Below are 272,325 nucleotides of genomic sequence, written 5' to 3'. Positions count from 1 at the left end.
CTCATCAAGAGAATGCCAAGAGTGTGTGTGACACCCCAGGGGTCTGGTTGCCACAGTGATAGAGATGTTATGTCTGAGAGCAGGTGGGAGGTCCTTTGGTCAGGGATCCTGTGCATGACACACCTCCTGCCCAGTCTTGGGAGGGGAAGAACTTCCCCTATATAAACCCGGGGCTGAAGCAGGGTTAGGAGTCAAGGAGAGTAGAGACAAGAGACAGTCATAGGAAGAAACAGCTGGAGCTCAGTGGGAGCAATACTACTACAAGTCAGGGGCTGGCAGCTGCAGAGCTCGCCCTGACTGAGAAGCTTTCTTACCGGACCCGGCGTCCGAGGCTGTGGGGACTAACTCTTACCCAGCAGCAGAAGCCGACCGGCAGGGGATTTCAGGTCCTCAGGCCCAGAAACCCGAAGGCACGGTCACACGTGTGGGACCAGCACCGCCATCGTGGAGCGGAAGCCAATAGAAGGCCCCGAGTCACCGGCCATACGGGTGAGCACCACACGGTACACTCAGGGACGTGGGCTACTTATATCCGCTTCTAGCAAGGTAGCCAGAAGAGTACAGTCAGTTTGGGAGGCCTACAACTCCGCCTGGCCAGGGGAGATCCCATCTGCTCAAGGACTCACCAGGCCCCGTTCGCTAGCAAGTACTCCGGGAGGGTCTATCGTTGTTACCAGTAAAGACCCTGAATTACACCACACCGTCTCTGAGTGGTTCCTGCTACCCCCATCTTCCACGTCGGCTGCCCTGAGGCCATACCCCTCCCGTTGGGGGTTATACTATCACGCTGCACAATTCTACACCGGCCTCAGCGGTCTGCCCTGCAGCGGCAGCTCCATAGCTGCAAATCAACGGGTGGCGTAGTCGACACTCAAATAACATCTATCAAGACTGCCACACACTGAGTCTGACCCCCTGGGCACGAACCGGGTCCCCGCCACTCGGAGACTACAACCCTCATCTGATCCGGTTCCGGGTAAGCCCCCGTGCGCGAGACGCTGCGCGACACAGCAGGCCCAGGGGCGCGTCAACTTTGGCGTAGTCGGCAGGATTTCGTGCCCGCAACCACCGGGTACTGCGTGCCTGAAAAGCAAAGACTGTTCAAACTTACCAGTGGTGAGGTTTCCCGCCATCCGGCGCCATCTTCTGCCTTCTTCCCGCCATCCGCGAAGTTTTCCCGCCATCCGGCGCCATCTTCGGCCTTCTTCCCGCCATCCGTGGAGTTTTCCCGCCGTTGGACGCCATCTTGAGGACGCCGCGCGGGAAGAAGAGGGGCGTGGACTTCGAAAGCGCGCGAGAACTGAAGCCCCGCCTCACGTCCGGACGTTGCGTAAGGTCCTGGAAGGAGCCCAGCAGACGCCGACGTCACCGGAGCGCGACGGAAGGTCCTCAACCCTGACGATCTACTGCGGAGCCGCGGCCTACGGAACAGGGTCATCGCAAGGTAGGCCACGGTCCACTAGGGGGGAGGAAGATGTCGGATACGGAGGAGAGCTTCACTGCCTCAACCCCCGCCAGCGCCACCGCTGCTGCAGTTATGCCCTTCACCATGCCCTATATCCCGGGAGCAGCTTGGCTACCCCAGTACTCAGGGGAGTCACATACCCTGCATGACTTTAGAGAAAAGCTGGATAGCCTCTTCCAGGTGTACCCCCTCACAGAAGAGCAAAAAGTGAGCATCCTGGTGGCCCAACTAACCGGGGCAGCCAAAAGGGAAGTAAAATCCTGGCCACCTGGGAGGAAGACTGTCGCAGGGATACTAACCCGGCTGAAGGACACCTTTGATACCCGCACCTCAGCCGAGATTAAGCTTAGATTCTACGGGTGCAAGCAGTGAGCGCATGAGAGTATAAGGGACTATGCACTAAACCTACAAGAGGCCCTGAGGGCCATTAAGCAGACCGACCCTGATGGAGTGGGAAACGAGGACAGGCTGTTGACCGAACAGTTTATAGAGGGACTGTATTGTAATACCCACCGAACCCAGTTGCGGGCAATGGCCTTACAGGATCCCCATCTGGGCTTTGCACAGTTCAAGGACAGAGCCATCCGGGTGCTCCGAGAACCGGCACCGGGTGGCGTTATGACCCACAGGCGCCCAGCTATTACTTACCACCAGGAGGCGGCGCCCTTGTCGGCAGGGCCTGTGGGAGCTGATGCGCAGGCTTTGGACAATGACCCGGCTCCAGACCTACACCATCAGGTCCAAGAGCTAGCTAAGAGCGTTGCTGCGCTAACCCGAACTGTGCAGTCTTTACAGGTTTCCACCCCAGGGAAGATCCAGCTGGCATCCGGACCGGAGGACATCCCGTGGCGTCGACCAAGGAGGACCCCACCGGCCAGAGGAAGACCCAGTGACCGATACAGCGAGGACGGACGACCCATCTGCCGCCGCTGCAATCAACCCGGACATATGGCAAGGTACTGTTCTTTAAACGGGCACAACCTGGGGTAGAGGGCCAACCCCCAGGAAAAAGATCACCAGGCCCATCGAACTGGCGCGACAGATATGTGGGAGGACGTCCAGTCTTGCCGGTGGTACTGGATGGCATTCCCATGAGTGCCCTACTGGACACCGGGTCACAGGTCACCACCATCCCGTACGTGCTCTTTAAGCAGTACTGGAATGACTCGGATATTACCCGCTACCCTGACGACGACTTGAGTATCATCGCCAGCAATGGCCAGCCCGTGCCACAGATCGGATTTAAAGAGGTGACCATCAAAATCGGTAGAGTCGAACTGGCAGCACAGGGACTGATCATTGTAGATATTGACAAACATGAGAGTCACCCAAAAATAACTCTAGGAACTAATGTAATTGAAAATTGTCTTGCAGAGGTGATTTTCCTTTTACAGCAGGTTGCCAAGAACGCCAGCTCCGGCGAGCAGCGGGTGCTCCAGAAAGAGATCCGGGCACTGATGCGACGGCAACAGGTGGAACTCTCCGGCGGTGAGATTGGTAGCATAAGAATGTGTGACCCTTTTCCTATTGCCATGCCCCCAAAAAGTGAAATGATGATTTGGTGCCGGGCAGCTATTGGTCTGAGAGGTAGGGATTACCAGGCAATGGTAGAACCAGTTTACTCAGACAGTAGGCCCACCATTTTGACAGCACGGGGGGTGGTTGATGTACGTCATGGGAGGGTGCCCGTTCGCATAATAAATATCGGGGAGAGGGAAGTGTACCTGCCCCGGTATGCCACGCTAGCCAAATTATATACCATTAACCAAAATTCTATACAATCTGTGGAACCCTTGCCTCCATCTCACCCGGAGGAAGGTAACGGCTCTAACAAAAACAAGGAGGACTGGTGTCAGCAACTACATCTGGGTACTGACTCCACTCCCTCACACCAGAAACAAGGAGTCTATCGGGTGGTTCAGGAGTACGAGAGAGTGTTCAGTAAACACCCGTTAGACTTCGGGCGAGTCAAGGGGGTAGAACACCACATCCCCACGGGAGACCATCCTCCTATAAAAGAGAGGTATCGACCCGTACCCCCTGCCCACTACCAACACACCAAGGGGATGCTTAGAGACATGAAGGAGGCTGGGGTGATCAGGGATAGCTGTAGCCCCTGGGCAGCTCCACTAGTCTTAGTCAGAAAAAAAGACAACACCATGAGGATGTGTGTAGATTACCGGAAAATCAACCGTATCACACACAAGGATGCGTACCCCTTACCAAGGATAGAGGAGTCATTGGCTGCTTTAAGATCTGCTAACTTCTTCTCTACCTTGGATCTCACTAGCGGGTACTTGCAGGTTCCTGTAGCAGAGGCGGACCGGGAGAAGACCGCATTCACCACCCCGATGGGACTTAGCGAGTTCACCTGCATGCCGTTCGGACTCTGCAACGCACCAGGAACCTTCCAACGACTAATGGAGTGTTGTCTGGGCCACAGAAACTTCGAGACGGTCTTGTTGTACCTGGACGATGTCATCGTATATTCCAAGACGTATGAGGACCACCTGAAACACCTGGCGGAAGTGTTCGAAGCTCTGGCGAGTTACGGCCTAAAGGTGAAACCCTCCAAGTGTCACCTCCTGAAACCAAAGGTGCAGTACCTGGGACACGTGGTGAGCGCTGACGGAGTGGCTCCCGACCCTGATAAGATCACCGCAATTAAGGAATGGCCAAGCCCCTCCAGCGTAAAAGAAGTGCGGCAGTTCCTCGGGTTGGTAGGCTACTACCGAAGGTTTATTCCCGGTTTCACCAAAAAGGCAGCACCTATGCAGGACCTCCTGATAGGCCAGTCCCGGAAGGCCAAGAACCAGAAGCCGCCCTTCAAATGGGAGGAGTTGGAAGAAGAGTCCTTCCGCCAGCTGAAGATGGCCCTCACGGGGGATGAAATCCTGGCGTACCCGGATTATAGCCAGCCCTTTATCCTCTACACCGACGCCAGTAACATCGGGCTAGGAGCCGTACTGTCCCAGATCCAGCAGGGGAAGGAACGAGTAATCGCCTACGCCAGCCGAAAACTGCGACCCACCGAAAGGAACCCCGAGAATTACAGCTCATTTAAGCTAGAGTTCCTGGCTGTAGTATGGGCAGTCACCGAGCGCTTTAAGCATTACCTCGCTTCTTCCCGGTTCACCGTGTACACGGATAACAACCCGTTGACACACCTGGACACGGCAAGACTCGGTGCCCTGGAGCAGAGGTGGATGGCCCGTCTGTCCAACTACGAGTTCACAATCAAATACCGGGCCGGACGCTCCAATACCAACGCGGATGCCCTGTCCAGGATGCCCAACCTGCCGGACGAAGGAGAAGATCCGGAGGGACTGGAAGAAGTTGAACTCCCTGCGTTCCACCGTCATGGGACTATCCAGTATTCCCACCGGGTAAGGAATAAGCAGGCTGCTACGTTGAACCCCTTACCTCACTACAACTGGGCGGAAACGCAAGACAGCGACCCTGCCGTCCGACTGGTGAAGGAGATGCTGACTCGCCCGGAGGCTTGCCTTGAACCAGACGCTCCGGAGGAAGCCAAACAACTATGGGCAGAGAAGAGTCGACTGTTCCTTTACAAGGGGAAGTTGTGCCGCAGAATGGTTAACTCCCGGACGCATGAACTACTCTGGCAAGTAGTGGTGCCACGAAGAGACGCAGCCATGGTGATGGAGGCATACCACGACGGAGCTGGACACTTCGGGTGGAAGAAGCTGGAGTTCCTGCTGCGCGAGCGATTCCACTGGGTAGGCATGAGGGGAACCATTGAGAAGTGGTGCATAGACTGTGGCCCGTGCAACCTGAGAAGGAAGGACCGTGCCAGCCAGAAGACTCCCCTGCAGTCCATCGTCACCCGTCAACCGTTGGAACTGGTAGCCTTGGATCATGTAAAACTGACCCCAAGCAGAAGTGGCTACGTCTACGCGTTAACCATCGTGGATCATTACTCCCGGTTCTTGGTTGTCGTCCCCGTCAAGGACTTAACGGCTCAAACAGCAGCTAGAGCCTTCCAGCAGCACTTTTGCCGTCCACACGGTTACCCGGACCAAGTGCTGATGGACCAGGGACCTGCCTTTGAAGCGGAGGTCTTCCAGGAATTCTGCAATCTGTATGGCTGCCGGAAGATAAGGACGACACCCTACCATCCGCAAACTAATGGACTTTGTGAGAAAATGAACCAGGTGGTAATGGATCTTTTAAAAACGTTGCCCCTGGAAGAACGCAGTCTGTGGCCTGAGAAGTTGCCCGATCTGGTGGACCTATACAACCACATCCCGGTAGGTTCCACCAACTGTACCCCGGCTTACCTAATGAGGGCAAGACCTGGTAAGTTACCTGTTGACCTGGAAATGGGAGTCCTGACACCCGAGGACACTTCACCAGAAACAGACTGGGACATGGAGAGGCAGCAGCAGTACCGGAGAATACAGGAGAGCGTGGAGCGAAGTCTCTGTCAGGCTAGGGAAAGACTAGAGAAAACTTACAACCAGTATGCTCCCGCTGTTCCCCTGGTACCCGGAGAGCAGGTCTTGAAGAGGAAGAGACGGCTCCACAAGTTGGACGACCAGTGGGAAAAGGACCCGTACACCGTACTGCCCTCAAGCCACGAGAACCCGAAGGTTTGTACCATCAGTAAAGACGGAGGGGAAACCACAGCTATTGTATCCCGGGACCACCTGAAGAAGTGTCCCGAACAACTGAGGAACCCTGAAGAGGAACAAGAAGACCATCGACCCGTAGAGGAAAGGGAAGATATGGTTAGTACTGTGCTCGGGGACTTCCCTCGGTCTTGGACTCAAGTCAATGGTGCAGTTGTGGTACCCGTACTCACCTTCCTCCAACCAGCATCCCAAGCACCTACGGAGCAACAGGTAGAGCTGGAAGAACAGCCGGTCCAGGAGGCAGAAGACTCCACACCAGCAGATCAGGAGGATCAACCCTCTGCTTGCAGTGAGCCTGCCATATCCCTAGTGAGCCAAAGAGCCGGTAGACAGCTGCCCAGTTTACCCTTGACAGCTCCTACACCCTGTAGTTCAGGGCTAGGCAGTCAGCTCCGTAGGTCCACTAGGGCCACTAGAGGCCAGTTACCCGCACGGTGGAGGATTTGAAGTGTATAAATTGTTTTATTTATGTTTACCTGTGTATTGTTGCTTGTGTATAATTTTGTGTTTCTAGTTATTTGTAGGAGTCCTTGGTGGATTTACCGGGAATCCTTGTACATAGTTGGAGCGTAACCCAGGACGGACTAAAGACTGTTAAGGACTCGGGGTAGGACAGACCCCTACCTGGTTACGTCTCCCTGTTTTGGTGAAATGGACACCTTGCTTTTCAAAACTGCACCCGGTTGCGGACACGCCGTGACCATCTTTATATGTTTTTCTTATTGTACTATTATTGTTTATACCTTGTTATGTTTTTCTAAAATATGTTTAGTCCCGGAGTACTAAATTTCACTAGGGGGGAATGTGACACCCCAGGGGTCTGGTTGCCACAGTGATAGAGATGTTATGTCTGAGAGCAGGTGGGAGGTCCTTTGGTCAGGGATCCTGTGCATGACACACCTCCTGCCCAGTCTTGGGAGGGGAAGAACTTCCCCTATATAAACCCGGGGCTGAAGCAGGGTTAGGAGTCAAGGAGAGTAGAGACAAGAGACAGTCATAGGAAGAAACAGCTGGAGCTCAGTGGGAGCAATACTACTACAAGTCAGGGGCTGGCAGCTGCAGAGCTCGCCCTGACTGAGAAGCTTTCTTACCGGACCCGGCGTCCGAGGCTGTGGGGACTAACTCTTACCCAGCAGCAGAAGCCGACCGGCAGGGGATTTCAGGTCCTCAGGCCCAGAAACCCGAAGGCACGGTCACACGTGTGGGACCAGCACCGCCATCGTGGAGCGGAAGCCAATAGAAGGCCCCGAGTCACCGGCCATACGGGTGAGCACCACACGGTACACTCAGGGACGTGGGCTACTTATATCCGCTTCTAGCAAGGTAGCCAGAAGAGTACAGTCAGTTTGGGAGGCCTACAACTCCGCCTGGCCAGGGGAGATCCCATCTGCTCAAGGACTCACCAGGCCCCGTTCGCTAGCAAGTACTCCGGGAGGGTCTATCGTTGTTACCAGTAAAGACCCTGAATTACACCACACCGTCTCTGAGTGGTTCCTGCTACCCCCATCTTCCACGTCGGCTGCCCTGAGGCCATACCCCTCCCGTTGGGGGTTATACTATCACGCTGCACAATTCTACACCGGCCTCAGCGGTCTGCCCTGCAGCGGCAGCTCCATAGCTGCAAATCAACGGGTGGCGTAGTCGACACTCAAATAACATCTATCAAGACTGCCACACACTGAGTCTGACCCCCTGGGCACGAACCGGGTCCCCGCCACTCGGAGACTACAACCCTCATCTGATCCGGTTCCGGGTAAGCCCCCGTGCGCGAGACGCTGCGCGACACAGCAGGCCCAGGGGCGCGTCATGTGCAAAGCAGTCATCAAGGCAAAAGGTGGCTACTGTGAAGACCCTAGAATATAAGACATATTTTCAGTTGTTTCACACTTTTTTGCTAAGTATATAATTCCACATGTGTTTGACGCGCCCCCTGGGCCGTGGGGTACTCAGTGCCGGGCCAGTCGTTGCTAGGGGAGATGTCACAGTGGCGGTGACCCGGTCCGTGACCCAGGGCGGTCAACGAAAAGGGGGATTATTTACAGGGGATTTATAGTTTTTATATACAGTTCGTGACGCCACCTGTGGTATGCGGCTATACGGAGCCGCCGCTGCGGAGCAGGTCCTCTGGAGCTGGTGTGAAATGCAGCAGAGTTGGTTTAGCTCTCCACAGGTAGAGCTTAGCTCCAGGGCAGTAAATGGTGATGTTATAGAGGTTGCTGTGCAGTGTAGTGCAGGGGATGATGGCGCAGCAGCAATAACTGACAGAGACAGTGGGGTGCAGTCCTCGGGGTTTTACTCACGGTTTCTTAGACTTCCAGTTACCAGTACTAGAGTAACTTCCCACGTCATCCTGTGCTTACTCAGGGAGGGGTTCAGCCAACGATCAGGTCTCTTCGGAGTACATAGCGGGACCCCCTTCTGTGTGTTCCTTCTGGCCGTCTCCCTGCACCTCACACCTAGTGTCCCAATCCAGTGACCGCGGACCTTGTCGGGCGACGTCTTCTCTGTCCCTTGGGTCCTCTATGGCTACGTTCTTGGTGAGACAGATGTGGATTGTGGCTGCAGCCTCCGGTTTTCTAGTTGAGACTTGAAGAAGTCTGCTAGTTTAGGGACCGGTCCCCTTTGTGCGACCTGACCCCTCCACCTCCTGGTAGATTCAGGAGTACGGGTGGCCTCCAGCACTACCCGTACCCTGGGGTCCCTTCCACGTTCCTGGAGCCTTTCTCCTGCTCCCCTCTCTCTCTTCAGTCTTGGGCCTCTCTCTAGGCCCTCCTCCTGAGCAGAGCTCCTGCAGAGCTCCTGCTCCCTCTACTTCTCCTCTCAGACTGCACTGATGGTTCCCTCTTTTATATCACTTCCTTTCAAGTGCTCCACTGATCTATGTCCTCCACCCACACCCACTACATGGTTCCCCCTACTTTGCTTCCCCCCACTCCAGCCAGGGACAGGGCTCAGCAGGAGAGCGACGCATCTTGCCCCTCCTGCTGGTCTGGAGTAGTGTAGTGTTGGATGCAGGTGTTAGGGTCCCGGGCAGTACTCCATCCTTACCTGAGAGTGAGATACCACACCTCTGGGTGAGATTCGGTACCTCTGTGGCGACTGAACCCTCAGGGGCGCCAGATCTTAATTCATAGTTTTGATGCCTTCAGTGTGAATGTACAATTTCCATAGTCAAGAAAATACAGAAAAATCTTTAAATGAGAAGGTGTGTCCAAACTTTTGGTCTTTACTGTACCTGACCGGGAGGAGTGTTGCCACGGCGCCTCTGTTCTGGCTGGGGGAAGAGTGCGGCATCGGAATCGGTGCATGTGCATAGCGCCATTTTAGTGCCATTTTAGTGAAGACACATTTGCAGCGTGTCTTCAACAAAATGGCGCCGGACAGCACGGTATGGGCATGCGCCACACTCCTCCCCTGGCCTTCGGATGGGGGAGCAGGATGAGGGCAGCACATAACAGGATGGGGGAGCATATACCAATAAAAATGCTCGCCACTCGGGTGTAGAATGGGTTTAATAGCTAGTATTTTAAAATGGCACAGCAGCAGTCAGCTATGGGCAATGCATGAGGTATCAGGATCTGGGTAATGCATGAGGTATCAGGGTTTGGGCAATGCATGAGGTATCAGGGTCTGGGCCATGCATGAGGTATTAGGGTGTAGGCAGTATTTACAGCTTTGAATTTAGCTTCAAATTATGACGAGATTGGTGAGGGATTGGTGTAGGTCTGCTGTGCTGGGAGCCCTGATTCCTCGTGAAACAGCTCAAGCTGCTTTCTGCTTATCCGCACAAATATCATCTTTGTAGACTATTATTGGTAGAAAAATTCAAGGATATTAACTCAGGTAGTTGACTGAAAGTAAGTGGAGGCCTGCCGGTCTGGGAGCCCTACTGCTACAGGCAACACATGAAGGAGACCCAACCAGGAATCTCCACATTTCCAAAAATTATTGCCACATGCACCACCAAAGTGGCATCAATTTCACCAGAGTAGAACTAGTATAGTGGGGCACTGACACCCCTTCCTCTACAGCCAACCCAACAGATGGAGACCCATTCAGGAGTACTCACATTTCCAAAAATTAGGGGCAGGCACCAGCAAAGTGGCATCAATTTCACCAGAGTAGAACTAGTATAATGGGGCACTGACACCACTTCCTCTACAGCCAACCCAACAGATGGAGACCCAATCAGGAGTCTCCGCATTTCAAAAATTATTGCTAAGATCATCAGCGGCAGCAAGAGCAAGCACAGAAGCCATGGTAAAGATATCACAGACTGCAATTACACGAGATCAATGCAGCACACGATCGTCTAGTCTGTACAGTCTGCGATTGGGGTGCAAAAGTCCTTGGAGATCCATGACTTGTTCATCTTTATGAAAGTTAGGCGGGATACACTTTTAGGGAACATCAGGACTAGAGATGAGCGAACATTTCAATGTTCAATTCAAAAACATTTGTCAAATGTTTAGACATTCACCGATTTTGTTAGTCGAACATTCGACGAACATTTCCGAACACCATAGGATTCAATGGGGGGACAAAAAAAAAGCATATACAACACCTTCAAACGGGCCCAAAAGCTGCCAAAACACATCAAATTAGTGGTAGACATCTGGAGAGTGCCATCAATTGACTCAGTATGAATACTATAATTATTATTACTATTACATCGACATTTATTCTGTGGCGCGTTACTGTGAAAAGGGGTCACCGACTGGTACTAGAGGAGAAAGGACCCTGCCTGCGAGGGCGCGCAAACAATCTACAAGGGATGGGTGAGGATACAGTAGGTCAGGGTACAGCTTGTCGTGAAGCGGTATGCTGGAGCGAGGGTTACCGCAGACTGTACGCTTGTCACATGAAGTGGGTCTTCTTCAGCTTCCTTTTCAAGATTTCCACAGTAGGCGACAGTCTGATGTGTTGGGGTACAGCGTTATCACAGTAGGGGAGATGCACGGGACAAATCTGCTGAGAGCCTAAATCACGGTAAGCTTCCAGGAGCTCACAACTGAGCAGATTAACCCCTGCACCGATTAATATGTAGGCGAAAGGCTTCTAATGAGTGCAGGAGTGGGAGGAATCAGACGCTGCGGTCTTCTGGCTCCTCTCTGTCACGGTAAACACGTGACACCTTGCAAGCTTCAACACAATGTTCACAAGGTAGACAGCAGCGGTGGTCGGTCTCCTAGACAATGAGCTAACTCCTTTATAATGATAGAGGACAACATCTGCAAGTAGTTTGCATGTTCTCCCCATGTTTGTGGAAGTTTCCCATAGGTTCTTCTCAGTAAAAAAGCAGCCATACAGGAGTGTTCACAGTTCAAAAAATTAGGGCCTGACACCACCATTTCCGTGGCCAAGTTGCACCTCCTAGCTTTGTCACGTGTAGGAGGAAACAATCTTTTACGTGACCACAAATGCGGGACCGAGGGCTGGCTGCGGTGCTGAGAGAGGGCGGAGTATGGTGAAACGGACAAACTGCTGGACCGTGAGTGAGGTGCAGGCGGAGATGTTACGGTGAATTGAGAAACATGTGGTGTGTTTGGTGAAGCACACACAGCAGGCATGTCCACTTCCGTTACAGTTGACGGACTCTCACTCAGCCTGACTGGAACGGGTAGAGAACCTGAGGTTCTGCGATGGGAGACCTGCGTGACAATACTTGGCACGGTAACAGAGGAGGAGGAAGAAGAAGAAGCGGATGCGGTTGATGGGGCAGCTGATGGTCTTGAGGTCCGTATTTTATCGCAGTGAGATTGCCAGAGTAACGCATGTTGATTGCGCTTGTGAAGGTTCATGCATGTAGTAGTCAAATTGTTGCACTTTTTCCCTCTACTGAGTTTTTTATCGCAAAGTTTGCAGATAACATCAGCTGGCTCATCCTTTGCGGCCTCAAAAGGTCCAGGTTTGGCAACCCTTGCCGCCTCTGTGAGCTGTCGACCTGTAACCCCTGCTGGTCACTGCCACAGTTGTCGCTCAGGATGCAGTGCTCCTTGTGCTTGCATCACTCCGCCTCTGCGCCATAGAATGCAACGTAACCTCTTTGTCTTCCTTCTCCTCCTCAGATGAACTACTCAGCTGCGTGACTCTGGGTTCACACCAAGTTGGATGTACAATCTCATCATCATCCAATATGTTATCCCATTTCTCGCCCTCAGAGTCACCCTCCTCCTCTTCTTGCACTGACAGTACAGTACAGTCGAGGGTCAGGAAGCTGCTCGTACCCAACCTTTTTTTTTTCCCCTGTATGGAGAACAATATCTACCCCAAACAATTTTAAGCTAAGATGTAGCCTGCTTTATATACCAATTTTGAGTTTATCATGTCTGTGTGCCCCTGTGTGGAGAACAATATCTGCACCAAAAAATATTTTCACTAGAGTATAACTATTGTAAAGGAGACCAAAACCTCTTCCTCTAGAGCCAACCCAGTAGATGGAGACTCAATCAGGAGTGTTCACATTTGAAATCATTTGGGCCTAAAACCACCAAAGAGGCATCAATTTCACTAGAGTTTAAGTAGTATGATGGGGACCGACATCTCTTCCACTACAGCCAACCCAATAGATGGAGAACCAATTAGGATTCTCCACATTTCCAAAAATGAGTGGCAAACACCAGCAAAGTGGCATCAATTTCACTAATTTCACTACAGTAGAAACAGTGTAATTAGGACCGACACCTCTTCCACTACAGCCAACCCAATAGATGGAGAATAGTGATGAGCGAGTATTGTAATATTCCTAATCGCTATACTCGTAGCGAGTGCTTTGCAATAATCGCGTATTCATTCCGAATACCGTGTACAATGTAAGTCAATGGGAAATGCGAGTAATTTTCTGCTGTACCCTACAAAGGGGTCTGGGGGCCTGACGAAAAGGCTGAAATGGATGGGAAAGGGATGAAACAGAATGGGAAGAGCCTGGGGAATGGGCCTGCATGCATTTCTGACTCACATATGGTTTCTGGGAATAAGTTTGTCGCAGTATTACGCCACTTTTACAGACACACAAGAACAACTACCAAACCTAACCTAAATTGCATTTAACAGGCCAAGAAACAGTTTTTCCTGCGTAATCACTTGTTTATAAGGCTAAATAAACCAGAGAAACCAAAGAAATATCCCTTTTAGCCTTTGTTCACACATACTGTTGTGGCTTTTTTTCGCCGTTTACAATTGGGAGGGCCCTGACTTATACATTTTGTAGGTCCCTCTGTCATACATCATTTTTAGTTCGTTGTTCTCCAGCACTTTACAAGCACAGCTACTAGTAGGTATGTTGATCTTTGACCTGAGAGGCCTCAGATGGCTCTGTAACATGCGTTTTGGAGGGACAGCTGTTACTTAGACATTTGGGCGGTCCCTCCATCATTGACACTCATATAGTGGAATGCATATTCCATAGCAGTTTACAATGTGCCCATTGTAGTGTTGAGCTTGACCCTCCTCCTCCTCCTCCTCCTCCACCACCATATGATACCACGGCCTTAAATTCCAATGTTTGGAGACCCTGCAGTAGGCAGGAAAGCTGAGTTTTGTGAGAGCCCTCGTGTGACCCTGTAACATACATTTTGAAGTGACCTCCTCTAGATATTTTGGAGGTCCCTCTTGTGTACATTTGAGAGTGCCCTCACTTATTCATATTGTAGGACCCTCACTGTTATTTAACTCATTTAAGGGCAGAGACTACAGAGAAAATGGCCAAGAGACATGGACAACTAGAAGGTAGAGGTGATTACGGCCTGCGATCCTCCGGTATGGCTGAACTCTGTGAACCGGAAAAATCAACTGGATGACAAGCTCAAATATATCACTTGTGCAAGTCAATGGACAAAGGATATATGGTGCCCCCCTCCAGGATGGGTTGGAGAAGCTTCTCCAAATGGCTTAAAGATTTTGATTGTCAATATTCCACAGATTATATAGGAAGAGAAGACTTATTGATACTGTTCTACTTGGTCCAGTGCAGAATGTGCAACGTATTTCCAAAAATGACTCCTTGGGGCTGTGTCATAGGTGCAGGGAGATTCCATGACAAGGGTCTCCCTTGACAAACATTATCTACGATGGAGTACTGTAGTAGTTGTGGCCCTCAATTCAAGTGTTCAGAGGGGCATCAGTGTTAAAGAAATGGTTTAGCTCTAGGCATTGCCTTTAAAGTAAATTCATTTTCTATACTTCTCAGTACAGCTCATCTTGTTTTTCTAAAAGATTGCAAAAGTGACCTGTATACAGTGCATTGTGAAAGTATTTGGCCCCCTTGAACTTTTCTACCTTTTGCCATATTTCTGGCTTCAAACATAAAGATATAAAATTCAATTTTTTGGGGGAAGAATCTACAAGTGGGACACAATTGTGAAGTGGAACAAAATTTATTGGATATTTTAAACTTTTTTAACAAATTTAAAACTGAAAAGTGGGGCGTGCAATATTATTCGGCCCCTTTCCTTTCAGTGCAGAAGTTCAGTGAGGATCTCTGAAGGATCCAATGTTGTCTTAAATGACTGGTAATGATACATAGGATCCACCTGTGTGTAATCAAGTCTCGTATAAATGCACCTGCTCTGTGATAGTCTCAGGGTTCAGTCTCAAGTGCAGAGAGCATCATGAAGACCAAGGAACTCACCAGGCAGGTCCGAGATACTGTTGTGGTGAAGTTTAAAGCCGGATCTGGATACAAAAAGATTTCCCAAGTTTTAAACATCTCAAGGAGCACTGTGCAAGCGATCATATTGAAATGGAAGGAGTATCAGACCACTGCAAATCTACCAAGACCCGGCAGTCCCTCTAAACTTTCATCTCGAACAAGGAGAAGACTGATCAGAGATGCAGCCAAAAGGCTCATGATCACTCTGGATGAACTGCAGAGTTCTACAGCTGAGGTGGGAGAGTCTGTCTATAGGACAACAATCAGTCGTACACTGCACAAATCTGGCCTTTATGGAAGAGTGGCAAGAAGAAAGACATTTCTCAAAGATATCCATAAAAAGTCTCGCTTGAAGTTTGCCACAAGCCACCTGGGAGACACCAAACATGTGGAATAAGGTGCTCTGATCAGATGAAACCAAAATCAAACTTTTTGGCCACAATGCAAAATGATATGTTTGGCGTAAAAGCAACACAGCTCATCACCCTCAAAACACCATCCCCACTGTCAAACATGGTGGTGTTAGCATCATGGTTTGGGCCTGCTATTCTTCAGCAGGGACAGGGAAGATGGTTAAAATTGATGGGAAGACGGACAGAGCCAAATACAGGACCATTCTGGAAGAAAACCAGTTGGAGTCTGCAAAAGACCTGAGACTGGGACGGAGATTTATCTTCCAACAAGACAATGATCCCAAACATAAAGCAAGCAAAATCTACAATGGAATGGTTCAAAAATAAACGTATCCAGGTGTTAGAATGGCCAAGTCAAAGTCCAGACCAGAATCCAATCGAGAATCTGTGGAAAGAGCTGAAAACTGCTGTTCACAAACGCCCTCCATCCAACCTCACTGAGCTCGAGCTGTTTTGCAAGGAAGAATGGGCAAGAATTTCAGCCTCTCGATGTGCAAAACTGATAGAGACATACCCCAAGCGACCTGCAGCTGTCATCGCAGCAAAAGGTGGCGCTACAAAGTATTAACTCAAAGGGGCCGAATAATATTGCACGCCTCACTTTTCAGTTTTAAATTTGTTAAAAAAGTTTAAAATATCCATTAAATTTCGTTCCACTTCACGATTGTGTCCCACTTGTTGATGATTTTCCCCCCAAAAATTAGAATTTTATATCTTTATGTTTGAAGCCAGAAATGTGGCAAAAGGTAGAAAAGTTCAAAGGGGCCAAATACCTTCACAAGGCACTGTATTTACTTACAAATTGGCTTGCGAACCTATAATTATCATGCATGTCCAAATATGTCCAGAAGTGACAAAGAACATCATCTCTATTCTCCACTCATCAATTCCAGGAAAAACTCCCTAAATGTCCCCAAGATTGGAATGTACCAAAAATAAGTGGTTAGCCAAGGATTGGCAATTTCCCCAAGATTCTATGTGTGTGAAAGGATGTATCCCGCACTATCACAGTGACCTGATAATAGTTTCACAATTAACTCCTTTAACAGAAATGTCTGCCCAAATGTCTGTCAAGTACCATATGTTGTTTACGCAAATTCACGTAATCCTACCCCCTGACACTAAGGTATAAAACCTTGGGGTTTCTAATAATAAATCAGATCATTCTTTTGAGACAGTCTTTTGTGAGTTGTCTTATTTGAAGCGTCATTACCTGAGATCTCAAGACATCCTAATCTACCCGAGAGAAGTAAGGTCCCCACCGTCTTCAACATCAGTCGGTCATCAACAGTTAGTGTAAATTTCTATTGAATATGTATCCCCTATCTCAGTCACAATGTGGCACAACCTGTCACAAGGGCCTCCAATGACAAATATTAGTCTAATAGGACTACTCTACCTTCCAGATTTATCCACTGCACAATGTGCATAGGGTTTGTGAAAATTAGCCCTATGGGCTGTGTCATGGTTGACTCACTATTTTGGCTGTGCCTGTGACAGCTAGCTTGGCTTGTGCCATCAACATCTGAAAATCTGTCAACAAAACCCAAAATGCCAAAAAAGCCTGTCGTTAAGGGACGTGGACGTGGTGTTGTCAGTGGTGCGTGAGAAGGCACTCAGTCTGTGTCAGGTCAGAAGAAGCTTGATGCATCCACTATGTTCCTGGAAAAAGTTCCAGGTCTGGAACGTAAACGTGTGTGGAAGCTGGGAGAGCGAGAACAGATTCTGTCTTGGATAGCAGACGAGGCCTCTAAGCATTTGTCAAGCAGCAACAAATCTTCCACGACCACACAGTCTACTGTGGATACACAGAAGGCTGGCCCATCCAATCCTGAAGCTGGTTCTCCTGTCTCCCGCCATTATCAGTCACAGGAGACATATGATCCCAAGCTTGACCACTCTGAGGATCTGTTTGGTACGTATCCTTTGGTTGGCTCTGGCCTATCACCGTGCAGCATTGAAGAGGGACAAGAGGAGGTGGCGTGCGTTGATGCTCAATTATTTGAGGACCTAAGGCCAGAAGAAAGCCACTTGGAGGAATGTCTTTTACTGTCTCCAGAGGTGGAGGCTGATGATGATGAGACACAGTTGCCATCGGGTCAGCCTACAATGTCAGCTGGGAAGGAGGATGAGATGAAAGACGAGGTGGTCGATGATGAGTCCACTGATCTGTCCTGGACCGTTGGCATGCATAGCCATGACAGCAACACAGAGGAAGATAGATATGTAGCACCAACACAGACACCAAGGGGTCGTGGTTTGCCCAGAGTGAGAAGTGGGTCAACTGTTCCCAAGAGCACCCCCGCTGTGCATCAAGGCAGGGCAAGGGGGCGTTCAGCTGCTGTGTGGAATTTTTTTTTCTGAAAGTCCTTCAGAGAAAACATTTGTAGTCTGTAGCATCTGCCATACTAAGTTGAGCAGAGGCCAGGGCAAAGGCAACCTAAGCACCACTAGTATGCGAAACCACATGGCAGCCAAGCACCCCAGTAGGTGGGCGGAACACCAGGGTACCAAATCTGCGTCTGTGGGTCAAACCAATAATAATAATAATCTTTATTTATATAGCGCCAACCCATTCCGCAGCGCTTAACAATTCAGAGGTTCATATACAACAGTCATAAGTAACATAGCTAAAGATAATACAATAATTAAAGCAAAAATAATGACGACCCTGCTCGTAAGAGCTTACAATCTACAATGAGGTGAGGGTGACACAAAGTACAGGGGCTTATTTACAATGATGGTCCAGCCATCCTGAGGGGATGAGGGATAGATAAAGGCTGCATGAGCTCATCACCAGCCAGTATCTGTAGCGCTTTTGGGTTCGGTGGAGACTTATGCCATGTCGCCTGGGCTATGTCCTTCAGAATCTGCTCTTCAGGAAGCAGACGCTCATACCTCCTGCCCACAAGCTGCGGTTGCTCACACACAACAAAGATCAACCACATCCACTTCCTTGTCCCAGCAAAGCGTCCAATTGTCCGTGCCTGAGAGCTTGGAAAGAAAGCGTAAATACCCAGCCACGCACCCACAGGCACAAATACTAAACTCGCACATTGCCAAATTGCTAGCTGTGGAGATGTTGCCGCTTAGGCTTGTGGGAACACAGTCTGTCCGTGATCTCTTGGCTGTGGGTGCCCCATGATACAGTGTTCCCAGCCGCCACTATTTTGCCCGGTGTGCCGTCCCTGCGTTACACAAGCACGTGTTAAACAATCTGAACCGTGCTCTTACCAACCCCATAACCGGGAAGGTCCACCTAACAACAGACACCTGGACAAGTTGTTGTGGACAGGGACGATACATTTCTGTCATGGCACACTGGGGGAACCTGGTGGTGGGTGGGACAAAGGCACAAACTGGAACATCACACATCCCACCCACGCCAAGAATAGCGGGCCCAACTTCTGTCAGGGTTTCTGCCTTTTCCTATTCCACTTCCTCTCTCCCCTCCTCCTGCTCCTCATCCTCTGCTGAATTACCCTCCACATCACTGCCAAGCTGGGACCTGTGCAGCAGCGCATCGGCAAAGTGGCAACACGCTCTGCTGAAGCTGATCTGTTTAGGTCAGAAAGCACACACTGCAGCAGAGCTGTGGCAAGCTTTAAAACAACAGACTGATCAGTGTCAGTCCCCGCTGCACCTCCAATCCGGTCTGGTCGTCTGCGATAATGGGCGTAACCTGGTGACGGCTTTAAAGGTCGGCAAGCTGGTACATGTGCCATGCATGGCTCACGTGCTGAACCTAGTTGTTTAGAAATTTCTGAAAACTTTCCGTGACTTGCTGTATCTACTTGAGAAGGTGCGCCTTATTAGCGCCCATTTCCGCCATTCCTCTACTGCTTTTTCTGCTTTTACAGCGCTGCAAAAGTGCTTGAATTTGCCAAGTCACCGACTCATTTGCGACCTGCCCACGCGGTGGAACTCCACCTATCGTATGTTGGTGAGGATTAGTGAACAGCAGAGGGTAGTAGCTGAATACCAGCTTCAGCATGCCCGTCAGACTGAGAGTCAGCCACCACACATAACAACTGTCGAGTGGGTGTGGATCGCTGACATTTGTGAGGTTCTTGAGAACTTTGAGTACTGCACCAACCTCGTGAGCGGTGATCAGGCTATTATCAGCGTAACCATCCCTCTGCTGTCTGTCTTGAAACAATCACTGCATAATCTCCAAGAGGAAGCTTTGAGCGCCCAGCAGGTTGGTATGGAGCCAGATTTCCCAATGGGTGTTACTACCCAGCCCAGCCAATATTCTGAGGCAACATTGGGTAATGAGGAGGAACTTGAGGAGGATGAGGAGGGAGAGAACTTGATTTTCTGTGCTACCGATGGGACTCGTAATGCTACAGAGGAGACACCCAACCCAAGCTTCATGTCTGTCCAGCCTGGATGAGCTGGAGAGGAGGAAGTGGAGGAGGAGGAGGTGAGTCAGTGTGAGGAGAGGATGGGTACTGTTTCTACTGCTGGGGACACAGAACATTTGCCTTTTTGCAGCTGGCCCACATGGCACCATTCATGTGTAAGTGTCTGTGGAAAGACCCTTGTGTGATACACATTTTATCCAACAGTAATAATAATAATAATTTTTATTTATATAGCGCCAACATATTCTGCAGCACTTTACAATTAAGCAGAGACATGTACATACAATAAATTCAGTTTAAACAGTTACATCAGGAGTGAGGTCCCTGCTTGCAAGCTTACAATCTACAAGGCAATGGGTGGACACAATAGGTGAAAAGTGCTTGTTATTTCAGGTCTGGCAATTATAATAAGTCGGGATTATCATATAAGACTGCATGATCTGGTCATCAGCCTGTATGTTTAAGTGCAATAATCAAGTATCGAATGTAGTTATCGTGTGCATGGAGGGTGTAGAGACAGAGGAAGAGGAGGGATCAGATTTTGAATAATATTTAGAAGGAGGGAACAGGGGAAAGTTAGTTTACTGAGTAGTTGAGGTGGTAGGCTTGTTTAAAGAGATGGGTTTTTAAAGTGCGCTTGAAGATGTGGGGGCTAGGCATCAATCGGATCGTCTGGGGTAGAGCATTCCAGAGAACTGGAGCAGCACGAGAGAAGCCTTGGAGATGGAGGTGCGAGGTTCGGATTAAGGGGGATGTTAGTCTTAGGTCAATTTTAGAACGCAGGGCACGTGTAGGGCGATAGACAGAGATGAGAGAGGAGATATAAGGCGGTGCAGAACTGTGGAGAGCTTTGTGGGTGAGATTGATGAGTTTATATTGGACCCTGCAGCAAACGGGCAACCTGTGTAATGACTGGCACAAGATGGTGGCATCTGTGAAGCGGCTGGACAGAAATATCACCCTGGCTGCAGCATTCAGGAAGGATTGAAGTGAAGAAAGTTTGGTAAGAGGGAGACCGATCAGAAGAGAGTTGCAGGAGTCCAGACGAGAGTGAATAAGAGCGACAGGAAGAGTTTTAGCAGTTTCAAAGTTGAGAAAGGGTCGGATTCTGGAGATGTTTTTAAGGTGCAGGTGTCAAGAGCGACCTGTACTGGTTGGCCACCTTTCTCGATCCACGGTAGAAGGAGAAATTTCCTTCTCTCCTTTTGGAGTCAACAAAGAGTTTTACAATTGAATTGTTCAAGAGGGCCGTTGTAGATCAGTTGCTGAAAATATCACCCTCAGACAATGCTGGTGGCAGAGGTACCGGCTCTTTTCAACACCAAGGGATAATGGGGAGAGACAAGAACACCAGCTCCTACATAGCTGGGGTGAAAATATGCACAAATTGGGCACTTTTCAATAGACCAGCAAAACAGTAAAGGCTATCTGTGCCTATAACAATGCCAAGGAGGGATAAGTTGCAGAACATGGTCAAGGGGTACTTAAGTGACCATACATGCGTCCTTTCTGATGCTTCAGTTCCCTTTAATTATTGGGTGTCTAAGCTGAACACTTGGCCCGACCTCTCCTTATTAGTGATGAGCGAGCACTAAAATGCTCGGGTACTCGTTGCTCGGGTCGAGCAAATTGGAATACTTGGGTGCTCGACCCGAGCAACGAGCCCAATGTAAGTCTATGGGAAACTCGAGCATTTTTCAGGCGGCTCCCCCTGGCGGTCTGCAGGGGGCCTAAAAATTGCCCAAATCGATGGGAACAGTGCTCAAATGACATGGGGACAGCATGGGAAAGACCCCTGGAAGCATCTCTGACTCCCAGGTCACTGCTGTCAACAACGTTGTCAGAGTATTACGCCACTTTTACGGACTCACAATAAAACATACAAAAACGAAACCAAAATGGATTTTCCTGGGAAATATGTTAAGGAACATCCTTTCCAGGGTAATGACTTGTATATAAGGCAAAATAAATAACCAAAACCAAAAATACTCCTCCACACCTTGGACTATGTTCACACATAGCATTTTTGACATGTTTTTGCACTTTTGCATTGCTTTCAACAAAGACAAATGCATTCACCGGGAAATGTAATTTTAGCATTTTACAACCTTATCTGGCCATGTGGTGTGTGACACATCATCAGACACATGCATACAGTGATGAAAAGACATGGGAACAGCATGGGGAAGACCTCTGGAAGCATTTCTGACTCCGAGGTCACTGCCTAAAAGTGTGCCCATCATAAGTGATCCTTGGCGCATGTGAAGATGCCTCCCGCCATGCACCTGTCATTGCAGACTTGCAACAATCACCATCCACGTCCTTGTCCCAGTGCAGCGTTCAGTTGTCCCTACCCCATTCCTTGGAATGCAAGCGCAAGTATGCAGCCAGTCACCCACCCTCCCACAGGCTGCAATACTATACTGCCAAATTTTTGACAGTTGCTTGTGACGCGCCCCCTGGGACATATTCCTTTTTGAGGGGAATACCCGGCACCGGATCAGATGGGGGGGGGTTGTAGTCTCCGAGCGGCTGTGACCCGGTCCCGTGCCCAGGGCGTCAAGCTCAGGGTTATGTGGCAGTCTTTACTGATGTTATTAAAGTTCGTTGTGTCGACTACGCCACCCGTTGTGATGCGGTCACTGTGGCCGCCGCTGCAGCAGGGTCCGCTGAGGCTGATGGTGGATGCGCAGCTTGGTGGGATAACCCCCAACGGGAGGGGTATAGCCTCAGAGGGGACAGGCGCAGAGGATGGGGGTTGTGGTGGTGCGGTGCAGCCGGTAATGATGACAGACTCGGGTAGTGCAGTTAAGGGTCTTTACTTACTGCAGATGTTCCTGGTCACTCTAGCTCCAAGTGACCTCCCGAGCCGTGCTGCGTCCACCAGGTCCTGGATCCGGCCAACCCCCAAACAAGTCCGGAGCGTGGCCCTGAGCTCTCCCTCTGTCCTTTCTTCAGCCGTCCCCACCAGTGATTCACCTAAATCCAGCTCCCTCGGGCCTTCTGTTGGGCAACCTTTGGCCTCAGGTTCCCTGACCCTCCATGTGGTGTGCCTTCAGGGTGAATGTAGTGGGTGACCGTGACAGACACTGCCCACGGTCTCCGGTCTCTGGCTGGGGAATGTCTTTACCCCCACCAGCTTGGGTTCCGGTACCCTTCTGCTGACTCCTCACCCGGTGTTCTTATTTGGGTTCTTGGGTCCCTTCTTTGTCCCCCCTCTGGGTCTTTCTGCACTCCACTCTCTCTCCAGGGCTGTTGTTTCTTTCTCTCTCTTTCTGCAGGCTTGTCCTCTGCATCTGACTTACTCTCTGCGTCTGACCCTGATCCTAGTTGGTGCCCTCCTTATATATCCCTCTATGTGTGAGCTCAGGTGACCAGCACCCAATGAGCTCCTACCACTACCCAGACTGCTCCCCCTATCTGCCCCTACACTACATGGGATGTTCCTCCCCCCTCCCACTCCAGCCAGGAACAGGCTCGGTCGCACCTGCACATTTCTAAGTGGGAGTGCCGTCGGCCTGCTCCTCTGGAATGGGATGTATGTAGTGCATGCAGTCTATCTGAGCTCAGTTCCACACTCCTTCCTTACCCGGGAGTGGAATATCACACCTCTGGGTTGAGGTGCAATACTCCTGTAGCAGCCGAATCCTCAGGGTGCTACATTCCCCCCTGGTAAACCACAGCACGTCCTCGGGCTGCAAAGACAAAAACACCAAAACATACAAATTTTTATAAACATATAAAACATATAAAATATTATATATATATAACTTTTTCATATAGACATCATTATAACATTCTCGTCGTCTCTTTCTTTCTTCCTCCTCTGGTCACCGTGCAACTCGTGACCAGGTAAAGTGCGACAGTCTTTTGAAAAGCAGTTCCTTATAAAACCAGTAGGGGGCGCCTTAGGAAGCGCAACTATTTACAGGAGAATTTGGCCGTTCTCAGTCCCCGGCCAGGTAAGGGAAAGGGATGGCTGCTCACAGTCCTCAGCCTGGTTTGGGTAAGGGACACACGGGTTAAACTGTTCACTGGTCCCAACGGGGACTAAACTTCTCAGTAGTTACGGCTACTTGGGTACCCCGACGGGTAACTATATACAGTTTTTCTTTACTACTGTTCTTAATCGTAGTACCTCCTAGCCTTGAACCCGTCCGGGTCTTCTGGCTCTTCCTCCCTACACCGCAGCTCCTCCTCTGTCAGGCGATGCACGTGGAGGGCATAAGGTCCCTTGGCACACTTGTGCCGGGTGAACGTTACCTCGTCACCGACGTAGAGGTCACGGCCTTTGTGACCCTCTGGCAGGTGAGACTCGACATCCCGTCGGGTAACGAAGACGTCACCCATGGTGTTCCGGTCCTTTATGAAGCCCCACCCATGCTGCGCATTAAACTTTATTACCGTCCCGATGGTACGGGGACGATCTGCTGCATAGGGGTCCCTTCTGTTCCGACTCTTTTGCTCCACGCTGCGGGTCCGGGCCCATTGCTCTCTGGCCCGCCTCTCCTCCCGCTCTCTCTTGAACTCTGCCAGCTGTTGACGGCAACACTCGGTACGCTCTGCTGCAGCTGCCCGAGTCTCTCCGGTGAACCCCATCAAATCTTCTCCCGTGGGGTCCCACACGAACTGGGCTTCCTCGAGTGGAGGCGAGACCCGAGTCACGGGCTTCGGAGCCGGGATTAGGGGCTCACACAAGGGCCCTAGTCTTTGCTGCCGCTCTAGCTCAGGGTACCCTTCGGGCCAGATGAAGGGCCGCCCGTCCGGCCATGTGAGCTGGCCGAAGAGGTCCTCCCCCAGGTGTGGCACCCTTGGTATTGCGGGCGCGGGCGCGGTGGTGATGGCGCCCGGGTTGCCCAGGCCTTGCGGCCAGGCCTGGGGCACCTGGAAGGTGAAGGGCACCGTTAGGACGGCGGCGCCCTGGGTTACCTGGCCTTGCGACCAGGCCGGAGGCTCCGCGGAGGTAGATGGCTCTGCTTTGGATGCGGCGCCCGGAAACGCTAGGCCCTGTGACCAGGCCGGAGGCTCTTCTTCCTGCGCCACGCTCCGGGTCACGACGCGTGACGTCACTGGGGTCGCGTCGGCGGCTTCCGGTCGGGGCCTAGTCGGTGGCGGTGTCATGGCGGTCTCGGGTACGGCAGGGGGACTTTCGGGCTCTGCGACGGGGAGCTGGGGCAGGTGGGTGGTCTTCCGGTATGGGGTATAGGCGTCCCCCTTACCTGCTGCCATACGTCTCGCTCCCTCTTCTGCGCCGTCTCCGGCCTTGGGTCCTCCCGCGTCATCCGCAGAGGTAGTCGGTGTCTTCTTCCAAGGGAGCGGGTTCCGTGGACGGATTCCAGCTTGCTGGGCCATCTCCCGGCCCCACTCCGCCAGGATCTCCCTCTGCACTCGGGCCATCCTTCCCGCGAGGCCCTCCAGGGCACTCCGCGCGCACTCCCGATCTCGGGGAAGCTGCGCCAGGATCTCCGCTAAGCCTAGCGGGGTTGTTGACTCCAGCAGGCTCCTGACCATCGGGTCGGTGCTGCTCTGCTCTGCTTCCGGCAGGCTCCTGGCCAGCGGGCCGGTGCTGCTCTGCTGCCGCTCCATTCCCGGGTCTACTCTTCCTCTTCTCGACTCCGGGTGCTCTCGCTCTGGACACCTTGCCTCCGGGTGCGCTCGTTCTAGACTGCTCCAAGCGACACCCATCTTTTCTCTTCTCTTTCGTCTCCTCCCACTTCGAGGGCGGTCCCGGGGCAACTCGGTGACTGTCAGCTCCAGGGGTAGTTCTTTCACGCTGACAGACACCTCCAGCATCACAGTCTCTGTTGGTGGGGGCGGTTTCCACTTTTGGCGCCATTTTCTGTCCTGGCCCACGATGGGAGGTGGCCTCTTGCCCTCCTTTAGCACGCCCATAATGGCGTCCGCTGCTCTTCCAAGGCGGGAAATCTGCGGTTTTGGCGGGAAGCGTCGCCCAGTGGCGGGAAACTCTGCAGATGGCGGGAACAAGTTGGAAATGGCGGACAATCGGCGGGAAACGACTGGTGATGGAGTCCGATGGCGTGGACCCTCCGGAACCGGCAGGAGTCTTCTTTCTGAGGTAAACTTGCACTTTTCTTCAGGCACGCAGTACCCGGGTGTTGCGGGCACGTAATCCTGCCGACTACGCCAAAGTTGACGCGCCCCCTGGGACATATTCCTTTTTTGAGGGGAATACCCGGCACCGGATCAGATGGGGGGGGGTTGTAGTCTCCGAGCGGCTGTGACCCGGTCCCGTGCCCAGGGCGTCAAGCTCAGGGTTATGTGGCAGTCTTTACTGATGTTATTAAAGTTCGTTGTGTCGACTACGCCACCCGTTGTGATGCGGTCACTGTGGCCGCCGCTGCAGCAGGGTCCGCTGAGGCTGATGGTGGATGCGCAGCTTGGTGGGATAACCCCCAACGGGAGGGGTATAGCCTCAGAGGGGACAGGCGCAGAGGATGGGGGTTGTGGTGGTGCGGTGCAGCCGGTAATGATGACAGACTCGGGTAGTGCAGTTAAGGGTCTTTACTTACTGCAGATGTTCCTGGTCACTCTAGCTCCAAGTGACCTCCCGAGCCGTGCTGCGTCCACCAGGTCCTGGATCCGGCCAACCCCCAAACAAGTCCGGAGCGTGGCCCTGAGCTCTCCCTCTGTCCTTTCTTCAGCCGTCCCCACCAGTGATTCACCTAAATCCAGCTCCCTCGGGCCTTCTGTTGGGCAACCTTTGGCCTCAGGTTCCCTGACCCTCCATGTGGTGTGCCTTCAGGGTGAATGTAGTGGGTGACCGTGACAGACACTGCCCACGGTCTCCGGTCTCTGGCTGGGGAATGTCTTTACCCCCACCAGCTTGGGTTCCGGTACCCTTCTGCTGACTCCTCACCCGGTGTTCTTATTTGGGTTCTTGGGTCCCTTCTTTGTCCCCCCTCTGGGTCTTTCTGCACTCCACTCTCTCTCCAGGGCTGTTGTTTCTTTCTCTCTCTTTCTGCAGGCTTGTCCTCTGCATCTGACTTACTCTCTGCGTCTGACCCTGATCCTAGTTGGTGCCCTCCTTATATATCCCTCTATGTGTGAGCTCAGGTGACCAGCACCCAATGAGCTCCTACCACTACCCAGACTGCTCCCCCTATCTGCCCCTACACTACATGGGATGTTCCTCCCCCCTCCCACTCCAGCCAGGAACAGGCTCGGTCGCACCTGCACATTTCTAAGTGGGAGTGCCGTCGGCCTGCTCCTCTGGAATGGGATGTATGTAGTGCATGCAGTCTATCTGAGCTCAGTTCCACACTCCTTCCTTACCCGGGAGTGGAATATCACACCTCTGGGTTGAGGTGCAATACTCCTGTAGCAGCCGAATCCTCAGGGTGCTACACTTGCACTTGAAATGTGGCCTTTTAGGATCGTGGAGGCAGAAGCTGTCCACAAACTTATGGCAGCGGCGACCGGGTATCCATACTCGGTCCCCAGCCGCCACTATTTTTCCCGGTATCGGCGCCTTCCATAAGCACGGGTCCCACAACATTACCCGTGCCTTCCCAGTGCACTTACTTGGAAGGACCGCCTAACCACAAACACGTGGACAGGTGAATGTGGCCAGGGAAGGTGCGGAGCCAGTCCACAACTTTTTTGCTGAGTTATATTTAGCTCGGTGAAAGGACTGGCATAGAGGGAAACCGTATCTACCCTGCGTGTCATTTTTCCTAGGTAGTCCTCTAATGCAGCTTGTTGCAGAAGCAATGGCAGCCCATCCAACATCAACTCGCACTTATCGGTGGTGCTTTGACACACAAACATCTTTCTTTGCGCATTTAATTTGATGAAAACAGAGTTGGACAATGGCCTGATCTGCAATGCGGTTTGAGAAATAACATGCATAAGCATGTCCGATCCACATTTAAAAAGCAGCCATAGAGTGTCCGGGAATCTTTCCCACACTTTTCTTAGCCAGGGCTGCTTCTCAGCAGGGTTGGACGGGCCCACCAGAGAACCAGAGACTCCTCCAGTGGGCCCTGGCTTCAGGAGAGTTCATAGTGCCGAGGTGAGGCCATGATGATGATAGAGGCCACCATCTGCTTAGTTTTCTGTTACTTGGAATGCAAGTGCAAGTATGCAGCCAGCCACCCACCCACAGGCCGCAACACTAAACTGCCAGATTTCTGGGCAGCTGCTTGCAATTGAAATATGGCCTTTTAGGCTTGTGGAGGCAGAAGCTTTTCTCAACCTCATGCTAGCGGCGGCCGGGTGTCCATACTCGGTCCCCAGCCGCCGCTATTTCTCCTGGTATTGTCTCCGCCTTCCACAAGCACGGGTCCCACAACATGACCCGGGCCCTCCCCAGTGCACTTACTGGGAAGGACCGCCTAACCACAAACACGTGTACAGGTGAATGTGGCCAGGGACGATACGGAGCCAGTCCACGGCTTTTTTTGCTGAGAGTTGTAGTTAGCTCGGTGAAAGGACTGGCATAGAGAGAAACCGTATCTACTCCAGCTGTCATTTCTCCGTCACCAGGTTCCGCCCATTGTCACACACGACCATGCCTGGCTGTATGTTCAGCGGTGAGAGCAACAGATCAGGCTGCTGTATTACAGCTTTCAACAACTCTGCAGCGCTGGGCGGTTTGTCACCTAAGCATTAAACATGCTATCTTCAGCACAGCCTGTTGCTGCTTAGCCAAGGCAGTGCTGCAGTGTTGTCAGCTTGTGACTGATGTGGTCATTTCGGAGATGGAGGAAGAGGTGCAGGAGCTGAATAATGTGATTACATTGAGGTTAAATTGGCGACGCTGTTTTTTATGCTAAAGAAAGATCCTATTGTTTTGTGTTTTTTTACGTTATTTTTTAAGACAAATGGATTCACCGGGAAATGTCATTTTAACATTTTACAACCTTATCTGCAATGTGGTGTGTGACACATCATCAGACACATCCTGTTTTATTTATGATGGAGGGACTCTGAAAGTCATGAAGCCTATTTTTATAGGGCCATCAGACGGCCCTTACTATTCTTAAAAGGCCAGCAGTCGGCCCTCGCTATTGTTAGGGAGCCATCAGCCAGCTATGCTTTGTTGTTCCCATTATTAACAAGTGGGTCTCCTATACTATTATTGCGTATGCAGTGACTGCAAGGGCTGCCAAAAATTTGGACACAACCCAATACCCCTTTGAAGAGACATAGAGGAGGGTCTCAGTAAAAAAAAATGTTCCCAATATAAATGAGCGGGTCCCCTACAGTGGTAATGCCCATGCTGTGACTGTGACGCGCCCCTGGGCCTGTGTCGCGCTGCGTTGCGCACGCGGGAGCTTACCCGGAGCCGGATCTGTTGAGGGTTGTAGTCTCGTGGCGGTGATCCGGTCCGTGCCCAGGGAGTCAGACTAAGTGGCGCTGTTTTAGCGGTAGATGTTGGACGACTACGCCACCCGTTGAGTGCAGCCAGGGAGCTGCTGCTGCAGGGCAGACCGCTGAGGCCGGTGGTAGGATTGTGCAGCGTGATAGTATAACCCCCAACGGGAGGGGTATGGCCTCAGGGCAGCCGACGTGGATGATGGGGGTAGCAGGAACCACTCGGAGACGGTACTGTGTAGTTCAGGGTCTTTACTGGTGACAAAGATAGACCCTCCCGGAGTACTGGCTAGCGATTGGGGCCTGGTCAGTCCTTGAGCAGATGGGATCTCCCCTGGCCAGGCGGAGTTGTAGGCCTCCCAAACTAACGATACTCTTCTGGCTACCTTGCTAGAGGCGGGTATAAGTAGCCCACGTCCCTGAGTGTACCGTGTGGTGCTCACCCGTATGGCCGGTGACTCGGGGCCTTCGGGTTTCTGGGCCAGAGGACCTGCAATCCCCTGCCGGTCGGTTTCTGCTGCTGGATAGGAGTTAGTCCCCACAGCCTCGGACTCCGGGTCCGGTGATAACTTCTCAGTCAGGGCGAGCTCTGCAGCTGCCAGCCCCTGACTCCTTGTAACACTGCTCCCACAGAGCTCCTGTTGTTTCTTCCTATATTTGCTTCTTTTCTCTGCTTCTTCTCTACTCACTCACCCTGCCTCAGCCCTAGGTTTATATAGGGGAAGTTCTTCCCCTCCCAGGACTGGGCAGGAGGTGTGGCATGCATAGGATCCCTGACCAAGAGACCTCCCACCTGCTCTCAGACATAACATTGCTGTTACTGTGGAAAACCAGACCCCTGGGGTGCCACATTCCCCCCTAGTGAAATTTAGTACTCCGGGACTAAACATATTTTAGAAAAACATAACAAGATATAACAATAACAATAAAGAAACACATAAAGGTGGTCACGGCATGTCCGTAACCGGGTGCAGTCTTTGAAGAAAGCAAGGTGTCCATTTCACCAAAACAGGGAGACGTAACCAGGTAGGGGTCTGTCCTGCCCCGAGTCCTTAACAGTCTTTAGTCCGTCCTGGGTTACGCTCCAACTATGTACAAAGGATTCCCGGTAAATCCACCAAGGACTCCTAAAAATAACTAGAAACACATAATTATACACAAGCAACAATAAACAGGTAACCACAAATAAAACAATTTATACACTTCAAATCCTCCAACGTGCGGGTAACTGGCCCCTAGTGGCCCTAGTGGACCTACGGAGCTGACTGTCTGGCCCTGAACTACAGGGTGTAGGAGCTGTTAAGGGTAAACTGGGCAGCGGTCTACGGGCCCTTTGGCTCACTAGGGATATGGCAGGCTCACTGCAAGCAGAGGGTTGATCCTCCTGGTCTGCTGGTGTGGGGTCTTCTGCCTCCTGGACCGGCTGTTCTTCCAGCTCTACCTGTTGCTCCGTAGGTGCTTGGGATGCTGGTTGGAGGAAGGTGAGTACGGGTACCACAACTGCACCATTGACTTGAGTCCAAGACCGAGGGAAGTCTCCGAGCACAGTATTAACCATGTCTTCCCTTTCCTCTATGGGTCGAGGGTCTTCTTGTTCCTCTTCAGGGTTCCATAGCTGTTCGGGACACTTCTTCAGGTGATCCCGGGATACAATGGTTGTGGTTTCCCCTCCGTCTTTACTGATGGTACAGACCTTTGGGTTGTCGTGGCTTGAGGGCAGTACGGTGTACGGGTCCTTCTCCCACTGGTCGTCCAACTTGTGGAGCTGTCTTTTTCTCTTCAAGACCTGCTCTCCGGGTACCAGGGGAACAGCGGGAGCATACTGGTTGTAAGTTTTCTCTTGTCTTTCCCTAGCCTGACAGAGACTTCGCTCCACGCTCTCCTGTACTCTCCGGTACTGCTGCTGCCTCTCTGTGTCCCAGTCTGCTTCTGGTGAAGTGTCCTCAGGTGTCAGGACTCCCATTTCCAGGTCAACAGGTAACTTACCAGGTCTCGCCCTCATTAGGTAAGCCGGGGTACAGTTGGTGGAACCTACCGGGATGTGGTTGTATAGGTCCACCAGATCGGGCAGCTTCTCAGGCCACAGACTGCGTTCTTCCAGGGGCAACGTTTTCAGAAGATCCATTACCACCTGGTTCATTTTCTCACAAAGTCCATTAGTTTGCGGATGATAGGGTGTTGTCCTTATCTTCCGGCAGCCATACAGAGTGCAGAATTCTTGGAAGACCTCCACTTCAAAGGCAGGTCCCTGGTCTGTCAACACTTGGTCCGGGTACCCGTGTGGACGGCAGAAATGCTGCTGGAAGGCTCTCGCTGCTGTTCGAGCTGTTAAGTCCTTGACGGGGACGACAACCAAGAACCGGGAGTAGTGATCCACGATGGTTAGTGCGTAGACGTAGCCACTTCTGCTTGGGGTCAGTTTTACATGATCCAAGGCTACCAGTTCCAACGGCTGCCGGGTGACGATGGACTGCAGGGGAGTCTTCTGGCTGGCACGGTCCTTCCTTCTTAGGTTGCACGGGCCACAGTCTCTGCACCACCTCTCGATGGTTCCCCTCATGCCTACCCAGTGGAACCGTTCGCGCAGCAGGAACTCCAGCTTCTTCCATCCGAAGTGTCCAGCCCCGTCGTGGTATGCCTCCATCACCATGGCTGCGTCTCTTCGTGGCACCACTACTTGCCAGATTAGTTCATGCGTCCGGGAGTTAACCATTCTGCGGCACAACTTCCCCTTATAAAGGAACAGTCGACTCTTCTCAGCCCACAGTTGCTTGGCTTCCTCCGGAGCGTCTGGGTCAAGGCGAGCCTCTGGCCGAGTCAGCATCTCCTTCACCAGTCGGACGGCAGGGTCACTGTCTTGCGTTTCCTCCCAGTTGTAGTGAGGCAAGGGGTTAAACGTAGCGGCTTGCTTACTCCTTACCCGGTGGGAATACTGGATAGTCCCATGCCAGTGGAACGCAGGGAGTTCGACTTCTTCCAGTCCCTCTGGATCTTCTCCTACGTCCGGTAGGTTTGGCATCCTGGACAGGGCGTCCGCGTTGGTATTGGAGCGTCCTGCCCGGTATTTGATTGTGAACTCGTAGTTGGACAGACGGGCCATCCATCTCTGCTCTAGGGCACCGAGTCTTGCTGTGTCCAGGTGTGTCAACGGGTTGTTATCCGTGTACACGACGAACCGGGAAGAAGCGAGGTAGTGCTTAAAGCGTTCGGTGACTGCCCACACCACTGCCAGGAACTCTAGCTTAAATGAGCTGTAATTCTCAGGGTTTCTCTCGGTGGGTCGCAGTTTTCGGCTGGCGTAAGCGATTACTCGTTCTTTCCCCTGCTGGATCTGGGACAGCACGGCTCCTAGCCCGATGTTACTTGCGTCGGTGTAGAGGATAAAGGGCTGGCTGTAATCCGGGTACGCCAGGATTTCATCCCCCGTGAGGGCCATCTTCAGCTGGCGGAAGGACTCCTCTTCCAACTTCTCCCATCTGAAGGGCGGCTTCTGGTTCTTGGCCTTCCGGGACTGGCCTATCAGGAGGTCCTGCATAGGAGCTGCCTTTTTGGTGAAACCGGGGATGAACCTGCGGTAGTAGCCTACCAACCCGAGGAACTGCCGCACTTCCTTTACACTGGAGGGACTTGGCCATTCCTTAATTGCGGTGATCTTATCAGGGTCGGGAGCCACTCCGTCAGCGCTCACCACGTGTCCCAGGTACTGCACCTTTGGTTTCAGGAGGTGACACTTGGAGGGTTTCACCTTTAGGCCGTAGCTTGCCAGAGCTTCGAACACTTCCGCCAGGTGTTTCAGGTGGTCCTCATAAGTCTTAGAATATACGATGACATCGTCCAGGTACAACAGGACCGTCTCGAAGTTTCTATGGCCCAGACAGCACTCCATTAATCGTTGGAAGGTTCCTGGTGCGTTGCAGAGTCCGAACGGCATGCAGGTAAACTCGCTAAGTCCCATCGGAGTGGTGAATGCGGTCTTCTCCCGGTCCGCCTCTGCTACAGGAACCTGCCAGTACCCACTAGTGAGATCCAAGGTAGAGAAGAAGTTAGCAGATCTTAAAGCAGCCAAAGACTCCTCTATCCTTGGTAAGGGGTACGCATCCTTGTGTGTGATACGGTTGATTTTCCGGTAATCTACACACATCCTCATGGTGTTGTCTTTCTTTTTGACTAAGACTAGTGGAGCTGCACAGGGGCTACAGCTATCCCTGATCACCCCAGCCTCCTTCATGTCTCTAAGCATCCCCTTGGCGTGTTGGTAGTGTGCAGGGGGTACGGGTCGATACCTCTCTTTTATGGGAGGATGGTCTCCCGTGGGGATGTGGTGTTCTACCCCCTTGACTCGCCCGAAGTCTAACGGGTGTTTACTAAACACTCTCTCGTACTCTTGAACCACCCGATAGACTCCCTGTTTCTGATGTGAGGGAGTGGAGTCAGTACCCAAATGTAGTTGCTGACACCAGTCCTCCATTGTTTTCTTAGAGCCGTTACCTTCCTCCGGGTGAGATGGAGGCAAGGGTTCCACAGATTGTATAGCATTTTGGTTAATGGTATATAATTTGGCTAGCGTGGCATACCGGGACAGGTACACTTCCCTCTTCCCGATATTGATTATGCGAACGGGCACCCTCCCATGGCGTACATTAACCACCCCCCGTGCTGTCAAGATGGTGGGCCTACTGTCTGAGTAAACTGGTTCTACCATTGCCTGGTAATCTCTACCTCTCAGACCAATAGCTGCCCGGCACCAAATCATCATTTCACTTTTTGGGGGCATGGCAATAGGGAAAGGGTCACACATTCTCACGCTACCAATCTCACCGCCGGAGAGTTCCACCTGTTGCCGTCGCATCAGTGCCCGGATCTCTTTTTGGAGCACTCGCTGCTCGCCGGAGCTGGCGTTCTTGGCAACCTGCTGTAAAAGGAAAATCACCTCTGCAAGACAATTTTCAATTACATTAGTTCCTAGAGTTATCTTTGGGTGACTCTCGTGTTTGTCAATGTCTACAATGATCAGTCCCTGTGCTGCCAGTTCAACTCTACCAATTTTAATGGTCACCTCTTTAAATCCGATCTGTGGCACGGGCTGACCATTGCTGGCGATGATACTCAAGTCGTCGTCAGGGTAGCGGGTAATATCCGAGTCATTCCAGTACTGCTTGAAGAGCACGTACGGGATGGTGGTGACCTGTGACCCGGTGTCCAGTAGGGCACTTATAGGAATGCCATCCAGTACCACAGGCAAGACTGGACGTCCTCCCACATATTTGTCGCGCCAGTTTGATGGGCCTGATGATCTTTTTCCTAGGGGTTGGCCCTCTACCCTAGGTTGTGCCAGTTTAAAGGACAGTACCTTGCCATATGTCCGGGTTGATTACAGCGGCGGCAGATGGGTCGTCCGTCCTCGTTGTATCGGTCGCTGGGTCTTCCTCTGGCCGGCGGGGTCCTCCTTGGTCGACGCCACGGGATGTCCTCCGGTCCGGATGCCAGCTGGATCTTCCCTGGAGTGGAAACCTGTAAAGACTGCACAGTTCGGGTTAGCGCAGCAACGCTTTTAGCTAGCTCTTGGACCTGATGGTGCAGGTCTGGAGCCGAGTCATTGTTCAAAGCCTGCGCATCAGCTCCCACAGGCCCTGCCGACAAGGGCGCCGCCTCCTGGTGGTAGGTGGTAGTGGGGCGTCTGTGGGTCACAACGCCACCTGGTGCCGGTTCTCGGAGCACCCGGATGGCTCTGTCCTTGAACTGTGCAAATCCCAGATGAGGGTCCTGTAAGGCCATTGCCCGCAACTGGGTTCGGTGGGCATGGCAATATAAACCCTCTATAAATTGTTCAGTTAACAGCCTGTCCTCGTCTCCCACGCCGTCAGGGTCGGTCTGCTTAATGGCTCTCAGGGCCTCTTGTAGGTTCAGGGCATAGTCCCTTATACTCTCATGTGCCCGCTGTTTGCACCCGTAGAATCTAAGCTTGATCTCGGCTGAGGTGCGGGTATCAAAGGTGTCCCTCAGCCGGGTTAGTATCCCTGCGACAGTCCTCCCCCCAGGTGGCCAGGACTTTACCTCCCTTTGGGCTGCCCCGGTTAATTGGGCCACCAGGATGCTTACTTTTTGCTCTTCTGTGAGGGGGTACACCTGGAAGAGGCTATCCAGTTTTTCTCTAAAGTCCTGCAGGGTATGTGACTCCCCTGAGTACTGGGGTAGCCAGGCTGCCCCCGGGATATAGGGCATGGTGAAAGGCATGACCGCAACAGCGGTGGCGCTGGCGGGGGTTGGAGCGGTGAAGCTCTCCTCCGTATCCGACATCCTTCTCCCCCCTAGTGGACCGTGGCCTACCTTGCGATGATCCTCTTCCGTAGGCCGCGGCTCCGCAGTGGATCGTCAGGGTTGAGGACCTTCCGTCGCGCTCCTGTGACGTCGGCGTCTGCTGGGCTCCTTCCAGGACCTTACGCAACGTCCGGACGTGAGGCGGGGCTTCAGTTCTCGCGCGTTTTCGGAGTCCACGCCCCTCTTCTTCCCGCTCGGCGTCCTCAAGATGGCGTCCAATGGCGGGAAAACTCCACGGATGGCGGGAAGAAGGCCGAAGATGGCGCCGGATGGCGGGAAAACTCCACCGATGGCGGGAAGAAAGCGGAAGATGGCGCCGGATGGCGGGAATCTTCACCACGGGTAAGTTTTCACAGTCTTTTTCAGGCACGCAGTACCCGGTGGTTGCGGGCACGAGATCCTGCCGACTACACCAAAAGTTGACGCGCCCCTGGGCCTGTGTCGCGCTGCGTTGCGCACGCGGGAGCTTACCCGGAGCCGGATCTGTTGAGGGTTGTAGTCTCGTGGCGGTGATCCGGTCCGTGCCCAGGGAGTCAGACTAAGTGGCGCTGTTTTAGCGGTAGATGTTGGACGACTACGCCACCCGTTGAGTGCAGCCAGGGAGCTGCTGCTGCAGGGCAGACCGCTGAGGCCGGTGGTAGGATTGTGCAGCGTGATAGTATAACCCCCAACGGGAGGGGTATGGCCTCAGGGCAGCCGACGTGGATGATGGGGGTAGCAGGAACCACTCGGAGACGGTACTGTGTAGTTCAGGGTCTTTACTGGTGACAAAGATAGACCCTCCCGGAGTACTGGCTAGCGATTGGGGCCTGGTCAGTCCTTGAGCAGATGGGATCTCCCCTGGCCAGGCGGAGTTGTAGGCCTCCCAAACTAACGATACTCTTCTGGCTACCTTGCTAGAGGCGGGTATAAGTAGCCCACGTCCCTGAGTGTACCGTGTGGTGCTCACCCGTATGGCCGGTGACTCGGGGCCTTCGGGTTTCTGGGCCAGAGGACCTGCAATCCCCTGCCGGTCGGTTTCTGCTGCTGGATAGGAGTTAGTCCCCACAGCCTCGGACTCCGGGTCCGGTGATAACTTCTCAGTCAGGGCGAGCTCTGCAGCTGCCAGCCCCTGACTCCTTGTAACACTGCTCCCACAGAGCTCCTGTTGTTTCTTCCTATATTTGCTTCTTTTCTCTGCTTCTTCTCTACTCACTCACCCTGCCTCAGCCCTAGGTTTATATAGGGGAAGTTCTTCCCCTCCCAGGACTGGGCAGGAGGTGTGGCATGCATAGGATCCCTGACCAAGAGACCTCCCACCTGCTCTCAGACATAACATTGCTGTTACTGTGGAAAACCAGACCCCTGGGGTGCCACAACTGCAAGGGCTGCCAAAATTTGGGAAAAACCCCACTAAGAATTTAAAGACACATAGAGCAGGACCACATTAACGACAAATTCATATTAGAAAGGAGAGAGTCTGCTATACAGTATACAGGGTATGAAGTGAGTCCAATGATGCGCCCCCTGGGCCATATTCTTTAGGGGAATACCCGGAGCCGGATCAGATGGGGGTTGTAGTCTCCGAGTGGCTGTGACCCGGTCCGTGCCCAGGGTGTCAAGCTCAGAGTATGTGGCAGTCCTACAGATGTTACAAAGTTCGTTATGTCGACTACGCCACCCGTTGGATTGCGGTCACTACGGCCGCCGCTGCAGCAGGGTCCGCTGAGGCTGATGGTGTTGGTGCAGCTTTAGATAGTATAACCCCCAACGGGAGGGGTATGGCCTCAGGGGGTCAGGTGCAGAGGATGGGGGTTGTGGTGGTGCAGCGTAGATGATAATTAAAGACAGAGTCGGGTTGTGCAGTTCAGGGTGTTTACTTACTGCAGATATTCCGGTCACTCCGGCCTTAAGTGACCACCCGAGCCGTGCTGCGTCCACCAGGTCCTGGATTCAGCCAACCCCCAAGCAAGTCCGGAGCGTGTCCCTGAGCCCTCCTTCTTGTCCTTTCTTCTGGCCGTCCCCACCAGGGATCCACCTAGGTCCAGCTCCCTCGGGCCTTCTGTTGGGAGACCCTTGGCCTTGGGTTCCCTGACCCTACACGTGGTTTGCCTTCAGGGTGGATGTGGTGGGTGGCCGTGGCAGATCCTGCCCACGGCCTCCGGTCTCTGGCTGGGGTATGCTTTAGCCCCCACCAGTTTGGGATCCGGTACCCTGTTGCCAACTCTTCACCCTGTGATTATATTTGGGGTCTCAGAGTTCCTTCTGTCTCCCCCTCTGGGTCTTTCTTTCTTCTCCTCTCTCACTCTGGGCCTTGGAGCTGCTCTTCTCCTCTGCTCTCTTCAGGTTACACTCTGACAGACTGACCCTGTTCTTAGATGGTGCCCACCTTAAATACTCCCTCTATGTGTGAGCTCAGGTGACCAGCACCCAATGAGCTCCTATCTTTACCCAGGCTGCTCCCCCTATCTGCCCCTACACTACTGGGATGTACCACCCCCCTCCCACTCCAGCCAGGAACAGACTCGGTCGTACCTGCACATTTCCAAGTGGGAGTACCGTTGGTCTGTTCCTCGGAAATGGGATGTGTGTAGTGCATGCAGCTTTCTGAGCTCAGTTCCACACTCCATCCTTACCCGGGAGTGGAATATCACACCTCTGGGTTGAGGTGCAATACCCCTGTAGCAGCCGAATCCTCAGGGTGCTACATTCCCCCCTGGTAAATCACAGCACGTCCTCGGGCTGTAAGATACAAACACACCAAAACATACAATTTTTGCATAAACAACATATTAAAAACATATAAAACATATATATCAGCAATAAAACTTTTCATATATAACATTCTCGTAGACTTTTCTTGCTTCTGGCTCCTCCTCCGGACACTGTGCAACGTGTACCCGGGAAAAGTGCAACAGTTTCTCTAGAAAAATGGTCTTCCTATAAAACCGGTAGGGGGCGCTTTAGGAAGCGCAACTATATACAAGGGATATGGCCGCTCTCAGTCCTCGGCCAGGTAATGGGAATAGGGATGACCGCTCTCAGTCCTCGGTCAGTGGAATTAAGGGAAACACGGGGTTAACAGTTCACTCTTGGCTGGTCCCAACGGGGACTATAATAGCAGCAACGATTCACTGTGCCCCGACGGGCAACTATATACAGCTTCTACTCTGCTGTACTCAACGACGACGTCCTCCTGCTCTTTCTTTGTGGTTACCTTTAGCTTCAGACCCGTCCGGGTCCTCTTGCTCCTCTTCACACCGCAGCTCCTCCTCCGTCAGGCGATGCACATGGAGGGCGTAGGGTCCTTTGGCACACTTGTGCCGGGTGAAGGTGACCTCGTCCCCTACATACAGGTCACGTCCTCTGTGTCCCTCCGGTAGGTGGGACTCAACGTCTCTCCTGGTCACGAAGACGTCGCCTGGGGTGCGGTGATCTCGGATGAAGCCCCACCCGTGCTGCATATTAAACTTGATCACAGTCCCGGTGGAAGGGGGACCATGAGCTGCACGGGGACTCCTCCTGGCCCGGCTCTTCTGCTCCGCGCTCTTTATTTGGGCTTGTTGTTCCCGGACCCGCCTCTCTCTCCGCTCCCTCTCAAAGACCTCGAGCTGCTGGCGGCAGCACTCTGCACGCTCCGCTGCGGCTGCCCGAGTCTCCTGAGTGAACCCCATGAGATCTTCTCCGGTGGGGTCCCACTCAAACTGTGCCTCCTCTAGCGGGGGCGAGGTCCTTTTTACGGGCTTTGGAACCGGAATCAGGGGCTCGTCTAGGGGTCTCTCTTTCCGGAGTCGGGGATGGTGAAACTCCGGTGGCCATATAAAGGGCTGCCCATCCGGGCACGTATGTTGGGCGAACAGATCTTCTCCCAGATGCGGCACTCTTGGTTTTATGGGCGCGGTGGTGGTGGCGCCCGGGTTGCCCAGGCCTTGCGGCCAGGCCTGAGGCACCTGGAAAGTGAAGGGCACCGTAAGGACGGCGGCGCCCTGGCCTACTTGGCCCTGCGACCAGGCCGGTGGCTCCGCGGAGGTAGGGGGCGCTGTTGGTATTGCGGCGCCCGGGGGTACTAGGCCCTGCGACCAGGCTGGTGGTACTTCCTGCTTGGTCACGCTCGGGGTCGAGGCGTGTGACGTCACAGGGGTCGCGGCTCCCGTTTGAGGCCTAGTCTGCGGCGGTGACGTTGCAGCGACGGGCACGGCAGGGGATACTTCGGGCTCTGCGACGGGGAGCTGGGGCAGGCACGCGGTTTCCCGGCTCGGGGTATAGACGTCCCCTTTACCTGCCTCCATTCGTTCGGCTCCCTTCTCGGCGCCGTCTCCGGCCTTCAGTCCTCCTGCGCCATCCTCAGAGGCGGTCTGTCTCCTCGTCTCGGGTGGCGTGCTCCGCTGACGGGTTCTTGTCTGCTGGGCCATCTCTCGGCTCCACTCCGCTAACGTCTCTCGCTGCACCCGGGCCATCCTCCGTGCGAGGCCCTCCAGCGCGGTCTGTGCACACTCCCGATCTCGGGGGAGCTGTGCCAGGACCTCCACTAAGCCTAGTGGGGTCGTTGCTTCTAGCAGGCTCCTGACCAACGGGTCGGTGCTGCTCTGCTCTCCTCTCGTTGTCTCCAGCAGGCTCCTGGCCAGCGGGCCGGTGCTGCTCTGCTCTTCTTCCATCTCCGGGTAAGCTTCTTCTGGACTCAGCTCTAGGCTTCTTGTCTCCGGGTGCGCTCTCTCCAGACTGCTCCAAGCGACACCCATCTTTGCTCTCTTCTTCTCAGTCCTCCCACTTCGAGGGCGGTCCCGGGGCCACTTGGTGATTGTCAGCTCCAGGGGCAGTTCTTTCACGCTGACAGACACCTCTAGCATCACAGTCTCTGTTGGTGGGGGCGGTTTCCACTTTTGGCGCCATTTTCGGTCCTGGCCCACGATGGGAGGCGGCCTCTTGCCATCCTCTGGCACGCCCATAATGGCGTCCGCTCTGACAAGGCGGGAAACCTTTGGAAATGGCGGGAATCGTCTCCCAGTGGCGGGAAACTCTGCAGATGGCGGGAAAAAGCTGTTAATGGCGGACAACCGGCGGGAATCGACCTGTGATGGAGTCCGATGGCGTGGACCCTCCGGAACCGGCAGGAGACTTCTTTTTGAGGTAAACTTGTTCTTTTCTTCAGGCACGCAGTACCCGGGTGTTGCGGGCACGTCATCCTGCCGACTACACCAAAGTTGACGCGCCCCCTGGGCCATATTCTTTAGGGGAATACCCGGAGCCGGATCAGATGGGGGTTGTAGTCTCCGAGTGGCTGTGACCCGGTCCGTGCCCAGGGTGTCAAGCCCAGAGTATGTGGCAGTCCTACAGATGTTACAAAGTTCGTTATGTCGACTACGCCACCCGTTGGATTGCGGTCACTACGGCCGCCGCTGCAGCAGGGTCCGCTGAGGCTGATGGTGTTGGTGCAGCTTTAGATAGTATAACCCCCAACGGGAGGGGTATGGCCTCAGGGGGTCAGGTGCAGAGGATGGGGGTTGTGGTGGTGCAGCGTAGATGATAATTAAAGACAGAGTCGGGTTGTGCAGTTCAGGGTGTTTACTTACTGCAGATATTCCGGTCACTCCGGCCTTAAGTGACCACCCGAGCCGTGCTGCGTCCACCAGGTCCTGGATTCAGCCAACCCCCAAGCAAGTCCGGAGCGTGTCCCTGAGCCCTCCTTCTTGTGATTTCTTCTGGCCGTCCCCACCAGGGATCCACCTAGGTCCAGCTCCCTCGGGCCTTCTGTTGGGAGACCCTTGGCCTTGGGTTCCCTGACCCTACACGTGGTTTGCCTTCAGGGTGGATGTGGTGGGTGGCCGTGGCAGATCCTGCCCACGGCCTCCGGTCTCTGGCTGGGGTATGCTTTAGCCCCCACCAGTTTGGGATCCGGTACCCTGTTGCCAACTCTTCACCCTGTGATTATATTTGGGGTCTCAGAGTTCCTTCTGTCTCCCCCTCTGGGTCTTTCTTTCTTCTCCTCTCTCACTCTGGCTTCTCTGCAAAGACTCGCTGACTGACCTCTCACAGACTGACCCTGATCTTAGATGGTGCCCACCTTAAATACTCCCTCTATGTGTGAGCTCAGGTGACCAGCACCCAATGAGCTCCTAACTTTACCCAGGCTGCTCCCCCTATCTGCCCCTACACTACTGGGATGTACCACCCCCCTCCCACTCCAGCCAGGAACAGACTCGGTCGTACCTGCACATTTCTAAGTGGGAGTACCGTTGGTCTGCTCCTCGGAAATGGGATGTGTGTAGTGCATGCAGCTTTCTGAGCTCAGTTCCACACTCCATCCTTACCCGGGAGTGGAATATCACACCTCTGGGTTGAGGTGCAATACCCCTGTAGCAGCCGAATCCTCAGGGTGCTACACCAACGTCTGACCAATTTTAGGAAAAACCCCAATAAGAATTTAAAGACACATAGAGCAGGGCCACAGTAATGACAAATTCTCATTAGAAAGGAGACAGTCTCCCATAGTGTTGGCCTATGCAGTGAATGCAAGGGCTGCCAAAAATTGAGGGGGCACTCCAATGCCCCTTGGAAGAGACATAGAGGGCCTCATAAAAAAATGTTCCCTTTAGAAAGGAGCGGGTCTCCTATACTTGTAATGCCCATGCACTAAGTGTATGGGCTGACAAACATTTACCCCTGGGGGGTATACATGAACATACTGTATAATTTTTTTTTTTTTACAGGCATCATAAACACCCTTTAAAAAAATTATGTGGGTGTTGCATCACGGACCACGATCACCCTGGTGATATGGTGGTGGAGGATGAGGAGAAGGAGGAGGACAAGAGCAAATAGCCAGAATCAGGAAGCGTATACCCATGTGTGGATGTGAAGAGGTGCATGGGAATACACCTCTCAAAAAAAGACACTGGATTTGAGTTTATGTTACGCTGCTGTAGCGTCGGCGTCCCTGCCTCCTGCTAGGCAGGGACGCTGTTCCCCTCACCTCTCCGCTCTGTGCCCGGCGTCTTCCTCCCGCTCTGCTGGCAGCGCGCGCTGCTTCCCGGCCACGGTGCTTAGGGCGCGCGCGCTCCCCCTCTCTTAAAGGGGCCGCGCGCGCCGTCCTAAGGAGTCCCCGGCCAATGGCCGGAGGACTTCACCATATATAAGGCACCTCCTCCAAAATGAAGGTGCCCGAGCAATGTTGTTGCAAAGCCTTCACTCTGCTTCAGCCCTCAGGTCCCGTTTCCAGTTACCTGCCAGTCACCTGTCAGATTCCTGCCTGTTACCTGCCAGTCACCTGTCAGATTCCTGCTTGATACCTGCCAGATATCCGTTTACCTGCTTGCAAGCCTGCGGTCCGACGGTCTGCCTTCCGACACCTGTCAGTCTGTCTATGGACCAGCCTGCCCGCTCACCTGGGAGCGCCCATCTGCTGCCTGCTAGCCTACCTGGAGGCTCCGCCGTCACTTGCCGTGACCACCTGCCTGTCCAGAGACTCATGTCTGCTCACCTGGGAGCACTCATCTGCTACCTGCCTGCTAGCCTACCTGGAGGCTACGCCGTCACTTGCCGTGACCACCTGCCTGTCCAGAGACTCTCGCCTGCTCACCTAGGAGTGCTCACCTGCTACCTGCTTGCTAGCCTACCTGGAGGCTCTGCCGTCACTAGCCTTGACCACCTGCCTGTCCAGAGACTGTCCCTGTCACTTGCCGTGAGTACCCGTCCCTCTACCCAGAGACTGTCCCTGTCACTTGCCGTGACTACCTGCCCTGCTACCCAGAGACTGTCCCTGTCACTTGCCGTGACTACCTGCCCTTCTACCCAGAGACTGTCCCTGTCACTTGCCGTGACTACCTGCCCTTCTACCCAGAGACTGTCCCTGTCACTTGCCGTGATTACCTGCCCATCTTCCCTGGGAGCCACCCGCTTCCTTACAAGGACCGCCCCCTTGTATAGTTGCTCAGAGGTTCCGCCTCCCAGACCCGTTACAGCTGCTATCATTCGGTGGTGTTGAGAACTCTGGCCCAATCCAGCCCTTGTTCATTTTTATAAGAGTCAGCCTGTCAGCATTTTCAGTTGACAGGTGGATGCGCTTATCAGCTATAATTCCACCAGCGGCACTAAAAAATGATAAAACGCTAGTGGCAGGGCAGGCCAGGACCTCCAATGCGTAGAGAGCCAGTTCATTCCACGTATCCAGCTTGGATACCCAATAATTAAAAGGCACAGAGGAATCACGGAGGACGTTGGTACGGTTGGCAAGGTTCTCCCTCAGCATCTTCCCAAACTTTGCACTCCTTGTGAGAGTACACCACACTTCAGGGCCTGTGCGATGGGAGGGTCTGAGAAAACTGTCCCAGAACTTTGACTTTGTTCCCCTGCCTCTGCTGGATTGCATTTGTGTCTCTCTCGCCTGTACTCCTTGGTTGGCCAACGAACTGTGACCTCTGCCGCCAGCGTTTTCAGATGGGAATTTTTTTAATAGTTCCGCAACAAGGGCCTTCTGGTACTGCCCCATTTTTGTAGACCCGTCCGCCTCAGGAATAAGAGATATAAAGTTCTCCTTGTAGCGTGGTTCTAGAAGTGTCACCAAGCAGTAATGACTGTGTGTCACCCAAAATTTTGAGAACGCTAGGGTCATGGGAAAGGCAGCGCAACATAAACTCAGCCATGCGTGCCAGACTACTAACAGGCAAGACTTCCGTGTCCTCACCAAGAGGATGACTGACCATGCTCTCCTCCTCCTCCTTCTTCTCTCTGTCCTCTGGCCATCCACGCTGAACAGACGGTATGACAGTTGTGCAAGTAGTACCGTCTATAGTGCATGAAACTAGCTCCTGTTCTTCCTCCTCCTCCTCCTCATTGTCACCCAATCCACGTTGGGATGAGATGACGCTGGGCTGTGTGTAATCACCCTGTATAGTACCTTGCTCCATCTCATCGTGCTACACCTGCAATACATCCTCTTTGATTGTGAGCAGAGAGCGTTTCAGAAGACAGAGAAGCGGGATGATGACGCTAATTATGGCGTCTTCGCCGCTCACCATCTTGGTGGAGTCCTCAAAGTTTTGGAGCATGGTACATATGTCTGACATCCATGTCCACTCCTGAGGCCTTATGTGTGGAGTCTGAACAGAATACCGACGGCCTTGTTGATGCTGGTACTCAACAACTGCCCTCTTCTGCTGACAAATCCTTCCCAACATCTGCAGTATAGAGTTCCAATGCGTGGGGACATCACATACCAGTCTGTGAGCCGGAAGCTGCAAACGCTGCTGAAACACTTCAAGGGCGGCGGAAGCTGTAGCTGACTTTCTAAAATGGGCACACAGGCGGCGTACTTTAACAAGCAGATCCGGCAGCTCCGGTTAGGATTTGCGAAACCGCTGAACCACGAGGTTAAGCACATGGGCCAGGCATGGTACGTGTGTGAGCTTGCCTCGCCTCAGAGCCACCACCAGGTTCCAGCCATTGTCACACATGACCATGCCTGGCTGTAGGTTCAGCGGTGTGAGCCACAGATCTGCCTGCTCTTTCAGAGCTGTCCACAACTCTTCAGCATTGTGCGGTTTGTCACCTAAGCATATTAGCTTCAGCACAGCCTGTTGTCGCTTGGCCGAGGCAGTGCTGCAGTGCTTCCAGCTTGTGACTGATGTGGTCATTTCGGAGAAGGATGCTGAAGAGGAGTAGGAGGCTGAGGAGGATGAGGTGCAGGAGCTGTAGACTGTGGGGGCAACCCAGATTGACCTAGGGCTCGCAATCCTGGGCGTCGGGAGGACGTGTTCCAGCCCAAGGTCCGGCTGGGTCCCGGCTTCCACTATGTTAACCCAGTGTGCCGTCAGCGAGATGTACCGTCCCTGCCCACAGGCACTTGTCCACGTGTCCATGGTTAGGTGGACTTTCCCGGTAACTGCAGTGTTGAGGGCACGGCTAATGTTTTGGGACACGTGCTTGTGTAATGCGGGGACGGCACACCGGGAGAAATAGTGGTGGCTGGGGACCGAGTACCGAGGGACGGCCGCCGCCATCAGGTTGCGAAATGATTCGGTCTCCACGAGCCTAACAGGCAAAATTTCGATCGCAAGCAGTCGTGAAATGTGGGAATTTAGTAGTGTGGCCTGTGGTGCGTTGGCTGTGTATTTGCGCTTGCGTTCCAGGGACTGGGGTATGGACAACTGAACGCTGCGCTGGAACAAGGACGTGGATGTGCTTCCTGATGCTGCTACTTGAGAGTGTGCAACGACACGTGCAGGGCAGGAGGCATCTTCACATGCACCATGGACAGGGAATTGGCTTGCATGCACAACGGCGGAAGAAGCAATGGTGCCACCTGCAGACACTGTTCCTGGACCCTGGGGTTCGGCCCACAAAGTCGGGTGCTTTGCTGCCATGTGCCTGATCATGCTGGTGGTGGTCAGGCTGGTCGTTTTGCCACCCCTGCTGATGCTGGCCTGGCAAGTGGTGCAAATGGCCTTTTTGGGGTTATCGGCAGAGTCTTTAAAAAACAACCAGACTCGGGCAGACCTAACAGTTGTACTGACAACTTCCTTCGTGTTGGTGTTACGGGGAACGGTTGCCTGCCTTCTTTCTGTGGCCACCACACTGCTTCTTCCTGCCTGTTGGGGTGCTCTGCCTCCCTCCCCCTGTGTGCTGCTGTCCTCGCTTTTCATGTCCTCCTGCCAGGTTGGGACAGTTACTGTATCTTCCACCACCTCGTCTTCCACTTCCGCACCCTGGTCCTCCTCCTGACTTTCTGGCAATTGTGTCTCATCATCGTCCACCTCTTGGGACACTTTCCCACCGTTGCCTTTGTGTGACCGTGGCTGCTCAAATATTTGGGCATCGCTACACACGATCTCCTCTTGCCCCGCTTCAAGTAGACCGGACGAGAGGCCCGAATCTATAAATGGGAAAGTAAACAGCTCTTCGGAGTGTCCAAGTGTGGGATCAGTTGTCTCTGGGTATTCGGCATGGTGGGAGGAAGGAGGATCAGGGTGAGGAATATGCGGTCCAGACTCATGGCTACTGAGACTTGACCGTGTGGAAGACAAGGTGGTGGTGGTGGCTAAGTGACTGGAAGTATTATCTGCTATCCAACCAATAACCTTTAGATACTGCTCTGTGTTCAATAGTAGTGTTCTGTGGTTCCCTATTAATTGGGACAGGAAGGTCAGGCAAGAAGATGTGGGTGTTTGTTGTGGCACAATTTCAGCTTGCCCACGGCCTCGCCCTCTGCATGCACCATCATCACCATCACGTCCAGTTCCCCGTCCCTTGCCACGTGACTTGCCCATTTTAAATGGAGGACAATATATTCCACGCTCACAACAAATGACTGAATTTGGAGCGAACTTATATGTGATCCGTGTGACGGAGAAAACACAGCTTTAAATAGCTGGATTTTTAGCGCTGTAATATGGAAAGGACCTGGCTGTATTCTGCAGTGTCAACAGGCAAATGGCGCAGTAAAACGGTGTTCTCTGGATTGCTTTTTAAGCAAATAATGAGGATTAAGATCCAGAAAAAAATTATTCCTGGCCCCTGAGACCTGGGCCTTTGTATAGAAATATCTAACTGCAGCAGAAGGCAGAACTGAAATGGAGCCTCTTGTGCTATATGCACTGCAGTCTGCTATATACCCTGCCTGCCTATATACATTGCCTGCCTGATATCTCTGCCGATGCATTAGTCCTCAGAAGGACTGTTTGTTGAGATGGATATGTGTCTTTATAGTTTGGTGCACTTATGTAGCACCCTGAGGATTCGGCTGCTACAGGGGTATTGCACCTCAACCCAGAGGTGTGATATTCCACTCCCGGGTAAGGATGGAGTGTGGAACTGAGCTAGTAGGCTGCATGCACTACACACATCCCATTTCCGGGGAACAGACCGATGGTACTCCCACTAGAGAAATGTGCAGGTACGACAGTGTCTGTTCCTGGCTGGAGTGGGAGGGGGGTGGAACATCCCAGTAGTGTAGGGGCAGATAGGGGGAGCAGCCTGGGTAAAGCTAGGAGCTCATTGGGTGCTGGTCACCTGAGCTCACACATAGAGGGAGTATTTAAGGTGGGCACCATCTTAGATCAGGGTCAGTCTGTGAGACGTCAGTCAGTCAGCCACAGTCAGTCAGTCAGACAGTCTGTCTGAGAGCCTGAGAAGCAGAGCAGAGGAGAAGAGAGAGAGACCCAGAGGCGCAGAGGGGACCCCAAGAGCCCATAAGAGAGCTAATAGGGTGAAGGGTCGGCAACAGGGTACCGGATCCCAAGCTGGCAGAGGCTACAGCACACCTTAGCCAGGAACCGGAGGTCGTGGGCAGGATCTGCCACGATCACCCACTAAATCCACCCGGAAGGCAGACCAAGAATAGGGTCAGGGAGCCCAGAGGAGGCTTGACCAACAAGAGGCCCGAGGGAGCCGGACTTAGGTGGATCCCTGGTGGGAACGGCCAGAAGAAGGGAGAGACAGAAAGGAGCTCAGGACCACACTCCGGAGTTGCCTGGGAGTTGACCGAGTCCAGGACCTGGTGGACGCAGCACGGCTTGGGTGGTCACTGCTGTACACAGTGACCCGAGCAACACCAGTAAGTAAAACCCTGGAACTGCATTTTATGCCTCTGAGTCTCCTTGCTGCACCTTCACAACCACCATCCTCCACGGCTGACCCCCTGAGGCTATACCCCTCCCGTTGGGGGTTATACTACCTAAGCTGCACTCACATCATCAGCCTCAGTGGACCCTGCTGCAGCGGCGGCCTTTTGACCGCAAATCAACGGGTGGCGTAGTCGACACAAAGAACTCTAATAACATCTGTAGGACTGCCACACACTGAGCTTGACACCCTGGGCACGGACCGGGTCACAGCCACTCGGAGACTACAACCCCCATCTGATCCGGCTCCGGGTATCCCTAACAGCACTGGCCCAGGGGGCGCGTCACTTACACTAACTAGAAACAAGCAAATCTCTCCCTAGCTCAGCAGCATCTCTCCCTATGACTCGCCCAGGGGGAATATAGGGGACTCGGCACCCGGGCCTTTACCTTCTTGGGATGTCACGGCGGTCTGTTCCCGGGCCCATACCCTGGGGTCACTCTTTAAAAGGGGGATTCTTAACAGTTCTGTCTCGTGACGCCACCTGGTAATGGGTACCAGCGCTGCTGCAGACCTCCGGGGGTGATGGGATGGCAGCTGGGTGTTTCTGCTCCCCACAGGCGGAGTGGGCCCCCGGGGCAGGGTTGATGGAAGGAATGCAGGTGAGAGGTGGCCAGGTCGGGTTAGGGGAAATGACGGACACGCACACAGGAGATTTACTTCAGTATCTTTACTGGTGTAGATGACAGGTACGGTCCAGGGTACTTGGTAGGAAGGGTGCACTTCTGGACTCTCCCCAGTGAGCGGGTATAAGGCCTCCTGATCCGTTTCTTCCTCTCATGCTGAAGCTTCTGACCAGCCTGAAACTAGGCCTAGCTTCTGTACTCTTTCACTCTCCTAACCTGTATGCTTGGTGGTAAGAGCTTTCTTCTGGCTACCACTATCCCTGGATGCTGGGGCCTTTGTGGTTCCTAGTTCCTTAGATGATTGTGGCTTCAGGTTGACCAGGGGTCTAGAATCCTCCTGGTATACCGGTTGTCCCTACTGGGCGTAGAGGACCCTGTAGGTGCGGACCCGGTGTCCGGCTTGTGTTCTGGGGTGAGCCTAGGATGCTCCTCTGCCCCCATAACTCCTCTCACTCTTCTCCTTGCCTCTGTCCCCGCTCTAGGCCCCAATGCTTCAGCACATGCTTTAGGCCCTGGCTGGCCCTCAGGACAGCAGCTCACATGCAGCTTCTTCACTGATCTCAGTGCCAGCACAGTCTGACTCTAACTCCACCTTCCAGTCTATATATGTCCATAACAGGGCTCCCTCTGGTGGTATGAGGTGGAAGGGTGGAGGTGTCTGTTATGTAATGAGGGCCTCTTGTGGAGAAGTCCGTCCATGCACCCTTTTGGGTCCTGTGGTACCTGTAATAGCAGGGTGCCACAACTATACTGTCTGATTCCGGAGTGACTGTGACGAGCATGGCGGCGCCAGGTCTGATATAGACCTGATGATGCTGTTCGGCCAGCTAATCACTGTAATGCCACAACCAACATGGCTGCAGTATTACAGTGAGTGGCAGGCAATCCCTGCATGTTCATTGGCGCTCTAAAGACATGCAGGGAGGAGACCCGAGCTCCCGCCGAGCAACCCCGGAAATACTCGGTGAGCGCCAAGCATCTCAAGCAGTGAGATGCTCGGGCGAGCACCAAGCAGTAGCGAGCATGCTCGCTCATCACTAGTGACAATAATCCACTGGCACACTTGGAGAATGCCAAACAGGGCAGCACAGTGGTTCAGTGGTTAGCACTGCAGCTTTGCAGTGCTGGGGTCCTGGGTTCAATCCCACCAAGGACAACTGCAAGGAGTTTGTATGTTCTCCCCGTGTTTGCGGGGGTTTACTTCTGGTTCTCCGGTTTCCTCCCGCACTCCAAAGACATACTGATAGGGAAAGTAGATTATGAACCCCAATGGGGACAGTGCCCATAATGTCTGTAAAGTGCTGTGGAATTAATGGCGCTATATAAGTGAGCAAAATAAATAAATAAAAAAATAAATAAAAACTGGGAGCCTTGGAGCAGAGGTGGGTGGCGTGGATGTCCAAGTTCAATTACCGGATTCGGTTTTGTTCTGGTAAAGAGAACTCCAATGCTGCTGCATTGTCATGAGTGACTCGAGGCACACCCGAGCATGTGGTGGATGAAGAACTCGAGGATACTGAGATCCCTGATCTGAGGTGATTACCTGTGTTCATAGACGTGGCACGTTCAAGTGGGACGGGGACACAGGTTGACATGTTGTTGGGAAAGACTCATCAGGAGTGGGCTGATCTACAGGACGCAGACTCCGAGTTGTTGCGAGTAAAAAAATGGCTGAGTTAACAGTACTGGCCCGATGGAAGGGTGAGAGCACGTATGGGCATAGAAGGTCAGAAGCTGCTACAGGCAGTGGGACCGATTGGCCATAGCGGAAGGGGTACTGTATCACTGGCAGAGCTGGGGTACCGTTGGCAGGTGGGAATCCCAGCCTCATTGGCTCCAGACATTGCATGAGAGGCTCATGTACGGGGTGCACACTTTGGGCTTGAGAAGACTTATCGATGTTTACACTGGTTTGTGTACACACCAGGCTTGGAAGAAGTTGTGAGAGAGGTGTGTGCTAGGTGCCGGCCGAGTGAATTGACTAAGTCTCCAGAACAGAGGGCTCCTGTTCAGACGATCGTGACGTCAGCCCCATTGGAGATACTAATGGTGGATTACCTAACAGTCGGTACTCTAGAAGTGGTCATCATTCATGAATAATCATGACCGATCATTTTACAAAGTTTGCTGTGGCTGTTCCAACCAAGGATCAGACAGCTAAGTCCGCAGCAGGGGCGGTTTGTAAGCATTTCATTCCGGTTTATGGGTGTCCCCAAAGAGTGCATTCAGATCAAGGTGTTTGCTTTCAGGGTTAGCTCATGACTGAGTTGCTGCAGGTCTATGGGATTCAGCAATCGCGGACGACGCCCTATCACCCACAGGGAAATGGGGCTTGTGAGCGATTCAACTGAACACTGCTCCAAATGCTGGGAACACGGGAACAGAGGCAAAAGGAGCGACAGACTGAGTTCATCTCAGAACTTATGTGGGCCTATAACAACAGGGTCCATAGCACCACGGGGTTCACGCCTTACATGATGATGTTCGGTCAGCCTGGATGAGAAATTGAAGAACTGGGGCTGACTGTACCGGATGAGCAGGAGTATCGTACAGCCAGTGAGTGGGTTCAGGATCATCTACGAAAGTTGCGAGAAATCCACCGAATAGTGGAAGAACTCGTACAGGATCAACCCCACTGAGATCAGGGACCGGTGCACAAGGTTGAGTTCCTGGTGGGTGATAAGGTGCTAGTCCAGGAGAAAAGTTGAGTCACAGGTGGGAGGATACACCTTACACAGTAGTGGAAAGGGTATTTCCAGTGGGAAGTGTAGCACCCTGAGGATTCGGCTGCTACAGGGGTATTGCACCTCAAGCCAGAGGTGTGATATTCCACTCCCGGGTAAGGATGGAGTGTGGAACTGAGCTAGATAGCTGCATACACTACATACATCCCATTTCCGGGGGACAGATCAACGGTACTCCCACCAGTTTATGTGCAGGTACGTTAGTGTCTGTCCCTGGCTGGAGTGGGAGGGGGTTGGAACATCCCAGTAGTGTAGGGGCAGATAGGGGGAGCAGTCTGGGTAATGCTAGGAGCTCATTGGGTGCTGGTCACCTGAGCTCACACATAGAGGGAGTATATAAGGTGGGCACCATCTTAGGACAGGGTCAGTCTGTCAGAGTTTAGTCAGAGGAGCAGAGCAGAGAAGCTCAGCCAGAAGGGCTGACAGGGAGTTGTGGTTCCGGCTGGGCCCAGCTCCAAGGCCAAGTCTGAGAGAGAGAGAGGAGTCAGAAGGACCCAGAGAGAAGAAGAAGGAACCCCAAGACCCCAGAATACAAACAGAAGGGTGAAGGGTTGGCACCCAGGGTACCGGATCCCAAGCTGGCAGAGAGAAAAGCACACCTTAGCCAGAGACCGGAGGTCGTGGGCAGGATCTGCCACGACCCTCACTAAATCCACTAGGAAGGCATACCAGGTATAGGGTCAGGGAACCCAGAAGGGGTGTACCCACCAAGAGACCCGAGGGAGCCGGACATAGGTGGATCCCTGGTGAGAACGGCCAGAAGAGAGGGAAAGTCAGACAGGAGCTCAGGACCACGCTCCAGAATTACTTGGGGGTTGGCCGAGTCCAGGACCTGGTGGACGCAGCACGGCTCGGGTGGTCGCTTCAGGCCAGAGTGACCATAAGAACACCCGTAAGTAAAAACCCCTGAACTGCACAGCCCGACTCTGAGTCTTCTTGCTGATTCATCCTGCACCTTCACAACCACCATCCTCTACACCTGACCCCCTGAGGCTAATACCCCTCCCGTTGGGGGTTATACTACCAGAAGCTGCACACACACCACCAGCCTCAGCGGACCCTGCTGCAGCGGCGGCCGTATTGACCGCAAATCAACGGGTGGCGTAGTCGACACTAAAGAACATCCAGCAACATCTGTAGGACTGCCACACACTGAGTTTGACACCCTGGGCACGGACCGGGTCGCCGCCACTCGGAGACTACAACCCCCATCTGATCCGGCTCCGGGTAATCCCCAAACAACACTGGCCCAGGGGGCGCGTCAACTTTGGCGTAGTCGGCAGGATTTCGTGCCCACAACCACCGGGTACTGCGTGCCTGAAGAGAAGTTCAAATTTACCTTAAGAAGAAGTCTCCCGCCGGTTCCAGAGGGTCCCCGCCATGGGACGCCATCACGGATCGTTTCCCGCCGGTTGCCCGCCATCTGCAGCTTTTTCCCGCCATCCACCAAGTTTCCCGCCACTGGGAGACGATTCCCGCCATTTCCAGAAGATTTCCCGCCTTGGAAGAGCGGACGTCATTATGGGCGTGCCAGAGGGTGGCAAAAGGCCACCTCCCATCGTGGGCCAGGTCGAAGAATGGCGCCAAAAGCGGAAACCGCGCCCACCAACAGAGACTGTGATGCTGGAAGTGTCCATCAGCGTGAGAGAACTGCCCCTGGAACTGACAATCACAAAGTTGCCCCGGGACCACCTTCAATGTGGGCGGAGACAGAACAAAAGAGAGAAGATGGGTGCAGCCTGGAGGAGTCTGGAGAGAGCGCACCCGGAGACAAGAAGTCTGGAGAGGAGTCCAGAGAAAGCGTACCCGGAGATGGAGGGAGAGACAGGCAGCACCGACCCAGTGGTCAGGAGCCTGCTGCAAGCAACAACCCCACTAGGCTTAGTGGAGATCCTAGCACAGCTCCCCCGAGACCGGGAGTGTGCACAGACCGCGCTGGAGGGCCTCGCACGGAGGATGGCCCAGGTGCAGCAAGACACGCTGACGGAGTGGAGCCGTGAGATGGCCCAGCAGACCGGAACCCGTCAGCGGAGCACGCCACCCGAGACGAGGAGACAGACCGCCTCTGAGGATGGTGCAGGAGGAGTGAAGGCCGGAGACGGCGCCGAGAAGGGAGCTGGACAACTGGAGGCAGGTAAAGGGGACGTCACTACCCCGAGCCGAGAAACCGTGAGCCTGCCCCAGCTCCCCGTCGCAGAGCCCGAAATTCCCCCTGCCGTGCCCGTCGCTGCATCGTCACCGTGCCGGACTAGGCCTCAAGTAGAAGCCGCGGCCGCGACCCCTGTGACGTCATACGCCTCGACCCTGAGCGCGGCGAAGCAGGAAATACCATCGGCCTGGTCGCAAGGTCTAGTACCTCCGGGCGCCGCAATTCCAACAGCGCCCCCTACCTCCGCGGAGCCACCGGCCTGGTCGCAGGGCCGAGTACCCCCGGGCGCCGCCGTCCTTACGGTGCCCTTTACCTTTAGGGTGCCCCAAGCCTGGTCGCAAGGCCTGGTCAACCCGGGCGCCGCTACCATCAACGCGCCCTCAACATCTCGAGTGCCGCACCTGGGCGAAGATCTATTTGCCCAGCACACGTGCCCGGATGGGCAGCCCTTTGTATGGCCCCAGGAGTACTACCAACTGGAACTCCAAAGAGCAAGGCCCCTGTGCGAGCCCCTGATTCCGGCTCCGAAGCCCGTCAGGAGAACCCCGCTCCCGCTAGAAGAAGCACAATTCGAGTGGGACCCCACCGGAGGAGACCTCATGGGGTTCACTCAAGAAACGCGGGCAGCTGCAGCAGAGCGAGTGGAGTGCTGCCGCCAGCAGTTGGCGGCCTTTGAGCAAGAGCGGAAAGAGAGGCGGATCCGTGAGCAGCGGCTGCAGGAACAGAGCGCAGGGCAGAAGAGCCGGACCAGGAGGAACCCCCGTGCAGCTCATGGTCCCCGTACCACCGGGACTGTGATTAAATTCAACCTGCAGCATGGGTGGGGCTTCATAAGAGACCATCATACCCCCGGCGACGTCTTTGTAACCCGCAGAGACGTAGAAAGCCATCTGCCGGAGGGACACAGAGGTCGTGACCTGTACGTAGGGGACGAGGTCACGTTCACCCGGCACAAGTGTGCCAAAGGACCCTACGCCCTCCATGTGCATCGCCTGACGGAGGAGGAGCTGCGGTGTGAGGAGGAGCAAGAGGACCCGGACGGGTCTGAAGATAAAGAAGGAGCAGGAGGACGCCGTCGTTAAAGTACGGTAAAGAGACTGTAAATAGTTACCCGTCGGGGTACAGTGAACTGTTGCTGCTTTAAATATGTCCCCGTTGGGACCAGTGAACTGTTCCAGTGTGTCCCATCTCCCCACAGGCTGAGGACTGTGAGCAGCCATCCCTTTTTCCCCACTGGCCGAGGACTGAGAGCGGCCATACCTTCCCTTGTATATAGTTGCGCTTTCTAAGGCGCCCCCTACCGGTTTTATAGGAAACTGTTGTTTTTACTACAAGAGACTGTCGCACTTTACCCGGTCACAAGTTGCACCGTGGCCGGAGGAACAAGAGTGTTATTTATGAAAAGTATTATATGAAAAGTTTAAACTGATAATATATGATGTTTTATATGTTTATGTTTTATGAAAAAAAAAAAAAAATTGTATGTTTATGATGTTTATTCTCTTACAGCCCGAGGACGTGCTGTGATTTACCAGGGGGGAATGTAGCACCCTGAGGATTCGGCTGCTACAGGGGTATTGCACCTCAAGCCAGAGGTGTGATATTCCACTCCCGGGTAAGGATGGAGTGTGGAACTGAGCTAGATAGCTGCATACACTACATACATCCCATTTCCGGGGGACAGATCAACGGTACTCCCACCAGTTTATGTGCAGGTACGTTAGTGTCTGTCCCTGGCTGGAGTGGGAGGGGGTTGGAACATCCCAGTAGTGTAGGGGCAGATAGGGGGAGCAGTCTGGGTAATGCTAGGAGCTCATTGGGTGCTGGTCACCTGAACTCACACATAGAGGGAGTATATAAGGTGGGCACCATCTTAGGACAGGGTCAGTCTGTCAGAGTTTAGTCAGAGGAGCAGAGCAGAGAAGCTCAGCCAGAAGGGCTGACAGGGAGTTGTGGTTCCGGCTGGGCCCAGCTCCAAGGCCAAGTCTGAGAGAGAGAGAGGAGTCAGAAGGACCCAGAGAGAAGAAGAAGGAACACCAAGACCCCAGAATACAAACAGAAGGGTGAAGGGTTGGCACCCAGGGTACCGGATCCCAAGCTGGCAGAGAGAAAAGCACACCTTAGCCAGAGACCGGAGGTCGTGGGCAGGATCTGCCACGACCCTCACTAAATCCACTAGGAAGGCATACCAGGTATAGGGTCAGGGAACCCAGAAGGGGTGTACCCACCAAGAGACCCGAGGGAGCCGGACATAGGTGGATCCCTGGTGAGAACGGCCAGAAGAGAGGGAAAGTCAGACAGGAGCTCAGGACCACGCTCCAGAATTACTTGGGGGTTGGCCGAGTCCAGGACCTGGTGGACGCAGCACGGCTCGGGTGGTCGCTTCAGGCCAGAGTGACCATAAGAACACCCGTAAGTAAAAACCCCTGAACTGCACAGCCCGACTCTGAGTCTTCTTGCTGATTCATCCTGCACCTTCACAACCACCATCCTCTACACCTGACCCCCTGAGGCTAATACCCCTCCCGTTGGGGGTTATACTACCAGAAGCTGCACACACACCACCAGCCTCAGCGGACCCTGCTGCAGCGGCGGCCGTATTGACCGCAAATCAACGGGTGGCGTAGTCGACACTAAAGAACATCCAGCAACATCTGTAGGACTGCCACACACTGAGTTTGACACCCTGGGCACGGACCGGGTCGCCGCCACTCGGAGACTACAACCCCCATCTGATCCGGCTCCGGGTAATCCCCAAACAGCACTGGCCCAGGGGGCGCGTCAGAAGCATGTATACAGTGGTTCCTGAAGGGTGCATTGGACCCTGTTGCACCATTCACCAAAATTGGTTGAAGAGGTGTATGTCTGGCAAACCTGCCTAACTCTCTGAATCGTCTGAGCCGTCTGCGGCAGTTATGCCGAACAATGTTGAATGTGACTGTTGGGATTACTTTGGGGGCGATTCCCCAGACATGCAGAGTTCAACAGTGCAAGTTCCTGATGTACCTGGGACGGCTCCCAGTGTTACTATTTCACCAGATGTGACGAATGCTCCATTGAGGCCGACAGGTACCGGCTTACAAAGATCGGAGAGCACAGCTGGTGTTCCCCCGATACGATACAATCCTGAAGAGTACGTGTTGCATGTGAGTAGTGAGAAGCCTTTTTTCGGGACGCCAAACTATAAGTGGGGTGGAGTGTAGTATGTTAGGCTGTGTGCCCACTATGCGTTTTTTAAGCGTTTCCGCAGTGTCAATTCCGCCACAGAAACGCTTAAAAAACGCTTGGTAGAAGGTCTGCCATGTTCCCCAATGATAATCCGCATGTGCTGTGCACATGCTGCGGAAATTTCTGCTGCGGATTATCATTGCGGAAAAAAACCTAGCACTACCAATTATTTTGCCTAAGCGCGGCGTTTTTCGTCGCCATTGACTTACATTGAATAGCATAATATCCGCATCACTGCATCTGTACATGCGGATATTAAGCGATTCAATGTGCGGATGGTACCTGGGTCTGGAGAAGGGGAGACTCTCATAATAACTTAGTTCGGTCACTAGAGGTCACCTTGGAACAAGAGCAGAAAAGACTGAAAACAGGAAGTAGAGAAAAACGGTCGTTTTCCCTGAGGTGATTTTGAAGAGAGACCCTGCGGTTGTACCATGGAGGACTGGGACCCCTAAAGTGATCCAAATCGTACAGTGATAAAGAGGGGGAAGCTCCGTGAGTAAACTCTAAAGTGTGACCAGTCACCGACTGTTTAGTTAGGGAGAGTTAGATAGGATTCACAGCTTCACAAGGAACATTGCTATTAATGAGAATATAGATGGACTGATGGAGACTGTGTGAGCTCCAGTATATCGACACTCTGCTAAAGGTGGACGCCACAGGAGAGCTCCGAGAAATAATAAAGGGATTGATCTGAAACTGTTTCTGCGCCTGTGACAGAGAAATTGGTGACCTAGGAAGCTGATCACATCTTGTGGCTGGACATCATCATAACAAGTCCAGTTGTTTTTGGTTTGAGGATATTCCGTTAGGGCGTCCACCCTAAGTGCTCACAAAGAGGACAGTGCACTGTGTAGATTTAGTGTTGGTTCAAGTGATCATTTCTCGAGGGTCACACTCAATTTAAAGTCAACATTAAGGCCGTGTGGTTTCAAAGTATTAAGTCTCCTAATTAGTGCTGAGCGAGCACTAAAATGCTCGGGTGCTCGAAGCTCGGGCCTGAGCTCACCGTGATACTCGGGTGCTCGACCCGAGCAACGAGCCCAATGTTAGTCTATGGGAGACCCGAGCATTTTTGCGGCGGCACCCCCGGCATTCTGTAGAAAGCCTAAAAAGTGCCCAAAACGATAGTGACAGTGCTCAAAAGACATGGGGACAGCATGGGGATCGCCCCAGGAAGCATTTCTGACTCCCAGGTCAGCTGCTGTCAACAACGTGGTCAGAGGTATTAAGCCACTTTTAAGGGCTCACAATAAAACGTTCAAAAACGAAACTGAAACGGCTTTCCTGTGAAATATGTTAAGGAAGTTCATTTCCAGGGTAAAGTCTTGTGTGTAAGGTAAAATAAATAACCCCCCCAAAAAATACTCCTCCACACCTTGGGCTATGTTCATAAGTAGCATTTTTTATGCGTTTTTGCACTTTTGTATTGCTTTCAACCGTGACAAATGCATTCACCGGGAAATGTCATTTTAACATTTTACAACCTTATCTGACCATGTGCTGTGTGACGCATGCATACAGTGCTGAAAAGACATGGGAACAGCATGGTGAAGACCCCTGGAAGCAACTCTGACACCCAGGTCACTGCCTAAAAGTGTGCCCATCATAAGTGATCCTTGCCACATCAGAAGATGCAGACTTGCAACTATCCCCGTGCAAGTTCTTGTCCCAGGGCACTGTTCACTTGTACCTCCCCCATTCCTTGCAATGCAAGCGCAAATATGCAGCCAACCACCCTCCCACCCCCAGGCTGCAATACCATACTGCTTGCTTGCACTTGAAATTGGGCCTTTTAGGCATGTGGAGGCGGAATCTGGCCACCACACCATGGCTGCCACACTCGGTCCCCAGCCACCAGTGGGCGGCCGGGTGTCCATACTCGGTCCCCAGCCGCCCCGCGGCCGGGTGTCCACACACGGTCCCCAGCCGCCTGGGGGCAGCCGGGTGTCCATAAACGGTCCTCAGCCGCCCCTATTTCTCCTTGGAACATCCCCCCACACACTTTTCTTAGCCCGGCCTGCTTTAGGGCAGCATTGGACGAGCCCACGAGAGAACCCGACTCCTCCGGTGGGCCCTGGCTTCTCCATCAGGGGAGTTGAGAGTGCCAAGGTGAGGAGCATGATGATGATGATAGAAGTTAGCATCCGCTTTGTTTTCTTGGAATGCAAGCGCATGTATGTAGTAGCGGCTAGGCCTGAGGTGGTCAGCGTTTTGGCGCATATCCTACCTCCTCCGAGGATTGCTGAATGTTTTCCTGCTACTATCCAAGTTCTATGACTCCCGTTAAAACAAAGCTTCAGGTGATAAATGATGGATGAGGTGGTGGCAAAGAAGAAAGAGCAGGAGGAACAGGGACCATTCACATCAATATCAGGCCAGCCAACCACATATGTATTGTAGGATATGTTTCATAGAATCATAGAATCATAGAATGGTAGAGTTGGAAGGGACCTCCTGGGTCATCTGGTCCAACCCCCTGCTCAAAGCAAGATTCACTAAATCATCTCAGACAGATATCTGTCCAGCCTCTGTTTGAAGACGTCCATTGAAGGGGAACTCACCACCTCTCGTGGCAGCCTGTTCCACTCATTAATCACCCTAACTGTCAAAAAGTTTTTTCTAATATCTAATCTGTGTCTCCTCCCATTTAGTTTCATCCCATTGCTTCTAGTCTTTCCTTGTGCAAATGAGAATAAAGATGATCCTTCTACAATGTGACAGCCCTTGACATATTTGTAGACATCTATTAAGTCTCCTCTCAGTCTTCTTTTTTGCAAGCTAAACATTCCCAAATCCTGCAACCGTTCCTCATAGGACATGGTTTGCAGACCGGTCACCATTCTGGTCGCTCTTCTCTGAACTTGCTCCAGTTTGTCTATGTCTTTTTTAAAATGTGGTGCCCAAAACTGTACACAGTATTCCAGATGAGGTCTGACCAAAGAGGAGTAAAGACCGATAATGACTTCACGTGATCTAGACTGTATGCTTCTGTTACTACATCCCAGAATTGTATTTGCCTTTTTTGCTGCTGCATCACACTGTTGACTCATGTTCAGTCTATGATCTATTAGTATACCTAAGTCTTTTTCACATGTACTGTTGCTTAGCTCTATTCCTCCCATTCTGTATATGCTTTTTTCATTTTTATTGCCCAGATGTAGTACTTTACATTTTTCCCTGTTAAAAACCATTCTATTAGTTGCTGCCCACTGCTCCAGTTTATTTAGGTCTTTTTGAATCCTCTCTCTCTCTTCTCTAGTATTAGCTATCCCTCCTAGCTTTGTGTCATCAGCAAATTTAATCAGTTTACCCTCAATTCCTTCATCTAAATCATTGATAAAGATGTTGAACAATACAGGTCCCAGGACGGAGCCCTGTGGTACCCCACTTGAGACATTCATCCAACTGGATGTGAAGCCATTTACAACCACCCTTTGAGTCCGATCACTAAGCCAGTTATGAATCCACCTAACAGTTGCCTGGTCCATTGCAATACTTGGTCATTTTTTCAATAAGGTCATTTTTTCTGTACCAAAAGGAGCGGTTCGGCTACACAGTTATAGGGCATAGAGTGAGTGCAATGCCTACCAAAAATTTTGAGGCACTCCAATGCCCCTTGGAAATGACATGGAGGTCAGAGGGCCTTAACTAAACCGTTTTTTCCATTTATAGCAACTGGGTCTCCTGTACACTGTTGGCCTAAGCAGTGAATGGAAGGCTTTCCAAAAATTATGAGGAACTGCAATGCCCCTTGAAACGGACGTGGATTACAGCATAGTAAAAACCTTCTACCCATTATTGGGGAGTGGGTCTCCCTTAGTTTTCGCCTTTGCATTGAAAAGCAAAAACTGACTAAAATTAGGAGGAAATGCAATGCCCGTTGGAAGAGTCGTGGAGGTACAGCACATTATTGGGGAGTGGGTCTCCCATAGTATTTGCTTATGCCTTCCAAGCAAAAGCTGACAAAAATTAGGACAGAGGAACTTGCAATGTCCCTTACAAGAGCCATGCAGTACAGCATATTACAAACATTATTCCCATTATTGGGGAGTCTGTCTCCCATAGTCTTTCCTTATGCCTTCCAAGCAAAAGCTGCCAAAAATTAGGATGGAGGAACTTGCAATGCCCCTTACAAGAGCCATGCAGCACAGCATATTACAAACATTATTCTCATTATTGGGGAGTGGGTCTCCCATAGTATTTGCTTATGCCTTCCAACCAAAAGCTGCCAAAAATTAGGAGGAAATGCAATGCCCGTTTGAAGAGTCATGGAGGTTAGAGTTAATTAAAAACAACATTTCAATGCCCCTTGGAAGAGCTGTGGAGTTCAGAGTGGTTTAACAAGACGCTTTTAATGCCCCTCGGAAAAGTGGTGGAGGTCCCAGTAGCTTAACAAGATGCTTTTAATGCCCCTCGGAAAAGTGGTGGAGGTCCCAGTAGCTTAACAAGACGCTTTTAATGCCCCTTGGAAAAGTGATGGAGGTCCCAGTAGCTTAAAAAGACGCTTTTAATGCCCCTCAGAAAAGTGGTGGAGGTCACAGTAGCTTAACAAGATGCTTTTAATGCCCCTCGGAAAATTGGTGGAGGTCGCAGTAGCTTAACAAGATGCTTTTAATGCCCCTTACAAGAGCCATACAGTACAGCATCTTAAAAATATTATTCCCATTATTGGGGAGTGGGTCTCCCACAGTCTTTGCTTATGCCTTCCAAGCAAAAGCTGACAAAAATAAGGACGGAGGAACTTTCAATAATGCTCTTGTTCATTTTGATAAGGGTCAGCTTGTCAGCATTGTCAGTTGACAGGCGAGTGCGCTTATCAGTTATAATTCCCCCAGCGGCACTAAAAACACGCTCTGATAACACGCTAGCGGCAGGGCAGGCCAGGACCTCCAAGGCGTACAGAGCGAGTTCATTCCAAGTGTCCAGCTTGGATACCCAATAATTAAAAGGCACAGAGGAATCAGCGTGTTCAGATGGGAATTTTTTTAACAGTTCTGCAGCAAGGGCCTTCTGGTACTGCCCCATTTTTGTAGACCTCTCCACCTCAGGAATAAGAGAGTGAAAGTTCTCCTTGTAGCGGGGGTCTAAAAGTGTCAGCAACCAGTAATGACTGTCACCCAACATTTTGACAACGCGAGGGTCATGGTTAAGGCAGCGTAACATAAAGTCAGCCATGTGTGCCAGACTGGTAACGGGCAAGACTTCCGTGTCCTCACCAGGATGACAACTGACCATGCTCTCCTCCTCCTCCTCCTCCCCCCTGTCCTCAGGCGACCCATGCTGAACCGACGGTATGACAGTTGTACAGGTACTACCGTCTACAGCGCATGATACAAGCTCCTGTTCTTCCTCCTCCTCCTCCTCTCCCTCATTGTCCCCCAATGCACGTTGGGATGAGATGAGGCTGGGCTGTGTGTAATCGACCGCTACGGCTCCTTCATCCATCTCATCATACTCTGGCTGCAATGCCTCCTCTTTAATTCTCTGCAGACAGTGTTGCAAAAGACAGACAAGTGGAATGCTGATGCTAATGATGGCGTCATCGCCACTCACCATCTTGGTGGACTCCTCAAAGTTTGTCAAGATGGTACATATGTCAGACATCCAGGTCCACTCCTGAGATCTTATGTGTGGAGTCTGACCTGCATATCGACGGCCTTGTTGCAGCTGGTACTCCACAACTGCTCTCTTCTGCTCACAAATCCTTTGCAACATGTGGAGGGTAGAGTTCCAACGTGTGGGGACATCACACACCAGTCGGTGTGACGGAAGCTGCAAACGCTGCTGCAACACAGCAAGGGCGGCGGAAGCTGTAGCCGACTTCCGAAAATGAGCTGACAGGCAGCGTACTTTGACGAGCAGATCTGGCAACTCGGGGTACGATTTAAGAAACCGCTGAACCACGAGGTTAAGCACATGAGCCAGGCATGGTACGTGTGTGATCTCGCCTCACCTCAGAGCCGCCACCAGGTTACGGCCATTGTCACACACAACCATGCCTGGATGTAGGTTCAGCGGTCTCAGCCACAGATCTGCCTGCTCTTTCACAGCTGTCCACAACTCACAAGCAGTGTGAGGTTTATCACCTAAGCTCATGAGTTTCAGCACAGCCTGTTGCCGCTTGGCGGAGGCAGTACTACAGTGCTTCCAGCTTGTAACTGATGTGGTGATATCTGAGATGGAGGCTGAACATGAGGAGGAGGAGGATGCGCAGGAGCTGTACACTGTGGGGGCAACTCTGACTGACATAGGGCCCGCAATCCTCGGTGTGGGGAGGATGTGTTCCGTCCCAAGGTCCGACTGGGTCCCGGCTTCCACTATGTTGACCCAGTGTGCTGTCAGGGAAATGTACCGTCCCTGGCCACAAGCACTGGTCCACGTGTCCGTTGTCAGGTGGACTCTCCCAGTAACTGCGTTGTTGAGGGCACGGCAGATGTTTTGGGACACGTGCTTGTGTAGGTCGGGGATGGCACACTGGGCAAAATAGTGTCTGCTGGGGCCCGAGTACCGAGGGACGGCCACCGCCATAAGGTTGCGGAAGGATTCCATCTCCACCAGCCTAAAAGGCAGCATTTCCAACGCAAGCAGTTGTGAAATGTGCGAATTTAGAACTGTGGCCTGTGGGGCGTTAGCTGCGAATTTCCGCTTTCGCTCAAAGGTGTGGGATATGAACAATTGAACGCTGCTGTGGGACATGGACGTTGATGCTGTTTCTTGAGAAACTGCCATAACAAGTGAAGACTGAGAGGAGGGGGCATCTTTGCATGCATTATGGACAGGGGATTGCCTTGCACACACAACAGGGGGTTATATTGCACGCACAACATCGGAAGAAGCAGTGGTGACACCCGCTGACACTGGTCGTGGACCCTGGGGTTCGCCCCACAAAGTCAGGTGCTTTGCTGCCATGTGCCTGATCATGCTGGTGGTGGTCAGGCTGGTAGTTTTGTCACCCCTGCTGATGCTGGCATGGCAGGTGGTACAAATTACCTTTTTGGGGTTATCAGCAGAGTCTTTAAAAAAATTCCAGACTCTGGAAGACCTACCGGTTGTACTGGCAACGTCCCTTGTGTTGGTGTTACGGGGAACTGTTGCCTGCCTTCTGTGTGCGGCCACCACACTGCTTCTTCCTGCCTGTTGGGGTACTTTCCCTCCCTCACACTGTGTGCTGCTGGCCTCGCTCTGCGTGTCCTCCTGCCACGTTGGGTCAGTTACTAGATCATCCACCACCTCCTACTCTTCCACTTGCGCACCACGATCCTCCTCCTCACTTCCTGGCAATTGTGTCTCGTCATCGTCCACATCTTGTGACAAATTGCCAGCGTCAACTTCCTGTGGCGGTGGCTGTTCAAATATTTGGGCATCGCTGCATGGGATCTCCTCTTCCACCACTTCAAGCGGAGCAGGCGAGGGGCGCAAATCTGGAAATGGACCAGTGAACAGCTCTTTAGAGTGTCCAAGTGTGGGATCAGTTGCTGTCTGACGACACTCGGCATGGTGGGAGGAAGGAGCATCAGGGTGAGGAGGAGTATGCGGTCGAGACTCACGGCTACTAAGAGTTGACCGTGTGGAACACAGACCGGAGGTGGTGGTGCCCAGGTAACTGGAAGTATTATCTGCTATCCAATTAATAACCTGTTCACACTGATCAGTTCGCAATACTGGTGTTGTTCTGTGCTTCCCTAGTAATTCGGTCAAGAAGTGGGAGCGAGAAGATGTGGCTGTTGGTTGTGGCACATTTTCACCTTGGCCACGGCCCCGTCCTCTGCACGCATCATCACCAGAACGTCCACTTCCACGTCCCTTGCCATGCGCCTTGCCCATTGTAAAGGAAGTAAAATAGCTTACACTCACACTATCAATGGAAAAAGGGTAATAAAAAGTAGATTAGAACCGTGGAAGAGGAAAACCACAGTTCTATTTCTCTGGCCTACACCAGACTCTTTTAAACAATCTGAACAATCAGGGAGAAACTGTTTTTCTTTACGGAAAAAATACCAAAAGCTGAATAATAGAGATTTTTTACCAGGGAATGGCAAAACCACAGTTATTGTTTACTGGTGTATACCAGAAAATTTTAAATAGATATATTTGCGGCTGAACAGTGAGCGACACACTCAAACTGTTTTTTTTAAGGTAAAAATGGCCCAAAAGTGGATAATACAGAGGTTTGACCCGTGGAACTGCAAAACCACACTTCTATTTCTCGGGCCTACACCAGACTATTTTCAACAGATATATTTGTGTCTGAACAATCAGGAGACACTACTACTGTTTTTCTTTACGGCAAAAAATGGCAAAAGCAGGATAATACAGAGATTTGACCCGTGGAACTGCAAAACCACACTTCTATTTCTCGGGCCTACACCAGACTATTTTCAACAGATATATTTGTGTCTGAAAAATCAGGGAGACACTATTAGTTTTTTTTTTACGGCAAAAACTGCCAAAAGCTGGATAATAGAGATTTTTTACCGTGGAACAGCAAAACCACAGTTATAATTTACTGGTGTATACCAGACTTTTTTAAATATATATATTTGCGGCTGAACAGTGAGTGACACACTCAAACTGTTTTTTTTTTAGATACAAATGGCCCAAAACTGGATAATACAGAGGATTGAAACGTGGAACTGCAAAACAACACTTCTGTTTCTCTAGCCTACGCCTGACTATTTTCAACAGATTTATTTGTGTCTGAAAAATCAGAGACACACTTTTTCTTTTTTTTGGGGGGGGGGACACCAAAAGGTTAATAAGTCGGGTATTTGTACAGTGTGAAGGAGGAAAAAAAGAAGAGGATTTAGTTGAAAAAAAAAGGATTTTTCCTGGCCTCCGAGACCTGGAGCTAAGTCCAGCAATTTCAGCAACAGGAGCACACAGGACTGTAATGCAGCGTTTGCTGGTATAACCACTGCGTCTCCTATACAGCCTGCCTGCCTGATATCTGGGATGGATATTAGTCCTGAGAAGGACTGTTTGTTTGATCTGGCAGCCTTTACAGACCCTACACTAACTATTTCGCAGTATATATCTCTCCCTAAATCAGCAGCGCTGTCCCTACACTGTCTGATCCGGAGCGACTGTGTCCAAGATGGCGGCGCCCGGTTTTAAATACTCGAGGTGACGCTGTGCGGCCAGCCAATCACTGTAATGCCACAACTAACATGGCTACGGCATTACAGTGAGTGGCAGGCAATCCCTGCATGTTCATTGGCTCTGTAAAGAGCGCCAAACATGCAGGGCGGAGACCCGAGCTCCCGCCTGAGTAAGCCGGAAATGCTCGGTGCTCGCCGAACATCCCGAGTAGCGTGATGCTCGGGCGAGTACCGAGCAGTGTCGAGCATGCTCGCTCAACACTACTCCTAATCCATTCAAGTTCCCTGATCTTGAGGAGGCGCACCCTATCTCCTCCTCTTCTAAGTGGGGGTATATGGTCAATAATCCTAAATTTCAATTGTTTCTCAAGATGTCCTTTCTCTATGAAATGTTTAGAGACAGGTAACATAAGTGGACCAGGGATGCGGAGGACTACCATTTGGGTAATGTTTATGGCTGGCAGAAAAATGGAGGCAGAGCTGTCTTTGATAAGAAATCCTATAATAGATCAGGTGGTTATACTCTCTCTAGGGACTGTCTCAATATGTATAAGACCTTACATTTTCCAAACCGTATTTCCAGAAAGATTGATGGAAACAGGGGACAACAGAGGATAAGACGAGGTGGAAGGAAACACAACAGTGGAGAAAAGGGAAACAAGACAAAGAAACCGGATGAATCCATCGAAACAGACAAGCGTGAGGTCAAAGGAACAGAATTGGTAGTTAATCTTTCCTCTAAAAGTTTGTCCATGGAGGCGATTAATGTTTTGTCCAAGGGTTTATCATTTAGTTTTAATACACATGTGAATTGGTTTAAACTTGAAACTGAACTATATAAGTTTTTTAGATCCATAAAATTAAAGTATTGGTATGGCGGAAGTGATAAAAAAATGGATAAAAATACGGATATTGATATCACCAAAAATGTTTTGAGGTTACATGATGTGAAGCTCAGTAACAAGAGTGACTTTGTACCTTTAATTACTGAGCTCGCTATAGAAGCCCACATCACTGCAGTAAATAGAGATATTGAGGACTTGAAACGGTCCTACACTAGGAATACTTTCAGACATCCTAATTTTCGATCAAACCCCCTGATAAGGGGGGGACGGTCGTCGTCATGGATACAGTCAAATATATAGCTGAAGTAGAGCGACAGTTATCGGACACCGACGTATATGAGGAATTAAACTCCAGCCTGGCTTTTTTATGTCTCGGGGTAAGAAGTGGGGTCTTCCTGGGTATCCTACCATACAGTCCCTTTTCATTCAGACGCCGACGGATAGTACGGGTTGACACTGTTGTACCCTCGGACTGCAGGGCAGCTTGAACTTGTTTGGATGTTAGTCGAGGTTCTTCATCCACCATCCGCACAATCTTGCGTTGAAATCTCTCGTCAGTTTTTCTTTTCCGTCCACATCTAGAGAGGTTAGCCACAGTGCCATGGGCTTTACACTTCTTGATGACACTGCGCACGGAAGACACAGGAACATTCAGGTCTTTGGAGATGGACTTGTAGCCTTGAGATTGCTCATGCTTCCTCACAATTTGGTTTCTCAAGTCCTCAGACAGTTCTTTGGTCTTCTTTCTTTTCTCCATGCTCAATGTGGTACACACAAGGACACAGGACAGAGGTTGAGTCAACTTTAATCCATGTTAACTGGCTGCAAGTGTGATTTAGTTATTGCCAACACCTGTTAGGTGCCACAGGTAAGTTACAGGTGCTGTTAATTACACCAATTACAGAAGCATCACAGGATTTTTCAAACAGTGCCAATACTTTTGTCCACCCCCTTTTTTAGGTTTGGTGTGGAATTGTATCCAATTTGGCTTTAGGACAATTCTTTTTGTGTTTTTTCATTGAAGACAAATTAAATGAAGAGAATAATACCAAAGAATTTGTGATTGCAATCATTTTCATGAAGAAACTGAGTATTATCTGACAGAATTGCAGGGATGCCAATACTTTTGGCCACCACTGTAATTATGAGGAAAATTAAATTCATCTTAGATGAAGTTATCCATCAAAATTTCATTGATGAAGATCTATCTAAATTTCTTATGCATGATAATCCGCTTACACCGGTGATATACATACTCCCTAAAATACATAAGTCTCTTGTAAATCACCCCAGACGTCCAATCGTCTCAGGGAGTCATTCCCTGTTCAGTTGTATTGCTATATATCTTGACAGGGTCTTAGGTCCTCTATCTAGACAAGCAACATCTTTTGTGTTAGACACTACAGATTTTTTAAGGAAATTAAATTTGGTTGCAATTGAAAGTAAAATAATTTTGGCTTCCTTTGACGTGGCCTCATTGTACACGTCAATTAATCATGAAGTGGGACTTGCGGCAGTGAGTAAGAAACTGGGTGAGAGTGATTATACACCAAGGGAAAGTGACTTTATCATGTGTCTGATGGAGCTAGTATTGAAAAATAATAATTTCCTCTTTGGTGATAAATATTATCTACAACGTAGAGGGACTGCCATGGGGGCCAGCATGGCTCCCGCATATGCTAATTTGACCATGATGGTCATGGAGGAGGACCTTATCTATGTGTCCCACCACTTCAAACATGTTCGGGGGTGGTGGAGATACATAGATGATGTCCTCCTCCTTTGGTCTGGATCTATGGAGGAATTGGTGGAATTCCATGTTTTTTTGAATAACCTGGATAGTGATATTAAGTTTACACTTTTGAGCTCAGATACAGAGATACAATTTTTGGATGTTCTGTTTAAGTATGAGAATCATAAATTAAGTACGGAATTGTTCGTTAAACCGACGGATAAGAATAATTTATTACGATATGATAGCCATCACCCACGTAAAATGGTGGAATCCTTACCATATAGTCAGTTCTTAAGAGTTAGGAGAATTGTTAGCAATGAAGGTAGACTTGGGACTACTTTGGACTCTATGGTTGACAGATTTAGAGAGAGGAGGTACCCCAAAAAACTTTTGAATAAATGGAGGGATAAGGTTGAAAAAATAGATCGTTCTACCCTGTTGGATAAAAAATCCAGTGGAGATACTACTTTGGAGACAATCCCATTGGTTACCACCTTTTGTGAACAGAGGAAATGTGTGGCGAATATTGTTAAAAAACATTGGCCTATGCTCAATAGATGTTTGCCGGAAATTAAAGAGTTTAAAATGCCCCCGTTAATTTCATATGATCGCTTGCCGGATTTTCTCTCCTTTGTGCATTTGTTTGTCGTACATGGTATCAATCATAGGTGTTTTTATTCATTTTTATATTCTTTTTTCTTTGATTCTTTAGATCTGCTGATGCTGTAGGACAATGGAGGACTTGACTCATCCCCATATATATATTATTGAGATCGTAATGTGTTATGAATTATATATCATATATAAACCTTTTATTGATATTGCGCTATGTTGGATTAGGAACGTGGCTTTCATTATATGCTCTTACCTTGGAGCCCGTGATCCAATATGATTGTACAGCTCTATTTATGACATGATAACCCTTCTATGGTGCTAGGGTAGAGATGTGTTCCTCACAGGTTCATATCTCCCCTATACCTTTAGCCTCTGGGTTGCTTGCTCCAGCATATGGGGGGCGTTCTCATGCTACTTGGGTCTATGGCTTATTTTTAACCACAGGATATTTCCTTTAATGCTTTATTTATTATTATTTGGATACGGTCCTTCTATTTGTAATATCTCTGATATTATATGAAAATTAGGCAAGTTTCCCTTCTCCAATATGGTGGGCAGTGCTCTTTATACTGCGTTGTGCCTCTAGATCATGTGACGCCCATGATGCTCTACGGTGCGATCATGTGATCACCATGTGACAGATGTTGTGGGCGATATGCCCTTTTCCAAGATGGCGCCGATATACCTGGTCTTCTAGTGCACAGATGCAGAAGTCCTTACCTCCTGCTCTGACATGCGTGGTATTAGCTGCAGGAACGCCGAGATTTTGGCGCTATATGCAAATGCAAATTGGGGTGAGCCATGTTCTCCTATTTGTATACACAGCTGCTGCATATGATCAGTTATGTATTGATATCAGTGTTATGGCTATCAGCCTGTCTACATTGTTTTTTTGCACTATGTCACTTTACACTGATTATGCACCATCATGTCTTGTAATATTATTTGTCTGAAAGATTATGTATATGTGTAGCACCCTGAGGATTCGGCTGCTACAGGGGTATTGCACCTCAAGCCAGAGGTGTGATATTCCACTCCCGGGTAAGGATGGAGTGTGGAACTGAGCTCAGTTAGCTGCATACACTACATACATCCCATTTCCGAGGGACAGACCGATGGTACTCCCACTAGGTATATGTGCAGGTACGACAGTGTCTGTCCCTGGCTGGAGTGGGAGGGGGGTGGAACATCCCAGTAGTGTAGGGGCAGATAGGGGGAGCAGTCTGGGTAAGGCTAGGAGCTCATTGGGTGCTGATCACCTGAGCTCACACATAGAGGGAGTATATAAGGTGGGAACCATCTTAGATCAGGGTCAGTCTTCTGTAGAGAGTCAGTCAGTCCTGAGAGGGGTCCAGGAGCGCCTGCAGAGAGAAGAGAGAGAGGAGAAGAGAATGACCCAGAGGGGGAGAAGAAGGAACCCCAAGAACCCAGAATTAGACCAGAAGGGTGAAGGGTTGGCACGCAAGGGAACTGGATCCCAAATTAGTGGAGGAAAGAAACAACCCTCAACTAAGAACCGGAGGCTGCGACATTACATGTGGAGCAGCCCCTCACCAAGTCCACAAGGAAGGCACACCAGGTATAGGGTCAGGGAACCCCGAAGAGGTGCACCCAATAGGAGACCCGAGGGAGCCGGACATGAGTGGACCCCTGGTGGGGAAGGCCAGTAGAGAGGACAGTCAGAAAGGGAGCTCAGGACCACGCTCCAGAATTGCTTGGGGGTTGGCCGAGTCCAGGACCTGGTGGACGCAGCGCGGCTCGGGCGGTCACTCAAGGCCAGAGTGACCAACAGAACAGCAGTAAGTAAAAACCCTGAACTGCACAGCCCGACTCTGAGTCTTCTTACCATCCACACTGCACCACCACTACCACCATCCTCTACACCTGACCCCCTGAGGCTATACCCCTCCCGTTGGGGGTTATACTATCACAGAAGCTGCACACACACCACCAGCCTCAGCGGACCCTGCTGCAGCGGCGGCCGTATTGACCGCAAATCAACGGGTGGCGTAGTCGACACTAAGAACACTAACAACATCTGTAAAGACTGCCACACACGGAGTTTGACACCCTGGGCACGGACCGGGTCACCGCCACTCGGAGACTACAACCCCCATCTGATCCGGCTCCGGGTATCCCCCAAACAACACTGGCCCAGGGGGCGCGTCAACTTTGGCGTAGTCGGCAGGATAACGTGCCCGCAACAACCGGGTACTGCGTGCCTGAAGAAAAGTTCACCGTTACCTCAAAAAGAAGTCTCCCGCCGGTTCCGGAGGGTCCCCGCCAACGGACCCCATCACAGGTCGTTTCCCACCGGTTGTCCGCCATTTGCAGCTTTTTCCCGCCATCCATGGAGTTTCCCGCCACTGGGAGACGATTCCCGCCATTTCCAAAGATTTCCCGCCTTGGAAGAGCGGACGCCATTATGGGCGTGCCAGAGGGTGGCAAAAGGCCACCTCCCATCGTGGGCCAGGTCGAAGAATGGCGCCAAAAGCGGAAACCGCGCCCACCAACAGAGACTGTGATGCTGGAAGTGTCCATCAGCGTGAGAGAACTGCCCCTGGAACTGACAATCACTAAGTTGCCCCGGGACCACCCTCAATGTGGGCGGAGACAGAACAAAGGAGCGAAGATGGGTGCAGCCTGGAGGAGTCCAGAGGGAGCGCACCCGGAGACAAGAAGTCTGGAGAGGAGTCCAGAGAGAGCGTACCCGGAGATGGAGGGAGAGACAGGCAGCACCGACCCAGTGGTCAGGAGCCTGCTGCAAGCAACAACCCCACTAGGCTTAGTGGAGATCCTAGCACAGCTCCCCCGAGACCGGGAGTGTGCACAGACCGCGCTGGAGGGCCTCGCACGGAGGATGGCCCAGGTGCAGCAAGAAACACTGACAGAGTGGAGCCGTGAGATGGCCCAGCAGACCGGAACCCGTCAGCGGAGCACGCCACCCGAGACGAGGAGACAGACCGCCTCTGAGGATGGCGCAGGAGGAATGAAGGCAGGAGACGGCGCCGAGAAGGGAGCTGAACGGACGGAGGCAGGTAAAGGGGACGTCTCTACCCCGAGCCGAGAAACCGTGTACCTGTCCCAGCTCCCCGTCGCAGAGCCCGAAATTCCCCCTGCCGTGCCCGTCACTGCATCGTCACCGTGCCAGACTAGGCCTCAAGCAGAAGCCGCGGCCGCGACCCCTGTGACGTCACGCGCCTCAACTCTGAGCGCGGCGAAGCAGGAAATACCATCGGCCTGGTCGCAAGGTCTAGTACCTCCGGGCGCCGCAGTACCAACAGTGCCCTCTGCCGAGCCACCGGCCTGGTCGCAAAGTCAAGTACACCCGGGCGCCGCCGTCTTCACAGTGCCCTTCACCTTCAGGGTGCCCCAGGCCTGGTCGCAAGGCCTGGTGAACCCGGGCGCCGCTACCACCACCGCGCCCTCAACCTCCACAGTGCCGCACCTGGGTGAAGACTTGTTAGCCCAGCATATTTGCCCGGATGGGCAGCCCTTTGAGTGGTCACCGGAGTACTACCATCCCCGACTCCGGAAAGAAAGACCCCTGGATGAGCCCCTGATCCCGGCTCCGGCGCCCGCCAAGATCACCCCACTCTCGTTGGAGGAAGCGCAGTTTGCGTGGGACCCCACTGGAGGAGACCTCATCGGGTTCACTCAAGAGACCCGGGCGGCCGCAGCCCAGCGAGCAGAGTGCTGCCGGCAGCAATTAGAGGTTTTCGACCGGGAACGACGAGAGAGGCGGGTCCGCGAGGAGCGGCTGCAAGTGAGGAGTGCAGAACAGAAGAGCCGGACCCGACGGAACCCCCGTGCAGCCCACGGTCCCCGTGCCACCGGGACTGTAATTAAATTCCAACTGCAGCACGGTTGGGGCTTCATCAGAGATCATCACACCCCCGGCGACGTCTTCGTGACCAGAAGAGATGTCGAGTCCCACCTACCGGAGGGACACAGAGGTCGTGACCTTTACCTGGGTGATGAGGTCACCTTTACCCGGCACCAATGTGCCAAAGGACCCTATGCCCTTCATGTACACCGGCTGACAGAGGAAGAGCTGAGGTGTGAGGAGGAGCAAGAGGACCCGGACGGGTCTGAAGACAAAGAAGGAGCAGGAGGACGCCGTCATTAAAGTACGGTAAAGAGACTGTAAATAGTTACCCGTCGGGGTACAGTGAACTGTTGCTGCTTTAAATATGTCCCCGTTGGGACAAGAGTGAACCGTACCCGTGTGTCCCTATCCCCCAACAGGCTGAGGACTGTGAACAGCCATTCCTCTTCCCCATTGGCCGAGGACTGAGAGCGGCCATATTCCCCTTGTATATAGTTGCGCTTTTTAAGGCGCCCCCTACTGGTTTTATAGGAAAGCCGTGTTTTTCTACCAGAGACTGTGGCACTTTACCCGGTCACAAGTCGCACCGTGGCCGGAGGAACAAGAAAAAGTTTATGCTGATGATATATATATAATGTTTTATATGTTTATGTTATTATGAAAATTTGTATGTTTATGGATGTTTTAGTCTCTTACAGCCCGAGGACGTGCTGTGATTTACCAGGGGGGAATGTAGCACCCTGAGGATTCGGCTGCTACAGGGGTATTGCACCTCAAGCCAGAGGTGTGATATTCCACTCCCGGGTAAGGATGGAGTGTGGAACTGAGCTCAGTTAGCTGCATACACTACATACATCCCATTTCCGAGGGACAGACCGATGGTACTCCCACTAGGTATATGTGCAGGTACGACAGTGTCTGTCCCTGGCTGGAGTGGGAGGGGGGTGGAACATCCCAGTAGTGTAGGGGCAGATAGGGGAAGCAGTCTGGGTAAGGCTAGGAGCTCATTGGGTGCTGGTCACCTGAGCTCACACATGGAGTATATAAGGTGGGAACCATCTTAGATCAGGGTCAGTCTTCTGTAGAGAGTCAGTCAGTCCTGAGAGGGGTCCAGGAGCGCCTGCAGAGAGAAGAGAGAGAGGAGAAGAGAAGGACCCAGAGGGGGAGAAGAAGGAACCCCAAGAACCTAGAATTAGACCAGAAGGGTGAAGGGTTGGCACGCAAGGGAACCGGATCCCAAATTAGTGGAGGAAAGAAACAACCCTCAACTAAGAACCGGAGGCTGCGACATTACATGTGGAGCAGCCCCTCACCAAGTCCACAAGGAAGGCACACCAGGTATAGGGTCAGGGAACCCCGAAGAGGTGCACCCAATAGGAGACCCGAGCGAGCCGGACATGAGTGGACCCCTGGTGGGGAAGGCCAGTAGAGAGGACAGTCAGAAAGGGAGCTCAGGACCACGCTCCAGAATTGCTTGGGGGTTGGCCGAGTCCAGGACCTGGTGGACGCAGCGCGGCTCGGGCGGTCACTCAAGGCCAGAGTGACCAACAGAACAGCAGTAAGTAAAAACCCTGAACTGCACAGCCCGACTCTGAGTCTTCTTACCATCCACACTGCACCACCACTACCACCATCCTCTACACCTGACCCCCTGAGGCTATACCCCTCCCGTTGGGGGTTATACTATCACAGAAGCTGCACACACACCACCAGCCTCAGCGGACCCTGCTGCAGCGGCGGCCGTATTGACCGCAAATCAACGGGTGGCGTAGTCGACACTAAGAACACTAACAACATCTGTAAAGACTGCCACACACGGAGTTTGACACCCTGGGCACGGACCGGGTCACCGCCACTCGGAGACTACAACCCCCATCTGATCCGGCTCCGGGTATCCCCCAAACAACACTGGCCCAGGGGGCGCGTCATATGTAGCACCCTGAGGACTCGGCTGCTACAGGGGTATTGCACCTCGACCCAGAGGTGTGGTATTCCACTCCCGGGTAAGGATGGAGTGTGGAATTGAGCTTAGTAGGCTGCATGCACTACATACATCCCATTTCCGGGGGACAGAACAACGGTACTCCCACCAGTATATGTGCAGGTACGACAGCGTCTGTCCCTGGCTGGAGTGGGAGGGGGGTGGAACATCCCAGTAGTGTAGGGGCAGATAGTGGGAGTAGTCTGGGTAAAGCTAGGAGCTCATTGGGTGCTGGTCACCTGGGCTCACACATAGAGGGAGTATATAAGGTGGGCACCATCTGAGATCAGGGTCAGAGAGCCTGAGGAGAAGCAGAGCAGAGGAGCTCAGCCAGAAGGGCTGACAGGGAGCTGTGGCTCCGGCTGGGCCCAGCTCCAGAACAGAGCCTGCTGAGAGAGAGAGAGAGAGGAGTAAGAAGGACCCAGAGAGGAAACAAGAAGAGAACCCCAAGATCCCAGAATAAGGACAGAAGGGTGAAGGGTTGGCGGACACGGGTACCGGATCCCAAGCTGGCAGAGACCAAAACAAACCTTAGCCAGGAACCGGAGGTCGTGGTCAGGATCTGCCGCGACCCTCACCAAATCCACTAGAAAGGCACACCAAGTATAGGGTCAGGGAGCCCAGAGGAGGCTTGACCACCAAGAGACCCGAGGGAGCCGGCCAAAAGTGGATCCCTGGTGGGAACGGCCAGAGGAAGGGAGAGTCAGAAAGGAGCTCAGGACCACGCTCCGGAATTGCCTGGGGGTTGGCCGAGTCCAGGACCTGGTGGACGCAGCACGGCTCGGGTGGTCACTCAAGGCCAGAGTGACTAAAGCAACATCAGTGAGTAAAAACCCTGAAACTGCATCTCCTGACTCTGCCTCTCCTTCCTGCATCATCACAACCCCCACCATCTACACCTGCTGCCCTGAGGCCATACCCCTCCCGTTGGGGGTTATACCATCACTGCTGCACATATACCACCGGCCTCAGTGGACTGCTCTGCAGCGGCGGCTTCAAAGCCGCACTCAACGGGTGGCGTAGTCGACACATCAAATTAACATCTACTGCCATAGACTGCCGCTTAGTTTGACACCCTGGGCACGGACCAGGTCACCGCCACAAGGACTACTACCCCCATACAGATCCGGCTCCGGGTATCCCTTGAACATGGCCCAGGGGGCGCGCCATATATTCTGCACTTTTCATGTAATTGCTGCTGATTACTATTGTAATTAGATCGCCTTAAATACTCTGCACTTGCACCTTACCTATGCTTGAGAAAGGTCCACAATTTTGGACCGAAACGTTGCCATATGGGCCATTAAACCTTATCACTTTATTCTACTCTGTGTGCTGCCTCCATTTTTGCATGGATATCTAAAGGACTGGTATGTACCTGGGGGCTTTTTCTGCACCAAAAACATAATTTTTGTGCTGTTTCCTATTTTTTGATTATATATATATCTATCAAGGGGAAAACAGGGTACCCGGAATCTATTGTAATTAAGGCGGGAGGCGGGTGTAAGATTGTATTCCTGAGAGGAGCCCGTGTCACGGTCACGGTAGAGCTACGGGTAGGCCCTGTAATGGATACGGTTGGGAGTGGTGTAGCCTGGGGCAGTCCTTCACCATACTGTGAAGCTGACGCCGGCCCTGTCCTTCACTATACTGTGAAGCTGACGCCGGCCCTGTCCTTCTCCATACTGTGAAGCTGACGCCGGCCCTGTCCTTCTCCATACTGTGAAGCTGACGCCGGCCCTGTCCTTCTCCATACTGTGAAGCTGACGCCGGCACTGTCCTTCTCCATACTGTGAAGCTGACGCCGGCCCTGTCCTTCACTATACTGTGAAGCTGACGCCGGCCCTGTCCTTCTCCATACTGTGAAGCTGACGCCGGCCCTGTCCTTCTCCATACTGTGAAGCTGACGCCGGCCCTGTCCTTCTCCATACTGTGAAGCTGACGCCGGCACTGTCCTTCTCCATACTGTGAAGCTGACGCCGGCCCTGTCCTTCTCCATACTGTGAAGCTGACGCCGGCACTGTCCTTCTCCATACTGTGAAGCTGACGCCGGCCCTGTCCTTCTCCATACTGTGAAGCTGACGCCGGCCCTGTCCTTCTCCATACTGTGAAGCTGACGCCGGCCCTGTCCTTCACCATACTGTGAAGCTGACGCCGGCCCTGTCCTTCTCCATACTGTGAAGCTGACGCCGGCCCTGTCCTTCTCCATACTGTGAAGCTGACGCCGGCCCTGTCCTTCTCCATACTGTGAAGCTGACGCCGGCCCTGTCCTTCTCCATACTGTGAAGCTGACGCCGGCCCTGTCCTTCTCCATACTGTGAAGCTGACACTTGGGATCTCTCAGGCGGTATACGTTGTATTTGTGATTGTTGGCTGTTGTGGCCGATATCTTGTTTAGAAGAGAAATACTGTCATTTATTGCAAGTTATAAAAAAAAGTAGCTCATTTGGTAACATATCGGAGTCAGAGTCCTCCATAGCAGCGCCGTACCTCACACACACTCATATGCGACTGCGTTACAGTCGTCACACACACATATATACTCACTCACTCTGCAGGCAGCTGGATTTCTTCATCATACGATATTACATCCTAGGAACCCGGGATTTCAGGGCAGTTGCTAGGGTGGTGGTTGTGCACAGAGGCCTGAGCCCTCCCGTCCCTCCCCGTCCCGCTCTCGGCCCTCCCGTCCCACTCTCGGCCCTCCCGTCCCGCTCTCGGCCCTCCCCGTCCCGCTCTCGGCCCTCCCCGTCCCGCTCTCGGCCCTCCCGTCCCGCTCTCGGCCCTCCCGTCCCGCTCTGGGCCCTCCCGTCCTGCTCTCGGCCCTCCCCGTCCCGCTCTCGGCCCTCCCCGTCCCGCTCTCGGCCCTCCCGTCCCGCTCTGGGCCCTCCCGTCCTGCTCTTGGCCCTCCCCGTCCCGCTCTCGGCCCTCCCCGTCCCGCTCTCGGCCCTGCATCCTCCAGCCCTGACCCTCCCTCACCCGTCTCGACTGCCGGTGACATTAAAGCAGATGAGGGAGGGGGGGAGGCTGGAGCTGCTATGGGAAGAGCTCAGTGCTAGAATCTTCCATGGTCTTGTTCTCCTCACAGCACTGGCACCGCTCACCACCTCTCATTGGTTTCTTCAGCTCCCCTGCTTGATTTCATTGGCTGGGGGCTATAGACAGCAGCTGTGCTGGAGATTTGTATCTCCTAGTGAGGTATGTAAATCAGCCATGCCCAGAGCAGGATCGGGAGACCTGACCACCTCTGCCCCTCCTCCTTACTGCCGACGCCTGTCTCACTGCTGGGACCAGACAGGTCTCGCTGCTGCTGCTGCTCACATGAGAAGACACTTTCAGGCCGCACCGTCTTCTCCTGCTCCTGCCCTAAAAGCACATTAAAGGGGCTTCAGCAGAGTGAGTGGCCCACAGGAGAGGGTGGCCCCTCTGGCAAATGCCAGAACTGCCAGATGGCCAGTCCGGCCCTGCCTCGGGCATATGGCAGCTGACCCCCAAGGGACAGGAGGCAGGGACTGCCAGGAATGGTAGACTTGGGAAGTACTAGCTGGCATGGCTGGCATAGTGACTGGCACGACAGACACACAGGTAGGCAGCTACCTGCAGGCATGACTGATATACTGGCAGGCTGATATGCAGACTGGCATGGCAAGTGCCGACGGGTCCGGCTGATATGCTGCTTGGCACGGCAGGTGCAGGCGGGTCCGGCAGATATTATATTGGGTAAGCACCGCGCTGGTCCACTGAGGCCAGGAAATAAAGAGAGTGTGGGTATATTTTATAGCTGTTTATTAATTAGATATATTTAAAATTAAGGAATAAAAGTATGGATTAAAAGGATAAGGTGCACTGTGCTGTAGCTGAGGTATGAAGGACCAGCGAGGGTAATGGAGCTTCTAAGGGATCCAGAGCCTATGGATACCTGTAAAAAGTATAGAGCCTATTAGTATTGAGTATGGGTAACCTTATAGGGTTTCTTTGTGATGGGCTGTATATACCTGGAGTGGAGGTAGATATACAGTGGGTACGGAAAGTATTCAGACCCCTTTAAATTTTTCACTCTTTGTTTCATTGCAGCCATTTGGTAAATTCTAAAAAGTTCATTTTTTCCTCATTAAAGTACACTGTGCGCCCCATCTTCATTGGAAAAAAACAGAAATGTAGAAATTTTTGCAAATTTATTAAAAAAGAAAAACTGAAATATCACATGGTCATAAGTATTCAGACCCTTTGCTCAGACACTCATATTTAAGTCACATGCTGTCCATTTCCTTGTGCTCCTCCTTGAGATGGTTCTACTCCTTCATTGGAGTCCAGCTGTGTTTAATTAAACTGATAGGACTTGATTTGGAAAGGTGCACACCTGTCTATATAAGACCTCACAGCTCACAGTGCATGTCAGACCAAATGAGAATCATGTGAGCCATGGGGTACTCGGCAGCCGGGCCTATGGATGCTGGCGGGGGATATCACGGTGGCTGGCCCGGTCTATGGCCCAGGGCGGTCAACAAAAGGGGGGGATATTTACAGGGGATTATAAGAGTTCGTGACGCCACATGTGGAATGCGGCTAAAGGGGGCCGGTGCTGCGGAGCAGTCCTCTGAGGCAGATGTTTAGGGCAGCTTATGATGGAGCGGCTCCCCACAGGTGGAGCGGCTCCCCACAGATGGAGCGGGCCTCAGGGCAGCGTGGGTGGATGGATGGTGGTGCAGGGGAGAGACGGCCAGGACGGTTCCGGAAGAAATGACAGACACTCACACGGGGGTGCGCTTCGGTAACTTTACTGGTGTCGGTGCAGGTATGGTCCAGGGTACTCGGTAGGCAGGGTGCACTCTGGACTCTCCCCTAGTGAGCGGGTATAGGGCCTCCTGATCCGTTGCTTCCACTTGCTAAGCTTCTGACCTGCCTGGAGCTAGGCCTGGCTTAATTACTGTCTCTCTCTCTCGCACCTGCTGACCTGGTGGTAGGGCTTTCTCTTGGAGATCACTCTCCCTGGACGATGGGGCCTCCGTGACTCCTAGCCCTGGTGCGGTAGTCAGCGTTGGTAGACCTGGGACTTGTAGTCCTCCAGGTGTCCGGTGATCCCTACTGGGTATGAAGGAACCCGGTAGGCGCGGACCCGTTGTCCGGTGTATATTTCAGGGTGAACCTGGTACGCTCCTCTGCCCCCTCAACTCCTCTCTACTTTCCTCTTTGCCGTCGGCCACACTCGGGGCCCTCACTCCTCACTCGTGCTGTAGGCCTTGGCTCGCCTAAGCACAGCAGCCAGCGTGCTGCCTCTTCACTGGTCTAAGTGCCAGACACTCTCTCACTTCTCTGAGCTGCCTGGCTCCACCTTCCATATATATATGTCCCTAACGGGCTCCCTCTGCTGGTCTGAGGTGGAAGGGTGGAGGTGTGTGAATGTAGTGAGGGCCTCTTGTGGAGAAGTCCATCCATGCACCCTACTGGGTTCTGTGGCACCTGTTCATAGCAGGGAGCCACACATGCACTCAAAGGAACTGCCCAAGGAGCTCAGAGACAGAATTGTGGCAAGGCACAGATCTGGCCAAGGTTACAAAAGAATTTCTGCATTACTCATGGTTCCTAAGAGCACAGTGGCCTCCATGATCCTTAAATGAAAGAAGTTTGGGACCACCAGAAGCCTTCCTAGACCTGGCCGTCCAGCCAAAATGAGCAATTGTGGGAGAAGAGCCTTGGTGAGAGAGGTAAAGAAGAACCCCAAGATCACTGTGGCTGAGCTACAGAGAATGCAGTAGGGAGATTGGAGAAAGTTCCACAAAGTCAACTATCACTGCAGCCCTCCATCAGTCGGGCCTTTATGGCAGAGTGGCCCGACGGAAGTCTCCCCTCAGTTCAAGACATATGAAAGCCCGCATAGAGTTTGCTCAAAAACACATGAAGGACTCTCTCAGACTATGAGAAATAAGATTCTCTGGTCTGATGAGACAAAGATAGAACTTTTTGGTGATAATTCTAAGCGGTATGTGTGGAGAAAACCAGGCACTGTTCATCACCTGCCCAATACAATCCCAACAGTGAAACATGGTGGTGGCAGCATCATGCTATGGGGGTGTTTTTCAGCTGCAGGGAAAGGACGACTGGTTGCAATTGAAGGTGTAGCGCCGGCGTCCCTGCCCTCTGCTAGGCAGGGACGCTGTTCCCCTCACCTCCCTGCTCCGTGCCCGGCGTCCTCCTCCCGCTCTGCTGGCAGCGCGCGCTCCTTCCCGGCCACTGTGCTTAGGGCGCGGCGCGCGCGCTCTCCCTTCCTCTTAAAGGGGCCGCGCGCGCCGTCCTAAGGAGTCCCCGGCCAATGGCCGGAGGACTTCACCATATATAAGGCACCTCCTCCAAAATGGAGGTGCCCGAGCAATGTTGTTGCACTGTTCTACTCTGCTTCAGCCCTCAGGTCCCGTTGCCAGTTACCTGCCAGTTACCTGCCTGATTCCTGCCAGAGTCCTGCCAGTTTGCTGTCTGTTTCCTGCCTGTTATTCCTGCTACCTGCTTGCTAGCCTGAGGTCCGACGGTCTGCCTTACAACTCCTGTCAGTCTGTCTAAGGACCAGCTTGCCCGCTCACCTGGGAGCGCACATCAGCTACCTGCCTGCTTGCTAGCCTGAGGTCCGACGGTCTGCCTTTCTACTCCTGTCAGTCTGTCTATGGACCAGCTTGCCCGCTCACCTGGGAGCGCTCCTCCGCTACCTGCCTGCTTGCCTGCCCGGAGGCTCCGCCGTCACGTGCTGTGACCACCAGCTATTCCAGAGACTCTTGCCCGCTCACCTGGGAGCGCTTCTCCGCTACCTGCCTGCTTGCCTGCCCGGAGGCTCCGCCGTCACGTGCTGTGACCACCAGCTATTCCAGAGACTCTTGCCCGCTCACCTGGGAGCTCTTCTCCGCTACCTGCCTGCTTGCCTACCTGGAGGCTTCGCCATCACGTGCTGTGACCACCTGCTATTCCAGAGACTCTCGCTTGCTCACCTGGGAGCACACATCCTCCATCTGCCTTGCTAGCCTACCTGGAGGTTCAGCCATCACAGGTCGTACCTACCCTTTACCTAGAGACTGCCCCGGTCACTTGCCGTGACCTCCAGCCCGTTCACCCAGAGACTGCCCCGGTCACTTGCCGTGACCTCCAGCCCGTTCACCCAGAGACTGCCCCGGTCACTTGCCGTGACCTCCAGCCCGTTCATCCAGAGACTGTCCCGGTCACTTGCCGTGACCTCCTGCCCGTACACCCAGAGACTGTCCCGGTCACCTGCTGTGACTGCCTGCCTGGTCGCCACCCGCTCCCTTACAAGGACCGCCCCCTTGTATAGTAGCTCAGAGGTTCCGCCTCCCAGACCCGTTACAGTTTGCTCGGGCCATGGAACCCGGTGGCACCCAAGCTCCCTCGCTCTCGGACCTCTGTCATGAACTGTCCCGTCAGAGGTCCCAACAGGAGTCCATCCTGGGTCACCTGCGGAATGTCAATTCTCGCCTGGATACTCTGACTGCTCCACCAGCAACCACCGCCAGTGCCATGACTCGCAACCCGGCAGCTCCGCTGCCCACCAATACCATGGTATCCTACCCCGGACCCCGGCTTTCTGCACCTCCTCGCTTCGGAGGCGACTCCGCCCAGGCTCGGGGCTTCATAAATCAGTGCACCCTGCACTTTGAACTATTGTCCCACCAGTTTAACTCCGACCGGGCCAAAATTGCCTTCATCATGTCCCATCTCACCGGGGAGGCCCTGGCCTGGCTAAATCCTCTATGGGAGAGAGGAGACCCCCTGGTGTCCGACTTGCCTGCCTTCCTCACGGCTTTCCGGAAAGTCTTCGACGAACCCGGACGGAAGACCTCATCCGCATCATCTCTGCTACGCCTCCGTCAGGGAAGTCTCACCGTGGGCCAATATGCCATACGGTTCCGTACCCTTGCCTCGGAGCTGGCCTGGGATAACGACGCTCTGGTATCCGTCTTCTGGGAGGGTCTGTCCGGCCGTATTAAAGATGAACTTGCCGGTCGGGACATTCCTACCACTCTCGATGACCTAATAACTCTTGCCACCCGGATTGACCTACGGTTCCAGGAGCGTGCCAAAGAGGTCACCCGTGAGAGGAGGTTTCCACGTCTAGCTCCTACCTTTCAGAAACCCGTCACTCCCTCCGTCTCTCCCCAGGTACACTCTCCTGAGTCTATGCAGGTCGACCAGACCAAGATGGTCAAAACCCGTCAGGACTTACGCCGTGCCGAGGGGAGCTGCTTCTACTGTGGCAGTAAGGAGCACCGGATCCGTGCCTGCCCAGAGAGGTCGGGAAACGCCTGTGTCTAGGTTCGCTCAGAGAGGTCGACCTAGACAAGAATAAATCCTCTCCATCTCTGCTGCTGTCAGTTTCAATCGTCTGCGGGGAGAACCGTTATTTCGAACTAGCCCAACTGGACTCTGGAGCAGCCGGGAATCTTATTTCACAGTCCCTGGTAGAGAAATACCGCATCCCCACCAAACCTCTGGCTGTACCCTTGTCTGTTGCTGCCGTGGATGGGGGTCTCTTACCACGCCCCATCCAACTCATCACCGAATCCATTACTCTACAGGTGGGAATGCTGCATTCTGAGAGTATCTCCTTTCATGTTCTGCCTGGACTCTCTCACGCCCTCTTGCTAGGTCTACCTTGGCTCCAGAGACATGCACCCGTGCTTGACTGGCAGACCGGAGAAGTCCTTCGCTGGGGACAGGACTGCCATAAGACCTGTCTGGTTCCCGTCCATCCCGTCCGTCCTTCTCCTACCCCAGCTAATCTACCTGGACTTCCGATTCCTTATTGGTCTTATGCTGATGTCTTTAATAAAAAGGAAGCAGAGACACTACCCCCTCATAGACCATACGACTGCCCTATCGACCTGTTACCTGGTACTACTCCTCCCCGTGGGCGTATTTATCCATTATCCGCTGCTGAGACCCGGTCGATGTCCGAATATATTGAGGAGAATCTGGCCAGGGGATTCATCCGGAAATCTACCTCCCCGGCGGGAGCAGGCTTCTTCTTCGTAAAAAAGAAGGACGGCTCTCTCCGTCCCTGTATAGACTATAGAGGCCTTAACCAAATCACGGTGAAGAATAAGTACCCCCTTCCGCTCATTCCGGAGTTATTTGATCGTCTGAGAGGGGCTAGAATCTTCACCAAACTGGACCTCCGTGGGGCGTACAACCTGGTTCGTATCCGTCAGGGGGATGAATGGAAGACGGCATTCAACACCCGGGACGGCCACTATGAATATCTGGTAATGCCCTTTGGTCTCTGTAACGCTCCTGCCGTCTTTCAAGAGTTGGTCAATGACATCTTCCGGGACCTTCTCTACTCCTGCGTAGTGGTGTACCTGGACGACATCTTGGTCTTCTCTCCGGATCTCCAGACTCACCGGAGGGACGTTCGTCAGGTCCTGCTCAGGCTCAGGCAGAATCACCTCTTCGCTAAATACGAGAAGTGCCTCTTTGAGCAGACCTCGCTTCCGTTTTTGGGCTACATTATTTCTCAGACCGGCCTACGAATGGATCCAGAGAAACTGTCTGCCATCGAGAAATGGCCTCGACCGGAGGGGTTGAAGGCCATTCAGCGGTTCCTGGGCTTCGCCAACTACTACCGCCTCTTCATACCACACTTCTCTTCCCGGACTGCCCCAATTTCCGCGCTCACCCGTAAGGGTACTAATCCCAAAGAGTGGCCGCCCGAAGCAGAGGAGGCCTTTCTTTCCTTAAAACAGGCCTTCTCTTCCGCCCCGGTGCTGCATCGCCCGGACGGCAACAAGCAGTTCTTCCTGGAAGTTGACGCCTCCTCCTCTGGAGCCGGAGCGGTACTTACTCAAAAATCATCTTCCGGGAGGATGGTAACTTGCGGCTTCTTCTCTAAACTCTTCTCCTCCTCAGAGCGCAATTATTCCATAGGAGACCGAGAGTTATTGGCCATCAAACTGGCATTGGAGGAGTGGCGTTACCTGCTCGAGGGGGCTCTTCACCCGGTAATAATTTACACTGACCACAAGAACTTGGCTTATCTCCAGCATGCCCAGAGACTTAACCCGCGCCAAGCCCGGTGGTCCTTGTTTTTTGCTCGCTTTGATTTTGTTCTTCATTTTCGCCCGGCTGACAAAAACGTCAAGGCGGACGCCTTGTCTCGATCCTTTCTGGTGTCTGATCTCGAGGAAGATCCGAAACACATCATCGATCCCGCCAGAGTAATGCAGGTGGCTCCCGTGAGTCTAAATCGTCTCCCTCCCGGAAAGACGTTCGTATCAGTACCTGATCGGGAGAAGATCCTTCACTGGGGTCACTCGTCTAAACTGGCTGGCCATGCCGGTCAGAAAAAGACCCTCCAGCTTATTACCCGGCACTACTGGTGGCCTACCCTGCACAAGGACGTAATAGACTTTGTTTCTGCCTGTGTGTCCTGCGCCCGCAACAAGGTTCCGAGACATCTGCCAGCCGGTCGCCTCCTTCCGCTCCCAGTACCTGCTGCCCCCTGGCAGCATATAGCAATGGACTTTATAACAGACCTCCCAGTCTCTGCCGGTTGTACGGTCATTTGGGTGGTCGCTGACCGCTTCTCCAAGATGGCTCATTTCGTTCCCCTGCCAGGCCTCCCGTCTGCACCCGAGCTAGCTAAAGACTTTATTCGTCACATCTTCCGTCTTCATGGCCTGCCCCTCCACATCGTGTCGGATCGTGGGGTACAGTTCACCTCACGCTTCTGGAGAGCCACTTGTAAACTGCTAGACGTCACCCTGGACTTCTCTTCCGCTTACCACCCACAGTCCAATGGTCAAGTGGAGCGGATCAATCAGAATCTGACCAGTTACCTCCGGCACTTCGTTAATGCCCATCATTCAGACTGGGTGGATCTCCTACCATGGGCCGAGTTCTCTTATAACAATCACGAGAGCGAATCCTCCTCCAAATCCCCGTTTTTTGTAGTCTTCGGTCAGCATCCTCGGATTCCTTTTCCTGTCTCCACCTCTGTGGACAACCCGGCTGCGGAATCTCTCGTTGGCAAATTTTCCTCCATTTGGGAGAGTACCCGATCCGCACTCCTTCAGTCGTCCGAACGGATGAAAAGACACGCTGACAAAAAACGCCTGGATCCTCCACAATTTCGTCCCGGAGATAAAGTCTGGCTCTCATCTAAATATGTCCGACTCAAGATACCTTCTTACAAGTTAGGGCCTCGGTTCATCGGCCCCCTGGAGGTCATCAGTCAGATCAACCCGGTGGCCTATAAATTGAAACTCCCGGCCAACTTACGGATCCCTAACTCCTTCCATGTATCTCTCCTCAAACCTGTGGTACTTAACTCTTTTTCCAAGTCTACAGGTACGCCTCCTGCTCCGGTTTCTGCTGAGGACGAGTTTGAGGTAGAGAACATTCTTGCCACCAAAAGGGTAAGAGGAAAGACCTTTTTTCTAGTAGATTGGAAGAGGTTTGGTCCTGAGGAGAGAACGTGGGAGCCCCGGGAGAACATCCATGCCCCGCTCATCCTTGCTAAATTTCTGTCTGGCCTAAAAAAGGGGGGGCCTAAAGGGGGGGGTACTGTAGCGCCGGCGTCCCTGCCCTCTGCTAGGCAGGGACGCTGTTCCCCTCACCTCCCTGCTCCGTGCCCGGCGTCCTCCTCCCGCTCTGCTGGCAGCGCGCGCTCCTTCCCGGCCACTGTGCTTAGGGCGCGCGCGTGCGCTCTCCCTTCCTCTTAAAGGGGCCGCGCGCGCCGTCCTAAGGAGTCCCCGGCCAATGGCCGGAGGACTTCACCATATATAAGGCACCTCCTCCAAAATGGAGGTGCCCGAGCAATGTTGTTGCACTGTTCTACTCTGCTTCAGCCCTCAGGTCCCGTTGCCAGTTACCTGCCAGTTACCTGCCTGATTCCTGCCAGAGTCCTGCCAGTTTGCTGTCTGTTTCCTGCCTGTTATTCCTGCTACCTGCTTGCTAGCCTGAGGTCCGACGGTCTGCCTTACAACTCCTGTCAGTCTGTCTAAGGACCAGCTTGCCCGCTCACCTGGGAGCGCACATCAGCTACCTGCCTGCTTGCTAGCCTGAGGTCCGACGGTCTGCCTTTCTACTCCTGTCAGTCTGTCTATGGACCAGCTTGCCCGCTCACCTGGGAGCGCTCCTCCGCTACCTGCCTGCTTGCCTGCCCGGAGGCTCCGCCGTTACGTGCTGTGACCACCAGCTATTCCAGAGACTCTTGCCCGCTCACCTGGGAGCGATTCTCCGCTACCTGCCTGCTTGCCTGCCCGGAGGCTCCGCCGTCACGTGCTGTGACCACCAGCTATTCCAGAGACTCTTGCCCGCTCACCTGGGAGCGCTTCTCCGCTACCTGCCTGCTTGCCACCTGGAGGCTTCGCCGTCACGTGCTGTGACCACCTGCTATTCCAGAGACTCTCGCTTGCTCACCTGGGAGCACACATCCTCCATCTGCCTTGCTAGCTTACCTGGAGGTTCAGCCATCACAGGTCGTACCTACCCTTTACCTAGAGACTGCCCCGGTCACTTGCCGTGACCTCCAGCCCGTTCACCCAGAGACTGCCCCGGTCACTTGCCGTGACCTCCAGCCCGTTCACCCAGAGACTGCCCCGGTCACTTGCCGTGACCTCCAGCCCGTTCATCCAGAGACTGTCCCGGTCACTTGCCGTGACCTCCTGCCCGTACACCCAGAGACTGTCCCGGTCACCTGCTGTGACTGCCTGCCTGGTCGCCACCCGCTCCCTTACAAGGACCGCCCCCTTGTATAGTAGCTCAGAGGTTCCGCCTCCCAGACCCGTTACAGAAGGAAACATGAATGCGGCCAAGTACAGAGATATCCTGAATGAAAACCTCTTCCAGAGTGCTCTGGACCTCAGACTTGGCCGAAGGTTCACCTTCCAACAAGACAATGACCCTAAGCACAAAGCTAAAATAACAAAGGAGAGGCTTCAGAACAACTCTGTGACCATTCTTGACTGGCCCAGCCAGAGCCCTGACCTAAACCCAATTGAGCATCTCCGGAGAGACCTGAAAATGGCTGTCCACCAACGTTCACCATCCAACCTGATGGAACTGGAGAGGATCTGCAAGGAAGAATGGCAGAGGATCCCCAAATCCAGGTGTGAAAAACTTGTTGCATCATTCCCAAGAAGACTCATGGCTGTACTAGCTCAAAAGGGGGCTTCTACTCAATACTGAGCAAAGGGTCTGAATACTTATGACCATGTGATATTTCAGTTTTTCTTTTTTAATATGCTGGTGTGTCACTCTCCATAAGGAGAAACGCTACCCCTTAGACCTCAGTCCAGAGCCTCTCATCTAGCCAAATCAGTTCTCATACTTTGCACTGACGAGGGCCAACAGCCCGAAACACCGTGTCTGCAAATTGAGATTCTGATTTGGCTTTTATCCTAAGTCATATTGCACGACTCGTTAAAGGGTTGATTGTGACTTGCAGGATTGCTACTTCCAATAGGTGGCGCTATAGAGTACATGTCCTCTTTTTCTCTGAAGAGGCAATTTGCATATTAAATTTCCCAGAGGAGCATTGCATGGCGAATAAGCCTCCTTACCTTGAGGTGCCAGAGCCGGTGGGTCACTCTCCACTAGGAGAAACGTTACTCCTTAGACCTCTTTTTTAATAAATTTGCAAAAATTTCTACATTTCTGTTTATTTTCAGTCAAGATGGGGTGCAGAGTGGACTTTAATAACTCTCTCTATAGTACTGTGAGGCTGGTGACCTCTGTCTATAGTACTGGGGGGCTGGTGACCTCGCTCTATATTACTGGGGGGCTGGTGACCTCTCTATAGTACTGGGGGGCTGGTGACCTCGCTCTATAGTACTGGGGGGCTGGTGACCTCTCTCTATAGTACTGGGTGACTGGTGTCCTCTCTCTATATTACTGGGGGGCTGGTGGCCTCTCTCTATAGTACTGGAGGACCGGTGACCTCTCTCTATAACACTGGGGGACTGGTGACCTCGCTCTATAGTACTGGGTGACTGGTGTCCTCTCTCTATATTACTGGGGGGCTGGTGGCCTCTCTCTATAGTACTGGGGGGCTGGTGACCTCGCTCTATAGTACTCGGGGGCTGGTGACCTTGCTCTATAGTACTGGGGGACTGGTGACCTCGCTCTATAGTACTGTGAGGCTGGTGACCTCTGTCTATAGTACTGGGGGGCTGGTGACCTCTCTATAGTACTGGGGGGCTGGTGACCCCTCTCTATAGTATTGGGGTACTGGTGACCTCTCTATAGTACTGGGGGGCTGGTGACCCCTCTCTATAGTACTGGGGTACTGGTGACCTCGCTCTATAGTACTGGGATGCTGGTGACCTCTCTCTATAGTACTGGGGGGCTGGTGACCTCGCTCTATAGTACTGGGGGGCTGGTGACCTCGCTCTATAGTACTGGGGGGCTGGTGACCTCGCTCTATATTACTGGGGGGCTGGTGACCTCTGTCTATAGTACTGGGGGCTGGTGACCTCTCTCTATAATACTGGGGGGCTGGTGACCTCGCTCTATAGTACTGGGGGGCTGGTGACCTCGCTCTATAGTACTGTGGGGCTGGTGACCTCGCTCTATAATACTGTGGGGCTGGTGACCTCTGTCTATAGTACTGGGGGGCTGGTGACCTCTCTATAGTACTGGTGGGCTGGTGACCTCGCTCTATAGTACTGGGGGGCTGGTGACATCTCTCTATAGTACTGGGGGTTGGTGACCTCCCTCTATAGTATTAGGGGGCTGGTGACCTCGCTCTATAGTACTGGAGGGCTGGTCACCTCGCTTTATAGTACTGGGGGGCTGGTGACCTCGCTCTATAGTACTGGAGGGCTGGTGACCTCTCTATATTACTGGAGGGCTGGTGACCTCTCTATAGTACTGGGGGACTGGTGTCCTCTCTCTATATTACTGGAGAGCTGGTGACCTCGCTCTATAGTACTGGGGGGCTGGTGACCTCTCTCTATAGTACTGGGGGGCTGGTGACCTCGCTCTATATTACTGGGGGGCTGGTGACCTCTGTCTATAGTACTGGGGGCTGGTGACCTCTCTCTATAATACTGGGGGGCTGGTGACCTCGCTCTATAGTACTGGGGGGCTGGTGACCTCGCTCTATAGTACTGTGGGGCTGGTGACCTCGCTCTATAATACTGTGGGGCTGGTGACCTCTGTCTATAGTACTGGGGGGCTGATGACCTCTCTATAGTACTGGTGGGCTGGTGACCTCGCTCTATAGTACTGGGGGGCTGTTTACCTCGCTCTATATTACTGGGGGGCTGGTGACCTCTGTCTATAGTACTGGGAGGCTGGTGACCTCTCTCTATAATACTGGGAGGCTGGTGACCTCTCTCTATAGTACTGGGGGGCTGGTGACCCTCCTCTATAGTACTGGGGGGCTGGTGACCTCGCTCTATAGTACTGTGGGGCTGGTGACCTCTGTCTATAGTACTGGGGGGCTGGTGACCTCTCTATAGTACTGGTGGGCTGGTGACCTCGCTCTATAGTACTGGGGGGCTGGTGACATCTCTCTACAGTACTAGGGGTTGGTGACCTCCCTCTATAGTATTAGGGGGCTGGTGACCTCGCTCTATAGTACTGGAGGGCTGGTCACCTCGCTTTATAGTACTGGGGGGGCTGGTGACCTCTCTATAGTACTGGAGGGCTGGTGACCTCTCTATAGTACTGGGGGACTGGAGACCTCTCTCTTTAGTACTGGGGGACTGGTGACCTCTCTCTATATTACTGGGGGGCTGGTGGCCTCGCTCTATAGTACTGGGGGGCTGGTGACCTCTCTATAGTACTGGGGGGCTGGTGACCTCGCTCTATAGTACTGGGGGGCTGGTGACCTCTCTCTATAGTACTGGGGGGCTGGTGACCTCTCTCTATAGTACTGGGGGGCTGGTGACCTCGCTCTATATTACTGGGGGGCTGGTGACCTCTCTATAGTACTGGGGGGCTGGTGACCTCGCTCTATAGTACTGGGGGGCTGGTGACCTCTCTCTATAGTACTGGGTGACTGGTGTCCTCTCTCTATATTACTGGGGGGCTGGTGGCCTCTCTCTATAGTACTGGAGGACCGGTGACCTCTCTCTATAACACTGGGGGACTGGTGACCTCGCTCTATAGTACTGGGTGACTGGTGTCCTCTCTCTATATTACTGGGGGGCTGGTGGCCTCTCTCTATAGTACTGGGGGGCTGGTGACCTCGCTCTATAGTACTCGGGGGCTGGTGACCTTGCTCTATAGTACTGGGGGACTGGTGACCTCGCTCTATAGTACTGGGGGGCTGGTGGCCTCTCTCTATAGTACTGGGGGGCTGGTGACCTCGCTCTATAGTACTGGGGGGCTGTTGACCGCTCTCTATAGTACTGGGGGAGGCTGGTGACCTCGCATTATAGTACTGGTGGGCCGATGACCTCGCTCTATAGTACTAGGGGAGGCTGGTGACCTCTCTCTGTAGTACTGGAGGGCTGGTGACCTCTCTCTCTATAGTACTGGGGGGCTGGTGACCTCTCTCTCTATAGTACTGGGGGGCTGGTGACCTCTCTATAGTACTGGGGGGCTGGTGACCTCGCTCTATAGTACTAGGGGGCTGCTGACGCCTAGTCTGCCTTGGTCTCCATGTCACAACAGTTCCTTCTCTACTAATTTATCGTCCCCCCGGCCCCCACCTGAAAACTCCAGACAGCTGCACCATCACCCTCATCATCCCCAATGGCCGGCAAGAATCTCCATATCTTCCCAGTCCTGTGCAGCTGCCAGGAGTCAATCAAGAAGAGGAGGAGGAGGAGGAGGAGGAGGAGGAGGAGGGTCCCTGCAATCTTCAGGAGGTTTCTCTGGACTCCAAAGTTATCAGTGCCTGCACTAAGCAGCCTCTCCAGGACCCCGCTGTCTGCCGTCCTCCACTACTAAGCAGCCTCTCCAGGACCCCGCTGTCTGCTGTCCTCCAGCACTAAGCAGCCTCTCCAGGACCCCGCTGTCTGCCATCCTCCACTACTAAGCAGCCTCTCCAGGACCCCGCTGTCTGCTGTCCTCCAGCACTAATCAGCCTCTCCAGGACCCCGCTGTCTGCCGTCCTCCAGCACTAAGCAGCCTCTCCAGGACCCCGCTGTCTGCCATCCTCCAGCACTAAGCAGCCTGGTGACCTCGCTCTATAGTACTGGAGGGCTGGTCACCTCGCTTTATAGTACTGGGGGGCTGGTGACCTCGCTCTATAGTACTGGAGGGCTGGTGACCTCTCTATAGTACTGGGGGACTGGTGTCCTCTCTCTATATTACTGGAGAGCTGGTGACCTCGCTCTATAGTACTGGGGGGCTGGTGACCTCTCTCTATAGTACTGGGGGGCTGGTGACCTCGCTCTATATTACTGGGGGGGTGGTGACCTCTGTCTATAGTACTGGGGGCTGGTGACCTCTCTCTATAATACTGGGGGGCTGGTGACCTCGCTCTATAGTACTGGGGGGCTGGTGACCTCGCTCTATAGTACTGTGGGGCTGGTGACCTCGCTCTATAATACTGTGGGGCTGGTGACCTCTGTCTATAGTACTGGGGGGCTGATGACCTCTCTATAGTACTGGTGGGCTGGTGACCTCGCTCTATAGTACTGGGGGGCTGTTTACCTCGCTCTATATTACTGGGGGGCTGGTGACCTCTGTCTATAGTACTGGGAGGCTGGTGACCTCTCTCTATAATACTGGGAGGCTGGTGACCTCTCTCTATAGTACTGGGGGGCTGGTGACCCTCCTCTATAGTACTGGGGGGCTGGTGACCTCGCTCTATAGTACTGTGGGGCTGGTGACCTCTGTCTATAGTACTGGGGGGCTGGTGACCTCTCTATAGTACTGGTGGGCTGGTGACCTCGCTCTATAGTACTGGGGGGCTGGTGACATCTCTCTACAGTACTAGGGGTTGGTGACCTCCCTCTATAGTATTAGGGGGCTGGTGACCTCGCTCTATAGTACTGGAGGGCTGGTCACCTCGCTTTATAGTACTGGGGGGGCTGGTGACCTCTCTATAGTACTGGAGGGCTGGTGACCTCTCTATAGTACTGGGGGACTGGAGACCTCTCTCTTTAGTACTGGGGGACTGGTGACCTCTCTCTATATTACTGGGGGGCTGGTGGCCTCGCTCTATAGTACTGGGGGGCTGGTGACCTCTCTATAGTACTGGGGGGCTGGTGACCTCGCTCTATAGTACTGGGGGGCTGGTGACCTCTCTCTATAGTACTGGGGGGCTGGTGACCTCTCTCTATAGTACTGGGGGGCTGGTGACCTCGCTCTATATTACTGGGGGGCTGGTGACCTCTCTATAGTACTGGGGGGCTGGTGACCTCGCTCTATAGTACTGGGGGGCTGGTGACCTCTCTCTATAGTACTGGGTGACTGGTGTCCTCTCTCTATATTACTGGGGGGCTGGTGGCCTCTCTCTATAGTACTGGAGGACCGGTGACCTCTCTCTATAACACTGGGGGACTGGTGACCTCGCTCTATAGTACTGGGTGACTGGTGTCCTCTCTCTATATTACTGGGGGGCTGGTGGCCTCTCTCTATAGTACTGGGGGGCTGGTGACCTCGCTCTATAGTACTCGGGGGCTGGTGACCTTGCTCTATAGTACTGGGGGACTGGTGACCTCGCTCTATAGTACTGGGGGGCTGGTGGCCTCTCTCTATAGTACTGGGGGGCTGGTGACCTCGCTCTATAGTACTGGGGGGCTGTTGACCGCTCTCTATAGTACTGGGGGAGGCTGGTGACCTCGCATTATAGTACTGGTGGGCCGATGACCTCGCTCTATAGTACTAGGGGAGGCTGGTGACCTCTCTCTGTAGTACTGGAGGGCTGGTGACCTCTCTCTCTATAGTACTGGGGGGCTGGTGACCTCTCTCTCTATAGTACTGGGGGGCTGGTGACCTCTCTATAGTACTGGGGGGCTGGTGACCTCGCTCTATAGTACTAGGGGGCTGCTGACGCCTAGTCTGCCTTGGTCTCCATGTCACAACAGTTCCTTCTCTACTAATTTATCGTCCCCCCGGCCCCCACCTGAAAACTCCAGACAGCTGCACCATCACCCTCATCATCCCCAATGGCCGGCAAGAATCTCCATATCTTCCCAGTCCTGTGCAGCTGCCAGGAGTCAATCAAGAAGAGGAGGAGGAGGAGGAGGAGGAGGAGGAGGAGGGTCCCTGCAATCTTCAGGAGGTTTCTCTGGACTCCAAAGTTATCAGTGCCTGCACTAAGCAGCCTCTCCAGGACCCCGCTGTCTGCCATCCTCCACTACTAAGCAGCCTCTCCAGGACCCCGCTGTCTGCTGTCCTCCAGCACTAATCAGCCTCTCCAGGACCCCGCTGTCTGCCATCCTCCAGCACTAAGCAGCCTCTCCAGGACCCCACTGTCTGCCATCCTCCAGCACTAATCAGCCTCTCCAGGACCCCGCTGTCTGCCGTCCTCCAGCACTAAGCAGCCTCTCCAGGACCCCGCTGTCTGCTGTCCTCCAGCACTAATCAGCCTCTCCAGGACCCCGCTGTCTGCCATCCTCCAGCACTAATCAGCCTCTCCAGGACCCCGCTGTCTGCCATCCTCCAGCACTAATCAGCCTCTCCAGGACCCCCGCTGTCTGCCATCCTCCAGCACTAAGCAGCCTCTCCAGGACCCCGCTGTCTGCCATCCTCCAGCACTAATCAGCCTCTCCAGGACCCCCGCTGTCTGCCATCCTCCAGCACTAATCAGCCTCTCCAGGACCCCGCTGTCTGCCGTCCTCCAGCACTAAGCAGCCTCTCCAGGACCCCGCTGTCTGCCGTCCTCCACTACTAAGCAGCCTCTCCAGGACCCCGCTGTCTGCTGTCCTCCAGCACTAATCAGCCTCTCCAGGACCCCGCTGTCTGCCATCCTCCAGCACTAAGCAGCCTCTCCAGGACCCCACTGTCTGCTGTCCTCCAGCACTAATCAGCCTCTCCAGGACCCCGCTGTCTGCCGTCCTCCAGCACTAAGCAGCCTCTCCAGGACCCCGCTGTCTGCTGTCCTCCAGCACTAATCAGCCTCTCCAGGACCCCGCTGTCTGCCATCCTCCAGCACTAATCAGCCTCTCCAGGACCCCCGCTGTCTGCCATCCTCCAGCACTAAGCAGCCTCTCCAGGACCCCGCTGTCTGCCATCCTCCAGCACTAATCAGCCTCTCCAGGACCCCCGCTGTCTGCCATCCTCCAGCACTAATCAGCCTCTCCAGGACCCCGCTGTCTGCCGTCCTCCAGCACTAAGCAGCCTCTCCAGGACCCCGCTGTCTGCCGTCCTCCACTACTAAGCAGCCTCTCCAGGACCCCGCTGTCTGCTGTCCTCCAGCACTAATCAGCCTCTCCAGGACCCCGCTGTCTGCCATCCTCCAGCACTAAGCAGCCTCTCCAGGACCCCGCTGTCTGCTGTCCTCCAGCACTAATCAGCCTCTCCAGGACCCCGCTGTCTGCCATCCTCCAGCACTAATCAGCCTCTCCAGGACCCCCGCTGTCTGCCATCCTCCAGCACTAAGCAGCCTCTCCAGGACCCCGCTGTCTGCCATCCTCCAGCACTAATCAGCCTCTCCAGGACCCCCGCTGTCTGCCGTCCTCCAGCACTAATCATCCTCTCCAGGACCCCGCTGTCTGCCGTCCTCCAGTACTAAGCAGCCTCTCCAGGACCCCGCTGTCTGCCGTCCTCCAGCACTAAACAGCCTCTCCAGGACCCCGCTGTCTGCCGTCCTCCAGCACTAAACAGCCTCTCCAGGACCCCGCTGTCTGCCGTCCTCCAGCACTAAGCAGCCTCTCCAGGACCCCGCTGTCTGCCATCCTCCAGCACTAATCAGCCTCTCCAGGACCCCCGCTGTCTGCTGTCCTCCAGCACTAAGTAGCCTCTCCAGGACCCCGCTGTCTGCCATCCTCCAGCACTAAGCAGCCTCTCCAGGACCCCGCTGTCTGCCTTCATCCAGCACTAAGCAGCCTCTCCAGGACCCCGCTGTCTGCATGTCCTCCAGCACTAAGCCGCCTCTCCAGGACCCCCGCTGTCTGCCGTCCTCCAGCACTAATCAGCCTCTCCAGGACCCCGCTGTCTGCCGTCCTCCAGCACTAAGCAGCCTCTCCAGGACCCCGCTGTCTGCCGTCCTCCAGCACTAAGCAGCCTCTCCGGGACCCCGTTGTCTGCCATCCTCCAGCACTAATCAGCCTCTCCGGGACCCCGCTGTCTGCCATCCTCCAGCACTAAGCAGCCTCTCTGGGACCCCGCTGTCTGCCGTCCTCCAGCACTAAGCAGCCTCTCCAGGACCCCGCTGTCTGCCGTCCTCCAGCACTAAGCAGCCTCTCCAGGACCCCGCTGTCTGCCGTCCTCCAGCACTAAGCAGCCTCTCCAGGACCCCGCTGTCTGCCATCCTCCAGCACTAAGCAGCCTCTCCAGGACCCCGCTGTCTGCCTTCATCCAGCACTAAGCAGCCTCTCCAGGACCCCGCTGTCTGCATGTCCTCCAGCACTAAGCCGCCTCTCCAGGACCCCCGCTGTCTGCCGTCCTCCAGCACTAATCAGCCTCTCCAGGACCCCGCTGTCTGCCATCCTCCAGCACTAATCAGCCTCTCCGGGACCCCGCTGTCTGCCGTCCTCCAGCACTAAGCAGCCTCTCTGGGACCCCACTGTCTGCCGTCCTCCAGCACTAAGCAGCCTCTCCAGGACCCCGCTGTCTGCCGTCCTCCAGAACTAAGCAGCCTCTCCAGGACCCCGCTGTCTGCCGGTCTCCAGCAATAAGCAGCCTCTCCAGGACCCTGCTGTCTGCCGTCCTCCTGCACTAAGCAGCCTCTCCAGGACCCCGCTGTCTGCCGTCCTCCAGCACTAAGCAGCCTCTCCAGGACCCCACTGTCTGCCGTCCTCCAGCACTAATCAGCCTCTCCAGGACCCCGCTGTCTGCCGTCCTCCAGCACTAATCAGCCTCTCCAGGGCCCCCTGTCTGCCGTCCTCCAGCACTAAGCAGCCTCTCCAGGACCCCTGCTGTCTGCCGTCCTCCAGCACTAATCAGCCTCTCCAGGACCCCGCTGTCTGCCGTCCTCCAGCACTAAGCAGCCTCTCCGGGACCCCGTTGTCTGCCATCCTCCAGCACTAATCAGCCTCTCCGGGACCCCGCTGTCTGCCGTCCTCCAGCACTAAGCAGCCTCTCTGGGACCCCACTGTCTGCCGTCCTCCAGCACTAAGCAGCCTCTCCAGGACCCCGCTGTCTGCCGTCCTCCAGCACTAAGCAGCCTCTCCAGGACCCCGCTGTCTGCCGGTCTCCAGCAATAAGCAGCCTCTCCAGGACCCTGCTGTCTGCCGTCCTCCTGCACTAAGCAGCCTCTCCAGGACCCCGCTGTCTGCCGTCCTCCTGCACTAATCAGCCTCTCCAGGACCCCGCTGTCTGCCGTCCTCCAGCACTAATCAGCCTCTCCAGGACCCCGCTGTCTGCCGTCCTCCAGCACTAATCAGCCTCTCCAGGACCCCCTGTCTGCCGTCCTCCATCACTAAGCAGCCTCTCCAGGACCCCTGCTGTCTGCCGTTCTCCAGCACTAATCAGCCTCTCCAGGACCCCGCTGTCTGCCGTCCTCCAGCACTAATCAGCCTCTCCAGGACCCCCGCTGTCTGCCATCCTCCAGCACTAAGCAGCCTCTCCAGGACCCCGCTGTCTGCCGTCCTCCAGCACTAATCAGCCTCTCCAGGACCCCCGCTGTCTGCTGTCCTCCAGCACTAAACAGCCTCTCCAGGACCCCGCTGTCTGCTGTCCTCCAGCACTAAACAGCCTCTCCAGGACCCCGCTGTCTGCCATCCTCCAGCACTAAGCAGCCTCTCCAGGACCCCGCTGTCTGCCGTCCTCCAGCACTAAGCAGCCTCTCCAGGACCCCCGCTGTCTGCTGTCCTCCAGCACTAATCAGCCTCTCCAGGACCCCGCTGTCTGCAGTCCTCCAGCACTAAGCAGCCTCTCCAGGACCCCCGCTGTCTGCAGTCCTCCAGCACTAAGCAGCCTCTCCAGGACCCCGCTGTCTGCCGTCCTCCAGCACTAATCAGCCTCTCCAGGACCCCGCTGTCTGCCATCCTCCAGCAATAAGCAGCCTCTCCAGGACCCCGCTGTCTACCATCCTCCTGCACTAATCAGCCTCTCCAGGACCCCGCTGTCTGCCGTCCTCCTGCACTAAGCAGCCTCTCCAGGACCCCCGCTGTCTGCAGTCCTCCAGCACTAATCAGCCTCTCCAGGACCCCGCTGTCTGCAGTCCTCCAGCACTAAGCAGCCTCTCCAGGACCCCCGCTGTCTGCAGTCCTCCAGCACTAAGCAGCCTCTCCAGGACCCCGCTGTCTTCCGTCCTCCAGCACTAATCAGCCTCTCCAGGACCCGCTGTCTGCCATCCTCCAGCAGTAAGCAGCCTCTCCAGGACCCCGCTGTCTGCCTTCATCCAGCACTAAGCAGCCTCTCCAGGACCCCCGCTGTCTGCCATCCTCCAGCACTAAGCAGCCTCTCCAGGACTCCGCTGTCTGCCGTCCTCCAGCACTAATCAGCCTCTCCAGGACCCCGCTGTCTGCCATCCTCCAGCAATAAGCAGCCTCTCCAGGACCCCGCTGTCTACCATCCTCCTGCACTAATCAGCCTCTCCAGGACCCCGCTGTCTGCCGTCCTCCTGCACTAAGCAGCCTCTCCAGGACCCCGCTGTCTGCCGTCCTCCAGCACTAAGCAGCCTCTCCAGGACCCCGCTGTCTGCCGTCCTCCAGCACTAAGCAGCCTCTCCAGGACCCTGCTGTCTGCCATCCTCCAGCACTAAGCAGCCTCTCCAGGACCCCGCTGTCTGCAGTCCTCCAGCACTAAGCAGCCTCTCCAGGACCCCGCTGTCTGCCGTCCTCCAGCACTAAACAGCCTCTCCAGGACCCCGCTGTCTGCCGTCCTCCAGCACTAAGCAGCCTCTCCAGGACCCCGCTGTCTGCCGTCCTCCAGCACTAAGCAGCCTCTCCAGGACCCCGCTGTCTGCCGTCCTCCAGCACTAATCAGCCTCTCCAGGACCCCGCTGTCTGCCGTCCTCCAGCACTAATCAGCCTCTCCAGGACCCCGCTGTCTGCCGTCCTCCAGCACTAAGCAGCCTCTCCAGGACCCCGCTATCTGCCGTCCTCCAGCACTAAGCAGCCTCTCCAGGACCCCGCTGTCTGCCGTCCAGGTAACTCTCCATCCTTTACCTCCAGATTTGTCGGCTCCTGTGATTATAATATGTGAAGAGGGGGGTGGGGACTTATATATTTTGTAGTCGCAGGGCCCCTCTTTATTATGGGGCTGTGCCCTCCTATATGTGGGGGGACTCCAGACCTTACATGGCGGGTTGGGGGTCTATGGTGTTTGAGAAGATTTATTGGTTCCCGGCCGGGTTGGAATAACATCACATGCGGAGGACACAGACCGGCGGGAGGGGATGAGTAGGATCCAGCAGTTCTAGGGTTAAGGTGGGGGAACCTCCCTGGACTCCATACACGTGGGCACATGTTCTGTAAGGGGGAAAGGAGAAGTGGTGGGAAGATGTCTCTAGTGCCGCTTATCATCGGGGAGAGCAGGAGGTGGAGTCAGGGCCGGCTCCAGGTTTTTCTGGGCCCCGGGCGAAAGAGTCTCAGTGGACCCTTTAACACAGGGTTTCCCAACTCCAGTCCTCAAGGCCCACCAACAGGTCATGTTTTCAGGATTTCCTTAGTATTACACAGGTGATAATTGCATCACCTGCACAGGCAATAATTCCATCACCTGTGCAATACTAAGGAAATCCTGAAAACATGACCTGTTGGTGGGCCTTGAGGACTGGAGTTGGGGAACCCTGCTTTAACACATACCACGATTCATGATGCACAGATACTGCGGAGAAATATATATATATATATATATAGTACAATCCAAAGATTTCACTTCTTACATTACATGAGTGATATCTATTGTAAATTCTACAATAGTTCAGAAACCGGCGAATCGCTCCACACAGTATACTGGCCCCCATATAACGCCCCATACAGGATACTGGCCCCCATATAACGCTCCATACAGGATACTGGCCCCCATATAACGCTCCATACAGGATACTGGCCCCCATATAACGCCCCATACAGGATACTGGCCCCCATATAACGCTCCACACAGTATACTGGCCCCCATATAACGCCCCATACAGGATACTGGCCCCCATATAACGCTCCATACAGGATACTGGCCCCCATATAACGCTCCATACAGGATACTGGCCCCCATATAACGCTCCATACAGGATACTGGCCCCCATATAACGCTCCATACAGGATACTGGCCCCCATATAACGCTCCATACAGAATACTGGCCCCCATATAACGCTCCACACAGTATACTGGCCCCCATATAACCCTCCGTACAGGATACTGGTCCCCATATAACTCTCCATACGGAATACTGGCCCCCATATAATGCTCCATACGGAATACTGGCCCCCATATAACCCTCCGTACAGGATACTGGCCCCCATCTAACGCTCCATACAGAATACTGGCCCCCATATAAGGCTCCATACGGAATACTGGTCCCCATATAACGCTCCATACGGAATACTGGCCCCCATATAACGCTCCATGCGGAATACTGGCCCCCATATAACTCTCCATACGGAATACTGTTCCCCATATAACGCTCCATACGGAATATTGGCCCCCATATAACGCTCCATACGGAATACTGGCCCCCATATAACGCTCCATATGGAATACTGGCCCCCATATAACGCTCCATACGGAATACTGGTCCCCATATAACGCTCCATACGGAATACTGGCTCCCATATAACGCTCCATACGGAATACTGGTCCCCATATAACGCTCCATACGGAATACTGGCCCCCATATAACGCTCCATACGGAATACTGGCCCCCATATAACGCTCCATACGGAATACTGGCCCCCATATAACGCTCCATACGGAATACTGGTCCCCATATAACGCTCCATACGGAATACTGGTCCCCATATAACGCTCCATACGGAATACTGGCCCCCATATAACGCTCCATACGGAATACTGGCCCCCATATAACGCTCCATACGGAATACTGGCCCCCATATAACGCTCCATACGGAATACTGGCCCCCATATAACTCTCCATACGGAATACTGGTCCCCATATAACGCTCCATACGGAATACTGGCCCCCATATAACGCTCCATACAGGATACTGGCCCCCATATAACGCTCCATACGGAATACTGGCCCCCATATAACGCTCCATACGTAATACTGGCCCCCATATAACGCTCCATACGGAATACTGGCCCCCTTATAACGCTTCATACGGAATACTGGCCACCATATAACGCTCCATATAGAATACTGGCCCCCATATAACGCTCCATACGGAATACTGGCCCCCATATAACTCTCCATACGGAATACTAGCCCCCATATAACGCTCCATACGGAATACTGACCCCCATATAACGCTCCATACGGAATACTGGCCCCCATATAACGCTCCATGCGCAATACTGGCCCCCATATAACGCTCCATACGGAACACTGGCCCCCATATAACGCTCCATACGGAATACTGGCCCCCATATAACGCTCCATACGGAATACTGGCCCCCATATAAAGCTCCATACGGAATACTGGCCCCCATATAATGCTCCATGCGGAATACTGGCCCCCATATAACGCTCCACACGGAATACTGGCTCCCATATAACGCTCCATACGGAATACTGGCCCCCATATAACGCTCCATACAGAATACTGGCCCCCATATAATGCTCCATAGGGAATACTGGCCCCCATATAAGGCTCTATACAGAATACTGGCCCCCATATAACACTCCGTACAGAATACTGGCCCCCATAAAACGCTCCGTACAGTATACTGGCCCCTCTATATAACGCTCCATACAGGATACTGGTCCCCTTATAACGCTCCATACAGGATACTGGCCCCCATGTAATGCTCCATGCAGGCTGTTCCCCCCCATATAATGCCCCATTCAGGCTCCCCCCCCCTTATAATGCTCCATGCAGGCTGTTCCCTCCACATAATGCCCTATGCAGGCTGTTCCCCCCCTTATAATGCCCCATGCAGGATGTCACCCCCCTCTTTATAATGCCCCATGCAGGATGTCACCCTCCCTCTTTATAATGCCCCATTCAGAATGTCACCCCCCCCTTTTTATAATGCCCCATACAGGATGTCACCCCCCCTCTTTATAATGCACCATGCAGGATGTCACCCCCCCTCTTTATAATGCCCGATGCAGGATGTCACCCCCCCTCTTTATAATGCACCATGCAGGATGTCACCTCCCCTTTTATAATGCCCCATGCAGGATGTCACCCCCCCCCTCTTTATAATGTCCCATGCAGGATGTCACCCCCCCATATAATGCCCCATGCAGGATGTCACCCCCCCATATAATGCCCCATGCCTCCATACATTAAAAAAAAAATCAAATACTCACCTCACTTCTCACCTGCTGCCGCTGCTCCAGACTCCAGTGTCGCTGGTGTCTTCCCGCTCTGCGCTGCCTGTGATGGCTCAGGGGAGGGCGCAGTGGAAAGACGTCACCGCGCCCTCTGACCTGAGACGTCACAGGGAGCGCACAGCAGGAAGAGAGCGGATCTACGGAGGCACGGGGAGAGGTAAGTATCCGGCTGCCAGGGCCCTGAGCAAGCGGGGGGGGAGCGGGCGCTGACACCGCTCTCCTCCGCCCATAGCCCCGTGGAGTGCCCGACCGCCAGTGGGCCCCTCTGCCTGCTCAGGGCCCCGGCATTTGCCCGGGTGCGCCGGGTGCTGACTCTGGCCCTGGGTGGAGTGTTGTATCCAGAGATGTCAGAGGAAGAAACTGGATCATAAAGAGGAAAATCATCCCAGAAAATGTCCAATAGACCCCGACAAATGTCTCATGACCTCTCCCCGGCATATGGGGGCTGCCACATTACGAGCCATTTATAAATAACTGCACCTGTCACTGCCGGAACTGCCACACACTCATCTATCTATCTATCTATCTATCTATCTATCTATCTATCTATCTATCTATCTAATCAGTCCTTTTGTCAGGGTTGCCACAAGCCACAGTACATTAACACTGTTGTACTCGCATCGCAGCATGGGCACTAGTTGTCTCAGGAATAGTCTGTAGATCAATACTGGCTTCTTTCCTGCTCCACTACCACAGACACACCTGAGCCAATTCAGCTGTCTTTTTTTAGGAGCTGCAAAGCCTGTACTGAAGCTATGGGAGCGACCATTCCCACCCAAGCTCTTCTAGTCGATCCTAAAACCCGGACCCAAACTCTAGCTGCATTAAAAGGAATCTGTCCCCACATTTGCCCTATATAAACTATTAATCTGGGCATATAGATTATAGACTGCCGAAAAGAGTGATCCGTGTATGTCTCATATCAGATATCTTGCTGTTGAGAAATCATCTTTTATCATGTTATGTACATGTTATCTTCCAGGCTCTGGGGAGGACGCTGCCTGGAAGATAACTCTGCCTCCATAGCTTGTATTAAATAGAAGGGGGCATTACCACTGTGATGTGTAATGGTTAGATAAAGCAATAACAGATTTTTAGAAAACATTCAAAAATGGAGAACAATCCCCAAATATTTATGAAGCATTAGCAGGCAAAGAGGATTTCAATTAAAACTTAACATTTAATGTTTATATTAAAACTCAACACCATATAGGACACATACAACATGTAGAAGAACCTAACAGTCCATAGACCTGTCCAATAACTTAGGCTGTACTAGAACCTATAAATAGGGGCGGACTGGCCATTGAGGCAGGTTGGCACATGCCCCTGGGCTGGTCCGTAAGCAATTTTTCAGGGCCATACAGCCATCTGCTGATTTAGAAGCTGCAGCCTGCAAAGTATCTTAATTAGTGATGAGCGAACGCGCTCACCACTACTCTGTACTCGCCCGAGCATCATGGTGCTCGACAAGCTCGGCGCTCGGCGAGTATTTCCGGGTTGCTCGGGTGGGAACTCGGGTCCCCTCCCTGCATGTTTGGCGCTCTTTAGAGAGCCAATGAACATGCAGGGATTGCCTGCCATGCACTGTAATGCCATAGCTATGTTGGTTGTGAGCATTACAGTGATCGGCTGGCCGCACAGCGTCATCAGATCTATATCAGACCTGGCGCCGCCATGCTCGTCACTGTCACTGTAGATCAGACAGTGTAGGGAGAGCTGCTGCTGAGCTAGGGAGAGATTTGCTTGTGTATTAGGTGGTGTAGGGAGAAAAACCGTACATTACACATATCCATCTTAACAAACAGTCCTTCTGAGGACTAATCCATCTGCAGAGATATCAGGCAGGCAGTGTATATAGGCAGGAAGGCAGTGTATATAGGCAGGCAGGGTATATAGACAGGCAGGCAGTGTATATAGGCAGGCAGGGCATATAGCAGACTGCAGTGCATATAGAACAAGAGGCTCCATTCCAGTTCTGCTGCTGTTAGATATTTCTATACAAAGGCCCAGGTCTCAGGGGCGAGGAATAATTTTTTTTGCATCTTAATCCTCATAATTTTCTTAAAAAGCAATCCAGAGAACACCGTTTTTCTGCGCCATTTGCTTGTTGGCTCTGCAGAATACAGCCAGGTCCTTTCCATATTACAGCGCTAGAAATCCAGCTATTTAAAACTGTGTTTTCTCCGTCACACGGATCACATATACGTTGTCAGAAAATACTGCCATTTCTGGCCTCCATTAAAAAAAAATTTCAGTGGGTCAGTGAAGCAATTGACACCAGATTGCTGTTCAAAATAGTTACCTACAGGCCGGGTATTTAAGACTGTGTTTTCCCCGTCAAGCGGCTCACATATAAGTTCGCTCCAAACTCAGTCATTTGTAGTGAGCGTGGAAGATACTGTCCTCCATTTAAAATGGGCAAGGCACGTGGCAAGGGACGAGGAACTGGACGTGATGGTGATGGTGCATGCAGAGGCCGAGGACAAGGCCGTGGGAAAGCCGAAATTGTGCCACAATAAACACTCACATCTTCTCGCCTGACCTTCCTGTCCCAATTCCTAGGGGACCGCAGCACACCACTATTGAACCCAGAGCAGTGTGAAAAGGTTGTTGCTTGGATAGCGGATAATGCTTCCAGTCACTTAGCCACCACCACCACCACCCTGTCTTCCACACGGTCAAGTCTCAGTAGCAGTGAGTCTGGACCGCATATTCCTCACCCTGATCCTCCTTCCTCCCACCATGCCGAGTACCCAGAGACAACTGATCCCACACTTGGACACTCTGAAGAGCTGTTCACTTTTCCATTTATAGATTCGGGCCTCTCGCCCGGTCCACTTGAAGTGGGGCAAGAGAAGATCGCATGTAGCAATGGCCAAATATTTGAGCAGCCACGGTCACACGAAGGCGACGATGGGAAAGTGTCACAAGAGGTGGACGATAATGAGACACAATTGCCAGAAAGTCAGGAGGACCAGGGTGCGGAAGTGGAAGACGAGGTGGTGGACAATATAGTAACTGACCCAACCTGGCAGGAGGACATGCAGAGCGAGGACAGCAGCACACAGGGGGAGGGAAGCAGAGCACCCCAACAGGCAGGAAGAAGCAGTGTGGTGGCCGCAGACAGAAGGCAGGCAACTGTTCCCCATAACACCAACACGAAGGAAGTTGCCAGTACAACTGTTAGGTCTTCCCGAGTCTAGCTGTTTTTTAAAGACTCTGCCGATAACCCCAAAAAGGCCATTTTCAACACCTGCCAGGCCATCATCAGCAGGGGTGGCAAAACGACTAGCCTGACCACCACCAGCATGATCAGGCACATGGCAGCAAAGCACCCAACTTAGTGGGCTGAACCCCAGGGTCCAGAAACAGTGTTTGAGGGTGGCACCATTGCTTCTTCCGCTGTTGTGCATGCAAGCCAATCCCCTGTCCATGGTGCATGCGAAGATGCCTCCTGCCCTGCACCTGTCGTTGCACACTCTCAAGTAGCAGCATCAGGAAGCACGTCCATGTCTTTGTCCCATCGCAGCGTTCAGTTGTCCATACCCCAGTCCTTGGAACGCAAGTGCAAATATGCAGCCAACGCCGCACAGGCCAAACTACTAAATTCTCACATTTCACGACTGCTTGCGCTCGAAATGTTGCCTTTTAGGCTAGTGGAGACGGAAGCATTCCGCAACCTGATGGCGGCAGCCGTCCCTCGGTACTCGGTCCCCAGCCGCCACTATTTCTCCTGGTGTGCCGTCCTTGCATTACACAAGCACGTGTCCCAAAATATTAGCTGTGCTATCAACAACGCAGTTACCAGTAAAGTCCATCTAACCACGGACACGTGGACAAGTGCTTGTGGGCAGGGACAGTACATCTCGCTGACGGCACACTGGATTAACGAGTGGAAGCCGGGACCCAGTCGGACCTTGGGACGGAACATGTCCTCCCGACTCCAAGGATTACGGGCCCTAGGTCAATCAGGGTTGCCCCCACGGTCTACAGCTCCTGCACTTCATCCTCCTCAGCCTCCTCCTCCTCTTCAGCCTCCATCTCCGAAATGACCAGATCAGTCACAAGCTGGATGCCCTGCCGCACTGCCTCTGCCAAGCGGCAACAGGCTGTGCTGAAGCTAATATGCTTAGGTGAAAAACCGCACAATGCTGAAGAGTTGTGGACTGCTCTGAAAGAGCAGGCAGATCTGTGGCTCACACCGCTGAACCTACAGCCAGGTGACAATGGCCAGAACCTGGTGGCGGCTCTGAGGCGAGGCGAGCTCACACACGTACCATGCCTGGCCCATGTGCTTAACCTGGTGGTTCAGCGGTTTCTAAAATCCTACCCGGAGCTGCCTTATCTGCTTGTTAAAGTACGCCGCCTGTGTGCCCATTTTAGAAAGTTAGCTACAGCTTCCGCCACCCTTGCAGTGTTTCAGCAGCATTTGCAGCTTCCGGCTCACAGACTGGTGTGTGATGTCCCCACGCGTTGGAACTCTACACTGCTGATGTTGGGAAGAATTTGTGAGCAGAAGAGGGCAGTTGTTGAGTACCAGCATCAACAAGGCCGTCATTATTCAGTTCAGACTCCACACATGAGACCTCCGGAGTGGACATGGATGTCAGACATATGTACCATCCTCCAAAATTAGCGTCACCATCCTGCTTCTCTGTCTTCTGAAACGCTCTCTGCTCACAATCAAAGAGGATGCATTGCAGGTGGAGCATGATGAGATGGAGCAAGGAACCATACAGGGTGATTACACACAGCCAAGCCTCATCTCATCTCAATGTGGATTTGGTGACAGTGAGGAAGAGGAGGAGGAGGAGGAAGGACAGGAGCTAGTTTCATGCGCTATAGACGGTACTACCTGCACAGCTGTCATACTGTCTGTTCAGCGTGGATGGCCAGATGACAGAGAGGAGGAGAGCATGGTCAGTCATCCTCTTGGTGAGGACACGAAAGTGTTGCCTGTTAGTAGTCTGGCACGCATGGCTGAGTTTATGTTACGCTGCCTTTCCCATGACCCTCACGTTCTCAAAATTTTGGGTGACAGCCATTACTGGTTGGTGACACTTCTAGACCCACGCTACAAGGAGAACTTTATATCTCTTATTCCTGAGGCGGACAGGTCTACAAAAATGGGGCTGTACCAGAAGGCCCTTGTTGCGGAACTATTAAAATAATTCCCGTCTGAAAACGCTGGCGGCAGAGGTCACATTTCGTTGGACAACCAATGAGTACAGGCGAGAGAGACACAACTTCAATACATGAACAGTGAACCGAACAGAATGGTATAACATTAATAGCATATTAAATGCTAGGGATACTCCCAACTAGACACATCTCCTACAAATGAATGGAGTATAAATCCCACAAGACAAAAGAGTTACTAAAATATAAATTTTATTAAATTGCAATATAAAAAGAAAAACACACACAATTTGCTTAAAACAGTAAATAGATCCCTTGGGGTAAGAATCACACGAAATCAGTTTGGCAAATAGATCTGGGTTCAGATGGTGTCATTCAAGAAATGTAAAGAATATATATAGAGACAGGCACTAAAGAAATATATATCGCGAGTCCTCAATCCACAGCAACAAAAATCTATATGTGTAGGATACCAAGGTCCAAACATATGAGAGAGGTAAGCCACAATATGCAAATTCTGTAATCAAAAAAGTACAATATAATTATATGTGGCTAAGAACATCATCCTCCTTCAAATAGAATGAAGGATAGTGTGAGCTGTACATAATAGACTACCCCATAAGGTTATGTGCCATAGAGTTAATACAGGTTATATGATGCAAACTCCTAAATGACTCATTAAGTAAAAAAAACAAAATTTCTATAGTATAAAAAACAGCGTCACCAATTTAACAACAATGTAATCACATTGTTCCGCTCATGGACCTCCTCCTCCATCTCCGAAATGACCACATCAGTCACAAGCTGACAGCACTGCAGCACTGCCTTGGCCAAGCGTCAACAGGCTGTGCTGAAGATAACATGCTTAATGCTTAATTGAGAAACCGCCCAGCGCTGCAGAGTTGTTGAAATCTGTAACACAGCAGCCTGATCTGTGGCTCTCACCGCTGAACATACAGCCATGCATGGTTGTGTGTGACAATGGGCGGAACCTGGTGACGGAGAAATGACAGCCGGAGTAGATACGGTTTCCCTCTATGCCAGTCCTTTCACCGAGCTAAAGAATATGGCTGTGGTGAAATACAACTCCCACTGAGAAGCTGTTTCAGATTGAAAAACATTGTGCCCACCAGAGGATTTGATTCTGAGGGCTAACCTTTCACACCTGCTCAAGAGCCCCATAACAGTTGCAAAATTAGCGCTATCATGAACTCTCCTGAGGTAGAAGCCAAGGCACAGCAGAGGATTCTCTGGTGGGACCATCCAACCCTGCCAAGAAGCAGTCCTGGCTAAGAAAAGTGTGTGGAAAGGTTCTCGGACACACTATGGCTGCTTTTTTACTGAGGAGGAAACACACACAAACACAGAGAGAACATACAAAGTCCTTGCAGATGTTGTCCTTTCTGGGATTTGAACCCAGGATCCCAGCGCTGGAAGTCTTCAGTGCTAACCACTGATCCAATGTGCTGCCGTTCACCCTCTAATATCTAACAGGCTGGAGAAACTTGCACCTACTGCCACTCTATCTTCAGCTCCTTTGTGAGAAAATGTATTTGGGCAGCCACTCAGTCTACCAAATAAAATTCCTGAGAAGGAAATTGGGGATGGCTTCACTACTGGTACTGGGGGCAGTGCTAATACCATGGCGTCATACCATAGTTTACTGGAAATATTCCAGGCTGGTAGGAGGCAAGCAAATTCCCACAGAATAGTACCAGCAGTAATGTTCAGGCCACATTTCAAGTGCAAGCAGCTTTAGAGGACTTCCTGGGAGAAATTTACTCGCAGGGTAGATAGGGTTTCCCTCTATGCCAGTCCTTTCACCGAGCTAAATATAACTCTCAGCAAAAAAAAAGTGGTGTACTGGCTCCGTACCGTCCCTGGCCACATTCACCTGTCCACGTGTTTGTGGTTAGGTGTTCCTTCCCAGCAAGTGCAGTGGGGAGGGCACGGGTAATGTTGTGGGACCCATGCTTGTGGAAGGCGGAGGTGATACCAGGAGATATAGTGGCGGCTGGGGACCGAGTATGGACACCCGGCCGCTGCCGGCATGAGGTTGTGAAAAGCTTCCACCTCCACGAGCCTAAAAGGCCACATTTCAAGTGCAAGCAGCTGTCAAAAATTTGGCAGTATAGTATTGCAGCCTGTGGGTGGGTGGCTGGCTGCATACTTGTGCTTGCATTCCAAGGAATGGGGTAGGGACAACTGAACGCTGCACTGGGACAAGGACATGGACGGTGATTGTTGCAAGTCTGCAACGACAGGTGCATTGTGGGAGGCCTCTTCGCATGCGCCAAGGATCACTTATGATAGGCACACTTTTAGGCAGTGACCTAGGAGTCAGAGATGCTTCCAAAGGTCTTCCCCATGCTGTTCCCATGTATTTTCAGCACTGTATGCATGTGTCTGATGATGTGTCACACACCACATGGCCAGATAAGGTTGTAAAGTGTTAAAATGACATTTCCTGGTGAATGCATTTGTCTTGGTTGAAAGCAATGCAAAAGTGCAAAAACGCATCAAAAACGCTACGTGTGAACATAGCCCAAGGTGTGGAGGAGTATTTTTGGTTATTTATTTTGCCTTATATACAAGTCATTACCCTGGAAAGGATGTTCCTTAACATATTTCCCAGGAAAATCCATTTTGGTTTTGTTTTTGTATGTTTTATTGCGAGTCCGTAAAAGTGGCGTAATACTCTGACCACGTTGTTGACAGCAGTGATCTGGGAGTTAGAGATGCTTCCAGGGGTCTTCCCCATGCTGTTCCCATGTCATTTGTGCACTATTCCCATCGATTTGGGCAATTTTCAGGCCCTCTGCAGACTGCGGGGGGAGCCGCCTGAAAAATGCTCGAGTTTCCCATAGACTTTCATTGGGCTCGTTGCTCGGGTCGAGTACCCGAGTATTCCAATGTGCTCGACCCGAGCAACGAGTACCCGAGCATTTTAGTGCTCGCTCATCACTAATAGTAATGTGACCGTCATCTCGCCCCTCCTGTGAACCTCAGCCCTGTACTGACGTCTTCACTCTGTCCTTCTATAGCATTGCAGGCGCAGGTCACCTACGTTTTAAAACATACAAAACATTTAAAGAAATATAAAAAGTTCACATCCTCACACTTTTTCCTCGTTAAAGGTAAGGAAAAGAAAAAGCTTTTTTAGTTTTGCTACATTTGAATTATGTTTTTTTGGTCATCTCACGTTCCTAACAAAGTGTAATAATAAGTAACCAAAGCATTGTATGTATAGTAAATTGTCATCACTGCCCAGAGAACAAAAACTCATCAGCCCCAGCAACAGAGACGATGTTTCTCCTGTTCTCAGAACATGGCGGCACAAAGCTGAAGACTAGTGCTGAGCGAGCACTAAAATGCTCAGGTGCTCAAAGCTCGGGCCGAGCTCACCATGATACTCGGGTGCTCGACCCGAGGAACGAGCCCAATGTTAGTCTATGGGAGACCCGAGCATTTTTGCGGCGGCACCCCCGGCAGTCTGTAGAAAGCCTAAAAAGTGCCCAAAACGATGGGAACAGTGCTCAAATGACATGGAGACAGCATGGGGATTTCCCCAGGAAGCATTTCTGACCCCCAGGTCACTGCTGTCAACAACGTGTTCAGAGGTATTAAGCCACTTTTACGGACTCACAATAAAACGTTCAAAAACGAAACTGAAACGGTTTTCCTGTGAAATATGTTAAGGAACATCCTTTCCAGGGTAAAGACTTGTGTATAAAGTAAAATAAATAACCAAAAACAAAAATACTCCTCCACACCTTGGGCTATGTTCACAAGTAGCATTTTTTATGCGTTTTTGCACTTTTGTATTGATTTCAACCATGACAAATGCATTCACCGGGAAATGTCATTTTAACATTTTACTTATCTGGCCATGTGCTGTGTGACACATGCATACAGTGCTGAAAAGACATGGGGACAGCATGGGGAAGACCCTTGGAAGCATCTCTGACACCCAGGGCACTGCCTAAAAGTATGCCCATCAGAAGTGATCCTTGCCGCATCAGAAGATGCAGACTTGCAACTATCCCCGTGCAAGTCCTTGTCCCAGGGCAGTGTTCAATTGTACCTCCCCCATTCCTTGCAATACAAGCGCAAGTATGCAGCCTGCCACCCACCCACGTCCAGGCTGCAATACCATACTGCTTGCTTGCTTGCACTTGAAATTGGGCCTTTTAGGCATGTGGAGGCGGAATCTGGCCACCACGTCATGGCTGCGTCGGCGGACTGGTTTTCAATAATCAGTCCCCAGCCGCCCGGCGGCCGGGTGTCCATACTCGGTCCCCAGTCGCCCCGCAGCCGGGTGCTCACACACGGTCCCCAGCCGCCTGGGGGCGGCCGGGTGTCCATAAACGGTCCCCAGCCGTTCCTATTTGAAGGACAGCCTAACCACAAATACGTGGACAAGTGAATGTGGCCAGGGATGGTCCATCTGACTGACGCCTTCACACTGGGTTAATATTGTGGAAGCCGGTACACAGTTGGACACTGGGATGCAACACGTCCTCCACACATAGAGGATTGCGGGTCCTGGGTCAGTCAGGCTTCAACACAAAGTTCAGAAGGTAGACAGCAGCAGTGGTCGGCCTCCTGCACAGCGAGTAAATTATTCATGATCATGAGGCCATCCATCTCCTTAGCTTTCTGTTCCTTGGAATGCAAGCGCATGTATGTAGTAGCGGCTAGGCCTGAGGTGGTCAGTGTTTTGGCGCATATCCTACCTCCTCCAAGGATTGCTGGATGTTTTCCTGCTACTATCCCAGTTCTATGACTCCCGTTAAAACAAAGCTTCAGGTGATGAATGATGGATGAGGTGGTGGCAAAGGAGAAAGAGCAGGAGGAACAGCGACCATTCACATCAATATCAGGCCAGTCAACCACACATGTCTTGTAGGATATGTTTCTGTACCAAAAGGAGCGGTTCGGCTACACAGTTATAGGGCATACAGTGAGTACAATGCCTACCAAAAATTTTGAGGCTCTCCAATGCCACTTGGAAGTGACATGGAGGTCAGAGGGCCTTAACTAAACCGTTTTTTCCATTTATAGCAACTGGGTCTCCTGTACACTGTTGGCCTAAGCAGTGAATGGAAGGCTTTCCAAAAATTATGAGGAACTGCAATGCCCCTTGAAACAGATGTGGATTACAGCATACTAAAAACCTTCTACCCATTATTGGGGAGTGAGTCTCCCTTAGTGGTAGCCTATGCATTGAAAAGCAAAAGCTGACTAAAATTAGGAGGAAATGCAATGCCCTTTGGAAGAGCTGTGGAGTTCAGAGTGGTTTAAAAAGACGGTTTTAATGCCCCTTTGAAGAGACGTGGAGGTCACAGTAGCTTAACAAGATGGTTTTAATGCCCCTTGGAAGAGTGGTGGAGGTTGCAGTGTAATAAAAAGACAATATCAATGCCCCTTGGAAGAGTAGTGGAGGTCACAGTAGCTTAACAAGACGGTTTTAATGCCCCTTGGAAGAGTGGTGGATGTCACTGTAGCTTAACAAGACAGTTTTAATGCCCCTTGGAAGAGTGGTGGAGGTCGCTGTAGCTTAACAAGATGGTTTTAATGTCCCTTGGAAGAGACATGGAGGTCACAGTAGCTTAAAAAGACGGTTTTAATGCCCCTTGGAAGAGTGGTGGAGGTCGCAGTGGAATAAAAAGACAATATCAATGCCATTTGGAAGAGTGGTGGAGGTCACAGTAGCTTAACAAGACGGTTTTAATGCCCCTTGGAAGAGTGGTGGAGGTCGCAGTGGAATAAAAAGACAATATCAATGCCCCTTGGAAGGGTGGTGGAGTTCACAGTAGCTTAACAAGATGGTTTTAATGCCCCTTGGAAGAGACGTGGAAGCCACAGTAGCTTAACAAGACAGTTTTAATGCCCCTTGGAAGAGTGGTGGAGGTCACAGTAGCTTAACAAGACAGTTTTAATGCCCCTTGGAAGAGTGGTGGAGGTCACAGTAGCTTAACAAGATGGTTTTAATGCCCCTTGGAAGAGACGTGGAGGTCACAGTAGCTTAACAAATGGTTTTAATGCCCCTTGGAAGAGTGGTGGAGGTCGCAGTGGAATAAAAAGACAATATCAATGCCCCTTGGAAGAGTGGTGGAGGTCACAGTAGCTTAACAAGACGGTTTTAATGCCCCTTGGAAGAGACGTGGAGGTCTCAGTAGCTTAACAAGATGGTTTTAATGCCCCTTGGAAGAGTGGTGGATGTAGCAGTGGAATAAAAAGACAATATCAATGCCCCTTGTAAGAGTGGTGGAGGTCACAGTAGCTTAACAAGACGGTTTTAATGCCCCTTGGAAGAGACGTGGAGGTCACAGTATCTTAACAAGACGGTGTTAATGCCCCTTGGAAGAGTGGTGGAGGTCACAGTAACTTAACAAGACAGTTTTAATGCCCCTTGGAAGAGACGTGGAGGTCACAGTAGCTTAACAAGACAGTTTTAATGCCCCTTGGAAGAGCTGTGGAGTTCAGAGTGGTTTAACAGGACGGCTTTCATGCCCCTTACAAGAGCCGTGCAGTACAGCATATTAAAAACATTATTCCCATTATTGGGGAGTGGGTCTCCCATAGTCTTTGCCTATGCCTTCCAAGTAAAAGCTGCCAAAAATTAGGACAGAGGAACCTGCAATGCTGCCAAACAAGAGCCATGCAGTACAGCATATTAAAAACATTATTCCCATTATTGGGGAGTGGGTCTCCCATAGTCTTTGCCTATGCCTTCCAAGCAAAAGCTGCCAAAAATTAGGACGGAGGAACTTGCAATGCTGGCAAACAAGAGCCATGCAGTACAGCATATTAAAAACCTTATTCCCATTATTCAGGAGTGGGTCTCCCATAGTCTTTGCCTATGCCTTCCAAGCAAAAGCTGCCAAAAATTAGGACAGAGGAACTTGCAATGCTGGCAACACGGACCACGGTCACCCTGGTGGTTTAGTGTTGGTGGAGGCTGAGGATAAGGAGAAAATACAGCCGAAATGTGGAAGCGTATACCCATGTGTGGGTGTGAAGCGGTGCATGGGAATACACCTCCCGAAATAACACAGTGGATTTGACTTTATGTTACTCTGCTGTCATTTTGTGGTGATGAGAAGTTTGGCCCAATCCAGCCCTTATTCATTTTGATAAGGGTCAGCTTGTCAGCATTGTCAGTTGACAGGCGAGTGCGCTTATCAGTTATAATTCCCCCAGCGGCACTAAAAACACGCTCAGATAACACGCTAGCGGCAGGGCAGGCCAGGACCTCCAAGGCGTAAAGAGCGAGTTCATTCCACGTGTCCAGCTTGGATACCCAATAATTAAAAGGCACAGAGGAATCACGGAGGACGCTGGTACGGTCGGCAATTTACTCCCTCACCATCTTTTGAAACTTTCCACTCCTTGTGAGAGTACCCCGCGCCTCAGGGCCTGTAAGCTGGGCGGGTCTCAGAAAACTGTCCCAGAACGTTGACAGTGTTCCCCTGCCTCTGCTCGATTGGAGTTGCGTCTCTCTCGCCTGTATACCTTGGTTGGTCAACGAACTGTGACCTCTGCCGCTAGCGTGCTCAGATGGGAATTTTTTTAACAGTTCTGCAGCAAGGGCCTTCTGGTACTGCCCCATTTTTGTAGACCTCTCCACCTCAGGAATAAGAGAGTGAAAGTTCTCCTTGTAGCGGGGGTCTAAATGTGTCAGCAACCAGTAATGACTGTCACCCAACATTTTGACAACGCGAGGGTCACGGTTAAGGAAGCGTAACATAAAGTCAGCCATGCGTGCCAGACTGGTAACGGGCAAGACTTCTGTGTCCTCACCAAGATGATGACTAACCATACTCTCCTCCTCCTCCTCCCCCATGTCCTCAGGCCACCAACGTTGAACCGACGGTATGACAGTTGTACAGGTACTACCGTCTACAGCGCATGATACCAGCTCCTGTTCTTTCTCCTCCTCCTCCTCCTCTCCCTCATTGTCCCCCAATGCACGTTGGGATGAGATGAGGCTAGGCTGTGTGTAATCGCCCGTTATGGCTTCTTGATCCATCTCATACTCTTGCTGCAATGCCTCTTCTTTAATTCTCTGCAGAGAGCGTTGCAAAAGACAGACAAGTGGGATGCTGACGCTAATGATGGCGTCATCGCCACTCACCATCTTGGTGGACTCCTCCAAGTTTGTCAGGATGGTACATTTGTCAGACATCCAGGTCCACTCCTGAGGTCTTATGTGTGGAATCTGACCTGAATATCGACGGCCTTGTTGCAGCTGGTACTCCACAATTGCTCTCTTCTGCTCCCAAATCCTTTGGAACATGTGGAGGGTAGAGATCCAACGTGTGGGGACATCACACACCAGTTGGTGTGCCGGAAGCTGCAAACGCTGCTGCAGCACAGCAAGGGCGGTGGAAGCTGTAGCCGACTTCTGAAAATGAGCTGACAGGCGGCGTACTTTGACGAGCAGATCTGGCAACTCGCGGTATGATTTAAGAAACCGCTGAACCACGAGGTTAAGCACATGAGCCAGGCATGGTACGTGTGTGATCTCGCCTCGCCTCAGAGCCGCCACCAGGTTAAGGCCATTGTCACACACGACCATGCCTGGATGTAGGTTCAGCAATCTCAGCCACAGATCTGCCTGCTGTTTCACAGCTGTCCACAACTCACAAGCAGTGTGAGGTTTATCACCTAAGCTTATGAGTTACAGCACAGCCTGTTGCCGCTTGGCTGAGGCAGTACTGCAGTGCTTCCAGCTTGTAACTGATGTAGTGATATCTGAGATGGAGGCTGAACATGAGGAGGAGGAGGAGGATGATGTGCAGGAGCTGTACACTGTGGGGGAAACTCTGACTGACATAGGGCGCGCAATCCTCGGTGTGGGGAGGATGTGTTCCGTCTCAAGGTCCGACTGGGTCCCGGCTTCCACTATGTTTACCCAGTGTGCCGTCAGAGAGATGTACCGTCCTTGGCCACAAGCACTTGTCCACATGTCCGTTATCAGGTGGACTCTTCCAGTAATTGCGTTGTTGAGGGCACGGCAGATGTTTTGGGACACGTGCTTGTGTAGTGCGGGGATGGCACACCGGGCAAAATAGTGTCGGCTGGGGACCGAGTACCGAGGGACGGCCACCGCCATAAGGTTGCGGAAGGATTCTGTCTCCACCAGCCTAAAAGGCAGCATTTACAACGCAAGCAGTTGTGAAATATGCAAATTTAGGACTGTGGCCTGTGGGGCATTGGCTGCGAATTTGCGCTATCGTTCAAAGGTCTGGGAAATAGACAATTGAACGCTGCTGTGGGACGTGGACGTGGACGTTGATGCTGTTTCTTGAGAAACTACCATAACAAGTGAAGACTGAGAGGAGGGGGCAACTTTGCATGCCGTATGGACAGGGGATTGCCTTGCACGCACAACAGGGGGTTCTCTTACACGCACAACAGCGGAAGAAGCAGTGGTGACACCCGCTGACACTGGTTGTGGACCCTGGGGTTTGCCCCACAAAGTCGGGTGCTTTGCTGATATAGCATCGGCGTCTCTGCCTCCTGCCCAGCAGGGACGCCGTCCCCCTTACCGCCGCGGTCCTGCTCCGGCGTCCTCTGGCCTCCCTGCAGCTGCTGCTGGTGCACGCAGCTTCCCTTGCCTTGTGCTTAGGGCGTCGTCCTAAAAAGTCCCCGGCCAATGGCTGGAGGACTTCCCCTATAAAAGGCACCTCCTCCACTATGGAGGTGCCCGTGCAAGGTTGTTGCTCTGTATGCTAAACTCTGCTTCAGCCTACAGGTCCTGCTGCCTGTCTGACTACCAATCTAGTCCGTCTGACTATCAGTCCAGTCTGCCAGCCTTATTACCAGTCCAGCCCGACAGTCTGCTTACAGCTCAGTCCGCTCGTCTGTCTATGGGCTGGCCAGTCCTCTTATCCGGAGCCTTCACCTGCTACCTGTCTCCGCCTGCCAAGGACACTCTCCAGCCCGACGGTCGGCCTACGGTCAAACCCGCCAGTCTGTCTATGGGCTCTGACCACCTGACAGCCTACTTAGAGTCTCCTGCTTGTCACTTGCCGTGACCACCTGACAGCTTACCTAGAGGCTCCCTCTTGTCACTTGCCGTGACCACCTGACAGACTACCTAGAGGCTCCTGCCTGTCACTTGCCGTGAGCACCTGACAGCCTACCTAGAGGCTCCCGCCTGTCACTTGCCGTGACCACCTGACAGCCTACCTAGAGGCTCCCGTCTGTCACTTGCCGTGACCACCTGACAGCCTACCTAGAGGCTCCTGCCTGTCACTTGCCGTGCCAACCTGTCAGCCTACCTGTAGGCTCCTGCTTGTTCCAGTCGTGTCTGCCAGTCTGTCTGTCCGGACCACCCGTCAGCCTGCTTGCCATGCTCATCTGCTGAACCGGTCAGTCCTTGCCATCTGACCCGTGGGAGTCACCTGCTCTCTTACAAGGTCGTCCCCAGAGTAGCACCTGGTCCCTCTGCTCGGTCCCTCCCTGGTCTCGGAGTCGATTGAGCCGCCGTACGACCCTGGTCGGTCCGAGTTGATACCTAGTTACGCCCCTCTGGGTCCCTCCTTGCACCGCAGCACAGAGGTTCCACCACCCGGATTAGTAACAGCTGACATGTGCCTGATCATGCTGGTGGTGGTCAGGCTGGTAGCTTTGTCACCCCTGCTGATGCTGGCATGGCAGGTGGTACAAATGGCCTTTTTGGGGTTATCAGCAGAGTCTTTAAAAAAATTCCAGACTCTGGAAGACCTACCGGTTGTACTGGCAACGTCCCTCGTGTTGGTGTTATGGGGAACTGTTGCCCGCCTTCTGTGTGCGGCCACCACACTGCTTCTTCCTGCCTGTACTCTGGTACTCTGCCTCCCTCCCCCTGTGTGCTGCTGGCCTCGCTCTGCGTGTCCTCCTGCCACATTGGGTCAATTACTAGATCATCCACCACCTCCTCCTCATCCACTTGCGCACCACGATCATCCTCCTCACTTCGTGTCAATTGTGTCTCGTCATCGTCCACCTCTTGTGACAAATTGCCAGCGTCGACTTCCTGTGGCCGTGGCTGTTCAAATATTTGGGCATCACTACATGGGATCTCCTCTTCCACCACTTCGAGCGGAGCAGGCGAGGGGCACAAATATGGAAATGGACCAGTGAACAGCTCTTCAGAGTGTCCAACTGTGGGATCAGTTGCTGTCTGACGACACTCGGCATGGTGGGAGGAAGGAACATCAGGGTGAGGAGGAGAATGCGGTCGAGACTCACGACTACTAAAACTTGACCGTGTGGAAGACAGACCGGAGGTGGTGGTGCCCAGGTAACTGGAAGTATTATCTGCTATCCAATTAATAACCTGTTCACACTGATCAGTTTGCAATACTGGTGTTGTAGTGTGCTTCCCTAGTAATTCGGTCAAGAAGTGGGAGCGAGAAGATGTGGCTGTTGGTTGTGGCACATTTTCACCTTGGCCACAGCCCCGTCCTCTACACGCATCATCACCAGAACTTCCAGTTCCACGTCCCTTGCCACGTGCCTTGCCCATTGTAAATGAAGTAAAATAGCTTACACTCGCACTATCAATGGCAAAAGGGTAATAAAAAGGAGATTAGAACCGTGGAAGAGGAAAACCGCAGTTCTATTTTTCTGGCCTACACCAGAATCTTATAAACAGATATATTTGTGTCTGAACAGTCAGGGAGACACTATTACTGTTTTTTTTTACGGAAAAAAGGCCAAAAGCTGGATAATACTGAGATTTGAACTGTGGAACTGCAAAACCACAGTTATAGTTATGTGGCCTACACCAGAATCTTTTAAACAGATATATTTGTGTCTGAACAGTCAACACTACTGAAGACATTTTATCTGATATTCTGAATTTTTTCAATTAATTCAATGAAAAAAAATTGATGCTGGTTTGTTATCGTCGTAATGGGGCTGTGGTGGACGACCGTGTTTCCAGATAATTTGGAACTTTCTAGATGATTCCACATCCAGGGGGGTATCCATTCTCATTATCAAAGGGGCGGGTCAGAACACTGACACTGTCAGCTGATTGGACCGTGCCGTGACACACCCCCTCCTGGTAACACCCAGCTGTCAATATATTCATAGATTATTAGTAGGAATAACAGAGGAGCGATACAACACAGAGATACAAGAGAGAAGTTCCAGAATTATCAGATTATGTGGAATATAAAGATTTACTAAAGCTGTGGTGTGCGGAGAGCTGACGGCTCCTCTTTACTGATCTTCAGCTCATCTACAACTTTCCACTTGACTTTTTCTTCTACTTGTAACTTTTTTTTCTGTCTGTGACTTTTACATTATCTCTTTCACAGCTCTGAAATCCAGGCAATAATCTGAAGAACTTTATTGCTGCCATAATGGCAGAAGAAAGTGATGTGCGGGGAGATGAGCGGTGCACAGAGGACGATCCTACAAGTAACCACCCCGGTGAGGAATTATCACTCGATAAAGCTGAAAAAAGTCACTTTTTTTTTTCATTCATCAGACATGTCAGGCAAAATGTATTTTTGTCCTAGTTCAAAAATGAGAAAGGTCTTAAATCTCCACCCCCCCCCTGTTCATTTGTAAGAGTTTTACATAGAACTCACTGTTGCTTTTCCCCCAACCCAGGAATTTTTATGACACCATAAAGCCTCAGTCCAGAGCAAGCATACTGGTACAAACTGGAAATTCCCTCCAATCCTATTGTTTAATTGTACAAACGTTTAATGTCGATTTTAATAATGCACATGACGGTCACAAACACAGGGACCACATTTTTGGAATGCTCACCTTTTTTCCAATTATAATAGTATATCTTGCATAACTGAGAAACCACCGGAAGCCCGGGAAATGGATTCTGAGCTTCTGAGCGTCATAGAGATATCATATTTAATATCCATCTTCATGAATATTGATGACGGCAAACATGATGTCTCCATCTTGGATGTGGGACCCCCCCACACCAAGATATGAAACCTGAAGGATTTCTATGTCTTGTGCAGCTGGGTGGGTTCACGGGACCGAGCCCCCGTGTGAGGTAAACACCATGGGTGTCTCCTAAGGTTTTGGCCCTTTACTAAAAACCAGAACGGCCATTTTAAGTAATTCTTCTCCGGGACGTCAAACGCATGCCCTCCTCGCTGCGTGGAAGAATCACATTTAATTTCCGGGGAGCCGTCCCCCCCACAGAATCTGAGACCATCACCACGTGGCACAGGTTTTGCTATCACTTATCCCTTTTATTTTAATAACTGTTTATGCATATATGTACATTGTCTCTTTTATAATATCTTGTATATCTTTTGTAAACACTGCCCACTTTCGGGAGTAAATCATTATTATTTACCAGCTTCGTTCGTCTGGTAGTATGTCGAGCAAACACGTTCCTCACCCGCTAATTCACGTTACCTAACGGGTACCCGATCCACCTGTTAAGCGATCGGTGGTGGCAGTATACCAGTATTTATGTGATATGGTGGTTTGAGGGTGGCTGGTCGGAGGTATATATACGTTCCTGGAAGGAACTGGTGGTATATATACGTCCTGTCACATCACGTGCCGCAATAGTCGACATAAATTAGAGCAGCTGCGCCCGGGCTTATTCTCGGTCAATACCGTGTTTGACCAGCAGGATAAGGGGGCGCCAGAGAGCTGCAAGGTCTGACCAAATTGGTGTTTTCTGACAAGACATAATAAACCTCAGCTGCTTCAGAACTCTTAATACCTCTCAGCTGCTACAGAAAAGCAAATACACCACAGCTGCTGTAGCACCTCATAATACACCACAGCTGGTGCAGCACCTCATAATACAGCTCAGCTTCTGTAGCACCTCATAATACAGCTCAGCTGCTGCAGAACTCATAATACCTCTCAGCTGCTACAAAAAAAGCAAATACACCACAGCTGCTGTAGCGCCTCATAATACAGCTCAGCTGCTGCAGAACTCATAATACAGCTCAGCTGCTGCAGAACAGGACACGTGCCCAATCGGCCTTTATAAACGATTTGTGGTGTTAGCTAGTTCTTTTAGCTTTTGTAGAGCTGGCAGTGACCATACTGAGGTATATATTTATTCCATGTGTTGGAATCGGAGGTGAATACACCATATACTCACTGTGAGTTTCCTAATATCCAGTAGTGTAAGCAGCCGCGGACTCGTCCATCACTCATCAGACACCTGCGTATTGTCCTGATGATTGGAGGCAGCGAAGTTCCTTCCCCCAATAAACTGGTGGCAGCTGTGGGATCTGCGTATTTTCTCCGGTGTCATCCGTCATACTAAAGATGTTGTGTGTGAGGAGCTGCCCACTTACTAAAGACTATGAGACTTTTCCATGACGGAGCACTGGTTCCGTCAATATTATTGTTATGTTTTATTAGTGATTTACTCGTTAGGTTTTCTATAGTTCTGCTTGCTCATCAGCATGTGCACTAATTTCACTTGTAAAGTGTCCAGCATTCCATTAATCTCATTAGTGATTTGTTTGCTCATCAGTTCAGCTTCAGGTATCAATGCTTAAGGCCCCGTCACACATAACGAGATCGCTAGCGAGATCGTTGATACGTCACGGTTTTTGTGACGCAATAGCGATTTTGCTAGCGATCTCGTTATGTCTGACAGGTAGCAACGATCAAGCCCCTGCTGTGAGATCGCTGATCGTTACAAAGCTTCCTGGACCATTCCTGGGTCGTTGCGCTCCCGCTGGGCAGTGTGCATCGCTGTGTTTGACACCTTATCAACGACCTCGTTAGCGATTCAAAACTGACACGTAGGCGTCCATAAATTGGACTTTACTTCCAAAGATCTCAGTCCGATCATGGATCACAATGCATGGACTAGCCGCAGGTCTCCCAACTGAAGCATGATATGCAGATATGAAGCATTTTCTAATCTGGGCCATGGCAATTCTTTTAGTGTTTTTACAGCATTTTCACCCATTGAAATAAATGGTGTGGTGGGATACATTAAAAATACGCACACAAAAATGTGTATATTTTATGCTGTAGTGTCCCTATCAAGGTGTGGATCGTTGAAATAGCTGCTGTGTGAAAGCGTCCCAACGACCGCTGAGATCGTTAGTTAGATCGCTGGGGCGGCCGAAATTATTCGGAAGTTCTGCATGTTTGACAGCTCCCCAGCGATCCCAAAACCATGACGTAATAACGATCTCGCTAGCGATCTCGTTATGTGTGACGGGGCCTTTAGATTCAGTGACAGTAAGCATACATAAGTCCAGACCCAAGATTGGTAATCAATGAAAGCAATCATTCTATTGTCTCCCAGCCACTAGCCCCATTGTGTGGATGGGGACAGTAGACACAGAGGAGCCATCAGCCCAGGGAGTCTCACATGCAGACCTAGGTGATGGGAAAATATCTCCACTAATGCACACTTAGCTGGGGGAGGAAGGGGTGAGCTCTTGTGCCCATTCAGGGGGCTGATCTCAGTGTAGGAGAAAGAGAAGCCACATGTTTTAGTCAAAGAGTTGTGTGGAAGGACATCGAAGGAATAGATGGATCGATGGGATATGGAGATCACTACAGACTGAACTGGATAAACGTGCTACAGTTGGGAGCAATATCGTTAGGATTTAAACTTTCTTAAAGTACTGTTCTAATGGATACCTGTGCTTCCATCATTTTTTCTGTCGTGTGGAGGATTGTGGACTGAGACAATTGTATATTTGCCATTTACCACACTACATATGGCATGCACTCGGTGGATAGAAGAATTGAGGGCTCGGGATACAGAACACGTCGTGGATATTTTCATGCTGGAACAATTTATGTCCACATGACTTAAAAGAATGGGTGGCAGATAGAAAACCACTCAGCCTGGACCAGGCTGCAAGATTTGTTGATGATTGGTCTGCTAATTGACCAGGGCTACATGGAAGTACAGCCCCTGCTAGTTGGGAACAGGAATTTACAGGGAGCAAAGCGAGACCCATGGACTGCCCAGAGGAGGAACTGCAGGGATTTCTGACTTCACAAAGAGGGGAAGGTTTCCCAAGCCCCCAAATATGGCTCGTGTTTGGGCGATGAGGGTTGAACTGCCATAACTGTGGACGCATGGGACACTCTGCCAGGGAATGCCAGGAATGTTCTAGCCCACATCATCTGCATCCCCAACCTGTGAACACTGTGCTGCAATGGGGCTGGAATGCTAAGGGAGAGAGGATCCCACTACCCAACCGGAAGAAGAGGCATATGTGGCACAAGTACAAATGTCACAGACTAGATGGGACACCTCCGAGTCCATTAACCAGCATCTGCAGCCAGTCTGGGCAGAGGGCATGGAGGCTGTGGGGCTCCGTGACTCCGGAGTCTCAGTCACATTCACAAAAGACCATCTAGTACCGGGCCAATGTATTGTCCTCGGCAGCCATATGTTAGTAAAGATAGCCGGAGGAGTAGCTTTGAACAGTCAGAAGGCATGATTACATTTACATTGGGGTCACAGTCATGGAATGGTGGATGGATGTAGGAGTAGTGCAGAATTTACCAGTAGATGTGTTGCTGGGAAACAATTTGGGAGCAGGATTGGTGTGCCAGTGGGCCAATGTCACAACCAGAAACCAAGGACTGGTTCACCCTGCATCAGCCAAGAGGGAAAGGAGCAGTCTCAACATGCGGCTGACTACCCCCCCACCAGTGGACAGTAATATACAAAATGCAATGACTATTACCATGAAGTAATGTAACCTGAGGGAGATAAATTACATCAGGGAAAAGGCCCAGGGACTTCGGGACACTGGTTCTACAATTACCCTGGTCAGCCCAGATATTGTCTCCCCAGAACACTATTTACCTGGCCGTCAAGTGACCATCCTCGTAGATGGGGGTCAGCATTCTGGGGTTGGTCGCAACGGATACAAGTTTGGTTCTCATTGAATACGTGTCGAGTTTCCCACGACAAACCGGGGATCAGGGGGAGGATATGGAGGACTCAGCAGGAGGTACAGACCCCTGTCTGACCTAAATAAATACAGAGTCATCATCTCAGGGCTTCCCCCATCGGGGAGTTGGCAGGATCTAAAAGATCATATTAGAGAAGCTGGAGAGGTCTACCATGCTGATGTACACCAGGGGGAATGGAGACTGTGGAGTTTATTCGCAAGGATGACATGGAATATGCTTTGAGGAAACTGGAAGTTTCGTTCCCATAAAGGTGAGACCTCTTACATTTGTGTTCGTGCTGAAAAAAAAGTGGGGGAGGTATGTGACGAGCTGCCCACTTACTAAAGACTATGAGACTTTTCCATCACTGAGTACCGGTTACGACCATATTATTTTCGGGGTCACAGAAGGCAGGGTTACTGCTTCAGGAGGCCGGAGGCAGGAGTGGGGCGATGCTGCGGGCCCTGGGCTCTCATAAGATGTTGGCACTGGTGAGCATAGTCCCCTTTCCCAATGATTGCCCTGAGTTGGGCTTCGGGAAAATGGCCACCGGAGGCAGCACATGTGCAGATTGAGACCCTGAGTCTGCAGGACAGCTTGAATTTATTTGGAACTCTATTGGGGTTGCTTACCCACTCTCTGGACTATCCTGCAACCTTTCATCAATCTTTCTCTGCCGTCCTTTTCCAGGGAGACTATCTACAGTGCCATGGGTGGTAAACTTCTGGATTATGCTGCACATCATTAATAAAGGAACATCAAGCCCGATGGACTTGTAACCTTGAGATTGTTGCTATTGTTCTACAATTTTGGTTCTCATGTCCTCAGACAGTTCTCTTCTCTTTCTGTTCTCCATGCTTAGTGTGGCACACACAGATACACAATGCAAAAATTGAGTCAACTTTTCCCCTTTACATCTGCTTTCAGGTGTGATTTTCGTTTTGACAATATCTGTTACTTGCCACAGGTGAGTCTGAACAAGCATCACATGCTTGAAAGAAAGTGGTTTATTCACCATATTCTTTAAAAATATATATAAATATGGTATCGCTGTAATCATACTGAAAAAAAAAGCAATTCCTGATTTGCTGGTTTTTGTTCATTCTGCTTCACAAAAATCAGAATAGAAAATGATCAAAAAATGTTTTGTGGTAAAAAATGATACCAATAAAAACATCAACTCGTCCCGCAAACAACAAGCTCTCACTTGACTTTGTTGGTAGAAGTATAGAAAAATTATAGCTCTAAAAGTATGGTGATTAGTGATGAGCGAGCACTAAAATGCTCGGGTGCTCGCTGCTCGGGTCAAGCAAATTGGAATACTCGGGTGCTCGACCCGAGCATGAGCCCAATGTAAGTCTATGGGAAACTCGAGCATTTTTCAGACGGCTCCCCCCAGCGGTCTTCAGAGGGCCTAAAAAATGCCTAAATTGATGGGAACAGTGCTCAAATGACATGGGAACAGCATGGGGAAGACCCCTGGAAGCATTTCTGACTCCCAGGCCATTGCTGTCAACAACGTTGTCTGAGTATTATGCCACTTTTACGGACTCACAATAAACCATACAAAAACGAAACCAAAATGGCTTTTCCTGGGAAATATGTTAAGGATCATCCTTTCCAGGGTAATGACTTGTATAGAAGGCAAAATAAATAACCAAAAACAAAAATGCACTTCCACACCTTGGGCTATGTTCACATGTAGCGTTTCCGATGCATTTTTGCACCTTTGCATTGCTTTCAACCAAGACAAATGCATTCACTGGGAAATTTTATTTTAACATTTTACAACCTTATCTGGCCATGTGGTGTGTGACGCATCATCAGACACATGCATACAGTGCTGAAAAGACATGGAAACAGCATGAGGAAGACCTCTGGAAGCATCTCTGACTCCCAGGTCACTTCCTAAAAGTGTGCCCATCATAAGTGATCCTTGGCGCATGCGAAGATGCCTCCCAATATTCACCTGTCATTGCAGACTTGCAACAATCACCATCCACGTCCTTGTCCCAGTGCAGCTCTCAGCTGTCCCTACCCCATTCCTTGGAATGCAAGCGCAAGTATGCAGCCAGCCACCCACCAACCCACAGTCTGCAATACTATACTGCTAAATTTTTTACAGCTGCTTGCACTTGAAATGTGGCCTTTTAGGCTCATGGAGGACGAAGCTGTCCACAATCTTATGGGAGCGGCGACAGGGTGTCCATACTCGGTCTCCAGCAGCCACTATTTGTCCCGGTGTCGTCTCCGCCTTCCTCAAGCACGGGTCCCACAACATTACCCGTGCCCTCCCCAGTGCACTCACTGGGAAGGACCGCCTAACCACAAACATGTGGAGAGGTGAATGTGGCCAGAGATGGTATGGAGCCAGTCCACAGCTTTTTTTGCTGAGAGTTGTATTTCACCACAGCCATATTCTTTAGCTCGGTGAAAGGACTGGCATAGAGGGAAACCGTATCTACTCTGGGTGTCATTTCTCCCAGGAAGTCCTCTAATGCAGGTTGTTGCAGAAGCAATGGCAGCCCGTCCAGCATCAACTCGAACTTGTCGGTGTTGCTTTGACACACAAACATCTTTCTTTGCGCATTTAATTTCATGACTACAGAGTTGGACAATGGCCTGATCTGCAATCCGGTTTGAGAAATAACATGCATAAGAACGTCCGATCCACATTAAAAAAGCAGCCATAGAGTGTCCGGGAACCTTCCTCCACACTTTTATTAGCCAGGGCTGCTTTTTGGCAGGAATCGATGGACCCACCTGATAATCGGAGACTCCTCCGGTGGGCCCTGGCTTCTCCTTCAGGAGAATTCATAGTGCTGAGGTGAGGCCATGATGATGATAGAGATAGAGACCACTATCTGCTTAGTTTTCTGTTACTTGGAATGCAAGCACAAGTATGCAGCAAGCCATCCACCCACAAATCCACAGGCCGCAATACTAAACTGCCAGATTTCTGGGCAGCTGCTTGCACTTGAAATGTGGCTTTTTAGGCTTGTGGAGGCGGAAGCTTTTCACGACCTCATGCCTCGTGTCCATACTCGGTCCCCAGCTGTCACTATTTCTCCCGGTGTTGTCTCTGCCTTCTACAAGCGTGGGGCCCTGAACATTACTTCTGGTACTTTTCTGTGTGAATTTGCTTGACTTCTACCAGCCTGGAATATTTCCAGTAAACTATGGTACGACGCCATGGTATTAGCACTGCCCCCAGTACCAGTAGCGAAGCCACCCCAAATTTCCTTCTCAGGAATTTTATTTGGTAGACTGAGTGGCTGCCCAAATACATTTGTTTCTTACAAAGGAGCTGAAGATAGAGTGGCAGTAGGTGCAAGTTTCTCCAGCCTGTTAGATATTAGATGGTGAACGGCAGAACATTGGATCAGTGGTTAGAACTGAAGCCTTGCAGCGCTGAGTTCAAATCCCATCAAGGACAACATCTGCAGGGACTTTGTATGTTCTCCCTGTGTTTTCGTGTGTTTCCTCCTCAGTAAGAAAGCAGCCATAGAGTGTCCAGCAACCTTCCCACACACTTTTCTTAGCCAGGACTGCTTTTCGGCAGGGTTGGACGGTCCCACCAGAGAATCCTCGGGTGGGCCCTGGCTTCTACCTCAGGAGAGTTCATGATAGCGCTAACTTTGCAGCTGCTATGGGGCTCTTGAGCGGGTGAGAAAGGTGAGCCCTCAGAATCAAATCCTCTGGTGGGCACAATGTTTTTCAATCTGAAACAGCTTCTCAGTGGGAGTTGTATTTCACCACAGCCACAGCTCAGTGAAAAGACTGGCATAGAGGGAAACCGTATCTACTCCTGCTGTCATTTCTCCGTCACCAGGTTCTGCCCATTGTCACACATGACCATGTCTGGCAGCGGTGAGAGTCACAGATCAGGCTGCTGTGTTACAGCTTTGAACAACTCTGCAGTGCTGGGCGATTTGTCACCTAAGCATTAAGCATGTTATCTTCAGCACAGCCTGTTGCCGCTTGGCCAAGGCAATGCTGCAGTGCTGTCAGCTTGTGACTGATGTTGTCATTTCGGAGATGAAGGAGGAGGTGCATGAGCTGAACAATGTGATTACATTGAGGTTAAATTGGTGACGTTGTTTTTTTATACTAAAGAAAGATCCTATTGTTTTGGGTTTTTTTACATTATTTTTTAAGACAAATGCATTCACCGGTTAATGTCATTTTAACATTTTACAACCTCATCTGGCAATGTGGTGTGTGACACATCATCAGACACATCCTGTTTCATTTATGATGGAGGGACTCTGAAAGTCATAAAGCCTATTTTTATAGGGCCATCAGACAGCCCTTACTATTCTTAAAAGGCCAGAAGTCGGCCCTCGCTATTGTTAGAGACGCATCAGCCGGCTATGCTTTGTTGTTCTCATTATTAACAAGTGGGTCTCCTATACTGTTGTTGCGTATGCAGTGACTGCAATGGCTGCCAAAAATTTGGACGCAACCCAATACCCCTTTGAAGAGACATAGAGGAGTGTCTCAGTAAAAAAATTGTTCCCATTATAAAGGAGCGGGTCTCCTATAGTGGTAATGCCCATGCTGTGACTGCAAGGGCTGCCAAAATTTGGGAAAAACCCCACTAAGAATTTAAAGACACATAGAGCAGGGCCACAGTAACGAAAAATTCCCATTAGAAAGGAGAGGGTCTGCTATACAGTTATAGGGTATGCAGTGAGTCCAACGACTGACCAAATTTAGGAAAAACCCCACTAAGAATTTAAAGACACATAAAGGAGGGCCACAGTAATAAGTACGACATGTTCCCATTAGAAAGGAGAGGGTTTGCAATACAGTTATAGGGTATGCAGTGAGTCCAACGGCTCACCAATTTTAGGAAAAACCCCAATAAGAATTTAAAGACATATAGAGCAGGGCCACAGTAACAAGTACAACATGTTCCCATTAGAAAGGAGAGGGTCTGCTATACAGTGAAAGGGTATGCAGTGAGTCCAACGGGTGACCAATTTTAGGAAAAGCCCCACTAAAAATTAAAGACACATAGAGCAGGGCCACAGTAACGACAAATTCCCATTAGAAAGGAGAGAGTCTGCTATACAGTTATAGGGTATGCAGTAAGTCCAAGGGCTGACCAATTTTAGGAAAAACCCCAATAAAAATTTAAAGACACATAGAGCAGGGCCACAGTAACGAAAAATTCCCATTAGAAAGGAGAGAGTCTGCTATACAGTTATAGGGTATGCAGTGAGTCCAACGGCTGACCAAATTGAGGAAAAACCCCACTAAGAATTTAAAGACACATAGAGCAGGGCCACAGTAACGACAAATTCCCATTAGAAAGGAGACGGTCTCCCATAGTGCTGGCCTATGCAGTGAATGCAAGGGCTGCCAAAAATTGGGAGGCACTCCAATGCCCCTTGGAACACCCTTTAAAAAAATGATGTGGGTGTTGCATCACGGACCATGGTCACCCTTGTGATATGGTGGTAGAGGATGAGTATGAGGAGATGGAGGAGGACAAGAGCAAATAGCCAAAATCAGGAAGCGTATACCCATGTGTGGGTGTGAAGACGTGCATGGGAATACACCCCCGAAAAAAAAGACACTGGATTTGAGTTTATGTTATGCTGCTATCATTCGGTGGTGTTGAGAAGTCTGGCCCAATCCAGCCCTTGTTCATTTTTATAAGAGTCAACCGGTCAGCATTTTCAGTTAACAGACAGATGCGCTTATCAGTTATAATTCCACCAGTGGCACTAAAAACCCGCTCTGATAAAACGCTAGCGGCAGGGCAGGCCAGGACCTCCAAGGCATAGAGAGCCAGTTCATTCCACGTATCCAGCTTGGATACCCAATAATTAAAAGACACAGAGGAATCACGGAGGACGTTGGTACAGTCGACAAGATACTCTCTCAGCATCTTCCCAAACTTTGCACTCCTTGTGAGAGTACCCCGCACCTCAGGGCCTGTGCGATGGGATGGACTGAGAAAACTTTCCCAGAATGTTGACTGTGTTCCCCTGCCTCTGCTGGATTGAAGTTGTGTCTCTCTCGCCTGTACTCCTTGGTTGTCCAACGAAGTGTGCCCTCTGCCGCCAGCATTTTCTGATGGGAATTTTTTTAATAGTTCCGCAACAAGGGCTTTCTCGTACTGCCCCATTTTTGTAGACCTGTCCGCCTCAGGATTAAGAGATATAAAGTTCTCCTTGCAGCATGGGTCTAGAAGTGTCACCAACCAGTAATGATTGTCATCAAAAATTTTGAGAACGCGAGGGTCATGGGAAAGGCAGCGTAACATAAACTCAGCCATGCGTGCCAGACTGCTAGCAGGCAAGACTTCCGTGTTCTCACCAAGAGGATGACTGACCATGCTCTCCTCCTCCTCTCTGTCCTCTGGCCATCCTCACTGAACAAACGGTATGACAGTTGTGCAGGTAGTACCATCTATAGCGCATGAAACTAGCTTCTGTTCTTCCTCCTCCTCCTCCTCTTCCTCATTGTCACCCAATCCACGTTGGGATGAGATGAGGCTTGGCTGTGTGTAATCACCCTGTATAGTTCCTTGCTCCATCTCATCGTGCTCCGCCTGCAATGCATCCTCTTTGATTGTGAGCAGAGAGCGTTTCAGAAGACAGAGAAGCGGGATGGTGACGCTAATTATGGCGTCATCGCCGCTCACCATCTTGGTGGAGTCCACAAAGCTTTGGAGGATGGTACATATGATTAAACACCTGAACAAGGAATGTATAAGCGGGGCCCAATTGCAAAACTAGACAACCAACAGGAGATTAGACCCCTAAAATATAACTTTTATTCGAATATGCTAAAAAGGACTCAGTAGTCACCATAACAACAAACACAAAAACAAGACAAAATGCCAGGGAACAGGGATAAGTCACACATCAGTCAGGAAGGATTACGGGCTCTATCTGTCCCTATTTTGTCCCTAAATTCTCTCCCTTCCTGACAGCGGAGGTTGGCACCCTAATTTTTGCTCCGTGGCGCCCCCGCTCAACGTCGGTGTCCCTAATATCCCTGGTAAATATCTATCTTTATATTTAAAAAACCACAATCGTGAATAAAAAATAGAGAAAAGTGAACGTACAGATTAAGAAGCCGACAATTCATCATAGATATGCATTTAAGGAGACCCAAGTCTGTGTATTGCGACAATAATAATGGCCCTGGGAATTTTTAGAAGGTAAGATTTGTCTCAAGATAGCTGGTTTATTACATTCATACACAAGCCAGCATATACTAAATAACCAAAGCTAATAAAGCTGGTTCTGTTATATATGAGACTAATCCCCAGAAGTAATGCCCACAGACCGGTATCACATGTGCATCCCGCTCGTCGATATGAGGGATCATCAATGATAAGTGTTGCTCCCTATCTATTTATATGATATCAGACTGTCTTTGTGTTCAATAGTGGTGTGCTGCGGTCCCCTATTAATTGGGACAGGAAAGTCGAGCGAGAAGATGTGGGTGTTTGTTGTGGCACAACTTCAGCTTGCCCACGGCCTCTGCATGCACCATTACCATCACGTCCAGTTCCTCGTCCCTTGCCACGTGCCTTGCCCATTTTAAATGGAGGAGAGTATCTTCCACGTTCACTACAAATGACTGAATTTGGAGCGAACTTATATGTGATCCGTGTGATGAACAAACCACAGTTTTAAATACCTGGCCTGTAGGTAACTATTTTGAACAGCAAACCGGTGTGAATTGCTTCACTGACACACTGAAAGAAATTTTTAATGGAGGCCAGAAATGGCAGTATTTTCTGACAACGTATATGTGATCCGTGTGACGGAGAAAATACAGTTTTAAATAGCTGGATTTCTAGCGCTGTAATGTGGAAAGGACCTGGCTGTATTCTGCAGAGCCAACAAGCAAATGGTGCGGAAAAACGGTGTTCTCTGGATTGCTTTTTAAGCAAATAATGAGGATTAAGATCCAAAAAAAAGTATTCCTGGCCCCTGAGACCTGGGCCTATGTATAGAAATATCTAACAGCAGCAGAAGGCAGAACTGGAATGGAGCCTCTTGTGCTATATGCACTGCAGTCTGCTATATACCCTGCCTGCCTATATACACTGCCTGCCTGATATCTCTGCAGATGGATTAGTCCTCAGAAGGACTGTTTGTTGAGATAGATATGTGTCTCTAATATAGTCTGGCATACCTACACTAACTAGAAACAAGCAAATCTCTCCCTATCTCAGCAGCAGCACCTCTCCCTACACTGTCTGATCCGGAGTGACTGTGACGAGCATGGCGGCACCCGGTCTGATGACGCTGTGCGGCCAGCCAATCACTGTAATGCCACAACTAACATGGCTACGGAATTACAATGAGTGGCAGGCAATCCCTGCATGTTCATTGGCTCTCTAAAGAGCGCCAAACATGCAGAGAGGGGACCCGAGCATCCGCCCGAGCAACCCGGAAATACTCGGCATGCGCCGAGCATGTCAAGCAGTGAGATGCTCGGGCGAGCACCGAGCAGTAGCGAACATGCTCGCTCATCACTACTAAACATCTGTCCAGGTGCGTACATAGGAAACATGGGGCCCCATAGCAGAAGTTCTAAATGCCCCCCCCCCCCCCAAAAAAAAAAAAATTGAATAATTGTCGGGGTCACAGAAGAACAGAGCTCACTACTTTCCATCCTTTACATGTGCAAATTGCCTCTTCAGAGAAAAAGAGGACTTGAACTCAATAGCGCCACCTTTTCATCCTTTACATAGTAATTTTCCTCCTGCTGAAGTCCTAGATTCCTCTTTCATTGCCCCATAAAGTGTAATGCCAACAAAAGTCCACCCTAAATACAGTATGATACCCCCACGGTGTATTTCTCCACATGCACAGTATAATGACCCTTCTATACCCCACCTCAACTCCCAGGGCAAAGTATGCTGACCACAACACAGTATGATCCCTCAACTGTGACCCCCCAGAGGTAGAGAGGATGGTACATAATAAGGGAGGGTGTTATGTATAATAAAGAGGAAACCATATAACTAAGGATGACACTATACATACATGTACATGTACACTATATACTAAGGGAGTATGCTATACATAATAAGTGAGTACACTATATACTAAGGGACTGTGCTATACATAATACGGCTACATTCCTGCATCTGTGTGCAGTGTCAGTGTGCTGCCCTGTTTTACTGACGCATTGAGCATGTCCTATTCTAATCCTCAAAATCGGGTCAGAACAGGACATTCTCTGACCCTCACAGATCTCATTCTCAGATCAGTGATTTTCATGGATGTGTGAATGGATCTATAAAACTGTACGAGTCCGTGGACCATCCGATAAAAAGATCTGTCAGCACACGGACATTTCACACAAATGTGAGAATGTGGCCTAAGGGATTTTACATGTAACATCATCACTCCAAGTCACACAGCGCAGATACAGAATAATATCTACATCCAGGCACTTACCGCTGACGTCTCATCTGATCAGAGCCGGTTTCTGCTGCTTCTTCTCCATCTGGTCAGACCTTCATGTCGACATCTCCCAGCCACGACTCGTCTTGTCACGATGATCACCACAGCCCTAAAAGTAACAAGGTCACATATATTGTATACATACATGTCTCCCCCACACTGCGCCCCTGAATACAGATATGTACCCCACCATTAATATACTATTAGCCACTTAGTAATCAAAATATAAAGTGATAAGCAGCACTGTGCCCCCCATTAACTACAATCTCCACTGCCCAATAATATAAATTATTCAGTCTCTGTGACTCTCCCCCATTAACTGTAAGGCTATGTGCACACGGAAAATATACAAGGCTTCACAGTACAAGCAAAGTGAAACCCTCATCAGTTCTCCCATCAGCCCCATCATTGCTCTCCCCAGCCCCATTATTGCTCTTCCCAGCCCCACCATCCCATTATTGCTCTTCCCAGCCCCATCAGCCCCATCTTTGCTCTCCCCAGCCCCATCAGCCCCATTATTGCTCTTCCCAGCCCCATCATTCCTCTTCCCAGCCCCACCATCTCATCATTCCTCTTCCCAGCCCCACCATCCCATCATTCTTTTCCCCAGCCCCACCATCCCATCATTGCTCTCCCCAGCCCCACCATCCCATCATTCCTCTCCCCAGCCCCATCATTGGTCTCCCCAGCCCCACCATCCCATCATTGTTCTCCACAGCACCATCATCCCATCATTGCTCTCCCCCACCTTTCTTCCCCAGCGTTTCAGTAAAAAAAAAAACGTACAACTTACCTCAGTTCGCTCCCCTGCAGCATCCTCCTGGTTGCCGGACGCTTTCTTCCTAACCCAGGCGCACGCTGCAAGATGACGTCATCAAGCTGCGCGCTCCTGGGTCAGGGAGGAAGCAAAGGACGATCCCTACAGCTCCGCTGCTATTCTTCTCCTGTCAGCAGCGGAGCTGCAGGGATCGCTCCCTGCGCTGCGTGCAGGGAGCAGCAGCAGTGGTGGCGGTATGTAAGCCCCTGGACTGCTATGGGCCCATAGCAGTCGCGTGGCCTGCCTCCATTGGCGGTACGCCACTGCATCTGTCATTTCTATTCTGCATTCTCCTCCAGTACCTGGCACACTGATGGTGGTCACGGACGGCACACAGATGCCTCACGGATTGTACACATGGGCACAGATAGCACCGGTACTGTTTACCAGTACTGGAAATATCAGGACGTGTGAAAGAGGCCTTACACTGATACTTTGTTGCAGTCGCCTTTGATTTTCTTGCAGCATTCAGTCTTTTTGGGTCAGGGTCTGTTACAAGAGACATCTGGAATTGGTGATCTTTGCCCGTTCCTCCTTTCAAAAGCTCCACATCTGTCAGATTGTGGGGGGCATCTCCTGTGTACAGAGCCTTATTAAGGTCCCACAGATTTTCCATTCAGTTCTGGACTCGGGCGTAGCCATTCCAGAACTTACATCTTCTCCTAGTGAAGCTTTTCTTATGGTGACTTAGAGATTGCTTAGGGTCATTGTCGTACCAAAAGGTGAAAATCCTCTTTATCTTCCTCATAAAATTTAAATATAATATTTCAGGTTACAATATTCAAAATTAATAACATAAATTTTATTCTTGGCAGATGACTGTACCAGGAGCTCCGATGGACATCTGATATCTTTAGAATTTAAAGCGGAAGATTGTAGTATCACACGAGATACATGCACACAGCATGCCGACATCTCAGCTATACCCCCAGCCGTTCATAGGAGAGATCAATCATCTGATGATTTTAATGAACAATTATCTCCGAATTCATCACAGACTGTTAAGCTAAATAAAAGTCACAGAAGAAATGCTGAGGATAAAAGCCATCCTACAAGGAAAAAGCCATATTCATGTTCAGAATGTGGGAAATGTTTTACACTTAAATCAAATCTTGTTACACATGAGAGAATTCACACAGGAGAGAAGCCATATTCATGTTCAGAATGTGGGAAATGTTTTACACTTAAATCAAATCTTGTTACACATGAGAGAATTCACACAGGAGAGAAGCCATATTCATGTTCAGAATGTGGGAAATGTTTTACACTTAAATCAAATCTTGTTACACATGAGAGAATTCACACAGGAGAGAAGCCATATTCATGTTCAGAATGTGGGAAATGTTTTACACTTAAATCAAATCTTATTACACATGAGAGAATTCACACAGGAGAGAAGCCATATTCATGTTCAGAATGTGGGAAATTTTTTACTCATCAATCAACTCTTATTCAACACCAAAGTCATCATACAGGAGAGAAACCATTTTCATGTTCAGAATGTGGGAAATGTTTTACACATAAATCAAATATTGTTATACATGAGAGAATTCACACAGGAGAGAAGCCATATTCATGTTCAGAATGTGGGAAATGTTTTACTTATAAATCATCTCTTATTCAACACCAAAGTCATCATACAGAAGAGAAGCCATTTTCATGTTCAGAATGCGGGAAATGTTTTAGACTTAAATCGAATCTTATTTTACATGAGACAATTCACACAGGAGAGAAGCCATATTCATGTTCAGAATGTGGGAAATGTTTTACACTTAAACCAAATCTTGTTACACATGAGAGAATTCACACAGGAGAGAAGCCATATTCATGTTCAGATTGTGGGAAATGTTTTACAGTTAAATCATCTCTTATTCAACACCAAAGTCATCATACAGGAGTGAAGCCATTTTCATGTTCAGAATGTGGGAAATGTTTTACACTTAAATCACATCTTGTTGTACATAAGACAATTCACACAGGAGAGAAGCCATATTCATGTTCGGAATGTGGGAAATGTTTTACACAGAAATCAAATCTTGTTACACATGAGAGAAGTCACACAGGAGAGAAGCCATATTCATGTTCCGAATGTGGGAAATGTTTTACACTTAAATCAAATCTTGTTGTACATAAGACAATTCACACAGGAGAGAAGCCATATTCATGTTCAGAATGTGGGAAATGTTTTACACACAAATCAAATCTTGTTATACATGAGAGAATACACACAGGAGAGAAGCCATATTCATGTTCAGAATGTGGGAAATGTTTTCTTTTGAAATCATATCTTCTTAAACATGAGAGAATTCACACAGGAGAAAAGCCATATTCATGTTCAGAATGTGGGAAATGTTTTACACTTAAATCACATCTTGTTACACATGAGATAATTCACACGGGAGAGAAGCCATTTTCATGTTCAGAATGTGGGAAATGTTTTACACAGAAATCACATCTTGTTACACATGAGAGAATTCACACAGGAGAAAAGCCATTTTCATGCTCAGAATGTGGGAAATGTTTTACTCAAAAATCAGCACATAACCGGCATAAGAAATCTCACAGAAGTAGTCATTTTATGGTCATATTATAAGAAAAGAACACGGCATCTTGAGACCTTAGTTTTTTATGGTCCTATTACCTTCCTGAAGTGACACTCTTTCTCTTAAATCCTTTGGCTACAAGCTGACCATCATAGTTACACCAGCAGTGGTCACTATGATAACATACAAAATGGGGAACGTGCCTCCATTTCCATTATTCTATTTCCCTCTTGTAGGTTGAATATCTCTTTGGTGGCGGCTCCACCCTGGTAGTAATCTACCACCAGCAGGAGGGTGATGGCGCCTCTTCTCATGGACAGAAGCCCCATCCATCTCATGTAGCCCCCCAGACACCACACAGCAGATCCATTACTCACATATTACTTACTCACAATTGATAACTGTTCTTCTCGTTCCTGTGACTGAGAACTTACAGTTTGTGTTTGTTTTTCTGTGTTCTGCTCTTTTGGCTTCATCATTATTGATTATCTGCACATTAGATAGAAGGTTTCTCTTCCTGATGCCCTTTTTCCGTATTTGTTTGTTACTCTTTGTGGCTCGGGGAAGATATTAATATGAAATATATAGAATCTTGTAGTTATTTATTGCCAATAAAGGAAGCTTTACTGCTCACAGTGGTTTGTATAGCTCTTGTCAGACATGTCCGCATCCTGGTTGTTGTTCTGGAGATGATGGTATGATCGGGATAGGACGTCTCGTCTAGTTGGTGAAGCATGTGTCCCTGAGATGTGTCCATGCATCCAGCCTCTCCATGCCGTGCAGAACGTTATGTGGACTGTTGATGTGCACAGAGCGAGCTGTCAGCTCTCCAAACTTTTGAAGAACAGAAAGAGGGACAGATTACTCGCTGCAAATTTTGGCCACTCCCCTGGCCACACCCCAATCCACGCCTATTTACCATTTCTGGATTTTAATCAGCCAGTGCCGGCACAACGTCACCTGTGCGTCCTGCTCCTCTTTAGTTGTGGATTATTTTTTGTTCCTTCATTCACAGTCGGAGCCGTCAGAACTTTCTCACCTTTCTGTAGCTTCTCTATACGACATCCGGCTTTTTTGTGTCTGTAAGGCCGTGTTCACACTTTGCAGAAATCCTGTGTTTTTTTGTTTTCTGCAGATGTCCGCACCAAACTCCACAATAACAATCTTCTCCCCTTATTTGATGCGTTTCTGGTGCAGATGTAAAGCCGCCTTTTTATTGTGCTTAAACTAACTGCAGAGTTTTACATGTGGTTTTTTTTAGGCTCAATATAGAAGACAAGAAATAAAGAAAAGCACCGAAACTGCAGAGTTCAGCAGCGTCCCTGGGAGGAAAGCGGGCGCACTTTTCATGAAATCACATCTACTTTTGCATGGACATTTAAAAACAGCAGGATTTTTCTGCAAAAAAAAAAGCAGGATTTATGCTATATGTGAACAAGGTCTAAATGTCTAAGCAAAGTGGATGTGATTCCATGAAATCTCCGCTCTCTGTGGTCTGAAGACGCTGCTGAACTCTGCGGTTTTGGTGCATTTTCTCTACTTATTCTACTTCTGAAAGAAAACGCAAGAAAAAAAAATCGCAGTTGCATTTTTAAGCGAATAAAAGCTTTTCTGTACTATTAAAAAGCATTAAAGGGGTTGTGCACTACTTTAGATTACCCCCCATTGTATCCCCTGGGGTCCCTAAGGATTTTTGTAATTACCTTACGTTGAAGATACTGCCTGGGAGCGGCGCTATCACTGGCCGCTCACAGGCATCACGTGACCGGCGCTATCACTGGCCGCTGACAGGCATCACGTGACCGGCGCTATCACTGGCCGCTGACAGGCATCACGTGACCGGCGCTATCACTGGCCGCTCACAGGCATCACGTGACCGGCGCTATCACTGGCCGCTCACAGGCATCACGTGACCGGCGCTATCACTGGCCGCTGACAGGCATCACGTGACCGGCGCTATCACTGGCCGCTCACAGGCATCACGTGACCGGCGCTATCACTGGCCGCTGACAGGCATCACGTGACCGGCGCTATCACTGGCCGCTCACAGGCATCACGTGACCAGCGCTATCACTGGCCGCTGACAGGCATCCCGTGACCGGCGCTATCACTGGCCGCTCACAGGCATCACGTGACCGGCGCTATCACTGGCCGCTCACAGGCATCACGTGACCGGCGCTATCACTGGCCGCTGACAGGCATCACGTGACCGGCGCTATCACTGGCCGCTCACAGGCATCACATGACCGGCGCTATCACTGGCCGCTCACAGGCATCACGTGACCGGCGCTATCACTGGCCGCTGACAAGCATCACGTGACCGGTGCTATCACTGGCCGCTCACTGGCATCACGTGACCGGCGCTATCACTGGCCGCTCACTGGCATCACGTGACCGGCGCTATCACTGGCCGCTGACAGCCATCACGTGACCGGCGCTATCACTGGCCGCTCACAGGCATCACGTGACCGGCGCTATCACTGGCTGCTCACAGGCATCACGTGACCGGCGCTATCACTGGCTGCTCACAGGCATCACGTGACCGGCGCTATCACTGGCCGCTCACAGGCATCACGTGACCGGTGCTATCACTGGCCGCTCACTGGCATCACGTGACCGGCGCTATCACTGGCCGCTCACTGGCATCACGTGACCGGCGCTATCACTGGCCGCTGACAGCCATCACGTGACCGGCGCTATCACTGGCCGCTCACAGGCATCACGTGACCGGCGCTATCACTGGCTGCTCACAGGCATCACGTGACCGGCGCTATCACTGGCCGCTCACAGCCATCACGTGACCGGCGCTATCACTGGCTGCTCACAGGCATCACGTGACCGGCGCTATCATTGGCCGCTCACAGGCATCACGTGACCGGCGCTATCACTGGCCGCTCACAGGCATCACGTGACCGGCGCTATCACTGGCCGCTCACAGGCATCACGTGACCGGCGCTATCACTGGCCGCTCACAGGCATCACGTGACCGGCGCTATCACTGGCCGCTCACTGGCATCACGTGACCGGCGCTATCACTGGCCGCTGACAGCCATCACGTGACCGGCGCTATCACTGGCCGCTCACAGCCATCACGTGACCGGCGCTATCACTGGCCGCTCACAGGCATCACGTGACCGGCGCTATCACTGGCCGCTCACAGGCATCACGTGACCGGCGCTATCACTGGCCGCTCACAGCCATCACGTGACCGGCGCCATCACTGGCCGCTCACAGGCGTCACGTGACCGGCGCTATCACTGGCCGCTCACAGGCATCACGTGACCGGCGCTATCACTGGCCGCTCACAGGCATCACGTGACCGGCGCTATCACTGGCTGCTCACTGGCATCACGTGACCGGCGCTATCACTGGCCGCTCACAGGCATCACGTGACCGGTGCTATCACTGGCCGCTCACAGGCATCACATAACCGGCGCTATCACTGGCTGCTCACAGGCATCACGTGACCGGCGCTATCACTGACCGCTCACAGGCATCACATAACCGGCGCTATCACTGGCCGCTCACAGGCGTCACGTGACCGGCGCTATCACTGGCCGCTCACATGCATCACGTGACCGGCGCTATCACTGGACGCTCACAGGCATCACATGACCGGCGCTATCACTGGCTGCTCACAGGCATCACGTGACCGGCGCTATCACTGGCCGCTCACAGGCGTCACATGACCGGCGCTATCACTGGCTGCTCACAGGCATCACGTGACCGGCGCTATCACTGGCCGCTCACAGGCGTCACGTGACCGGCGCTATCACTGGCCGCTCACATGCATCACGTGACCGGCGCTATCACTGGCCGCTCACAGGCATCACGTGACCGGCGCTATCACTGGCTGCTCACAGGCATCACATAACCGGCGCTATCACTGGCCGCTCACATGCATCACGTGACCGGCGCTATCACTGGCCGCTCACATGCATCACGTGACCGGCGCTATCACTGGCCGCTCACAGGCATCACGTGACCGGCGCTATCACTGGCCGCTCACTGGCATCACATGACCGGCGCTATCACTGGCCGCTCACATGCATCACGTGACCGGCGCTATCACTGGACGCTCACAGGCATCACGTGACCGGCGCTATCACTGGCCGCTCACTGGCATCACATAACCGGCGCTATCACTGGCCACTCACATGCATCACATAACCGGTGCTATCACTGGCCACTCACAGGCATCACTTGACCCCCGGCTGCGGCCGGCTCTGACATCCGCTGATGTCACGATAAGTGCTGGCAGCAGCCGGGGGTCTTTGTCTTCTTCATCCCAGGTGGTTGCCAGGCTGTGTGCCCCCCTCCCAGCGTCACACCCGGCATCTACAGCGCGCTCTGCCTCTCCCCATTCATTGGGAAAATGTGCGGTGGATGCTGAGTGTGACGTGGGGGGTAACCCCGCCTACAACCCAGCAGCCACCGCGGGAACCCCAGCACTGAGTCATACCTCACTTGTCGTGACATCAGCGCGGGATCACGTGATGCCCGTGAGCAGCCAAGGATAGCGCCGCTCACAGGCAGAAACAGCAACGTAAGGCATTTACAAAAAACACTTAGGGGCCCCGAGGGGATATATTGGGGGATTAACCTAAAGTAGTGCACAACTTCTTCAAAAAACTCTGCGTCGTTACAATTTCAAGGACACCAAATATGTCCGTGTTATTTGCTGATTAGTCACGTTCATTATTTGTTAAAAAACACATTCAAAATGACTTTTTTTTTCATTATCAAGTGTTTTTCATTATTACTTTTTAGTAATTTTATAGGATGAAAAAATCTCTTATTCTCCCTCTAGAATTCAAATACATGTAATGGCCCAAAGTTATATGTGTATGTACCTTTAAGATGTAGCAGAGTCAGTAGCTACCTCATTATGATAATGTACAGAACGGTTTATATAGGCATAGAGTGATGTACTTACTGTGTTCTGCTATCAGATTACTAAGAGTTAATGAATTAGCCCTGCTTTCCATATATGATAATAAGGTCACATGGTTATACCAGGTAACTGAGCTCCTGGGCTTAGCTCAGTGTGCTCAGGGAGAACTCGATAGGCTTTCCGGCTGTTTTTGGTAATCTGGTTCACTCGTACGGTGTCCATTTTAGTACATGATCAGATATCAAAATCAAACATCAGAATGATGTTAGTTTGAGGCTAAATACCCTGTCTGAGGACTGATTTTCACAAGTGACTTTGATAACTGACTTTTACAACTGTAATAATAATTTTTAAAAAGTCACTGTTCGCTGATGGGACTTGAACCCAAAAATCTACATCTAGAAGCCAGTGCACTAACCATTGAGCCATAAACTAACTTGAAGAAACCTACGAGTTCTATTTGTTTATGAGATTTTCAGTGCAAACCTGTCTGAAACTGATAGGGACTTTCAGAAATACCTCCTCCAAGCCAAATTCAATTGACGTGTGATTTTGATGTGTGAGTCTGATGGGTGACTTTCTTCAAACATCAGAATCTTAATGACTTTTAGTCACCCTGAGTATTGTCATGGTTGATCTCATAAGACAAGAAAAGCTACCAGCTACTATCACTTGACTGAATAGCTCAATGGTAAAGCATCAGCCTCTGAAACTACAGTGTCTGGGTTCAAATCCCAATAGGAATATTATTATTATTTTTTTAATTATGCTTATTTAGTACACAAACTACAGGGATGTTTTACTTTTAATATCTGACATTTTGATTGTAAATCCAAGAGTTTCAGACACGCTGTTTATTTGCATGGTAAATTACATATCCAAAGTAAATTGGGAGGCACTAATTTACTACATATCTATTTCCAAGTGACTGTACATTTGCATAATTTCTTAAAGGGGTCTAATGATAAAATTTCTTTATTGTAAATTTTTCTTTCCATCCACCCAAGAACTGGCTGCAAATTCGCAATTTACTTTTGCTATATAATTATTCTTAATAGTGTTGAGCGAGCATGCTCGACACCGCTCGGTACTTACCCGCATCTCGCTACTCGGGATGTTTGGCGAGCACCGAGCATTTCCGGGTTACTCGGGCGGGAGCTCGGGTCTCCGCCCTGCATGTTTGGCGCTCTTTACAGAGATAATGAACATGCAGGGATTGCCAGCCAGTCACTGTAATGCCGCAGCCATGTTGGTTGTGGGCATTGCAGTGATTGGCAGGCCACACAGCGTCACCTCGAGTATTTAAAACCGGGCGCCGCCATCTTGGACACAGTCGCTCCGGATCAGACAGTGTAGGGAGAGCGCTGCTGAATTAGGGAGAGATATATACTGCGAAATAGTTAGTGCAGGGTCTGTAAAGGCTGGCAGATCAAACAAACAGTCCTTCTCAGGACTAATATCCATCCCAGATATCAGGCAGGCAGGCAGGCAGGCTGTATAGGAGACGCAGCGGTTATACCAGCAAACGCTGCATTACAGTCCTGTGTGCTACTGCTGCTCAAATTGCTGGACTTATCACCCCGGTCTCAGGGGCCAGGAAAAATCCTTTTTTTTTCATCTAAATCCTCTTTTTTTTTTTTCCTCCTTCAGATTGTACAAATACCCGTCTTATTAACCTTTTGGTGTTTCCCCCCCCCCCCAAAAAAAGTGTGTCTGTGAGTGTTCAGACACAAATATATCTGTTTAAAAGAGTCTGGTGTACGCCACATAACTATAACTGTGGTTTTGCAGTTCCACGGTTTAAATCTCTGTATTATCCACTTTTTGGCCTTTTTTACATAAAAAAAAACAGTTTGAGTGTCTCGCTCACTGTTCACACACAAATCTATCTTTTTAAAAGATTCTGGTGTAGGCCAGAGAAATAGAACTGTGGTTTTCCTCTTCCACGGTTCTAATCTACTCTTTATTACCCTTTTTCCATTGATAGTGCGAGTGTAAGCTATTTTACTTCATTTACAATGGGCAAGGCGCGTGGCAAGGGACGTGGAACTGGACGTTCTGGTGATGGTGCGTGCAGAGGACGGGGCCGTGGCCAAGGTGAAAATGTGCCACAACCAACAGCCACATCTTCTCGCTCCCACTTCTTGACCGAATTACTAGGGAAGCACACAACAACACCAGTATTGAGAACTGATCAGTGTGAACAGGTTATTAATTGGATAGCAGATAATACTTCCAGTTGCCTGGGCACCACCACCTCCGGTCTGTCCTCCACGAGGTCAAGTTTTAGAAGCCGTGAGTCTCGACCGCATACTCCTCCTCACCCTGATGCTCCTTCCTCCCACCATGCCGAGTATCGTCAGACAGCAACTGATCCCACAGTTGGACACTCTGAAGAGCTGTTCACTGGTCCATTTCCATATTTGTGCCCCTCGTCTGCTCTGCTTGAAGTGGTGGAAGAGGCGATCCCATGTAGCGATGCCCAAATATTTGAACAGCCACGGCCACAGGAAGTCGACGTTGGCAATTTGTCACAAGAGGTGGACGATGACGAGACACAATTGCCACGAAGTGAAGAGGAGGATCGTGGTGCGGGAGTGGAAGAGGAGGAGGTGGTGGATGATCTAGTAACTGACCCAACCTGGCAGGAGGACATGCAGAGCGAGGACAGCAGCACACAGGGGGAGGGAGGCAGAGTACCCCAACAGGCAGGAAGAAGCAGTGTGGTGGCCGCACACAGAAGGCGGGCAACCGTTCCCCATAACACCAACACAAGGGACGTTGCCAGTACAACCGGTAGGTCTTCCAGAATCTGGAATTTTTTTAAGACTCTGCTGATAACCCCAAAAAGGCCATTTGTACCTGACGCGCCCCCTGGGCCTGTGCTGTGCAGGGGAATACCCGGAGCCGGATCGCTGTTGTACAATGCTGGGGGTTGTAGTCTCCGTGTGGCGGTGACCTGGTCAGTGCCCAGGGTGGTCAAACCAGTGGCAGTCTTAATGTACAGCAAATGTCCGACTACGCCACCCGTGGATTACGGTCAGTGGGGACCGCCGCTGCTCTGCCGACCGCTGAGGCTGATGTTGTTTGCGCAGCCGAGTATGGGATAACTCCTCACGGAAGAAGTATTGCCTTAGGGCAGCTAATGCGAGAGATGATGGGAGTGATGGTGTGAGGGTCCCAGTGCCAATGGTGCTGGTGCGGCAAGGAATCACAGAGACGTGAGGTGCAGTTCAGGGTCTTTACTGATGGTACAAGGCAGACCCTCCCGGGAGTACTGGCTAGTATAAGGGGCCTGGTCAGTCTGCGAGCAAGCAGGAGTTCCCCTGGCCAGGTGGAGTTGTAGGCCTCCCCATTTATCTGCACTCTTCCTGGCTACCTTGCTGTCAGCGGTTACAAGTAGCCCACGTCCCTGAGTATACCGTGTGGTGCTCACCCGTATGGCTGGTGACTTGGGGCCTTCTGTTAGCCTCCGCTCCTGGATGGCGGCGCTGGTCCCTTCTTTGTGACTGAGCCTCCGGGCTTCTATGGCCAGAGGACCTGGAATCCCCTGCCGGCTGGTTTCTGCTGCTGGGTATAGATCAGTCCCCACAGCCTCGGACTCCTGTGTCCGGTTTTAGTAACTTCAGCCAGGGCGAGCTATATCTCTGCTCACAGCCCCTGGCCTTCAGCTGCTGCTCCTACAGAGCTCCTGTTCTCACTTTCCCTCTCCAGGCTCTGACTGCTCTGCTTGTTCTGCAGGCTCTGTCTCTGTCTGCAGCTTCACTCACTAATCCCGCCCCAGACCCAGTTTATAAGGGCAGATTCCTCCCCTCCCAGGTCTGGGTGGGCCGTGTTGCATGCTTAGGGCTCCTGACCAGAGAAACCTCCCACTTGCTCTCAGACATAATATCTCTATTACTGTGGCAACCAGATCCCAGGGGTGTCACATTCCCCCCTAGTAAATTTTAGTACTCCGGGACTAAACACATTTTTAAAACATAATAACAGGGTATAAACAATAATACGATAACATATTTACAAGAAGCTTTAGTTCTTTAAAGGTCACGGCGTGTCTGCAACCGGGTGTCCATATCACCCAAGGTGAAGTTTTAAGGGAAGTAGGGGGGAACCTGTCCAAAGCAAACCCCTTGCGTTGTCCTTGGGCGTGGCTGCAAGGCTGGAGCTAGCTACTTTGGGCCGCAAGTAGGCCACGCCAGACAGGTTTTTTCTTCTGCGGCCGTCTTCGCAAGAGGCACCAAGGTGCAACTATCTACAAAACTGTTCCGGTTATCCAGCGTCCATAACCTGTTAGTCCATAAAAATCTGCAGGGTAACTGAGAAACATAATTAATAACAGGCAACAAACATAAACCATAAACAGTTAGCAGATAAATTCACAGTGCATTAGTTTAGATTCTCCAGCGAGCGGGCATCTGACCTCTAGTGACTCTAGTGGACCTACGGAGCTCACTAACTGGTTCTGCACTACAGGGTGTAGGAGGTGTTATGGGTAAGCTGGGCAGCTGTCTGCGCACTCTTTGGCTCACTAGGGGCACGGCAGGCTCACTACTAGCAGAGGGTTGATCCTCCTGTACTGCTGGTGTGGACTCTTCTGCCTCTTGGGCCGGCTGCTCTTCCAGCTCTACCGGTTCCTCTGTAGGCACTTGCGGGGCTGGCTGGAGAAAGGTGAGGACGGGTACCACGACAGCGCCGTTTACTTGTGTCCAAGACCGGGGGAAGTCTCCGAGTACGGTACTGATCATTTCTTCCCTTTCCTCTGCGGGTTGAGGGTTTTCTTGATCTTCTTCAGGGCTTTGCAGCTGCTCGGGACACTTCTTCAGGTGGTCTCTGGAGACAATGGCTGTGGTTTCTCCTCCATCCTTACTGATTACGCAGATTTTTGGGTTCTCATGGCTTGATGGCAGTACGGTGTACGGGTCCTTCTCCCACTGGTCGTCTAACTTGTGGAGCCGCCTCTTCCTCTTCAAGACCTGCTCTCCAGGTACCAGGGGAACAGCGGGAGCATACTGGTTATAAGCCTTCTCTTGCCTTTCTCTAGCTTGAGACAGACTTCGCTTGACGCTCTCCTGTACTTTCCGATACTGCTGCTGCCGTTCTGTATCCCAGTCTGCCTCTGGCGAGGTGTCCTCAGGCATCAGGACTCCCATATCCAGGTCAATAGGCAGCTTACCAGGTCTTGCTCTCATTAGGTAAGCCGGGGTACAGTTGGTGGAACCTACAGGGATGTGGTTATACAGGTCCACCAGATCGGGCAGTTTCTCAGGCCACAGACTGCGTTCTTCCAGGGGCAATGTTTTTAGCAGATCTATCACCACCTGGTTCATCTTCTCGCAGAGTCCATTGGTTTGAGGGTGATAGGGCGTTGTTCTTATCTTCTTGCAGCCATACAGGTTGCAGAACTCCTGGAAGACCTCCGCTTCGAAGGCTGGTCCTTGGTCTGTCAACACTTGGTCCGGGTACCCGTGTGGACGGCAGAAGTGCTGCTGGAAGGCTCTAGCTGCTGTTTGAGCCGTTAAGTCCTTGACCGGGACCACCACCAGGAACCGGGAGTAATGATCTACGATTGTGAGGGCGTAGACATACCCAGATCTGCTTGGAGCCAGTTTCACATGGTCCAGGGCTACCAGTTCCAGTGGCTGTCTGGTGATGATGGGCTGCAGGGGAGTCTTCTGGCTGGCTCGGTCTTTTCTTCTCAGGTGGCACGGGCCACAGTCTCTGCACCACCTCTCGATGGCTCCTCTCATGCCTACCCAGTAGAACCGTTCACGCAACAAGAACTCCAGCTTCTTCCATCCAAAATGCCCTGCTCCGTTGTAGTATGCCTCCAGAACCATAGCCGCGTCTCGTCTTGGGACCACTACCTGCCAAGTCAACTCATGTGTTCGAGAGTTAACCATTCTCCGGCACAGCTTCTCCCTGTAGAGGAACAGCTTACTTTTCTCCTTCCACAGTTGCTTGGTCTCCTCCGGAGCATCTGGGTCAAGACGGGCATCGGCCTGGGTCAGCATTTCCTTCACCAAATGGACTGCGGGATCACTGTCTTGCGTCTCCGCCCAGTTGTAGTGGGGCAAGGGATTGAACGTCACGGAGCGCCTGTCCTTCACACGGTGGGAATACAGGGTAATCCCATGACGGTGGAACGCAGGGAGCTCAACTTCTTCCAGATCTTCTGGATCTTCCCCTACGTCCGGTAAGTTCAGCATTCTAGACAGGGCATCCGCGTTGGCATTTGAGCGTCCTGCCCGGTATTTGATGGTGAATTCAAAGTTGGACAGGCGGGCCATCCATCTCTGTTCCAGGGCACCGAGCCTTGCAGTGTCCAGGTGTGTCAACGGGTTGTTATCCGTGTACACGGTGAATTTGGAGGAGGCAAGGTAATGCTTGAAACGTTCGGTCACTGCCCACACTACTGCCAGGAACTCCAGCTTGAATGAGCTATAATTCTCAGGGTTCCTCTCCGTGGGCCGTAGCTTTCGGCTGGCGTAAGCGATTACCCGTTCTTTCCCTAGCTGGATCTGGGACAGTACGGCTCCTAGCCCGATGTTGCTTGCGTCCGTGTGGTGGATAAAGGGCTGGCTGTAGTCTGGATATGCCAGGATTTCATCCCCCGTGAGGGCCATCTTCAGCTGGCAAAAGGACTCCTCTTCCAGCTTTTCCCACCTGAAGGGCGGCTTCTGGTTTTTGGCTTTCCGAGATTGACCTATCAGGAGGTCCTGCATAGAGGCTGCCATTTTGGTGAAACCGGGAATGAATCTTCGGTAGTAGCCTACCAACCCGAGGAACTGCCGCACTTCCTTTATGCTGGAGGGTCTTGGCCAGTCCTTAATCACGGTGATCTTATCAGGGTCGGGAGCCACTCCATCAGCACTCACCACGTGTCCCAGGTACTGCACCTTTGGTTTCAGGAGATGACACTTGGAGGGTTTCACCTTTCATTTATGATGGAGGAATTCTGAAAGCCACAAAGCCTATTCTATTGGGTCATCAGGTGACCCTTACTATTCTTAAAGGGCCATCAGTCGGCCCTCGCTATTGTTAGAGAGCCATCAGCTGGCTATGCTTTGTTGTTCCCATTATTAACAAGTGGGTCTCCTATACTGTTATTGCGTATGCAGTGACTGCAAGGGATGCCAAAATATTTACGCAACCCAATACTCCATTGAAGAGATATAGAGGAGGGTCCCAGTAAAAAGAGTGTTCCCCTAATAAAGTATCTGGTCTCCTATAGTTGTAATGCCCATGCTGTGACTGCAAAGGCTGCCAAAATTTGGGAAAAAAACCCACTCACAATTTAAAGACACATAGAGCAGGGCCACAGTAATGAGTACATCATGTTCCCATTAGGAAGGAGAGGGTCTGCTATACAGTTATAGGGTATGCAGTGAGTCCAATGGCTGCCAAAAGTTGGGAAAAACCCCACTCACAATTTAAAGACACGTAGAGCAGGGCCGCAGTAACAACATATTCCCATTAGAAAGGAGAGGGTCTCCCATACTGTTTGCCTATGCAGTGAAGCAACGGCTGCCAAAAATTTGGAGGAACTCCAATGCCCCTTGCAACAGACGCAGAGATCAGAGAGCCTCCTGAAAACAATGTTCCCATTATTAGGAAGTGGGTCTCCCATAGTGTTTGCCTATACAGTGAAGTAACGGCTGCCAAAAATTTGAAGGAACTCCAATGCCCCTTGCAACCGATGCAGAGGTCAGAGAGCCTCCTGAAAACAATGTTCCCATTATTAGGAAGTGGGTCTCCCATAGTGTTTGCCTATGCAGTGAAGCAACAGCTGCCAAAAATTTGGAGTAACTCCAATGCCCTTGCAAGAGACGTAGAGGTTAAAGAACCTCCTAAAAACAATGTTCCCATTATTAGGAAGTGTGTCTCCCATACTGTTTGCCTATGCAGTGAAGCAACGGATGCCAAAAATTTGTGTTTGCCTATGCAGTGAAGCAATGTCTGCCAAAAATTTGGAGGAACTCCAATGCACCTTGCAAGAGACATAGATATGTTGATATGGTACATATGGTGGTGGAGGATGAGGATAAGGAGGAGGACAAGAGCAAATAGACAAAATCAGGAAGCGTATACCCATGTGTGGGTGTGAAGACAGAGGTGCATGGGAATAGAGTTAGTCCTCCCCAAAAAAGACACTATATTTGAGTTTATGTTACGCTGCTATCATTCGATGGTGTCGAGAAGTCTGGTTCAATCCAGCCCTTGTTCATTTTTATAAGAGCCAGCCTGTCAGCACTTTCAGTTGACAGGCAGATGTGCCCATCGGTTATAATACCACCGGCGGCACTAAAAACCCACTTTGACAAAACGCTAGTGGCAGGGCAGGCCTGGACCTTCATAGCGTAGAGAGCCAGTTCATGCCACGTGTCCAGCTTGGATACCCAATAATTATAGGGCACAGAGGAATCACGGAGGACGTTGGTACGGTCAGCAAGGTACTCCCTCACCATCTTCATAAACTTTGCAATCCTTGTGAGAATACAAGGACTCAGGACCTGTGCAATGGGAGGGTCTGAGAAAACTGTACCAGAACTTTGACAGTGTTCCCCTGCCTCTGCTGGATTGCCTTTGTACTCCTTGGTTGTCCAACGAACTGTGACCTCTTCCGCCAGCGTTTTCAGATGGGAATTTTTTCACTAATACCGCAACAAGGACCTTCTGTCACTGCCCCATTTTATTAGGCCTGTCCTGCAAATGAATAAGAGACATAAAGTTTGCCCTGTAGCGTGGGTCTAGAAGCTTCATCAACCAGTAACGACTGTCACCCAAAATTTGGACAATGCGAGGATCATGGGAAAAGCAGCGTAACATAAACTCAGCCATGTGTGCCAGACTGCAAAGAGGCAAGACTTCTGTGTCCTCATCAAGAGGACGAGTGACCATGCTCTCTTCCTTATCTTCCTCCTCCTTCCTTTCCTCAGGCCATCCACGCTGAACAGATGGTATGACCCATTGTGCAGGTAGTACCGTCTATAGCGTATGAAACTAGCTCCTGTTCTTCCTCCTCCTCATTGTCACTCAATCCACGTTGGGATGAGATGAGGCTGGGCTGTGTGTAATCACCCTGTATGGTTCCTTGCTCCATCTCATCGTGCTCTGCCTGCTATGCATCCTCTTTAATTGAGAGCAGAGAGCGTTTCAGAAGACAGAGAAGCGGGATGGTGATGCTAATTATGGCGTCATCGCCGCTCACCATCTTGGTGGAGTCCTCAAAGTTTTGGAGGATGGTACATATGTCTGACATCCATGTCCACTCCTGAGGTTTTATGTGTGGAGTCTGAACTGAATACAGACGGCCTTGTTGATTCTGGTAGTCAACAACTTTCCTCTTCTGCTCACAAATCCTTCCCAACATCTGCAATGTAGAGTTCCAACGCGTGGGGACATCGAAGATAAGTCGGTGAGCTGGAAGCTGCAAAGGCTGATGAAGCACGGCAAGAGCGGCAGAAGCTGTGGTTGACTTTCTAAAATGGACACACAGGCTGCGTACTTTGACAAGCAGATCCGACAGATCCGGGTAGGTTTTGAGAAACCGCTGAACCACGAGGTTAAGCACATTGGCCAGGCATGGTACGTGTGTTAGCTCGCCTTGCCTCAGAGCCGCCACCAGGTTCCAGCCATTGTCACACACGACCATGCCTGGCTGTAGGTTCAGCGGTGCCAGCCACAGATCTGCCTGCTCTTTCAGAGCTGTCCACAACTCTTCAACATTGTGCGGTTGTCACCTGAGCATATTAGCTTCAGCACAACCTGTTGCCGCTTGGCTGAGGCAGTGTTGCAGTGCTTCCAGCTTGTGACTGATGTGGTCATTTCGGAGATGGAGGCTGAAGTGGAGGAGGAGGAGGATGAGGTGCAGGAGCTGTAGAATGTGGGGCCAGGGCCCGCAATCCTCGGTGTCGGGCGGACGTGTTCCTTCCCAAGGTCCGACTGGGTACCGGCTTCCACTATGTCAACCCAGTGTTCCGTCAGTGAGATGTACCGTCCCTGCCCACAAGCACTTGTCCACATGTCCGTGGTTAGGTGGACTTTTCCAGTAACTGCATTGTTGAGGGAACGGCTAATGTTGTGGGACACATGCTTGTGTAATGCAGGGACGGCACACCGGAAGAAATAGTGGCGACTGGGGACCAAGAACCGAGGGACGCCTGCCGCCATCGGGTTGCAGTAAACTTCCGTCTGCACGAGCCTAAAAGGCAACATTTCGAGCGCAAGCATTCACAAAATGTGTGAATTTAGTAGTGTGGCCTGTGGGTTGTTTGCTGCGTATATGCGCTTGAGTTCCAAGGACAACTGAATGATGTGCTGGGACAAGGACGTGGATGTGCTTGCTTATGGTGCTAGTTGAGAGTGTTCAACAACAGGTACAGGGCGGGAGGCATCTTGGCATGCGCCATGGACAGGGGATTGGTGTGCACGCACAACAGTGGAACGAGCAGTGGTGTCATTCGCAGATACTGTTGCTGGACCCTGGGGTTCGGCCCACTTAGTCAGGTGCTTTGCTGCCATGTACCTGATCATGCTGGTGGTGGTCAGGCTGGTAGTTTTACTACCCCTGCTGATGCTGGCCTGGCAGGTGGTGCATATGGCCTTTTTGGGTTATCTGCAGAGTCTTTAAAAAACAACCAGACTCAAGAAGACCTAACAGTTGTCCTGGCAACTTCCGTCGTGTTGGCTTTATGAGGAACGCTTTTCCGCCTTGTGTCTGCAGTAGTGATGAGCGAGTATGTTTTGTTAACCCTTTCGTCGAGTATGATCGGGCGAGCACCGAGTAGTTACAGCTGCTCGATGTTATGTTTGAATCACTCCCGTGTGCATAATTTGCAACTGTTTGACACCTTTAATACATGTGAGGAATGTGTAAGAAATAGACATTCCTCACATGTATTAAAGCTGTCAAACAGTTGCAAATCATGCACACGGGAGTGATTCAAACATAACATCGAGCAGCTGTAACTACTCGGTGCTCGCCCGAGCATACTCGGCAAAACGGTTAACAAAACATACTCGCTCATCACTAGTCTGCGGCCACCACACTGCTTCTTCCTGCCTGTTGTGGTGCTACGCCTCCCTCCTCCTGTGTGCTGCTGTCCTCGCTCTGCATGTCCTCCTGCCAGGTTTGGTCAGTTACTATATCATCCACCACCACGTCTTCCACTTCCGCACCCTGGTCCTCCTCCTGACTCTCTGGCGCTTGTATCTCATCATCATCCACCTCTTGTAACAGTTTCCCACCGTCGCCTTCGTGTGACCGTGGCTTCTCAAATATTTGGGCATAGCTACATGCGATCTCCTCTTACCCCGCTTCAAGTGGACCTGGCTAGAGGCCCGAATCTATAAATGGAAAAGTAAACAGCTCTTCTGAGTGTCCAAGTGTGGGATCAGTTGTCTCTGGGTACTCGGCATGGTGGGAGGAAGGAGGATCAGGGTGAGGAATATGCGGTCCAGACTCACGGCTACTGAGACTTGACCGTGTGGAAGACAAGGTGGTGGTGGCAAAGTGACTGGAAGCATTATCTGCTATCCAACCAATAACCTTTTCACACTGCTCTGTGTTCAATAGTGGTGTGCTGCTGTCCCCTATTAATTGGGACAGGAAGGTCGAGCGACAAGATGTGGGTGTTTGTTGTGGCACAATTTCAGCTTGCCCACATCCTCTGTATGCACCATCACTATCATGTCCACTTCCCCGTCCCTTGCCACGTACCTTGCCCATTTTAAATGGAGGACAATATTTTCCACATTCACTACAAATGGCAGGATTTAAATCGCAATGATATGTGATACGTGTGACGGAAAACCACAGTTTTAAATAGCTGGCCTATAGGTTATTATTTTTCACAGCGACCTCATGTCAATAACTTCACCGACACACTGCAACAAAATTTAAATGGAGGCAAATATTTTCCACGTTCACTACAAATTCCTGGATTTTTATCACTGTAATATGGAAAGGACCTGGCTGTATTCTGCTATGGTAACAAGCAAATGGAGCAGAAAAATGGTGTTCTCTGGATTGCTTTTGAAGCAAATAATCAGGATTAAGATCAAAAAAATAATTATCCCTGGCCCCTGATACCTGGGGCTATTTCTAGAAATATCTGTAACAGCAGCAGCAGCCAGAACTGGAATGGAGCCTCTTGTGCTGTATGGACTGGCACATACACTGCTTGCCTGCCTAGCTCTGATATACAGTGCCTACAAGTAGTATTCAACCCCCTGCAGATTTAGCTGGTTGACACATGCGGAATTAACTTGGCATTGTGACATTTGTACTGTAGGTCAGCCTGGAAGTGGGAAATGCACTGCAGCAAATTTTTTTTTTTTTTTTTTTTTTTTTTTTTAAAAACGTTAAAAGTTAATTCAGAGTGTCATTTATTATTCAACCCCTCAAACCACAAGAATTCTGTTTGGTCCCCCTAAAGTATTAAGAAGTAGTTCAGGCACCAAGAATAATGAGCTTCACATGTGTGGATTAAAGATCTCTTTTGCCAGCCTTTTCTGACTATTTAAGACCCTCCCCAAACTTGTGAACAGCACTCAGACATGGTCAACATGGGAAAGACAAAGGAGCATTCCAAGGCCATCAGAGACAAGATCGTGGAGGGTCACAAGGCTGGCAAGGGGTACAAAACCCTTTCCAAGGAGTTGGGCCTACCTGTCTCCACTGTTGGGAGCATCATCCGTAAGTGGAAGGCTTATGGAACTACTGTTAGCCTTCCACGGCCTGGACAGCCTTTGAAAGTGTCCTCCCGTGCCGAGGCCAGGCTTGTCCGAAGAGTCAAGGCTAACCCAAGGACAACAAGGAAGGAGCTCCGGGAAGATCTCATGGCAGTGGGGGCATTGGTTTCAGTCAATACCATAAGTAACGTACTCCACCGCAATGGTCTCCGTTCCAGACGAGCCCGTAAGGTACCTTTACTTTCAAAGTGTCATGTCAAGGCTCGTCTACAGTTTGCTCATGATCACTTGGAGGACTCTGAGACAGACTGGTTCAAGGTTCTATGGTCTGATGAGACCAAGATCGAGATCTTTGGTGCCAACCACACACGTGACGTTTGGAGACTGGATGGCACTGCATATGACCCCAAGAATACCATCCCTACAGTCAAGCATGGTGGTGGCAGCATCATGCTGTGGGGCTGTTTCTCAGCCAAGGGGCCTGGCCATCTGGTCCGCATCCATGGGAAGATGGATAGCACGGCCTACCTGGAGATTTTGGCCAAGAACCTCCGCTCCTCCATCAAGGATCTTAAGATGGGTCGTAATTTCATCTTCCAACAAGACAACGACCCAAAGCACACAGCCAAGAAAACCAAGGCCTGGTTCAAGAGGGAAAAAGTCAAGGTGTTGGAGTGGCCTAGTCAGTCTCCTGACCTTAACCCAATTGAAAACTTGTGGAAGGAGCTCAAGAATAAAGTCCACATGAGACACCCAAAGAACCTAGATAACTTGGAGAAGATCTGCATGGAGGAGTGGGCCAAGATAACTCCACAGACCTGTGCCTGCCTAATCAGGTCTTATAAAAGATGATTATTAGCTGTAATTGCAAACAAGGGTTATTCCACAAAATATTAAACATAGGGGTTGTATAATAATTGACCCACACTTTTATGTTTAAAATTTAATAAAATTCAACTGAGCAACATAACTTTTTGGTTTGTAAGATTTATGCTTCTGTTCATAAATCCTCTCGTTTGCAGTTTGAAGGCTCTAACTTATTTGCATCTTATCAAACCAGCTAAACCTGCAGGGGGTTGAATACTACTTGTAGGCACTGTATATATATATATATATATATATATATATACTAGCTATTGAACTCGTTCTACGCCTGGGTGGCAAGCTTTTTTATTGGTAATTGGTCTCCCATCCTGTTATGTGCTGCCCCCATCCTGTTATGTGCTGCCTCTATCCTGGTATTTGTGCTGCTCCCATCTTGGTATTTGTGCTACCCAATCCTGTTCCCCCATCCTGTTATGTGCTGCCCCCATCCTATCCTGGTATGCATGGCACACCTCATCCCCAATCCTGGTATGCATGGCACCCCATCCCTCATCCTGGTATGCATGGCTCCCTCATCCCGAATCCTGGTATACATGGCACCCCTCACCCCCATCCTTGTATGCATGGCACTCCTCATCCCTCATTCTGGTATGCATGGCACTGTCTTTCCTCATCATGGTATGCACGGTACCTCATCCCTCATTCCTATCTTGGTAAGTATGGTACGCCTCATCCTGGTATGCATGGTACCCTCATCCCTATCTTGGTATGTATAGTACCCCCTCATTCCTATCCTGGTATGCATGGTACCCCCTCATCCCTATCATGGTAAACATGGTACCCCTTTGTCCCTACCCTGGTGTGAATGTTAGCCCCTCATCCCTATCCTGGTATGCATGGTACCCCCTTATCCCTATCCTGGTATGCATGGTACCCCCTCATCCCCATCCTGGTATGCATGGCACCCCTCAACCCCAATCCTGGTATGCATGACACCCCATCCCCAAACCTGGTATGTATGGTACCCCTCATCCCCAATCCTGGTATGCATTGCAACCCTCATCCCCAATCCTACTATGTATGGTATCCCTCATCCCTATCATGGTATGTATGGTACCCCTCATCTCCAATCCTGGTATGTATCGTACCCCTCATCCCTATCCTGGTATGTATGGTACCCCTCATCCCCAATTCTGCTATGTATGGTACCCCTCATCCCTATCCTGGTACGTATGGTACCCCTTATCCCCAATCCTGCTATGTATGGTACCCTTCATCCATATCCTGGTATGTATGGTACCCCTCATCCCTATCCTGGTATGCATGGCACCCCTCATCCCCAATCCTGGTATCCATGGCACCCCTCATCCCCAATCCTGCTATGTATGGTACCCCTCATCCATATCCTGGTATGTATGGTACCCCTCATCGCTGTCCTGGTATGCATGGCACCCCTCATCCCTATCCTGGCATGCATGGTACCCCCTCATCCGTATGCTGGTATGCATGGCCCCTAATCCGTATTCTGGTATGCATGGCACCCCTCATTCTGATCCTGTTATGCATGTTACCCCATCCCTCATCCTAGTAGTGCATGGTACCCCCTCATCCCTATCCTGGTATGCATGGTACCCCTCATTCCCATTATGGTATGTATGGTACCCCTCATCCCTATCCTGGTATGCATGGCACCCCTCATCCCTCGTATGCATGGTACCCCTCATCCCCCAAGCCTGGTATGTATGGTACCCCCTCATCCCTAGGGTGGGTTAATTTTAATATTGAGAGAAAGAGTATCCAAAAAAAATCAAGAAAATCACATTGTATAAATTAGATAAATATATTTGCATTTTGCAGTGAGAAATAAGTATTTGATCCCCTACAAACCATTATGAGTTCTGGCTCCTACAGACCAGTTAGACGCTCCTAATCAACTCGTTACCTGCATTAAAGACAGCTGTCTTACATAGTCACCTGTATAAAAGACTCCTGTCCGCAGACTCAAATAATCAGTCAGAATCTAACCTCTACAACATGGGCAAGACCAAAGAGCTTTCTAAGGATGTCAGGGACCAGATCATAGACCTGTTAGAACCTTGCTCTTAGGTTTTTTTTCCTTTGCTGGTCACATGACCTTGTTGGCCTATTTAAGCCTGCTCCGCCCTTCTGGCTTTGCTGGACTTCATTGTATATCTACTTTCTAGCTAGCCTGTGCTCTGTGTCTTGCTCTGTTAGTTTGCTTGGTCTACTGACCTCTATGCTCTATATATTTTGTTTGTTCATCTGTCTGCTACTATTTCTGTTAGGAGGTGTCCCATATTCCTCCCAGTCCTTAGTACTTGTAGGGATTCCTTCCCCACATCTATAGGTCTCCGTACAGACTAGCTTAGGACTTTAGCAGGTCTGATCGCAGGATCAGGTCCCCTGTTACATCGTAGGGATTTAGCTGAGTTCTATCGTAGGGACAGATCTCCTCTCTTTCCTTAGCTCTGGTAGCAGAACATAACAGAAAGTCCAGCCTGTAAATTCTCTAAGGAAAGATTTTTCTGTTCCATCATGGTGTCGGTTCAGGATTTGGCTCATCGCCTGCAGGGACTCTCTCTGGAGGTGGCCGAGCTCCGTCAGCACGTGAGTAACTGTCCTGGAGCACATTTCTTGGAGCCTAAGGTATGTTTGCCGGATTTATTTTTTGGTGAACACCGAGAATTTTTTTCATTTAAAAATGCTTGCTTATTGTATTCTCGTTTGAGACCTAAGTCCTCTGGGGATGAATCCCAGCGCGTAGGGTTCATAATGTCACTTTTGCGCAAAGAGCCTCAGGAGTGGGCCTTTTCTTTGCAACCTAGTGATACATGCTTCAGATCAGTGGATAGTTTTTTTTCTGCTTTGGGACTATTATATGATGATCCTGACCGTGTCGCATCAGCTGAGACTGAGTTGAGACGTTTAAAACAGGGATCAGGTAATGTGGAAAAATATTGTACTCATTTCCGTCGTTGGTCTACTCAAACAGGGTGGAACGATTCTGCTCTGAAAAGTCTATTTCTTGCTGGGCTCAGTGAAAGGGTTAAAGACCTGCTAATTGCTTATCCTACACCTGAAGATTTGCAACAGGCTATGCAATTAGCTATACGGGTGGATAGAAGACTGCGTGCAAGGGTTAATGAGAGCAAATCCTCTGCTATGTCAGTTTCTGGTTATGAGAATGTGTGTACTAACAGTGGTGAACCGATGGAGATTGGATCGGTGGCACCTCGCTCTCAAGAAAAAGACCGTCGATTTTTTGAAGGCTTGGGTTTCTATTGCGGAAAATCTGGTCATTTGATTAAAGGCTGTGAGCTTCGTATGAAGAAAGAAAAAAAAATGGTCAGTCACGCCCGTATTGCCTGTTTAAATTCCAAGGGTATATTTTTAGCTGCTTCCACGATTGCTCAGAAAAAATTAATGGAATTTCGGGTGTTTGTTGATTGCGGGTCTACTCTGAATGTAATTGATGGGGGATTCGTGGAAAGACTCAATTTAAAACCTGAACCTTTATCATCCCCCATTGCTGTGGTTTCTGTGGATGGTTCCCCTTTGAAGAATATTACTCTCAAGGTCTGTGAATTTCCTCTCACTATTAATGGTGTTCACCATGAGAAATTGGATTTGGTAGTGTTGAATAACTTGCCTTCTCCAGTAATATTGGGATTGCCCTGGTTAAAATTTCACAATCCTGTACTGGATTGGTCTACCAGTGAAATTAAATCCTGGAGCCATAAATGTTATGACAAGTGTTGTAACGGGCGTATTGCAGCTTTGGATAGGGGAGAATTGCCTGTTCCTATTCAGGATTTTTGGAGAGTTTTTTCTGAGAAGGAATCGCAGGTTTTGCCTCCCCATAGAGACTATGATTGTTCTATTGAATTTGTCCCTGGAGCGACTCTTCCTAAAAGTCGTTTATTTAATCTTACTATTCCTGAGAGGAAGGCTTTGGAGGAATACATACAGACAAGTTTGGCCGCCGGTCACATTAGGCCCTCTAAGTCTCCTGTGGCGGTTGGATTTTTTTTTGTAAAAAAAAAGGACGGCGGTTTACGTCCTTGTCTGGATTTTCGTGAGATTAACAAAATTACTGTACGCAATCCTTACCCACTGCCATTGATTCCTGATCTGTTTAACCAGTTAATGGGGGCCAAGTGGTTCTCTAAAATTGACCTTCGGGGGGCATACAATCTGTTGCGCATGAAGGAGGGTGATGAATGGAAGACTGCTTTTAACACTCCTGTGGGTCATTTTGAGAATCTGGTGATGCCTTTTGGTCTTACTAATGCTCCTGCATTTTTTCAGAATCTGATTAATGACATCCTGAGACCTTTGATCGGTAAAAATGTGGTTGTGTATTTGGATGACATTTTGATTTATTCGCCGGATCTGGAGTCTCATTGGCGGAGCGTGCGTGAGGTATTACAGTTATTAATGGACAATTCGCTTTTTGCTAAGCTGGAGAAATGTGAGTTCGCTGTACAGAGAATTAGTTTTTTGGGTTACATTATCTCCAGCGAAGGTTTTGAGATGGATCCGGTTAAGGTTCAGGCTGTGCAGGAATGGCCTAGGCCTATTGGTTTGAAATCGATACAGAGGTTTTTGGGTTTCGCCAATTACTACAGAAAATTCATAAAAAATTTTTCTAGTATTGTCAAACCTCTGACCGATCTCACCAGGAAAGGTGCTGATGCGGTTCAGTGGTCTTCTGAGGCCATTGAAGCTTTTGTGTATCTCAAGGAGAGGTTCACCTCTGCTCCCATCCTTATGCAGCCTGATGTGACTAAGCCGTTTTTGGTTGAGGTTGATGCTTCCTCTGTGGGGGTTGGCGCAGTATTGTCTCAGGATAACGGGGATGGATTACATCCCTGTGCCTTTTTTTCAAAAATTTTTTCGGAGACTGAACTGAATTACGATATTGGTAATCAGGAATTATTGGCTATTAAACTCGCATTTGAACACTGGCGCCACTTCTTGGAAGGTGCGGAATTTCCCGTTCAGGTTCTTACGGATCATAAAAATCTGATATATCTTGATGCTGCCAAGCGCCTGAATGCCCGTCAGGCTAGGTGGGCACTGTTTTTCTCGCGGTTTAATTTCTCCGTTACTTACATCCCTGGTACTAAGAATGTTAAGGCGGATGCCTTGTCTCGCAGTTTTTCTCCCATAGTCGGTGCTGAGAAAGAGGAGAACATTTTACAAGAAGGTGTTGTGATAGCTGCTTTGGACTCCGTTTTGGAAAATGAGATTCTTAAAGCACAGGAGAATGCCCCTTCTAACACTCCTCATGGGAGGTTGTTTGTGCCTGGGACCTTTAGGAGAGATTTGTTTGTTGAGTGTCACGAATCTCGGTTGGCAGGTCATCCCGGAATCTCTGAGACCAAGAGACTGGTGGGTCGCAGTTTTTGGTGGCCTGGATGGCAGAAGGAAGTCATTAAGTGGGTGCGTCAATGTACTATATGTGCTAGATCTAAGTCCTCACATACTCCTGCTGCGGGGTTGCTTTGTCCTTTGGAGGTTCCCAGTGCTCCTTGGACACTTTTGGCTATGGACTTTATAACTGACCTTCCCCCCTCTGAGGGTTTTACTGTCATCTGGGTGGTCGTGGACCGTTTTAGCAAGATGTGTCACTTGGTTCCCTTTGTCAAACTGCCCTGCGCTAAAACTCTCGCTAAGGCCTTTGTCAAGGAAATTGTCAGACTTCATGGCGTTCCTACTGACATTGTTTCTGATAGGGGTCCTCAGTTCGTGGCTCGTTTTTGGCGTGCCTTTTGTGACAGGTTGGGAGTTCATTTATCGTTCTCGTCCGGATATCATCCTGAATCTAATGGCCAGACAGAAAGGAAAAAACAGGATGTTGAGCAGTTCTTGCGTTGTTTTGTGGCAGACAATCAAGAGGGGTGGTCTGAGTTTCTGCCACTTGCTGAATTTGCTCTGAACAATCATACATCTTCTTCTGCTGGTTGTTCGCCTTTTTTTTGTTGTTCTGGGAGACATCCGTCGTTTGGGTCGTTCTCCAAGTTGGGATCTGCCGTGCCTGAGGAGGAGAATTTTTCCGGTGATTTGGAGAGAGTTTGGACGGATGTGCGTGGTAATCTTCAGGAGGCCAACAGAAAATCTAAGGACTACTTTGATAGGAAACGACAGGAGGTTTTGTTCGCTGTTGGTGACATGGTTTGGTTGTCCTCTAGGAATCTGCGGTTGAGGATTCCTTCTAAGAAATTGGGTCCCAAGTTTGTAGGGCCCTTTAAGGTGCTTCAGGTTGTCAACCAATCTGCTGTTAGGTTGGAGGTTCCTACCTCCTGGAGAATTAATCCGGTATTTCATGTCTCTCTGTTAAAAAAAGCTGTTGTATCGGATTGTGACGCCTCTGCCTCTGTTCCTCCGGTGGTGGAGGACGGGGAATATGAAATTTCTCGCATCCTTAACTCTAGACTGTATAGAGGTAGTTTGCAGTATCTTGTGGCCTGGAAAGGTTTCGGACCCGAGGATAACTCTTGGGTGAGGTCGGATGATGTTTCCGCGTCCAGACTTATCAGAGCGTTTCACAGGAGATTTCCTGATAAGCCTGGTCCTAGGGGATCCGGAGGATCCTCTTAGAAGGGGGGGGTACTGTTAGAACCTTGCTCTTAGGTTTTTTTTCCTTTGCTGGTCACATGACCTTGTTGGCCTATTTAAGCCTGCTCCGCCCTTCTGGCTTTGCTGGGCTTCATTGTATATCTACTTTCTAGCTAGCCTGTGCTCTGTGTCTTGCTCTGTTAGTTTGCTTGGTCTACTGACCTCTATGTTCTATATATTTTGTTTGTTCGTCTGTCTGCTACTATTTCTGTTAGGAGGTGTCCCATATTCCTCCCAGTCCTTAGTACTTGTAGGGATTCCTTCCCCACATCTATAGGTCTCCGTACAGACTAGCTTAGGACTTTAGCAGGTCTGATCGCAGGATCAGGTCCCCTGTTACATCGTAGGGATAAAGCTGAGTTCTATCGTAGGGACAGATCTCCTCTCTTTCCTTAGCTCTGGTAGCAGAACATAACAAGACCTGCACAAAGCTTGAATTGGGCTACAAAACCATAAGTAAGACGCTGGGTGAGAAGGAGACAACTGTTGGTGCAATAGTAAGAAAATGGAAGAAATACAAAATGGCGGTCAATCGACATCGATCTGGGGCACCATGCAAAATCTCACCTCGTGGGGTATCCTTGATCATGAGGAAAGTGAGAGATCAGCCTAAAATTACACGGGGGGGGGGGGACTTGTTAATGATCTCAAGGCAGCTGGGACCACAGTCACCAAGAAATCCATTGGTAACACATTACGCCTTAAAGGTTTAAAATCCTGCAGTGCCCGCAAGGTCCCCCAGCTCAAGAAGGCACATGTGCAGGCCAGTCTGAAGTATGCAAATGAAGACCTGGATGATTCTGTGAGTTAGTGGGAGAAGGTTCTGTGGTCAGATGAGACAAATATTGAGCTCTTTGGCATTAACTCCACTCGCCGTGTTTGGAGGAAGAAGAAGGATGAGTACAACCCTTAGAACATCGTCCCAACTGGGAAGCATGGTGGGGGAAACATTATACTTTGGGGGTGGTTTTCTGCAAAGGGGACATGATGACTGTACCTTATTGAAGGGAAGATGGATGGGGTCATGTATTGTGAGATTTTGGCCAACAACCTCCTTCCCTCAGTAAGAGCATTGAAGATGGGTTGTGGCTGGGTCTTCCAGCAAGACAATGACCCAAAACATACAGCCAGGGCAATGAAGGAGCAGCTAATAAAGAAGCACAGTAAGGTTATGGATAGTGATGAGTGAGCATGCTCGATACTGATCGGTGCTCGGCCAAGCATCTCACTGCTCAAGATGCTCGGCGCACACCGAGTATTTCTGGGGTTGCCCAGCGGGAGCTCGGGTCCCCTCCCAGCATGTTTGGCGCGCTTTAAAGCGCCAATGAACATGCAGGGATTCTCTGCCACTCAATGTAATGCCGTAGCCATGTTGGTTGTGGCATTACAGTGATTGGCTGGCCGCACAGCGTCATCAGGTCTGTATCAGACCTGGCGCGCCATGCTCGTCACAGTCACTCGGGAATGAGACAGTTTAGGGAGAGGTGCTGCTGAGCTAGGGAGAGATTTGCTTTTTTCTAGTTAGTGTAAGTATACCTGACTATAAAGACACACATCCATCTCAACAAACAGTACTTCTGAGGACTAATCCATCTGCAGAGATATCAGGCAGGCAGTGTACAGTGGGTACGGAAAGTATTCAGACCCCTTTAAATTTTTCACTCTTTGTTTCATTTCAGCCATTTGGTAAATTCTAAAAAGTTAATTTTTATATCTCATTAAAGTCCACTCTGCACCCCATCTTGACTGAAAAAAAACAGAAATGCAGAAATTTTCGCAAATTTATTAAAAGAAACCCTGAAATATCACAATTTGTTTCAGTGTGTCGGTGAATCTATTGATACCAGTTTGCTGTTCAAAATAGTTACCTACAGGCCAGGTATTTAAAACTGTGGTTTGTCCGTCACACGGATCACATATAAGTTCGCTCCAAATTCAGCCATTTGTAGTTAGCTTGGACAATATTGTCCTCCATTTAAAATGGGCAAGGCACGTGGCAAGGGACGGGGAACTGGATGTGATGGTGATGGTGCATGCAGAGGCCGAGGCCGTGGGCAAGCTGAAATTGTGCCACAACAAACACCCACATCTTCTCGCCTGACCTTCCTGTCCCAATTCCTAGGGGACAGCAGCACACCACTATTGAACACAGAGCAGTGCCAAAATGTTATTGGTTGGAAAGCGGATAATGCTTCCAGTCACTTAGCCACCACCACCATCCAGTATTCCACACGGTCATGTCTCAGTAGTTGTGAGTCTGGACCACACATTCCTCACCCTGAACATTCTTCCTCCCACCATGCCGAGTGCCCAGAGACAACTGATCCCACACTTGGACACTCTGAAGAGCTGTTCACTTTTCCATTTATAGATTCGTCCCTCTCGCCCGGTCCACTTGAAGCGGGGCAAGATCACATGTAGCAATGCCCAAATATTTGAGTAGCCACGGTCACATGAAGGCGATGGTGGGAAAGTGTCACAAGAGGTGGACGATGATGAGACTCAATTGCCAGAAAGTCAGGAGGAGGACCAGGGTGCGGAAGTGGAAGATGAGGTGGTGGATGATATAGTAACTGACCCAACCTGGCAGGAGGACATGCAGAGTGAAGAGAGCAGCACAGAGGGGGAGAGAGGCAGAGCACCCCAACAGGCAGGAAGAAGCAGTGTGGTGGCCGGAGACAGAAGGCAGGCAACCATTTCACGTAACACCAACACAAAGGATGTTGCCAGTACAACTGTTAGGTCTTCCTGAGTCCAGTTGTTTTTTAAAGACTCTGCCGATAACCCCAAAAAGGCCATTTGCGCCACTTGCCTGACCACCACCAGCATGATCAGGCACATGGCAGCAAAGCACCCGACTTTGTGGGCTGAACCCCAGTGTCCAGAAACAGTGTCTGCGGGTGGCACCACTGCTTCTTCCGCTGTTGTGCATGCAAGCCAATCCCCTGTCCATGGTGCATGTGAAGATACCTCCTGCCCTGCACCTGTCGTTGCACACTCTCAAGTAGCAGCATCAGGAAGCACGTCCATGTCCTTGTCCCAGCACAGCGTTCAGTTGTCCATACCCCAGTCCTTGGAACGCAAGCGCAAATACGCAGCCAACACCCCACAGGCCACACTGCTAAATTCCCACATTTCGCGACTGCTTGCGCTCAAAATGTTGCCTTTTAGGTTCGTGGAGACGGAAGCATTCCGCAACCTGATGGCGGCAGCCGTTCCTTGGTACTCGGTCCCCAGTCGCCACTATTTCTCCCGGTGTGCCATCCCCGCTTTACACAAGCACGTGTCCCAAAACACTAGCCGTGCCCTCAACAACGCAGTTACCGGGAAAGCCTACATAATCACGAACACGTGGACAAGTGCTTGTGGGCAAGGACGGTACATCTCGCTGACGGCACACTGGGTTAACATAATGGAAGCCGGGACCCAGTTGGACATTGGGACGGAACATCTCCTCCCGACGCCAAGGGTTGCAGACCCTAGGTCAATCAGGGTTGCCCCCACAGTCTACAGCTACTGCATGTCATCCTCCCCAGCTTCCTCCTCCTCTTCAGCCTCCATCTCCAAAATGACCACATCAGTCACAAGCTGGAAGCTTACCAAGCGGCAACAGGCTGTGCTGAAGCTAATATGCTTAGGTGACAAACTGTACAATGCTGAAGAGTTGTGGACAACACTGAAAGAACAGGCAGATCTGTGGCTCACTCCGCTGAACATACAGCCAGGCATGGTCGTGTGTGACAATGGCCAGAACCTGGTGGCGGCTCTGAGGCAAGACGAGCTCACACACGTACCATGCTTGGCCCATGGGCTTAACCTTGTGGTTCAGCGGTTTCTCAAATCCTACCCAGAGCTGCCAGATCTGCTTGTTAAAGTACGCCGTCTGTGTGCCTATTTTAGAAAGTCAGCTACAGCTTCCGCCTCCCTTGCCGTGCTTCAGCAGCCTTTGCAGCTTCCAGATCACCTACTGGTGTGTGATGTCCCCATGCGTTGGAACTCTACACTGCAGATGTTGGGAAGGATTTGTGAGCAGAAGAAGGCAGTTGTTGAGTACTAGCATCAACAAGGCCGTCTGTATTCAGTTCAGACTCCACACATAATACCTCAGGAGTGGACATGGATGTCAGACATATGTACCATCCTCCAAAACTTTGAGGACTCCACCAAAATGGTGTGCGTCGATGACGCCATAATTAGCGTCACCATCCCCCTTCTCTGTCTTCTGAAACGCTCTCTGCTCACAATCAAAGAGAAGGCATTGCAGGCGGAGCACGATAAGATGGAGCAAGGAACCATACAGGGTGATTACACACAGCCCAGCCTCATCTCATCCCAATGTGGATTGGGTGACAATGAGGAAGAGGAGGAGGAGGAAGAACAGGAGCTAGTTTCATGCGCTACAGACGGTACTACCTGTACAACTGTCATACCGTCTGTCAAGGGTGGATGGCCTGAGGAAAGAGAGGAGGAGGAGGAGAGCCTGGTCAGTCATCCTCTTGGTGAGGACACGGAAGTCTTGACTGTTAGCAGTCTGGCACGCATGGCAGAATTTATGTTACGCTGCCTTTCCCATGACCCTCCCCTTCTCAAACTTTTGGGTGACAATCATTACTGGTTGGTGAGACTTCTAGACCCACGCTACAAGGAGAACTTTATATCTCTTATTCCTGAGGCAGACAGGTCTACAAAAATGGGGCAGTACCAGAAGGCCCTTGTTGTGGAACTATTAAAAAAATTCCCATCTGAAAACGATGGCGGCAGAGGTCATAGTGCGTTGGACAACCAAGGACTACAAGCGAGAGAGACACAACTCCAATCCAGCAGAAGCAGGGGAACACTGTCAAAGTTCTGGGGGAGTTTTCTCAGCCCCTGCCATCGCACGGGCCCTGACGAGTGGGGTACTCTCACAAGGAGTGCAAAGTTTGGGAAGATGCTGAGGGAGTACCTTGCCGACCATACCAACGTCCTCCGCGATTCCTTGGGTTTCCAAGCTGGATACGTGGAATGAACTGGCTCTCTACGCCTTGGAGGTCCTGGTCTGCTCTGCCGCCAGCGTTTTATCAGAGCGGGTTTTTAGTGCCGCTGGTGGAATTATAACTGATAAGCGCATCCGACTGTCAACTGAAAATGCTGACAGGCTGACTCTTATAAAAATTAACAAGGGCTGGATTGGGCCAGACTTCTCAACACCACCGAATGATAGCAGCGTAAGATAAACTCAAATACAGTGTCTTTTTTCCGAGATGTATTCCCATGCACCTTTTCACACCCACACATGGGTATACGCTTCCTGATTTTGGCTATTTGCTCTTGTCCTCCTCCTTTTCCTCATCCTTGTCCTCCACCACCATATCAGCAGGGTGATTTTGGTCTGTGATGCAACACCCACATACTTTTTTTAAAGGGTCTTTATGATGCCCGTAAAAAAAAATATTTATACAGTATGTTCATGTATACCCCCCAGGGGTAAATGTTTGTCAGCACATACACTCAGTGCATGGGCATTACAAGTATAGGAGGCCCGCTCCTTTCTAATGGGAACATTTTTTTATGAGGCCCTCCTCCATGTCTTTTCCAAGGGGCATTGGAGTGCCTCCCAATTTTTGGCAGCCCTTTGATTCACTGCATAGGCAAACACTATGGGAAATCCACTTCCTAATGATAGGAACATTGTTTTTAGGAGGCTCTCTGACCTCTATGTCTCTTGCAAGGGGCATTGGAGTTCCTCCAAATTTTTGGCAGCCGTTGCTTCACTGCATAGACAAACAGTATGGGAGACCCTCTCCTTTCTAATGTGAATTTGTTGATACTGTGGCCCTTCTCTATGTGTCTTTAAATTGTTAGTGGGGCTTTTCCAAATTTTGTCAGCAGTTGGACTCACTGCATACCCTATAACTGTATAGCACCTTTGTAATGGAAACATGTCATTACTGTGGCCCTGCTCTATGTGTCTTTAAATTGAATACGCAATTACAGTATAGGACACCCACTTGTTAATAATGGGAACAACAAAGCATAGCCGGCTTATGGCTTTCTAACAATAGCGATGGCCGACTGCTGGCCTTTTAAGAATAGTAAGAATGTCTTAAAAAATAATGTAGAAAAAAAACAGTAGTATCTTTCTTTAGTATAAAAAACAGAGTCGCCAATGTAACCTCAATGTAATCACATTGTTCAGCTCCTGCACCTCCTCCTCCATCTCCGAAATGACCACATCAGTCACAAGCTGAAAGCACTGCAGCACTGCCTTGGCCAAACGGCAACAGGCTGTGCTGAAGATAACATGCTTAATGCTTAGGTGACAAACTGCCCAGCGCTGCAGACTTGTCAAAAGCTGTAACACAGCAGCCTGATCTGTGGCTCTCACTGCTGAACATACAGCCAGGCATGGTCGTGTCTGACAATGGACAGAACCTGGTGATGGAGAAATGACAGCCGTGGTATATACGGTTTCCATCTATGCCAGTCCTTTCACCGAGCTAAAGAATATGGCTGTGGTGAAATACAACTCCCACTGAGAAGCTGTTTCAGATTGAAAAACATTGTGCCCACCAGAGGATTTGATTCAGAGGGATAACCTTTCTCCACCGCACAAGAGCCCCAATGCAGGTGAAAAGTTTGCGCTATCATGTACTCTCCCGATGTAGAAGCCAGGGCCCACCATAGAATTCTCTGGTGGGACCGTCCAACCCTGCCGAGAAGCAGTCCTGGCTAAGAAAAGTGTGTGGGAAGGTTCCTGGACACTCTATCGCTGCTTTTTTAATGTGGATTGGACGTGCTTATGCATGTTATTTCTCAAAACGCATTACAGATCAGGCCATTGCCCACTGAGGTGGAAACCCACGCAAACACGGGAACAACATACAAAATACTTGCAGATGTTGTCCTTGCTGGGATTTGAACATAGGATCCCAGCACTGCAAGGCTTCAGTGCTAACCACTGAGCCAATGTGCTGCCGTTCACCCTCTAATATCTAACAGGCTGGAGAAACTTGCACCTACTGCCACTCTATCTTCAGCTCCTTTGTGAGAAACTAATGTATTTGGGCAGCCACTCAGTCTACCAAATAAAATTCATGAGAAGGAAATTGGGGATGGCTTCTCTACTGGTACTGGGGGCAGTGCTAATACCATGGCGTCATACTATAGTTCACCATAGTTTACTGGAAATATTCCAGGCTGGTAGGAGTCACGCAGATTCCCACAGAAAAGTATCAGCAGTAATGGTCAGGGACACGCTCTTGTGGAAGGCGGAGATGATACCGGGAGAAATAGTGGCGCCTGGGGGCTGAGTATGGACACCCGGCCGCCGCCACCATGAGGTTGTCGACAGCTTACACCTCCACGAGCCTAATAGGCCACATTTCAAGTGCAAGCAGCTGCCCAGAAATCTTGCAGTTTGGTTTTGCGGCCTGTGGGTGAGTGGCTGGCTGCATACTTGCACTTGCATTCCAATTAGCAGAAAACTAAGCAGATGGTGGCCTCTATAATCATCATGGCCTCACCTCGGCACTATGAACTCTCCTGAATGAAAATCCAGGGTCCACCGGAGGAGTCTCTGGTTCTCTGGTGGGCCCATCCAACCCTGCCAAGAAACAGCCCTGGCTAAGAAAAGTGCGTGAGAAGGTTCCCAGACACTCTATGGCTGATTTTTTTATGTGGATTGGACGTGCTTATGCACGTTATTTCTCAAGCCGCATTGCAGATCAGGCCATTGTCCAACTCTGTAGTCATGAAATTAAAGGCGCAAACAAAGACACCGAGCTAAAGAATATGGCTGTGGTGAAATCCAACTCTCACTGAGAAGCAGTGTCAGACTAAAAGACATTGGGCCCACCAGAGGATTTGATTCTGAGGTTTCACCTTTCTCCCCCACTGGAGAGCCCCATAGCAGCTGCAAAGTTTGCGCCTATCATGAACTCTCCTGATGGAGAAGCCAGGGTCCACCCGAGGATTTTTGGTGGATCCGTGCAACCCTGCCGAGAAGCAGCCCTGGCTAAGAAAAGTGTGTGGGAAGGTTCCCGGACACTCTATGGCTGCATTTTTAACGTGGACTGGCTCCGTACCATCCCTGGCTACATTCAGCCGTCCACATGTTTCACATTCAAGTGAAAGCAGCTTTAGAGGACTTCCTGGGAGAAATGACAGCTGGGTAGATATGGTTTCTCAAGTAGAGATGAGCGGTGTTCGACTAGAACTGTTCGCCAATCTCAAATTCGAGCTGTTTTGGGCGGTGTTCGAGTTGTTCGACGAACCCGAACGATTTGCAAAAAATTCGGCTGTTCGAGGTTATGTTCGATAACTGTTCGTGCACCAAAAGCGTGTCCTGCATGTCTGGCGCTATTTAGAGCACCAATCATGCAGGGATTGTCTGCCACTCACTGTAATGTCACAGCCATGGTGGTTGTGGCATTACAGTGATTGTCCAAATCGATGGGAACAGTGCCAACAGTGAAACATGAAAAGCCGGCAATTCAGCAGCGGCATACACCTGTACCCGACAATTTAGAACCGAAAGAATAGAGCTTCACACATAGATTAGATAGATATAAACATGTCAGCCACATATATACGAAGTACAGTGAAAGTGCTGCTTACTGTACTTGTCATTTAGCGTAAAGGATTTATCAAAAAAAATAATAGTGTTTTCATGCACCGTCTCTTTAAAAAAGCCGGCCGGCAATTCAGCAGCGGTACCCGACAATTTATAACAGACAGAATAGAGCTTCACACATAGATTAGATAGATAGAAACATGTCAGCCACATATATACGAAGTACAGTGACAGTGTTGCTTACTGTACTTGTCATTTAGCGTAAAGGATTTATCAAAAAAAATAATAGTGTTTTCGTGCACTGTCTCTTTAAAAAAGCCGGCCGGCAATTCAGCATCTGTACCCGACAATTTATAACAGACAGAATAGAGCTTCACACATAGATTAGATAGATAGAAACATGTCAGTCACATATATATGAAGTACAGTGATAGTGTTGGTTACTGTACTTGTCATTTAGTATTAAAATAAAGGATTTATTATTAAAAAAATTGGCGTGGGGTTCCCCTTAATTTTAGGCTCTAGCGGAGGTTAAGCAGACGGCTGGGGCAGATGTTTGAAGCCTGGGAAGGGGGTAATACCCACGGAGCTTCCCAGGCTACTAATATCAGCCCCCAGCTGAATACATAGCCTTTACTAGCTATTAAAATGGGGGACCCCCCCAAAAAAATGACGTGGGGTCCCCCCTAATTTAATAGCTAGCAAAGGCTAGGCAGACAGCTGGGGGCTGATATTAATAGCCCAGGAAGGGAGCCATGAATATTGGCCCCCTCCCAGGCTAGAAACACCAGCCGTCAGCCGCCCCAGAAATGGCGCATTCATAGGATGCGCCAATTCTGGCACTTAGCCTCGCTCTTCCACGCTGCCCTGGTGCGGTGGCAGGGGGTAATAGGGTTGGGGTTGATGTCAGCTTATAATGCCAGCTGCCATGAAGCCCAGGTTAGTAATGGAGAGGCGTCTATAAGACACCCCCATTACTAACCCCATAGTCAAAGTTACAAAAAAACACAAACACCCAGAATAAAGTCCTTTAATTGAAATAAAGACACAATTCTTTATTGTTCTAAATTAAACCATACTTACCGTCACGCCCATTCCAGCTGAAGCCAACGATCTCCTGCAATAAAAGAGAAATAATAAAGCAACCTCATCCTTACCTTTCCATGGTTCCCACGACAGCTTCAGCTCTGCTACATCGAGATGACAGGCTGGACCGCAGCAGAACGCTGCCATCCAGCCTCTCATCCCACAGACACTGAGAAGCGCAGGCTTGCTTGCGCTGCTCAGCGTCTCTCTGTGACGACATCCAGATGAGCCGAGTTCATGTCCAATGAACTCGGCTCACCTCATGCACGTCACTGACAGCGTGGGAAAATTCTCACGCTGAAGCGGTGAGTGCAGGAGAATTCTCCCACGCTGTCAGTGACATGCATAAGGTGAGCTCATGTCCAATGAACTCAGCTCACCTCCTGCACGTCACTGACAGCGTGGGAGAATTCTCCTGCACTCAGCGCTTCAGCGTGAGAATTCTCCCACGCTGAAGCGCTGAGTGCAGGAGAATTTTCCCACGCTGTCAGTGACGTGCATAAGGTGAGCTCATGTCCAATGAACTCAGCTCACCTCCTGCACGTCACTGACAGCGTGGGAGAATTCTCCTGCACTCAGCGCTTCAGTGTGAGAATTCTCCCACGCTGAAGCGCTGAGTGCAGGAGAATTTTCCCACGCTGTCAGTGACGTGCATGAGGTGAGCCGAGTTCATTGGACATTAACTCGGCTCATCTGGATGCCCTCACAGAGAGACACTGTGGAGCGCAAGCAAGCCTGCGCTTCTCAGTGTCTGCGGGATGACAGGCTGGATGGCAGCGTTCTGCTGCGGTCCAGCCAGTCATCTCGATGTAGCAGAGCTGGAGCCGTCCTGGGAACCATGGAAAGGTAAGGATGAGGTTGCTTTATTATTTTTCTTTTATTTCAGGAGATCGTTGGCTTCAGCTGGAATGGGCGTGATGGTAAGTATGGTTTAATTTAGAACAATAAAGAATTGTGTCTTTATTTCAATTAAAGGACTTTATTCTGGGTGTTGTGTTTTTTTAAAATACTTTACTAGAAATTCATGGCGGTCATGTCTAATATTGGCGTGACCCCATGGCGGATTCCAGCCCCCAGCTGCCTAGTTGTACCTGGCTGGACACAAAAACAGGGCGAAGCCCCACGTCAATTTTTTTTTAATTATTTCATGAATTTCCTGAAATAATTAAAAAAAATTGAAGTGGGGCTTCGCACTATATTTGTGTCCAGCCAGGTACAGCAGGCAGGAACGGGCTGCCCCCAACCACCAGCTGCCTATTTGTACCTGGCCGGACACAACAATATAGGGAAATAATTAAAAAAAAAGTATGTGGGGCTTCGCCCTATTTTTGTGTCCAGCCAGGTACAACTAGGCAGCTGGGGGCTGGAATCCGCAGCGCAGGGAGGCCCAAGCTTTCTGGGCCCCCCCCCCCCCCCGCTACAAATTGCAGTCCGCAGCCACCCCGGAAAATGGCGCGTTCATAGAAGCGCCATCTTCTGGCGCTGTACCCAACTCATCCAGGGCCCTGGTGCGGTGGCTCACTGGGTAATAAAGGGGTTAGGGCCAGCTTGGTATTATCAGCTGGCCCCAAGCCCAAAATTCATGGGGTCACGCCAGTATTAGACATGACCGCCATGAATTTCTAGTAAAGTATTTAAAAAAAACACAACACCCAGAATAAAGTCCTTTAATTGAAATAAAGACACAATTCTTTATTGTTCTAAATTAAACCATACTTCCCATCACGCCCATTCCAGCTGAAGCCAACGATCTCCTGCAATAAAAGAAAAATAATAAAGCAACCTCATCCTTACCTTTCCATGGTTCCCACGACAGCTTCAGCTCTGCTACATCGAGATGACAGGCTGGACCGCAGCAGAACGCTGTCATCCAGTCTGTCATCCCGCAGACACTGAGAAGCGCAGGCATGCTTGCGCTCCTCACTGTCTCGCTGTGACGGCATCCAGATGAGCCGAGGTCATGTCCAATGAACTCGGCTCACCTCATGCACGTCACTGACAGCGTGGGAAAATTCTCCTGCAATCAGCGCTTCAGCGTGAGAATTTTCCCACGCTGTCAGTGACGTGCATGAGGTGAGCCGAGTTCATTGGACATGAACTCGGCTCATCTGGATGTCGTCACAGAGAGACGCTGAGCAGCGCAAGCAAGCCTGCGCTCCTCAGTGTCTGCGGGATGACAGGCTGGATGGCAGCGTTCTGCTGCGGTCCAGCCTGTCATCTCGATGTAGCAGAGCTGAAGCTGTCGTGGGAACCATGGAAAGGTAAGGATGAGGTTGCTTTATTATTTTTCTTTTATTGCAGGAGATCGTTGGCTTCAGCTGGAATGGGCGTGATGGTAAGTATGGTTTAATTTAGAACAATAAAGGATTGTGTCTTTATTTCAATTAAAGGACTTTATTCTGGGTGTTTGTGTTTTTTTTAACTTTGACTATGGGGTTAGTAATGGGGGTGTCTTATAGACGCCTCTCCATTACTAACCTGGGCTTGATGTCAGCTGGCATTATAAGCTGACATCAACCCCAACCCTATTACCCCCTGCCACCGCACCAGGGCAGCGTGGAAGAGCGAGGCTAAGTGCCAGAATTGGCGCATCCTATGAATGCGCCATTTCTGGGGCGGCTGACGGCTGGTGTTTCTAGCCTGGGAGGGGGCCAATATTCATGGCTCCCTTCCTGGGCTATTAATATCAGCCCCCAGCTGTCTGCCTAGCCTTTGCTAGCTATTAAATTAGGGGGGACCCCACATCATTTTTTTGGGGGGGTCCCCCATTTTAATAGCTAGTAAAGGCTATGTATTCAGCTGGGGGCTGATATTAGTAGCCTGGGAAGCTCCGTGGGTATTACCCCCTTCCCAGGCTTCAAACATCTGCCCCAGCCGTCTACTTAACCTCCATTAGAGCCTAAAATTAAGGGGAACCCCACGCCAATTTTTTTAATAATAAATCCTTTATTTTAATACTAAATGACAAGTACAGTAACCAACACTATCACTGTACTTCATATATATGTGACTGACATGTTTCTATCTATCTAATCTATGTGTGATGCTCTATCTTTCTGTTCTAAATTGTCGGGTACCGCTGCTGAATTGCCGGCCGGCTTTTTTAAAGAGACAGTGCATGAAAACACTATTATTTTTTTAAATAAATCCTTTACACTAAATGACAAGTACAGTAAGCAACACTATCACTGTACTTATTATATATGTGACTGACATGTTTCTATCTATCTAATCTATGTGTGAAGCTCTATTCTTTCTGTTCTAAATTGTCGGGTACAGATGCTGAATTGCTGGCCGGCTTTTTTAAAGAGACGGTGCATGAAAACACTAATACTTTTTTTAATAAATCCTTTACACTAAATGACAAGTGCAGTAACCAACACTGTCACTGTGCTTCTTATATGTGTGACTGACATGTTTCTATCTATCTAATCTATGTGTGATGCTCTATTCCTTCTTGTCTAAATTGTCGGGTACCGGTGTATGCCGCTGCTGAATTTGCCGGCCGGCTTTTTTAAAGAGAGTGTCTTCTGAGCAGTTTGTCAGCTTTTGGACACCTTTGCAGGTGTTTTCTATGTGTTTCTATGTGTTTTTTTTTGCCTGCCATTGGTTTTAACGGTGTTCGACGGTGTTCTAAGGTGTTCGACGAACAGTTCGACGAACAGTTCCTCGAACATCCCGGTGTTCGACGAACCGAACCGAACCCGAACACTACGGGGGTGGCTCAACACTATTCTCAAGTCCTTTCACCAAGCTAAAGAATATGGCTGTGGTGAAATACAACTCTCAACAAAAAAAGCTGTGGACTGGCTCCCTACTGTCCCTGGCCACATTCACTTGACCACGTGTTTGTGGTTAGGCGGTCCTTCCCAGTAAGTTCACTGGGGTGGGCACGGGTAATGTTGTAGGACCCATGCTTGTGGAAGGCGGAGACGACACCGGGACAAATAGTGGCGGCTGGGGACCGAGTGCGGACACCCGATCACTGCTGCCGTAAGGTTGTGAAAATCTTCTGCCTCCACAAGCCTAAAAGGCCCCAATTCAGGTGCAAGCAGCTGTCAAAAATTTGGCAGTATAGTATTGCAGGCTGTGGGTGGGTGGCTGGCTGCATACTTGCGCTTGCATTCCAAGGAATGGGGTAGAGACAACTGAACGCTGCATTGGGACAAGGACGTGGACGGTGATTGTTGCAAGTCTGCAACGACAGGTGCATGTCGGGAGGCATCTTCGCATGCGCCAAGGATCACTTATGATGGGCACACTTTTAGGCAGTGACCTGGGAGTCAGAGATCATAGAATCATAGAATCATAGAATGGTAGAGTTGGAAGGGACCTCCTGGGTCATCTGGTCCAACCCCCTGCTCAAAGCAGGATTCACTAAATCATCTCAGACAGATGTCTGTCCAGCCTCTGTTTGAAGACGTCCATTGAAGGGGAACTCACCACCTCTCGTGGCAGCCTGTTCCACTCATTAATCACCCTAACTGTCAAAAAGTTTTTTCTAATATCTAATCTGTGTCTCCTCCCATTTAGTTTCATCCGATTGCTTCTAGTCTTTCCTTGTGCAAATGAGAATAAAGATGATCCTTCTACAATGTGACAGCCCTTGACATATTTGTAGACAGCTATTAAGTCTCCTCTCAGTCTTCTTTTTTGGAAGCTAAACATTCCCAAATCCTGTAACCGTTCCTCATAGGACATGGTTTGCAGACCAGTCACCATTCTGGTCGCTCTTCTCTGAACTTGCTCCAGTTTGTCTATGTCTTTTTTAAAATGTGGTGCCCAAAACTGTACACAGTATTCCAGATGAGGTCTGACCAAAGAGGAGTAAAGACCGATAATGACTTCACGTGATCTAGACTGTATGCTTCTGTTAATACATCCCAGAATTGTATTTGCCTTTTTTGCTGCTGCATCACACTGTTGACTCATGTTCAGTCTATGATCTATTAGTATACCTAAGTCTTTTTCACATGTACTGTTGCTTAGCTCTATTCCTCCCATTCTGTATATGCTTTTTTCATTTTTATTGCCCAGATGTAGTACTTTGCATTTTTCCCTGTTAAAAACCATTCTGTTGGTTGCTGCCCACTGCTCCAGTTTATTTAGGTCTTTTTGAATCCTCTCTCTCTCTTCTCTAGTATTAGCTATCCCTCCAAGCTTTGTGTCATCAGCAAATTTAATCAGTTTACCCTCAATTCCTTCATCTAAATCATTGATAAAGATGTTGAACAATACAGGTCCCAGGACGGAGCCCTGTGGTACCCCACTTGAGACATTCATCCAACTGGATGTGAAGCCATTTACAACCACCCTTTGAGTCCGATCACTAAGCCAGTTATGAATCCACCTAACAGTTGCCTGGTCCATTGCATACTTGGTCATTTTTTCAATAAGGATGGTGTGAGATACTTTGTCAAATGCTTTGCTGAAGTCAAGATATACTATATCTACAGCATTTCCCTGATCCACCCAGTCAGTGATTCTGTCATAGAAGGAAATTAAGTTAGTCTGACATGACTTGTTAGTTACAAACCCATGCTGACTCTGGTTAATCACTTCATTCTTATCCATGTACTTACATACATGTTGTTTAATAATTTCTTCAAAGATCTTTCCTGGTATAGAAGTCAGACTCACCGGCCTATAGTTCCCTGGGTCCACCTTCTTCCCCTTTTTGAAGATAGGAACAACATTTGCTCTTCTCCAGTCTTCTGGGACTTCTCCTGTTCTCCAAGAATTTTCAAAGATTATGGAGAGTGGTTCTAAAATTTCTTCTACGATCTCCTTCAGTACTCTGGGGTGTAATTCATCTGGACCTGGAGACTTGAACTCATTTATGCTAGCTAAATTTTCCCTCACAATCTTTCTGTTTACAGATAACTTGGATTCCTCTATTCCTTTAAAAGGACAGTGAAGATCAGTTGATGTTACATTTTCTTTCTGAGAGAAAACAGATGCAAAATAGGAGTTAAAAAGTTCGGCCTTCTCAACATCCTCTCTTACCATTTCTCCATTTTCATCCTGTAAAAATCCTATAGCATCTTTGACTTTTCTTTTACTTTTGACATACCCCCAAAATCCTTTTTTATTGCTTTTGACATCTCTTGCAAGCCTTAATTCATTGTCAGCTTTAGCTAACCTGATACGTGCCCTACAGGATCTGCAGACTGCATTATAATCTTCTTTAGATATGCCTCCCTCTTTCCATTTAATAAACATTTCTTTCTTTCTTTTTAGCATGTGTTTAAGTTCTGTGTTCATCCATCCTGGTTTCCTTAAATGCTTCCCATTCTTCCTACTTTTCGGGATTGTTAACGATTGTGCTTTGAGAATCTCATTTTTAGAAATTTCCCATCCTTCCTGGACATTTTTGTCCTTAAGGACATCCAGCCATTGGATCCCTCCTATTCTCTTTCTGAGTCTCTTAAAATCTGCCTTTCTAAAATCTAACCTTGAGATGCTTCCAGAGGTCTTCCCTAGGCTTTTCCCATGTCTTTTCAGCACTGTATGCATGTGTCTGATGATGTGTCACACACCACATGGCCAGATAAGGTTGTAAAATGTTAAAATGACATTTCCTGGTGAATGCATTTGTCACGGTTGAAAGCAATGCAAAAGTGCAAAAACGCATCAAAAACTCTACGAGTGAACATAGCCCAAGATGTGGAGGAGTATTTTTGTTTTTGTATATTTGTTTTGCCTTATACACAAGTCATTACCCTGGAAAGGATGTTCCTTAACATATTTCCCAGGAAAATCCATTTTGGTTTTGTTTTTGTATGTTTTATTGTGAGCCAGTAAGAGTGGCGTAATACTCTGACAACGTTGTTGACAGCAGTGACCTGGGGGTCAGAAATGTTTCCAGGGGTCTTCCCCATGCTGTCCCCATGTCATTTGGGCACTGTTCCCATCGATTTGGGCAATTTTTAGGCCCTCTGCAGACCGCCGGTGGGGGGGCCGCCTGAAAAATGCTCGAGTATTCCAATGTGCTTGACCCGAGCAACAAGCACCCGAGCATTTTAGTTCTCGCCCATTGCTAATAGCGTCCTGTCACCTACGTGCACAAGAGCAAGGTATTGTAGTTGGGCATGTAGCACGAACATAACGACCGCATCCTCTCCCTGCAGCTACACCAGCGCATCCTCTCGCTGCAGCAGGTCCACCAGCGCATCCTCTCCCTGCAGCTACACCAGCGCATCCTCTCGCTGCAGCAGGTCCACCAGCGCATCCTCTCGCTGCAGCAAGTCCACCAGCACATCCTCTCCCTGCAGCTATACCAGCGCATCCTCTCCCTGCAGCTAAACCAGCGCATCCTCTCCCTGCAGCTACACCAGCGCATCCTCTCCCTGCAGCAGGTCCACCAGCGTATCCTCTCCCTGCAGCTACACCAGCGCATCCTCTCCCTGCAGCTACACCAGCACCACCACAGCAATGTTCTTGTCCCCTCATTGATTGTCTACTAATTTTTTTAAGTGTTTTTTAGGGTATGTGCACACGATGCAGAAATGCTCAGGATTTTTTCCTGAGCGTTTCTGCATCTCTCTGGCAGGAAAAAACGCATGCGGATTGTACATGCGGTTTCCTGCCAGGGACATGCGGAAATGAAGCGGTCTTCACTTTCATTTCCGCATGCGGGTTGACAAGCGCTTCCCAAGCGATTTTAGCATCACTTGGAAAGTGCTTGTCAACTTCACACTATATAAATCCATGCAACCGGCAACCAGCAACCGGCATGGATTTATATAGTGTGTGATGTCAAAAAATAAAAAATAAATCTATACGTTACCCTCTGATGGCCCCCGGTGTCCTGCTTCGCTCGGTCCCGGCTGCCGGCAGTGAAGACTGTAGGACCTTCCGACGTCAGCGTCACGTGACCCGTCACATGACTCTGACGTCAGCGAAGGTCCTTCATTCAACCGCGAAGTGTGCGGGAAGCCGGCAGGACGCAGCGCGGGCCGTCAGAAGGTGAGAATATATATATTTTTTTATTTTATTCTTTTTTTTTTAATGGTACCTGGGTCTGGATGAGAGTCCTCTCCTCCACACCCGGGTACCATCCGCACATTAGACCGCATGAAAAGCGCATCAACATATACAGTGATGCGGATTCCATGCGTTCTAATGCAAGTCAATGGCGGCAAAAGAGCAGTGTTTCCGCAAAATTAATTGACATGCTGCGGATTTTTGACCGCAGCGTTTACGCTGCGGAAAAATCCGCATCATGGGCACAGCACATGCGGATTTCCATTGGGGAACATTGCTGCCCTTCTACCATGCGTTTTTAATGCGTTTCCGCGGCGTTTACGCAACTGCAAAAACGCCGCGGAAACGCATGAAAAACGCATCGTGTGAACTCAGCCTTAGACACACTACTCGCCCACAAACAGCTGCAGAGTATAATTCTTTTTAGGCCCACAGCTCGTACTGAATCAGTGGTAAAGTATAATTATTTTTTAGGCATACTACTCGCACACAGGCGACTGCAAGATATAATAATTTTAATTATTTTTTAGGCCCAACCACAACTAGTACAGACACAGCGACAGAGTATAATTATTTTTTAGTCCCGGCCACAAGTCGTACAGACATGGCAGTACTCCCACAGGCGGGGGTGCAGAGTACACACATGAAGGAAGGTGGGGGGACATGAAGACACTGTGGCCACAGAAGAGTTATATGATTACGTGTGATGTGTTAATGTGCTATATTTATATAAAAGAGAGTGTTATGTTTTGTCCCTATGGCCGGTGTTGTGTTTCGGTTCTCCTCTAGGCTTTGCCTTAAGTCTGTCCCTGGGAGTGTGAGAGGTCTGTCCACTAGGGGAACCATACAGTAGATAGGGATACATTTTACACTGCATAGGACACTAGGTAGTTAACAGTTGGGGTTGGCCCACAATATGGGAGGGGTTAAAGGAGTCTTACAGAAAATCTTTTTCTGGGTTAGCGAGTGGACAGCAGAGTCTATGGGAAGCAGACCTCTGTCTTCCTGATGAGGAAGATGTCGGCTGGGTGGCAGAGGGAGAGAAAGATGGTGGGTCTCAGGACAGGACGGGGGAAAGGACTGTTAGGACACAGAACCAAGGCAGCATCACTAAAAGGGGACTTGGTCTTAATCTCTATGCTGTAGCCGTGTGTAAATGTTAACCCAAACCCAAGATCTCCTGTCTTGTTTGTAGCCGGATCTGGTCTCATGGACGGGGAAGTAATGAGAACTCCCAAAGTAACAATGAGTAAAGAACAAGCTCCACCACACAGTGCACTCCACTCAAATTCTTGTTTAGAAGAGGGGTTTCAGGGCAAAGCGAACTCAGTTCCGGCCCGCAGCAAACTGGCCTTGGCACCCCCTACACACACAGGCTTTTTGGTAGAGTACTCCCATAGGCAGGGGTGCAGAGAACACTCAGAGGTTTTTTTGGCCCAGTATTTCCACAGGTGGAGGTGCAGAGTACACACAGAGGCTTTTTGGCACATTACTCCCACAGGCAGGGTTGCAGAGTACACACAACAGACTTTTTAGCACAGTACTCCCTCAAGCAGGGGTTCAGAGTATACAGAGGCCTTTTGGCACAGTACTCCCACAGGCGGAGATGCAGAGTACACACAGAGACTTTATGGCACAGTACTCCCACAGGCAGGGGTGCAGATTACACACACAGACTTTTTGGCACAGAACTACCACAGGTGGGGCTGAAGAGTACACACACAGGCTTTTTGTCACAGTACTCCCACGGAGGGGGGGGGCAGAGTACACACAACAGACTTTTTGCCACAGTACTCCAACAGGCTGGGGTGCAGAGTCCACATTCAGGCTTTATGGCACAGTACTCCCACACGCAGCGGTGCAGAGTACATGACGCGCCCCTGGGCCTGTGTCGCGCTGCGTTGCGCACACGGGAGCTTACCCGGAGCCGGATCTGTTGAGGGTTGTAGTCTCGTGGCGGTGACCCGGTCCGTGCCCAGGGAGTCAAACTGTGCGGCGATGTAACAGCGGTAGATGTAGGACGACTACGCCACCCGTTGAATGCAGCTATGGAGCTGCCGCTGCAGGACAGTCCGCTGAGGCCGGTGGATGGATGGTGCAGCGTAGATGGTATAACCCCCAACGGGAGGGGTATGGCCTCAGGGCAGCAGATGGATGATGGGGGTAGCAGGAACCACTCAGAGACGGTGCGGTGTAATTCAGGGTCTTTACTGGTAACAACGATAGACCCTCCCGGAGTACTTGCTAGTGAACGGGGCCTGGTCAGTCCTTGAGCAGATGGGATCTCCCCTGGCCAGGCGGAGTTGTAGGCCTCCCAAACTGACTGCACTCTTCTGGCTACCTTGCTAGAAGCGGATATAAGTAGCCCACGTCCCTGAGTGTACCGTGTGGTGCTCACCCGTATGGCCGGTGACTCGGGGCCTTCTAATGGCTTCCGCTCCACGATGGCGGTGCTGGTCCCACGCGTGTGACCGTGCCTTCGGGTTTCTGGGCCTGAGGACCTGAAATCCCCTGCCGGTCGGCTTCTGCTGCTGGGTAAGAGTTAGTCCCCACAGCCTCGGACGCCGGGTCCGGTAAGAAATCTTCTCAGTCAGGGCGAGCTCTGCAGCTGCCAGCCCCTGACTTGTAGTAGTATTGCTCCCACTGAGCTTCTGCTGTTTCTTCCTGTGACTGTTTCTTGTCTCTACTCTCCTTGACTACTAACCCTGCTTCAGCCCCGGGTTTATATAGGGGAAGTTCTTCCCCTCCCAAGACTGGGCAGGAGGTGTGGCATGCACAGGATCCCTGACCAAAGGACCTCCCACCTGCTCTCAGACATAATATCTCTATCACTGTGGCAACCAGACCCCTGGGGTGTCACATTCCCCCCTAGTGAAATTTAGTACTCCGGGACTAAACATATTTTAGAAAAACATAACAAGATATAACAACAATAATACAATAAGAAACACATAAAGGTGGTCACGGCATGTCCGTAACCGGGTGCAGTCTTTGAAGAAAGCAAGGTGTCCATTTCACCAAAACAGGGAGACGTAACCAGGTAGGGGTCTGTCCTACCCCGAGTCCTTAACAGTCTCTAGTCCATCCTGGGTTACGCTCCAACTATGTACAAGGATTCCCGGTAAATCCACCAAGGATTCCTAAAAATAACTGGAAACACAAAATTATACACAAGCAACAATACACAGATAAACATAAATAAAACAATTTATACACTTCAAATCCTCCAGCGTGCGGGTAACTGGCCTCTAGTGGCCCTAGTGGACCTACGGAGCTGACTGTCTGGCCCTGAACTACAGGGTGTAGGAGCTGTCAAGGGTAAACTGGGCAGCTGTCTACCGGCTCTTTGTCTCACTAGGGGTACGGCAGGCTCACTATAAGCAGAGGGTTGATCCTCCTGTTCTGCTTGTGTGGAGTCTTCTGCCTCCTGGACCGGCTGTTCTTCCAGCTCTACCTGTTGCTCCGTAGGTGCTTGGGATGCTGGTTGGAGGAAGGTGAGTACGGGTACCACAACTGCACCATTGACTTGAGTCCAAGACCGAGGGAAGTCCCCGAGCACAGTACTAACCATATCTTCCCTTTCCTCTACGGGTCGATGGTCTTCTTGTTCCTCTTCAGGGTTCCTCAGTTGTTCGGGACACTTCTTCAGGTGGTCCCGGGATACAATGGCGGTGGTTTCCCCTCCGTCTTTACTGATGGTACAAACCTTCGGGTTCTCGTGGCTTGAGGGCAGTACGGTGTACGGGTCCTTCTCCCACTGGTCATCCAACTTGTGGAGCCGTCTCTTCCTCTTCAAGACCTGCTCTCCGGGTACCAGGGGAACAGCGGGAGCATACTGGTTGTAAGTTTTCTCTTGTCTTTCCCTAGCCTGACAGAGACTTCGCTCCACGCTCTCCTGTACTCTCCGGTACTGCTGCTGCCTCTCTGTGTCCCAGTCTGTTTCTGGTGAAGTGTCCTCGGGTGTCAGGACTCCCATTTCCAGGTCAACAGGTAACTTACCAGGTCTTGCCCTCATTAGGTAAGCCGGGGTACAGTTGGTGGAACCTACCGGGATGTGGTTGTATAGGTCCACCAGATCGGGCAACTTCTCAGGCCACAGACTGCGTTCTTCCAGGGGCAACGTTTTTAGAAGATCCATTACCACCTGGTTCATTTTCTCACAAAGTCCATTAGTTTGCGGATGGTAGGGTGTCGTCCTTATCTTCCGGCAGCCATACAGATTGCAGAATTCCTGGAAGACCTCCGCTTCAAAGGCAGGTCCCTGGTCCGTCAGCACTTGGTCCGGGTACCCGTGTGGACGGCAAAAGTGCTGCTGGAAGGCTCTAGCTGCTGTTTGAGCCGTTAAGTCCTTGACGGGGACGACAACCAGAAACCGGGAGTAATGATCCACGATGGTTAACGCGTAGACGTAGCCACTTCTGCTTGGGGTCAGTTTTACATGATCCAAGGCTACCAGTTCCAATGGTTGCCGGGTGACGATGGACTGCAGGGGAGTCTTCTGGCTGGCACGGTCCTTCCTTCTCAGGTTGCACGGGCCACAGTCTCTGCACCACTTCTCAATGGTTCCCCTCATGCCTACCCAGTGGAACCGCTCGCGCAGCAGGAACTCCAGCTTCTTCCACCCGAAGTGCCCAGCTCCGTCGTGGTATGCCTCCATCACCATGGCTGCGTCCCTTCGTGGCACCACTACTTGCCAGAGTAATTCATGCGTCCGGGAGTTAACCATTCTGCGGCACAACTTCCCTTTGTAAAGGAACAGTCGACTCTTCTCTGCCCATAGTTGTTTGGCTTCCTCCGGAGCGTCTGGTTCAAGGCGAGCCTCCGGCCGAGTCAGCATCTCCTTCACCAGTCGGACGGCAGGGTCGCTGTCTTGCGTTTCCGCCCAGTTGTAGTGGGGTAAGGGGTTCAACGTAGCAGTCTGCTTACTCCTTACCTGGTGGGAATACTGAATAGTCCCATGACGGTGGAACGCAGGGAGTTCAACTTCTTCCAGTCCCTCCGGATCTTCTCCTCCGTCCGGCAGGTTGGGCATCCTGGACAGGGCGTCCGCGTTGGTATTGGAGCGTCCTGCCCGGTATTTGATTGTGAACTCGTAGTTGGACAGACGGGCCATCCACCTCTGCTCCAGGGCACCGAGTCTTGCCGTGTCCAGGTGTGTCAACGGGTTGTTATCCGTGTACACGGTGAACCGGGAAGAAGCGAGGTAATGCTTAAAGCGCTCGGTGACTGCCCATACTACGGCCAGGAACTCCAGCTTAAATGAGCTGTAATTCTCGGGGTTCCTTTCGGTGGGTCGCAGTTTTCGGCTGGCGTAGGCGATTACTCGTTCCTTCCCCTGCTGGATCTGGGACAATACGGCTCCTAGCCCGATGTTACTGGCGTCGGTGTAGAGGATAAAGGGCTGGCTATAATCCGGGTACGCCAGGATTTCGTCCCCCGTGAGGGCCATCTTCAGCTGGCGGAAGGACTCTTCTTCCAGCTCCTCCCATTTGAAGGGCGGCTTCTGGTTCTTGGCCTTCCGGGACTGGCCTATCAGGAGGTCCTGCATAGGTGCTGCCTTCTTGGTGAAACCGGGAATAAACCTTCGGTAGTAGCCTACCAACCCGAGGAACTGCCGCACTTCTTTTACGCTGGAGGGGCTTGGCCATTCCTTAATTGCGGTGATCTTATCAGGGTCGGGAGCCACTCCGTCAGCGCTCACCACGTGTCCCAGGTACTGCACCTTTGGTTTCAGGAGGTGACACTTGGAGGGTTTCACCTTTAGGCCGTAACTCGCCAGAGCTTCGAACACTTCCGCCAGGTGTTTCAGGTGGTCCTCATACGTCTTGGAATATACGATGACATCGTCCAGGTACAACAGGACCGTCTCGAAGTTTCTGTGGCCCAGACAACACTCCATTAGTCGTTGGAAGGTTCCTGGTGCGTTGCAGAGTCCGAACGGCATGCAGGTGAACTCGCTAAGTCCCATCGGGGTGGTGAATGCGGTCTTCTCCCGGTCCGCCTCTGCTACAGGAACCTGCCAGTACCCGCTAGTGAGATCCAAGGTAGAGAAGAAGTTAGCAGATCTTAAAGCAGCCAATGACTCCTCTATCCTTGGTAAGGGGTACGCATCCTTGTGTGTGATACGGTTGATTTTCCGGTAATCTACACACATCCTCATGGTGTTGTCTTTCTTTCGGACTAAGACTAGTGGAGCTGCCCAGGGGCTACAGCTATCCCTGATCACCCCAGCCTCCTTCATGTCTCTAAGCATCCCCTTGGCGTGTTGGTAGTGTGCAGGGGGTACGGGTCGATACCTCTCTTTTATGGGAGGATGGTCTCCCGTGGGGATGTGGTGTTCTACCCCCTTGACTCGCCCGAAGTCTAACGGGTGTTTACTAAACACTCTCTCGTACTCTTGAACCACCCGATAGACTCCCTGTTTCTGATGTGAGGGAGTGGAGTCAGTACCCAAATGTAGTTGCTGACACCAGTCCTCCTTTGTTTTCTTAGAGCCGTTACCTTCCTCCGGGTGAGATGGAGGCAAGGGTTCCACAGATTGTATAGCATTTTGGTTAATGGTATATAATTTGGCTAGCGTGGCATACCGGGGCAGGTACACTTCCCTCTCCCCGATATTGATTATGCGAACGGGCACCCTCCCATGGCGTACATTGACCACCCCCCGTGCTGTCAAAATGGTGGGCCTACTGTCTGAGTAAACTGGTTCTACCATTGCCTGGTAATCTCTACCTCTCAGACCAATAGCTGCCCGGCACCAAATCATCATTTCACTTTTTGGGGGCATGGCAATAGGAAAAGGGTCACACATTCTTACCCTACCAATCTCACCGCAGGAGAGTTCCACCTGTTGCCGTCGCATCAGTGCCCGGATCTCTTTCTGGAGCACCCGCTGCTCGCCGGAGCTGGCGTTCTTGGCAACCTGCTGTAAAAGGAAAATCACCTCTGCAAGACAATTTTCAATTACATTAGTTCCTAGAGTTATTTTTGGGTGACTCTCATGTTTGTCAATATCTACAATGATCAGTCCCTGTGCTGCCAGTTCGACTCTACCGATTTTGATGGTCACCTCTTTAAATCCAATCTGTGGCATGGGCTGGCCATTGCTGGCGATGATACTCAAGTCGTCGTCAGGGTAGCGGGTAATATCCGAGTCATTCCAGTACTGCTTAAAGAGCACGTACGGGATGGTGGTGACCTGTGACCCGGTGTCCAGTAGGGCACTCATGGGAATGCCATCCAGTACCACAGGCAAGACTGGACGTCCTCCCACATATCTGTCGCGCCAGTTCGATGGGCCTGGTGATCTTTTTCCTGGGGGTTGGCCCTCTACCCCAGGTTGTGCCCGTTTAAAGAACAGTACCTTGCCATATGTCCAGGTTGATTGCAGCGGCGGCAGATGGGTCGTCCGTCCTCGCTGTATCGGTCACTGGGTCTTCCTCTGGCCGGTGGAAGCCTGTAAAGACTGCACAGTTCGGGTTAGCGCAGCAACGCTCTTAGCTAGCTCTTGGACCTGATGGTGTAGGTCTGGAGCCGGGTCATTGTCCAAAGCCTGCGCATCAGCTCCCACAGGCCCTGCCGACAAGGGCGCCGCCTCCTGGTGGTAAGTGATAGCAGGGCGCTTGTGGGTCACAACGCCACCCGGTGCCGGTTCTCGGAGCACCCGGATGGCTCTGTCCTTGAACTGTGCAAAGCCCAGATGGGGATCCTGTAAGGCCATTGCCCGCAACTGGGTTCGGTGGGTATTACAATACAGTCCCTCTATAAACTGTTCGGTCAACAGCCTGTCCTCGTTTCCCACTCCATCAGGGTCGGTCTGCTTAATGGCCCTCAGGGCCTCTTGTAGGTTTAGTGCATAGTCCCTTACACTCTCATGCGCTCGCTGCTTGCACCCGTAGAATCTAAGCTTAATCTCGGCTGAGGTGCGGGTATCAAAGGTGTCCTTCAGCCGGGTTAGTATCCCTGCGACAGTCTTCCTCCCAGGTGGCCAGGATTTTACTTCCCTTTTGGCTGCCCCGGTTAGTTGGGCCACCAGGATGCTCACTTTTTGCTCTTCTGTGAGGGGGTACACCTGGAAGAGGCTATCCAGCTTTTCTCTAAAGTCATGCAGGGTATGTGACTCCCCTGAGTACTGGGGTAGCCAAGCTGCTCCCGGGATATAGGGCATGGTGAAGGGCATAACTGCAGCAGCGGTGGCGCTGGCGGGGGTTGAGGCAGTGAAGCTCTCCTCCGTATCCGACATCTTCCTCCCCCCAGTGGACCGTGGCCTACCTTGCGATGATCCTCTTCCGTAGGCCGCGGCTCCGCAGTGGATCGTCAGGGTTGAGGACCTTCCGTCGCGCTCCTGTGACGTCGGCGTCTGCTGGGCTCCTTCCAGGACCTTACGCAACGTCCGGACGTGAGGCGGGGCTTCAGTTCTCGCGCGCTTTCGGAGTCCACGCCCCTCTTCTTCACGCGCGGCGTCCTCAAGATGGCGTCCAATGGCGGGAAAACTCCACGGATGGCGGGAAGAAGGCAGAAGATGGCGCCGGATGGCGGGAAACTTCACCGATGGCGGGAAGAAGGTAGAAGATGGCGCCGGATGGCGGGAATCTTCACCACAGGTAAGTTTGAAAAGTCTCTTTTTCAGGCACGCAGTACCCAGTGGTTGCGGGCACGAAATCCTGCCGACTACGCCAAAATTGACGCGCCCCTGGGCCTGTGTCGCGCTGCGTTGCGCACACGGGAGCTTACCCGGAGCCGGATCTGTTGAGGGTTGTAGTCTCGTGGCGGTGACCCGGTCCGTGCCCAGGGAGTCAAACTGAGCGGCGATGTAACAGCGGTAGATGTAGGACGACTACGCCACCCGTTGAATGCAGCTATGGAGCTGCCGCTGCAGGACAGTCCGCTGAGGCCGGTGGATGGATGGTGCAGCGTAGATGGTATAACCCCCAACGGGAGGGGTATGGCCTCAGGGCAGCAGATGGATGATGGGGGTAGCAGGAACCACTCAGAGACGGTGCGGTGTAATTCAGGGTCTTTACTGGTAACAACGATAGACCCTCCCGGAGTACTTGCTAGTGAACGGGGCCTGGTCAGTCCTTGAGCAGATGGGATCTCCCCTGGCCAGGCGGAGTTGTAGGCCTCCCAAACTGACTGCACTCTTCTGGCTACCTTGCTAGAAGCGGATATAAGTAGCCCACGTCCCTGAGTGTACCGTGTGGTGCTCACCCGTATGGCCGGTGACTCGGGGCCTTCTAATGGCTTCCGCTCCACGATGGCGGTGCTGGTCCCACGCGTGTGACCGTGCCTTCGGGTTTCTGGGCCTGAGGACCTGAAATCCCCTGCCGGTCGGCTTCTGCTGCTGGGTAAGAGTTAGTCCCCACAGCCTCGGACTCCGGGTCCGGTAAGAAATCTTCTCAGTCAGGGCGAGCTCTGCAGCTGCCAGCCCCTGACTCGTAGTAGTATTGCTCCCACTGAGCTTCTGCTGTTTCTTCCTGTGACTGTTTCTTGTCTCTACTCTCCTTGACTACTAACCCTGCTTCAGCCCCGGGTTTATATAGGGGAAGTTCTTCCCCTCCCAAGACTGGGCAGGAGGTGTGGCATGCACAGGATCCCTGACCAAAGGACCTCCCACCTGCTCTCAGACATAATATCTCTATCACTGTGGCAACCAGACCCCTGGGGTGTCACATTCACACAGAGGCTTTTTACGACAGTAATCCCACAGGGGGTGTGCAGGGTACATACAGAGGCTTTTTGGCACAGTACTCCCACAGGCGGGGATGCAAAGTAAATACAGAGACTTTAAGGCACAGTACTCCCACAGTTGGGGGTGCAGAGTCCACACAAAGGATTTTTGTCACAGCACTCCCACAGGTGGGGTTGTAGAGTACACACACAGAGGCTTTTTGCAGAGTGCACACACACAGAGCAAAACACTGTCCCTCACTCCAGTTGCTTCCTATCTCTATGCTAAGCAGAGCAGAATGGCGGCGGCACACGTGATGTGGCATTTATACACGCCAGGTCACATGATGTGCCGGCTAATCACAGCTATGCCAATACTTGGCATGGATGTGATGCTCCTGAAGTGCCCACAGCCTAAAAGCTTGTTGATTGGCTGCGCTGTAGCCTTCCAGCAAACTTTATTAGGCTTCCGAACATGAACAGTAAACCGGACTTCCAGTAGAAAGTCTGTGTTCAGGGTTCAGTATCAGACACTAGGTGTCCGGTACAGACCCCAAACTTTACATTTCAGATTCGCTCATCACTACTGGTGACCCCTCTCTATAGTACTGGGGGGCTGGTGACCCCTCTCTATAGTACTGGGGGGCTGGTGACCTCTCTCTAGAGTACTGGGGGGCTGGTGACCCCTCTCTATAGTACTGGGGGGCTAGTGACCTCTCTCTATAGTACTGGGAAACCGGTGACCTCTCTCTATAGTACTGGGGGGCTGGTGACCCCTCTCTATAGTACTGGGGGGCTGGTGACCTCTCTCTATAGTACTGGGGGGCTGGTGACCTCTGTCTATAGTACTGGGGGACCGGTGACCTCTGTCTATAGTACTGGGGGACCGGTGACCTCTGCTTTGGGATGGTTTCCATATTGCAGAAGTTCTTTCTCTCTAATTTCTCGTCCCCTGCACAGCGCTGACAATATCCCCCCGGCCCCCACGTGACGGCTCCAGACAGCTGCACCATCACCCTCATCATCCTCAACGGCCAGCAGGAAACTCCATATGTCTCCAGTCCTGTGCAGCTGCAGGAGTCAATCAAGAAGAGGAGGAGGAGGAGGAGGAGGGTCCCTGCAATCTTCAGGAGGTTTCTCTGGACTCCGAAGCCATCAGTGCCTGCACGTCCTCCAGCACTAATCAGCCTCTCCAGGACCCCGCTGTCTGCCATCCTCCAGCACTAAGCAGCCTCTCCAGGACCCCGCTGTCTGCCGTCCTCCATCACTAATCAGCCTCTCCAGGACCCCGCTGTCTGCCGTCCTCCACCACTAAGCAGCCTCTCCAGGACCCCGCTGTCTGCCATCCTCCAGCACTAATCAGCCTCTCCAGGACCCCGCTGTCTGCCGTCCTCCAGCACTAAGCAGCCTCTCCAGGACCCCGCTGTCTGCTGTCCTCCACCACTAAGCAGCCTCTCCAGGACCCCGCTGTCTGCTGTCCTCCAGCACTAATCAGCCTCTCCAGGACCCCGCTGTCTGCCGTCCTCCACCACTAAGCAGCCTCTCCAGGACCCCGCTGTCTGCCATCCTCCAGCACTAATCAGCCTCTCCAGGACCCCGCTGTCTGCCGTCCTCCAGCACTAAGCAGCCTCTCCAGGACCCCGCTGTCTGCTGTCCTCCACCACTAAGCAGCCTCTCCAGGACCCCGCTGTCTGCTGTCCTCCAGCACTAATCAGCCTCTCCAGGACCCCGCTGTCTGCTGTCCTCCATCACTAATCAGCCTCTCCAGGACCCCGCTGTCTGCTGTCCTCCATCACTAATCAGCCTCTCCAGGACCCCGCTGTCTGCCGTCCTCCATCACTAATCAGCCTCTCCAGGACCCCGCTGTCTGCCGTCCTCCAGCACTAATCAGCCTCTCCAGGACCCCGCTGTCTGCTGTCCTCCATCACTAATCAGCCTCTCCAGGACCCCGCTGTCTGCCGTCCTCCAGCACTAAGCAGCCTCTCCAGGACCCCGCTGTCTGCCGTCCTCCAGCACTAATCAGCCTCTCCAGGACCCCGCTGTCTGCCGTCCTCCAGCACTAATCAGCCTCTCCAGGACCCCGCTGTCTGCCGTCCTCCAGCACTAAGCAGCCTCTCCAGGACCCCGCTGTCTGCCGTCCTCCAGCACTAATCAGCCTCTCCAGGACCCCGCTGTCTGCTGTCCTCCATCACTAATCAGCCTCTCCAGGACCCCGCTGTCTGCTGTCCTCCATCACTAATCAGCCTCTCCAGGACCCCGCTGTCTGCTGTCCTCCATCACTAATCAGCCTCTCCAGGACCCCGCTGTCTGCCATCCTCCATCACTAATCAGCCTCTCCAGGACCCCGCTGTCTGCTGTCCTCCATCACTAATCAGCCTCTCCAGGACCCCGCTGTCTGCCGTCCTCCAGCACTAAGCAGCCTCTCCAGGACCCCGCTGTCTGCCGTCCTCCAGCACCAAGCAGCCTCTCCAGGACCCCGCTGTCTGCCGTCCTCCAGCACTAAGCAGCCTCTCCAGGACCCCCGCTGTCTGCCGTCCTCCAGCACTAAGCAGCCTCTCCAGGACCCCGCTGTCTGCCGTCCACCAGCACTAATCAGCCTCTCCAGGACCCCGCTGTCTGCCATCCTCCAGCACTAAGCAGCCTCTCCAGGACTCCGCTGACTGCCGTCCTCCAGCACTAAGCAGCCTCTCCAGGACCCCGCTGTCTGCCGTCCTCCAGCACTAAGCAGCCTCTCCAGGACCCCGCTGTCTGCCGTCCTCCAGCACTAAGCAGCCTCTCCAGGACCCCGCTGTCTGCCGTCCTCCAGCACTAAGCAGCCTCTCCAGGACCCCGCTGTCTGCCGTCCACCAGCACTAATCAGCCTCTCCAGGACCCCGCTGTCTGCTGTCCTCCAGCACTAATCAGCCTCTCCAGGACCCCGCTGTCTGCCATCCTCCAGCACTAATCAGCCTCTCCAGGACCCCGCTGTCTGCCGTCCTCCAGCACTAATCAGCCTCTCCAGGACCCCGCTGTCTGCCGTCCTCCAGCACTAATCAGCCTCTCCAGGACCCCGCTGTCTGCCGTCCTCCAGCACTAATCAGCCTCTCCAGGACCCCGCTGTCTGCCGTCCTCCAGCACTAATCAGCCTCTCCAGGACCCCGCTGTCTGCTGTCCTCCAGCACTAATCAGCCTCTCCAGGACCCCGCTGTCTGCCGTCCTCCAGCACTAATCAGCCTCTCCAGGACCCCGCTGTCTGCCATCCTCCAGCGCTAAGCAGCCTCTCCAGGACCCCGCTGTCTGCCATCCTCCAGCACTAAGCAGCCTCTCCAGGACCCCGCTGTCTGCCGTCCTCCAGCACTAATCAGCCTCTCCAGGACCCCGCTGTCTGCCGTCCTCCAGCACTAATCAGCCTCTCCAGGACCCCACTGTCTGCCGTCCTCCAGCACTAAGCTGCCTCTCCAGGACCCCGCTGTCTGCCGTCCTCCAGCACTAAGCAGCCTCTCAAGGACCCCTCTGTCTGCCGTCCTCCAGCACTAAGCTGCCTCTCCAGGACCCCGCTGTCTGCCGTCCTCCGGCACTAATCAGCCTCTCCAGGACCCCGCTGTCTGCCGTCCTCCAGCACTAAGCAGCCTCTCCAGGACCCCGCTGTCTGACATCCTCCAGCACTAAGCAGCCTCTCCAGGACCCCCCTATCTGCCGTCCTCCAGCACTAAGCAGCCTCTCCAGGAACCCGCTGTCTGCCGTCCTCCAGCACCAAGCAGCCTCTCCAGGACCCCCGCTGTCTGCCGTCCTCCAGCACTAAGCAGCCTCTCCAGGACCCCCGCTGTCTGCCGTCCTCCACTACTAAGCAGCCTCTCCAGGACCCCGCTGTCTGCCGTCCTCCAGCACTAAGCAGCCTCTCCAGGACCCCTCTGTCTGCCATCCTCTAGTACTAAGCAGCCTCTCCAGGACCCCGCTGTCTGCCGTCCTCCAGCACTAAGCAGCCTCTCCAGGACCCCCGCTGTCTGCCGTCCTCCACTACTAAGCAGCCTCTCCAGGACCCCGCTGTCTGCCGTCCTCCAGCACTAAGCAGCCTCTCCAGGACCCCTCTGTCTGCCATCCTCTAGTACTAAGCTGCCTCTCCAGGACCCCGCTGTCTGCCGTCCTCCACTACTAAGCAGCCTCTCCAGGACCCCGCTGTCTGCCGTCCTCCAGCACTAAGCAGCCTCTCCAGGACCCCTCTGTCTGCCATCCTCCAGTACTAAGCAGCCTCTCCAGGACCCCGCTGTCTGCCATCCTCCACTACTAAGCAGCCTCTCCAGGACCCCGCTGTCTGCCGTCCTCCAGCACTAAGCAGCCTCTCCAGGACCCCGCTGTCTGCCATCCTCCAGTACTAAGCAGCCTCTCCAGGACCCCGCTGTCTGCCATCCTCCACTACTAAGCAGCCTCTCCAGGACCCCGCTGTCTGCCGTCCTCCAGCACTAAGCAGCCTCTCCAGGACCCCGCTGTCTGCCGTCCTCCAGCACTAAGCAGCCTCTCAAGGACCCCTCTGTCTGCCGTCCTCCAGCACTAAGCAGCCTCTCCAGGACCCCGCTGTCTGCTGTCCTCCAGCACTAAGCTGCCTCTCCAGGACCCCGCTGTCTGCCGTCCTCCAGCACTAAGCAGCCTCTCCAGGACCCCGCTGTCTGCCGTCCTCCAGCACTAAGCAGCCTCTCCAGGACCCCGCTGTCTGCCGTCCTCCAGCACCAAGCAGCCTCTCCAGGAACCCGCTGTCTGCCATCCTCCATCACTAAGCAGCCTCTCCAGGACCCCGCTGTCTGCCGTCCTCCAGCACTAATCAGCCTCTCCAGGACCCCGCTGTCTGCCGTCCTCCAGCACTAATCAGCCTCTCCAGGACCCCGCTGTCTGCCGTCCTCCAGCACTAATCAGCCTCTCCAGAACCCCGCTGTCTGCTGTCCTCCAGCACTAATCAGCCTCTCCAGAACCCCGCTGTCTGCTGTCCTCCAGTACTAAGCAGCCTCTCCAGGACCCCGCTGTCTGCCATCCTCCAGTACTAAGCAGCCTCTCCAGGACCCCGCTGTCTGCCATCCTCCAGTACTAAGCAGCCTCTCCAGGACCCCGCTGTCTGCCGTCCTCCAGCACTAAGCAGCCTCTCCAGGACCCCTCTGTCTGCCGTCCTCCAGTACTAAGCAGCCTCTCCAGGACCCCGCTGTCTGCCATCCTCCAGTACTAAGCAGCCTCTCCAGGACCCCGCTGTCTGCCATCCTCCACTACTAAGCAGCCTCTCCAGGACCCCGCTGTCTGCCGTCCTCCAGCACTAAGCAGCCTCTCCAGGACCCCGCTGTCTGCCGTCCTCCAGCACTAAGCAGCCTCTCAAGGACCCCTCTGTCTGCCATCCTCCAGCACTGATCAGCCTCTCCAGGACCCCGCTGTCTGCCGTCCTCCAGCACTAATCAGCCTCTCCAGGACCCCGCTGTCTGCCATCCTCCAGCACTAATCAGCCTCTCCAGGACCCCGCTGTCTGCTGTCCTCCAGCACTAAGCTGCCTCTCCAGGACCCCGCTGTCTGCCGTCCTCCAGCACTAAGCAGCCTCTCCAGGACCCCGCTGTCTGCCGTCCTCCAGCACCAAGCAGCCTCTCCAGGAACCCGCTGTCTGCCGTCCTCCAGCACTAAGCAGCCTCTCCAGGACCCCGCTGTCTGCCGTCCTCCAGCACTAATCAGCCTCTCCAGGACCCCGCTGTCTGCCGTCCTCCAGCACTAAGCAGCCTCTCCAGGACCCCGCTGTCTGCCGTCCTCCAGCACTAAGCTGCATCTCCAGGACCCCGCTGTCTGCCGTCCTCCATCACTAAGCAGCCTCTCCAGGACCCCGCTGTCTGCCATCCTCCAGCACTAATCAGCCTCTCCAGGACCCCGCTGTCTGCCGTCCTCCAGCACTAATCAGCCTCTCCAGGACCCCGTTGTCTGCCGTCCTCCAGTACTAAGCAGCCTCTCCAGGACCCCGCTGTCTGCCGTCCTCCAGCACTAAGCAGCCTCTCCAGGACCCCTCTGTCTGCCGTCCTCCAGTACTAAGCAGCCTCTCCAGGACCCCGCTGTCTGCCGTCCTCCAGCACTAAGCTGCCTCTCCAGGACCCCGCTGTCTGCCATCCTCCACCACTAAGCAGCCTCTCCAGGACCCCGCTATCTGCCGTCCTCCACCACTAAGCAGCCTCTCCAGGACCCCGCTGTCTGCAGTCCTCCAGCACTAAGCAGCCTCTCCAGGACCCCGCTGTCTGCCGTCCTCCAGCACTAATCAGCATCTCCAGGACCCCGCTGTCTGCCGTCCTCCAGCACTAAGCAGCCTCTCCAGGACCCCCGCTGTCTGCCGTCCTCCAGCACTAAGCAGCCTCTCCAGGACCCCGCTGTCTGCCGTCCTCCAGCACTAATCAGCATCTCCAGGACCCCGCTGTCTGCCATCCTCCAGCACTAAGCAGCCTCTCCAGGACCCCGCTGTCTGCCGTCCTCCAGCACTAAGCAGCCTCTCCAGGACCCCGCTGTCTGCCGTCCTCTTGCACTAATCAGCCTCTCCAGGACCCCGCTGTCTGCCGTCCTCCAGCAGTAATCAGCCTCTCCAGGACCCCGCTGTCTGCCGTCCTCCAGCACTAATCAGCCTCTCCAGGATCCCGCTGTCTGCCGTCCTCCAGCACTAATCAGCCTCTCCAGGACCCCGCTGTCTGCCATCCTCCAGCACTAAGCAGCCTCTCCAGGACCCCGCTGTCTGCCGTCCTCCAGCACTAATCAGCCTCTCCAGGACCCCGCTGTCTGCCGTCCTCCAGCACTAATCAGCCTCTCCAGGACCCCACTGTCTGCCGTCCTCCAGCACTAAGCTGCCTCTCCAGGACCCCGCTGTCTGCCGTTCTCCAGTACTAAGCAGCCTCTCAAGGACCCCTCTGTCTGCCGTCCTCCAGCACTAAGCTGCCTCTCCAGGACCCCGCTGTCTGCCGTCCTCCAGCACTAATCAGCCTCTCCAGGACCCCGCTGTCTGCCGTCCTCCAGCACTAAGCAGCCTCTCCAGGACCCCGCTGTCTGCCATCCTCCAGCACTAAGCAGCCTCTCCAGGACCCCCCTATCTGCCGTCCTCCAGCACTAATCAGCCTCTCCAGGAACCCACTGTCTGCCGTCCTCCAGCACCAAGCAGCCTCTCCAGGACCCCCGCTGTCTGCCGTCCTCCAGCACTAAGCAGCCTCTCCAGGACCCCCGCTGTCTGCCGTCCTCCACTACTAAGCAGCCTCTCCAGGACCCCGCTGTCTGCCGTCCTCCAGCACTAAGCAGCCTCTCCAGGACCCCTCTGTCTGCCATCCTCTAGTACTAAGCAGCCTCTCCAGGACCCCGCTGTCTGCCATCCTCCAGTACTAAGCAGCCTCTCCAGGACCCCGCTGTCTGCCATCCTCCAGTACTAAGCAGCCTCTCCAGGACCCCGCTGTCTGCCATCCTCCACTACTAAGCAGCCTCTCCAGGACCCCGCTGTCTGCCGTCCTCCAGCACTAAGCAGCCTCTCCAGGACCCCGCTGTCTGCTGTCCTCCAGCACTAAGCAGCCTCTCAAGGACCCCTCTGTCTGCCATCCTCCAGCACTGATCAGCCTCTCCAGGACCCCGCTGTCTGCCGTCCTCCAGCACTAATCAGCCTCTCCAGGACCCCGCTGTCTGCCATCCTCCAGCACTAATCAGCCTCTCCAGGACCCCGCTGTCTGCTGTCCTCCAGCACTAAGCTGCCTCTCCAGGACCCCGCTGTCTGCCGTCCTCCAGCACTAAGCAGCCTCTCCAGGACCCCGCTGTCTGCCGTCCTCCAGCACCAAGCAGCCTCTCCAGGAACCCGCTGTCTGCCGTCCTCCAGCACTAAGCAGCCTCTCCAGGACCCCGCTGTCTGCCGTCCTCCAGCACTAATCAGCCTCTCCAGGACCCCGCTGTCTGCTGTCCTCCAGCACTAAGCTGCCTCTCCAGGACCCCGCTGTCTGCCGTCCTCCATCACTAAGCAGCCTCTCCAGGACCCCGCTGTCTGCCGTCCTCCAGCACTAATCAGCCTCTCCAGGACCCCGCTGTCTGCCGTCCTCCAGCACTAATCAGCCTCTCCAGGACCCCGTTGTCTGCCGTCCTCCAGTACTAAGCAGCCTCTCCAGGACCCCGCTGTCTGCCGTCCTCCAGCACTAAGCAGCCTCTCCAGGACCCCTCTGTCTGCCGTCCTCCAGTACTAAGCAGCCTCTCCAGGACCCCGCTGTCTGCCGTCCTCCAGCACTAAGCTGCCTCTCCAGGACCCCGCTGTCTGCCATCCTCCACCACTAAGCAGCCTCTCCAGGACCCCGCTATCTGCCGTCCTCCACCACTAAGCAGCCTCTCCAGGACCCCGCTGTCTGCAGTCCTCCAGCACTAAGCAGCCTCTCCAGGACCCCGCTGTCTGCCGTCCTCCAGCACTAATCAGCATCTCCAGGACCCCGCTGTCTGCCGTCCTCCAGCACTAAGCAGCCTCTCCAGGACCCCCGCTGTCTGCCGTCCTCCAGCACTAAGCAGCCTCTCCAGGACCCCGCTGTCTGCCGTCCTCCAGCACTAATCAGCATCTCCAGGACCCCGCTGTCTGCCATCCTCCAGCACTAAGCAGCCTCTCCAGGACCCCGCTGTCTGCCGTCCTCCAGCACTAAGCAGCCTCTCCAGGACCCCGCTGTCTGCCGTCCTCTTGCACTAATCAGCCTCTCCAGGACCCCGCTGTCTGCCGTCCTCCAGCAGTAATCAGCCTCTCCAGGACCCCGCTGTCTGCCGTCCTCCAGCACTAATCAGCCTCTCCAGGATCCCGCTGTCTGCCGTCCTCCAGCACTAATCAGCCTCTCCAGGACCCCGCTGTCTGCCATCCTCCAGCACTAAGCAGCCTCTCCAGGACCCCGCTGTCTGCCGTCCTCCAGCACTAATCAGCCTCTCCAGGACCCCGCTGTCTGCCGTCCTCCAGCACTAATCAGCCTCTCCAGGACCCCACTGTCTGCCGTCCTCCAGCACTAAGCTGCCTCTCCAGGACCCCGCTGTCTGCCGTTCTCCAGCACTAAGCAGCCTCTCAAGGACCCCTCTGTCTGCCGTCCTCCAGCACTAAGCTGCCTCTCCAGGACCCCGCTGTCTGCCGTCCTCCAGCACTAATCAGCCTCTCCAGGACCCCGCTGTCTGCCGTCCTCCAGCACTAAGCAGCCTCTCCAGGACCCCGCTGTCTGCCATCCTCCAGCACTAAGCAGCCTCTCCAGGACCCCCCTATCTGCCGTCCTCCAGCACTAATCAGCCTCTCCAGGAACCCGCTGTCTGCCGTCCTCCAGCACCAAGCAGCCTCTCCAGGACCCCCGCTGTCTGCCGTCCTCCAGCACTAAGCAGCCTCTCCAGGACCCCCGCTGTCTGCCGTCCTCCACTACTAAGCAGCCTCTCCAGGACCCCGCTGTCTGCCGTCCTCCAGCACTAAGCAGCCTCTCCAGGACCCCTCTGTCTGCCATCCTCTAGTACTAAGCAGCCTCTCCAGGACCCCGCTGTCTGCCATCCTCCAGTACTAAGCAGCCTCTCCAGGACCCCGCTGTCTGCCATCCTCCAGTACTAAGCAGCCTCTCCAGGACCCCGCTGTCTGCCGTCCTCCACTACTAAGCAGCCTCTCCAGGACCCCGCTGTCTGCCGTCCTCCAGCACTAAGCAGCCTCTCCAGGACCCCGCTGTCTGCCGTCCTCCACTACTAAGCAGCCTCTCCAGGACCCCGCTGTCTGCCGTCCTCCAGTACTAAGCAGCCTCTCCAGGACCCCGCTGTCTGCCATCCTCCACTACTAAGCAGCCTCTCCAGGACCCCTCTGTCTGCCATCCTCCAGTACTAAGCAGCCTCTCCAGGACCCCGCTGTCTGCCATCCTCCAGTACTAAGCAGCCTCTCCAGGACCCCACTGTCTGCCATCCTCCACTACTAAGCAGCCTCTCCAGGACCCCGCTGTCTGCCGTCCTCCAGCACTAAGCAGCCTCTCCAGGACCCCGCTGTCTGCCGTCCTCCAGCACTAAGCAGCCTCTCAAGGACCCCTCTGTCTGCCGTCCTCCAGCACTAAGCAGCCTCTCCAGGACCCCGCTGTCTGCTGTCCTCCAGCACTAAGCAGCCTCTCCTGGACCCCGCTGTCTGCTGTCCTCCAGCACTAAGCTGCCTCTCCAGGACCCCGCTGTCTGCCGTCCTCCAGCACTAAGCAGCCTCTCCAGGACCCCGCTGTCTGCCGTCCTCCAGCACTAAGCAGCCTCTCCAGGAACCCGCTGTCTGCCGTCCTCCAGCACCAAGCAGCCTCTCCAGGAACCCGCTGTCTGCCATCCTCCATCACTAAGCAGCCTCTCCAGGACCCCGCTGTCTGCCGTCCTCCAGCACTAATCAGCCTCTCCAGGACCCCGCTGTCTGCCGTCCTCCAGCACTAATCAGCCTCTCCAGGACCCCGCTGTCTGCCGTCCTCCAGTACTAAGCAGCCTCTCCAGGACCCCGCTGTCTGCCATCCTCCAGCACCAAGCAGCCTCTCCAGGAACCCGCTGTCTGCCATCCTCCATCACTAAGCAGCCTCTCCAGGACCCCGCTGTCTGCCGTCCTCCAGCACTAATCAGCCTCTCCAGGACCCCGCTGTCTGCCGTCCTCCAGCACTAATCAGCCTCTCCAGGACCCCGCTGTCTGCCGTCCTCCAGTACTAAGCAGCCTCTCCAGGACCCCGCTGTCTGCCATCCTCCACTACTAAGCAGCCTCTCCAGGACCCCGCTGTCTGCCATCCTCCAGTACTAAGCAGCCTCTCCAGGACCCCGCTGTCTGCCGTCCTCCAGCACTAAGCAGCCTCTCCAGGACCCCTCTGTCTGCCGTCCTCCAGTACTAAGCAGCCTCTCCAGGACCCCTCTGTCTGCCGTCCTCCAGTACTAATCAGCCTCTCCAGGACCCTACTGTCTGCCGTCCTCCAGCACTAAGCAGCCTCTCCAGGACCCCTCTGTCTGCCGTCCTCCAGTACTAAGCAGCCTCTCCAGGACCCCGCTGTCTGCCATCCTCCAGTACTAAGCAGCCTCTCCAGGACCCCGCTGTCTGCCATCCTCCACTACTAAGCAGCCTCTCCAGGACCCCGCTGTCTGCCATCCTCCAGCACTAAGCAGCCTCTCCAGGACCCCGCTGTCTGCCGTCCTCCAGCACTAAGCAGCCTCTCCAGGACCCCGCTGTCTGCCGTCCTCCAGCACTAAGCAGCCTCTCCAGGACCCCGATGACTGCCGTCCTCTTGCACTAATCAGCCTCTCCAGGACCCCGCTGTCTGCCGTCCTCCAGCAGTAATCAGCCTCTCCAGGACCCCGCTGTCTGCCGTCCTCCAGCACTAATCAGCCTCTCCAGGATCCCGCTGTCTGCCGTCCTCCAGCACTAATCAGCCTCTCCAGGACCCCGCTGTCTGCCGTCCTCCAGCACTAAGCAGCCTCTCCAGGACCCCGCTGTCTGCCATCCTCCAGCACTAAGCAGCCTCTCCAGGACCCCGCTGTCTGCCGTCCTCCAGCACTAAGCAGCCTCTCCAGGAACCCGCTGTCTGCCGTCCTCCAGCACCAAGCAGCCTCTCCAGGAACCCGCTGTCTGCCATCCTCCATCACTAAGCAGCCTCTCCAGGACCCCGCTGTCTGCCGTCCTCCAGCACTAATCAGCCTCTCCAGGACCCCGCTGTCTGCCGTCCTCCAGCACTAATCAGCCTCTCCAGGACCCCGCTGTCTGCCGTCCTCCAGTACTAAGCAGCCTCTCCAGGACCCCGCTGTCTGCCATCCTCCAGCACCAAGCAGCCTCTCCAGGAACCCGCTGTCTGCCATCCTCCATCACTAAGCAGCCTCTCCAGGACCCCGCTGTCTGCCGTCCTCCAGCACTAATCAGCCTCTCCAGGACCCCGCTGTCTGCCGTCCTCCAGCACTAATCAGCCTCTCCAGGACCCCGCTGTCTGCCGTCCTCCAGTACTAAGCAGCCTCTCCAGGACCCCGCTGTCTGCCATCCTCCACTACTAAGCAGCCTCTCCAGGACCCCGCTGTCTGCCATCCTCCAGTACTAAGCAGCCTCTCCAGGACCCCGCTGTCTGCCGTCCTCCAGCACTAAGCAGCCTCTCCAGGACCCCTCTGTCTGCCGTCCTCCAGTACTAAGCAGCCTCTCCAGGACCCCTCTGTCTGCCGTCCTCCAGTACTAATCAGCCTCTCCAGGACCCTACTGTCTGCCGTCCTCCAGCACTAAGCAGCCTCTCCAGGACCCCTCTGTCTGCCGTCCTCCAGTACTAAGCAGCCTCTCCAGGACCCCGCTGTCTGCCATCCTCCAGTACTAAGCAGCCTCTCCAGGACCCCGCTGTCTGCCATCCTCCACTACTAAGCAGCCTCTCCAGGACCCCGCTGTCTGCCATCCTCCACTACTAAGCAGCCTCTCCAGGACCCCGCTGTCTGCCATCCTCCACTACTAAGCAGCCTCTCCAGGACCCCGCTGTCTGCCGTCCTCCAGCACTAAGCAGCCTCTCCAGGACCCCGCTGTCTGCCGTCCTCCAGCACTAAGCAGCCTCTCAAGGACCCCTCTGTCTGCCGTCCTCCAGCACTGATCAGCCTCTCCAGGACCCCGCTGTCTGCCGTCCTCCAGCACTAATCAGCCTCTCCAGGACCCCGCTGTCTGCCATCCTCCAGCACTAATCAGCCTCTCCAGGACCCCGCTGTTTGCTGTCCTCCAGCACTAAGCTGCCTCTCCAGGACCCCGCTGTCTGCCGTTCTCCAGCACCAAGCAGCCTCTCCAGGACCCCCGCTGTCTGCTGTCTCCCAGCACTAATCAGCCTCTCCAGGAACCCGCTGTCTGCCGTCCTCCAGCACTAAGCAGCCTCTCCAGGACCCCGCTGTCTGCCGTCCTCCAGCACTAATCAGCCTCTCCAGGACCCCGTTGTCTGCCGTCCTCCAGTACTAAGCAGCCTCTCCAGGACCCCGCTGTCTGCCGTCCTCCAGCACTAAGCAGCCTCTCCAGGACCCCTCTGTCTGCCGTCCTCCAGTACTAAGCAGCCTCTCCAGGACCCCGCTGTCTGCCGTCCTCCAGCACTAAGCTGCCTCTCCAGGACCCCGCTGTCTGCCATCCTCCACCACTAAGCAGCCTCTCCAGGACCCCGCTGTCTGCCGTCCTCCACCACTAAGTAGCCTCTCCAGGACCCCGCTGTCTGCAGTCCTCCAGCACTAAGCAGCCTCTCCAGGACCCCGCTGTCTGCCGTCCTCCAGCACTAATCAGCATCTCCAGGACCCCGCTGTCTGCCGTCCTCCAGCACTAATCAGCATCTCCAGGACCCCGCTGTCTGCCGTTCTCCAGCACTAAGCAGCCTCTCCAGGACCCCCGCTGTCTGCCGTCCTCCAGCACTAATCAGCCTCTCCAGGACCCCGCTGTCTGCCGTCCTCCAGCACTAAGCAGCCTCTCCAGGACCCCGCTGTCTGCCGTCCTCTTGCACTAATCAGCCTCTCCAGGACCCCGCTTTCTGCCGTCCTTCAGCAGTAATCAGCCTCTCCAGGACCCCGCTGTCTGCCGTCCTCCAGCACTAATCAGCCTCTCCAGGATCCCGCTGTCTGCCGTCCTCCAGCACTAATCAGCCTCTCCAGGACCCCGCTGTCTGCCGTCCTCCAGCACTAAGCAGCCTCTCCAGGACCCCGCTGTCTGCCGTCCTCCAGCACTAAGCAGCCTCTCAAGGACCCCTCTGTCTGCCGTCCTCCAGCACTGATCAGCCTCTCCAGGACCCCGCTGTCTGCCGTCCTCCAGCACTAATCAGCCTCTCCAGGACCCCGCTGTCTGCCATCCTCCAGCACTAATCAGCCTCTCCAGGATCCCGCTGTCTGCCGTCCTCCAGCACTAAGCAGCCTCTTCAGGAACCCGATGTCTGCCGTCCTCCAGCACCAAGCAGCCTCTCCAGGAACCCGCTGTCTGCCATCCTCCATCACTAAGCAGCCTCTCCAGGACCCCGCTGTCTACCGTCCTCCAGCACTAATCAGCCTCTCCAGGACCCCGCTGTCTGCCGTCCTCCAGCACTAATCAGCCTCTCCAGGACCCCGTTGTCTGCCGTCCTCCAGTACTAAGCAGCCTCTCCAGGACCCCGCTGTCTGCCGTCCTCCAGCACTAAGCAGCCTCTCCAGGACCCCTCTGTCTGCCGTCCTCCAGTACTAAGCAGCCTCTCCAGGACCCCGCTGTCTGCAGTCCTCCAGCACTAAGCAGCCTCTCCAGGACCCCGCTGTCTGCCGTCCTCCAGCACTAATCAGCATCTCCAGGACCCCGCTGTCTGCCGTCCTCCAGCACTAAGCAGCCTCTCCAGGACCCCCGCTGTCTGCCGTCCTCCAGCACTAAGCAGCCTCTCCAGGACCCCGCTGTCTGCCGTCCTCCAGCACTAATCAGCATCTCCAGGACCCCGCTGTCTGCCATCCTCCAGCACTAAGCAGCCTCTCCAGGACCCCGCTGTCTGCCGTCCTCCAGCACTAAGCAGCCTCTCCAGGACCCCGCTGTCTGCCGTCCTCCAGCACTAAGCAGCCTCTCAAGGACCCCTCTGTCTGCCGTCCTCCAGCACTGATCAGCCTCTCCAGGACCCCGCTGTCTGCCGTCCTCCAGCACTTATCAGCCTCTCCAGGACCCCGCTGTCTGCCATCCTCCAGCACTAATCAGCCTCTCCAGGACCCCGCTGTCTGCTGTCCTCCAGCACTAAGCTGCCTCTCCAGGACCCCGCTGTCTGCCGTCCTCCAGCACTAAGCAGCCTCTCCAGGACACCGCTGTCTGCCGTCCTCCAGCACTAAGCAGCCTCTCCAGGAACCCGCTGTCTGCCGTCCTCCAGCACCAAGCAGCCTCTCCAGGAACCCGCTGTCTGCCGTCCTCCAGCACTAAGCAGCCTCTCCAGGACCCCGCTGTCTGCCATCCTCCATCACTAAGCAGCCTCTCCAGGACCCCGCTGTCTGCCGTCCTCCAGCACTAATCAGCCTCTCCAGGACCCCGCTGTCTGCCGTCCTCCAGCACTAATCAGCCTCTCCAGGACCCCGTTGTCTGCCGTCCTCCAGTACTAAGCAGCCTCTCCAGGACCCCGCTGTCTGCCGTCCTCCAGCACTAAGCAGCCTCTCCAGGACCCCTCTGTCTGCCGTCCTCCAGTACTAAGCAGCCTCTCCAGGACCCCGCTGTCTGCCGTCCTCCAGCACTAAGCTGCCTCTCCAGGACCCCGCTGTCTGCCATCCTCCACCACTAAGCAGCCTCTCCAGGACCCCGCTGTCTGCCGTCCTCCACCACTAAGCAGCCTCTCCAGGACCCCGCTGTCTGCAGTCCTCCAGCACTAAGCAGCCTCTCCAGGACCCCGCTGTCTGCCGTCCTCCAGCACTAATCAGCATCTCCAGGACCCCGCTGTCTGCCGTCCTCCAGCACTAAGCAGCCTCTCCAGGACCCCCGCTGTCTGCCGTCCTCCAGCACTAAGCAGCCTCTCCAGGACCCCCGCTGTCTGCCGTCCTCCAGCACTAAGCAGCCTCTCCAGGACCCCGCTGTCTGCCGTCCTCCAGCACTAAGCAGCCTCTCCAGGACCCCCGCTGTCTGCCGTCCTCCAGCACTAAGCAGCCTCTCCAGGACCCCGCTGTCTGCCGTCCTCCAGCACTAATCAGCATCTCCAGGACCCCGCTGTCTGCCATCCTCCAGCACTAAGCATCCTCTCCAGGACCCCGCTGTCTGCCGTCCTCCAGCACTAAGCAGCCTCTCCAGGACCCCGCTGTCTGCCGTCCTCCAGCACTAAGCAGCCTCTCCAGGACCCCGCTGTCTGCCGTCCTCTTGCACTAATCAGCCTCTCCAGGACCCCGCTGTCTGCCGTCCTCCAGCAGTAATCAGCCTCTCCAGGACCCCGCTGTCTGCCGTCCTCCAGCACTAATCAGCCTCTCCAGGATCCCGCTGTCTGCCGTCCTCCAGCACTAATCAGCCTCTCCAGGACCCCGCTGTCTGCCGTCCTCCAGCACTAAGCAGCCTCTACAGGACCCCCGCTGTCTGCCGTCCTCCAGCACTAATCAGCCTCTCCAGGACCCCGCTGTCTGGCGTCCTCCAGCACTAATCAGCCTCTCCAGGACCCCGCTGTCTGCCGGTCTCCAGCACTAAGCAGCCTCTCCAGGACCCCGCTGTCTGCCGGTCTCCAGCACTAAGCAGTCTCTCCAGGCCCCCACTGTCTGCCGTCCTCCAGCACTAATCAGCCTCTCCAGGACCCCGCTGTCTGCCGTCCTCCAGCACTAATCAGCCTCTCCAGGACCCCGCTGTCTGCCGTCCTCCAGCACTAAGCAGCCTCTCCAGGACCCCGCCGTCTGCCGTCCTCCAGCACTAATCAGCCTCTCCAGGACCCCGCTGTCTGCCGTCCTCCAGCACTAATCAGCCTCTCCAGGACCCCGCTGTCTGCCGTCCTCCAGTACTAAGCAGCCTCTCCAGGACCCCGCTGTCTGCCATCCTCCACTACTAAGCAGCCTCTCCAGGACCCCGCTGTCTGCCGTCCTCCAGCACTAAGCAGCCTCTCCAGGACCCCGCTGTCTGGCGTCCTCCAGCACTAATCAGCCTCTCCAGGACCCCGCTGTCTGCCGGTCTCCAGCACTAAGCAGCCTCTCCAGGACCCCGCTGTCTGCCGGTCTCCAGCACTAAGCAGTCTCTCCAGGCCCCCACTGTCTGCCGTCCTCCAGCACTAATCAGCCTCTTCAGGACCCCCGCTGTCTGGCGTCCTCCAGCACTAATCAGCCTCTCCAGGACCCCGCTGTCTGCCGGTCTCCAGCACTAAGCAGCCTCTCCAGGACCCCGCTGTCTGCCGTCCTCCAGCAGTAATCAGCCTCTCCAGGACCCCGCTGTCTGCCATCCTCCAGCACCAAGCAGCCTCTCCAGGACCCCGCTGTCTGCCGTCCTCCAGCACTAAGCAGCCTCTCCAGGACCCCGCTGTCTGCCGTCCTCCAGCACTAAGCAGCCTCTCAAGGACCCCTCTGTCTGCCGTCCTTTAGCACTAAGCTGCCTCTCCAGGACCCCGCTGTCTGCCGTCCTCCAGCACTAATCAGCCTCTCCAGGACCCCGCTGTCTGCCGTCCTCCAGCACTAAGCAGCCTCTCCAGGACCCCGCCGTCTGCCGTCCTCCAGCACTAATCAGCCTCTCCAGGACCCCGCTGTCTGCCGTCCTCCAGCACTAATCAGCCTCTCCAGGACCCCGCTGTCTGCCGTCCTCCAGTACTAAGCAGCCTCTCCAGGACCCCGCTGTCTGCCATCCTCCACTACTAAGCAGCCTCTCCAGGACCCCGCTGTCTGCCGTCCTCCAGCACTAAGCAGCCTCTCCAGGACCCCTCTGTCTGCCGTCCTCCAGTACTAAGCAGCCTCTCCAGGACCCCGCTGTCTGCCATCCTCCACTACTAAGCAGCCTCTCCAGGACCCCGCTGTCTGCCATCCTCCACTACTAAGCAGCCTCTCCAGGACCCCGCTGTCTGCCATCCTCCAGCACTAAGCAGCCTCTCCAGGACCCCGCTGTCTGCCGTCCTCCAGCACTAAGCAGCCTCTCAAGGACCCCTCTGTCTGCCGTCCTCCAGCACTAAGCAGCCTCTCCAGGACCCCTCTGTCTGCCATCCTCCAGCACTAATCAGCCTCTCCAGGACCCCGCTGTCTGCCATCCTCCAGCACTAATCAGCCTCTCCAGGACCCCGCTGTCTGCTGTCCTCCAGCACTAAGCTGCCTCTCCAGGACCCCGCTGTCTGCCGTCCTCCAGCACTAAGCAGCCTCTCCAGGACCCCGCTGTCTGCCGTCCTCCAGCACTAAGCAGCCTCTCCAGGAACCCGCTGTCTGCCGTCCTCCAGCACCAAGCAGCCTCTCCAGGACCCCGCTGTCTGCCGTCCTCCAGCACCAAGCAGCCTCTCCAGGAACCCGCTGTCTGCCGTCCTCCATCACTAAGCAGCCTCTCCAGGACCCCGCTGTTTGCCGTCCTCCAGCACTAATCAGCCTCTCCAGGACCCCGCTGTCTGCCGTCCTCCAGTACTAAGCAGCCTCTCCAGGACCCCGCTGTCTGCCGTCCTCCAGCACTAATCAGCCTCTCCAGGACCCCGCTGTCTGCCGTCCTCCACTACTAAGCAGCCTCTCCAGGACCCCGCTGTCTGCCGTCCTCCAGCACTAAGCAGCCTCTCCAGGACCCCTCTGTCTGCCGTCCTCCAGTACTAAGCAGCCTCTCCAGGACCCCGCTGCCTGCCATCCTCCACCACTAAGCAGCCTCTCCAGGACCCCGCTGTCTGCCGTCCTCCACTACTAAGCAGCCTCTCCAGGACCCCGCTGTCTGCAGTCCTCCAGCACTAAGCAGCCTCTCCAGGACCCCCGCTGTCTGCCGTCCTCCAGCACTAAGCAGCCTCTCCAGGACCCCGCTGTCTGCCGTCCTCCAGCACTAAGCAGCCTCTCCAGGACCCCGCTGTCTGCCGTCCTCTTGCACTAATCAGCCTCTCCAGGACCCCGCTGTCTGCCGTCCTCCAGCACTAAGCAGCCTCTCCAGGACCCCGCTGTCTGCCGTCCTCCAGCACTAAGCAGCCTCTCCAGGACCCCGCTGTCTGCCGTCCTCCAGCACTAAGCAGCCTCTCCAGGACCCCGCTGTCTGCCGGTCTCCAGCACTAAGCAGCCTCTCCAGGACCCCGCTGTCTGCCGTCCTCCAGCACTAAGCAGCCTCTCCAGGACCCCGCTGTCTGCCGTCCTCCAGCACTAATCAGCCTCTCCAGGACCCCGCTGTCTGCCGTCCTCCAGTACTAAGCAGCCTCTCCAGGACCCCGCTGTCTGCCATCCTCCACTACTAAGCAGCCTCTCCAGGACCCCGCTGTCTGCCGTCCTCCAGCACTAAGCAGCCTCTCCAGGACCCCTCTGTCTGCCGTCCTCCAGTACTAAGCAGCCTCTCCAGGACCCCGCTGTCTGCCATCCTCCACTACTAAGCAGCCTCTCCAGGACCCCGCTGTCTGCCATCCTCCACTACTAAGCAGCCTCTCCAGGACCCCGCTGTCTGCCATCCTCCAGCACTAAGCAGCCTCTCCAGGACCCCGCTGTCTGCCGTCCTCCAGCACTAAGCAGCCTCTCAAGGACCCCTCTGTCTGCCGTCCTCCAGCACTAAGCAGCCTCTCCAGGACCCCTCTGTCTGCCATCCTCCAGCACTAATCAGCCTCTCCAGGACCCCGCTGTCTGCTGTCCTCCAGCACTAAGCAGCCTCTCCAGGACCCCGCTGTCTGCCGTCCTCCAGCACTAAGCAGCCTCTCCAGGACCCCGCTGTCTGCCGTCCTCCAGCACTAAGCAGCCTCTCCAGGAACCCGCTGTCTGCCGTCCTCCAGCACCAAGCAGCCTCTCCAGGAACCCGCTGTCTGCCGTCCTCCAGCACCAAGCAGCCTCTCCAGGACCCCGCTGTCTGCCATCCTCCATCACTAAGCAGCCTCTCCAGGACCCCGCTGTTTGCCGTCCTCCAGCACTAATCAGCCTCTCCAGGACCCCGCTGTCTGCCGTCCTCCAGTACTAAGCAGCCTCTCCAGGACCCCGCTGTCTGCCGTCCTCCAGCACTAATCAGCCTCTCCAGGACCCCGCTGTCTGCCGTCCTCCACTACTAAGCAGCCTCTCCAGGACCCCGCTGTCTGCCGTCCTCCAGCACTAAGCAGCCTCTCCAGGACCCCTCTGTCTGCCGTCCTCCAGTACTAAGCAGCCTCTCCAGGACCCCGCTGCCTGCCATCCTCCACCACTAAGCAGCCTCTCCAGGACCCCGCTGTCTGCCGTCCTCCACTACTAAGCAGCCTCTCCAGGACCCCGCTGTCTGCAGTCCTCCAGCACTAAGCAGCCTCTCCAGGACCCCCGCTGTCTGCCGTCCTCCAGCACTAAGCAGCCTCTCCAGGACCCCGCTGTCTGCCGTCCTCCAGCACTAAGCAGCCTCTCCAGGACCCCGCTGTCTGCCGTCCTCTTGCACTAATCAGCCTCTCCAGGACCCCGCTGTCTGCCGTCCTCCAGCACTAAGCAGCCTCTCCAGGACCGTGCTGTCTGCCGTCCTCCAGCACTAATCAGCATCTCCAGGACCCCGCTGTCTGCCATCCTCCAGCACTAAGCAGCCTCTCCAGGACCCCGCTGTCTGCCGTCCTCCAGCACTAAGCAGCCTCTCCAGGACCCCGCTGTCTGCCGTCCTCCAGCACTAAGCAGCCTCTCCAGGACCCCGCTGTCTGCCGGTCTCCAGCACTAAGCAGCCTCTCCAGGACCCCGCTGTCTGCCGTCCTCCAGCACTAAGCAGCCTCTCCAGGACCCCGCTGTCTGCCGTCCACCAGCACTAATCAGCCTCTCCAGGACCCCGCTGTCTGCCGTCGTCCAGCACTAATCAGCCTCTCCAGGACCCCGCTGTCTGCCATCCTCCAGCACTAAGCAGCCTCTCCAGGACCCCGCTGTCTGCCGTCCTCCAGCACTAATCAGCCTCTCCAGGACCCCGCTGTCTGCTGTCCTCCAGCACTAATCAGCCTCTCCAGGACCCCGCTGTCTGCCGTCCTCCAGCACTAATCAGCCTCTCCAGGACCCCGCTGTCTGCCGTCCTCCAGCACTAATCAGCCTCTCCAGGACCCCGCTGTCTGCCGTCCTCCAGCACTAAGCAGCCTCTCAAGGACCCCTCTGTCTGCCATCCTCCAGCACTAATCAGCCTCTCCAGGACCCCGCTGTCTGCCGTCCTCCAGCACTAAGCAGCCTCTCCAGGACCCCGCTGTCTGCCGTCCTCCAGCACTAAGCAGCCTCTCCAGGCCCCCACTGTCTGCCGTCCTCCAGCACTAATCAGCCTCTCCAGGACCCCCGCTGTCTGGCGTCCTCCAGCACTAATCAGCCTCTCCAGGACCCCGCTTTCTGCCGGTCTCCAGCACTAAGCAGCCTCTCCAGGACCCCGCTGTCTGCCGTCCTCCAGCAGTAATCAGCCTCTCCAGGACCCCGCTGTCTGCCGTCCTCCAGCACTAAGCAGCCTCTCCAGGACCCCCGCTGTCTGCCGTCCTCCAGCACTAAGCAGCCTCTCCAGGACCCCTCTGTCTGCCGTCCTCCAGCACTAAGCAGCCTCTCCAGGACCCCGCTGTCTGCCGTACTCCAGCACCAAGCAGCCTCTCCAGGACCCCGCTGTCTGCCGTCCACCAGCACTAATCAGCCTCTCCAGGACCCCGCTGTCTGCCGTCCTCCAGCACTAATCAGCCTCTCCAGGACCCCGCTGTCTGCCGTCCTCCAGCACTAATCAGCCTCTCCAGGACCCCGCTGTCTGCCGTCCTCCAGCACCAAGCAGCCTCTCCAGGACCCCCGCTGTCTGCTGTCTCCCAGCACTAATCAGCCTCTCCAGGACCCCGCTGTCTGCCGTCCTCCACCACTAAGCAGCCTCTCCAGGACCCCGCTGTCTGCCGTCCTCCAGCACTAAGCAGCCTCTCCAGGACCCCGCTGTCTGCCGTCCTCCACCACTAAGCAGCCTCTCCAGGACCCCGCTGTCTGCCGTCCTCCAGCACTAAGCAGCCTCTCCAGGACCCCGCTGTCTGCCGTCCTCCAGCACTAAGCAGCCTCTCCAGGACCCCGCTGTCTGCCATCCTCCAGCACTAATCAGCCTCTCCAGGACCCCGCTGTCTGCCGTCCTCCAGCACCAAGCAACCTCTCCAGGACCCCCGCTGTCTGCTGTCTCCCAGCACTAATCAGCCTCTCCAGGACCCCGCTGTCTGCCGTCCTCCATTACTAAGCAGCCTCTCCAGGACCCCGCTGTCTGCCGTCCTCCAGCACTAAACAGCCTCTCCAGGACCCCACTGTCTGCCGTCCTCCAGCACTAATCAGCCTCTCCAGGACCCCACTGTCTGCCGTCCTCCAGTACTAAGCAGCCTCTCCAGGACCCCCGCTGTCTGCCGTCCTCCAGCACTAAGCAGCATCTCCAGGACCCCACTGTCTGCCATCCTCCACCACTAAGCAGCCTCTCCAGGACCCCGCTGTCTGCCGTCCTCCAGCACTAAGCAGCCTCTCCAGGAACCCGCTGTCTCGTCCTCCAGCACCAAGCAGCCTCTCCAGGACCCCGCTGTCTGCCATCCTCCAGCACTAATCAGCCTCTCCAGGACCCCGCTGTCTGCCATCCTCCAGCACTAAGCAGCCTCTCCAGGACCCCGCTGTCTGCCGTCCTCCAGCACTAATCAGCCTCTCCAGGACCCCGCTGTCTGCCGTCCTCCAGCACTAATCAGCCTCTCCAGGACCCCGCTGTCTGCCGTCCTCCAGCACTAAGCAGCCTCTCCAGGAGCCCGCTGTCTGCCGTCCTTCAGCACTAAGCAGCCTCTCAAGGACCCCTCTGTCTGCCATCCTCCAGCACTAAGCTGCCTCTCCAGGACCCCGCTGTCTGCCGTCCTCCAGCACTAAGCAGCCTCTCCAGGAACCCGCTGTCTCGTCCTCCAGCACCAAGCAGCCTCTCCAGGACCCCGCTGTCTGCCATCCTCCAGCACTAATCAGCCTCTCCAGGACCCCGCTGTCTGCCGTCCTCCACCACTAAGCAGCCTCTCCAGGACCCCGCTGTCTGCCGTCCTCCAGCACTAATCAGCCTCTCCAGGACCCCGCTGTCTGCCGTCCTCCGGCACTAATCAGCCTCTCCAGGACCCCGCTGTCTGCCGTCCTCCAGCACTAATCAGCCTCTCCAGGACCCCGCTGTCTGCCATCCTCCACTACTAAGCAGCCTCTCCAGGACCCCGCTGTCTGCCGTCCTCCAGCACTAATCAGCCTCTCCAGGACCCCTCTGTCTGCCGTCCTCCAGTACTAAGCAGCCTCTCCAGGACCCCGCTGTCTGCCATCCTCCAGCACTAATCAGCCTCTCCAGGACCCCTCTGTCTGCCGTCCTCCAGCACTAAGCAGCATCTCCAGGACCCCACTGTCTGCCATCCTCCACCACTAAGCAGCCTCTCCAGGACCCCGCTGTCTGCCGTCCTCCACCACTAAGCAGCCTCTCCAGGACCCCGCTGTCTGCCGTCCTCCAGCACTAAGCAGCCTCTCCAGGACCCCCGCTGTCTGCCGTCCTCCAGCACTAAGCAGCCTCTCCAGGACCCCGCTGTCTGCCGTCCTCCAGCACTAATCAGCCTCTCCAGGACCCCGCTGTCTGCCGTCCTCCAGCACTAATCAGCCTCTCCAGGACCCCGCTGTCTGCCATCCTCCAGCACTAAGCAGCCTCTCCAGGACCCCGCTGTCTGCCGTCCTCCAGCACTAAGCAGCCTCTCCAGGACCCCGCTGTCTGCCGTCCTCCAGCACTAAGCAGCCTCTCCAGGACCCCGCTGTCTGCCGTCCTCCAGCACTAATCAGCCTCTCCAGGACCCCGCTGTCTGCCGTCCTCCAGCACTAAGCAGCCTCTCCAGTACCCCCGCTGTCTGCCGTCCTCCAGCACTAATCAGCCTCTCCAGGACCCCGCTGTCTGCCGTCCTCCAGCACTAAGCAGCATCTCCAGGACCCCGCTGTCTGCCATCCTCCACCACTAAGCAGCCTCTCCAGGACCCCGCTGTCTGCCGTCCTCCAGCACTAAGCAGCATCTCCAGGACCCCGCTGTCTGCCATCCTCCAGCACTAAGCAGCCTCTCCAGGACCCCGCTGTCTGCCGTCCTCCACCACTAAGCAGCCTCTCCAGGACCCCGCTGTCTGCAGTCCTCCAGCACTAAGCAGCCTCTCCAGGACCCCCGCTGTCTGCCGTCCTCCATCACTAAGCAGCCTCTCCAGGACCCCGCTGTCTGCCGTCCTCCAGCACTAATCAGCCTCTCCAGGACCCCGCTGTCTGCCGTCCTCCAGCACTAATCAGCCTCTCCAGGACTCCGCTGTCTGCCATCCTCCAGCCCTAAGCAGCCTCTCCAGGACCCCGCTGTCTGCCGTCCTCCAGCACTAAGCAGCCTCTCCATGACCCCGCTGTCTGCCGTCCTCCAGCACTAAGCAGCCTCTCCAGGACCCCGCTGTCTGCCGTCCTCCAGCACTAATCAGCCTCTCCAGGACCCCGCTGTCTGCCGTCCTCCAGCACTAAGCAGCCTCTCCAGTACCCCCGCTGTCTGCCGTCCTCCAGCACTAATCAGCCTCTCCAGGACCCCGCTGTCTGCCGTCCTCCAGCACTAAGCAGCCTCTCCAGGACCCCGCTGTCTGCCGTCCTCCAGCACTAATCAGCCTCTCCAGGACCCCGCTGTCTGCCATCCTCCAGCACTAATCAGCCTCTCCAGGACCCCGCTGTCTGCTGTCCTCCAGCACTAATCAGCCTCTCCAAGACCCCGCTGTCTGCTGTCCTCCAGCACTAAGCAGCCTCTCCAGGACCCCGCTGTCTGCCGTCCTCCAGCACTAAGCAGCCTCTCCAGGACCCCCGCTGTCTGCCATCCTCCAGCACTAATCAGCCTCTCCAGGACCCCACTGTCTGCCGTCCTCCAGCACTAATCAGCCTCTCCAGGACCCCCGCTGTCTGCCATCCTCCAGCACTAATCAGCCTCTCCAGGACCCCCGCTGTCTGCCATCCTCCAGCACTAATCAGCCTCTCCAGGACCCCCGCTGTCTGCCATCCTCCAGCACTAAGCAGCCTCTCCAGGACCCCGCTGTCTGCCATCCTCCAGCACTAAGCAGCCTCTCCAGGACCCCCGCTGTCTGCCGTCCTCCAGCAGTAAGCAGCCTCTCCAGGACCCCGCTGTCTGCCATCCTCCAGCACTAATCAGCCTCTCCAGGACCCCGCTGTCTGCCGTCCTCCAGCACTAATCAGCATCTCCAGGACCCCTCTGTCTGCCGTCCTCCATTACTAAGCAGCCTCTCCAGGACCCCGCTGTCTGCCGTCCTCCAGCACTAAGCAGCCTCTCCAGGACCCTGCTGTCTGCCGTCCTCCAGCACTAAGCAGCCTCTCCAGGACCCCCGCTGTCTGCCATCCTCCAGCACTAATCAGCCTCTCCAGGACCCCGCTGTCTGCCGTCCTCCAGCACTAATCAGCCTCTCCAGGACCCCGCTGTCTGCCGTCCTCCAGCACTAAGCAGCCTCTACAGGACGCCACTATCTGCCGTCCTCCAGCACTAATCAGCCTCTCCAAGACCCCGCTGTCCGCTGTCCAGGTGACGTGTCGGCCTCTCCAGGACCCCGTTGTCCGCTGTCCAGGTGACGTGTCGGCCTCTCCAGGACCCCGCTGTCCGCTGTCCAGGTGACGTGTCGGCCTCTCCAGGACCCCGCTGTCCGCTGTCCAGGTGACGTGTCGGCCTCCGCCTCCAGAGTTGTCGGCTCCTGGGATTGTGAGTACTGATTAATCTAAACAACTCCATCATATTGTAACCGCGGAGCCCTTCTTTTTTATGGGGCTGCACCCTCCTCTATTACTGTACGTGGGGGGGAGACCAAACCTTATGTAGCGAGGGATGGGGGTCTGTAGTGTTTGGAGAGATTTATTAGGAATAACAACACAGGCAGAGGATACCGTCCAATGGGAGGGGATTAGTAGGATGCAGCAGTGCCGCAGTTCCAGGGTTAAGGTGGGGGGATTTCTCCAGCCCCCCATACACATGGGCATGTGTTCTGTATGAGGGAGGGGTGAAGCAGCGGATAGACATCTCTAGTACCAGGGAGAGCAGAATGAGGAGCCAGAGGAAGCAACCAGATTATAAAGAGGTAAATCATCCCAGAAAATGTCCCCGAGACCCCGGCAGATGTCCCATGTCCCCTCTCTTGTATATGGGGGCGCTACATAACGAGCTGCTTGTAAATATCTCCTCCTGTCAAAGTCGTAGCCCCCACATATATATACATAACTCTGACACCTCAGTATATACTGTATATACTTAGTACAGAAATACTTCTCCTGTTCTGTATACTGGGTGTAATTATCAGCATCTGTATTATTCTGTATAGACAGTGGTTTGCAAAAGTATTTACCCCCTTCCCCAGCATTTTTCGTGTTTTACTAACTCACAGCCTGGTACATGCCGACAACTATGAACATTCAGTTTTCTTTTTTTTTGTGAAGCAAACAACAAATAGTCAGTACTTTGTGGAGCCTCCTTTTGTGGCAGTTACAGCTGCAGTCGCTTTGTATAAGTCTCTATGACCTTTCCACGTCTTGCCACTGGGATTTTTACCCATTACTCAAGGCAAAACAGCTTCAGCTCCTTCAGGTTAGATGGTTTCCTCTGGTGAACAGCGATCTTCACGTCTGACCACAGATTCTCCATTGGATTAAGGTCTTGGCTGTGACTCGGCCGCTCCAGAACATTTACACATTTCCCTTTAAACCACTCGAGTGTTGCTTTAGCAGTTTGCTTTGGGCGATTGTCTTGTTGGAAGGTGAACCTCCGTCCCAGTCTCAAATCACTGACAGACGGAAACTGGTTTGCTCAAGAATATCTCTGTATTTTGCACCATCCATTCTCCCCTGGTACATGGACTATTTTCCCTTTCCCTGCTGTCAAAAAACATCCCCACAGCCTGATGATGCTGTGGCGCCCCTGAGGGTTCGACCGCCACAGGAATGCTGCACTTCTTTAATGGAGTGTAGTGTTCCTCCTCTGAGGTAAGAACAGTGTGATGGTCGGGACCCAACCTTTGCATACAACACCACATTTCTCCACCAGGGGGAGCTGGTATGCACTAGATGCTGCTCCCCTGGTTACAGGGAGACTGGGGAACCAAGAGTGAGGGGAACCAGTTAGTGGTTGAGGGTGGAGGACTTACAAGTTAGTTACACTTTAAATTTCATATTTAATAAAAAGCCATCTTGGGTCCAAGTTCTTTGACTGTCTTTATGCTGTCAATTGCTGAGTGTACTATGATCTCCCACCCCAACGCGGATCCTGTGTAAGCCCGCATCGGATGGAGACACAGCCCTCCTGCCCCGGCCTTGGGACGAGGGGTAGGTTGTAGACAAGGAATGTCTCGACCCGGTCAAGGACCAGGACCAAGAAGGCCCGGAGCTTAACAGTGTGGCTCCATAGCAAATGGATCCCAGGGAGGATGCAGACGGAGCGCTATACGCCACCTGTCCTCACCAACTGATGTATTCAGAGGGAGTCCGGCTGCAAGAGGGGTACCGGCCCACGACACCCGACCTTGCTACTCCATGTCCTGGTCGGGAAAGCCCGGTAGGCCCTGAGGATCCCACCGGGTATCGGACGGAGCAGAGCTGCCACCCATGCCCTTTTTCTGAGAGGAGCTCAGAGGGAGACCCGACCTATTCGCACACACACGGACAGGAAAGGATTCGGTCTGTAGTTCAGGAACACTCTGGTGTAGGGTCCCGATTGAACGCTGGACTTACTCGGAGGTTGTCGGACCCCCGTCCCTGGTGACCGCAGGACTCCGCGGGGAGCAGGGAGTCGCCTTCCTTCTGCCAACTCTAAAGTGAGTAAAGCCTTGGAAGTTCACCCCTATGGCCTCCAGACTGTTTATTCTGCGCTACACCGCATGACGCGGCGCCTGTCTTCCTCTACTACTACCCCCTCCATCCTGTCCCTCTGCCCTGAGGCCTCGCTCCGCCTGTGGGGAGTAGTAATAACTATGGCTGCCATAACACCATGCATCAGCGGACTGCAGCGGCGCTGGTGGCCTTCACCTGGTGCCACAGGTGGCGTAGTCGTAAATCAGCCACTCAACCCGGATAAGCCCACACCATCCTTTTTAATGTGATGGCCCTGAGCTCGGGTCAGGTCCGGGCCACGGCTGCATCCCATCTCTCCATGACAGGACCCGACTCCGAGTCCCCCATCTCCCAGAGTAAACAAAAGGGCTTTTCGAGATGAGGCGTCACAACCTGGCGTAGTCGGCAGGATCGCGTGCCCGCAGCAAAGGAAGGAAGTACCCATTGCTACTGGGTACTGTGTGCCTTACACCTTGAACTGTTGTTTTACACCTAAAATGGCGCCCGCCCAAGAAGAACAGGCGCCATAATGCTGTGAAAAGACTGTCTTTGAACACCTCCCATCGTGGGCTGGGCTCCAGCTTGGCGCCAAAAATGTGGACTGCCCCTTCCATCAGAGACTGTCCGTGGGGTAATGCCCGTCAAACCGGATGGGCTGAACGAAGGCGGGCCTGTCAGCAGACCGCCCAGGAACCGCCCCGAAAGAGGAGGAAGAAGAAAAGCAACAAGGTGCGGCCATTGCAGTCGGAGTTTGGCATTCGTCAGAGGCAGACATGGACGCTTCTGGAGAGCAAACCAATGCACCTTCTGGACCCGGTTCAGGCCCTTCACCAGGCAGGGAGCGAGGCAGCAGTGTTCTCACAGCGGGAGATTTTGAATTTCTCCAGCAGGAAGCCCCAGGTCTCTTGCGGATACAGAGAGAGGCCCAGGAGGCAGTGACGGCTGCGTGGCGGGAAGTGATGTTGCTACGTATCCGGGCCCGCCGCCAAGGAGTTGAAGTCCCAGGACAGGGAGACGCGATGACAGAGGTCGTGAGCAGCCCAGCAGCGGGTGAGTGTGCTACCCCTGCCCCGGCTGCAGAGTCTACCGTAACGATCCTGGACCTCATGGCTGAATATCTAATACCCCACGCGGCCACCTGGGAGTAGGTCTTGGCTCCGGAGCTGCAAGCGGCAGCTATAGGTGGGGACCTGCGATGCTGCCCTAATCCCGAACCAGAAGTGCCTGAAGCTGCAGAGGTTTCCACCGGCTCAAACCCAGATTGGTCCGCGCTCCCAGAGGACCCGCAGCAACCCGTGATGACGCCGTTACCCGCACCAGCCGTATCCTGGCCGGAGGCTGAGGAGTGGGCCTGGGACAACCAGGGGGGGACCTGATGGGCTTCCCCTGGGAGACCCGGGCTGAAACGCACAGGAGGAGCCAGTGGTGCAGCGACCAAATCTTCAAGCTCGCTCAGGAGCAACGTCAACGGGAGCTCCGCTGCGAGCGCCACGAAGTACGGGCCAAAGCTGCGAAATCCCGGGCTCGTCAGGAAGAGGACACCCGTCCCAGTCCCCGAGTGGAAGGGCAGGTCGTCCGCTTCCACCATGAGGCGGGGTGGGGGTTCATTAGAAGTCCCCAGTACCAGGACGACGTCTTTGTCAGCCGTCAGGACGTTGAGCCGCGTTTGAAGAAGGGACACCCTGGTCGGAACCTCTTCCCGGGCTATACAGTGACCTTTTATCGCCACCAGCGGGTGCGGGGGTGGTACGCCCTGGTTGTGCACAAAGTGTCCGGGAGCGACGCCCCCTCGCGCTCAGCCTCAGGGGACCGGTTAGCCTCCGTCGGGAGGAACGAGCCTTTTCCCAGGAGGGAGCCTGAGGTTTAAGCAGCCCCGGCTGTTGCAGTTTGTTTACAAGTTAATGTGTGTTGACATTTCTATTTTTCTTACTTTATAACCCCGGTTTCTAGAGACACGTGTCCCTGCGGACTGGCAGCAGACAGACTCTTTCCCTTGTATATAGTTTGCATCTTTTTAGGTGCTCCATATTGGTTTTATACAAAAACCGCGGGCATTTCTACCTCAAGACCTCGGAAGAAAAACCTGTCAAGGTGGCTCTCTGGGAGGTCCAACTCGGGATCTTCATGCCCTGCAGCCACCCCAGGGCCCACGCAGGTCCCTCACACTTCTGAACTGACTCTGCGTCTTTGCACCTTAACCCGTCTGTTTGCACCAAAATGTCTCTGGAAAATGCTAGCACTTTTATAACTTTATAATTTTATACTATTATACGTTTGTAATTTTGTACTGTATAACCTGTTTTGCAACGTTTAATAAGATGTGCCTCCCATAAAGGGAAGATAGTTCATGTTTATATTAAAAAGAAAATTTCCTGGGTGTTACTCTTTTGCAGCCCGCGGACGTGCTGTGTTTTACCAGGGGGGAATGTGGCGCCCCTGAGGGTTCGACCGCCACAGGGATGCTGCACTTCTTTAATCGAGTGTAGTGTTCCTCCTCTGAGGTAAGAACAGTGTGATGGTCGGGACCCAACCTTTGCATCCAACACCACATTTCTCCACCAGAGGGGGCTAGTATGCACTAGGTGCTGCTCCCCTGGTTACAGGGAGACTGGGGAACCAAGAGTTAGGGGAACCAGTTAGTGGGTGAGGGTGGAGGACTTACAAGTTAGTTACACTTTAAATTTCATAAATTTCATATTTAATAAAAAGCTATCTTGGGTCCAAGTTCTTTGACTGTCTTCAATCACTCTTTGACTGTCTTTATGCTGTCAATTGCTGAGTGTACTGTGATTTCCCACCCCAACGCGGATCCTGTGTGGGCCCGCATCAGATGGAGACAGAGCCCTCGTGCCCTGGCCTTGGGACGAGGGGTAGGTTGTAGACAAGGAATGTCTCGACCCGGTCAAGGACCGGGACCAAGAAGGCCTGGAGCTTAAGAGTGTAGCTCCATAGCAAATGGATCCCAGGGAGGATGCAGACGGAGCGGCGTACGCCACCTGTCCTCACCAACTGATGTATTCAGAGGGAGTCCGGCTGCAAGAGGGGTACTGGCCCCCGACACCCAACCTTGCTACTCCATGTCCTGGTCGGGAAAGCCCGGTAGGCCCTGAGGATCCCACCGGGTATCGGATGGAGCGGAGCTGCCACTCGTGCCCTTTTTCTGAGAGGAGCTCAGAGGGAGACCCGGCCTATTCGCACACACACGGACAGGAAAGGATTCGGTCTGTAGTTCAGGAACACTCTGGTGTAGGGTCCCGATTGAACGCTGGACTTACTCGGAGGTTATCGGACTCCCGTCCCTGGTGACTGCAGGACTCCGCGGGGAGCAGGGAGTCGCCTTCCTTCTGCCAACTCTAAAGTGAGTAAAGCCTTGGAAGTTCACCCCTATGGCCTCCGGACTGTTTATTGTGCGCTACACCGCACGACACGGCGCCTGTCCTCCTCTACTACTACCCCCTCCATCCTGTCCCTCTGCCCTGAGGCCTCGCTCCGCCTGTGGGGAGTAGTAATAACTATGGCCACCATAACACCATGTCTCAGCGGACTGCAGCGGCGCTGGTGGCCTTCACCAGGTGCCACAGGTGGCGTAGTCGTAAATCAGCCACTCAACCCGGATAAGCCCACACCATCCTTTTTAATGTGACGGCCCTGAGCACGGGTCAGGTCCTGGCCACGGCTGCACCCCATCTCTCCATCACAGGACCCGACTCCGAGTCCCCCATCTCCCAGGGTAAACAAAAGGGCTTTTCGAGAAGAGGCGTCACAATGCCACCACCATGTTTCACTTTGGGGATGGTGTTTTTGCACGCTGCATGAAACGCAAAACGTCCCACACATGTGCACACTGATGACATCTGTGTGTCATCAGTGTGACATGTCCCAAGCGCTGAGTGCTGGAGGCCAGTCTCATCATTGTCACCTGCTGGCGCCAGCAGGGGACAATGTTGAGAGTGGTATTCTGCCACCCCTGTGTCCAAGAAGTGTAAAATTAAGAATAAAATAAAAACATAATATACTCACCTTTACGCATAGTTCCCTAAAGCCATTGTCCCATGTAAACAAACCAAAAATAAAAAAGAACAATATCCCTCACCTGTCCAAAGTTTAAACAATCCATAGTGTTCCATGCTGTAACCCATCTGACTGACATTTCTTCATCAGCATGTGTGATGGCTTGAGGCAACTGCACATGCTGAAGATCAGATCAGAATGACTTGATGCAGCAAGCAGGCCCCTGACTTGATCCCACTGAGCGGTGTCCTGAGATCAGAGTCAGCAGGGGACAATGATGAGACTTGCCTCCAGCGCTTGGGAACAGCGCTAACTGTACCACTGATTCCCAGGGTTAGGGTTATGTGTGATACTGATGCAGCACACGGTTGTCACACACAGACATGGGTATCTCTGGTATTGGTAATATCAGGATGTGTGAAAGAGGACTAATTGTGGTCATATGGACAGATACTCCTGTCTCTGCTTGGGAACTCTACAGCTCCTTCTAATCACATCTCCTTGCCACTTGATCTCACATCAACTGGGAATCTCAGTGTCTGGAGGCTGTGGCTCTAACCACTGAGCTACAGCTCTCAATGATAAACATAGGAGAATTTGGTTATCTTGACTCTACATTGCAGACAATGACTTCAGAAGCAGAGTATATATATATATCCCTAGAAATGCATTGTGTATAACAATGTATTGTGTATAACAATGTATTGATATGGTGCCTGTATACTGAGGTGAAGAAAATGAATTTTTTGGTCCGATAAAAGTAGTAATTACAAAAACTTATTTTTTTCCTGTGAGTCCCTGGGTCTTGAACTCACAAACTTAAAACATTTTTGACAGAGGCAGTTAAGATCATGAGCCACAAGCTCTTGTGATGTTACTAGAAGAATTCTGTCTACTTGATCTTTAATGCAGGATTTGATTATAGTCTTATTGTATTGATAGAAATACACTGCTGGGTACAATATATGTATTTTTATTCTTGAGGGAGAATAAGAGATTTTTTCAGCCTATAAAATTGCTAAAAAATAATAATGAAAAACACTTGATAATGAAAAAAATGTTGTCATTTTTAATATGTTTTATAAAAAATAATGAACATCACAAATCAGCAAATAACATGGACATATTTGGTGTCCCTGTAATTGTAACGACCCGCAAAACACAGCGATCAGATTATTTACGGGGATCGGTAAATGACGTAAAAACATGGCATGATTGATATTTATTCTCTAATAAACCCATAAAAAATTAAATAAAACGATAATGCTGAGGCCGTGTTCACACGTTACGTAAATGCTGCGTTCTTTCTGTTGCTTTTTTTCTGCAGGTGTCCGCACCACACAGCGCAGTAACAATCTTCTCTGATTATTGGTGTTTGCTGCATTTGTTTTATGCATTTTCCTTTTATTTGATGTGATTTCGATGCAGATCTGAAGCCGAGTTTTTAACGCTTTTAATAGTACAGAAAAGCTTTGATTCTGCACTTAAAAATGCAGCGGCGATTTTTTTCTTCATGCGTTTTTTTTTTTCAGAATAAGAATATAGAGAAAAATGCTCCAAAACTGCAGAGTTCAGCAGCGTCTTCAGACCACAGAGAGCAGAGATTTCATGGGATCACGTCCACTTTACTTGGACATTTAGACCGTGTTCACATGTAGCGTAAATGCTACGTATTTTCTGCTGCTTTTTTTGCACAAAAATTCTGCTGTGCTTAAATGTCCGAGCAAAGTGGATGTGATTTCATGAGAACTGCGCCCCCTATTATAATTCAACAAACAGTATGTTACATTATTTAGAAGTTAGTATTTATCTATCCTCCTTCTCTCCACCTGTTTATACGAGGGTGTTCTTCCTCTCTCTTTTCTTTCCTTGCCTTTCCCATTCATTTTCTTCCCCTCCTACCTGTTAAATCTTTTATATATAAGATATCTTATATGTGCATGGTAACCCCTTTCCCTTGCCTATCCTGAACATAGCAATTTTTTTCATTTCCCTTCTATCCCTTTATTTTTTATTTTTTCTTTTCCCCATGTTCCTTAATAAACCATATTTTTCTTCCCCCTTCTCATCCTTAACCCTTTCCACCTTTTGTTTTACCTATATCTCTCATCCCTTTAAATTTCACTTTTTTGCTTTTATTTTGTTTTTGCTTGCTTCTAGATTACTGTGTATTTATAATATGTCTTCCCCCTTCTTCTATATTATTGTGTATATTATGTCTCCCCCTTCTTCTATATTATTGTGTATATTATGTCTCCCCCTTCTTCTATATTTCTGTGTATTTATAATATGTCTCCCCCCTTTTTCTATATCACTGTGTATTTATAATCTGTCTCCCCCCTTTTTATATATTACGGTGTATTTATAATATATCTCCCCCCTTTTCTATATTACTATGTATATATAATATGTCTCCTCCTTCTTCTATATTACTGTGTATTTATATTATGTCTCCCCCATTCTTCTATATTACTGTGTATTTATAATATGTTCACCCCTTTTTTATATTAATGTTTATTTATAATGTCTCCCTCTTTTTCTATATTACTGTGTATTTATGTCTCCCCTCTTTTTCTATATTACTGTGTATTTATAATATGTCCCCCCCTTTTTCTACATTACTGTGTATTTATAATATGTATCCCCCCCCGTTTCTATATTACTCTGTATTTATGTCTCCCCCCTTTTTCTATATTACAGTGTAATTATAATGTCTCCCCCCTTTTTCTATATTACTCTGTATTTATTATGTCTCCCCCTTCTTCTATATTATTGTGTATATTATGTCTCCCCCTTTTCTATATTACTGTGTATTTATAATATGTCTCCCTCCTTTTTCTATATTACTGTGTATTTATGTCTCCCCCCTTTTTCTATATTACAGTGTAATTATAATGTCTCCCCCTTTTTCTATGTTACTGTGTATTTATAATATGTCTCCCCCTTTTTATATATTACGGTGTATTTATAATATATCTCATGAAGCTCATCAAGAGAATGCCAAGAGTGTGCAAAGCAGTCATCAAAGCAAAAGGTGGCTACTTTGAAGAACCTAGAATATAAGACATATTTTCAGTTGCTTCACACTTTTTTGTTAAGTATATAATTCCACATGTGGTAATTCATAGTTTTGATGCCTTCAGTGTGAATGTACAATTTTCATAGTCATGAAAATACAGAAAAATCTTTAAATGAGAAGGTGTGTCCAAACTTTTGGTCTGTACTGTATATAGGGAGCTATGTGGGGGCTCATATTGTATATAGGGAGCTATGTGGGGGCTCATATTGTATATAGGGAGCTATGTGGGGGCTCATATTGTATATAGGGAGCTATGTGCGGGCTCCTATTGTATATAGGGAGCTATGTGGGGGCTCCTATTGTATATAGGGAGCTATGTGGGGGCTCATATTGTATATAGGGAGCTATGTGGGGGCTCATATTGTATATAGGGAGCTATGTGCGGGCTCTTACTGTATATAGGGAGCTATGTACGGGCTCATATTGTATATAGGAGGCTATGTGGGGGCTCTTACTGTATCTAGGAGGCTATGTGAGGGCCTATACTGTATATAGGGGGCTATGTGGGGGCTCATACTGTATCTAGGAGGCTATGTGGGGGCTCATACCGTATGTAGGTGGTAGTGTGGGGGCAAATACTGTGTGTAGGGGGCTGTGTGTTGGCTCATACTGTATGTATGGGGCTGTGTAGGGGCTCATACTGTATCTAGGGAGTTATATGGGGGCTCATACAGTATATAGGGGGATGTCAGCATACTTAAAACTGCTCAGTATTAAGTCATACAATTAATATTATTTTTTATTATTTTGTTAATATTATTAATATGGAGTAGAATTAATTTCAGCCTATTGGTTCGGGCTCCACAACAGTTACGGTCTGTCATGTGGCCCCTTGGGAAAAATAATCTCCCACCGCTGCTCTATTATGTATAGCGCTATGTTATGTATAGGGCTGTACATAATGGAAAAAAAATTCCGTCATTTTCCGTCTACAGATGTGATTAAAGCATCTGTGTGTTAGTCACATGACCTATCACATGATCTATCAAAGGGGATCATGTTACATGTCACGTGATACATCAGGTGCCCGGGGGGCACGCCTTCTAAACTGTCCGGGGCCCTGGCTACTCTTAATCCACCCCTGCATTTCAGCACTGCTTCCATCAATTTGGGCAATTTTTAGGCCCACAAAGAAGCTTTCATGAGAGAACGTCACTGGTCCTAATTTAGGGATTATGATGTGGGGTGGCATAATGTGAATTATCTGGACCGCTCTAATCTTCATTCCAGGATAGCAGTGATTTGTCACTGATTGGCTGCTGTGCTGTTGATTTGACGTCAACGCTGTAGCCAATGCCAGACACCGGGAGCAGAGGAGACACACTGGGAAGATGAGTACAGATTATTTCTTTATAATAACTTGAAACCGGGGACCAATATTTACTGAAAGAGAACAATCCCTTTAACTAAGATCCACATGTTCAGTTTTGTAATTTTTTTTCATAGCTCCAAAAGAACTAAGTATAACTTTTGGTTGTGCAGTTCATGTCTTTTTTTTCTAGTTATGTTGAATTTTCTTTGAATATATAACTTTCTTATTATTTCTTTCACAGTTATGAAATCTGGTAAAGATCTGAAGAGTCTTAATATTGCAGCCATAATGGAGAACAAAGAAAGTGATGTGCGGGGTGATGAGCAATGTACGGCGGACCATCCTGCAGGTAACGGCGCCGGTGATTAGTCCCCACTAAATAAAGCAGAGAAGAGTCACGTTCCCCTCAATGACCGGACCGGGATGGAAATTGAATGTTTTGTGTTTTCTCAGTTTCTTCAGCCGTAGATTCCCCCATTCAGATAAATACCGATGATATCTGGTGATAACGTGACAGTAATATGTGTGATAGCACCACTGTGCATCTATAAGATGGGTGTAAGATACATCGGGAACATGGAGGGGGAATAGAAGCGTTACCAGGGCCAATATCGTCATCATCTCCTGTCACTACTGATGAGGGGGGAAGATTTGCCCATTTTTGGGACTATGGAGCCTTTAGCTGCTATTAGACACATACTGTAGATAGTGATGTTCTTGTAGGCACAGTATACCGGAGTCTGTTCACAGTTGTGTAGAGGTGCCTGAGCGACACCGCTGGGCAGGACTCAAATATGGTACAGCAGACGAGGAGGCAGAAACTAAACATCGGCTTAGGTGAAAGACAAAGGATTTGTAACATCCCTGGCGGCGTGCTTGCATGGTACACCACCTCCCACCATGCAAGACCGCAATCTTACCTGTCAGTCCATTCTGCACTCTTTGCTCCAGTACCTGCTGTGTCCATGTCTCTTGTCTGATTGCTTAGGGCGTCGGCGCAGTTTTCTGCTTGTTTCTTATAGCTACTGTGTGCACAGTCCTAATGCATCCCCAGCCTATTGCTGTGAGTCACTGGATACTTAAACTCCCTCCACCCAGTAGGAGGTGCCTGAGTAACACTTTCACTCAGTTTGTCTTTTGCAACTGAGTTGCCAGGTCCTGTGCTGTATCTAGTCTGTTCTGTCACCCTGGGGGCTGAGTACCCAGGACCATTACCTGTACCTCTGACTTTTAGTCTGTTCTGCCACCCTGGGGGCTGAGTACCCAGGGCCACTACCTGTACCTCTGACTTTTAGTCTGTTCCCGCCACCCTGGGGGCTAAGTACCCAGGGCCGCTACCTGTAACTCTGACTTCTAGTCTGTTTCCGCCACCCTGGGGGCTGAGTTCCCAGGCTCGTTCCTGTATCTTGTTCCCGGTTCAGTTCCTGTCTGAACAGTGTCCTAGCCCGTTACTTGTTTTTCTCTATGTCCGTACCTTCCCTTTTCCTGCAGTGTCTGAAACTGCACCTAACTCCAACTCGTTGTCTCTGTGCTTCTGTTTGTGAGTTTTGTGTCCACTCGCTAATTCACTGTAAGTACCTTGTGTGTATCTGGTTCTGCTTGTCCCCTTTCCCTACCTCCGTATCTACCTCCTGTGTTCTAACCATCTTCCTGTATTTTCCAGTCTATCCCATGTGAACAGAGCCCTGTCCTGTCTGCCTTCACCTTCTGCTCTGTTCTGCTCTGCTTGTTCACCGCTCCGGCGGTTCCTCTCTGCTCCGCTTGTTTACCGCACCTGCGGTTCTGTTTTGCTCTGCTTGTTCACCGCTCCGGGGGTTCCGCTCTGCTCCTCTTGTTTACCACACCTGCGGTTTTGCTCCGCTCTGCTGGTTCACCGCACCTGCGGTTTTGCTCCGCTCTGCTTGTTCACCGCACCTGCGATTTTGCTCCGCTCTGCTTGTTCACCGCACCTGCGGTTTTGCTCCGCTCTGCTTGTTCACCGCACCTGCGGTTTTGCTCCTCTCTGCTTGTTCACCGCTCCTGCAGTTTTGCTCTGCTAGTCCACCGCACCTGCGGCTCTGTTCCTGTATCCCAGTCTGTACTGGTCCCTATCCAACCAGCGTTCATACCTGCCAGTATCTGCCTGTCTGCATTCCAGCCGTGGGTGTCAGCACCCGCCTGTCTGCATACCAGCCGTGCCTGCCAGTACCCATGTGCCTTCATATCAGCCGTGCCTGCTAAGTACCAACCTGCCGTCATACCAGCCATGCCTGCCAGTACCCACCTGTCTGCATACCAGCTAACCTGCCTGTTCCTGCATTCCCCGGTGTGGGTCAACAGCTGTGACTGGGGTCTGACCTGGAGTAGCACCTGGTCCCTCTGCTCAGTTCCTCCCTGGTTCACGGAGTCGACTGAGCCGCCGTGCAACCTTGGTCGGACCGGGTTGTTACTTAGTTACGCCCCTCCAGGCACTGCTCAGTTCATGGTCCAGTGGGATCACTAATCACGCTCACGCCAGTCTGTCCGGGCACGAGCTTAACAGGACTATATGCCGGAAAATGGGACTAACAGTTATTGTAATGATAACAGCAATTATAGATACAAGGAGAGCTACCTAGAGCATGTCACACAAGCTGTGCTCCAGCTATGGCAATGCAAAGTTCTATACAAACAATAAACAATTTCTACAGACTACTCTCTTCTAAATTCCTGCCTGGCTTCTGATAATCGGGTTGCGCTACTGCAGCGCCCTAGGTAAAGAAGCCTGTTCTACACCCTAACACAGTTGAACACTGGTGTCACACTCACAGTTTGGTAGTGTTTAGAAGAAAGTCTGGTAGATGCTGCTTGGTCCAGATGTAGTGGAAGTGAGTTTGTTGTGTTGAGCTCTCCCTTCATGTTAACTGATCCGTCTTCTTCCGGATCCGGGCAAGTCTCGTTCCCCTTTTTGATGTTGAGGGAGTACTGGTACCACAGGATTGTTTCCTCTCTCAGGTTACAGGTGCTTGGGGAGAACCACCTTGGCAGTCTGGCGATCAATCCTGCAGTAACTGGGCATTATCTTCTCCCTTGAAGTCGTAAGTTCATTTACCAGTCTCTCGTTGTTAGGACACACTTATTGTCCTGCTTGTCTCTCACAGGCACGAGGCTCCCTTTTGACTTCCTGACCCGACACACTTCCTGCTTCTTGTTCAAAACCACCAAACAGCAAGCTGCAGTGGAGAAAGGACTAGTCCAAGTGCACACAAATCAAAGGGGAGTGTTGTCTCTTAAAGTCATAGTGTAATTCAGTTCTTAGCAGGGGCTGACCCCCTACAGCTGTCTCTCCCGATTACTTCATAGAAGTGAACGTGCGACCATATGTTCATCTGTTCTTTATAGGGAGAGAGGAGAAATCCACTCTCAGACTTCTCTGTCAGTGATTTAAAATCCAAGAAAGCAAAAGACTTTTGAATCCAGACTTTCGGAAGAGAGTCGAAAGGTTCACATACACACTAGATAGTCGGACGATTCTAATGTCTTTAACCTCAGGGTTAAAGGGGTTTTTCCACAATCAAAGTACATTTTAATCAATAGACCTTGGAATAAAAATTTGTTCCACGATTGGATGTGCCAAATAAATGTTCCTGTGCTGAGTGTTAAGGAAATTTGTTCTACCAAGTCAGGATCCAAATCATCTGAATTAAGTGCTAGGTTGTTTATTGGCTAGCTAGCAAGGAGACAACACAAGCAATGGCTGCTTTAAAGTGACATCTGGCAGATATGTGGCCCTGGGGGTTCGATCGCCACAGGGATACTTCACCTCTTTAATGGGGTGTGGTATCTCTCCTTCGAGGTAAGGATGATGTAACTGTCAGAACCCCACCTTCGCACCCAACACTACACTTCTCCCACCTGTAGGGGGGGCTAATATGCACCAGGGTGCTGCCCCAGCCGGGATAAGTGGAGATGGGGGAACCAAAAGATAGGGGGAACCTAGTAGTGGGTGAGGGTGGAGGACGCACATTTAGGTTACACTCAGTATTTCATATTTAATAAACAGCCATCTTGGGCTTATGGTCTTTGATTGTGATCTTCATCCCTGAACGTGGCTTTCTGTGTGAACCTGCAGTGGATGGGGACACGGTCCTCGTACTCTGGCCTTGAGTCGAGGAGCAGGTTAGAGTTAATGGCTGTCTCTACCCTGTCAAGGTCCCTACCCAAGAAGGCCTGGAGTAGAGGAGTCTAGCTCCACCGCAAAAGGATCCTAGGGGGATGCAGACGGAGCGGTATACGCCACCTGTCCTCGCTATTCTGGCCTAGTCAGAGGGATTCCTGCTGCAAAAGGGCTACTGGCCCCCAATATCTGACTTTGTACCTCTATGTCTCAGTCAGAGAAGCCCGGAGGCTCAGTGGATCCCACCGGCTAACGGAGCGGAGTCGCCACCCGTACCCTTGTTCTGAGCGAAGTCCAGAGGGAGACCCGGCCTTTCTACACACACGGATAGGAGAGGACTTAGTTTGAAGTCTAGGATCACTCTGGTGCGGGGTCCTGGCTAAAGCACCTGAATTAGTCGGAGGTTGTCGGACCCCCGGTCCTGGTGGCCGCAGAGCCCCGTGAGGAGCAGGGAGAAGCTTTGCAGCTGCATGCCCAACCATGAGTAAAAACCCTGGAAGTCTACCCCTATGGCCTCCAGTCTCTTTATTTCTCCACCGCACAGCACCAGAACGCCTCCACTACAACTCCCTCCATCCGCCTTTCTGCCTTGAGGCCCTGCTCCGCCTGTGGGGAGTAGCACCATCTCCTGCTGCCACTACATCCCGCCTCAGAGGACTGCAGCAGCAGTGGTGGCCATCACCAGACACCACAGGTGGCGTAGTCAATACCACCACTCGATGAACACTAACCCTGAAAGCCCATTACACCCTTTTAAAATGTGACGGCCCTAGGCACGGAACGGGTCCAGGCCACGGCTACAACCCACCAAACATCTGACCAGGCTCCGAGTAACCCCACTTCCCAGGGTGAGGGCTGCGAGCGTCACAGATACAATATAATCAGTTCTTATGTACTGTCTTTGCAAAGCTTCTATACAAGACATACCTAACAGATCTATACTTTCTTGCTGTTATAGCTGCAGGCCTAGCTTCTTAAAAATCTGCTTAGGTTCCTGTCTAGAGTGTGGTTAAGCAAGTTCCAATATCCTTTTATGATATATTTAAAAAACATTTTGCCAACATTTCCCCCCGTTTAACATTTTATCATAAAGACAAGATTTCACATATAATTCAGATTTCTTGCTTGCAGAAATTACATTCACCAAGGCCATCATGGAGTGGACATCTCGATATCATGATCAAGATCTGTAGCAGCCACTTGTTGATATATAGTGTGGGACATGGAAGTGTCTATGAGTCTCTGGATTAATCCCCTAATAAATGGGGTGCAGCAACCCCCACAAACTGTTAATACGCTGGCCTAAGTAGCTTTGGAGATAAGCACTGATTTTGCCACATCTGACCACTTTTCAAACCATGACTCCATCCATGAGGTTAATGGGTCTTGAAGCCGGAATTCTCTGCCAATTCTTTAGGAAGTTCTGTCTATCCTTCCAAGGCGTTGGTTATACTTCCAATTGGTGCTGTGTTAATGGGAATAAAAGTACAAAAAAAAATCCAACAACCATTTTACAGACCACTCTCTGCTAGCAACATATCTGAAGCCACCCTACTCTGCCAAGCCATCAGAGAGGTGGGTTCTCATTGTTCACTTATCCCTTTAATATCATCTCGGGTGTAATTCACAGATCTCTGCTGATTTATAGTAGATGTAGTTTATCCAATCAACATTCTAATTTGTAGTCACCCACCAAATTATAGACTCTCAATTGGGTTTAGGTCAGGGCTCTGGCTGGGCCAGTCAAGAATGGTCACAGAGTTGTTCTGAAGCCTCTCCTTTGTTATTTTAGCTGTGTGCTTAGGGTCATTGTCTTGTTGGAAGGTGAACCTTCGGCCAAGTCTGAGGTCCAGAGCACTCTGGAAGAGGTTTTCATCCAGGATATCTCTGTACTTTGCCTGCATTCATGTTTCGTTCAATTGCAACCAGCCATCCTGTCCCTGCAGCTGAAAAACACCCCATAGCATGATGCTGCCACCACCATGCTTCACTGTTGGGATTGTATTGGGCAGGTGATGAGCAGTGCCTGGTTTTCTCCACATATACTGCTTAGAATTACCACCAAAAAGTTCTTTCTTCGTCTCATCAGACCAGAGAATCTTATTTCTCATAGTCTGGGAGTCCTTCATGTGTTTTTGAGCAAACTCTATGCGGGCTTTCATATGTCTTGCACTGAGGAGAGGCTTCCATTGGGCCACTCTGCCATAAAGGCCCGACTGGTGGAGGGCTGCAGTTGACTTTGTGGAACTTTCTCCCATCTCCCTACTGCATCTCTGGAGCTCAGCCACAGTGATCTTGGGGTTCTTCTTTACCTCTCTCACCAAGGCTCTTCTCCCACGATTGCTCAGTTTGGCTGGACGGTCAGGTCTAGGAAGACTTCTGGTGGTCCCAAACTTCTTTCATTTAAGAATTATGGAGGCCACTGTGCTCTTAGGAACCTTGAGTAATGCAGAAATTCTTTCGTAACCTTGACCAGATCTGTGCCTTTCCACAATTCTGTCTCTGAGCTCCTTGGGCAGTTCCTTTGAGCTGATGATTCTCATTTGGTCTGACATGCACTGTGAGCTGTGAGGTCTTATATAGACAGGTGTGTGTCTTTCCAAATCAAGTCCTATCAGTTTCATTAAACACAGCTGGACTCCAATGAAGGAGTAGAACCATCTCAAGGAGGATCACAAGGAAATGGACAGCATGTGACTTAAATATGAGTGTCTGAGCAAAGGGTCTGAATACTTATGACCATGTGATATTTCAGTTTTTCTTTTTTAATAAATTTGCAAAAATTTCTACATTTCTGGGGGTTTTTCGGTCAAGATGGGGTGCAGAGTGGACTTTAATGAGAAAAAAATGAACTTTTTAGAATTTACCAAATGGCTGCAATGAAGCAAAGAGTGAAAAATTTTAAAGGGTCCGACTGTCCGAATACTTTCCCTACCTACTGTATGTGTGTGTATGTATGTATGGTATATGTGTGTGTATTATGATATATGTATGTGTGTGCATGTATGTATGGTATATGTGTGTGTATCTATGTGTATCTGTATGTGTATATATGTATGGTATATGTGTGTGTGTATATCTATGTGTATACATGTGTGTCTATGTATGGTAAATGTGTATGTATATGTGAGTGTATGTACGGTATATGTGTGTGTATGTACGGTATATGTGTGTGTATGTACGACATATGTATATGTCTGTATGTGTGTGTGTGTATGTAGGGTATATGTGTGTGTATGTACGGTATGTGTATATGTGTGTGTATTTATTATAAGGGGGACCCTACATCATTTTTTAAATTTATTTGTTTATTTTGCTCCCAGCAGCAACCTGGGATTCAGAGATGCTTCCAGGTGTTTTCCCCATGCTGTTCCCATTCCATTTCAGCGCTCTTTCCTTCCATTTCATCGGTGTTCTGCCCCCCAGCCCTCCTGTTAGAGTCTGCCGGAAAAAGGCTCAAGTTTCCCACTGGCTTCCATTATACTCGTTACTCGAGTCGATCCCGTACGAGCGTCTGACCTGCCCGATCATCATTAATATTAACCTTTTACAGCTCGTTGCCTCGGAAACCGACTGTCAGGGATTCACAGAGATGACACCGGGGAGGTCACACAATATTCCGCCACTGCCGTCACTTTGTCAGGTTAGAGCAGGGATTAGTGCGCACACAACCCCGATTACTCACTACACAGCTATCGGCAAGCAAGCTGAAAGCGTATGACATACACACCTCCGGATTCCAAAGCATGGAATATGTGAATACGCCCCTGTACCGTTACTGCCAGATGCACGATAGCCCAATATTTATTATTCGCTGCGTTCTGGTAGCGTATGGGGGGGGAACCGATTACAGAACAAAAGAAACAGGACTATTAAATTTTACATTTAATCCAAAAGGGAGGCAGTGTTTAGGAAAAATATACAAAGATTTTACAAAAGCCCCTGGCAATGAATACTGACCCATCCTCAGCAGGGTCTTTTATGCCAAAGGGGGAGACTTGCCCACACACCCCCTGTGCTGACATCACTTGGGCTGGGCTCCAGCCTTCATATTTTTATTACAATCTCTAACTTCTAGGATAACTTATCGCTGGTTGGTCGCAGAAGCCCGAAAGTGGTACCTTATTTTCTATTATGAATTTACCTTTCTCCAGAGACCACACATGACCTGGTGCAGTCCGTTATTCTGGTGCTTTTGCGCTAGAGCTCACCGGAGGGGCGTACAGCGACGGAAAATTATGCATACTGTTCCGTAGCTGATGCCGCCACTAAAAATATGGGTCCCATGATTATCAAAAGTATAGAACTTCCAATATTTCATATTCCGTATCGGTGCTGGCCCAACTGCAGATTTCTGTTGACTTCTTTTGAAGCTCGGGATTCAATCTTCGTTAGCTAGATGTAAATTTATCCCAAGTCTCTGTTAATTGGGTTTGCCACCTTTCTCTGAACAGGCATCTGCCTACAAGCCAATTCTACTGCACGTGCTAATTAGCACAGAGACAGATGATGGCTAAGGGAAGAGGAAAGAACAGCTTGGGGGGAGAAAATATTTTCTTAATTTCTATGACAGGGGAGAAGAGAGAATTTTCAATATTTCCATGACATCTCACCCTTTTGAGGTGGTGTAGGAGCCGATTTACAGATCGCCCCTTTAAGCCCACCTCCTGGCCCACCCTTCCTGTTGATCCCACAAGCCGTGGACCCAACTCGCCCATCACTCTGACCGACTGGGGATTCAGCTTTTTGATCACCCTGACTGGTTCGGGATACATTTTACCAACACCTCTGACAAGCTATGGGTACCTTCCTCCCCTACTCCTGACAGACAGGGGGACACACATTTCTTTTACCTTGCCTGGTTGTGGGACCTACCCTTCTTGCCATAATTTTTACCTTGGGAGTTGCGCTCACTATGGGGCAGCCCTGACCGACCATGTCACAGTCCGTTGTGACACTGTTTGGTGGCATGTGACCATTTTCCCTATGATCCCCAATGTTTCTCCCCATCCTTTCTCATTACCTCTGGTGCCATGCTAGTCATGGGGCAGCTACCACCGACCATGTCACCATCTGGCGTGACAGTGGTCATCTGCACGGGGCGACCTGCTTCCTGTTGTCCGTGCCTCCTCCCATGGCCCATAGCACTTATGCTGGCTCGTTTTAGGGGGTCCTCAGCAGCATCACCCCGCGGTGTGAGGTGTCTGAGTTCCCCTTTACCACAACACACATTTTTATTATACATGATATTGACATGATTCACAGTGGCATTATATGACATATCAGATCTGGGAGGGTTGTCAGGAAAGTATCGGGCAACCAACCGTCCCAGATCAGTTCCCAATAGCACATTAGTGGGGAGATTCTTCGACATAACCACTTCACGTAACCCCCTCCCTGCACCCCAGTCCATGAAAACTCAGGCCATTGGTATAGGACGGCAAAAAAAACCAAACCCGGTGACAGTCAGGGTCTTCTCAAGAATGAGTTGTTCTGGTAACAAGAACTCAGGGTGGATGAGGGTATGTTCTGTGTCAGTGTCCTTGAGGCCAACAGTAACGGTGTTGCACACAGTAACCGGTTGTAAGTTCTCCCGGGCCCTTCCAACCGCCTCACCCACAAAAAGAATGACTGCAGTAAGCCGTGGGGCCTCAGGTGTGGGGTTCATCTTCTGATTCTCCGGGCAGACAAGGCTGATGTGACCCGTTTGGTCACAAGTATAACACATAAGGGAGTCAAATGCTGGCCGGGTGCTGGAAAATGGGGCAGAGCCCGCTGAGGGCTGGCTGGCTGGGACACTGGGGGTGGCTGTTGGCTTACCCCCTGTCCAGCTGGCGATGGCTGACTTCCGCACCTCTGTGTGCAGTTGGCCTTATAGGCATCTGCGATCTGGTCTGCATTGGCAGCTTCCTTTGGCTCCTGGTCAAGCACAAACTGTCGCACTTCCACTAGGCAAAGACAAAGAAACTGGTCCTTCACCATCGGATACTTCAGGTCCTTGAAGGTGGTGACTGACAGTCCTTGGACCCACTGCTCAAAGTTGGTCCTGAGCCCATCTACCACATCGCCATAACTGTCATGTGGTCCATGCCGGAGTCAGCTGGTACTTTTTTATCAGGGCCTGCTTGACGGCCTCATAGTCTCCATCTTGGTCTCGAGGGAGAGGAGCAAGCACCTCCAGAGCTTTTCCTCTGAGCCCTGGGGTTAAATACCTGGCCCACTGGGCTTCAGGCAGCTGGTACTGTCTGCAGGCTTTTTCAAATCCCCGCAGAAATATGTCCAAGTCCCCGTCTTTCTCCATTACAAGAAAATGCTCAGGACGGGATTTAAAGCTGTTGGTGCTGTTGGACTCATGGATCTGCAGGGTGGATGGCTCCTTCTGAATCCGGGCTAGCTCCAGCTGGTGCAGACGCTCCTCTTGGGCCTGTCGCGCAACTCTCTCAGCCTGGGCCTCTCGCTCAGCAGCCTCTCGGTCAGCTTGGGCCTGTCGCTCAGCTCTCTCAGCCTCTCGGTCAGCTTGGGCCCGTTCCTCAGCTCGCTCCTGGAATTTCAGGATCAGCTGCAGTCGTCCATCCCGACCGTCTGTGGCGAGCTCCTCCAAGGCCATCAGCAGGTGGGGGTCCACACTACCCTGGCTGCGGGTATGGCTGGCAATCACAGGTGGGACCCCCGCAGCAGCGCCATCCGGGCCTTAGCTGGCCGCCCCATCATCAGGGCTCTGCTGTCGGATGGGCTCTGCAGCTCCTTGCAACAGTTCAGCAATCATTTGGACCTTGGGTTTGCCCGTGGGGTCGATCTGTTGCAGCTCACAGAGGGCAGTGATAGTGGTCTTTGCCTGCTGGTGATACCAGGGCTCTCCACGTGTAGCCATCATTGCCAAATAAAAGATAGGACAGAAAAACAAGAGAAGGGGAGGGGATGCTTCTGCTACATGTATAGTAATGTCCCAGATAAAAAATATTAAAACACTTTGAGTCTAATTTCTTAAAACTCTGCACAGAATTCTCGCAAAAACTGTGCAAGTTTTCAGTGACAGGAATGATTGCTCAATCCAGCCACTGATGTTCTGTAATATCCCACCGCTTGCCACCAATTTGTCAGGGATTCACAGGGACGACACTGGGGAGATCACACAATATCCCACGCTACCATCACTTTGTCAGGATTGAGCAGTGATTCGCCCACACACTATCCCGATTACTCACTAGGTAGCTATCGGCAAGTGAGCAGAAAGTGTATGGCATTCACACCTCTGGATTCCAATGCATGGAATATGTGTATACGCCCTCGTACGGTTACTGCCAGCTTCATGATAGCCCAATTATTATTAGTCGTTGCCACCACCGGCCAGATTTGAAATATAATACAGGCCTGGTTGGACGCCTGCTTTCTGGTAGCATATGGCTTCGGGAGAGGGAATGATTACAGAGCAAAAGAAGCAAAACAATTAAATTTTATATTTAATCCAAAAAGGAGGCAGTGTTTAGGAAAAATATACAAAAGGTTTTACAAAAGGAGACAATACAATACATATGCAGTTACACAAAATAATAAGGATTAAAGAAGAACTTACTATAAGACCGCAGAGATGATTCAGTATAGCTGGGGGGGGCGCCCCACTTATTGATTTGACCGTTATCGAACAGGATCCGTTGCTTATAGAATCCATACCCCCCTGGCAATGAATACCCACCCTCGGCTGGTTCTTTTATGCCTAAGGGGGAACCTGCCCCCACACCCCCTGTGCTGACATCATATGGGTTGGGCTCCAGCCTTCATATTTTTATTAGAATCTCTACTTCTGGAATTATTTATCGCTGGTTGACCGCAGAAGCCCGAAAGTGATACCATATTTTCCATTATGAATTTACCTCTCTCTAGAGACCACACATGACATAGTTGCGGTCTGCTATTTTGTTACTTTTGCACCACAGCTCCCCGGAGGGGCGTACAGCTACGTAAAATTATGCATATTGTTCCTTAGCTGACCCTGCCACTAAAAATATAGACCCCATTATTATCAGAAGTATAGAACTTTAGATATTCCATACTCCGTATCGGCGCCGGCCCGGCTGCAGATTTATGTTGAATTCTTTTGAAGCCCGGGAACTAAGTCTTCCTTAGCTAGATGTAAAGTTATCACAGGACTCTGTTGTTTGCCACCTCTCTCTGTACTGGCATCTGCCTACAAGCCACTTTGCCTGCGCGTGCTAATTAGCACAGAGACAGATGGTGGATAAGGGAAGAGGAAAGAACGGCTTGGGGGAGAAAATATTTTCTTAATTTCTATGACAAGGGAGAAGAGAGAATTTTCAATATTTCCATGACACCGACCACCACTGCTGTTGAGCTTGTAAGCACTGTGCAGGGGCACCCCAAGATTAGGAGGTAACAGCACACCCCAAAGAATTTGGTCAGCTTCAATACAGTGTGTACAAGATCAATAAAAAAGAGATTGTAAGCAAGTTCTACAGTCTTGCAGCTGGGGTCGGTCTAAAAGACAATGAGCTTTAAATAAAAGTGTTAATATCTCAAGAACTGTAAATTTAAATAAGCAGTATATTGTAGTAATAACAAAAATATTTTTTATTTTTCTAGAGCCAACATATTCCGCAGCACTTTATAATTTTATGGGGGACTTGTACATGCAATAGAGACATTACAGAATAAGCATAACTCGAATATCAAAAGGAGTGAGGGCCGTGCTCGCAAGCTACAATCTATGAGTAAACTCTCCTCAGCATTCCTCTCTGCTATCAGGCCGTCTCCTTGTCGCTCCTCTATACCCTCAGTCGGTCTCCTCAGCCCTCTTCTCTGCTATCAGGCCGTCTACTCTGCACTCCTCTACACCCTCAGTCTGTCTCCTCAGCCCACATTTCTGCTATCAGGCCATCTCCTTGGCTCTCCTCTATACTCTCAGCCCTCTTCTCTGCTATCAGGCTATCTCCTCTGCGCGCCTCTAAACCCTCAGTCTGTCTCCTTAGCCCTCTTGTCTGCTATCAGGCCGTCTCCTCGGTGCTCCTCTATACCCTCAGTCTGTCTCCCCAGCCCACTTCTCTGCTATCAGGCTGTCTCCTCGGCGTTCCTCTATACCCTCAGTCTGTCTCCCCAGCCCACTTCTCTGCTATCAGGCTGTCTCCTCGGCGTTCCTCTATATTCTCAGTCTGTCTCCCCAGCCCACTTCTCTGCTATCAGGCCTTCTCCTTGTCGCTCCTCTATACCCTCAGACTGTCTCCTCAGCCCACTTGTCGGCTATCAGGCGGTCTCCTCGGCGCTCCTCTATACCCTCAGTCAATCTCCTCAGCCCACTTCTCTGCTATCAGTCTGTCTCCTCGGCGCTCTTCTATACCCTCCGACTGTCTCCTCAGCCCTCTTCTCTGCTATCAGGCCTTCTCCTTGGTGCTCCTCTAAACCCTCAGTCTGTCTCCTTAGCCCTCTTGTCTGCTATCAGGCCGTCTCCTCGGTGCTCCTCTATACCCTCAGTCTGTCTCCTCAGCCCTCTTCTCTGCTATCAGTCTGTCTCCTCGGCGCTTCTCTATACCCTCAGTCTGTCTCCTCAGCCCTCTTCTCTGCTATCAGGCCATCTCCTTGTCGGTCCTCTATACCCTCAGACTGTCTCCTCAGCCCACTTCTCTGCTACCATGCCGTCTCCTCAGTGCTCCTCTAAATCCTCAGTCTGTCTCCTCAGCCTCTTCTCTGCTACCAGGCCGTCTCCTCAGTGCTCCTCTAAACCCTCAGTCTGTCTCCTTAGCCCTCTTGTCTGCTATCAGGCCGTCTCCTCGGTGCTCCTCTATACCCTCAATCTGTCTCCTCAGCCCTCTTTTCTGCTATCAGTCTGTCTCCTCGGTGCTTCTCTATACCCTCAGTCTGTCTCCTCAGCCCACTTCTCTGCTATCAGGCCATCTCCTTGTCGCTCCTCTATACCCTCAGTCTATCTCCTCAGCCCACTTCTCTGCTATCCGTCTGTCTCCTCGGCGCTCCTCTACACCCTCAGTCTGTCTCCTCAGCCCTCTTCTCTGCTATCAGGCCATCTCCTTGTCGGTCCTCTATTCCCTCAGACTGTCTTCTCAGCCCACTTCTCTGCTACCGTGCCGTGTCCTCAGTGCTCCTCTAAACCCTCAGTCTGTCTCCTCAGCCCACTTCTCTGCTATCAGGCCGTCTCCTCAGTGCTCCTCTAAACCCCCAGTCTGTCTCCTCAGCCCACTTCTCTGCTACCAGGCTGTTTCCTCAGGGCTCCTCTAAACCCTCAGTCTGTCTCCTCAGCCCACTTCTGTGCTTTCAGGCCATCTCCTCGACGCTTCTCTATACCCTCAGTCTGTCTCCTCAGCCCTCTTCTCTGCTATCAGGCCGTCTACTCTGCGCTCCTCTACACCCTCAGTCTGTCTCCTCAGCCCACTTTTCTGCTATCTGGCCATCTCTTTGGCTCTCCTCTATACTCTCAGCCCTCTTCTCTGCTATCAGGCTATCTCCTCTGCGCGCCTCTAAACCCTCAGTCTGTCTCCTTAGCCCTCTTGTCTGCTATCAGTCTGTCTCCTCGGCCCACTTCTCTGCTACCAGGCTGTCTCCCCAGGGCTCCTCTAAACCCTCAGTCTGTCTCCTTAGCCCACTTCTCTGCTTTCAGGCCATCTCCTCGACGCTCCTCTAAACCCTCAGTCTGTCTCCTCAGCCCACTTTTCTGCTATCAGGCCATCTCTTTGGCTCTCCTCTATACTCTCAGCCCTCTTCTCTGCTATCAGGCTATCTCCTCTGCGCGCCTCTAAACCCTCAGTCTGTCTCCTTAGCCCTCTTGTCTGCTATCAGGCCGTCTCCTCGGTGCTCCTCTATACCCTCAGTCTGTCGCCCCAGCCCACTTCTCTGCTATCAGGCTGTCTCCTCGGCGTTCCTCTATACTCTCAGTCTATCTCCTCAGCCCACTTCTCTGCTATCAGTCTGTCTCCTCGACGTTCCTCTATACTCTCAGTCTGTCTCCTCAGCCCTCTTCTCTGCTATCAGGCCTTCTCCTTGTCGCTCCTCTATACCCTCAGACTGTCTCCTCAGCCCACTTCTCTGCTGTCAGTCTGTCTCCTCGGCGCTCTTCTATACCCTCAGACTGTGTCCTCAGCCCTCTTCTCTGCTATCAGGCCTTCTCATTGGTGCTCCTCTAAACCCTCAGTCTGTCTCCTTAGCCCTCTTGTCTGCTATCAGGCCGTCTCCTTGGTCCTCCTCTATACCCTCAGTCTGTCTCCTCAGCCCTCTTCTCTGCTATCAGGCCATCTCATTGTCGGTCCTCTATACCCTCAGACTGTCTCCTCAGCCCACTTCTCTGCTACCATGCTGTCTCCTCAGTGCTCCTCTAAACCCTTAGTCTGTCTCCTCAGCCCACTTCTCTGCTACCAGGCCATCTCCTCAGTTATCCTCTAAACCCTCAGTCTGTCTCCTCAGCCCACTTCTCTGCTACCAGGCCGTCTCCTCAGTGCTCCTCTAAACCCTCAGTCGATCTCCTCAGCCCACTTCTCTGCTACCAGGCCGTCTCCTCAGTGCTCCTCTAAACCCTCAGTCTGTCTCCTCAGCCCACTTCTCTGCTACCAGGCCATCTCCTCAGTGCTCCTCTAAACCCTCAGTCTGTCTCCCCAGCCCACTTCTCTGCTACCAGGCCGTCTCCTCGACGCTTCTCTATACCCTCAGTCTGTCTCCTCAGCCCTCTTCTCTGCTATCAGGCCTTCTCCTTGTCGCTCCTCTATACCCTCAGTCTGTCTCCTCAGCCCACTTCTCTGCTATCAGGCCATCTTCTTGGTGCTCCTCTATACTCTCAGTTTGTCTCCTCTTCAGACCTCTTGTCTGCTCTCAGGCAGTTTCCTTAGCGCTCCTCTCTGCCGTGAGGCCACCTCCTCTACGTTCATCTCTGTCCTGAGACTGTCTTCTCAGCGCTCCTCTCTGCTTTTAGGCTGTCTCCTCTATGCTTCTCTCTGCCCTTGGACTATCTTCTCAGCGGCCCTCTCTGCCGTGAGGCCACCTCCTCTACGTTCATCTCTGTCCTGAGACTATCTTCTCAGTGTTCCTCTCTGCTTTAGGCCGTCTCCTCGGCGCTCCTCTACCTTCAGGCAAATATCTGACCACCTTTGAGTGTCACAATGTGCCCTGGACTAAGAGCAGGGAGAAAACATCTTCAATGAGGCAACTTCACAGTTAATCATTTAATGACAGGTCAATTTTTTTGCATTTTTCCCTCTCTGCGTTTTTCACTGACGTGACTGATGCTTTTTTATGCAAGAGAATTTGCATTATTTTTTGCACTGTTTTTGGGTACATAGAAATTACTGTGTATCTTCTATTTTTTTTTTATTTGTCACAAATATAGTCTAGAAGCATTTTTTTGCAATTTTTTGGGGAATTTTATGTTTCAAACTAAATAACATGTTGAAATTCTACAGGATATTAGGTATTACTGTATTTATATTTAATATGTAAGAAAAAAAATGTAACAAAAAAATCTTCATTTGTTATATGTTTCCATGATGTTATGTATTTACAGTGGGGAAAATAAGTATTTGATACACCGTCGATTTTGCACATTTTCCCCCTTACAAAAAATGGAGAGGTCACTTCACCTGTGAGAGACAGAATCTAAAAATAAAAAACAGAAAATCCCATTGTATGATTTCTACATAATTAATTTCCATTTTATTACATGAAATAAGTATTTGATACAATAGAAAAACAGAACTTAATATTTGGTCCAGAAACCTTTGTTTGCAGTTACAGAGGTCAGACGTTTCCGGTAGTTCTTGACCAGGTTTGCACACACTGCAGCAGGGATTTTGGCCCCCACCTCCATACAGATCTTCTCCAGATCTTTCAGGTTTCGGGGCTGTCGCTGGGCAACATTGAGTTTCAGCTCTCTCCACAGATTTTTTATTGGGTTCAGGTCTGGAGACTGGCTAGGTCACTCCAGGACCTTGAAATGTTTCTTACGGAGCCACTCCTCAGTTGCCCTGGCTGTGTGTTTCGGGTCATTGTCATGGTGGAAGACCCAGCCATGACCCAACTTCAATGCTCTTACTGAGGGAAGGAGGTTATTGGCCAAAATCTTGTGATACATGACACCATCCATCCTCCTTTCAATACGGTGCAGTCATCCTGTCCCCTTTGCAGAAAAGCACCCCCAAAGTATGATGTTTTCTCCACCATGCTTCACGGTTGGGACTGTGTTCTTGAGGTTGCACACATCCTTCTTCTTCCTCCAAACACAGTGAATGGAGTTGATACCAAACAGTTCTATTTTGGTCTCATCTGATCACATGACCTTCTCCCATACCTCCTCTGGATCATCCAGATGGTCATTGGCGAACTTCAAATGGGCCTACACATGTGATGGCGTGAGCAGGGGGACCTTGCGTGCCCTGCAGGATTTGAATCCATGACGGCGTAGTGTGTTACTCATGGTAATGTTTGAAACTGTGGTCCCAGCTCTCTACATGTCATTGACCAGGTCCTCTCGTGTAGTTCTGGGCTGATTCCTGATCTTTCTCAGAATCATCCCTACCCCACGAGGCGAGATCTTGCATGAAGCCCCAAACCGAGGAAGATTGGCAGTCATATTGTGTTTCTTCCATTCTCTAATAATTGTGCCAACAGTTGTTGCCTTCTCACCAAGCTGCTGCCTATTGTCCTGTAGCCCATCCCAGCCTTGTGCAGGTCTACAATTTGGTCCCTGGTGTCCTTAGACAGCTCTTTGGTCTTGGCCATGGTGGAGAGGTTGGAGTGTGATTGATTGAGTGTGTGTACAGGTGTCTTTTATACAGGTAACGAGTTCAAACAGGGGCAATTAATACAGGTAATGAGTGCAGAGTAGGAGGCTTCTTAAAGAAAAACTAACAGGTCTGTGAGAGGGAGAATTCTTTCTGGTTAGTAGGAGGAGCGGAGCACAGGCAGTAGCCATAGCTGGCTGGTGCAGCGATCACATGGAAGTGGAGAGGAGTGAATATTCATTTTCCTTAATAACACACACTGTCAGTTGCAGCTGACGGATTCCTACAGCGGCTCAGCTATCTTCTGTACCCCCTATTAGAGAGTATTAATATTCACTCCTTCCCACTCCCATGGGCATGGAGAGGAATGCATATTCATTCTCTTTAGTAGCGGGCACACGTGATCACCGAGACACAGTAGGAAGCTGGTGGCTGTGATTGACAGTGTGTGTTATTAAAGAAAATGAATATTCACTCCTCTCCACGCCAATAGTCCCGGCGTGGAGAGGAGTGAATATCCCGGCAGCTGATATCAGAGTGTAAGGGCGCATGGAAGTGACGTCATGTGCTGCTTGCACGCTGAGATCAGCTGCTGACAGAACAGGAGGCAGCGCTGGAGCTGAGGGAAGAAAGGTGAGTAGAATTGTTTATTTTTTTCATGTGTGTAGTGATGGGCGGCCATGCATACCAGGATTGGGGATGAGGGTGTCATGCATACCAGGATTGGGGATGAGGGGTGCCATGCATACCAGGATTGGGGATGATGAGGTCATGCATACCAGGATTGGGATAGGGGGCCATGCATACCAGGATTGGGAATGAGGGGGCCATGCATACCAGGATTGGGGATGAGGGGGCCATGCATACCAGGATTGGGGTTGAGGGGTGCCATGCATACCAGGATTGAGGATCATGAGGTCATGCATACCAGGATTGGGATAGAGGGCCATGCATACCAGGATTGGGCATGAGGGGGCCATACATACCAGGATTGGGGATGATGGGGCCATGCATACAAGGATTGGGGAAGAGGGGCCCATGCATATCAGGATTGGGGAAGAGGGGGCCATGCATACCAGGATTGGGGAAGAGGGGGTCATTAATACCATGATTGTTGATGAGAGGGCCATGCATACCAGGATTGTGGATGATGGGTGCCATACATACCAGGATTGGGGATGAGGGGGCCATGCACACCAGGATTGGTGATGGAGGGGGCCATGTATTCCAGGATTGGGGATGAGGGGGCCATGCATACCAGGATTGGGGTTGAGGAGTGACATGCATACCAGGATTGGGGATCATGAGGTCATGCATACCAGGATTGGGATGAGGGGGCCATGTATTCCAGGATGGGGATGGGGAGTGCCATGCATACCAGGATTGGGGGATGAGGGGTTGAATACATACCAGAATTGGGGAAGAGGGGGCCATGCATACCAGGATTGGGGAAGAGGGGGCCATGCATACCAGGATTGGGGAAGAGGGGGCCATGCATACCAGGATTGGGGAAGAGGGGGCCATGCATACCAGGATTGTGGATGAGGGGTGCCATGCATACCAGGATGAAGTTGAGGACCCATGTATACCAGGATGTGGATGGGGGGCCATATATACCAGGATGGGAACATATATATACAAGGATGGGGGATATTAGAACAGAATTGGGGGACATTATCCCTATAACAGTGTCTGCAGCACTCCCCCCACCCCCATAACAATGGGTCATGCCCACATTTTTTGCTTACATTTTTTTTTCCTATTTTCCTCCTCTAAAGCCTAGGTGCGTCTTATGGTCCGGTGCGTCTTATAGTCCAAAAGTACGGTATAGGTCTATGTTACAGTATCATTTTCCTGTGGATTCAGAGGCAGTTATGCAGCTCCAAGTATAGAAAATTCTCCCATAGCTGTCATTGTGGCTCATGGCTTTAGATTCTGCTTTCAATTATACGGGTTGTGGGTTCAGTTCATGTAGAGATCAGATCACAAGAAAATAATTATTTATTAGTTTGAGTAGAAGTCAGGACAAGGTCCTCACCGGGCGAGACAGCAGGATTGTCCCGCTGAATCTGGCATGGTTGGGAGCTGACTGGAATTTCCTGCTGTAATCTAGCTGAGAATTGTGTAAAATCCTTGCACTGGACGCAGATGCTGCTGAACTGAGTGCTATTAAAGGGACAGAATGACTGTTCAAACCAGGTACAGGCGCTCGGCGCATCATGGTCGTCAAACATTTACGTGCACCTACACACTTAAGATTCTCCTTTCCACAAGAATGAGATTTGTATACTACTGGCCACATTCCAACTAGACGTGTCCGGCCTCGCTCACTTCATTTTCATTGAGTGAGGCCACGCATGTCTAGTCAGCATGTGACCTCATGTATGGAAATCGCTGGCACCAGAGAATCCTGACAGCATGCGGTGCGCACTGTGAGAATTCAGAAGTCTGCAGTCACATAGAATGACTGCAGACTCATCACATATTTGGACGACCCCTTTAATGCTCCTAATATGAATAATAACATGATAATTAGTCAGTATCACAAAAAACATTTACGCCCAGGTACCTGATAGTTAACGTCTCTGGAGTCGTTCTCTTTCTTCTCTTCTTCATCTTGTCCAGACGCCATGATGAGTTTTCTCATCCACAGCCGTCTCTGCAGACTTCCATCTTCTCCGCTCTTCTGCTGCACATCCCCACACGATGCCCTTAAAGATGGCGGTGTCATTATAATGCTCCTGAATAATAATATCTGCCCTACACTGAACCCCTGAATAAATAATTGCCCCTCACTATATTCACTGCACAAAATATCACCCGCACTGTCCCTCTTATGGTACATGCCCTCCACACTGCCCCCTCCTTACCATACTGGGCCCGCTCTTCACACTGTCCTCTCACACTGTGTCCCCCCTATAGGGCCCAGTCTCTATACTGTGCCCCCTCATCACACTCTTCCACCTTCGCTTACTGTCCCTTCCTGGCTGTGCCCTTACACTCTCCCCCCATGCTACTCCCGCACACACACACTACTCAGTCTTTGCTCTGTGCCCACTCACACTTTTCTCCCCCCATACTGCCTCCTCACACTATCCCCTCAATAGTCTCCTCACATGTTTCCCCCTCCCACTTTCTGTACTGCCTCCTTACACATCCCCCCATCTCACCCCTTGCTTCTCATATTGTATCTTCAAATTTCTCCTGCTCCCCATATTGTCTGCACCGATCCCTCACTTGTGTCCTCAAATCATCCCCACCCCGTTACTCTAAATCCCTCCCACACAATCAATCTCCCCCACCCCATTACACTAAATCTCCCACACACAGAGCAAATACCACCCTCCCACAACCACACAGTAAATACCCCCCCACACACAGTAAATATCCCCCCACACAGTAAATACCCCACACACACAGTAAATACCCCCACACACACAGTACAAACCCCCAACACACAGTAAATACCCCGCCACACAGTAAATACCCCCCCACACAGTAAATACCCCCTCCCCACACACACAGTAAGTACCCCCCCACACAGTAAATACCCCCCCGCAAACAGTAAATACCCCCCCACACACAGTAAATACCCCCCACACACAGTAAATACCCCCCCCCACACACACACAGTACATACGCCCCCGGCACACAGTAAATACTCCGCCACACAGTAAATACCCCCCACACCGTAATTACCCCCCACAAACAGTAAATACCCCCCACACAGTAAATACCCCCCCACACACAGTAAATACCCCCCCACAAACAGTAAATACCCCCACACACAGTAAATACCCGCCAACACACAGCAAATACCCCCCACCCCCACAGACAGTAAATACCCCCCCACACACATTATATACCCCCACCACGCACACAGTACATACACGTACACACACAGTAAATACCCCCCATAAACACACAGTAAACCCTCCCCAACATTAAATATCCCCCAACCTTCCATTACATTTATTCTTCGGTGTCTTCAGCTCCAATCTGGAGAATTTTCCACCTGTTCTTCGCGCTGGGCGCTGGCGAGTGACATCAGCAGCGTGATCACATGACCTGATCACATGACCTGATCACACTGCTGGCGTCGCTCTGACCTTGAGGTTAGAGCTTCAATTGTACTCGCGTCTGTGAGACGCCAGTACAATCACTGGGAACCGACGCACTGCAGCTTCTGTGAGCTGGCTGTCAGTTTGACAGCCAGGTCAGAGAATTGCCGACTCTCAGTCCGGGGGACGGCAGAATGCAGCCGCCAGGGGAGGCACATTGGACCGTCGCATTAGGCAGCCCAACTGCGCCCTCCTGCTGGCTGCGCCTGGGGCACATGCCACGGTTGCCCCCCCTAGTTATGCCTCTGGGTTGCACTATAGAGATAAGTTTGCAAAACCTTGGACCCTCAGCCATGTCAGAAGTCTGTGGCTGCTGGATGGGAACCATTGAAATCACCATTTACCTGCTGGAATTTGTGATTCCTCTTGAGTTGTTGCCCTGGCATGGAATCATGTATGCTTCACACTGCAGTGTTCACAGAGCTCCTGTCTGGTGGCCACAAACTACTGATGTGGTCACTGGACCAGGGTCCTGCGAAATGACAACACAACCATCTACCCAAGAACAGAGGTATAATGCGCCTTACAACCATTTTTCTACCTGTAAATAATCAAGGTCTACATTCCCCATCACACTTCATTGGGTTGTGGATAGTGATGAGCGAGTGTATTCGTTACTATTCGCACGGATAGTACGGTATTCAGGTTACTCGTTATTCTGTGAGTATTTGTGTACTCGCCTCGCTATATTCGGATGTCCCGCCCTGCAGTTTTGGCGCCTCCTTTGCAGCCAGTAAATATGCTGGGCTTCTTAACCAATCACAGTAATGCCGCAGACATCTTGGTTGTGGCATTACTGTGATTGGCTGGCCGCCCAGTGTCACAGGGTCTCTTTAAGCCCTGCCGCCGCCATTTTATGCACATTGCATCTGGAGCTTGCGTTATATAAGCATAGGGAGAGATTTCTGAGCTGCTAGGGAGTGTTTAGGCCTCTTGATAAAACAAAAGCCCTTTTCAGGGCTACCTGCAGTGTGTACTAGTTCTGTGTTTAAAGGAGCCGCTCACTAGCTCCATAATACAACCAAAAAATAGCTCTTTTCAGAGCTGAAGACTCACAACAAAGTCAGAGTACAAGGAGGGAGAGATTGTGTATTAGGTAGAGAGAGGATAAAGTCTTCTTCCAGTGTCTTAAAACAGCTCTTGTCAAATCTTCCATGACCACACAGTCTACTGACGATACACAGAAGGCTGGCCCATCCAATCCTGAAGCTGGTTCTCCTGTCTCCCGCCATTATCAGTCACAGGAGACATATGATCCCAAGCTTGACCACTCCGAGGATCTGTTTGGTACGTATCCTTTGGTTGGCTCTGGCCTATAACCGTGCAGCATTGAAGAGGGACAAGAGGAGGTGGCGTGCGTTGATGCTCAATTATTTGAGGACCTACTGCCAGAAGAAAGCCACTTGGCGGAACGTCATTTACTGTCTCCAGAGGTGGAGGCTGATGATGATGAGACACAGTTGCCATCCGGTCAGCCTACAATGTCAACTGGGAAGGAGGATGAGATGGAACACGAGGTGGTCGATGATGAGTCCACTGATCCGACCTGGACCGTTGTCATGCATAGCCATGACAGCAACACAGAGGAAGATGGATATGTAGCACCAACACTGGCACCAAGGGGTCGTGGTTTGCCCAGAGTGAGAACTGGGTCAACTGTTCCCAAGAGAACCCCCGCTATGTGCCAAGTCAGGGCAAGGGGGCATTCAGCTGCTGTGTGGAATTTTTTTTCTGAAAGTCCTTCAGAGAAAAACATTGTAGTCTGTAGCATCTGCCATACTAAGTTGAGCAGAGGCCAGGGCAAAGGCAACCTAAGCACCACTAGTATGCAAAACCACATGGCAGCCAAGCACCCCAGTAGGTGGGCGGAACACCAGGGTAACAAATCTGCATCTGCGGGTCAAACCAATGCCATGTCGCCTGGGCTATGTCCTTCAGAATCTGCTGTTCAGCAAGCAGGCGCTCATACCTCCTGCCCACAAGCTGCCGTTGCTCACACACAACAAACATCAACCACATCCACTTCTTTGTCCCAGCAAAGTGTCCAGTTGTCCGTGCCTGAGAGCTTGGAAAGAAAGCGTAAATACCCAGCCACGCACCCACAGGCACAAATAGTAAACTCGCACATTGACAAATTGCTAGCTGTGGAGATGTTGCCGCTTAGGCTTGTGGGAACACAGTCTTTCCGTGCTCTCTTGGCTGTGGCTGCCCCACAATACAGTGTTCCCAGCCGCCACTATTTTGCCCGGTGTGCCGTCCCTGCATTACACAAGCACGTGTTAAACAATCTGAACCGTGCTCTTACCAACCCCATAACCGGGAAGGTCCACCTAACAACAGACACCTGGACAAGTTGTTGTGGACAGGGACGATACATTTCTGTTATGGCACACTGGGGGAACCTGGTGGTGGGTGGGACAAAGGCGTAAACTGGAACATCACACATCCCACCCACGCCAAGAATAGCGGGCCCAACTTCTGTCAGGGTTTCTGCCTCTTCATATTCCACTTCCTATCTCCCCTCCTCCTGCTCCTCATCCTCTGCTGAATTACCCTCCCCATCACTGCCAAGCTGGGACCTGTGCAGCAGCGCATCGGCAAAGTGGCAACACGCTCTGCTGAAGCTGATCTGTTTAGGTCAGAAAGCACACACTGCAGCAGAGCTGTGGCAAGCTTTAAAACAGACCGATCAGTGGCTCTCCCCGCTGCACCTCCAACCTGGTCTGGTCGTCTGCGATAATGGGCGTAACCTGGTGATGGCTTTAAAGGTCGGCAAGCTGGTACATGTGCCATGCATGGCTCACGTGCTGAACCTAGTTGTTCAGAAATTTCTGAAAACTTACCATGACTTGCTGCACCTACTTGAGAAGGTGCGCCTTATTAGCGCCCATTTCCGCCATTGTTCTACCGCTTTTGCTTCTCTTACAGCGCTGCAAAAGCGCTTGAATTTGCCAAGTCACCGACTCCATTGCGACCTGCCCACGTGGTGGAACTCCACCTATCGTATGTTAGCGAGGATTAGTGAACAGCAGAGGACAGTAGCTGAATACCAGCTTCAGCATGCCCGTCAGACTGAGAGTCAGCCACCACACATAACAACTGTCGAGTGGGTGTGGATCGCTGACATTTGTGAGGTTCTTGAGAACTTTGAGTACTGCACCAACTTCGTGAGCTGTGATCAGGCTATAATCAGCGTAACCATCCCACTGCTGTGTCTCTTGAAACAATCACTGCATAATCTCAAAGAGGAAGCTTTGAGCGCCCAGCAGGTTGGTATGGAGCCAGATTTCCCAATGGGTGTTACTACCCAGCCCAGCCAATATTCTGAGGCAACAATGGGTGATGAGGAGGAAGATGAGGAGGGAGAGGACTTGTTTTTCTATGCTACTGAGGGGACTCGTAATGCTACAGAGGGGACACCCAACCCAAGCTTCATGTCTGTCCAGGCTTGATGGGCTGGAGAGGAGGAGGAGGAGGCGGATCAGCGTGACAAGAGGATGGGTACTATTTCTACTGTTGGGGACACAGAACATTTGCCTTTTTGCAGCTTGGCCCACATGGCACAGTTCTTGTGTAAGTGTCTGTGGCAAGACCCTCACGTGATACACATTTTATTCAACAACCTATACTGGTTGGCCAACTTTCTCGATCCACGGTACAAGGAGAAATTTCCTTCTCTCCTTTTGGAGTCAACAAACAGTTTTACAATGGAATCGATCAAGAGGGCCGTTGTAGATCAGTTGCTGAAAACATCACCCTCAGACAATGCTGGTGGCAGAGGTACCGGCTCTTTTCAACACCAAGGGATAATAGGGAGAGACACGAACACCAGCTCCAACAGAGGTCGGGGGAAATTGTGCACAAATTAGGCAGTTTTCAATAAACCAGCACAACAGCAAGGACTATCTGTGCCTGTAACAAGGCCATGGAGGGATAAGTTGCAGAACATAGTCAAGGGGTACTTAAGTGACCATACGTGCTTCCTTTCTGACGCTTAAGTTCCCTTTAATTATTGGGTGTCTAAGCTGAACCCTTGGCCCGACCTCTCCTTATATGCCGTGGAGGTGCTGAGATAGGGGATATATATTCAATAGAAATTTACACTGACTGTTGATGACTGACTAATGGCCCTCTGAAAACTTGAATTGAGGGCCACAACTACTACAGTATTCCATAATAGATAATGTTTGTCAAGCTAGACCCTCGTCATGGAATCTCCCTACACCTATGACACAGACCCAAGGAGTAATTTTTGGAAATATGATGCACATTCTGCACTGGACCAAGTAGTACATTATCAAGAAGTCATTTTGCAGGAAAACTGTTTCTTAACCTTTTTGGCCTGTTAAATGCAATTTAGGTTAGGTTTGGTAGTTGTTCTTGTGTGTCTGTAAAAGTGGCGTAATACTGCGACAAACTTATTCCCAGAAACCATATGTGAGTCAGAAATGCATGCAGGCCCATTCCCCAGGCTCTTCCCATTCTGTTTCATCCCTTTCCCATCCATTTCAGCCTCTTCCTCAGGCCCCCAGGCCCCTTTTTGAAGGGTCCAGAAAAAAATTACTCGCATTTCCCATTGACTTACATTGTACACGGTATTCGGAAGGAATACGCAATTGTTACAAAGTACTCGTTACGAGTATAGCGATTAGGAATATTATGGTACTCACTCATCACTAGTTGTGGACTGCGCAGCCAGTGCCTGATCCGTGCAGCGCAAGGTTCGATCAGCATGAATCTGATGGTAGGTTTGTGTGGAATTTCTTACATTTATTTTATGATTTTTTCTATATATATATATACACATTATTTTTAATGTTAAATTATTCCCAAAAAATAACATAAATGTATTTCTTGGCAGATGACTTTACCAGGAGCCTTGAAGGACATCTGATATATTTTAAGACAGGTGATTGTAGTATCACACAAGATACATATGAAGAGCAGGTTGGCATCTCAGATTTACCCCCAGCTGTTCAAAGCAAAGATCTGTCATATGAGCCCTGTCATGAAGTGTCATCTACAAATTCATCAAAGATTATAAAGCAAAATAAAAGTCAGAGAAGAAATGTGGAAGACCTGAAAACTACAACAGTGCAGAAGCCATTTTCATATTCAGAATCTGAGAAATGTTTTTCTAATAAGTCAAATCTTTCTAGACATGAGAGAATTCACACAGGAGAGAAGCCATATTCATGTTCAGAATGTGGGAAATGTTTTGCTTATCAATCTCATCTTGTTATACATGAGAGAATTCACACAGAAGAGAAGCCATTTTCATGTTCAGAATGTGGGAAATGTTTTGCTCATAAATCATCTCTTGTTACACATGAGAGAATTCACACAGGTGAGAAGCCATATTCATGTTCAGACTGTGGGAAATGTTTTGCTCATAAATCATCTCTTGTTACACATGAGAGAATTCACACAGGAGAGAAGTCATATTCATGTTCAGAATGTGGGAAATGTTTTGATTATCAATCTCATCTTGTTATACATGAGAGAATTCACACAGAAGAGAAGCCATTTTCATGTTCAGAATGTGGGAAATGTTTTGCTCATAAATCATCTCTTGTTACACATGAGAGAATTCACACAGGTGAGAAGCCATTTTCATGTTCAGACTGTGGGAAATGTTTTGCTCATAAATCATCTCTTGTTACACATGAGAGAATTCACACAGGAGAGAAGTCATATTCATGTTCAGAATGTGGGAAATGTTTTGCTCATAAATCATATCTTGTTGCACATGAAAGAATTCACACAGGAGAAAAGTTATTTTCATGTTCAGAATGTGGGAAATGTTTTACTCAAAAAGCATATCTTCTAATACATGAGAGAAGTCACACAGGAGAGAAGCCATATTCATGTTCAGAATGTGGGAAATGTTTTGCTTATCAATCTCATCTTGTTACACATGAGAGAATTCACACAGGAGAGAAACCATATTCATGTTCAGAATGTGGGAAATGTTTTGTACAGAAATCAAAACTTGTTACACATGAGAGAATTCACACAGGTGAGAAGCCATTTTCATGTTCAGAATGTGGGAAATGTTTTACTCAAAAAGTACATCTTCTGATACATGAGAGAATTCACACAGGAGAGAAGCCATATTCATGTTCAGAATGTGGGAAATGTTTTGCTTATCAATCTCATCTTGTTACACATGAGAGAATTCACACAAGAGAGAAGCCATATTCATGTTCGGAATGTGGGAAATGCTTTACAGGAAAATCGTATCTTGTTGAACATGAAAGAATTCACACAGGAGAAAAGTTATTTTCATGTTCAGAATGTGGGAAATGTTTTACTCAAAAAGCATATCTTCTAATACATGAGATAATTCACACAGGAGAGAAGCCATATTTATGTTCAGAATGTGGGAAATGTTTTTCTTATCAATCTCATCTTGTTACACATGAGAGAATTCACACAGGAGAGAAGCCATATTCATGTTCAGAATGTGGGAAATGTTTTGTACAGAAATCAGAACTTGTTACACATGAGAGAATTCACACAGGTGAGAAGCCATTTTCATGTTCAGAATGTGGGAAATGTTTTGCTCATAAATCATCTCTTGCTATACATGAGAGAATTCACACAGGAGAGAAGCCATTTTCATGTTCAGAATGTGGGAAATGTTTTGCTCAAAAAGCAAATCTTCTAATACATGAGAGAGTTCACACAGGAGAGAAGCCATTTTCATGTTCAGAATGTGGGAAATGTTTTACTTATCAATCTCATCTTGTTACACATGAGAGAATTCACACAGGAGAGAAGCCATATTCATGTTCAGAATGTGGGAAATGTTTTGTACAGAAATCAGATCTTGTTAAACATGAGAGAATTCACACAGGAGAGAAGCCATTTTCATGTTCAGAATGTGGGAAATGTTTTGCTCATAAATCATCTCTTGTTATACATGAGAGAATTCACACAGGAGAGAAGCCATTTTCATGTTCAGAATGTGGGAAATGTTTTACTCAAAAAGCAAATCTTCTGATACATGAGAGAATTCACACAGGAGAGAAGCCATTTTCATAGTCTGTTTGTATGTGTCACGCACCATTGTGAGAACTGCAGAGCTAACTCAATAGTGTGTGTACAGAGGTTTACAAACCCAATAGACAGACTACACGTCTCTACACCACTGTGCATGAGCTCTTCTGCCTCTGGTCTGAGCATTCGTTGAGGGTCTCAGGATCTGGATCATCTATGATAACAAGGCTTAAAAAACTAAAACATATCAAAAGAAAATTAAATATTTAGCTACAATGTAATGCCTGGCTGTGACATATGAAACCATTACTGGTTAGTACAAAGATTATGTGTAATGGTAACAAGGATACAATAAGGAAAACAATAATGTATTGTCTGTATTTTCCTGCAAAAAATCCTTCATGAAAATTCAATATACCGCTATATTTTATAAGAATCTTATCATGCTCCCTCCTGATACTTGGGTTGACTAAAACCATCCCTCCAAAACCATATATTTCTCTGACATGGGATAGTTTTTGTTGCACAATTTGTGTGAGAGGTTAATGCAGGGGCAGGTTTAGGCATAAAGAGCCTGCCCTGTACTCAGGTATTATAGAGGGTTCTAATAGGGTCAGCCTCTACCTACAGAAGATTGTCCCTCGCTCCCTCCTGCCTCTTAGACCTGTGAATGGATGACCGTATGAAAGCTTGGTCATTTCCTGTGTTACCCGTGTTATATACATAGGCGGATTATAATGAGGGCAATCCGGGCTACCGCCCGGGGCCCCGATCCTGCAGGGGGCCTGCGGCTCCGGGCGGGGTGTCTAATGCCGGATTGCCCTCATTATATGTGCGGGCCGCCGCGGCACATACCGGTAGCAGTGGCGGGAGGGGGGGCCCCGGACCGCTCCCCCAGCAGCGGCGCATGGCCGCTACTTCTTCATCGGCCGGGCCAGCACTGCAGCAGTTAACTTCCCTGTGCTGGCCCGGCCGCGTCACTGCTAGGAGGCACGGCCCTGTGCGCGGCCGTGTCTCCTAGCTGTGACGTCACGCAGTGCGCGCCCGGCCTGCACTGCTGCAACGGAGAAGTCAGAGCAGGCAGGAGGAATGGAGCCGGGGGATGGTGAGTCTGTGTGTGTATATGTGTGTGTGTGTGTGTGCAGGCAGATATCATTGTGTGATGTCTGTTTATATGTATTTTTGTGTTTCAAATGTGTTTATGCGTGTATGTATATGTCTGTATATGTTTGTGTGTGTGCGTGACTGCATGCGTGACTGCGTGCGGCCTCCTGCTGAGTATAGTTGGTGCCGTGCGGCCTCCTGCTGTCTCTGGGGGGGCGCCGTGGGGCCTCCCACTGAGTATAGATGGCGCCGTGCCGCCTCCCGCTGTGTATAGATGGCACCGAGCGGCCCCCTGCTGTGTATAGATGGCGCCATGCGGCCCTCTGCTGTGTATAGATGGTGCCATGCGGCCCCCTGCTGTGTATAGATGGCGCCGTGCGGCCCCCTGCTGTGTATAGATGGTGCCGTGCGACCTCCTGCTGTGTATAGATAGCTACGTGCGGCCTCCTGCTGTGTATAGATGGCGCCGTGCGGCCTCCTGCTGTGAATAGATGGTGCCGTGCGGCCTCCTGCTGTGTATAGATGGCGCCATGCGGCCTCCTGCTGTGTATAGATGGCGCCGTGCAGCCTCCTGCTGTGTATAGATGGCGCCGTGCGGCCTCCTGCTGTGTATAGATGGCTACGTGCAGCCTCCTGCTGAGTATAGATGGCGCCGTGCGACCTCCTGCTGTGTATAGATGGTGCCGTGCGGCCTCCTGCTGTGTATAGATGGCGCAGTGCGGCCTCCTGCTGAGTATAGATGGCGCCGTGCAGCCTCCTGCTGTCTCTGGGGGGGGCGCCGTGCGGCCTCCCGCTGTGTATAGATGGCGCCATGCGGCCTCCTGCTGTGTATAGATGGCTACGTGTGGCCTCCTGCTGTGTATAGATGGCTACGTGCGGCCTCCTGCTGAGTATAGATGGCGCCGTGCAGCCTCCTGCTGTTTCTGGGGGGGCGCCGTGCGGCCTCCCGCTGTGTATAGATGGCGCCGTGTGGCCTCCTGCTGTGTATAGATGGCTACGTGCGGCCTCCTGCTGAGTATAGATGGCGCCCTGCGGCCTCCTGCTGTCTCTGGGGTGGGCGCCGTGCGGCCTCCCGCTGTGTATAGATGGCGCCGTGCGGCCTCCTGCTGTGTATAGATGGCGCCGTGCGGCCTCCCGCTGTGTATAGATGACTACGTGCGGCCTCCCGTTGTGTATAGATGGCTACGTGCGGCCTCCCGCTGTGTATAGATGGCTACGTGCGGCCTCCCGCTGTGTATAGATGGCTACGTGTGCTCAATATTGAGTCATACAATTAATGTAAGGCTATGTGCCCACGATACAGAAATGTTCTGGATTTTTTTTGAGCGTTTCTGCATCTCCCTGGCAGAAAAAACGCATGCGAATTTTACATGCGGATTATACATGCAGATTGTATATGCGGATTTTACATGCGTTTTCCTGCTAGGGACATGCGGATGTGAAGCGTTCTTTACTTGCATTTCCACATGCGGGTTGTGATTTTAGCATCACTTGGAAAGTGCTTGACAACTTGGTCACACTATATAAATCCATGCAACCGGCAACCGGCATATATAGTGTGACCGTAAAACAATGGTAAAAAATAAAAAATATATACTTACCTTCTGATGGCCTGCCGACGTCAGCGGTCGTGTGACCCGTCACATGACTAAATGACGTCACGGCAGGTCCTTTTCAGACCATCGCGAGCTGCCGGCAAGCCAGGACGCATTGGATAAAGACACCGGGGGCCATCAGAAGGTAAGTATAATATTTATTTTTTATTTTATTCTTTTTTTTACAGGTTCTATGGTACCCGGGTCCGGAGGAGAGTCTCCTGTCCTCCACACCCGGGTACCATCCGCACATTGAAACGCATGGATTCCGCATCTACAGATGCAGTGATGCGGATTCCATGCGATCTAATGCAAGTCAATGGCAGTGAAAACGCAGCGCTTCCGCAAAATAATTGGTAGTGCTGCGGATTTTTCCGCAATGATAATCCGCAGCGGAAATTTCCGCAGCATGTGCACAGCACATGCGGATTATCATTGGGGAACATGGCAGACCTTCTACCAAGCGTTTTGTAAGCGTTTCTGCAGCGGAATTGCCTATAAAACGCGTAGTGGGCACACAGCCTAAAAAAAAATATTATAATTAATATTGTGCCAAATTAATTTCACGTGAACTATCACATGATCTATCACAGGGGATCATGTGACATGTGATACATCAGGTGTTTGTGTGTGGGGGGGGGGGGGGCGCGCCTTCTAAACTGCCCGGGGCCCTTGCTACTCTTAATCCACCCCTGGTTATATATATACAGTTTATGTAGAAAGAAAGGTTATACAGACAATCATATGCAATAAGAATGAAGAACGGTGAGGTTACTGAGCAGTCTGCATTCTATTGTCTTTGTCTTCGTTGTTTTGGTCTATGTGAAGTTGTGATGTATTTATGTTATCTTACTATATAAAGAGCTTAATGTTGAGGTGAGTCCGATATACCGTTTATACTCTCATATAAGCCGACTTTTTCATCACATTTTTTGTGCTGAAAAAGCCCCCCTTGGCTTATATTCAGGTATATACTGTACATTCCGGTAGTGGACAGTGGGGGGGGGGGGTTGCGGCGGCAGAGGAGCGGGGCACACGCAGCAGCCGCTGCTGCAGCTACCACTTGTGCCCACTGCTAAAGGTAAGTGAATATTCAGGCTTCTCCACGCCCATGGGAGTGGAGAAGAGTGAATATTAATTTTCTTTAATAGCAGGCACAGAAGAGCACTGAGCCGCGGCTCCAGCTAACAGTGCCCACTATTAAAGAATATGCATATTCACTCTTCTCCACGCATAGTCCTGGTGTGGAAAGCAGTGAATATCCCGGTAGCTCACCTCGGCGTCTGAGCGTGCATGACAGTGATGTCATTCGCTGCTCAGATGCTGACATGAGCTGCTGACAGACAGGACTCAGCGCTGGAGCAGAGGGGAGGAAGACAGGTGAATAGAAGTGTTTTTTTTTTTTTTTTTCATGTGTGCAGTGATGGAGGGGGGCCATACATACCAGGATTGGGGATGATGGGGCCATACATACCAGAATTTGGGATGAGGTAGCCATGCGTACCAGGATTTGGGATGAGGGGGCAATGCGTACCAGGATGGGGAAATTTACCAGTAGCTGCATTTCTCACCCTAGGCTTATACACGAGTCAATAACTTTTCCCAATTTTTTGTGGTAAAATTAGGTGCCTCGGCTTATACTCGAGTATATACAATGCTCTGGCTCTGATATTATTACAATCAACAACATTAACTTACCAACACAGCTTCTACTGATCAGCTCTAAACTTAATGCTACAACACAGAATCAACCTGCTTATGAAATCCGTAATTAAATGATGGGGAATCCAGAAATGTAATTTGTTTTTTATTAAATTGGAAGTGGTTCCAGAAATATGAAGTTTTATTTGGCGAACGTCTTTGTAATCTTCTAAATTTTATTTTTGGTCTCCGTAATGCCATTTACTAAATTATTAATTATGACAAGTTTGTTGTTTATCATGTAAAAAGGCTGAAAGACTTTCCTGGTAGATGGCTGCGCTGACTTTGGTCTTGATAAAACACAGTGGACCTCCACCAGCAGATGACATGGCCCCCAAACCATCAGTGATTGTGGAGACTTCACACTAGACCTCCAGCAGCTTGGATTGTGGCCTCTCCACTCTTCCTCCAGACTCTGGGACCTTGTGGAGTGTGTCAGTGACTGCCTTCTGGACATCTGTCAAGTCAGCAGTCTTCCCCATGAGTGTGGAGCCTACTGAAACAGACTTAGAAACCTTTTGAAATGCTTAGGAAGCCTTTGTAGGTGTTTTCTGTTAATTATTTTAATTTACTGAGATAATGACTTTTGTGTTTTCATTGGCTATAAATTGTAATCCATAATCATCAACATTAACAGAAATAAACACTTGAAATAGATCACTCTGTGTGTAATGACTCTATATAATATAGGAGTTTCACTTTTTGGATTGAAGAACTGAAATAAATTAACGTTTTGATGATATTCTAATTTTGTGAGAAACACCTGTGTATATATATATATATATATATATATACAGTACAGACCAAAAGTTTGGACACACCTTCTCATTTAAAGATTTTTCTGTATTTTCATGACTTTGAAAATTGTCCATTCACACTGAAGGCATCAAAACTATGAATTACCACATGTGGAATTATATACTTAACAAAAAAGTGTGAAACAACTGAAAATATGTCTTATATTCTAGGTTCTTCAAAGTAGCCACCGTTTGCTTTGATGACTGCTTTGCACACTCTTGGAAAACACCCCCATAGCTTGATGCTGCCACCACCATGTTTCACTGTTGGGATTGTATTGGGCAGGTGATGCGCAGTGCCTGGTTTTCTCCACACATACCGCTTAGAATTATCACCAAAAAGTTCTATCTTTGTCTCATCAGACCAGAGAATCTTATTTCTCATAGTCTGGGAGTCCTTAATGTGTTTTTGAGCAAACTCTATGCGGCCTTTCATATGTCTTGCACTGAGGCGAGGCTTCCGTCGGGCCACTTTGCCATAAAGGCCCAACTGGTGGAGGGCTGCAGTAATAATTGACTTTGTGGAACTTTCTCCCATCTCCCTACTGCATCTCTGGAGCTAAAATTTAAAGTGTTCTGAATACTTTCCGTACCCACTGTATATATATATATATATATATATATATATATATATATCTACAATATAACCGGGGATGCGTGTCTCTCTCTGAACCTTGATAGACTGCGCATGCGCGACGAGCAGTCTGGCTTCAGACAGAATCACGCATCCAGCCGTTACAGGTAGGAGGAGTGTATGGCGTCGGAGATCGCGGTATGCGTAGGCACTGAACGCATACCGCGATCTCCGGCGCCATACTTACATACTTAGCTGACCGGGAGGAGCTTTGCCGCGGCGCCTCTCTTCGCCGGAGACCGAGGCAGGAGTGAGCCATCGGATCGGCGTAGGCGCTTAGCGCTATCCGGCGCCATTTTACTGAAGACACATTCGCAATGTGTCTTCAGCAAAATGGTGCCGGACAGCGCGGTGCTCCGGCACCGCACTCCTCCCCCGGCCTCCGGCAGAACAGGACGCAGCAGCGCTGGAGCACAGAGAAGAAAGGTGAGTATAACTGTTTATTTCTTTTGTATGTGTGTACAGTGTGAAAGGAATGAGGGGGCCACACATACCAGGATTGGGGGGTGAGGGGGCCACACATACCAGGATTGGAAGGTGAGGCGGCCATACATACCAGGATTGTGGGGTGAGGGGACCATGAATACCAGGATTGTGTGGTGAGGGGATCATACATACCAGGATGAGGGGTACCACACATACCGGGATTGGGGGTTGAGGGGACCATGCATACCAGGATTGCGGGCTGAGGGGACCATCCATACCAGGATTGCGGGGTGAGGGGACCATGCATACCAGGATTGCGGGGGTGAGGGATACCACACATACCAGGATTGAGGGGTGAGGGGTACCACACATACCAGGATTGGGGGGTGAGGAGTACCACACATACCAGGATTGGGGGGTGAGGGGACCACACATACCAGGATTGGGGGGTGAGGGGTACCACACATACCAGGATTGCGGGGTGAGGAGACCATGCATACCAGGATTGGGGGGTTAGGGGACCATGCATACCAGGATGAGGGGTACCACACATACCATTATTGGAGGATGAGGGGCCCATGCATACCAGGATTGGAGGGTGAGGGGCCCATGCATACCAGGATTGGGGGGTGAGGGGACCATGCATACCAGGATTGGAGGGAGAGGGATGCCATGCGTACCAGAATAGGGATGAGGGGTACCATACATACCAGCACAGGAATGTGGGGTACCATGCATACCAGGATGAGGGATGGGGTGCGATGCATACCAGGATGAGGAGTATCATGCATACCAGAAAAGGGATAAGGGGTACCATGCATATCAGGATAAGGATGAGCGGTACCATGCATACTAGGATGAGGGATTGGGTGCCATGCATACCAGATTTCTGGGATCAGGAGGCGATACATACCAGGATTGGGATGAGGGGTGCCATGCATACCAAGATGAGGGGTACCATACATACCAGAATAGGGATGATGGGTGCCATGCATACCAGGATGAGGGGTACCATACATACCAGGATAGGGATGAGGGGTACCATGTATGCCAGGATAGGGATGAGGGGTACCATGTATACCAGGATTGGTGATGAGGGGCCCATGCATACCAGGATAGGGATGAGGAGTTGCATGCATACCAGGATGGGGGTGAGGGAGCCATGCATACCAGGATTGGGAATGAGGGGTGCCATGCATATCAGGATTGGGGATGAGGGAGCCATGCATACCAGGATTGGGGATGAGGGAGCCATGCATACCAGGATTTGGGATGAGGGAGCCATGCATACCAGGATTGGGGATGAGGGAGCCATGCATACCAGGATTGGGGATGAGGGGTGCCGTGCATACCAGGATTGGGGATCAGGGAACCATGCATACCAGGATTGGGGATGAAGGAGCCATGCATACCAGGATTGGGGATGAGGGGTGCCATGCATACCAGGATTGGGGATGAGGGGTGCCATGCATACCAGGATTGGGGGATGAAAAGGCCACACATACTAAGATTGGGGGATGAGGAGGCCATGCATACCAGGAATGGGGATGAGGGAGCAATGCGTACCAGGATTGGGGGGATGAGGGGTGCAATACGTACCAGGATTGGGGGATGAGGATATATACTATATGGAGGATTATGGGGGAGCATTTTACTGTATGGAAGGCTAAGTGGGGCCATTATAATATTTTGAGGGATATGTGGTAGGCCATTATACAGGGTGGGCCATTTATATGGATACACCTAAAATAAATGGGAATGGTTGATGATATCAACTTCCTGTTTGTGGCACTTTAGTATATGGGAGGGGGAAACCTTTTCCAGATGGGTGGTGACCATGGCGGCCATTTTGATGTCAGCGATTTTGGATCCAACTTTATTTTTTTCAGTGGGAAGAGGGTCATGTGAAACATCAAACTTATTGCGAATTTCATAAGAAAAACAATGCTACCTGCCACAGACCTGCCTTCGGTCACTAAAAGAACTCTTAGGACCAGTGGAATTCCACGGCAAAGACGTCAACCAGACCGAAATTCATTTCATAGGCTGGGTGGAAGTGACTTTCCAACTCAGGGCCACGAAGAACAGCAAAACCATCAAGCATTTGGTACCTTTTCTTGTGACCAGTGATCAGAATGTGGCAGAGGATCCTATCCTGGGTTATAATGTAATCAGTGAGGTCATCATGAAACATAAGACAGGGACGACGGTGGTGGATGCAATCGCCACATTGCTCGCCATAGCAAACACTATGGCGGATTCATAGAGTAACGAAAGCGTAGAATACAATGGACCTAAAAGAAGTCAAGGTAGGCCTGCTCCCAACCATCATCCCTGCAAACCAAATGGTAGGGGTGAGGTGTGGAGTCCGGGTAGAACTGGAAAGAAAATTCCAGAAGAGACTGTTCGTGCCAAAAGACTCTTCAGAACTTCCAGAAGGCCTAGTTCAAGGTGAGACTGTGCTTACGATTCCTACTGTGTTAGGTCACATCGAAACCGTTAAAGTGGTATATCCAGCCAATGTGAGACCGGCCCAGGGGTATACGGTGAATTCAGTCTCCCCACCAAGGAACAGGAGTTGCCCTGGGAAGAAAATCACGTGACCCACCTCGGGGTCCAGGGATCTTCCTGTACCCCTGGAACACTTGTGTGCTGAAGATCTAGTGGTAGCAAAACAGATGCAGAGAGAAGAGTGTCATGCATTCTCCAACGTTAACGCTGATCTAGGCTGTATCCCATCATTGCATTTGAAAATCAATTTGAAAGACACGACCTCAGTAACCAGAAGTTACATGTCTGTGCCGAAACCATTACACCGTGAAGTGAAAGAGTATTTATAAGATACAATCAACAGAGGTTGGGTCCCAAAGTCAAAGTCGTCTTATTCTCCTATTGTCTGTGTTAGGAAGAAGGACGGTAAGTTGAGACTCTGTTGTGATTACCGGGAACTAAACCGAAAGGCAGTACCTGATCGACACCCAATACCAAAGATCCGAGATATGCTGGTTAGCCTATCAGGAAGCACCTGGTTCTCTGTCCTCGATCAGGGTAAGGCATACCACCAAGGGTTTGTTGAAGAGTTCAGTAGACCCTTGACAGCATTCATCGCACCGTGGGGATTAGATGAGTGGATCCGCATACCATTTGGGCTCAGTTCAGTTCCAGCAGAATTCCAGAGGGCTATGGAGACATGTTTAGAAGGATTGAGGGATGATATCTGCCAGCCGTACTTGGATGACAATGTGGTACACAGCAAAACCTTCCGGGAGCATGTTGAACACGTGAGGACTGTACTCCAGCGGTATCAACAACACGGAGTTAAGTTGACCTCAAAGAAGTGTGAACTGTTCAAAAGGCAAGTCCGATTTCTAGGGAAAATTGTGTCCGAAGAAGGATATACCATTGACCTAGCAGATATTGCTCCGGTACTGGCCTTTAAAGACAAACAGCCCTCTACCGTCGGGGAGTTGAGGCAGATCTTTGGATTTCTCTCCTACTATCGTACTTACATCTGGAACTTCTCCAGAATTGCCGCCCCACTATACCTCCTCTTTGCGGGATGACAGAGTCAACAACACTCATGGATAAAAAGAAGAACGCGGGCAGGACCGGGCTTAAAAGAAACAACGCTGTTTCGTCCCAGCAGCCCATTCTCTGGACAGCAGACCATCAGGAGGTATTGGAAGAACTAGTGGATTACCAGGTAAAACCACCCATCTTGGGATATCCTGATTTCAATTTACCATTTGTTTTTCATTGTGACGCTTCTCAAGTTGGACTGGGAGCTGCCCTGTATCAGCATCAAGATGGAAAATTGAGAGTCATCGGTTACGGTTCTAGAACATTGACAGACGCCGAGAAGAATTACCATCTCCATTCCGGAAAATTGGAGTTTCTGGCATTGAAATGGGCTATCTGTGAACGATTTAGAATTATCTCTATTACAGCAAAGAGCTTGAGATATACACTGACACCAACACTTTGACCTATGTCCTCACTAGAGCCAAACTGAATGCGACGGGTCAGAGATGGGTCGCTGAACTAGCCAACTTCAATCTCAGTATCAAGTACAGGACAGGAAAATGCAATGCGGATGCTGACAGATTGTCAAGAATGCCACTAGAGCTTGAGGAGTTCATGCAAGAATGCTCAGAGGAAGTCAGTCTGGAGGCAATTGAGAGCACTACCCAAGCAGTACAAGCTCATCAAGAGGAAGACCCACCACTGTGGTGTCCGTTGACGGTGGAACCCACTGCAAAAGCGAAAAGAACAAGATCACCCCCTGTCCATTCAACAACTACCAAAAGGAACAATCCGTAGAGCACAACAGGAAGATCAGATAATTGGCCGAATGCTAACTTATGTGGACCAAAATCGGTTACCAAGTAAACGGGAGAGAGATAATGAGTCACCAGCAGTATCTGTTTTAGTTAGAGAATGGGTGAAGCTCTACCTCAGTGAAGATGGTATCCTGTATCGTAAAGGAGGTCAAAACCGGCAGTTGGTACTACCCAGAGCATTCAGTAGGTTGGTCTTCAAAGAACTCCATGAAAACATTGGACACGAAAGGACAACAAACTTGATCCATGAGCGCTTCTTCTGGCAGTACATGCAGAGAGATATTGAGAGGTACATGACCAGAAAGTGTTGGTGTCTGAAAGATAAACGTCCCAACACATCGAAAGTGGTTATTCAAGGGCAGAGCAAGAGTAAAGAGTACTATGATCGAAAATGTTATGGAGCAGAATTGACACCGGGAAGTTGGGTGCTAGTCAAGAACGTACGTGAAAAAGGTGGTCCAGGAAAACTTTGTTCATACTAGGAAGACAAGGTGTATGTGGTCGTGAAGAGGAAAGCCGATGATAGTCCAGTGTATGAAATCCGATTGGAAACGAGGGACAATAAAACCAGAGTAGTCCATCGGAATTTACTACTACCCTGTGATTATTTCCCACCACCACAAGACTTCCCAGGAGCAGATCGCCATCGATCGAGATCGACTAAGGGACTACCACCAGCTGAAGCTCTGGATGTGGATAGTGACCTTGAGAGCTCGAATGAAGAAGAGCAGGACCGGCAAAGAGAGGGATGTACCATCCTCAGGAGAATGAACTAAGTCCGGAAGCACCAGAGTTTGTACCAAGGAATACAGATGACGTCCATTCCAGATCTGATGATCGACCACCGGTCATTGAAAAAACCTATCGACACTTAGGAGTAGCAGAATTACCAGACCAGGTGGAAACGGATGATTCACGAGAAGCACAGGAACTTACAGAGGCAGTTCCAAGATCATCTTAGGAAGTACGAGAAATGAGTGCGGCAGAAGAAACTCCGGCAACCGAGGAACCCGTGGTATAGGAGGAACAACCCACCAGGAGGATGTCGACTCGGGAAGTGAGGAGGCCCATGATGCTAACATATGAGACACTTGGTGAACCAAGCCAAGTGCCAAGGACTGTCGATTCGAAACAGGTATCTCTGCCTACGGACCAGGTGAGCCCACTTGAGTGGTATTCACCACCGACAGTATGGACAATGTTACCTGGTGGAAAGACTAGTTTTGGCCTAGTGAGAGAGAGAGCTGGTTGAAGACGTACGAAAAGCTCCAGCGGAAGAGATGCTGATTGTTTTAATTGTGTTAATTGTTGATTTCTTACAGGAGTCCTGCAAGAAAAAGGTCGTAAGAATAGTTTGTTATCGATGTTTATAAATGTTATACCAATTTGACAATGACAAATTTATATATATATATATACAGTACAGACCAAAAGTTTGGACACACCTTCTCATTTAAAGATTTTTCTGTATTTTCATCACTATGAAAATTGTACATTCACACTGAAGGCATCAAAATTATGAATTAACACATGTGGAATTATATACTTAACAAAAAAGTGTGAAACAACTGAAAATCTGTCTTATATTCTAGGTTCTTCAAAGTAGCCACCTTTTGCTTTGATGAATGTGACGCGCCCCTGGGCCTGTGTCGCGCTGCGTTGCGCACGCGGGAGCTTACCCGGAGCCGGATCTCTTGAGGGTTGTAGTCTCGTGGCGGCGACCCGGTCCACGCCCAGGGAGTCAAACTGAGCGGCGATGTACTAGCAGTAGATGGTTGGTGACTACGCCACCCGTTGAATGCAGCTATGGAGCTGCCGCTGCAGGGCAGACCGCTGAGGCCGGTGGAAGGATGGTGCAGCGTGGATGGTATAACCCCCAACGGGAGGGGTATGGCCTCAGGGCAGCCGACGTGGATGATGGGGGTAGCAGGAACCACTCAGATACGGTGCGGTGTAGTTCAGGGTCTTTACTGGTGACAAAGATAGACCCTCCCGGAGTACTTGCTAGTGATAGGGGCCTGGTCAGTCCTTGAGCAGATGGGATCTCCCCTGGCCAGGCGGAGTTGTAGGCCTTCCCAACTAACTGTACTCTTCTGGCTACCTTGCTAGAGGCGGGAATAAGTAGCCCACGTCCCTGAGTGTACCGTGTGGTGCTCACCCGTATGGCCGGTGACTCGGGGCCTTCTAATGGCTTCCGCTCCACGATGGCGGTGCTGGTCCCACGCGTGTGACCGTGCCTTCGGGCTTCTGGGCCAGAGGACCTGAAATCCTCTGCCGGACGGTTTCTGCTGCTGGGTAGGAGTTAGTCCCCACAGCCTCGGACTCCGGGTCCGGTAAGAAATCTTCTCAGTCAGGGCGAGCTCTGTAGCTGCCAGCCCCTGACTCGTTGTAACACTGCTCCCCACGGAGCTCCTGATGTTTCTTGCTATGCTGCTTCTCTTCTCTACTCTTGTTCTGTCTTCTTTCTCCCTAACTCTGCCTCAGCCCCGGGTTTATATAGGGGAAGTCCTTCCCCTCCCAAGACTGGGCAGGAGGTGTGGCATGCACAGGATCCCTGACCAAAGGACCTCCCACCTGCTCTCAGACGTAATATCTCTATCACTGTGGCAACCAGACCCCTGGGGTGTCACATTCCCCCCTAGTGAAATTTAGTACTCCGGGACTAAACATATTTTTTTAGAAAAACATAACAAGGTATAACAATAACAATACAATAAGAAAAACACATAAGATGGTTACGGCGTGTCCGCAACCGGGTACAGTTTTGAAAAGCAAGGTGTCCATTTCACCAAAACAGGGAGACGTAACCAGGTAGGGGCCTGTCCTGCCCCGAGTCCTTAACAGTCTTTAGTCCATCCTGGGTTACGCTCCAACTATGTACAAGGATTCCCGGTAAATCCACCAAGGACTCCTAAAAAGAACTAGAAACACAAAATTATACACAAGCAACTATAAACAAGTAAACATTATAAGATAGCTTAAACATTTAGATCCTCCAACGTGCGGGTAGCTGGCCTCTAGTGGCCCTAGTGGACCTACGGAGTTGACTGTCTGGCCCTGAACTACAGGGTGTAGGAGCTGCCAAGGGTAAACTGGGCAGCTGTCCATGGGCCCTCTGGCTCACTAGGGGTATGGCATGCTCACTATAAGCAGAGGGTTGATTTTCCGGGTCTGCTTGTGTAGAGTCTTCTGCCTCCTGGACCGGCTGTTCTTCCAGCTCTACCGGTTGCTCCGTAGGTTCTTGGGATGATGGTTGGAGGAAGGTGAGTACGGGTACCACAACTGCACCATTGACTTGAGTCCAAGACCGAGGGAAGTCCCCGAGCACGGTACTAACCATATCTTCCCTTTCCTCTACGGGTCGATGGTCTTCTTGTTCCTCTTCAGGGTTCCTCAGTTGTTCGGGACACTTCTTCAGGTGGTCCCGGGATACAATGGCTGTGGTTTCCCCTCCGTCTTTACTGATGGTACAGACCTTCGGGTTTTCGTGGCTTGAGGGCAGTACGGTGTACGGGTCCTTCTCCCACTGGTCGTCCAACTTGTGGAGCCGTCTCTTCCTCTTCAAGACCTGCTCTCCGGGTACCAGGGGAACAGCGGGAGCATACTGGTTGTAAGTTTTCTCTTGTCTTTCCCTAGCCTGACAGAGACTTCGCTCCACGCTCTCCTGTACTCTCCGGTACTGCTGCTGCCTCTCTGTGTCCCAGTCTGTTTCTGGTGAAGTGTCCTCGGGTGTCAGGACTCCCATTTCCAGGTCAACAGGTAACTTACCAGGTCTTGCCCTCATTAGGTAAGCCGGGGTACAGTTGGTGGAACCTACCGGGATGTGGTTGTATAGGTCCACCAGATCGGGCAACTTTTCAGGCCACAGACTGCGTTCTTCCAGGGGCAATGTTTTTAGAAGATCCATTACCACCTGGTTCATTTTTTCACAAAGTCCATTAGTCTGCGGATGGTAGGGTGTCGTCCTTATCTTCCGGCAGCCATACAGATTGCAGAATTCCTGGAAGACCTCCGCTTCAAAGGCAGGTCCCTGGTCCGTCAGCACTTGGTCCGGGTACCCGTGTGGACGGCAAAAGTGCTGCTGGAAGGCTCTAGCTGCTGTTTGAGCCGTTAAGTCCTTGACGGGGACGACAACCAGAAACCGGGAGTAATGATCCACGATGGTTAACGCGTAGACGTAGCCACTTCTGCTTGGGGTCAGTTTTACATGATCCAAGGCTACCAGTTCCAACGGTTGCCGGGTGACGATGGACTGCAGGGGAGTCTTCTGGCTGGCGCGGTCCTTCCTTCTCAGGTTGCACGGGCCACAGTCTCTGCACCACTTCTCAATGGTTCCCCTCATGCCTACCCAGTGGAATCGCTCGCGCAGCAGGAACTCCAGCTTCTTCCACCCGAAGTGTCCAGCTCCGTCGTGGTATGCCTCCATCACCATGGCTGCGTCTCTTCGTGGCACCACTACTTGCCAGAGTAATTCATGCGTCCGGGAGTTAACCATTCTGCGGCACAACTTCCCTTTGTAAAGGAACAGTCGACTCTTCTCTGCCCATAGTTGTTTGGCTTCCTCCGGAGCGTCTGGTTCAAGGCGAGCCTCCGGCCGAGTCAGCATCTCCTTCACCAGTCGGACGGCAGGGTCGCTGTCTTGCGTTTCCGACCAGTTGTAGTGAGGTAAGGGGTTCAACGTAGCAGCCTGCTTACTCCTTACCCGGTGGGAATACTGGATAGTCCCATGACGGTGGAACGCAGGGAGTTCAATTTCTTCCAGTCCCTCCGGATCTTCTCCTTCGTCCGGCAGGTTGGGCATCCTGGACAGGGCGTCCGCGTTAGTATTGGAGCGCCCTGCCCGGTATTTGATTATGAACTCGTAGTTGGACAGACGGGCCATCCACCTCTGCTCCAGGGCACCGAGTCTTGCCGTGTCCAGGTGTGTCAACGGGTTGTTATCCGTGTACACGGTGAACCGGGAAGAAGCAAGGTAATGCTTAAAGCGCTCAGTGACTGCCCATACCACGGCCAGGAACTCTAGCTTAAATGAGCTATAATTCTCGGGGTTCCTTTCGGTGGGTCGCAGTTTTCGGTTGGCGTAGGCGATTACTCGTTCTTTCCCCTGCTGGATCTGGGACAGTACGGCTCCTAGCCCGATGTTACTGGCGTCGGTGTAGAGGATGAAGGGCTGGCTATAATCCGGGTACGCCAAGATTTCATCCCCCGTGAGGGCCATCTTCAGCTGGCGGAAGGACTCTTCTTCTAGCTCTTCCCATTTGAAGGGCGGCTTCTGGTTCTTGGCCTTCCGGGACTGGCCTATCAGGAGGTCCTGCATAGGCGCTGCCTTTTTGGTGAAACCGGGAATAAACCTTCGGTAGTAGCCTACCAACCCGAGGAACTGCCGCACTTCTTTTACGCTGGAGGGGCTTGGCCATCCCTTAATTGCGGTGATCTTATCGGGGTCGGGAGCCACTCCGTCAGCGCTCACCACGTGTCCCAGGTACTGCACCTTTGGTTTCAGGAGGTGACACTTGGAGGGTTTCACCTTTAGGCCGTAACTCGCCAGAGCTTCGAACACCTCCGCCAGGTGTTTCAGGTGGTCCTCATAAGTTTTGGAGTATACGATGACATCGTCCAGGTACAACAGGACCGTCTCGAAGTTTCTGTGGCCCAGACAGCACTCCATTAATCGTTGGAAGGTTCCTGGGGCGTTGCAGAGTCCGAACGGCATGCAGGTGAACTCACTAAGTCCCATCGGGGTGGTGAATGCGGTCTTCTCCCGGTCCGCCTCTGCTACAGGAACCTGCCAGTACCCGCTAGTGAGATCCAAGGTAGAGAAGAAGTTAGCAGATCTTAAAGCAGCCAATGACTCCTCTATCCTTGGTAAGGGGTACGCATCCTTGTGTGTGATACGGTTGATTTTCCGGTAATCTACACACATCCTCATGGTGTTGTCTTTCTTTTTGACTAAAACTAGCGGGGCTGCCCAGGGGCTACAGCTATCCCGGATTACCCCAGCCTCCTTCATGTCTCTAAGCATCCCCTTGGCGTGTTGGTAATGTGCAGGGGGTACGGGTCGATACCTCTCTTTTATGGGAGGATGATCTCCCGTGGGGATGCGGTGTTCTACCCCCTTGACTCGCCCGAAGTCTAACGGGTGTTTACTAAACACTCTCTCATACTCTTGAACCACCCGGTAGACTCCCTGTTTCTGGTGGGAGGGAGTGGAGTCAGTTCCCAAGTGTAGTTGCTGACACCAATCCTCCATTACTTTCTTAGAGCCGTTACCTTCCTCCGGGTGAGATGGAGGCAAGGGTTCCACAGACTGTATAGAGTTTTGGTTGATGGTATATAATTTTGCTAGCGTGGCATACCGGGGCAGGTACACTTCCCTCTCCCCGATATTGATTATGCGAACGGGCACCCTCCCATGGCGTACATTGACCACCCCCCGTGCTGTCAAAATGGTGGGCCTACTGTCTGAGTAAACTGGTTCTACCATTGCCTGGTAATCTCTGCCTCTCAGACCAATAGCTGCCCGGCACCAAATCATCATTTCGCTTTTTGGGGGCATGGCAATAGGGAAAGGGTCACACATTCTTACGCTACCAATCTCACCGCCGGAGAGTTCCACCTGTTGCCGTCGCATCAGTGCCCGGATCTCTTTCTGGAGCACTCGCTGCTCGCCGGAGCTGGCGTTCTTGGCAACCTGCTGTAGAAGGAAAATCACCTCTGCAAGACAATTCTCAATTACATTAGTTCCTAGAGTTATTTTTGGGTGGCTCTCATGTTTGTCAATGTCTACAATGATCAGTCCCTGTGCTGCCAGTTCGACTCTACCGATTTTGATGGTCACCTCTTTAAATCCGATCTGTGGCACGGGCTGGCCATTGCTGGCGATGATACTCAAGTCGTCGTCAGGGTAGCGGGTAATATCCGAGTCATTCCAGTACTGCTTAAAGAGCACGTACGGGATAGTGGTGACCTGTGACCCGGTGTCCAGTAGGGCACTCATGGGAATGCCATCCAGTACCACAGGCAAGACTGGACGTCCTCCCACATATCTGTCGCGCCAGTTCGATGGGCCTGGTGATCTTTTTCCTGGGGGTTGGCCCTCTACCCCAGGTTGTGCCCGTTTAAAGAACAGTACCTTTCCATATGTCCGGGTTGATTGCAGCGGCGGCAGATGGGTCGTCCGTCCTCGCTGTAAAGGTCACTGGGTCTTCCTCTGGCTGGTGGGGTCCTCCTTGGTCGACGCCACGGGATGTCCTCCGGTCCGGATGCCAGCTGGATCTTCCCTGGGGTGGAAACCTGTAAAGACTGCACAGTTCGGGTTAGCGCAGCAACGCTCTTAGCTAGCTCTTGGACCTGATGGCGTAGGTCTGGAGCCGGGTCATTGTCCAAAGCCTGCGCATCAGCTCCCACAGGCCCTGCCGACAAGGGCGCCGCCTCCTGGTGGTAAGTGATAGCTGGGCGCCTGTGGGTCACAACGCCACCCGGTGCCGGTTCTCGGAGCACCCGGATGGCTCTGTCCTTGAACTGTGCAAAGTCCAGATGGGGATCCTGTAAGGCCATTGCCCGCAACTGGGTTCGGTGGGCATTGCAATATAAACCCTCTATAAATTGTTCAGTCAACAGCCTGTCCTCGTTTCCCACCCCATCAGGGTCGGTCTGCTTTATGGCCCTCAGGGCCTCTTGTAGGTTTAGTGCATAGTCCCTTATACTCTCATGCGCTCGCTGCTTGCACCCGTAGAA

The 272,325-nt window shown here is 51.5% G+C and overlaps 1 protein-coding gene across 1 annotated transcript; it reads left to right on the top strand.

Annotated features, from left to right (window-relative positions):
• The first annotated feature begins 69,543 nt into the window (after positions 1–69,543).
• On the top strand, positions 69,544–254,036 carry LOC141264817 (uncharacterized). The gene is made up of 5 exons (XM_073677161.1): positions 69,544–69,635; positions 119,583–119,697; positions 135,231–136,934; positions 152,080–152,107; positions 252,149–254,036. The coding sequence occupies exons 2-5, from the start codon at positions 119,628–119,630 to the stop codon at positions 254,034–254,036; spliced, it is 3,690 nt and encodes a 1,229-aa protein (XP_073533262.1). The 5' UTR covers positions 69,544–69,635; positions 119,583–119,627.
• Positions 254,037–272,325: the final 18,289 nt, after the last annotated feature.

Source organism: Phyllobates terribilis, unplaced genomic scaffold (genome assembly GCF_046119375.1).
Source record: "Phyllobates terribilis strain yellow unplaced genomic scaffold, ASM4611937v1 Scaffold_4__5_contigs__length_816908805, whole genome shotgun sequence".
Lineage (NCBI taxonomy): Eukaryota > Metazoa > Chordata > Amphibia > Anura > Dendrobatidae > Phyllobates > Phyllobates terribilis.
Note: the sequence above shows the minus strand (reverse complement) of the source record. Positions and strands in the feature narration are given on the sequence as shown.

What these genes read in the sequence shown, in the direction of transcription:
- LOC141264817 (XM_073677161.1), top strand. Translation starts at nt 119,628, where the DNA reads ATGGCAGAAGAAAGTGATGTGCGGGGAGATGAGCGGTGCACAGAGGAC. An exon ending in TCCTACAAGTAACCACCCCG is followed by an intron (nt 119,698 to 135,230) that starts GTGAGGAATTAT and finishes TATTCTTGGCAG; the next exon opens with ATGACTGTACCAGGAGCTCC. An exon ending in AAATGTGTGAATTTAGTAGT is followed by an intron (nt 152,108 to 252,148) that starts GTGGCCTGTGGG and finishes AAATCTTTCTAG; the next exon opens with ACATGAGAGAATTCACACAG.